Source organism: Sparus aurata, chromosome 18, assembly GCF_900880675.1.
Source record: "Sparus aurata chromosome 18, fSpaAur1.1, whole genome shotgun sequence".
Taxonomy (NCBI): Eukaryota; Metazoa; Chordata; class Actinopteri; order Spariformes; family Sparidae; genus Sparus; species Sparus aurata.
The window spans coordinates 26,355,725-26,644,082 of NC_044204.1; the positions used below are offsets into that span (position 1 = coordinate 26,355,725).

Below are 288,358 nucleotides of genomic sequence, written 5' to 3' on the forward strand. Positions count from 1 at the left end.
CATCCTGTTACAGCTGGCTTTAATATATGTTACATATATGTCTGAGCTTAACTAACAGATGGATTGAAAGAAGTTTGGATGAACAAAAAGAAGAGACTTTGAGGTTTTATTGCAGTGTGCTTTCAATGAGTGTGAATGTGTTTACTTCAGTGACATATAAAAGCCACTACGACTGCCCTCTTCTCTTTAAAGATGATACATTAGTCACTTTGGACTCGACAGTGCAGCTCCGCGTCGTGCTGCTTTCCATTATTTGAGTTGGACAGAGTCTGCAGCCTGCAAGACTCTATTATAGAGCAGCTAATGCTTTAAGCTTCCTGAGCATTGTTAGGCGTACAAAATCAATTAAGTGACTAAATAGGCCATTTATAGCGCAGCGGTGAAAAAATGTGAAAGTGCGTGTGTGTGTGTGTGTGTGTATTTTTATTAGATAGACGTGAGGATAATTCTTTGGGTTAAAGATATTCTAGTTACCTTGTCTTGAGAAATGCTACCAAATTAACATAAATCTACATTATTCACACTGGGTACTTTTTACAAGTACTGTAAAAAAAATAAAAGAGTGTGTGAGTCTTGAAGGAACATGAGATGAAATGTTAAAATAGACATTTCTGCAGAGGGACCTCTGGCAGTCCTACAGCCATATCTGAAAACCCATTTCATTATTCCAAACTTATTACCTGTGAGTCACTGTGAGTCAGGTCGCCAGGTTTGGCCCTTGGGTGAGAGGGTGAGGGGGTGAGTGTGGGTGGGTGTGGGACGCAGGGACTCAGGGACGGAAGGAGGGGAGGGAGGAAGGAAGGAAGGCGGGACGAACAGAAGTTGTTCATGTCGGCAGAGCGCACCGCGAGTCCAACCTCTCCACGCTCGGGAGCGCAGAGGAAAATGTTGCTCTGATCTCAAGGCTTTCACAGACGTCTGCAGCGGATTCCTGGCGAGACTTTTGCCATCACGGTAATCTTTCATCCGCAGAGAGCGTCTTCAAGCGCCGATGTATCGATGAATTTCTCCGGGAAACTGACTAACGTCCTCCTGCTGGTGCTCCTCGCAGCGCAAGGTAAGACACCGCGATCCCACAGCGCGCCGTGAACGCTCGTTACTTGAGGATCACCTCATTTGTAGTGGTTCGTTGAGCTTGATCGTTACGTTACTTTTAAGTTACAGTAGCCATCACCACTTGCAGTTTCCTCTCCTGTGCGCTTTTGTGTACAATAAATCAGTGAAAGCCATCCGGAGACTAAACGCAGTCAGACAAACTTAACTTCTGTTCTGTTCTAGCTGGAGGAGACGGGTGCACACGAAACTGAGCGAGGTGATCGACAAACGTTAAGACAGTTCTTGTATTATTCTGTCATTCAAAGTGCAGGAGCGCACGAGTCCCAGCAGCTCCAGAGCTGACCCTTGAATGTGAGGCGCCGTGCGTCCTGCTCGCTGCTCCACCACAGACGCACGCTCTGCCTTTTACGCCTCGCTTTTCCCTCTCCGACTGCTTGTGCGCATTGTGAATTACAGCCTCCCACGTCCTCTAGAAACTTGCAGAGTCGATGTTTTGTTGGACCATAACGATGCACGGATAGATGATTCTGAGCTGAGGATGTGTGATCCTGACATGGCGCATCGTAGCTGATACCTTGAGCCCCTGGAGCCAATGTGAAGCAGCCATCCGTGCACGAAACGAGCCAACACATGGGTGACATACGTTTCTCCAGCTGCAGCAGCTCAGTGATTGTCAATGTTGATTTCCCTCCTGATGTGGAGTGCTGTGGGTTTCCTCCACCCACAGAGGTCAGAGGTCAGGGCTAGCACAGGACAGATGTTCTCTGGTTCTTGCTGAGGGGCCGATAAAAGATTTAAATGCAAGTTATGAGGACAACTCTCATTTCCCTCAGGGCTTCATTTGACGTCCGCTGGAACACTCTGTCAGGTTGTCTGTGTTTTCTTCTCTCTTGTTCCCTGACACATATTTTTCTATTTTACGCCATCTGTAGTTCATGTGAAGCTGCACGTCTCCCTGTGCGCTTTAAATCAGCACATTTTGAAGTAGGGACCTTGAGTGGCTCCCAGGGGGGAACCGGAGCTGAACAAAGAAAGAAAGATAAATGCTTTAAAAGAAAAACTTTGCGCTGCGTTCACATGTAACTGAACGGTTATTTTAATCCTGATATTCTGCTACACAGACGCTGGTTTCCTGGGAGAGCATCTATTCCGCTGGGAGCAGCGAGCATAATGGGTATCTATCCGCGTGGAGGATAGAATAACTTGCTTTAAAGTGGTAATATGTTTTTTGGCAGCATCTTTGCTCTAAGTGCTCACTGCCTTATTTGCGCTTTAACACCTGTCAGTCAAGCAGGGTTGGATGTACTGTGAAATCTTCTTCTGGGGCTTTTTGTGTGTGTTGATGCTGGAATTTGAGCCCCTTAAAGACAGATTGGGGAGGCAGTGAAGTTTAAAAACAGGTTTAAAGTTTTGAGTTTGACTGACAGTTTGTCATGCCTTCATTTCTTTTACCTCTGTGAACTAGGGTTACAAAAAAAGGGGGGTAAAGCACCTATTCTATCAACAATTTCAGCTTTCTTGACCCTTTAATCCAGGTTGATTGAGAAAATAATCTTTGTTTTGGTGATTTACAATCCATAATTTGTAGGAATTTAAAAGAATCACAGATTTGCTGCTGGCCAGTACTTACACTTTTAGTATTCATGTCAAAATCAATGTAATAAATACATTTAATATTTAACACTTTAAAGGTGCACAGTGTAGTTTGGTGGAAGAGAAAGACCTTCATTGACTGGGTTTCTTTATGCCTAAACAAACTAAATAAACAAACTGACCTTAAAGAACAACACAATTTCACACAGTTTTACTTTGTTTATTTGTGGCGGACCCTGCCACATTTCAACCTTAAAACTTTGTTCTGTTGGACATTATTTTCCTCTGAGAACGTGTTTGTTAAATTGTATCAGTATGAGTTTGTAGTTTTACCTCATTATTATTAAAAATCTAAAAATTCTGAGTTTGAGCTTCTTCTCCAAAACAACATAGTGCTCCTTTAAAGGGGCTCTGTGTAACAATTTAAAGCAGTTCACATGTATCAATCCTGTTTGTTGTAAAATAAAACCTCTCCATCTCTCTCTGTTACTCATACAAGCCTGTGGATGATTTGTTTGTTTTTCAATAACAGATAATGTCGAAGGAAAAACAGCTAAAGCATGCTAAGTGTAGCTTTAGCTGGCTAGCTGCAGCAATCTCATCAGCGACCTTAATTATAGCGAGCTCTTGCTTTAGCTGTCCACTTGGCTGTTCATGTTTACACATAAAAGTCTGTTGCCGCTGAAATTCATTCATTTCAGTTGTGTTATAGGTCAGATGCAGGTCTTGAATCGATTTTGACCAAATATGCTGTTACTCCACCTTTTCATGCTACACTCACATGGATTCATGCAGTTTGTTGGCAGCAGTGACATTTCAGTGGACATGGTAAGCAGGATGGTAAAATGAGGTGAGATAGTGGAAGCGGTAGTGGTTGATAGTATTACCATCAAGGGTTAGAATATTTTACCTTTCCGTCCTCACTGGTGGAATTTACAGCTCGATGTTATGTAGCGTCATCACAGACAACGAGAAGTAAAACCAGAGTGATTACATGAGGGGGTTCTGTTGAACTCTTGTGTTGCTAGTTTATGTTTGGTGACTCCTGTTCCAAACTAACGTCAGTTGCTTTTGCTGTCGTGAACGTGCTTAAAGTCACATATTTGGATTCTCGTGGAAAATCCAACCCGAGTCCATCACCAAGAAATTCAAATTTCAGCAGCATTCAACAACTGCATGAAAGCATCCACAGGGTTGTATCTAGGCAACCAAGGGGGACGGACCAGCCCTGGTTTTTTTAAGTCACGTTACGATTCATTGTTTTGGTCACACAAGCGCCCAGAAGTCTGTGAGGTGTGACTAAGCATTTTCAGTGTTCGCACTGGTGCACCTAAAATTTAGCAGGTCTAACTAACAAAACAGAAAAGGGATCCTATAAAAACATTTTTGAAGTACATTTTTCTTGTTGCCTTTGCTGTGATTTAAGTTAAAAATACTTGTATCTGCCTCTTTATTCCTGTTTACAATAATTTATATAAATTAATTTAATATGCATTATTAGGTGCACCAGTGCAACCAGCGTAAACAGTTGGTTGAGAGACCTAAAAGTCTGCTGTGTTCTATTGCATGCAAACCAGCCACAGTGTGCCTTGAACAGACTGTTAGAGGAGTAATTATTCCGACTCTGCCATTTTATTTGAAAATTTTGTGATTCTTTTTCAATGTCAGCGCCTCGAGTGCAGCAGTGAATTTGTCCCAGATGTGGTACCCAGGGTCCCCCTGTGGGAGCAGCACTAAGTGCCTCGGTACTGTCACGCTCCAGTCGTCATGTAGAAGACACTGGCTTAACACGTCCTGTAACCTGATGCACACTCAGGGACGAGGGGAAGGGACGCGTCTGCGTACGACACGTGGGACGGGACTCGCTCGCTCTCTCTGTCATTCTCTTCAGCCGGAGAGATTTGCCACAGCTGACTGCTTTGTCGCTTTGCCCTTGAACTGGACGAATTTCAAAAGGGAGCGAGAAAAACGGCGCCGTGACGGGCTGACAGTGTCAATCCTCTCATGGGCAGAACTGATTTTGCTCGAGTAGGAGGGAATCTCCTCCGTATCCTTGGTAGTCTGTGCTGGTTAACTTTACTCGAATAGGATTCTGCCCTCACCTTCCTCTTTTCCCCGCTCTGTCCTCAACCCTGGCTCCCTTTTTTCCCCTCAATCCCTCATTGGCTGTGTGGGCTTTTATACGACGCTGTGCAGGGGCTGTTTATGCAGATAAGTGCCTGAAAAACACACAGTGACACACACACACACACACACACACACACACACACGCACACACACACACACACACACACACTCCCAGTGGGGGTCTGATTAGTGGGCTGCATAAGGTATTGTCTCCTGCCATCCAGGATCAGGTGATTTGTCCCCATAACAGAGGAAATGCTGATCCTGCAGTCCATGGGATTGGGGGCATTTTAGTCGAAAATAGAATCTGGTTGGAGAAGGTAGGAGGTCTGTACAGCGCGGGGCTGTTAGCTGGAGTTCCGGCACTAGAAATAAAAATTCCATTTCTCAGGTTGGCGATGGAGTGATTAAAACGAGCGTGTGCGTCCCCCCGTGCAGCACTTCGCCCAGCAGAAAATAGCTGAGAGAGATGTCCAGCCATGCCTGCATTATACTGATCCGCATTATGTTTCACGCTTCACCTTTCATCTCACTTTGCCGTGCTTTTTTAAAAATAGGCTGCTGCGGCGTGTTGACGGCGTTCAAAGGGTGATCTGCCTTTTCGAACAAGTTGTTTTGGATCGATGGAGGTCGTACTGTGGCCCCAAAAAAAAAAAGGGCAACAATGGACTGTTCTTTCTTCCAGCAGCGTTTGAAATGTTTCATATTAAGCGTCTGTAGCTTTTTATCTTAAGTCTTCTTGTCTGGGGTTTGTCTGCATCATCAAGCCTATTTGCTACTCGGCCAGGCTTTAACGCTCTCCTTGAGCTCGGAAACTGCACAACAGCTCTCTGGTTTCTCTCCCAGAAGCGGTATAGCTGCAGTGAGAATATGTGTGTGCTTCTGTGCGTGTGGCTTGAGGACTGTGTGGTGGCTTCAGGATCCTCTTAACGCGATTGTCGTGTGATTATTGCAACCGAACCTCCCGTCCCCCCACCCCATCCCACGCACACATACGGTATCACCACCACAGGCAGAGGCACACGCACACACACACACACACACACACACACACACACACACACACACACCCCTCCACCCCCCATGGATGGCTTAGACCATCATTCTCCCCTCCAACCATCACCACCACACACTTTCGCTCTCCCTTTCACACAGACATCCTCCTCCAGACAGCCCTGCTGCCTCACTCCTCTGGGACATCCTGGTGTTCAGAGTGCTGGCGATGAACTGAGTCACGCTTTAGGATGGAGGGGGAGAGGGTGTGAAGTAGAAAGCTACAGAAGAAGGCTCAGATGGAGGAGAGGAATATTTGAGCATTTTGCCTCTACTTTTCTTCACCCCTCCTTATACATCGACATTTTTTTTTTTTATTGGGTGACCTCAGTTTTACCTCTGGTTTTGGGGATTCTTTCCCAGCATCCTTTTGCTCAAGCGTCCCAAGCAATTTGTGTCTGTCAGGCTGATGCATGTAATATTCGTCATGCTGACTGGCTGTAAACTTTGATTATTAACCGTCATCTCAAACGTTTTTGTTTCAGGTATTGTTGTCTTTCCATTGTTCCCGCCGTGTTAGAATACACTGGACAGTTTGCAAGAAAAGATGTAACGATGCAACAAAATACTATGTGCTTGGTTCGTTTATATTGAAAAGGTAAACAAGTTAGCATGACGGTTAAAAGTTGTTGCTGGGCAAACGTCTAAAAGCTACACTCGTCATCCGGACTGTGTGGAGGGAATTGTATTAATTCCAGTTCCAAAAACAAAGACAAATTTAGTTTGATGCAAATAGTGCGGCAAACCTCACCATCACCAAATACCCATCGTATGTACAGTCACATCTTAGGTAGCTAATCGCCCAGCTAACGTGTAACTGTCAGCACCATCGTCTGTGGTCTGGAATAAACACATAGAGCACTTAAATAATCCCAAGAAGGGGTAAAGGCGACGTACCTGGCAGTGCAGGAGCAGTGTTGACTTATTGTCTTGTCATCATCAGCCTCTACGAAACGTATATATGATACAAAGTATGACTTGCTTCTCTCGTTTTCCTTCAGACGGACACGTTTTCTTGAAGCTTAACGTCGTGAATTTATCCTTCCATCGCACACTGTAGTCCTTATTGTCCACTTCTTGAAGCTGTAATGCACGGACTCCCAGGAAGTATCTATTAAACCCTGCTGCAGCCAGATTAACCGGACCGGCGTCACCATGTTTCTTACTGTCAAGCTTGTCCGACCTAGCAACAGTAACTAAGGGGTGGGACTTAGGATGCTCAGTTGCTCTTCAAGCAGCCTTTCAGTCTGATTCCAGGTTTGCTACAAGATGTATGAAAAGTTCCTCCTGTTTTAATGTCATGGCTTCCTGCTCATAATTCATCAACATTACAACAGCGAGGCGCGTATGAAGCCATCCATTGGTCCATTCAGCCATTTTTCCATTCACTCGCCCATGTCTGGGTTATGGGAAACAACATCCTTTCTTTAAGAATTTCCTTCCTCTGGATGGTTTCTGAAAATTTCCCAGGTCCTTGTGGGAAATGTGATCCATTCAGCATGCCCTGGGTCAGAGTATTGAGAGGCTGCTGGTGCCTCAGTTTTTCACTCTGCCTCGAACAATAACTACAGCCATCAAGTCATTCGATCTTCTACATCCACTGTTTCATTTTTATCCCGCGACTCAATGCTTGAAGCTGTAGGTGAGGGTCAGCCCGGAGAGTAACTGGTTAATTTTATTATAACTCCTCTTTGCAGCCCCTCATCTTCTCTGAATGGGTCAGAAATCTACTTTGTCATTATTTCTGGTTCCTTGAGAATAAAAAAAACAAGTTTTAACGTGAACATGTTGATGGCCGAATTCCATTTAGCAGCTCCGTTTGCAGGGTCTTGGCTTGAATATAACAGAGCCATTGTTAATATTAGTTATTTGTAACGCCAGTGTTTTTTCTGCTCTGACAAGTCAACCCGTTTGCTATAAACAGGGCCTGTTGTGTTGAGGAAAGACTTGAAATGAGGGGAAAAGATACACAAGATTTGCTCTGGACACAAAAAGCACAGAAACTTCCCTCCACTCAAGGCCCTCTGAAGCCTCACTGCAGGAGAGATAAGAACACATTAGTGCTGATTACTCAATTACCTGCAGCTGTGACTGCAGCGCTGAACACCACCACAACCTCCCACTCCACACGAACACGGTTCCCCTTCTCCTGAGTGTCAGTGCAGCAGTATTACTGTTTGAGCTCCTGCTGCAGTCGGCACCTGTCGCAATCTTAAGCTGCTTCTATGACTAAACACATATACAGTTCCTCAATTTATAATCAGCCACGTGAAAACACAGTGTCGAATCTGTCATCCCACTCTTGAGAGGAGCGATTGAGTTTTATCTCCTGGCGTTCTCATCTATCTCTTCTCCTCTCCATCTACCTGTTTGCTTGGTGCGCTGCCTGACTGTTCATCTGCTCGCCTCATTCACCACCGCTGTGGATAAATTCACCGAATGAGTTCAAATGACACAAACTGTCTTCTGTGGCATTACTTCTGTAGGGGGAGATTTCACAGGGACTTGTTGATGACCGTGTTCACTCTGATCTTGAATTAGAGAGTGGATGAATGTCTCTGCTGTCTGTGACACACAGCGACATCACAGTGAATGTCGGGGGGGGGGGGGGGGGGAGCATTACGCAATATATTTTTTCCTCTCTGGATAGTCACTGTGTCAGGCAGTTGTAAAGTTGTATGTTTTTTGCTGAGATGAGGGATATGTGAGACTGTGGTTGCAGGTGAATTGTCTTTTTTTGCGATGAGGTTCCTGACTGAAAGGCAGCAACGATACGATCTGGTTGAATGCTTTGAATGCTAAGGAGGCCTTTCTCTTCTTATCTCCTTTAGCGTACGATACACTGGGACTGCATTGGAATTAGAAAAAAACTGACATTGCTATAAAATTTGGTTTTCTACAGTATATCATGCAAAATGAACAACTACAGGAATAATTTACAGACAACTTTTGTAGAGGTGTCTGTTTTTTTTCACAGGGGCAGGACGGTAAACTTAAGATAAATGTGGAATCCAAGCAGAACAAAAAAGCAGAAGAAGAAAGCAAAAAGGGGAACAAATCAGGAGATACAGACTGGGAAAACAGATGAACCAACAAAGAGGGAGGGGAAAACACAGGCTTAAATACACAGGAAGTGATAAACTATTGAGACTCAGGTGTAAACGGAAAGAGGAAAGGGAAACAAAGAGAGGAAGTGTAAAGTGAAACATGACATGAGGATATTTTCAACTTAAACCAGGAAATCACAAAACTAAAAACCGTGAGCACGACAAGGGGAGCGTATTTTATCAAGCGACTGTGGGAGGCCCTTCTTTGTTTGATAAATTGATCATGAATGATTCTGATTGGTGGATCGCTGTGCATGTAACTCACAAGCAACAATCTCCCATGTGCAAGAACCCTTCGCTTTTTAAGAAAATCTGATGCATATTGAGGCTACTAAATGGCTAAAATGTTATAATATCACTGTGCATGTAAGTCTCTCTCTCTTTTTTTTTAAATGACCATTTACTTATAATATTTTAAATACATTAAATATTTTCTTTGTCTTTTCTTTTTCAGTTTAATTCTAGACAGCGATTAATCAAAGATGATTTAGCATTTTTATCCATAATCCCAGATGCTCAGTTGCAGCCCACTTTTATAATATGAAATGAACAATTGTTGCATCTTACACTCATTTTGTTTCCGACACCCTGCATCAGTCATGTAGGGCTGATGTTGTGTAGCCGCCATTCATCGTAAGTGTATATAATAAACAGATCAGTGAATTAGGCTACGTGAACGTCATGTCGCCCCAGTAAAAAACATCCTTACATCTGTCCTCAGAACTCTCAAGTCCTCTCAGATGAAAGCATGGAGGAAAGGCCCTATTGAATTTCATGCATCAGTGCTAAAAATCAAGAGCTGCTCAGAGTGAGTCAGATCAAAGGTGAGTGGACGGACTGTACATAAATAGGAACACGTGATTACACAAAGGAGCACACGCAGTTACACGTATGTACAGTATGCAGGCGAGGCCGCACACATGAAGTCACACAGGTTAAAACATGGCCCACATGTTAAATGAGACGGTCGCAGCACATGCAGTAATCACTGCTGCTCCTCTTGTGCGTCATTCAACGTGTCACAGTCAGGCCATTAAAAACCCTGGAGAGCAGCGACACGCTATCTAGCTTTTCTCTGCCTGCTCCTGCTGTCACTTCTCTCCTGCTATCTCCTCTCTCCACTGTTTCTCACTCTCTCTTTGTATCTCTTCTCCACACACGCACGCACGCACGCACGCACACACACACACACACACACACACACACACACACACACACACACACACACACACACACACACACACACACACACTCTGTCAGCAGTGTATTATTGGAGGGTAATTAGTTCCTTCAGTGTCCACCACTCACTCTCAGGCTCATCCTGTTAAGCACATGCCTGATCAAAGAGCCTCCCACAGGCCACGGCTCTATCTGCAGCTTTAGGCTCCTGTAGCCGCCGGGAGACGGAGGCAGACTCACTGTTTGGTTTGTTAATTCTAAATCAATGTAGCTATTTAAGGGTGAAATGCATGACTGCTTGACTTGGCCCCATCCCCGTCAGAACAAAGCACCGTCACTTTGTCACAGCGTCACAAAGACAGGGGAAGGAGAAAAAAAGCACGTGTCTGAAAGAATTAAACACGACTGTCAAGTCGATTTCACATGATTTTCATCATCAGAGGCAAAGACAGTTCTGTCGTCAATGATTAACAACTTTTCTCTGAAGCTTGAGGCAAGTGAACTGAAACTGAAACATTTGGTTGGTAATCCACTCTACCATGACATTCGTTGCAGGCGTTCATCTCACCCTCAATATGAATGTATGATAACCTCGGTGCTCCCTTAACTTCTCATCCTGCACCATCATCAGGTTGAATGTGTCCAGTATTTTGGTTTTATGACTACAAAACTAAAGACATCCACATCAGCCTCGTCTGCATTTTAGTGCTTGAGCATGCTTATCTGCCAAATTAAGACGTTGGCCAGAGTTGATGTAAGAGGAAGTTTTTAATGTAAGGGGGAAGGTACAAACGTTCTGAATGCATTCAGTGTAAAAGAGTCCCAAATATGTTCAAACCAAGCATCCATTAAATTCTGCAGTCCAGTGTGGGTGCAGCAGAGAAAAGGTGGTGGCTTGTCAATCTCTCTCTCTCTCTTTGCTGCCTGGTACACCACCATCCTTGCTCGACACATCTCTGTCCTCTCTGCACATCTGCCTTCTTTCGTTTTTCTTTCTTTCTGTGCCAGTCTCATCATCCTTAACATTTGGCCCAGGTGGCTGGTAACACCCGTCGACCCATGCCATCGGTCCCTTGCACCATTCTCAGAGATTCAATTGGTGGTCACCAGTGCCTGTTACAAATCTAAGAGATCTACCAGCTGCAGGTTATTAGGGAATCGAATATAGTCAAGGGGGGCGCAGACATCAAGCAGTGACAGGAAGTGCAGACACAAACCAATTTGGAACAATAAAAGCATGCAATACAACAAAACAAACTTGTGCAAATGAAAAAGCAAGCAACAATATAAAATACTTAAAAACAGTCAGCTATTGAAAATATAATTCCACAGTTGGATCAAATGGATTCAAATATTCTGGATGGATTTAAACTTTAACTCGATCTCTGTGAGAGGGACTACAGATACATTTGCTTAATCATCAAGTGTTTCATTATTAACCGCCCGTGACGTTCACCAGGGTATCTTTTCAGAAACACTGGTGCTCGTCCAAGTGTCCTGGAAGATTTTAATGTCCTGAACAAACGGGAGAAATTCCATCAAATATTATCTCAGTTTATTGAGCTTGAAACGGATTCACGGGACTTCAGACTGCAACTCTGACTCAGTGTCCTCCGAAAAAAAAAAAAAACTGTTACAGTTGCTTGTTTAATGTCTGAATTATTTTTTACCTGACCACCTTTTTATGACCAAACAGATTTAAATGTTGGACAGATTTTCCCAATGGACAAATAGTAATTACCGGATAACAGAAATACTCAACACCCGTTAATGTTCTCTTTCCAACACAAAGTAAGAGTCCTCAAATTCAACACCAGGGACTTTGGTGAGCAGTTCAAGCAGCATGCAGAGGACCATCTGAGGTGAAAGGTCAAAGGTTATAATTAACTTCCTTTAAATTAAGGCTACTTAAGATCTTCAGGCAGAACAAAGAAGGGAATTAGGGGAGCGACTGTGCCAACAGGAGAAAAAAAATATTGGCTTTAAATCACAGTGAACAAAAGGTCCAATTAATTGACTGATTATAATTGCCCTGGTTTCCCTCGGCCCAATTAGAGGCTTAAACAAGGTTCTGGCAGTGCAGTGAATCGGGGAGCAGCGGGCAGTTTTAGAGTCAGGTACCAAGAGCTGAAATTACACAAGCGTCTCAGGAGAGAGGCCTTTTCATTAAGCTTTAACACTTAACTTGTCTCCGCCAGCGACCTCAGAAAACTTCTTGAGAGTTTTGAAGCCACTGCGGTATAATAATATAGTATAATTCTTATCCCCAGAGCGTTGGAACTGGATCTGACAGGTTTTTATATGTGTTATTTTAGTTAGTTAACTTCTTAGAACGTGTCTGCCTCTTGAAATTAGATGAAAAATGCCACTAAAGTGAGATAAAAGCTGCGGAAAATGTTGAGGGAATAAACATGACCGGGACCTGATGTTCATTCACATCAGAGGACTTGAATACTTTGTGCCTCCACTCATCTGCACCCCTGATCTTGAAATTCCTCATCATGCTCCTTTTGCTGCCCTCATGTTTTTTATTTTGACCTTTATGTGGAGCTAAATAAGGTCTGAGCTCACACTATGTGTGTGTGGTCATTGTTTTATGTGCACCAGATGTTGTGATTATGTAAGTGTTGTGTGTTTTAGCTCGGTAATCTGAGTCTACCCCTAAAGCCTTTTTTTTCTCCCCTGTGAGAGGAAATTTAAATGTGTTGTTAAAACCTGTATCATGTAGCTATGAGTGTGGTCTGTAATATCATTACTAGACAAGACTTATTATTTTCTGAGCAAGACTGATTTTGTCAACATGAGCCAATGAACAGTATAAAGTCTCCCAATATGAAAACCAGACAGCGTGTAATCTGAGACGTCTACAAGATATTCATCTATGTCTACTCCCAATGGCAATAAAGAGACAACCTGCGTTATGACTTCACTGTATGGACAGTGAATATGAAATATTTCTTTAAACATACAGGCTAAAAAAAAGACATTATATGAAAGTACCATCCCCCTTGAAAGACATTTTCAAGGTACTCTATATGTGAATGTGTTGTAGTGTCTTATGGCAGTGGATGGCATGTACATTAGTAAATCTTACAAAGCGTTTGTATCAGAATTAAAAAGATAAAGACAACCACCAATTTAACCATTCCTCCACTCCAGCCCTGTTGGCTTACTTGAGTATCTCATAATAAATTATGAAAGTCTATACTTCTAAAGGTTTTTTTTTTTTATATCAGTTTCACACATGCTACAGTAAATGCCAGATTTTTTTCTGGTAAAACCTCTCTTCTTGCATACAAAGGTAACCTGTACCTGACCTACACAGTATTTCACGTATTGTTCCTCTTGTACAAGCTTCACTATTAAGACACGACATATGATGACATGATGTCTTTGTTGATAATAATGTGTAAATTGACAGAAGAATATTTGAAGTCAGCTTGTGAATTTTTGGGCTGACCCATATGCTTTGAAATCTTTAAAGGAGACGCGTCGTCGACTGAACTGACAAACTGATAAAGAGTAAAAAAATGGAGCTCCTCTGTGAGGTTCATGTTATGCTCATTATCAAGTTTGTAATTTATTTTATTTTGAATTAATTCTAGAATATAATAGATTTCCATTCTTTAATGTTATAAAACACTGTGCTGCAGCTCTGTAATACCCCTCTCTCTGAAAATGTTTCGTTCCCCTCTCTTTAAGCTCCACCCCCTAATACGCTGTCTCCTCTGATTGATCAGCCCACACACGCCTGACCCTGCACCGCGACTTACAACAAAACAGATGTTCTTAGTCACGGAATTATGCTTCTGCTACTGCAGAGTCGAAGCTTTAAAGCCTCAAAACTGGTATTGAGGACATCCTCAGTGAGCCAGCTTGTGCGTGCCTCTGGGTTGCAGAGAGTTAACTGACAGCAAAGAAAGTGTCCCATTAAAGGACCATGTTTTATTTAGTTGTTGTCAAGGAAACAAACCTTTTCAGTGAACATGGCTATTTGTGTGTATGTGGGTTGCGGCCTATTTGCCCTTTTGGTGAAACACATTCTCCTCCGTTTCTGAACTGGTTCACGCAGCTCGCTAAGTGCAAGTGCGATGGTGTGGGACCGCGTTGGATAATGTGTGCGTCACACTCGCCACGTTGAAAGCTGTGATAGGAGAGGCTGGCCTTGGCTTTTGAAACATATTTTTTTTTCTCATTTTTTTATTATGTGCCTCAATGTTTCAAGGACATACAGTTGGACTGACTGCCAATGTTGTTTAATGTTTTGTTACCCAGAAGAAAAGGAAAGAATAAAACAGAGAAAGGAGAAAAAAATAAGACAAAAGATTTAGAGACTGGACTAAAGATTCAGAGGACATCAAAAGAAGAGATATTGAGTCCCTTCCTTGTTATTCTGTGGTAACGTATCGAGCTCATTGATTCCTTTGGTTGTGCTGGTGTTGTGTGAGTGTGTGCCGTCCCAAGTGAGGCCACATTTTCTGCTTGGACAGGCAGCGATTTGTGAGCCATCTGAGGCACCAGTGTTACTAGTGGCAGTTGTCCACAGTATGACCTTCAGTTCGGCCTTACAAAGTCTGCACCCACACTTCTTCAGACACACTCTGGCCTACCGCACTGTCCTTGGACACTGGAGACCTCCTGAAAGCTTGCAGGCTTTCCCATATCTTGGTAAATCAAACTAAAACATGTGTTTCATCTTCCCTCTTACAACCAGTGGAATCTAGACGCACAGATAGGGTTGGCTTTGTTCTCCCAGTATATCCACTGCACATCTCAAGTACAAACGAGCTGAGTGAAATTTGGTGATCAACTTAACAATCAACAAACCGAATTCCTCAACTTACCAGAACTAATCCTTAAACAAAATGTTGTGTGTTGCTCATACTGCGCTGAGGTACTGTAGCTACTGTAGCTACTGTACTGTACAAAGTGAAGGTGAGGAAATGTTGGACCCGTTCAGTGGTCGATGTGAATCCAATGCCAACACTTTTAAGGGCTTGCTGGCGAACATTTTTTTTTAGCAGACACTGAAAACATTTGTTGCTGACCTTTCAGTAAATGTCAAATGAAAACTCCCGCCCTTCAACCATCAGTGAGAACCACAGGCAAACATAGGAAAACATGGGTGATGGCTGATGAGGGTCATTGTTTAGGGTCACTTGGAGGCATTAAGCGCTCCATTGTGTGGCAGGACCATCCTTGCTTCCAGTTTTTTCCAGTGGCTTCCTTTGATACTGTAATACAGATGCCGGACGGTGATAATAATCCTTGTTATATAAAGCTGGATTGCCCATTGGTATTTAGGAATGTCAGGAAATCACCTGTGCATTTCAGTGTTTAACTGTCTTTGTCCCGTCTCTTTTTCTTTTTTACGACAGGCTGTTTTTCATCTAAAGGGGAGGACAGATTATTTCGGAGGTTGTTCAGGAGGTACAACCAGTTCATCCGGCCAGTGGAGAATGTGTCCGATCCAGTCACGGTGGAATTTGAGGTCTCCATATCACAACTGGTCAAAGTGGTAAGTGAACAGCCAATTGTCTGTTTCTTGACAAAAGAAATCATATGTTTTAATAAAAGTCATCCATTCATCTGTGATCTTCTTCTCCTGCTGAGTAATTCACCCTTTTTCGTCCTTACAGGATGAGGTGAATCAGATCATGGAGACCAATCTGTGGCTGAGACATGTGAGTGATGTTTATCCTTTATGTGATGGTGGTACTGATTATAGACGGTGCGTTATGACACATTTTTTTTTATGTCTTTCAGGTCTGGAACGATTACAAGCTGAAATGGGCCCCTGTTGAGTATGATGGGATTGAGTTCATACGAGTTCCATCCAATAAGATTTGGAGGCCGGACATTGTTTTGTACAACAAGTAAGTTTTAGTGCACAAATACTAAAGAAGAGTCTCGCAAGTAGCGAGTACCATTTAGCAGTAGCAACGTGATGAGGTCTGAATGCACAGTTATCCCTCGAGCTTCTACACGCTACTGTTATTTATTCATGCTCTCCATCTTTTGACCTTTTGAGTTAAATGTTGTAATGGCTTTTAAGTGAAATGACATTTCTCCTTGAAAACGCTCTCTCGCAGCGCTGTAGGTGATTTCCTGGTGGAAGACAAGACCAAGGCTCTGCTGAAGTTTGATGGCACGATCACCTGGGTCCCTCCGGCTATTTTCAAATCCTCCTGCCCCATGGACATCACCTACTTCCCCTTTGACTACCAGAACTGTTCCATGAAGTTTGGCTCCTGGACCTACGACAAAGCCAAGATAGACCTGGTGCTAATTGGATCAAAGGTCAGAGGGAGTGTCTGGGTCAGAAAAGTATTTCTCCCTTAAAATAACATCTATTCACTTCACATCTTTTTTTTTTTTTTTTGCAGGTGAACCTGAAAGACTTCTGGGAGAGTGGAGAGTGGGAGATCATCGACGCTCCAGGATACAAGCACGACATCAAGTACAACTGCTGCGAGGAGATCTACCCGGACATCACCTACTCCTTCTACATCCGCCGCCTGCCTCTCTTCTACACTATCAACCTCATCATCCCCTGCCTCCTCATCTCCTTCCTCACCGTCCTCGTCTTCTACCTCCCGTCCGACTGCGGCGAGAAGGTCACCCTGTGCATCTCCGTCCTCCTTTCCCTCACCGTGTTCCTGCTGGTCATCACGGAGACCATCCCTTCGACGTCGCTTGTCATCCCTCTCATCGGCGAGTACCTCCTCTTCACCATGATTTTTGTCACGCTCAGCATTGTCATCACCGTCTTTGTGCTGAATGTCCACTACCGCACCCCCATGACTCACACTATGCCAGAGTGGGTGAGGGCCGTGTTCCTTGGGGTGCTGCCCAGGGTGATGCTGATGAGGAGGCCTATCGACCAGGGCTCCTCCTCACCTGCCATCACAGGAGGGACGGGTGGAGGTGGAGGAGGGAGCAGCGGAGGAAACAAGAAGAGAAAGAACAGCATAGCAGGAACAAGTAGCTCGGGGAGTGTGAGCGTTGGGGGTATCACTGGGGGTGTAGCGATTCCACCGCTGGATGGGGGTGCAGGAGGAGGAGGAGGGGCCACCTCAGCTGGCGGCTCCATGAACTGTGTGGAGTACGGTGAAATGAACCGTGACATGAAGCGGGATATGAACAGAAGGTGCCCCTACAGAGGCAAGGAGGTGCCCACTCCTGTCCCTCCCCCAATGGTGCCACCACCACCTCCCCCTCCTCCTCCTCCTCCCCAGGCACCCCAGACCCAAGGGCCCCAGGAGCCAGAGCCGCCCAAGCCGCCCAAGCTGCAGAGGAACCTGAACGCCCCTTCGCCTGTCAGCGCGGTTGTTGCGTTCTCCGTGGTGTCGCCAGAGATCAAGCAGGCCATCGAGAGCGTGAAGTACATCGCAGAGAACATGAGGACTCGCAACAAAGCCAAAGAGGTACAAAGACGAGCTGATTAATCAGTCGACGCAAATATACAGCTATACTGAGAGCATTTCTTGACCAAAATCCCAACATTCCTTATTTTGTCCCCATTAATTATAAAAATGCTCAAATTTGTATCTGATAGTAACCTCAGTAACCAACCTTTAACCATTTCTGGGTATTTTTTTATGCTATTTTGAGACTTTTCATATGACCAGCAAATAAATAAGCCAACGGGGGATGAATATATAAAAATCATCATTTGTCACAGGCCTACTGTTTCATTAGCTGTAAAAAGAATGGGAAGATCTGCTTTAGTACATTTTTGCGATTGCAAGTTGTCCCCAGAGTGCAAGTGTACTTCACATTTATTTAGGGAAGAAACAACATCCTATTTAAGTTTGGGTGTCTCTTAGCAGTGGGTTTAATCTCACTGTATAACCAGGATTCAGTTTCACAGTCACCATCCCCGAGTGTGCAGTGAGTCTGAAGTCTCCATGAAATGAAACATTATAATGAGTCTTGCTTTAAGTCAAAATATTTTTATACAGCAACTGCAGGTGGCATTGTGTGGATAAAGATCTGCCTCACTCTTCACTGTTGGAAGAAATAAACACTGTTTATAGACAAAGCATAATACTATTTCTGGGAAAGAAGGATCCTTTACATTCTTTTAATTTGTAAGAAAAATAACACTTAAAACCGAATATGACATGTTTGTGTTAAAGCCAAAACCGTTAGTGTTTCTTCCTGTGGTTCAGACTCAGTATTATTTTCATATTTATCTGCGCAGCACTCCCTATTGCCAATGCAATCACACTTTATCACATCAGTGAACATTTTTGCAATGAATGAGTCGACTTCACAAAGTGACTTAAGCGTTTGGACAAATTTCCTGTAAAATTCCAGTCACAAGTTTATGGTTTCACCATTAATATGAAGTTGAATAACGTTCTGCAGTGAAAGCAGTCCTACTAAAAACATGGACTTAAACATACAGATATACACGGACAACCTTCAACTACATTATTCATGAGGTCATTTGGCTGTTGTTGCCAGGCAGAAAAGGAAATAACTTCACATGATAGAAAAAAATATATTATGTGAAATGATTAATTAGTAGATTAGTTGATTTTAATAATCTGTCGATTATCTTCATTTGTTTCGAATGTTTAGTTTATGTAATGACAAAAAATGTTAAAAAGTAAAAAATGACATCTTCAAAATAACTTCTTTTGTCCAACAAACAGTCTAAAACCCAGGGAATCTTCATATACTAGCATAGATGAAAAAGAAAAACAGAAAGTCCTTACATTTAAGAGCTGGAACCAGCAAATATTTGATGAAGTTTGCTTGAAAAATGTCTGGAACGGACGATTGTTCTCAAAATAGTTGGCAATAAGATTTCTGATGACTGAAAAAACAAAAGGAAGATGTGATGCAGAACCAGAGAAGGAGTGTATGAACATAGTTGCCCTTATACCTACAGTACAGTATTCTACCTACCAGGACCAGAAGCACAAGATGAGGTAAAGACGAGACCTCCAGGCCATTTCAGAGCCAGAGGACGTTCCAGGAAGCTCAGATGAAAAGCTGCTACACTTCCGTTGTAGTGATTTTTCTAAGATGGATTTCTTGAAGTCGCGCTCCACTAAACACAAATGCCACAGAATAAAGAGATCAGCCAAAGGCTTAACTGCTCTCACCTTCACAAACTTCAAACATTCATCTCGAAACCAAATGCTTCACTCAAATCCATGTAATTTTGGGGCAAAACCAAACTTTGCCTTCAGACATCACACAAAAGCCAAGGACCCAGAACCAAGTCTTGACCCTAAAACAAACCAATTCTTTCCCCCTCAAATGAATAACCAAATAACAACAAAGCTCTGCTCTATATGTGTGTTAACTCGGCAAAGGTTTAAGTTTCTACCTTGCTTAGTAAATGGTGCGGAAGCCATTTACGCAGGGCTATAAACGGAGCGTAAAGCCGCTTGTTTGTTGCAGATGGAGGGCTTTGTGTATGCCTCCTGCACACTCTGGGCGGCTCTGATATGTTTGTAGCGCAGTCTCCATCTTTTCTTAGCAGCGCCGGGATCTTTCTTCTGATGCATACAGAGCAGCCATACTGCCTCTTCTATAGGCACACAATGGCATTACGGTCAGTGCAGCCATGAGCCTATTGTCCACACCTGACTGATCAAGGAATAATACGTATATGCGTGCACACACATACTTTCCAGGCTACTCCAACAATAGCCACATGCAGGGCTGTAAACACTGCATGTGGCTCTCTCAGCCCTTCTTAACAAAACTCACACACACACACACACACACATACACACACACACACACACACACACACACTCCTTTCAGCCACACAGCTCTAGTATCGACACAGAGACATCGAGTGAGTGTGGCGGTTTGAGCAGTTTCTAGAAATTTCACAAGTACCATTACAATGTGAGTATTTCAGTGAGGAAAAAGAGAGACAGAACACAGCGAATGTGAAATCCTATGAATAAATTTTGCATTTCCTCCTCTCGTCAGGTGGAGGACGACTGGAAGTACGTGGCCATGGTCATCGACAGGATCTTCCTGTGGGTCTTTGTGACCGTGTGTGTGCTGGGAACACTGGGACTCTTCCTCCAGCCCGTCATCAACTTCTTCCAATGAGGCACCCGTCTTTGTCTTTCGTCTCCTTTCTCTCTCATTTTGTCCCGCTTGAATTACTTTGGGAATTATCCCTCCTGCAGCTCTTTCCACATCAAACACTGGGCTGTCTGCTTTCTCCTTTTTTCTGGCTTTCTGTCTCCTCTCTCTGTTTCATGCTCTTCTCTGGGACTCCATCACTTCCAGCCCTCTGCTGCCTCTTTTACTCACATGACTTGCCCCGATTTCCCCCATTTCTCATTCGCCTTGCCCTGTCAATTTGCACGCGATCCAGTCTCCTCCTCCCTGTTAATGTGTTTTCTGACATGATCATCACATCTGCTTTCCATTCCTCAGTTTCCCTCCTCTCCTGTGCCATGTGTTGACCTGCCGCTGCCTCCTGTATCTCTTCACGGTTGTCCTCTATATGTTTTGACTGAAAATGTCCACTCAGTCATTGTTACTGTATGGTCTTATACGATGTTTAACATGAACCTCATAAAATACAAACCACTGAGAAAGAGGAACCTGAACACCTTTGTGTGCGTTGCAGTCGCATGCTGTCATGTGAACCGGTGCAACAAAGACCAAACACTTTTGAGAAATGTGGTACAGTACGCCATCTAAAATTAAGAAAAACAAGTTAAAGCACTTCATTATTTTCAGACAGCTGGTAATGATGTTAAAGATGTTGTAATGTAAAGGTCTTTTCCTGTTCGTCGACCTTTTTTTTTGTACAGACGTTTGTAAAATACAAATGACTTATGCATGGCTGCTGAGAAGGACACTGTCTCCACACACGGTGTGTTTCCCACGTTGTTCACACTAAACATAATTATGCATCGCACAGGAATTCACGACATCACTGCAGACCTACTGTACAATGTATAGAAACACCCTGAACTGCACAATGTAGATTAAACTTGTAAAAAGACTTGAAAAGGCCAAACTGTCTCAATTTATTTCTATTAAGTTTGCAAGACGTTTGCAGCTTCTCCCGCTGATGCTCCGGTTTTTTCTACTATAGGCAGCCTCTCCCGGATGAACCCTGCGCCTTGCTGAGATTGGGCGTAGCACCCGTAAAGGGGTTCAGATGGTGCAGAAGTGGATGTAGAAAATGGATTAAATTTCACACATGTGCTCGTCTCGCATTGCCAAATCCACAGCTGTGTCAGTGCTGGAGAAAGGTCTGGCTGCACCAATTATCATTCTGCTACGGGGAAAACAAACTCTCTGGCTTGTCTGTATTTCTTTTAACCACACGCGATCGTCTTGGGCGGGGCTGAACCCCGGCCGAGCGACGGTTGCTCCTACAAAACAGTGTTGGGTTGAACTGTTTTGTGCTTTGGGAGTCTAAAAGGCCAAATCCCTGCAAAAGAAAAGGACAGAGCTGCTATCTTGCACAACGTTGTATTGTTAGTGACCAGATGGGCATTAGGGTAACTTAGTTTTTAGCATGTGCTAGCTGTGAGGGCATTTTCCTGTAACAAAGGGGAGGGAGAATGGCACCCAATAGCAGGCTTATACGAACATCTTACCTCAGTTTCCCCGCTCCAACATACCTGATTCAAAGTGAAATATTTAAAACATGCAGGGCAGGCGGCCCCAAGGTCCAGGACTGAAAAAAACACTGGCCTACACTGACTGTGGTGAGTCAGACTACACTTGTGTAGGCAGAGAATACAAGGAATTTGTCCCATGTACAGATCCAGGAGCAGAACTGGGGCAGATTAATCATTTCAACGCAAAAAAATCAGAAAACAAGGAGGGTTACAGGACGTTGAGGCAAGAAATGAAGGTTCAGCGATTGAGTGAAATCCAGAAAAACAAATTCACTGCAAAGAAACTATCTATCTAAAAATCCTATAAAATGTAAAGCACTTATTCTGAAAGCCTATTGAATCAAGGACAAAGAGGCTAGGAGGGACTTTTTTTAAAGTTTTCATTTTCAAGCATCAAGGTAAATGTTTAATAGTGGACGACCTTGAAGCCTTTCAGTGCTTCAGTAACAGCTAACCGCCTGTGCCATGACAGTGAAACTCAAAGAACACTGCAACACATTTATCAATGTAAAGGCTCGGAGTCATACAAAGGAAAACAGTTTACTCTGCTGTTGTTTGTTTCCTAAATCAGAGCCAGTCTGATCAAATGCTATTGATCCACTATGATTCCCCCAATTAATTTATACAGAGCCGTGTTTTTTTTAAATGTGGCATTAAACAGCAGTCATTTTTTCATGGAGAGACACTAATTTCTACTTGAATCTGACAGTTTCATTGAGCTTCGAGAGCAAACTATACAGACTTCCATTGTCGACTTCTTTCGATTCTGTGTGTGTTACTTTTTGCAAATATAACAAGAGCCCAAAATCTTTCTGTGACAGATGGGTGACTGGTATCTTTTTTCTTATTTCATATATAACAGTCTCGATTGTTTGAACCTCTATGAAAGAGCTGTGATATTATGTGGAGGTTTTGTTAACAGTAGCACCAGTGCGGCTTACAGTGACTGGAAAAATCCTCTGAGAAAACGTGTGAGAGCAGCTGAATGAATATTGCTCAGTCACTCAAGACATTTCACCACCGACTTCTGCAGCTGGGCCTCACGACAAACACTGCACTTGCAGGTGGCGGGTGGTCATGATTTTGTATTAAGTATAACTCAATGAGCCTGTAGCCACTGGTCAGGGAAAACAGAGAAAGATAGTGAGAGCCAAGTGTTGGATTTTTAGGGAGGATGGTGGGAGAGATGAGCGCTGGGAAGAAGGAGTGATGAGGTGACAGGGGAGGAGCTCCCGGATGTGTTGGGAGAGTGCAAAGTCCAGAATCAACACAAGTTCAGAAACTTAATGAATTTAGTGGTTCCCAGGACGGACAGGAACAAGGAGTTTAAGGTGCTACCTGAGGCAACTGGTCAGGACACACAGTCGCACAACGCTGAAGCACGTTGGGTGAATCAGAACGCCATGTGGCCGAAACTGCATCTCCAAAGCAAAAAGCACAGCAAAGCATTTTTTCTTTGAAGCTCCTCTCTTTTTCATACTTATCCCTCTTCCCCTCCCTCTATCAAAGGTCACGGGTGAGTCTGAATGTGCCTGTCAGCACTGACACACACGCACACACACACACACACACACACACACACACACACACACACACACACACACACACACACACTAAAGGTCCAGGGTGGTGAAGGCACAGCGCTCTCCCCCTCCAGTCAGATTTGAGTGTGACTCTGGCTTTGAATTGGCCCACCCTGTGGCTCCCAACAACTCATATTTAATCCTTACTCGCATGTTTCTGTGTGTGCATGTGTGTGTGTGTGTGTGTGTGTGTTCAAGAAGGGGAAGATTACAAATGTCACCTGAGGAAATGCGAGAGAAAGAGAGGATGAGATAGCGACAGAGTGTGTGCATGTTTATGTGAGTTATCTGAGTCCATATGTGCACTCAGCAAGCCTGGATCTGGCTACATGCGGATTATGGGATGGGATGGAGTCTCGTTATAAATATGGAGATGCAGCAGCAGCAGTAGCAACCGTACAACGTTCACACATAGTATCCCATCAGTCTCAGTCTGCTGCCTGACAGGGTCACATCAGCGCCCGGCTGCCACAGAATGAAGAGATCAGCCAATGAACCAGCGACTCCGGCTATATTTGGCCAGTATTTGTGTGATGCGTGCATATTCTCCTAACTGGATCGCCCTCAAATTATTGAGGTGCCCTTCAAACTTTTTTAACGTGGCGCTGAACAGCAAACCGGCCTGATAATGTCTTATTTGTTATATTTGTTATTTTTAACACTGCATTTTTTAAAAGTCTGCACAATGAAACACAATTCTCTCTTTGACATGTTTTTTTTTTTATATTTTGATAAAGTCACAAACATCGGCTGCCTGTAGAAAAGCTGCAGACACTCTAATCTGAATTTGTAATGGTGTAAGTCTGGTATTTTTAAAAGCGGAGGATCTTTCTTGAATGATTGGAGTGGCAGTCGGAGCTACGCAGAGCACAGCAAAGCTCCGGGTGCTAAATTGAGGGATAATACATTATTAAGCCGGCCACACGGATGAATATTTTACATGATTCTTCACTGTTGACGCCGACTGTTAGCATCCGGCTCCTAGATAGCGGGACCCTCAGGATGACGGACTCTTCGCAGCGTGTGTGTGTGTCTAGTTTCTGAGACCAGACTTATTCGAAATGAAATGATAATTCTGTTACATGCATTAAGAAAAAAACATCTTGTCATCATGCCCCTTGTGTCCTTCTTGTTTCGGGTTAAACTGTCCGCCATGAAGCCAATGCTACGATGAGGGGGGACATCTGCTGTGGGACGCCAGAGCATGCTGGGAGAACTTGGGTTGGATGGTGAGACGGGGGCATGCTGCAGAAGGGTCGGTGGTGAATTAGGGTAGTCTCTTGTGTCGTCGGGAGCAGAACTTTACGTGCCCACGGCCAGCCGACCGTGGATAAGTAAAAGAGACTCTCCTCTGAATAATTCATTCCAATGGGAGCCTGCTGAACACATGCACACACACATGCGGGGTCCTCTCGTACACATAAATGGCTGCCTTCTCGAAGTAGCATCTGCACACACACACACACACACACGCTCACAAAGAAAGAGCATGCTTCTAATTTTACTATCTGATGAATATTTATAGATGGGTGAAGAAACATTGTCTTAGAATTAAGAAAAAGAAGATTTTGGTGGCGCAACAAAAATGCTTCTGGCATTTTTCTGGGGTTTGGGAGGAGACATCTCAGACATCCGGTGTTTACTCGTAGAGAAATACACACTGCACCTCGATAAATAAAGAAGTGATATACGTGTTGTTGTTTTTTTACTGGAAACACATCTTGTCATCTTTGCGTGACCTGCAGTGTTCGAACACGACTGGCAGCTGGAAGCACTGCACCCTAAAAAAAGCTGCGTGTTATTTATTCCGTGTCTTTGATGCATCGTCCACGTCGGGTTATTCAGGGCTGCTTCTTTGACATGCGGGAGATCAGGAAAATGTAAAATAGAACTGGAGGAGGAAATGAAATTTAGACACGTACCATGTAACCTGCCTTCTTATTACTACGCCATCGTTGGAAGCATGCAAACTCATGCAGAGCAGCCGCCTCGGTGTTGGTAACTAGATCGACTGCCTGCTGAGAACCGAGGCAATTAAAGAGAAAACCAAGCAAGACAGGCTCCGTCTAACACACACCTCCGAGTTAAAATATTTGACACAGAGGAGGAAAACAGAGGGGGAAGAGCAGGAAAAGGGAAAGACAGGATGGTACGCCGCCCTCATGCCTGTAAAGTAAATATGAAGGCACAGCGAGAAGCCGATTAGCTTAGTTTAGCATAAAGAGTGGGAACGGAAAAAACAGCCCGTCACTGCCCCCGTCCAAATGTAAAAACTCACCTGCCAGCTATTCAGCTCACTAACAGAGCTCTGAAGGAATTCTGTCTCGTGCCCTTGTGTGGCACGTTTTACTTTACACTTCTGTCTTTGACTACTTTCCCGCCTTTCTTCTTTGCATTTGTTAATTATCTCTGTAAGAGTTACAGTCTGTCCTAATTTCTTTGCGCTTCCTTGGTTTGTCTGTTTTTGTCATTTGTCCACTTTGTCTCCTCTGTTTCTGCACCTGCCTCCTGGTCCTCCACTGTGATGAACATGACAATCTATAGTACAGTGTATAATGTAATAGGAAACCAGGTGGTGCTGACACTGAAGCCATGCAACTCCGATGTATCTCCTGACATTAGCGTTTCACTCCTGATGATGCATTCATGCTTCAAAAATCACAAAAGGTGTGTCCATTCGTGAAGATTATCTTGCTGAATGAAAAACATTAACATTTCACAAACTGAGATTCTCTCCCACAAAAGTCCAGTTAATAAATGCCAACCAGGGTGATGCTATCTATAATGTCAGCCTTCAAAGATACTTCTTTCCTGCAGGAGTATATTAATATGTCTTTTCTGTATCCTGGCACTGTCAGTGTCACAGCAATGATAAGACTCTTTGTTTTATGCTATGCTAAGCTAATCTGCTGCATGCCAGTGCTTCCTATTCAGAGATACCCTCAGACAAAAGGGGGGACACATTAAAAGCGTGCTTGAATTCCTGGTTGAATTCGAGCCAACGAGAGAAGCTGGCAGTGGGATATGGTTTTCTGTAGCTGGCAGAGTGACAGAGTGTTCGTCAGCAGAGTTACAGCACTACTTTTTGTGTACCCCACAGGAATTGCTCTTCAGAGAGTAATTGTCCCCTCCAAAGTTGACATCAGATTTTTCACTCCTGCTGTAGAGCTTCATGAGCCCTCAGGCCATGGGATCCACAGAGCTCTGTCAGCAGAAGATCAGCACCTCGGACAGCGACAACACAGATCAGTCCTGCCGCTGGGCAGCAGCGGGAACACAGAAGGGAGCAGAACCCTGAAATCTCACATTACCTGAGAGCGCTGTGACACAACGTCTGCTGCCCATCAGCTACTGTCTCTTTGGATCACAACAGAAGCAGGGAGGCAGTGTGAGGACGGCAACTGCACATCAACAAAGTTTCCACTTCACACCTTCTGCTGATTTGCTAGAGAGACATTTGTGAATACAACAACCCTGAGGGGTTTTTTGGCACCGTCCTGTGTGTGTGTGTGTGCGTGTGTTTGTGTGTGTGATGCCCTTCTGGTGCCAAACCACACCATGAACAGTTTCTTTATAAAGTTGAAGTTGACAGATCTGGTTAAAAACACTCCCTAAAAGGATAGTTCATTGTTGCGAAATTATACAGCTCTCAACAAATCATTTCAAAATGTTTTAGTGTGTATTTCAAGTTATGTTCCGCTGACAACATATAATATACTTGAGAGAGGATAAAGGTTTGAATGTTTTTTCTTGGAGAAGCAAGCTACCGGCAGGATGTGACATTTATTCTCTAATAATAGGACACATCTCAAACCTCCGCTTTATATTGCAACAGTTTTTCCAACATTTTTAGGAGGCAAGGACACTTTAGGGTTGATGATGTTTTTCTTTCTTTCTTTCTTTCTTTCTTTTTTTTTTTTTTACATTTTAAATGCACCTAATAAAAATAAGACTAAAATCAAGATGGTTGAACTTCAGCGTCTTTGGATAACAAAACAATTGGTGGAAATCAAGTGATTTCATTGTCCAGAACAGGGGCCAGAACAACTGTGTCATGCTGAAATGAAAGAAAGCGGTCCCTTAAGGCATGAATTATTTTTTTCACAATCATTGGCAGGAACAGGCAAACACAACGGCAGGAAAAGGGAAACATAATGGCAGGAACAGAGAAACACAAGGGATAACTCCACAAAAACTGAACTACTAAACTTCTAACTAACTATCTAACAAGGGGATAAGGTGTAGGTGGAGAGAGGTGGAGAAACACAGGTGAGGGTAATGAGTGGAAAAAAACAGGAAGGAGATGCAGTGCAGGTGATGAGGGAAAGCAGACTGCGCAAGAACACAAGAAAAATAGGAGGGAAAAGACGCCACATAAACCCAGAAAACACATAAAAGTGACCTCTGCCGTTAATATGTATGGACAACAAATTATATTACATCATTCATCTATCAGTATGTGAACTAGCCCGAGGACGTAAACACAATGTGAAGTCGTTTTCAAGACTTTTCTGATGCCATCGCTGAGGCTTCATGTGACACACTGCATATGTATGTGCCTGACAGAAGGTCTCTCATTATCTGTCTGTCATGTCCAGAGGCAACCGAACGTTACACAACATCTCTGGGACTCTAGATGAGAAATGGAGACTGATTTCTCCGGAGACAGCAAGCACAGTGAACTCCTCACACAGGGACAGACAGAGGGAGAAGACACACACACACACACACACACACACACAGCCGTCCTCTCTGTCGACAGGGTGCAAAGCCCGGAAGAGTAACCACAGCACTGGAACACACATGCACACATTCATACAGTACAGTACATACATACATGCCTATGTACAGTGATGCATACCCACACACACATACACACACACACACACACACACACACACACACACAGACACTCGCAAATACACAGCGCACGCAGGCTGATAAAACAGACGGAGACGAAAATATTCAAATGAGGATTTACATACAGGTGGACAGTCACAATTTTGGGTATGTGCACATCATATATGTCCTCAAAAATAACACAAATAGGTACAAAGAGACACTCATGCATATATGCACAAATACAGAAAGACACACACACACACACACACACACACACACACACACACACAGAGCACAGCTGACTCACATCTGATGACAACGTCTTCATTGACTCGCACCCAAGTGTTCTGACACACACACACACACACACACACACACACACACACACACACACACACACACACACACACACACAAAATGTATGTCATGGGAGGCATTATCAATTCTGCCTCTCATGGGGCTCATTCACAGCACATATGTACATACAATAAAAGCTAGAGGGCACAATCATATCATATACATCAACATAGTCGCTGTCAGAGGTCTTGATTGCTGCCTGAAAGAATCACATGTTGATTAAAAAATAACTATTTGGAAGTTCTGATTAGACCGATCATGTAAGTCAAATTGATGTTTGCATTTGAACCTGACAGGGACGATCTAATCCAAGCGTTTATTAATTCTTTAGTTTTAGCTTCATGGTGGTGCTCTGAGCTAAATGTAAACAACATACTTACAATGATAGTGTTGCTGATGTTCAACAGATGATTCAGACGGGAAGTTTTTTAGTTTGTCAGGTACTTGGTCATGAACAACCTTTTATCCTGGTGATTGTCCTATGCTAGCAAACTCTTTCCCAGTGCTTCAAGCTCCCAGTCCGGACCGCTAGCTGCACAGCTAACTGAACTCACTGGGATAGGGCAGCTATATTTGGATGCAGCGGTACTCTGGTGAAATGCTGCCCCCACACAGTATTTGTTTTTGAGAATGAATTCGATGGGTATTTGGGTAACTTTACAATAAACAATTTCTTAATAAATGGCTCATAAAGCATTTTATGTTTGTTAACAGTGAAATAAACATAAACTTAAGTTTAATAAACAATACATTTACCATTTATCATTGATGGTTTTTAAAGCATATAATAAGTGTTTGACCACTGCGGGATAAGAAATAACAAGCATTTGTTAAGTAACTATACAAAGAATAAGAGTGAAGCAAGAGCTGTATTGTTACACACACGCACACCATTATTATCTTACGTTGCCGTTGCTCATGATTATGTCTCCTTAGTCATCCCCGCAGTGTGTTATCTGCAGGAGACAGTATCGTAACTCTGCCTGATGGGCTTGAGTTTCAAACAATCAGAGGCCTTTTTTCTTCGTATCACGTCAGTCACACGAGAACAACACGAGACCAAGAGTGGGACGTCTGGATTCAAGTATCATGTTAGTGGTCAATGAATATTTTGTGTGTGTGCGTCTGCTGAGTGAGAAAGCTCAGTCTGCTGCTAATGTTCCAGACTGGAGGCCGACACTGAAGGTCACACATCCAGGACGCACCGCAGAGCAACTTTCTCTTAATCCCTTACTTCCCTTCCTCACCTTTGTAACGTTTTTTTTTTCCATCTGTTTTGCTCTTGAGATCTTTGGTACTATATGATGTTTGAAATATCAAATAAGTGATTTCTGGCATTATCGACCACTTAATAGTTTGATAAAGTTTGCATCCTCTAAAAGCTCCTTTAGGCTTCCACATCAAAAGCTAATGAGGTTATCAGGTTTTCACTTAAAGTGCTGGTGGTAGCATTAGTGGGCTAATAGCATTAGCATGTGTGAGACAGGTGACTTTGTGTTTTCTCTCTTTGTAGCTCGCGTGAGATTTGATTCCCTTTGCTGCCTTTATCACCAGTTTTTTTTAAACTCCTTAAAATAACAAACAGATTAAGATTAAACCCTCGGGCCTCCTGAGACAGGACTGTTTCCTCTTATTTATTTAATATTTCCGCGCCAAGCCAAATTATGCAGACTTTAATTATGAGCTCGAGAAAACAAAAACAACACACACAAGTTGTAACGTTTGGTAAACACACACACACACACACACACAGATGCAGGAAACATACTCTCTCCTCACTTTCCGTCTTCTCACACACATATTAACTAACACATGAACATGCTAACACACTGTGCAGCTGCCCACAGTCGTCTGGGAAGGGACCGGCAGGTTTCCAGCCCGCGAGAATTTATGTTTCCGAATGATTAGAAGCGAGGCGGACGGGACGATCTCGGAGGCAGCAGCTGCCCGCCCCACGGCTCCAAGTGGAGCAGAAAATCAGGATAATTTCATTGTGATAATCAGCCTCCCGTTATCCCCGTCACTTCAGCTCATGGAGGAGGAAAGAGGGGAACACAAGAGGGGGAGGGAGGGAGGGTGTGACAGAGAGAGAAAGAGAGAGGGGGGGGGGGGGGCAGAAAGAGAGGAGGGTGAGGAAGGAACAAAAATAAAAAATTGTGCTTCACGGCTGGTTAGCTGCAGAATATATGCATGTGTGTGTGAGCGAGAGTGTCTGTGTGTCGGAGTCCTGTGTGCCTATGTTTAGTGTATTCCATATTTAACTTCCCTCCCTTTTGAGGATCGTTATTATCATCATCTTTCTCCCGTACATATCTCTTCACAGTCATTTCACCCAAATCACAAAATTGGATTTTATTAGTCCAGGTTTTAAGACGTCAACACAGAGATATCAGCCTGTTACTCTGGTTTTTTGAAACTGTAATTTGACAATCCTACAGCACACAATCTTTCCCTCTTGCGGTTTTTACTGGAACTAGGAAATTCCAACGAAAATCGCTGGCAAGACTTTCAGTGGTTAAACCAAAAGGGCACTGCAAATCCGTTCTGTAGTCGGCAGGAGGAGAGCTAGTTAGCTGTTAGCAGCAGGCGAGCAACCAGTCCTGCGCTTTGTTTGGCTAAGGGAGCTAACAGCTGCTGGAGCTGATAGCTTACAGCTGAGCTAAACACACAGCAGGACAGAGAGTTTCTGTTAAGAGGAATACGAAGCATTAAAAGATGAACTGCAGTTTAATCTGACAACACGACAGATGATTGGTAAATAACAAAGTAAATAATACATACAGTAAACATCATCATCACACTCACAACATTGTATTCTGCCCTGGTTCTTGTAAGCAATGGGTAGCGCCCCCTAGAGGCCCAGAATCCTTACATTGTGGCGACTGGATATGCAGCATTTTTCCGTGGCGATGTGTTTTCAGGGTTTGTTGTGTATGTATTTGCACGTTTTTAATAATGGGAGTGTTTTGGGCTGTTGCAGCATCTTTGTATATTTGGTTGTGTTGTGTGCATTTGCATGTGTTTTTTTAAATTGCAGCGCATTTGCCCCTTTTGGCCACTGTTGGAATAGCAACACATGCACAATGCAAACAAAACTGGTGAAAAATTATGTTACCTAGATAATCGGTGCAAGCGGGTTAAAACAGGACCTGAATCATTAGGTGCAAGAGAGTCGTTTTCGAGTACTGTCATCAGTGTAGTAACTGAGCCCATCTTCTTTCACACAAACCTAAAAATCCATACTATCAATGGTTTTCTTCATCTGTGAGTTAGAATCTGCTCCTGATGTTTCCGAGGTGTGTGTGAGCTTGTTACCTTGCTAAAAACAAGTATTTTGGAGAATTGTTTCCCTTTATACAAGAAATTGTAGATCCCATCTATTTCTATCAGCAGCTTATTTCTCACCTCAGCTAAACATTTTCCACATTCTGTTGGAAGTCAGCTGGTACAGATTTCTCAGCACGCAGCTCCTCGTCGCAAGTGTTGTTGTTCTCAGCTGTGATTTACTGTATAAACCATCACCACCAGTGTGCGTCTGTGTGGGGGGATGTTAATGACTTTATGTTGCTCTTAGCTCTTTTTTTCACACTTTGATTCTCTTTTATTTCCATCTTATCTTTCTTTGTTTGTGCATGTATCAGTCCTTCTGTCGTCCTTTATTCAGATTGCCGCAGTGCTACTCTTGTATAGTCTGTGTTTGTCTTTTTCTTGCTCTTTCTTGTGAGAGAGCTGATAAAACTCCCCAAAATGTGTTGTAATTTCTATTTTTCTTCAGTTTGCTGCAGCCTTTAAGTCACTCCACCTGCTGCGCTGACAGCAACACCTCACAAATAGACACACTCAGGTCTTTGATGATGTTCCCACGAGTCTGTGCAACCTGTGCTGGTCACCGCTCTTACATCTGCTCCATCTATAGGTGCGATGCATGAACGCAGATAAAGAAACACATTCAGTTGCCCTTACTGCCAACTGTCTGCCATGGGAATCATCTAGCTGTGAGACGTGTCAGGATTAGTTCTGTCTCAGCGTCCATGAGTCCATTCAGACTGAGAAACTGCCCATCATGGCAGCTGATTGGAAACAACATGGAAACACCTACGCAGAAGTGTGTTTCACGCTGTCCGGACATGTGCAAGGTGAATTGTGCACGCCTGATTTAGATTTTTCCAGGGCCAGCTCCGACAGTGACGCTTATTGCACTGAAATAATATGTTTAAATCTTACTTACATTCTCAAATTCTTACATCTAACATTCAGACATTTATCTCAGACTCAGCAAAGATTACTTATCTGTCGCAAAGTGATGGAAATGTAGCATGTAGCATGTAACAGAGTCGGAGGGTTTATATGTAGACGGTCTGATAGGAGGAGCTGGGATATGTGGGTGTAAAGACTCCTGTGTGTACAGACCTGATGGAGGACTAAGTGGTGGATGTTATTTTTCGTGCGTGTTTTTTTTTTTCAATAGAAGAGAAACCTCTACAACGATGTGATATTAAAACTGAGGATTGCTTCTGTGAGTCACATAAAATATGTTCCTGTGCAGATAGAGGTGCTGCCGGGGCTCCATGAACAACAGAGTCACTGTGCTCAGAAAAAAGCGTTCTGTCTGTTTCACTGCCCAGGTATCTGAAGGCCCCCGCCTGCTCCACCAGCTGCACTTTTAATCTAAAGCATTTAAACAGCGGGTGGGCAGCATCACCAGACATTAGTCTCATCCCTTCAGCAGAGATGTTCAGCTCTCGTCAGTGAGGCTGAGCAGATAGTCCACATGCTGGTGATATTGGCCACTAGTGCCTTCTCATCTGTGAACTAAACATGTGTCTGTCAGCGTTTTCAGTTTATGAGACGAACAGAGAGGGAGATACGACAACAGCCCGCGGAGAACAAGGGTTTAAAACAATATTTTGGGACTACATGTTGTGGTTTATCCTGCAGGAAATATTTTATCCAATGACATTGTGTTGGCCTGTAGGAAGTTAAGGTAAGTGTGCATGTTAACTATATTCAAAATGGAGAAAAAAATCTGAACTAAAATCCCAGTGTAAGAATGAAAGCAGTCAAAACTTTTGCTCAAAGCCTCCAGTAGCCTCAGTGGGCATCCTTAACCCTTTGCTTTGCTTTACAGGCTTAAAGGAGCCGTATGTAGTTTTAGGGAAGACATTTTAATGAGAATAGAAAGATTGTCATTGCTGATTTAGTTTCATGCATAAACAAAGTAAAGTAAAGAAACAAACTCTCTTTGTTTTCATGACTGAATAAACAAACCGACCTTAAAGGACAACACGGTTTCATACTGTTTTACTTTGTTTATATGTGGCGGACCCTGCCACCTTTCTAGCTTCAAACAGTGTTCAGGGGAATGCATTTGACTCTAAAAATAGTCAATTTATTTATTTATGGGAAAAATAAATATTTCTGGGTTTGCATTATTACCTCATTAATATTGTAAATATTAAAATTCTCGGTTCAAATTTCTTCTCCAAGGCTACATGGTGCTCCTTTAACAACATTTTTTGACATGAACTTTGACAAAAGTCCCTCGCAAAGCATTGTGACACTGTGAAATGGAAAATTATGACCGCACGATAGGAGAATCCACTTTCTATCGAGCACTGATTTTATTAACTGTTGTGCGCCGCTGTTGTCAAGATGGGGACACTATTGCACCGACATCCCTGTGTCAGTAACACCAAATGTGATTATAGCCAAAGTTGCCACTCCAGGCCTATTGAATGACTGTCATGATTGATGAGGAGGTAAAAAAAAACAAAAAAAAAAAACATGATAATGTCACTATAAATCTGATACAGTGAGACACTCGAGCATGACCGTGGCTCTAAATTGGATTATTATGCTACAGTCAGTTTCCATCACATGCCCGTTACGTAATCTCTAAATCATAGATTAAAGTACATCATTGCACCATTAGCAGTTCGACTTTCCACTTCCTGCTCCTCTCAAAAATATGTTTCCTTATTGTTGCTTGACTGAGATATTTGAGCTTCACTGTGCAGAATGATGTGTGTACGTCTCACTCCTCTACACACATACTGTTGAAATAAATATTGCTATTCAGAGTATTCTTATGCCTCCACACACATCAGAAAAAGGCCTGTACTTGGCATATAATCTCAAATAACATGATGTGCAGGGTTAGTGTTGCCATCAGCGCCCTCCAGTGGAGGAGCGGCGACACTGACGCGCACATCCATCCATCCATCCATTCATCGCTTTGATTGAGACACACAGCTGAACTCCCAACATCTGCCCTCTGTCCCTCTACTGGGAATAAGTTCCTGTCTGTTGTATTTCACCACATCCCAATTCTATTAAAAAGGAAACAAAACTAATTTCCAGTTGACTGTATTATAAGTTGAAAGCTCCTCTTGGAGTTTTGGAAAATGCGTAAATGTCACGATGTCCTTCCATTAATAACCTAAATGTGATAAAACGACATAAAAAAATGAGATAAAAAAATGAAACTTTCCAGCTTCTAAACTCAGCCCAACCCGGGCATCCCTCCCTCCCTCCTCCTTCCCCCTCCTCCTCCTTCCTCCTCCCACCTCCTCCTCCTCCTCCGCTGCTCCGCTGCCCGCCGTCACAGCACATAGACACCGGCTCCCTGCTCCGTGTGACACCGCAGCAGAGAGCTTTGGTGTGTGTGTTTTTCCCTCTGCCTGGTATTGAGAACTACTGATGGGAGCCTCGGTGCCATCTCGGTGTGCGCACAGTGATCCTCTCCAGCTGAACAGCCCATAGTGAGCGGAGGCTGCAGGAGCGCTCGGTCGGACCAGAAGGAACCATGAAGTTGACGGTCTCCCTCCTTCTCCTCCTCCTCTTGTCGGCGTCCTGCCCGGTGTTCCCCGCCGAAATCACCGGTAAGAAAACTCTCGTGTGTTTTTTTTTCTACATATCACATCCAATCGTTTCATTTTGCGCTCCACAATCAAAACCATGTGGTGCAACATTCATGTCCGACTGAGACTGAAATCGGCTCCAGGAAAACAACCTCTGATGACCTTGTTAACCAAAAAGTTCAACTGCTTTTCCAAAACTAGTGTTTTATTTTTACTCTGCAGCGAATTGTTGTTTATTATTTCCCTTATTATCCTCTCATGTCTGTTACTTTCTGGTAGAAACTAATGTAATTTAGACTGAGGATGAATATTTAAAGGGTTAACTTAAAGCTGCACTATGTAAGTTTTGGAGAAGAAACTAAAAATCAGATTTTTTATGTTTGCAGTGTTAATGTAATAACACAAATTCCATAATTGAATAAACAAGGTGTTCTCAGAGGGAAATAAGGTCCCCAGAACACTGAATCTAGGGAGGTGTCAGGGTCCGCTGCATAAAAACAAAGTTAAACAGAATGAAGTTGTGTCGTTGTTTAAGCTCAGCTTGTTTACTCATTCATGAAAACAAAGAGAGTTTGTTTAGGCATAGAAAAATCAGTAAATGACTGGAGTTTCCTCCCCAAAGCTACGTAGTGCACCTTTAAGTCCAACATTTAAAGGGTTTGCCATCACAAGAGCAATAAAACAATAGAAACACAAGTAACAAGGTTATTCCCGCATTGCTGCATCATCTAGATGAGATTTTAGGCAGCACGTCAGATCAGCAGTAACAGTGTGTTTGTCCTGAAGTCTGCGGGTCGTGGGGACAAACAGAACCGGAACGCAGGTGTTGGGTATCAGTGTTGCTCTCAGCACCTCTCAACGAGAGTCCTTGAAAAGCACAGACGGAGGTGATCCAGTGAGATTAAAAATACCTCTTGACTGATTACAGAAGGTGGTTTTATGTTCATACAGATGTGAAGCCAGAGGTGAAACCAGCGACACACTCACTCCTTACCACACACACGAGCTCCTGTACTCGACGTACCCTGTGTCTGACATTACAGCTGTCTCCTGTCAATATTACTGTCTCTGTTCCCCCGGAGACCTCATGTCGCCACAGGCAGAGTGATGATGATGATGATGATGATGCTGACTGCCCCTCTTCCGGACACAGTTACATTATCTCTGTCCCCTCCCCCTCCATTTGTTACTCAGTGCAGAGCCGCCTCCTTCACTCATCAGCGTCTGTTGTAGTGTCACAGCTGGAGGTCATGGTTCATCTCCAGGGGAAGAGCATGTGGCTTCTAACGAATGAAGATTAGCTGGATCTGGAGGGGAAACAGCTTGTTTTGTACACTTTTGTTTGCTCCTTTTCTTTTTTCTTTGGCAATGTGTTTCAGCTGAGTTAGTGTCCATATTGCTTTTAAGGTTTCCATCCATCCATCCATTGTCTTCCTCTTATCTGGGGTCTGGTTGCGGTGGCAGCAGGCTTAGTAGGGTTTTTCTAGATTCCCTGTTCCCCAGCAACTATACTGCTTTCAAGGTTTTAGCCATCGTTCCTTTTTGTTAAATCTCTTTCAAATGTCAGCATACAAGGAACAAGACAGGTCATGCTGCCAAAACATTCAGATTGTACTTTCCCAAATGTAGCCCAAAACTGTCCGAAGACAGACTTAAATGAAAGTAGCACCACACGTGTGTTTAAAGGTATTTAGAGTTTGGCAAAAAAAGACCCACAGACAGGCAGGCAGGTTGAAAAACAAAAGGAGAGCTTTATTAACAGAGCTGAAATCCCCAAAAAACCTTGAAAAAACAGAAAGCCACAGAGGACACACAAGGAGCGAGGCAGGACCGTAGATCAGACACAGGAACCGAGAAAATCCAGCACCGAATGAGGGGAAACACTGAGTTAAATACACAGTTACTGATTAACTAACCAAACACAGGTGTACACAGCAAAAAGGGCTATAAAAAGACAGGAAGTGAAAATCACAAATAGACTAATGAGGCTGAAAACTGCAAAATAAAACAGGAAATGACTGAACTAAAAAAACAAACCATGACAAGGATGTTTCAGAGACAATTCATGACAAAAGGGAACTTGGTAAGAACAATAAGAAGTATTGTAACGAGGAGTATCTGATCCACAATGTCTTCTTTGTGTTCCAGGTCAAAGTGAGTTTGTGTCCTTGGCGGAGATGGAGGACCTTCTGCTGAGGAACCTTTTCCAAGGCTACCAGCGCTGGGTCAGGCCCATCCAGCACTCCAACAGCACAATTAGAGTACGCTTCGGATTGAAGATCTCCCAGCTGGTTGATGTGGTAAGAAACACATATCCATGCACTTGTGTCTTCATGAGGAGATTTATTGTCTTATACTCCCGATCCTGACACCGATTGCTCCTACACATCTCAGCCTTTTTCTTTACCATAATTATTGTTGTATTAAAAATACGTTGCTGAATATAAGAATGTAACAGCTTCATGGACCAGATACAGAATATGCATGTGACATACACAGCATGAAAAACATTTCCTCTAGTTCCGAAGCTACTTAACGGGAAACGCAGTTTGATGTCAAAGGGGTTAAACCCAACACTTTAATCCTATAAGGAAAAGAGATGACTGATTGTTCTATACAACCCACTGGAGATCAAAAATGTGTTGGGTGCTCTTGAAAAAAAGGGGAATACTTACAATACCTACAAACAAGAAGGAGATTTCCATGAAACTTGGATGCAGGATGGGTCTCAACTCAGAACAGACCCCATTAGCTTTTCATATAATATAATGCATGAATCTTGATGAAAAAAATTAATTGTATTTATGAGGCTAGTATCTCTATTTGATGTAGATCCTAGACTGAGTGAGTTTCAGTTGTGATTATGCAGTTTTGGGTGGTTTAAAGTGGGGCCTGCTGGGCCTCTGCGGAGGTATGCACTCTAGCCGAGTACCTTTTTAGTCACAAACTACCAAAAATGAAACATAAAATGGCTCCATACTGTAATCCGTGTCTGTGGAAGCTGAACAGTGACGTTTTCGGCATGAAAAAGAGTTTAGATAATATATTTTCTATCAGTTTCGGTTGTTTGTTCTTTTTTTTTTTACATTTCAAAACAAGTCCCCATCTACTTCAGTTGTTTAGGAAAATGCTGCAACACTGTTTTGCTGTGACGCTCCAGAAATGTTTAGTGGACTACAAAACTTCACCTGACTTTCCATCAGCATGGTGGTAGATAGATAATGACTGAATTTTCATTTTTGTGTGAACTGTTATTTTAACTGCAAAAGCAACTTGCTAGCCTCAAGTAGCCCCCTATCGAAAGAAGAGACTGAGAAAGAGACATGAAAGTCTGACACGCACAATACATTGTCGTTTCTTCCTTTCTCCCTCCGTCTCAGCAGAGCAGTGTCTCTGTCCGTGGTGCTGAAACCAAAGAGGCCGGTGGCAGCTTCGCAGTGTGGAGCTTTTTTTTCTTTGGTCCTGAAATAGATCTGGGATGCTCTCTTCATATCTACAAACACACAGCCTCTCTCTGGAGTGTTCCTTTAATATTTCAGAGGCTGGGCTGTGATAGGTTGAGATGGTTTAGGTGTTTTCAACAGGAGAAAACGGAGGATGCTAATGGAGGAGCCACTCTTCTAGGCTTGAAATATTAATCGCAAACCAGTTTGGATTCGAGTCTTCCTCCTTTCCCCCTACTACTCCTGCTCGGCCGAAGACAATAAGTGATGAATTAAACAAGGCCCCTCTAATGGGTCTGCAGAGAGGAAAGACTTAGGTTGATGATCTGTTAGATTTCGATGAGGAAAGCTGAGCAGAGACACAGCAGCTTGGTTACACTGTGAGCGTCCCTCGAGTCTCCGTGGGCTGCTGCATGGCTCTGTATTAGATTATGGTTCACCTCTGCTCTATGTGATCTCCAAAACATACAACTCGTTTTGACAGCTCAGGCCTGGTCTAGATACGCTGAACAGCAACATATTCGTATATTGCTCAGCCAGGTTTATTTCTCTCCCAGTCTGCCCCTTATTATTCAAACTTGCCTCCACTGATGTGTAAATAAACCTGTGTTAACCACTCTACATCCCTCTATTCCTGTCTTCATCTATTTACTTCTTGCTGCATTTACATTGCTTCTCTTCGGTTCACTGCGCCCACCTCTGGTTTCATGTTTCTCCGTCTTGTTTGCCAAGGATGTGGCAGAGACAGGTAAATGAGACGCAGTCTGATTTCTTGGAAAAGGAAAAGATGATTTAATGGTTACCTTCGACCTAGTTTCTCATCTTGTCCTCTAATCAGATCTAACATCATGATGGAAGAACCCAGATCAGAAATAGTCAGGCTGTAAACAAGTTACATCACATACATACATATTTGGAGTGATAGATTTTGATAATGAAACATCCGATAACCTCAACTGTTCTGTTGCTTCTGGGTTCTTATCTCTCTGAAATGTCTTTGTCTGTTTTAGGATGAGAAGAACCAGCTAATGACGACTAACGTTTGGCTGTGGCAGGTGAGCAAAACACAAACATGAACTGAGGCTGTATGGCTACAATCTGTCTTACTGTTTGTATTCTCATGACTTTTACAGAAATACAAATCAATTTAAACACAAGTTGTTGTCGTTGTGTTAATTCAATGAGAAAATGGTTTAAATTAACCACATCATACTGTATTTCATGTGGAGCCCGTTACGACCCATATTTATGTTTGTTATAAGGTGGCTTTAGTTATTATTACAGCTTCAAAGGAGGAAGTGATGAGAAGTTCTAGCCTAAACTAGCCTGCCCACAGTACACTGCGGAGACATTAAGAGATAGCTCCTGTGATGGACACAAAAATGGACACATTTCTACATGATATATACCACCATATCACCTAACCCCTCGAGTTTTAGGACGTTCTCCAATAACATTACCTTGGCATATTTATTACAGCCTTTATTCCCTTATAAACAAGCCTTATGAAAAGTTTGCTTACTTTTCTTTGTTGTTTTTTGTATTATAAGTTCATTTAGAAAAGCCGAGACATATGGGAGACATAGGAAACACTGGTGGATGTGATCCAATTTCAGGGGCAAAGAACTTATTAAAAGACGCCTCACCATTTTTTTTTTTTGCTTATAAATGCAAACAAACACTATATAGTATTGCTTAGTGTTGTATAGGTCTAATAAGACTTCATCCTGTGTCCTGTGTTTATTATGAGCAGGAGTGGATCGATAACAAGCTGCGATGGAATCCAGAGAAATACGGAGGAATCACTTCGATCAGAGTTCCCTCTGAAAATATCTGGCTCCCGGACATCGTCCTCTATGAGAAGTAAGACAGATCTGACAGGAACAGGCTGATAGACCTTCATGTGCAACTTCAAATACTAAGACACTGCCTTTTTTAAAATTTTCTCAATGTTTCTTTAGTGCTGATGGGCGGTTTGAGGGCTCCCTGATGACCAAGGCCATTGTCAGGTACAATGGTGCCATCACCTGGACGCCCCCTGCTAGTTACAAATCAGCCTGCACTATGGATGTCACCTTCTTCCCCTTCGACCGCCAGAACTGCACAATGAAATTTGGCTCCTGGACATACGATGGGAACATGGTGGACCTCATTCTGATAGACACCCATGTTGATCGGAAGGACTTCTTCGATAACGGGGAGTGGGAGATCCTCAGTGCCACCGGTGCCAGAGGGACCAGGAGGGATGGCATGTATTCGTACCCCTTCCTCACGTATTCCTTCATTCTGAAGCGGTTGCCATTGTTCTACACCCTGTTCCTCATCATCCCTTGTTTGGGTTTGTCCTTCCTGACCGTCCTGGTGTTTTACCTTCCCTCAGACGAAGGAGAGAAGCTGTCACTGTCGACCTCTGTCCTCGTGTCGCTCACTGTGTTCCTCCTGGTCATAGAAGAAATCATCCCCTCATCCTCCAAGGTGATCCCGCTCATCGGAGAGTACCTGCTCTTCATCATGATCTTTGTCACACTCTCCATCATCGTCACCGTCTTCGTCATCAACGTGCACCACCGCTCGTCGGCCACCTACCACCCAATGTCGCCGTGGGTTCGCACTCTCTTCCTCCAGAAACTGCCGAGGTTGCTCTGCATGCGTGGACATACCGATCGCTACCACTACCCAGAGCTGGCTCCTGAAAGCCCTGAGCTGAAGACTCGCTCTGGAGGTCGGAGAGGAGGCGGGAAGGCGAACAGCTCATCCCACGGACAGACGACTTCTGACGGGAAGGAAGAAGAGGCCTGGGCGACCATGTTGGACAAGGCCATCTACTCAGTGCGCTATATCAGCAGACATATTCGCAAAGAACACTTCATCCGGGAGGTGGGTTTGGCTGGATCGTATTACTGAAGAAAGACTTTACATAATTATTAGAATAGTTTAATAGTTTAAAGATGTAATAAGTAGGAATTCTGCATTTAAATGTCAATATATATTGTTGAGTTGTGTACTTACATCATTGCAAATGTTTCCAACAATGTTCAAACCCAGAGAAATTGTCAAATGATACCAAATTTTAAAACATTACCTCGCCTGTGACATACGTACCTGAGTCATGTGTATGTCTCTGTGTTTAAATTCAAGTCAAATTTTAGCAAATTCAACCCTCACCAGAAACTCCAGTAGTCTATCTCTTTCCCCCCCCTCTCCCCTCTGTATTGTCTTCATTAAGTGAAGTACACTTCCTCTTGAGCTCCAGAGACAATGGAGGTCACCTCTGTGGATCGCTGGCGCAGTTGGGTTTGCTAACAAGGGTGAAGATAAATCCAATTTTTAATCCAAAAAGTTGAAAAGTAACCTCTGAGTTCTCCTCCCGTCAATAATCTGCTGTGACTCTGGGTTTATTCCTCCAGAAGGTCTGGCTCTGCCTGACTCTGATTAGCTGCAGTGACTATGCTTCCCTGCTCCACCCCGCCCTCCCAAAACAAGACTCTGCAAATGTCTTTGTTTTAGTTTGATAGAGAGCCCCCTAGTGGCAGAAGTTGCACATTGTATGTTTAATGTTTATGTACCATATGTTTCTGTCACACCATCTCACATATTTTCTATTCCCCAGGTGGTGCAAGACTGGAAGTTTGTGGCCCAGGTGCTAGACAGGATCTTCCTGTGGGCTTTCCTCACTGTTTCAATCCTGGGCACTATCCTCATCTTCACTCCAGCTCTGCAGAAGTTCATGAAAGTCCTTCCTCCACCTGTCAGTGAGGAGCCACCTTCAAACTAGTAGCAATAACACACCCTTTCCACATGCAGCTGACGATCCACCTCCAAGAATCTGCAGACCACTGAGCATGATGAAGCCACTACAGGTGCTTTGAAAATAAGAACTACAACTCTCAGATTTTTAGTTGGTTAGGTTTCTTCATTAGACTCCCTGTTCAAAGTCGTCTGTATGAAGTCAGTATGTGTATTGTTTTTCCTGCACATTACAGTTTAAAATTATTATGATGCTATCAAGATTGGTTTACAGACAAATTAGACAATCTTAGTGGAAACTGTTGCAACCTGTGTTGCTTTTCAGTCAGTTTATTGCCAAAGTCATAACACTTCAAACTCTACACATAGTGGCTTTAAATAGCATGCAACCATCAAAACACTTGAATAAACATACTGCTCATTTTAGAAAGGTATATAATGTAAAGTTAAATGAAACATTAACCATAAATTTAGCATAAAATGAAACCATGAAATGATTTATGTACTCAGCCCACTTAGGCACTTAACCGCAGTTGACTTGAAAGCTATCATCTAAAATTCCTGATGTCAAGGTATCACTCATACATAACTATTCTGCTTTTGTTAGCACTTACCTGAAGCACAAAGTACCTCTTACTGTAACTACTTTTTAGTTTTTTAGTGTATATTAATAAATGATTTAATCTCTCAAGGCACCAACAACTTTGAACTACCTTCTTCATTCATTTTCTCATGAATGAAGAAGGTAAACACAACATCCTTTTATATATTTGCAAAATATATAAAAGGTAAACACAACATCCTTTTATATATTTGCAAAATCTCTGAAGACTTAACTATACATCAGGGGAATAAAGCCATTAAATGATTGATCAGGGATGTAATCTGTGAAGCTGTATCCTAACAGCTTGTATCGTTTTTTTCTCCAAAATACTTGTCTTTTTCACCCTCTTCAAAGAAATCACTATATATTGATCACAGCAGTGAAACAATTTCAAGCAACATAATATAAAGTGTATTGAATAAATGAAGGGCATTACATTTAGACATTTTGTCTCCATCATGTTAATCTCTGCTGCTGTTCAAGTAAAACATGTATTCCCCCTCAAATGAAAAGAATACTAAGAAAACATTGTAAAACTGTATAGATAGATAGAATGGGTGAAGTGGCAGCTCCACCCAGTGGTAAACCAGAGAGATGCAGAAAATGTCAATTTAAAAGAAAAACAACACAGAGTAAAAAACATAGTGTTTCCCCTTTTTTGTCGAAAGAAATGTGTGAAATAAATTCTTATTTTTTTCTTCTCGTGCATTAAAATCGAATTGATTGATATGAGAGATTATATCTGTTTCTCGTTTGAATCTTTGTTCCAATGTTAAGCATATTTTTATGATTTGCATGCAGTATGTTCAATACAAGACACATTAAATAGAACCATTTCATTTGCTTTTATTCTAACTATTATGGAATAAAATGTGTTTTTGTTGCCATCATTGTTCTAAAATATTCCATACACTCATAAAAATAACTGTATTTCCACAAATGCCTCATATATATATATCATTCAATTACCATATCATATAAAGATGTATGCAACTGCAACATTTAACCAACTTAACCACACCAACATTGTTTTTTGTTTTATTTTATTTCAATGTACGCACTAGCAAGAATGGGCACATATATATGAATTATTTCTGTTGAACTCTAAACTGTCAAGATACCTGTCTGACATCATGGGATATTAGGTTCCTGTTTATTTTATCTATTAACATGGACAATGGAAATTAGGTATATATTGTTGTTTGTTTTTAAAAAAAATTACATATTCATATACACCCTTTGAGCCATGTCCAGGTACTACAAATACAGAATCTAAAGGCAACACTGATACCTTCCTTTGTAAAAGTAGCTCATGGTTGAGGCAGAATATATTACATGGTATTCCCAGATGAATCATTGAGCTTTAACTGCGTAGGAAACGTCACGTTGTTTGTCTTTTTATCTGTGTCCACCTGTCTGGCTGTCCAGGTGAGCTCGTACTTTGCGCAGCATCTCCGTATACAGCCTGTTGTTTTCCCTGCAACATAACCAGCCAGAAGTGAGCATAAAAAAAATGATCAGAAATGTTATTTATCTGCATAATTTGAATAGCATATTAAACACAAAGGTATATTGCTCGGAGCAAGTGTCACTGCTCAGTTTGAGGTACAGAGACAAATCTGTTGAAACAATTTAGAGTTATTAAGTGATGTACTTGAGAGATGCTAGATAAACTTGGAAAAACATGACTCTAAAACTGCCATCACCTGCATTATGTTAAGTTATTAGACTGTTGGCACACTTAATACAAATGCTCTACAACTGGCACACGACACTTTACTGCTGATTACGTCACTCACGTAGCCACAGAGTGGTCAAACATCAGGTTACCCATGTCCATGTAGTACTGAGCATCTGTTCGTAGAGCTGTCCAGTACTCGTTTGCCTGAGGGAGAAAGACACTCTGTTATAGAAATGCCTCTGAAATAAATAAATATGTCTTGGCTTGTTTAGTGTTTACTGGCTGTGAATCAGGTTCACACCACAGTGCAGTTTTACCTGTTCCTGAATGGTGTAGCCCCACTGGTTCTGGGAGTGGTGCGGGTCCCAGTACCCTGACTGTCTTTTCCGTCTGATGAATCTCTTTGCCTCCTCTTCCTCCACGAAGGGGGCGGCAAAAGCCCCTGAAAAGTAGTATATAATAAAGTATTGTAGTAGTATACAAAACAAATACAAAAAGTATACAAAATTTCAGTGTTGAAGAGTCAGTGATGACGCATGGCATAAAAGAAAAAGTAATATATAGACACTAATGCAAAACAGTTACAATGACATGATGATTTAACAAGAGACATGTAGTGGAAAGAATAACAAAATGTTGATACAGTGGATAACAGAGTTGTCATTTAAAATAATCAAGTCCTGTAAATTTCTTCAAATGAAAAAGTATGTTTAGAAAAGATTTTGCTCATCTTTAATGGTTCATAATGTTTGTAAAAAATTTAAAAACAGGCTAAATCTGCACAATTAATTGAGTTATCAGAGTTAAAGTTTGACAAAGCAGCATTATAATGAAGTACTGCATCGCTGCAGAGGTCCCATCATCGTGGTTTCAATAGTTTGAGTGATAATGAAAATTTCCATGCTTAAATTTAGTGAATCATATCCCAAAGATAATATCTGTGATGATAGAAATACACAATATTTTAATAAAGCACAAGTACATAAAAAAATAGTCATTAATGAAGTTGTCTGACTTACCACACAAAAGAGCAAACAAGATCAAAAACCTCATGTCTATAAAAAAGTCAAACAAATAATGAAAGTTTTAAGTTTTAATAAGAAAAGTCATTAATAATAAACATGCAACACAGAAACACAACACACACACATGCATGAGAATAATTAAACAAATTTGCATACAGCCCTTTGCCACTTTTGTAAATCTTAAACTCAGTAAATGAGTATTTTAGATAGACACAGAAAAGTAAGATGTACCTGCAGTGTGAGCAGTGAGCTGCTGATGAGCTGAAAGTCTGAGTGTCTTCTGACCTCAGAATCTCTCGACTCGAAGTGAAAGTGGTGAACAAGAGTTTCTTTCACAGACTTTTTTTTTTTCCAAAAGAGGAATATGAATGGAGGCAAGCATCGGGCTCAAGGTAACCACTTCTCTCTGTGCTGGAACTCTGACACACACACACACACACACACACACACACAGATCTCATTCTAGCATTTTTCTTTGTGAGGATCAGGCAAAATGTCCTCACAAGCAAAAATGTCCTCACAAGAAAGGTGGGATTTCAAGGTGGGTCCACAAAAGCATAGCAATACACACACACACACACACACACACACACACACAGGAACAAGTCAACCTCTCAAAGTCGACATAATGACGGGCCTGTCTGGATTTGAAGGCTGTCAGTAAGTAAATACATTGCAGAGCTCAAGGTTTGAGCATAATTCTCGTTCATTTTTGGAGTTTAGTCTTGAGAGCAATAGATAATACAGTATGATATATCAAGTTTTATTAATGCACAAAATATTAACACAAATGCATATTTTTGCTTTTGTTGATGCTACTATCATTTATTGCATTTTTTAAAAGTGTTTCTCAGATAAAAATGTGAAATTATGACAACTGTTCTACAAGATTATTCACAATAAACATACAGTTTTGATTATTTGATGTGTTTTTGTGGTCAGAGAAGGGTTAGGGTTAGTGTGTTTTATTATTGTCTGTGCAATCATTTTGTGTACAGCAACATTTCTGCCACTGGATGGGGTCCTTAGCACAGTTTTAGTTGGTAGACAGTTCATGTTTTTTACTTCAGACGTTAGAAGTGTGACATTAATGTGGTAAATCAGGTTTTGTCATTATGGAAGCTGTCAATTAATTAAAATAAAATTGGTCGGAGGAAGCAGGGCTGTTCAAAAATAGACTTTTACAAGTAAAGAAAATGATGTGACCAGATGACAGTGCAGTAAATTGTGGACATTAAATACATTCACATATTCACTAAAATTGTGTTGAATTATTGTATTTATGTGATGCATCTAACTGGAGGAGATCACATAACCTCAGGTAGGGGAGATTAAAGCCTGATTTTTGAATCAAAAAAGGCTCACGAAGACCTTAAAAATTTCAAAGCAGCTCCCGGGAGTATTAATTTAGGTTTCTACTTCTCAAGGTGCTGCATTAAAAACCTTCCATCCTTTATGAGCAGGAGGCTCCCTGCCTGTGAAGTTCTTGTGATGTAATATTTACACTCGCTCTCACAGGAAGATGACCACCTAAAAGCTGAAATGAGGATGAGAGTTGATGCACCGACCGAGACAATAACTAAAAGTCCAACAGAACGAAAATCATCAATAATTTAAACTCATTCTATTTGTGAACATAAGCACCTTTAAGTATGTGTATATAAATGTGAGTTTTCCTTCCTCTGCATGCATGAACTCATCTTTGAGGATGTTTTCTGTGATGACAGATTGTCGTCCACCCACACCACTCAGTTTATCTGTTTTGTTGTTTGTGTTTTTCAGACTGTTTGACTCCCTCTGCCTCTCCCTTACCCCCCTTGTGTGCAATGCTGACCTTTTTCCACAATAAGCTCCTAAGGGTGTGTGAGAGGTCTGACCTTTCTCTGACATCCCATAATAAAGGGAGTCACCACCTGTGCAGTGTAACAGAGACAAATGGCAGGAGGACAAAAAGCGGAGGAGCTGTTTCAAAGGGAAACAGGATGCACCTCAATTGTTGCCTTTATAATTTCTCCCCCAAAAATTGACTGAAAATCTTCTGAAAAGACCACAAATGAAAAACATGAATGTGCACTTGTAGACACAGGCAGAAATTCAGATTCATAAATGCGTCCACACACACACACATCGACACACACCTTGGGTAGCTGTGGGACCCTTGTGCTCTCTGTCACGGCGGAGGCTTTGCGTCTTTCTACACATCAAAGGTAGCGAGTGAGACAAAACTAAAACTCATCTGACCCCATTCTATCACACACACACACACGCACACGCACATACACACATGCAAGCACACACATGCACCCTGCTGGGACAGGCAAATATTTCAAATATTTAATTTAGAAACAGGGAAACAGGGAGCGAGGGGGATGTTTAACAAAATATATGCTTGAAGAAGACGTTGGTTATCATCACTGTTTTAGCTTTATCGTTTCTTGTTGTGTTTCTGTCTGTTGTCGGCAATAATGTGTTTGCTTGTTTTTCTTTTAAGTAGTAAAAGATGACAGGAGATGATGTGGAGGGGGGGAAAATACAGAGAGAAGGAAAGAAGCAATAGTGACTCCACAGCATTTAAGTCCATTAGCTGTCCATTAGCTGAACACTCATTTATAAAAGATAGAGAATTAACAGGTCCCTCTGGTCTTCCCAACCTTTTGTATGCTTAGTCCGTCCTCTCTGCCGTGGTTCACCTTCTAGCAGCGGATGGTTGTGTTTAAAGACTAAAATATAATGCAGATTCCCTCTGTGTCCTATTAGACCCTGCAGACATAAGCATGAAGCACAGATGGAATTTGTAATAGCTGCATTCCATTTAGGTGAGCTAGTGCAGACTCACTGACATGGCTTACAGGGTCACTTAATGGAATGGAGCCAGCTTTAGTATTACAGGTCCCACCTGTTCTTTTCCTGCTTTGACAAGTCAGGATGTTTTCCCTGAAAATCAATTTATTAGGAGATGGGTTTGCTCAACTGCTCAAAAATCTTCAAGTGCTGTACTTTCTCTCTGATCGTTGGTGTTTTAACAAGTCAAACATCTGTGGTGCCTCTGAGAAGCGTTTGTCCTTTGTTGTTTTATCTGATATCATATTAACTTCAGTGTATCTGTCTGAAGTTCGGCCTGTGTCTCGGCATTGATCAGTTTGCTGAAGGTGATGTTCTGCACTTTTATGTGTGAGCTTGTGTGTGTTGTTTACACTTGTGTTTAACTGCATGTGCATGTGTGTTTGCAACTGCAAACAAATGGTGGTATCACAACACATGGAGAGAAAATGTATATTTATGGTGAAACATATTCAGAGACACACGGCGTAAACAAACACCAAAGACGTTTACGTACTGCAAGCATATCCAGATGTAAATACTAATGGAGTTAGAATGCAACAAACCGATTAGTGTGATCTGTTCTCATACAATTGTTGCAGCTCTTCATGTTTCATCCTGTCAAGACTTTTGTAGTTCAAAGCCTTTTATTGACAAACTGATTTGACAGTATTGTCTTGTTACATGCATTATTTTGTCATACATGTCAAAACAAATCTGACACTTCTAGCCTGACTGCATAGTTAACTAACAATAAGCTGACTTTTGACATGTATTGATGTATGATTTCCCTGCCAGTTTAAAACTTCTTCAGGCAACATTTTTGATGTTACATTATACCAAATGTTTACTGGCTGTGTCTGAAATTCTATACCAACATGCTGTTTAGTTTGTATGAGAGTTTACAGTATGTGAGATGTTTCTTGCTGCCCGACACCTCAGTATGAAACCAATAGCAAGTGAATTACAAACAATTTACAAGCAAATAATAAAGCAAACAAACCCTGCAACAGTGACGAGAACAACAACATGACAACTGTACCCATCCCTAAGTGACGGTGTTTATCATTTGGTCAACCGTCGATTTAACTTATGGGAATACCTGAGATGATAAACCAGTGAGTGAGGGAGGAAGTCGGGGAACAAGAATAAATATGGGATGACCAGGTCTCTCAAAACTTACCTTGTCTGCCTGAGTCAAGTAAAATAGATTTAGATGGTTCTTTAATAATGAAGACAACAACTCCCATGAGCCCACACTTCTCCAAAACATCGTCAAATTACGTCGTCATTGTGTTTGTTATCTTTTCCTAACGTCAATCAAGGCAATTCAGTTGGCCTGAACTCTGGTGCCACAGTCATTGTTTCCGTATGTCTACCATCCACTACGACATCCTCCCTGTGATGCCAGCTTGTTCACAGCACTTCATGGTTTCATGAACTGATACTGTGCTGCATATTGTACATATAAATCCATGACGTTGCTGGCGGTGATGTCAGCACCACGGACAGCTCTTCTCTTCAGCTCAGCAAAAGTTCGTGCCTTCAACAAAACTTTTTTTTAGCTCTGAGATCACAGTTGGCTCAATATGGTTTCCTTGGTAAAAAAAAAAAAAGGGGGATTAGTTTAATGTCACCGCCTCCTCACTGACTAGATGTGTGCCCAGTGAGAGCAAGTACGAGGATGAACTGGTTGGGATCAGAGGTTCCACCGAGCCCACTGTGGCTGTCGGCCCACCTACAGAAAAGAAAGATATGGGATTCTGTACCAAATCACATCTAACAGCATAAATCTGCTCTGATGGAGCTCCAGACTTAGGAGACGCAGACATGTGGGGTATAAGAAGTAGCAGGAACTGGTCTAATACCACTGGCAGAGGACTGCTTCTTAGATGATACAGCCCTGTTCCATTGAGAGGAAGAGATGCAGAAAAAAAAGGAGCCAGGCGGTGAGAGCATTTGCAGTAATGTGCAGTGTTCCCTATCGGATCCTATTTGGGATTATTTTTGGACTGGAATAAATAGGTCATTTGATTATGAGCCAGGCTTTGCACAAAAAAACGTGACAAATACAACAAAATGCAGTTGATGAACCTCTCTGGGAACATTGGGAAGTGGGAAATTGCAGCGTGACATGCATCCCTCTCACAGATGATAGTGCACAGCTGCGGGAGAAGGAGGGTTGAGATCTGCGTCTGCTTCAGAGTCGGCGGACAATTCCCTGTGGTTTTAATCACAGGAAACCCTTTTTACATGACAGGGTGGCCGAGGAGGCAGAGCAGTCGTCCACCAATTGGAGTGTCAGTGGTTCAATCACCAGCCCCCTGAGTCTACATCTTGAAGTGTCCTATTGTATTGTAAACACTTTGAGTGGTAAGTGGTAAATAAAATGCAGTTTGAGCCCTTACAAATTGTAAACATGTATAAATAATGATTAAAGATATTGTTCAAAGCAGCTTTGAATCACATCAAGCAGAAAACCTCATGTTTGTGGTGTCACAGTAGTGGTTTAGTACAAGCGCAACCAGTGTCATCAGAATACTAGAATTTCAATATAATACTTATATATAATATAAAACATCAATATCAATACCATTTTTGAAAGGATATTTCAAAGGATATATTGCAACAGCGGGGCATGAATTTGAGCTTCTCTCTCGTCCGACTACTACAAGAAAACTTTTACCCTTATTATTATAATTTTTTTAAAGCATTGTTTTGTTCTCTTTAAATCAGGCCTTTAAAAATAACCAAATTATCTAATTAAGCTGCAGCAGTGTGTTTGTTAACTCGCTGTCTCTGGAGAATAGACAGCGAGGAAAGCGCAGCTTGCACCAGTGTATCATTAGTGCCAAAAATGAATATTGAAACTTGCAAATATTCAGAATGTATAGATGTAGGAGATTGGCGGATTTGAGCTAGGCTGCCTGCCAAAAGAGCCTAATGCTAATGCCATATCTTTATTTTCTATGATAGACTACAGGTCCCAACTGTTAATTTTGTTGGGCTGATACTGAAAGATTTCGATATCGATGTATTTTGGCCAATATTCGCACATTTTTTGCAGTGATCCCTCAAGTGTCGTAATCAAAGACTTGATAAAATGATAGAAATCTGTAATGAAGGGAGGATATTTAAGCGCTTAACAATACATTTTATTGTCTTACATCACACCTATGCACTGAAACATCAAACTTCAGAATTACCCTTAGCATCTTTTTCTGCATTTTAATCTCTAAAAAAAATGTATTGGACAACACATTCACCAAGACAGATACATCAGCCAGGTAATATCAGCCAATGCTCTAATAGACTGTCAATAAAAGATAGTGTAGTTCGAGAACAAGCTAAACAAAGTTACGAAATCTCTCACACACATACACAAACACACACACACACACACACACACTCTGTTAGGTCACACATATTGTAAATGTAGGTGAACACAGATTGGGGACAGGGGAGCGCAGGACACACATAGAACCAACGCAGTAGAAGTCAGTTAGGGGAAATATAGAAGCCGAGGCTTCAACTATACCGCTTATAACAATCGATTTAAACAGAAGTGTTGACAGGTTCAGGGTTTAAACAGGCGGCCACACCAAAATGAAGCAATGCTCCAAGCTTTAACAGAAGCGACAGTCTCTAGCGTTACATAAACTTTCCTGTACTTCATGTCATCATAGGTCAGCTGTGAAGCCATTTGCCAGCCCCTCTCCAGCACACAGGCGCGTCCCCGTGCTGCTCCGCGTGCTGGAATGCGTTCATGACGCAGCGTGAACGCGCCAGTCTCAACTCCACACTCATTCTGGTCCGTCACTAGTTTTTTTTTTTTTTTTTTATCTCACACACTCTTGTCCCCCCCCTCCTCCTCCTCCTCCTGCTCGTCTCTCTCCAGCCTCATGTTCACACCACCGCCGAGCCGGAGCAGATTCCCTGTCCAGCCCGACACACAGAACCCGCTGCCGGGGGCCGGCGGAGTCCACTAAGCGGTGCCAGGATGCGGTGCCACAAGTTTTGGGGACCGTGTTCGATTGGATTTTATATTTGTGCCGCAATGCTTTTCAAAGGTAGGAAAGTCGGTCTTGAGGTCCGCGCGTACTTAAGTTTTTTGGTACTTTGTTTAGTGACTGAATGAGTCTGTTGAGATCAATTAAGACAATGAGAAATGGATGATTTTGACTGAAAAACCCTTCATAGTTTTAACAAAGGTTAAACATGTGTTTTAGATAAATCCAGACATCTAGATCCTCAAGGGGACTCGTGAGCTTTGGTTTGGTCTTTGTAGAAAACATGTTTCTAGGATTATTTTTGCATTAGAAAAGAAATTAACCTGAATTTGAGCGGAGGTCATTTTTACTGCTTGTAAAAGTTGCTTTATAGAGTCACCAGATGTTTAATTGAATAACATTGGTTCCTGAATCTTTCAATGAAGTCATGTGAATTTAAAGAAAATTCTCCTTTTTTCTGCACCCTTGACTGTGCTCCTCAACAGTTTGGATACAGGGATTATAAAGGGTGATTTATGACACAGTGTGTATGATAAGAGTGTGTGTGTGTGTGTGTGTGTGTGTGTGTTAATGTTCGCTCTGTCGTGTGCAATAAGATGTACATACATGACTCTAATTCTCTTCTAAGCCCCATACCATCTCCATCACCATCAGCATCATCATCTGTAACATCTGGGTTGTTGATTTACCAGTTTGTGACACAGCGGCTTTGCTTAAGATACGATTTTTTAAAAGCGTTTGCATACAATGTGTGTATGTGTGTCCCATGTACGAACATCAGCCTTCCACCTTCAGCTGCTGCTCTCACCTCTCCAGGTCCAGTCAGTGATCATCTCGTCGGGGAGTCGGGCAAGGAATTACTTTAAAGACTGAATCAGAGATTGAAGGGAGGGATAAAGAGGTTGATTAAACGTTAACCTATGACAGGGGACAAGGACACTGTTGTTCCTGTGAAGACACTGAAGAAGACACATTATAGAGCTACACAAGTCATGTCATTTAGTGCCGCATCTCACTGGTTTCTTTTTGTTTTCTTTTAAAGGATAAATTCACCCAAAAATTAAAATTCAGCCATTATCTTCTCATCCTTATCCCGGTGAGAAGTCAGATGAAGATTCATAGTCAAATAGAAAACATTTCTGGAGCTTCACAGCAAAACTGTGTTTTAGCAAACCACTGAAGTTGATGGGAACTCGTTCTGTAATGTAAAAAAAAAGGATCCTTACAGTAATCCAAGTCCCTGGAAGCCCGGAGATCCCAAATTGATTTGAAAAAAAAAACATTTTGGCTGAACCAAAAGCACCCCGTCTGAAATAGGTGCACAAATTTGACCACGTTTTGAGGGTGTAAATAACATCTTTGCAAATCTGTTTGGGAACTCTAGGGTTCCTGGAGACTTTTACGTCAGACGAGCTGAATTGTACCATTTTATGTTTTCTTTTGGGGGGATGGTTTTTAAAAGGAGAATGCAGAATGCTGCAATGCTGTTTTGCTGTGAAGGGTGAGTAGATAATGACATAATTGTCATTTTAGGGTGAACTTATCCTTTAATTTGATTCTTCTTAAGTTTTTTCCTTTAGAAGAATTTGCTGCAAAAAACTATGGAAAGATCAATAGTTAGTTGTTGTCTATGGCTCTCTTCATAATTTAGTGTCATAGTGAGTCACATTTGACTCACTGGGTATGGGGATTAAAGACCCAGCTTGCCGTTTGTAGGCCTAGTATGTTCACACTCACTATAGCGTTGATAAGCGGCTTTGGTCTGTCGAGGGAAACACAAGACAATAGTCAAAACAGGCAAGCTAGGACAATTTAGTTTCCTTGAAACAGAAGCTTGATTTTGTGTCAATTTGGGCTCCACACAGCTGTGAAGACAGACGATGGAGTGAACTAGTCTTACATAAAATACATATATCCTTCAATGAATTTATTTTCCCCACCCTGACTCAGAGGACCACAGACTGGTGAGAGTGAAGTTTCCTGGCACAGATGCTGTAATAATATCTGCATGATTTCAGTGCAACGCCTCATCTCCTCCGATATCTCCCTCCGTCTCTTTCATTTAGTCTCTTTCTCTCTTGCGGACTCTTCCAGTCTGCTTGCATCTTATTTTTTTCCATGCTCAGCAATACTTCCCACTTTGCCAGACTCTACACTGTTAGATCATGAAGTTTATGTAAAATGGTCTTTTTATGCCCTTGGTCAGCGTTTCAGTCATGTGTTACGCTGGTGTACGTGCTGCTGCTCCTTCACTGACAATGCTAAAAGGGTTACCTCAAACCTGTGGCACTGTAAACCCACATGTCTGACACTTCCTGCCTTTCTGTAGTGTCGATTGTTGAAGGAGAATATGCGAGGCATGGTGGATTGTGTTCAGCATGCCATAGAACTATGGAGGCTCTAGCCAAGCACTCAGTATTGCACCATGGCGAAGGTCTTAGCTCCAGGATTAGGATTAAATGTCCAGTGGTTTTAGGGCTCTGAGCCCTCAACCATAGATTAAAAATCTCTCCTATATGAATCCATCCATGCAGAACTCCATTAACACAAAACACCATACGCTCTGATCCCTTCTCACCACTGTAGGTTGTCACATGATGCTGGAAATGATGTTTTAATGGATGGGTCCATGGCTCATCGGTTGCTTTAAGCATGACACACATGCACTGGTAACGAGCATGTGTACATGCACATTTAAACCCACATACTTACAGAGAAGTGCACAAAGTAACGCAGTGGTCGAAAGAAGTGAAAAATACTACTCGACAGCTAAAGGAAGTGAAGAGGGATGAAATCATTTATGTGGAAGTGATCTTATTACTTTTATCCCTGTGGTCTCCTTTACTGTTCCCCATCTGTCTCTGTTCACTCTCCCTCCTGTATCCTTGACGTCCCCTTTCCTCCTCATCATAACTGATTTTATACATCAAGGACATGCTGCCCTTTTCATGCCTTTTTGTCCATTTTAGTGATTGCTCTCTTCAGCCCTTTTTATACCTCTGATATTGCCAACTAGAGTTGGATTGAAGTCGATGCAGCACAGAATGAACACAGCAAACCAAATTCAGAATTAAACTCTCGTTATAATAAAGAGCACAGAATCATTAAATAATGTGTTTAATGTAATGCTCTTGTGTTCTTACTTAACTTGTCACAAAAATGTTACCATTGCATAAGAACAAAGCGTTGTTAGAAAGCTGTATAACATAATTAAAGCTGGGGTAGGCAGCATTTCCTCAGCATTCTTAGGCAGTAATTTCATAATAACCTTTCAGCATACAGTAATTCAAATTGTCTGGGAGAAAATGAGACTTCAGTACCTACCCAACTTTGAGACTTTGGTCACTAAAAGGTCATTTCAGAGAGAGAAAACACCCAGTGGCTGTTATTCAAAGGCACATGGGAAAGCCTGATTCAATGGCTGAATCCCAATAAACCCCCCATGCCTCCACCACTTAGCCCTGCCCCTCTGTCTTGCATGTTCACGCCTGGGGGTAGGGTGTCCCAGTTCTTGTTGGGATAGGGTGAAATGTTAAGATACATTCAGACAAAATCTGGCATTGCAGCGAAACGCTGCTGGTTGGTGCAGTGGTGTGCAAGTGTCACGCCGTGGTCCGTGTGTGTGACGTGTTGTGAACCCTTGCTGATCCGTTTGCCAAAAGACAAAGCATCTATAATTCTTATGCTGCTGGCATGCTGGTCCTACTAGTGACTGTTTGTCCTCATCAACGGATTTAAGTGAAACTCTCGCCAGAAAGCAACCAAGGCTTTATTTGTGATTGAATATGAGTCAAACCTTTGTGTAAAAGCATAATTGCGACGAAAGACGCACTTTTAAGATTTACCGTAGTTTCGTTTTCAGGCAAGCTAATTTTGAACGGGAGTGCTAAGGGCAGGGATACAATGGCATCAAAATCGCTTTTTTTAAAACACTAAGAAGGCTCAACACAACATGAAACTTTGCTCGTAAAATCACCAGGGTCTCTACACATGAACTCGAGCATTGAGAACATTGTTTTTGTATCACAGAGTTTACTAAAAGGAAGGTTTTTGGACAACTCACATTAGCTGCTGCATCTCCGGCTCGCCACCGTCATGGCAGACAAAAAGTGTCGATCTCCGAGTGCAAGCTAACAGGTAGTAATGAGTAATGGTGGACCGCTCCTCAAGCCTTCCTGTTAGGTTGCATATCTATATTATCTACAAAATGCTTACCACCATTCCTATCAGTGATGCTGGATTGGAACTTTGGAACCTAACTCGCACAAATGACTTGTCAAAGTCAGCTGAGTACAGTCTGAGTTCGGAAAGTTTGGCTTTTCTGTTTCCAAACTCTTGGAATGATCCTCAACACACACAAAAATGAATTGTCTACTTACCTGTGGACAATTTGAAACCATGATTACAAACCTCCCTTCAACATCCTCGTAAATGAGGGCAACCTAAATGCTTCTCCAAGTTTAAATAAAGGTTTGAAATGTAATGTCCTCTTACTTCTGTTCCCAAACTCCACATAACACCCTTGAATAGTGGATCCATGCCACAAGAACGAACCATAGTGTTGTAGCCATCCGGATGGCTATGCTGACTGGAAGAATTACTTCACATGGCTTTTCCTTGGGTGACGTATTGTAAATAATGCAACGTGAGTTATAGCGGCATGGCAGATAAGGAGCTTGTGCTGAAAAGGACTATCTTTAATGCATTATTGTGTTTTAATGGTGCTAATGGAGAAATTCAAGGCACTTTCAAGTCTGGCTATAGTCTGCGGGGGCATTTCACAAGTAAGTAAAAAGGATCGCAATTTAGATTTTGGCTCATGATTGTGATTTAACAGATTATAGTATTATTTTTTAGACAGATCGCCTCCCCTTGCATATACATTCATTTTTCTATCTTATTTTTGTGCCTGCTCTTATCATTGCCCCCCTTTTCTCTGATTCCCGCCTCTCTGGCTCTCTCATTCTGGGTTTTTTAAAACAGGTTAGGCAATAAGCCACCTGGGTTAACATGTGTGCTTAAAGCTGCTGAACATCTGGATACTTCACTGCTGACCTCCTCTGACTCAATCACCAACCAAATGATTAATAGTGTAATAATGAGGTGCTAGACCATGACTGAAGAAGTGACCTTAAATCAAATAAGTGCACACTTGGTTAGCTTTAGAGGCAGAGTGGTGTCTAAGCTACACGAATAACAGTGGAGCCAAAATAAGAATCCTCATTGGTTTCTTGTCTACTGAGGACGATGTATGATCACAAGACAATGAATGACACACACTGAACACACGCTTTGTTGCAGACACTATAATTATTTCTTCACCTTGAGGTGTTAAATGACAGTTTTCAAGGCCTTGGCCATAATCTAAAGGGGAGATGGATTTTCCTCTGTTTGTGTGAACACTGATTTACAGGCTTGAGAAAAGAGGTGTCACAGTATACATTTGACAGCGGCTCATTGGCACGCTAATGTGAGGTTGTATATTTCATTGTAGAGCGACTGCTGCCGGACGACCATCTGTGTCAAACTTGCTCAACTGACACTCTAGCAAAATTGAATTTTATCTGCTGCTGTTTTGGTAAAACATCCTGTGGAATGATAACATATTTTGACCTAGAAAGTGGGCAGGTTTTGTTACTCACTGATCTAGTAGAAAGAATGCCTGGTGAGGGGAAACTCGTATCAAAGGGGGAACAGATTATGACGCAACACTAGAGCGCTTGCAAAAGAGTAAATGAGTTCTTGGCCTCCTCAATTAGCAGACTTTTTTCCTTTGTCAGTGTAGAGTTTCCACATATTTTCCAGTTATTCCACCGTTATCTAGGGATAGAGACCGGGGAGGACACTACCTCTTCCTGCTGTGGTTGCACAATGGCAGAATTGCTTCCTTCGTGCCGTAATGTGACCTTCTTCTTTTTGGGAAAAAATTGTCCCAGTTGGTTCGCTGTTTGCATCATTACAGTGAAGCTTACAGGGAGCAAATCTTAGCACGGGCAGCAAGCTAGCTAAGATTGGTTTATTTGATGCATTATATAAAGCAGTATTGCAAGACATAGTTAAAAGGTGACAAGCTGCTCATTGTTAAGAAGCATAATATGTGGAGATTTTTATTCACAGGTCAACCCTTTGAGAATACCAGTCGTTGTGAGTCCTGAGCACTCACACAACAGCAACAATATCTGGTTTTGATGGTACAATCACATGACACATTTGAGTCACTTTCTTTTACGGCTCTGAGCCGCCCCACTTCTGTGCCTATCAGGATACCAAAAACGTTTTTGGTGAAATACTTATTTAGACGCACTACAAGGAACTTTTACCTGGTTATGAAGCAGTCTCAGTTTAATATTGTATCCTTATTATGACCAACATAAGCAAACAAGACAATCAGCGAGAGGTTCCGTGATTTCATCATATTTGTTGTAGTTATCCTTAATGCCAGCCAGCAGGTCAGATTCCGTAAAAATAAAACTCTTTCTTTGTGGCGGAGTGCCGAGGAAGAATTTGGGGTCTCACTGCCATAGGAAAGATTAGATTACAGCGCTTCAACAAGTTTGTTTCACGATCATCATCTTTTATCCAAAGAGGCCACCAAAATCAACAAAAGAACAAAGTTCCTTGTAGTAGCTTTAATTTGGCCTAGCTTTAGCAGTTATAGGCGGCTTGTATTTATGCAGCGACAACAGATAAAAACACAGTTATTATTTTTTTCCCTCAAGAGGAGAAGCTCAAGGACAGAAGGCAAATGAGCTGTTGCTTGGGCACCTTTGGCCTAGCTTTGTGCACATCCTCGTTTTGTATATATATCCTGTTACCCTTTCCATACAGACTTACACACAGACTAGCACAAGATATTTGAATCAGAAAGGCTGTGGATGTGTAGCATTTGTCTCAGTGTCGACTGTCCAGGCCCTCAGGGAGCGGTGGTCTGTCAGCAGTTTCTTTGTGAAGCCCTTTCCCCCCTCCAGGTTCAGGACTCTGCTCCTTCCGTCCCAGAGATTTCTGGGATCAGAGCCCTGTTATGTTCCAGACCGGATAATAGACTTGGCTCTTTACATCCATTTTTTTAGATTTAGCAAGCATGTTTACCACTGTATGAAAGAAGATTACTGCAAATAATGAGTTTTTTTTTTTTTTTTTTTTTTCCCACAACAGAGTGACTACCATGTTGGCATTTAGGGTATTTTCTTTTCTGGATAAGCTTCAAAAGAAAGAAATGACTGTCAGCATGTAAATTAATGCTGAGCTTATCTGAATTGAAATAAAATGAATGGCACGTCTTCTTTAAACTCTTTTTCCTTTCATTCTTATCTTCCCGACTCTTCCGTCACCACAGCTTTGTAGTCTTCTCGCTGATTATTCATCAGGAGTCATGTTACATTAAAGGGAACCTCAGGGGCCCCAGCTAACCTCGAGGCCCCATGTTCAGCTTTTGTGGAACTGAAAAAAAATACATTTTACATAGACTGAGGATTATGGATTTTGTCATCTATTTTTTAAAAAGTAGATGTCTTAATGGCTGGTAAAGACAGTCGTGATTAAAGTGACAAAGAACTCTTTCAACTTCCATATAGACGTGTGATAGTCCAAACCTTAGTGTATGTCTGGACCGTCTCTGGTCATCGTGGCCCAATCGATACTGGGGTTAGTCAGTGGTAGAGTTTATGATTTGAATTCCTGGATATGAATTACTCGTGCCAAAAACTGGTTGATTATTCCATTGTCATTGCACGACAAGTTTGGAGTGAGTCGGGTTACATTCACAGATTTCTTTTTTTTAAAATTGATTTTACTCATTATCATGACTGCTGTAGCCTAAAGAATATCTCCTGCTGAGATCTGTTGATTAATTCTCCTTGATTTAACTGATAATGAAATTCAGTTTAAGCTCAACTATTCCCCACCTTGAGTTTCACATTTCATTGCCATTTTCACTTTCATCTTTACAAAATGCTTTCAGTTTGAGCATTTCAATTTCAGCTTTTGCATTTTAAACTTTTTTAACTAACCTTCGCCTACAATTTCAGATTATCATTTAATATTTCAAGTTTGCTTTACAATTTACTTTTTCCTTTCTAAGTTTATAAATGACCTGTTACTCCCAATTTTATGGTAAAATAATAATCTAATTTAATTTACACCTAATTTTCTATTTAGACTTTCAGTTTTAATTATGGTCCAAAACATCTTCCGTACAGATTGATGATCCGAGCGCTCTGAAACTGGAACAGTGAACTTCTGAACTAGTGTTTTCAATCGTTAACCCATTTTGTATGGTTAATTCTGTAACACACTTGAGTTTGATGAGGAGGATAGATGCACTCCAAGCTTGACAGTCTTGATGCTAGATTTGCTAGATCTCTGGAAAGATTTCTCAAAGTTTGACAAGGCTGTAGAAGATCATAGCAGGTCTCTGCCTGTGTCTGTGTGCAGGCTGAGAGAGCTGCTCTGCCACTCACACAGTGCACAGATGACAGCCTCATCAGAAGGGACAAACAGACACGAACAAACATGTTTGTGGGGCTGGCCTCGCTGTTGTGGTTCAGCCAAAAATGTGAACTTATCCACCGGCCCGTTGGCGCAGTGGTTAGCACTGTTGCCTCACACAAGAAGGACCTGGGTTCACATCACAGCTGGGGCAGGGCCTTTCTGCGTTTGGATGTGCTCCCTGTTTATGAGTGGGTTTCCTGTGGGTACTCTGCGTTTTTTGACCACAAAAACATGCATATAAGGTCAGTTCTCAGTCAGTGCCCTTGACCAAGGCATTGTCTCAGAATCTGGAATTGTTGCTGGTGCGCTGTTGGCTGCTCCCTTAAACGCAGATAGCCGGGTTCACTACATTGTACAATGTATGTGATAATTAAAGATTCTTCTTCTGAAGCACATCAGCTGTCTGATGTGTCGTCCACATCAGACTCAACATTCAGCCGTTGTCTTGGCAGCTTTTCAGTACATATGTAACTTTTATATACATGTTTAACTTTTCTGTACATGTTTGACTTGACATGACTTTTTGCGTTATTCAGTGTGCTTTCAATATATCACTCAGACCACATGTTGAACATCAACATCACCATTGGTTAAATTTCCGTCCAGTTTCAGTCATTCAGAATTATCATCAGTCATGAGATGTTTGATGACATCATTTCTAGGTCTCCCAAAAGCTTAATAGTGATGCAGTCTTGTTTTACATGGTAATAGATCACCTGATCTGCATAAGTATGGCAGATTATCTTGGCAGAAGAGAGGAAGGACCAAAGCCATGATCATTCCCCTGCATGCTTTCATCCTACCACCTGAAAGCATGCTTTTCATGTGTGTGTGTGTGTGTGTGTGTGTGCGTGTGTGTGCGTGCGTGTGGCTCAGTCTGGATGGGCTTTAGCTGGGCTCATCAGGGGCACTAAAACACCCTGATGTAAGAGGTGGTCATTTAGTGCTTTCCCTTAAACAGCAATCCTGTTTGGTTTCCTGTGTGTGTGTGTGTGTGTGTGTGTGTGCGTGTGTGTGTGTGTGTGAAAGCAAGAGGGAGAATGGGTCCCTCAGGCCATCTGTGTTTGGATAGCCTGTGTCTGATGAGTGTGTTTGGGAGCCTCATCTGAACGCATTGACCCAGTAAAAAATATTCAGATGGGACAGAATCGCCTAGCCAAATTTCTCGGTATATGTTAATGCGTGTGTGTGTGTGTGTGTGTGTGTGTGTGTGTGAGTGAATGAGTGCGTGAATATGTGACAGAGAGAGAGACAGAATGATAATGTGCTTGAGTGTATTCGCACCCTGAACAGAAACCGACATTTCTGGCTTCATAGTTCACACACATCAGCAAACACCATAAAACAAAGTTCACCTTCTGCCTGTTTACCTGCCCTCACCTGTCCTCCACCTTAAGGGACTTCCTTTAAAAAAGCTGTTTGTAGCTGATGTTAACTAACCGATGGCAGTGCTGATCATGAGCGTGTTTCCTTCCTGCTTTCTGTTTATTTTCCTCACAACCTGATCGGCTCTAGAATGTGCTCATTCATTGCAAATAAGATGTAGAAAAAAAAGAAAACAAGTGAATTCAGGACACAGAAGAAGAGACTGAAAAAATGGGGGAATAGAGGTAACAAGAGACAAGCATATAAAGACAGACGGATCAAAAGAGGGGATCTCACCAGATTTGGAGAGGCTTGTAAAGGGATAAAGAATAAAAAATGTACTGTATAATGGCACAAGAAGGGGGTTCTTCCCAAAATCAGAATGGCTTTTACACGGGAAGGAAAAGAAGGTGTGAAGAATGGAGATTAGAGGGAAGCTTCAGGGGGAGCAAGGGAGGAAGGATGGGAAGAATGCCCCTCCGATTTTCTCATGTGTAGCTATTTGCATATTGGAAACTGTGTTGAATTCCACAGCACCATCTCACTGTATATTGTATGTACAAATACGTGCAAGACATACATCCTTCCATAACAACAAACTGGAAAATGTATAAAGTATAAGATTAGGCAGAATTATTTGTTTCCCACAGGAATATGAGCGGGAGGCAGCTTAATTTGCGGGATCTTGGAACGGAGTATGAATGTGTAAGAGAGAGCATGTGTGCAAACAGCAAGGGATGAGGTAACGTGACTGACTGGGAGTGAAAGATGACGGATGAAGTGAAACAACGTTAGAGAACTTTATTGCAATTATGAGAAGTAAAACATGATTTGGGCTGGTTATGAAACTGTGGCTGGACAAATTAGACCCTGACAGATCGCCACAGTCTAGGTAATTAATAGGAAACAGTGGAATTATAACTTAAAGGATTTTAGATACATATAAATACAATAAAAGATCTCAGCCTTTTAAGTTTATATCACAAAAGTTTGTACATTCATGTTATAGGTATTGTTTTGCAAGCGGTACATTGTAGATGGCCTTTCTTTGGGTCAGTGCTGCAGAGCCAGTTAAGGATGTCAGTAGTGTTTCATTGCTCATGAGTTATTTCCTGTGAGCATGTAAAAGTATATGTGCTAAAAATTTATATAATGTAGAAAATGAACAAAAGCTATTATTGCAAGTACAGACCACACAAATAGCGGGTCACCATAAGCTTTTTTAAGACTTTCAAATACCGGTCCCTGCTTAACAATAAGAGTTAATTCTGGATCCTGGACCTGAATGAAGAGTTTTTGTTAAACTCTTCATTCAAGGTCCTCTTGCTTCATGTAGATTTTACTGGAGCATTCTCAACTTGACCAAGAATGAGACACTTGATAAAGACTGAGAATTCAGTGGAGGAGCTCTGGAAAAAAGCTAGAGAATTGACCTGGAGTTGATTGAAAATAAATTGAATCAACTTACGTGCTGCCATGTGTCTGAAATTTGATTTCCGTCTTGCCATGCACACACTATGGAAATGTTTGCTGATACTAAGCAAAATTATCCGATCCATGCCTGCAGCCGTCCCATGATGACTTGGTATAGCAGTTGTTGACAATATGAATGTTTCAAACCATCCCTCTTTCCTGCTGTTGTCAATTCTTAATTTGTTCCTTCTCATCCTATCCAAAATACTGGCCCCCATTCCAAAAATAGAGAGCATAATTTATGTCCTCGCTATTTGAATGGCTCTGAGACGTTACATCAGGGGCTGGAGCCTCTCCCGGTTCTCGCTGATTGAAAGGCAGTGTGACACATTGTTGGACAGGTTGTCTCACCACACAAAGCCTGACGTATAGACCAAATACAGACCAGATTTACATCTCCTCGTCGCCCGCATTTTTCATTTCCTCTAGATTCTCTTTCACATGAATCCAGTTCTCTTTAGTTCTGCTCTCTAGTCCAATATTCTCCCAATAAACAGAGAGTGATGTCGAGGAAAGACACACAAAGAGAAAACTGACTTGGTCTCAAAGGAGTCTTTGTGAATGTGAAAAATGTATTAATATTTTGTGGGGTTCTGCTGAGCTGAAATAAAAGGTTCCCCTGGGTGTCGATGCCCTGGGGGTCCCTGATGTGCCCAGAAGCTGTCTGGCTCTGCTTATTAAGGTAGAACTATTTCTATATGCAGATATTCTTGAGCTCCGGGGCGACCTCAGTGTGCTAGATCAGTGAGTTTAGGTTAGCATGTACATATAGCGGCGTATAAGGTCGAACACACGCAGAACAATGTGTTTCTGTGGGACGATTATCGGGGGTTTACTTACCACAGAGGAGATGAAGAAAGGCAACAGTCGATTCTAAATGAGTGTGTGTGTGTGTGTGTGTGTATGTGTTTGAATCCTGTGACATGTTGTGACCTTGTGAAATTACGAGGCTTATCCTGCAATCTGAGTGGTTACCACAGATAACAAAACTGAATTCTCTTGTGTATTTTGGAAGCTAATTTTTATGCTTTAAATGAAATGAAATGAAACTCTTGAGACACATAACAAACACACATTCCACTAAGCTTAGTAAGCTTACACTTACTATTACCCTTTATAGTTTCTGATGTTTGCAATAGAAAAGCAGCTGTGTGTGGTTCAGGAATGACTTTGAACCCAGCCATTAAAGAAACATCTGCATAATATAGATAAAAAAATAAGTCACCTCTGACATGTTTTTCGTTGTGCAGATACTTTTCAGGCACACGGTTCTCATAAAGTTCAGGCCAAAAAGATGAGAAAAAGCTTGAAGGAAGCTAATCCTGCTTTTGGAAGTAAATTGGTAAGTGAAAACAGTGAAAACACATAAAGGTTACCCAGTTGTTAAAGGAACATTTCAATCCAAAATAAAGTTAATCCACTGGGTATGTCAATGTTTGTTCCTGCAACAACAGAGAAATCGTGGTCTTTTTTTTACCATCCACATGTTTGTTTTACTGAAGATGGCATTAACGAACAGGAGTTACTGGATGTAACATTAGTTTTATGAGTCTGTGTTCAACCCCTTTTATCTCCATGTTAATGCAGCCACATTATTTTTAATACATATGATACTGCACATGTTCCCTGATAAATACGTGTGAGATGACAAAATTTCTACCTGAACAAAATAGATAAATAGTTTGACATTTATTTTGTTTGGCAAGTGGAATTCACTTTATAACATTTGCGAAAAACTTTCATAGGGGTCCTTAATGTAAATTCTTTTTTCTTAATTAGGAAAGTCGACTTTTTACCCTTTCTCACTCCTCCTGTTCTGACACTGAACTAACTGGGACAGAATGACTGAACCTGAACCCAAGATGACGGCTTCCCAACTGGTCTGACTGACTTTAATATATATTGAATGCGACCTTCTCACAGACCTGAACAATGCTGACCCCTGGCATTTCCTGTAATGACCACCATGGTGTCAGACTGATGGAGTATTGATCTACTGTATTTGCTTATCATTAGCGTGCAGTTCAACACACAGACACACAGAACAACAACAAAGGTTAATAGCTGCAAAATTTGGTTGTGTTTGGATGTATAGCTGACTCCAAAAGGTCAAACCAACTGCAGCTAAGTAGCATCTAATGAAGACTAAAGAGAGTGCTATGGTTTTTGTGTCAAAAAGGTCACCAGGTCAAAGGTTTGATGCGTCATTAAATGCTCTTAAAAAAGACCCCTTGTTATGTATTTTTATTATTAGTTATAACTACGTTTAAGATATAACCATAGAATGTTTTTCCGGTTGAACAAATACTTTATTACAATTTAACAATGTATAAACTTGAAAGATGTTTTTAATAACACTAATACAGTAGAATTAAATACCCTAGATTTGCAAATATACATGGTTTTCATACCAAGGCATATCTTGCAACCGTCTAAACATTATTCGGGCAGCAACATTACTGTTTGAACCATAACAAAGACCAGTGCAGTGTTTTTGTGAGTCATGCAAATTCTGCAAATTTAAGCAGGCATAGTTGTTGTACATATACAGTGCAAAGCATGGTGAGTTTGTGTGTGCAACTTGTTTCTGCAATCACAAACGTAATAGATTGTAATTGGTTGCTGTTTCTCTTTGAGTTAAAGCTGCTAACTGCTTTTAAAAAACCCTCATCGCTCGGTGGGAGGTCACACACATAACATAACATCTTTTGAAAATGTCACACCCTGTGGCCACACGCCAATTCGGCTCTGTTACCTCCTTGGCCAGCTCAAAGGTGGAGAACATGGAGCGAGAGAAAATGATTGATGAACAAACAAATGATCCTCCAGCCTCACTTGCTCCCTCCAACCCCCGACCCTCATTCCCTCCCTCTGCTGGAGTTTGTTTGATGAGGCCTCTTGCTGTGTTTGGAAAATTATGTCTTCTTGCCAGCCTCTCATATCGGCTTCATTAGTGAGATAGTTAGAAGAAAAAAAAACTAATAGATGTAACCCATCATCCCTGGCGTACGCTGCACACGTTTGTTTGCAAAATTAAAGTTGGCACAGTGGTTCACTTTTATTTGATTATTTTAATTCCTTCCAAACATGGCTTTATGAGACGAGCAGCAACAGAGACTGAGCTTTCAATTCTTCTTCGCTGACTTTATTAGTTTGTTTTTTTCTTGTTTGGACCTCGGTTCAAGATGCGCAGTAATAAAACACAGGAGAGACACAGGAGGGATGTTGGCAGGATAGCAGCTGTAGACGAGGCCGTAGTTGAATTTGAACACGAGTGTTTATGCAAATGACACTGTTTGGAGATGGATAGATATATGACTTTGTCGTCCTGTGTATTGATTTATTGAGATTGTTTCCAGAGGCCTTGTGCCTGAGAGTTTTACCAGGTTGTCCATTTCGAGCGTGTTTACATACAGAAAGGCAGAAACACAACATTCAGAATGTGTCTGTGCCTGAGACCGTGTTCATCCATCCATCCAACTTCCACATATTGTACATGAAGGTGGATTAAAGGATAGAGAGGATACAGTCTGATGTGATACAGTCTGTGTGGCTCCCTAGCAGCATTTAAAGGGATTCTGCTGTGCTGAGCAGCTTCTCGTAGCTCTCTTCGTCTCTGACCTCAGGCTCAGTCCTGCCATAACTCTCCTCATTACAGCCTTAATGGGCCAATCAGCGCCGTGCGGGGCCAGAGGCACACTCCTCTAGTCTTCACAGCTTTGCAGGGCTGTAGAACTCGCTCCCCTCCTTCTCTGTAATCCTCTCACCTTATTTCTCAACCCTGCTACATATCTGTCTCTTTTTATTCTTTTCCTCTTTCTGTCACATATCCTCCAGTTCCCAGCAGATTCTCCACTATATGTTCCTATGAGGGAGTCATTGTAATGTCTGAGTATGGGGGCGACTTCTTTACACAGTGGCAGGTTGTGGATGTGCTCTGTGATGGAGAGTGTGTGCCTGTTCTCAACTTGTATATGTCTATGTATCGCAGTATGTGTGCATGGAAAGTGTAACAATGCATGATCTGTAAGCTGTTGTGTAAGTGCGTGTATTCCTGGTTCACATGCATGCAATCTTGGGCCGTGGGGCGGCTGTGGCTCAGGGTCAGAGCCAGTGTGTTGTTGTCAGAAGTTCTCTGGTTGATTTCCCTAGTCTGCATGTCAAAGTGTCCTTGGGCAAGATACTGAACCCCAAACTGCTTCTGATGAGCTGGTTGGCACCTTGCATGGCAGCCACCTCTATCAGTGAATGAATTACTGTAAGTCGCTTTGGACAAAAGCGTCTACTAAATGCTGTAAACGTAAATCTTATAATTTGACTTTAAAGATTTTCCAACCTGTTGGCGTCATGAAAACTTGGACAGTGTTGAAAATATGTTGCCAATGAGCTCAAAAGAAGGCTGTTTTTCTCAATTTATGACAGTTTCTTTACCCCACAGGTAGAGTGTGTATACACAATAAACCGTACAGTGTAGGCCTTAATTGCTCAGTTCTACATCAGTTAACTTCTAAAATGTTTTTTTTTTTGTTTTTTTATCGTGACCATTATCCAAAAGCAGTCTTAAAGCATCTGATGCAGCAGATGCACCTGGTCCCTTCCCATTCAGACAGATTTCCATCCAATCTGGTCCATTACAAGCCAATCAGAACCAGAATCAGAGTTTGTAATACAAGGCAGGTTGAGGAGAGCTTTACTGGCTTTAACCTCTTCAGTTCAGAAATTTTGATACTAACGATCCCAGACATTTCTTTTCAGGATCTTTTTTCAGATTAAAGGATCGATACCTAAACTCACTAATTTGGGGTAAATGTGTGGTTTATCACAGTAGAAAGTACTGTCTCTTGGATGAGAGGTGAAACTTCTTCAAGACACTGAAACAAGTCTAGCTGCCTACGATGTGATACTTAAAAGCAAAACAATGTTACTGCGTTGCCCATTTTGAATCTCAAATGTATTCAGAAACACATTTTAGTGTATTGTTAAGCTCCAATTTGACGAGATTGTGACCGGGCTGCTATTTGAATTTTTTCTCTTTGAAAGCGGCCCGATCTTGCAGGCATCACTCGGTGCTTCATCATGTTTCATCGCTCTGCTCTTTTTAATTGCATCCAGAGGCATTTTTGGTCTGTGCCCGGTGATAACGCAAATGAATTGAGAGAGAGCAGATTAATAAGCATTTACCATTTGGTGTGGCTACTCCATGTGCATACACATACAAAAAGAAATGGAGGTCATTGTGGATGATGTCATTACAGAGTCACTCTCCCAATCACAAAAAACTGATGTGTCACACATGGAGGAAATAAAACTATTAGCTTGATTTCACCTGCAGTGTGAAATCATTATGAGGAGCAACGAACCAGTGAGCCCACAAGTATGTAAGGTTGAGACTACCACTAATGACTTGTTGATATGAATATGATTGTTTTATTGAGTTTTATGGTGACGCCATAAAACGGTCGTTAACAATGTGAACTCACTGGTGATGTGTGTATGCGTTGTGTGTTTATGTGTGTGTGGGCGGGGGGGTGTTCCTGTCTCCCTTTATTCTGGGACAAAACGGATAGTGGTAAATATGTGTGGAAGGAAAGGTTGAGAGGATCAATAATGGTGATGAGAGTCGGGCCAACAAACACATCATTTTAATCACTCTGGACCTGAGGACTACACCGACTCACAGTCCTGCCACTCTGAGTGTGTGTGTGTGTTACAGTTTGAGGATGTATATGCCGATGTCAGCACGTGTTTATTTATACATTATTCATCAAAACTTTCAGATGAACAACGGACTCTCTCTCTCGTACATTGTTCATACCAAAGGCACGTTCACAGGACACACCGCCGGAGTAAAACAGGGACAGTTCGGAACAAACTGTGCCGACTCAATCGTTGCAGTATAAACACGGCAGCGTGTTTGAAACTCCACCAGGTAAATTATAATCTGGCTGCCGGCTGTTGCCAGCTAAGGAAGGGCAAAAGGTTTAGGGAGGCTATTAAAGCAACTTTCTGGATTAAAATTCAGCTTCAGTACACAAGAATATGTTCCAAAGTACAATTTGCAGTAAAGGGATCGCCCACGCCAAAACACTGAAAGCAATTTCTTTTAAATCCTGCTCGGGAACATCATTCAGCCAGCGCTAGATTTATGGTTAAAAATGCAGACAGAGGGACCATGTCTATAAATCAAGGAGTGACCTTCAGAGACAGTCTGTTGTGGTTGAAGGGTGGTACAATACCCATAACTGTGAAATATGTAGTAACTGCTGCTGGTTATGTGTAACAGATTAATCTAAAAGAACCACTTCTCAGCTTTTTTCTAAGTCAGGATCCTTTCTTAATTTGATTTGTATTAAAAAATAATCATTGCACATGTTTCCCCCGCAGGTTCCCTGCAGGGAGAACACCAGAGGAGGCTGTACAAGGAGCTGCTGGCTAACTACAACCGACTGGAGAGACCTGTTGTCAACGACTCAGCCGCCATCCTGGTGGAGCTGGGCCTCACGCTGCTGCAGATCATAGACGTGGTGAGGGAGACACTTCTGACACTTTCTTTATGTTTGTGTGTGTTTGTGTTTGGGAAGTGAAGGCTGTAGGAAATCTGTTATTTATGTGAACACCACATTCAAGGGCGACCCCAAATGACAGTGATCACCCTCCCTCCACCTTCACTTACATGACATGAATGTAAGTTTTAGTCACATGAGACTAATTTTGCACATTACAGATCAGTGCTGCGACCTTGCACAATCCAGGTCAAACTTTTTGCACTACTGGACAAATCTGTATAATTTCCGCCTACTTCACCTACACCACTATACACTCTATTTATATTTATATTATATCTTTTAGGTATTTTAATACTGTTTGTTGTTTTGCACCTACAGACATCAGCAAATTCCTCTACTTGGCATAAAGCAATTCTGATTCTGACTATATGTGATAGCAGCTGTATCTTAATATCCTTAAACACAATTGTCGCAATTCAGTGTAAGAGTCATAATCACAGTGGTGCATTGGCTACATGCTAAAAGTAGTCCTGTGACTTAAATAAAAATGTATGATGTAAGAAATTCCTAATGAAAAAATGGAAATTAGCTTTTCTTGTGTGGCCACTTTTAAATTAAATTGTACATTGGTGGTGTGTGAAGTGTGTTTTCTACGAGAGTATTTCCGTCTGACGTGTGCGTGTCTCAAGCTGTGGGTGTCCGTGGAATAAGCAGCGGTATCAGGCTGCAGGTTTGTGTTTATGGCACATTGTTAAATGTCAGTGGAATGTAATGCACTTCTGCTGTTTGACTTTTATCACATGAAGACCCTCTGGACTGGGACACATGGTTACACCTGAGCACACGCTAGACAGTGAACTGGCTGTGGCCTTACCTTAACTCACACACTCCTTTAACACTGACGTTCCTTTTCGTTTGAATCCGCATTCACCGAGGGGAAAACTGGCTGAGCGTGCTTGTTTACTTGCAGAGGTACTCCGTCATCTCGCTGCAGAGTGTTGGCTGCATTCAGACCCTCAGTGGATCCGCATGAAATAACCTGCCTGGCAAAAAAATTAAAAAGAAAAAAGTTGAACCAAGCTCAACTTCTGCTGCAAACACACATTTCTTGTAGCACGAAAGGCACATTTATACTGTTAAACTCGCAGTCGTGACGAAAAGTAATTGCTGCCGTGATTCTAAAGTTGTAAAACTCGATCTGTGTGTGTGTGAAGTGGGATCTGTGGTGTAGTGTTTTGGTGTCTAATAAACATTTAAACACATTAATATGTTATGCCAAAAAGGACGTCCTGGATCATATTTCATGTCTCTCGGTATCTTTTAAAACACTCTTCTTCTTTAAAGTAGTTGCAGTTTGTAGATGAGAAAAACTTTTTTGTTTTACAGTGTCTTCCTCTGTCCTTTTTTCTCAGCCAGTGACCCAGAAATCAATCCAGGTGTACTTCAATGACTCCTTCAAATTGTAAAGAATCTTCGTTGACTCATTAACCACCAGAGAGCCGAGACAAACCCGTGAGACGGTTATTAGGCTGTATGTGCATTCGTCAGTCAGCCTATCCACAGGGACGGTTTACAGAAACGTTAGTGTGTTAAATGCATCGAAAAAAATGAGTTTCATACCGGCCAGATGTCTGCCCTCATTTGTAAGAACACACAGATATACCACGGTTTTTTCTGTGTGTGTGTGTGTGTGTGTGTGTGTGTTCTTCCCACAGGGCTTCATGCTGTCCACAGTGGGGGCAGTTTTAGGGTTGTTTGTCCTTGTTTCTGGGAGTTCTCATCCTTCTGAGAGAAGTGAGAAGAGGGATGATTTTTTGAGTCAGATTCTCTCGAGCTACTAACAGAAACAGGTCAAATAGACAAGAAACAAGGCCAGTTTACTGCGCGAGGAGAATCCCGCGATTGGTTGGGAAAATGTTGTAGGAAGTAGAAAGATTTTAAATTAAACACTGAGATCTTTCGTCGTAAAGTGGGATTTATTCCAATTATGTAGCAGTGGCTGATGTCTAGAGGCCCAGAGGTGAGCAAGTTTACTGTGAGTTTACTGCCGTGAAGACACAGATGGTCATTCTCCTCATTTATTCATCAGCAAACAGTGTTTGCTGCTGACTGATGCTTGCATGTTTCTAGGTCAGGTTCCAGGTGTCCCTGGGTAAGCACACACAAACATGTTAATGTTGGAACAAAAGATAAAAGTTCAGAAAGATGTGTTTGCTTTAATCGTAAGGAACAAAAGATGAAGAGTGGTCCGGTGAGACTGAGTGTTTTGCCTGACAAGCGCCATCAGCAGCCCAGCAGGAGAGACAATCTGCGTTTTATAGCTTAGTTATGACCTGGGGGTGAACATTTACTGACTCAGAATACTCACAGTTTTTGGAGATGACAAACAAAGGCATCGAAACATGAGACTAAAGTAGGCGGATATAGAGGTGTAGAAATGGGAAATGGTGCTCTGCAAGGGTGAAATTGCAATTTACCTATTTCCTGAGGTAAATGTACCATACATTCAGCATAGATAACACTCTTTCAAGTAGAATTTAATTTAGTAGAATTACAAAAATGTACTTAAATGTACTGTAAGTATCAAAAGTACTTCTATCAAAGTAGAAGTAGGTAGAAATAATGCAGAAACGTGTTTCCTATCACTGTTTCACGGTGATGATTTTGATTCAATATTACTGCTGCAAATATGTGTATGATGCATTTAACTGCACTTAATGTAACTTAATCCTTCAGTTCATCAGAGCAATTCAAAGTCGGCAAGTTTGGAGGCACACGGTTTTCATCAGATGGGAGGGTTGCATACGTCAAGCTGTCAGAAAAATGCAGTGGAGTAAAAAGTACAGTGTGTGCCTCTGAGATGTTGTGGAGTACAGGTAGTAGCAGAAAAAGGATATTAAATTACAAGTATCTCAAAATTGCACTTAAGGACTTGATTAAATGTACTTAGTTACATTCCATCAGTGCTGCTCTGCAGGTGTGCTTAACTGACCAACTACCGAGGAAGGTGAAAGTCACATTTCTCATAATTTAAGTTATATTGAAGAAAAGATATCAGTATAAATCAACACAATCATATAACCATCACACATAGACATAAACAAACATGTGAAAACTGGTTGTTGTTTAGTGAATATGTATTGTCATGTAACTGCTGTACTGGACCCAGTAGCTGAACAAGGCAGGAGGAAGACAATAGGTAGCTTATTTAGCGACATGAAGCTGACAGTGAAGAAGGCAGAGGCTCCGCAGGTGAGACTGAAAGAGGGCTCAGGTGAATGTGACACATAGGATCCACAGTTAGGTGTTGGCTGGTGACAGAGGTGCTGGAGGCTGGGTGGTAGAGTGGCAGTGGAGCTGGTTGCCAGGTATAGTCCGATCACTGAAGAAGTCAAGGAGAGTCAACAGCTGACAAAAGTCAAATTCTAGAGACTGTTGAGAGACAATATATCACATCGTAGACGGCAAAATCATCTGGCAGCGAGCGCAGTGAAGACCGGAGTACTAAATTATCTTATATCTAACTCTGGTACAGCTGAGAAGCTGTGGACTGTCCCTGGAAGAAAACATGCAAACAGTTCAATAAATGAATAGAAATATAAAGATAAATAACTTTGCTTTTCTGAAGAAAATGTATGACCCACTGAACCACAAGCACAGTCTCAGTCAGTGTGTACAGTATATTTAATGTATGCTCAATATCCACTAAGTGCTGCAGGCACTGGTTTTCTGACCTTGAAAAGGTGACTGAAGTTAATATTTCCAGGTTATGAGATTTATGCGACCCACACTTCTATTTTCATCATTCAAATACACACACACACACACACACACACACACACACACACACGCACACACACACACATGCACGCACACACACACACACACACACACACACACACACACACACACACGCGCAAACACACACACACACACACACACACACACACACCACAGGGGGATCAGCAGTGTCTGACTTTTGCTCGTTTGCTTGATCATCCTGGTCATCTGCTTTTCACAGATGACATGACAGAAGGTTTTTTTGCGATATTTGCAACAACATTTTCAACACCAAGCTCGGAAAGAGGACAAAAAGAGAGCGAGAAAAACAGATAAATGGATTCAGTGCACTGAAAACAGGGAACCTCTTTGATCCTGTTGAGCCTTCCCCTCCTCTGTGCGAGCGTCCCTGTTCTGACTTTTTCACTTGGAGCAGAAAGTCTGATGCTCACAGAAATGCTAATTTCACCTCGCAGCTAGAATATGAGAGACATCATTTCCCAAATGCTATATGGGCACTTTGAAAACACTTCTGAAGTTCATTCTTGGCAAAGACATAGGCTTCAATCTGCAAAATCTTTAGATTTGTTATCTTTATTTGAACAATCACAAATTATGTATACAAGGAAATGTACAGTTGTTACTTTAAAAAAGCAAAAATGCTCTAATCCAGGTGGAATTTTACCAGTATATTTCTCACTCAGGGACCACCCGGCCAAACCATCAGCAGCATACAAATCATGTAAAAAACGTGAAAAATATAAATGAAATAGCTGTTTTACATTATTTCACTGCTGATGATTCTTTGCCATTGGCCCTTTCTGTTCATTGTGCACTGGTGAGTGGAGATAGAAACACTCTGTAGAGAATCCCTTTCCTCTGAGTATGGTTTGATTTGTCTCATTGTGTTTTGTAAAGGAGCCAACATGACATTTTACAGTTCATCGCCATTGTTTAAATAAGTAAGTATTTTAGCTGTTTTAAATGGGTCGTGTAATTTTGTTAGGTGGCTCCACTGTGAGAACGTTCAACAGACCAAAACCAGCTTTTATACCTTTAAACACTGCCTGGTGTGGAGAGTAAATGCAGAGTTGCACGTGACAGAGATCATTTTCTAAATATTTAAGATAAAGATTGACCCTGTTGTTTTCTCTTATGCAAAACAAAAACTAACTTTTCTTTTTTCTGTTCTTAGGATGAGAAAAACCAAGTGCTGATGACGAACGCCTGGCTGCAGCTGGTGAGTCAGAGTTTGAGAATCAATGTAATGTGCTTTAATTATATTTTGGGATTTTATTACTTTAATTATCCTTCATTATGACTGTGTTTCTCACATTACTAGCGCCACTACATTAAGTGCTCGACGATGACGCTGAATCTTAATCGTGCACATCCAGAGTTACAAGTTATCTGAATTATATGTTATATGATTCATTCTTTGTTTCTTGCTCTCAGTCTAATATTAATCGTACATCATTACATCAGTGCAGTTAGCTCATTAAAGCTATCTGCAGTTATTTTTAAAAACAGTTTCTCACAGTTAAGTTCCATATTAAACTTTCAAAACTGGAACTCGGCCACTTGTTGTTGCTGACCGAGTGAGAGCCGCCGCTGCTGTGTTTGATGCTGGCATCAGCACACTCAGGAAAACATCATTCCAGGCAGATTGTCAAGCAGGAAGTGCGACGAATGGGCGGAGGAGGAAGAGAGAGGAAGAGTGCAGCGTATTTAAGTGGCAGTCAATTTGATTGTTAATGGACTTAATGCCAACAGGAGAAAACAATCCACAGATGGATCCACAGCCTGGAGCCAAATTAGTCTTTGCAACAGTTATAGTTACAGGACATTATGCCTGTTGCTGGTTTTAAATTAAAGCATTTGATCCACAGCCACAGCAGCTTTATTATAAGCTGCTCGTTATAAACTGCTTAAAGCCATCAGGTATGCCTGCAAGGTTAGAAATATGTCGACAGTAATAATCACACCTTTCTTACTTGATGACCTTAGAAGAGTTAGGGAATCATTTTATCCCTACGTTTTTATTTCTTTCCCGGCAGGATACAGCCGGTATTACTTCTATCAAATGTGCCATTTTCTAATCAAAGTTTAATTAGATTAAGATCAACCAAGCGTAGCAGAGCAAGAGTTACTGAACCCTTTTTAAAAAGTGTTGAAGTCTAGTAAAAAAAACTTTCTTTCTCTGTCTCAGTACTGGACAGACATCTACCTGAGCTGGAATCCAGACAACTACCCCGGTGTCCAGAACCTGCGATTCCCTTCAGACCAGGTCTGGACCCCTGACATCCTCCTTTACAACAGGTAAAAGCTGCTTTTTCTACTCTTTCCTGAACGTGGCTGTAACTGATATTTTACACCAAGGATGAAGTGAAAATGTTGAGTTACAAGAACTCTACAATGTTTTTTTTTCCTGTCCTTCAGTGTTTTTATATCGGTTTTGTGCTTGTAAAAGATCTTGAAATAAAAAGTTCCCACCAACAGAAGCTCCTCTTTCCCACAGAAAACACTGCTCCTGAAACGCCTCGTCGGTAGTTCCGCCTTTAATTCCGTGACGTTGTGACATCACACTACGTCACAATGTCACTCGTTTGCATAATTTTTGCCTAGTGGCTAGTTTTGCTCATAAGAATTGATTTAGCACAGCTTGCCACGTTATTGTTAGCGGTGCTGGGTCAGGCATGTCCAAGCTGACCAGTCACAGGAGATTGGGAGGCCTTAAAGAGACAGGATCTAAAAAAGACAGTGTGTCTGTTTCAGAACAGAGGGGGAATACAAAGCTGCAGCACTGGACAGAATGAGAAAACTGATGTGTTTTTGAGCACTATAGCATGTAAACCTCAAGATGTTACAGCAACACAAAGACAGAAAAAGTGTCCAAAAATATATACGTTTGTGAAGTTGTACTATTTAAACCATGTCCTGTTTTTGCTGTTGTTGTTTAGTATAATTACTTTTTTTTCCTGCTGCCAAAATGGTGTCGTAATCCACCATCATCACATCTCTCCCGCAGATAAACACAACTGTCAGAGACTGGATGTTTTGTTACAATTTTTTTTTTTTTTTGGTAAGTGAGTCGGAGTGATTGACATATCAGTCTAATCCTTGTGATACGCCGCTATTTCATTAAATTCTGTCTTTAATCTACACAAACCAAAACAGTGTCGGAGTCACTGTAAGCCTATGTGACGAACAATCACATCCAATCAAACACAAAACCCCAGTGACACCGGTGCAGACAGTGAACAGCGAGTCATTAAAAAAAAAAAACGTATACAGTCATTCTGCTGCTGTTACTAACTATAATTCCTCCACTGATGGAAAGAAGAGTTGCGTGGAACTGACTTACACTACCCAACTGCTTCAATCTTAAATCAGTCTATCAGTGTTTTTATAATGCATTGTAGCGGCCAACAAAGGCTGTGGATGTCCTCGGTGAATTAACTTGGACTTTGCCTGTTAACCATAAAGAAGCTAATGTGATAAAATGCTAAATAGCTACGGCAAAAATGTGTTTTAAACATTATGAAGATAAAAGGGCTGAGGTCAAAGAAATGAATAATAGATACGGCTGAGCGAGCTCTTTGCATTTTTTTTTTTTTGATTCGGGTCAGGCTGGTGCTGTTTTCTTATCCACTGTTCTTCACACTTTCTCTGCGAGGCTTTTTTTTTCTAGTCAATTAGAAAATGTAGGCCAGTTTTCTTCTCCAAAAAAACAACTAATTGCATTGCGGCTGCATGCTTGAGTGAGAGACGGATGGTCGGGTCTGAGAACAAGGAGAGGGGAAGATGAAGAGATGGACAGATTCAGTCACAAAGAGGAAGAAGGTGACACAGATAGAAGGAAGATTTTGCTAGTCGGACAGCTGGTCTTCGCTGATGTTCGCAGATGGAGATGGGAGTCTCAGATGTTTCGCCTCGTGCCCATATTTCTCCCCAGATTCACACACTGAAACATGCACGACGCAGATACACAGGGACAAAACAAAGGTTTTGGGGTATTAACCCAAATTTTAAAAGCTCAGCTTTTAGACCTGCCTGGATTACCCACCCTAATCTCCCTGCTCTCACCCTGTCTCTGCCATTTACCCTCTGCCTCCACTCCTCCCTCGCTCCCTTCATCATCCATCCCCTCTCTCACCTCATCTCATTCTATTTGCGTCTCCCCCCGTCTCTTTTTCATAACTCACTGTCTCACTATAATTCACTCTATTCAATCAACTCTTTCTCTCCATATTTTACCGTTCCCAGCCGTCACCGACTCCTCTTGATAAATCATCCCATCTACCTGTCTCTGTCTGTCAAGGTGTCAGCGTGTTACTCTCCCTCCTTCTTGTCACAGGCTGTTTATGTCTCGCTAGCTGCCGTATCTGGTGCTGTATGTTACTCTGCTACCTGCTCAAATCTGCTCACACATGAAAACGACTCGGTTTTAACAAAAGAATGACTTTAGATATCACTGAATTGCTTTTCCAAGTATGTATCGGAGCTCAAATAAATCCTGCCTGGATTTTGTTTTCTTGTGGTGTTTTATCTATTCCAGGAAAAAATATGCTGCTCTGGAGTCAAAGGAGGACACGGGACCTGAGACATGGGCTTGTGTTCAATGTCTTACGTGTTGTCCTAGTTCTTAGAGAGCAGTTGTTGGTTGAAAGCTGAACAAGACTAAGAGTCTGCAGTCATGCTTGCAGCTCTGTGGGCCTGTATTCAGGCATGCTGAATTGATGTGTTTAGGTTCTATTGTTACCATATTGACCATCTTAGTTGAGCGTGTTAGCACGCTAGCATTTGCTATTTAGCACAAAACAACATGGAAGTTTTTATTAGTTTTTGATAAACAAAAGGAAGGAATGAAAAAGAATTAAAGCGCAAGGTAAAAAGCTTTTTGATCCTGAAGGTAACCATGAATATCTATATAACATTTTGCAGCAAGATATTTCACAGGATAAAGGGCCATCCACACAGATAACTATAATAATAATAATAATAATAATAATAATAATAATAATAATAATAATAACAATAATAATAATAATAATAATTTGAGCAACCACACTGATAAATAATAACGTTCGGTGAACAGTTGTGCACGCACTGAACAAACAAAGCCAACCACAAGGAAATAGTTTCATGAAATTCCTCAAAGTTGAGAGGGGTTAGGAGAATTTAGTACTCTGTTATGAGAGATAATTGATTTGACTGAAATTCAGATGTATTTTGATTGGCTGTCACTGTTTCTATCGTTAATCAAAATCGCTCCTAAAGTGATCTCAACGATGTCATTCCACACTGTCATAGTTGTTATAGTTGCGCTGTGGAAAGATTTTTAAAACAATCTATGTGTAGTTATTATCATAGTTATCTTTCTTGGAGTGAACACCTTGATCTGCTGATTATGCCAAAGTTAGGGGATCAACAGCGTCATCGGGATTCTTCCCGCTGTTGACCGCACTACACATCACAATACAGTGAAAGTGGTTGACATGTTTAAGTCTTGACCAAAGTGGTGGAAAGACCAACATTTCACTCCCTAGAGCCGTGCTGTTGGCGTGGTTTAGAAGTCAACACATCCCAATTTGTGCTTGAAGGAACCAAGAACACACCTTTCCATAAAACATGAGTCATACCTCAGTCACCACATCAGAGATTATTGGGAAAACAAATCAAATGAAAATAACGTAATTCAACACGTATTCATCATAACCTGTTGAGAGCAGCCATACATGTCTGATACAGAAGTTTGGGAAATTGAAAAACACCATTGCTGATGCTGCTGTTTTTCAGTCTGAGACTCTTGCTTACCTTGTTGAAGTTGGACAAGATGAACGGTGATGTGAAGCCGAGGGGGCAAGATTCAGTTTACAGCTGAGCCACAGGGTTTACATGCCCCCTGAGGAGAGATTGCAATTTACAGTTATCAGCAATAGTATGGATCACTGCTGGGAACACACACACACACACACACACACACACACACACACAAGCACACACACACACACACACACACACACACACACACACACACAGTAAATATCTGTGGACGTAGACGCACATATGTTACAAATAAACACACTCTACACTAGCCCAGCACACACACACACACACACACACACTGTCACACAATTACAGACAGTAATGGCACAACATGCACCATTACACAGTGGGCCATCAGTGTGCAGCCAATAACACGCCGGCGTTGAATAGCAACAAGGCTTATTACCATGCTGCTCAGGCGGGAGCTCGTTGTAAATCTGTTGACTCATTTCTGTTGTTTTAATATGAAGTTAATGACGTCAAGGAGAGCCGAGGTCAGATGTCGATTCAGCATTTAATGTGCTCAAAGAAGAGCCTGTGGTGAGTCACTCTCAGTGTGAAACCTCTTGTAGCGTTTGCATTTTGCTTTTCTTACATGTTGAGAAAACACTGACTAATAATAATGTTTCACGCATGGAGTCATGGATTTTACCATCAGGACCAAATCCATGCATCATTTTTTAATTTAACAGGCAACTCCACCAATATCACATATTAAAGTGTGTTAACAAGGTCTTGGGAAGTACTACTGCATGTGTGAAAAAGTATTATAAAGCCTTTTGAGGCTTCAGATGGAGCTGCATGTAATCTTGTAAACTGCCTCCACAAATTTCACTCAGTAGCTCAATTGCATTGTGGGTAATGTAGGCACCTGGTTCTGAAAAGCAGTCCACTGATCTACGTTGCCTCAAAACATTATTGGACTCCTTATGAACAGTTTAAAAACAAAGAGCAGAACCAGAGGTACCGCCTGTTTTATTCCACTCGTTCTTCTTCCTCTTTTATCAGATCACATGTAGCTTAATCTAGAGCTACAAAAGGTTTATACTACTTTTTTCACATACAGTATAGTGTTCCCCAAGAAAAAGACACTTGTCTGTGTAAAATTGTTAAAGTTGCCCTTTAATTTAGAGAAATTGAATACTCTCTCGCTTCATCGATGAGAAACAGCTGTAAACGTTGTGTTGGCTCCTTCCTGTCTGCCTGTGACGATCTGTGTGTGCGTATGTCTGTTCTGAATGTGTGTGCCAGGCGAGCACGAACTGCTGTGATTGTGTTTGTATAAAGAATATCCAGATCTGAAAACAGCTACGTGAGCCGTTGACCTCCTCTCTCATTAGAGGAGAAAAGTCAATGGTCTCCCTTGACTGGGGATCGATGAGGCACATGAAGGACGTCCAACTCAGGTAAACCACAGACAGAATCCTCATTCTGCCGGCGGGGGGAAAGAGAGACGTACAACACAGACGGAGCGTTGTGACAGGCCGTAAAGATGAAAGGGGAATTAATCGCATAAATGGATAGTTGGAGGGAAGTTTTTATATTTTTTCTGGACGGATGCACGGTTGAATGAATGAACAGATGGGGAGCTTTGACGACTTTTCTCTGATCACTTAAATGACATTTGAACATAAAGAAAATATACAACGTCTTTAGGACTGGTGTGGTTGTTTTGAAAGTGCATTTATTTTGTAATGAAGAAGATGTGACAGTTAAAAAAAGGTCATATTCTACCTTTACTCAACTTTTTGATTGCTATTTTTATTTTTTCCCCTTTTTTGTTCAACTCGTCCATATTTAATCTTTTTTTTTAGTTGATTTAGGTTTTAGGGGATTTATTTGTACACATACAATTATATATTATGTTTTGTTTGTCCATAAAATCAGCTGAAATGGCCTGAATTGGAAAGAAATATCAGTGAGCTGATAAAATTAGAAGGTGCCTGCACCATCTGTGTGTTTTTGGAGAGCGTACTATTGTGAAGTTTGAGGATATCAAGTACTGTCAGTACAGTCAGCACTGTCCTATTGGTATTGTTCTCACTTGCGAAGGTGAGCGCCCAGGAGCCAAAATACAATTGAGTGCCTGATGAAATCTCAAAGCCCATAGAATAAAATAGCACAAAAGCACATAGTGACACTCACAGTGTGCTTGTCTTCTTAACATAACCTCAATTTAAATGCTGAGGTGGTCCACAAATAAAAGGATAAAGGATTTACACTTCATACAAATACGTGTCACCCAATGCAATGATTCCATGCCCTTTGTTCCCTCTTGAAGATACATAGTCAGTGATGTATGTATATGTGCTCTGCCTCTATAGGAAAAAAAACATCCCACTGTAAACTGTGAATAAACTGTACTTCATGCCTGCCGCTTCCTTTAACAACCACAAATCCTTGAGGCTGTCAGACACACTGCCTGATGTCAGGAGTCCCTGAGGCTGTTTAGCTGAATGCAATATTCCTGGGATCTGACTCAAAATACATGGACGGTCTGGCATCTGCTTCATGCAGTCCTGTCTGGCACTGAGTGTCTGTATCTGTCATCTGTGCATGGCTGAAGGGAAGGTGTTAGCTCACCCATACTCGTTAGTTCTCTTTCTTTTCTGATGTTTCTGATTTGACAAATGATCAGGTAACAAATAATTGCTGTCTTTAAAGATGCATACTGTTGTTGTGCATTCTTCATATTGTTATAAGTACATGATAAGTTATTGCACCCTGTGTGACTCTCTTTCTGACTCCCTCTTTAGTTGTCTTTCTTCTTTTGCGGTCGTGTGTGTGTGTGTGTGTGTGTGAGTGAGGACAGCAGCAAGTGTTGAGTGAGTGAGAGGAAAGCTTGGTGACTCATGTCCCATGGTGCAGGAACCTGTGACTGCTGCCATTGTCATTGTTCGTCAGTTCTTGTTTCCACCTTGCCCCAACTCTCACCTGTCCAAAGTACTGTGTGTGTGTGTGTGTGTGTGTGTGTGTTTTTGTGTGTGAGTATGCATTGTATAAACACAGCCACTTCCTGTTCTCCCAGGGCTATCACTTGTCCAGTTGTTAGCATATTTATTAATTAAAATGTGTGCATTGCAAAACAGCCATTATTCTAACAGAATGTGTCTCAGCTTAATGAAAAATAAAACTGCTGAATAAATATCAGTACATTTCTTATTGGAAGCAAGCAACACTCAAGTAGACATATTAAAAAATATATTTGACTTTGGAAAACAGTTTTTCTCACTCATCTTTAATATTTCTAAACAGTTTGTCTTCATGTGCTTAATCTAATCTCTCTTTTATAGCTTGGTGTTATATTTTTTTCCTGCACATGCATAACTTACAGTACAGTCTGTACTCTCCAACACACACACACTCCGGGGCAAACCCTGCTGTGATGTATGTAAGCGCTGATTGCAGGAAGGCGCGCACCTTCAGATACCGCGAGGGCAAAACTTGAATAATTCATTGCACAGCTCCGCCTTGGCCAACCCACACATCCCTGCCCACAGCAACCCAAGCCACAGCTGATAACAAAACACACACACACACACACACACACACACACACAGAAGAAAAATATGTTACAACACTTAACCCCCGGAAAAAAAGGTAAATCACTCAATCTGTGCAAAGGCAGGGACAAATTAAACGGGTCCGTCCACAAATTCTGTTAAGATGCATGCCACGTTCCTTTGTCGGGGGCTGAATGAGGCTCCAGGATCTTTCAGACACGCTGACATTATCTCTCTCACTCGGAATTTCATTGTGTGTGTGTGTGTGTGTGTGAATGTGTGTGTTGATTTGTGTGTGTGTGTATAGGTGTATTGTGAATGCCTGTATGCTGAAGATGTATGTAGTGTTCAGTGTGTGGGTTGTGTGGATTGCAAAGTGAAAAGGGGCTGTCAGCTCTACAGTGGGCTTTTGTGTGGCCTAAAATGCAGGGTATGTGCGTGTGTGTGCGTGTGTGTGTGCGTGTGTGTGTGCGTGTGTGTATGTTGGTATTGCTATGCTTGTGTGGACCAACCCTTGAAAACTCACCTTTCTTGTGAGGTCATTTTTACTTGTGAGGTCACTTTTACTTGTGAGGTAATTTTGCCTGGTCCTCAAAAAGAAAGTTGCTAGGGTGTTTGCGCGTGTGTTTGGGACAATTCATGTGATGAATAAAAACTCAGCCCCACTTTACATAAATATTTAAATATTTATTATGCTCTGTGAATACCAAAACTTTTTCTTCTTTTTGTAGAGTTTCCAAGCATATCGTCGGTTTCTTTTTGTCTTTACTGTTTGTGTGTCCTTAACTCAGCTGTTTTCTCTTGACGTGACAACGTACTGATAGTCAAACATTAACCAGCTACAGTAGCCTGGGAAGGACGCTATCATCCATATCTGATGAAACTGAACGATAATTTAAATAGGTTAAATACAGTTGCCTCTTTATTTTAACCTTATTATGTTAACCTTTAATACAGTACTAGTAGAACAAATATTTTAATTAACAACCTGCACACTGTGCTTGTACAGAAAAAGTTTGAATGTTTACAACCAAAATGTTTATTGCACATTTAATACCTGTGTAGCGTTGGATTGAAAAGTCTGACAGTACATCTTTTCTTTAAAGCTTTGGTACCTTTGAAACTATCAATATGTAACTAAGAGAGATTGGACACCGACATGTGGTTTTGAAAAAGTATCAAGTATCAGTACTTTTGCCAACCTTACTATAGATGATGTTATGCAAACTTTAAGCTTTTTGCTTTTATTGCTTTTTGGTCAATCAAAAGGGTAGATTAAGATTTTATAAAAGCTTGTGTTCCTGAAATGTTACAGGATTGTTTTTCTGACTCTCCTCTGGATGTTAATATTCAGTTACGCTCATGAAGGCTGTCAACAAGTGAGGAAAAAAATACAATATGAGTAAACATGTCAAGTCTGAGTAAAACAACTCAGACTTGACAATAACATTGTTTTAAAAACTCCCCGTCTGGCTGATGACGACAACAGATCAAGAGAAACCTGTTATGTAACTGCAGATGGAGCTACGTGAATCCAGATGAATTTCAACTAAGACACTCAATTAAACAACATTAGTGTCTCGGTCAAAGAAAAAAACGATAATCCAAAATAAAAATAGCACAATGACAAATTGTGTTTACTTACAAAACATAATATCCACTGGCCTCAATACAGAACTTAAATTCATTTCAGCTGTCACATGTTATAATAAAAAAGTAACAATGAAGAGGAGGAGAGATTATGTTTTTGCCCAGTTGCTACAGAGGAGAATCAGTTTTACAAGAAAGAACAGAATTCTGGCCACTTACTGAATGTGGTGAAGAGCCTAAATTCACTAAAAGTTCACACAGTGCTCCGGGCACTTAATTTAACAGTTCACACTCTAAACGACACCAGAGGAGCTGCTCGTTAATACTTAATTAGAGTTCAACTGGAGGCTAGAGCTGGAGCGGATCTAGGGTTAGTGTCTGTTCCCAAAGGTAGTGTTTGCTCCTTGAAGAGAGAATACAAACTCTACTTTGTTCAGCGGTTTCATCGACTTTTGTGGGATTTTAAGATTCCAAGTGAAGCCAAATCCATCACAAAACTTTAAACATTCCAAACTAAACTCATGCTAAACCTTGCTGCGGCTGCGCTTGCATCATCTCGGCACCTCGTGAGTTGCAGAGCCTTGAAGCAGGCATCTGTGGTGTTTTTCTCAAGTCACTGATTTTGGTTCCTTGTACCTACTGCATATTTTGGCATAGCAATGAAGGTGAATATTTAATTTCGATGCACCCTGGATCTCACCTCATTTTTTTAACTGTGCATGTGTTGGGGGAAAAAGAACTGGAGCGGCAGGATGTTGCTCCACAGATGGCTCAGTGTATGAATATCACTTCACTGCTTACTTCTGCGGCGGGCTGTGAGAGAAGAGAAACCAGCACACTTAAAAACGATATGTATAAATATACACAAACACTTGAAACAGTGAAGATATGGCCTTATCTAACAGGCTGATTATTATGCTTCTTTTCCATTTTGGAGACTAAAATAAATTGGCATAAAGTGGGACAGCTATACAGAGCTTTAGCTTTAGTTCATTGTTGTCCACAACTTTGCTGTTTTTGTTCACTTTCACTGCTCTCATTATGAGTTTTGGCCCGCAGCAGGCAGCTGTTTTCAATTTAAATAAAATAAAAAGCTCTAAAAATGTGCACACAAAAGAATAGTATTGTGTCTTTATAACTGCTGGATGCGTAAACAACCAACTGATTACCAACAAGTTTTTCTGTACCACCTTAAAAGGTGATGATGATTGTTTTCTGCTGCTCCCAAGTGGCCAAGAAAATCACTTACCGCAGGTTTTTTACATGCAGATCGGTTGCTGTTCTTCAAATTAATGTCCTCTCCCTCTGACTAAATACTTTTTCTATTCCTTAATTTGTCCTGTTGATTGGAGCAAACAAGCAAAGATAACAAAATTACCCTCCCGCGACTTCTTTCATCACGGTTTACATTCATTCACAAGGTTATTATATAATGAGTCTTCATCTCTCTGCGATGGTACAAAATTGACAAAACCCATTTTGAACTAATTGCCAGCTTGTGGTTTCGGAGCATTGTGTCAAAAACAATTAAAAAGGCAATTAAGAGATGTTTTAGCTTGCCAGAACTTTGTCTCATAGCCAGAGGATTAAAATGTTGTGAACACACACAAACATCGCTCTCTGTTGTTCTCTCCTCAGTGCGGATGAGCGGTTCGATGCCACCTTCCACACCAATGTTCTGGTGAATGCTTCGGGTTACTGCCAGTACATCCCCCCGGGCATCTTGAAGAGCACCTGCTACATTGACGTGCGCTGGTTCCCTTTCGATGTGCAAAAGTGTGACCTTAAGTTTGGCTCCTGGACGCACAACGGCTGGCTGCTGGATCTCCAGATGCTGGATGTGGACACATCCACATACATACCCAATGGGGAGTGGGACCTCGTGGGTAAGCGAGACAGACGTAACTGAAGAAGACTCCACATTTGTGCTTCCCCCAAATGGATCAGGCCTTGCCAACCTCTTGTGTCAAACACATAACTTTTACACAAATGATTTCACAACACCATTTGGATGGTTGTAGCTAGATGAACTGGAAAAGGGGAAGAAACTTTGGAAGCCCTCCCAAGCGGGGTGCTTCCAGCTGGGACAGAGTAGCGGTGCCTGTGCCCCTGAGGTGACGGTTAGCTGGAAGTGGGTGTCAGACAGCAGCAGATGGCATGCAAGAGGAATGTTTGACACACTGGCAGGTGTGTAGCCAGGCCATATGTGAGAGAAACACACCACATCCCTAGAGTTGGAGTTCAAGGTGGGACAGTTCAGCCATCAGAAACACAAAATGATTCTGCTGAGTTTTCCTTCTTTTGAAATATTTTACTTGTAATGCGATTTCAACAATAATGTCAGAGCAAAGTTCCCACTTTTCTAAATATTTGTACCAATTTAACTTTTTTTCTATTCATTCAAACCTGAAGAATCTTCTTCTTCTTCTTCTACTCTTCTTCTTCTTGTCCTAGCCATCAGTTAAGCAATGCAGCTCGAGGCAGTGAATAAAGTGAGGTGGTTTAACTCCCAGCTGGTAATATAGATACTCTTTTAGCTGGTACGTAAAAATTAAAGCCAGCAATTCACTCTAGCTTCCGCTTTACAACAAACCTTCAAATATTCCACATCTTTTATAAATGATACAAGTTTCTTCTGGAATTACCTTCTCTAGTTAGTCAGGTGGTGTTCTTCATACATTGTTTATTCAATACAATTTGTTATCTACAATTCTACCTGGCCTGTATGTGTTTGCCTCTTTCTCAGGTGTGCCAGCCAAGCGAAATGAGCTGTATTACGAGTGCTGTAAGGAGCCGTATCCCGATGTGACATTCACCGTCACCATGCGACGCAGGACGTTATATTATGGCCTCAATTTGCTCATTCCCTGTGTGCTGATCTCTGGCTTGGCCCTGCTGGTCTTCTTGTTACCTGCGGACTCTGGGGAAAAGATTTCTCTTGGTGAGGAGGGCTTAAACACATAGTGCTCTACAAAACATAAAAAAAAACATGTAATTGAAGTTTAGTACAGTTTATAAGGACAAGAATCAAAGCTATCTGGAATTACATGTTAAAACACCACAAGCAATATGCAAGTATTAGTTTGAGGGTGTTCACAGCGCATACAAACACATTCATGACTGACTCTACACTAATACATAAACACATCAAAGCATATTCACATGTGTGTGCCGGCATATTTGTCTACAAACATGTCCTTATGAATCATACAGCGAGCCGTGAATACATGCATGTCAAATCACCCCGGAATAATTGAATTTCAAAATAAGAGTCTTGCCATGAATTCCATTTTTGGAGCTCTATCGGTGCCTGGTGAGCTTTGATGAATAGCAGTCCGTGGATGAGCAGTCACCAGTTACATAGTCAGAGATCTTGAGGGATCTCTGGAGCTGTAACCTACCTTGGACACGTCAGAAGAGCCGGCAGCTGATAAATGGTTGCAGTCACGAGAACATAACTGATTAGATACATAAGTAATTACTGGACTGATTTCATACACCAGTGACCCTGATCGCATCATTACGTATAAGCTCATGTTCTCTCTCTCTCTCTCCCTCTCTGTCTCAAGGCATCACTGTGCTCCTTTCGCTAACCGTCTTCATGCTCCTGGTAGCAGAGATCATGCCTGCCACGTCTGACTCTGTTCCTCTCATTGGTGGGTTACATTCACGTTTGTGATTACATGTTATTTTAAATGTTCATGAATGTAGAATCACCAGGATGGAAGCAACTAATCTCACTGCACGATCTGATATCGACCATTTGGTGTTGTTCCTGCGACACCAAAATAAATGTTGCCCCAGGACGGTCATTGTAACACGGTGTTATCAGATAATATCTCCAGGAGCTTTATCTGATGCTGTACTTTTCCTCTTGTGCAAAGGAGAAGAGGTTCCTTAGAAAACTAAAGTGGCGATCGATTCTGTCAGCGCACAGACATTACTGACCCTTGTAACTGTCCCTCTGAGTATTTGTTGCACTTCCTGTAAACACCAATAATATCAAACACACATTACTTATAGAGCGTTTATAGGATAGGAACTGCTTGACCTCTCGATTTACTTTACAGTCGCCTGAAAAGATAATAAATAAATAAAAAACCCACATCGATGTGTGGCTGGACTCTGGTTTGAGTAGCCTGAGGGTGCCTATACATCATTCACTGTGCTCCTGGAGTAAATTTGGTGGCCAGAACTAAAAGCTGTCAGCACCATTAATAGGCTGTGAAATGTCTGATTCTCCATTGGGGAGGCGAGAAAAAGGAAAGGAGGATAGAAGAAGAAATAATGGATGAGGGGAGGGAGAGGCCAAGGGCTAAAGTTGTCAGAGAGAAAGACTTCAGAGGTTCTCCGGAGCAAGTGAAAAGGCGGACTTGTTAACCGGGTTAACACTTCCAATTCATCACTGAGAGCTCACCAGGCTGAGAAGATATAAGTCCTGTATGTGTGTATGTGTGTGTTTACATGCTCTGAATTACAACTGCAGTCCTGTGTGCACTGTGTGATATCAGTTTCGCTCGCTCAAAGTGAAATATATTGTACCTATCAGCTCGACGTTACCTGTGTAAGTAATGTTTGGTCATCCTTGAACATGGCTGCCGCTTCGTCAATGCAATGATAACTGCCCTCGCAGAGAAAAGCCTGATAAATGCTTCATCAGTAGCATGATTAATCTGTTATGTTTTATTTCCCTTGACCTCAACACAAGGCCAACCGGGACGCATTTAGTAGCCTTGTTAAAATGACTCATGTCCCTTTACAACGCGGTGGCCGAATGCTGATATGAGTTATTGTAGCTGCTTGAACTGGACTGTAAATATATAAAACAAGGCCTGCCAGAATCAGGCCATACGTCTTTTATCATCAGCCCTTTATCACCAAATGAGAGCTGCTCATTTCATTTGAGTTTATTCAGTTGGACCTTTCTTATCTGGTTCGAGACCATTTGGCTCGGTTCATTTGTAATTTTAATTCATTTTAAAAATTAGTTCAGCCCTGATCATCACTGTGGTTCATGACTGAATGTCCCCAGCTTTATGTTTTGACATACTCAAATCTTTAGGCAGTTTTCCATAAAGAAAGCCAAAGTGAGCAGCGACCAAACACAAAGCAGGACTCTCTCCTCTCAACTCTACGTTTTATTATTTTCTGCTTCACCTCTCTCCTCTTGCATAAAGGATAAGTTCACCCAAAATGAAAATTAAATCATTAATATCTTCTCACCCCCATGCCAGTGGAAAGTTGGGTGAAGTTTCGTACAGCAGTCTACGAAATATGTCATTGCTTTTTTTCACAGCAAACCTGTTTTAAGTTGAAAAGCGTAACATCTTTTCAAATCAATTTGGGCCATTTCATGTTTCTTTTCAGTTGTTTATTAACGTTTGAAAACTCACCTCTTCTCTCTCCTCAACTCGACATTTGACCATTTTCTGCTTCACCTCTTCTCTGATCCATCTCCTCTTGCTTAAGCACCCCCACTCCTTTTATGATCCCAACAACTAAGGTTAGAACACCTGAATTCATGAGGTCACATGAAGTTTGACTTTGCTGGCACCGCAGTAGCTGTAGTTGAGTTTAGCTCTTCTTTGTTCAAAGTCACTAGAAAGAAAGAGAAAGGAGGGCAGGCCCTCAGTTATACTTTATGTGTGTGTGTGTGTGTGTGTGTGTGTGTGTGTGTGTGTGGTTGTTTGTATGTGTATGTGTGTTTGAACAGTGTTCAGTTAATGCTCCCCTCCTCTCTTTTCTGTTCCCCCTTGTGGGTGAAAACATCCCTCCAGAACCAGCACTAATCTCTCTCTCTCTCTCTATCCCCTACTGATTTTTAGTTTGTTTACCCCTATTCTCTCTTTTATCTCAATTTTTGCACAGATTTTATTTCTACTGTTAGAGTGCAAGTGTACATCTTCTCCCCTTGGCAATATAACCTATTGCACCAACTGATCAGACTTGCTTTCCTTTCATGTAAGGGTGTGAAATCAACCCATTTTGGGAATTAATTTAAGCTGAATGTTTTTCACCTGTAAGTACATGTTTATTAAATGCGACAATGGAGCAGTTTAAGAGGGAGTTCAAAAGGTAAAAAACATTCCAACAAGTCATAGAATGCATAAAACTAAAAGCATATTAACATAGTTTGTTGTGTACTCTGCAGCCCAGTACTTCGCAAGCACAATGATGATTGTGGGAATGTCTGTGGTGGTGACAGTTATAGTCCTGCAGTTTCACCATCATGACCCTCACGGAGGCAAGATGCCCAAGTGGGTAAGTGACTTATTTAAGTTGATATAGTCCGATTACATTTCCTTCCTGATAATAATTCTAGTACTTTAACGTGTACATCAAGTATCTTCACATCAAAGACAACAGATCTACAGACGATGCCATATCCACTGCCCTCCACTCAGTCTTAACACAACCTGAGACTTAGAACAGCGATACCAGAACACGCTTTGTTGACTACAGCTCAACAACACAACACAATCTCACCAATGAAACTGATTGGAAAACTTAACAGTCTGGGCTTGAGAACCACATACTGCAATTTGATATTGGACTTCTTCTCAAACAGACCACAGATACTTTTTACAGAAACTAAATTCCCGAGCCAAATTCTGGTAAACTTTTACAGAGGGGCAATAGAAAGCGGCCTGACTGGAAACATCTCAAACTGGCATGGTTTGAGCACGGCCCAGTACAGGAAGCCTCTCCAGCAGGTGGTTAAGATGCCCAGAACATCTTTGGTACCCATCTACAGAGCATCAGTGACATCGGTGAAGTGAGATGTCCGCAGAGCCCAAAGGAAACTGAAATACAACACCCATCCCAGCCACAATCTTTTCACCTTGCTGCCATCAGGCAAATGATACAGAATTATCTGCTGCTACATGTTGCCATACGTAACATTTAGCACAAATGCCTATGTTTGTATGAATGTGTTATTGTGTGTGCTCCACTGACACTACCTCTCTCCCTTCAGGTTCGGGTGGTTCTGTTAAACTGGTGTGCCTGGTTTCTCCGAATGAAACAACCTGGTGATGAGCGCAAGCGGCCAGGTTACAAGTACCGCCATGCCACCCAGCACCACTCAAGCACCAGCTCCATAGAGATGGGCAACCTGCCAAGCCTCGGTGTTCCCCTCTCTCAGACTTCCTGCCCACCTTGCCCCACAGGCACCTCCAACGGTTCCATGAGCCTCTACTTCGGCAACTACCACCCCATAGAGAGCTCACACTGTCCACCTTCTAGCGACTCTGGGGTAGCACTTGGGGGACGTGCCCACGGCACCCCTAGTGATGAGGCTGAGCCACCTGGAGGAGTTGGCAGTGTTGGAGGCCTGGGGATGGGAGGTGGAGGGGGTATGGGCATCAGCATCCCCCCACCAGAGATCCAGCGCATCTTGGAGGAGGTGTCATACATAGCCCAGCGGTTCCGGGACCAGGACCAGGCTGAGGCTGTCTGCAGCGAGTGGAAGTTTGCAGCAGCGGTGGTGGACCGGCTGTGCCTGGTGGCCTTCTCTCTCTTTTCCATCATTTGCACCTTCACCATCCTCATGTCAGCACCCAATTTCATAGAGGCTGTTTCAAAGGACTTCACATAGCTGGCCACAGCAGCAGGAGAGAGATTAGGGATAAAGAAGGGAAAGTGGATGGGGGGGGGGGAGGAAACAGTGAAGAGGGCAGTATGTGGTCCCCAACCTACAGTTTGGGCAACGTATTGGAAAGGAGATGAGCCACATTTTTTTTTTTTGAGACACATTGTAAATAAAGCCTTGCAGCTCTCCCAAGCGGCTGAATCATGTAGTCAACAGAACCAATCAGGAAACACAGTTCTCATTAAAAAAATAAGTAATTTGAAAGAGGCATTAGAGCATTCACAATAAAACATACATTCATGTCCTACTGTGTTTGTCAATTGTTCACATCTAGAAGAGGGAAAGACTGCAAACTGGAGAGAGAAAGGCTGGGACTCACTGGGGCAGTAAAGAGAGTGCTGTATAGGTTTTCTTTTTACATATCGAACAAGATATCAATAACAGGGAAATAATGTGGCTGCATATGTCTCTTTACCTTGAAACAGTGTAAATATCATTGTATTATCTGCACCTGTCATAAAAAAAAAAAACAGCACCACGGTCCACCTCACTGCTTCTGTAGTTCATTTCAATTTCAATCATCCTAACTACTGTTGTCCTGTAATGTATGTACAAACACGTCAGTCTGAGCTCATACAAAAAAACTGTTCACTTTCGAAACTGTCAATAAGAAAGTAAATTACTTTTTCTGATGATGTACCATCACTATAATGATGTTTGGTTAGTGACTAGGATGAGATGTTTCACTGTGAATTCTATCATTTTTGCTTTTGTTTTAGATCAACAGAGCAATTGACGCAAGTTTAGGATTACTTTTAACTTTGTCTCACCTGTTTTACTTTAGCTGAATCTGTAACATAATAATAACAACAGCTGGGACAGTGTATATATGAAACATCAAGGATGTTGTACCAAAAAGGTCTGTGTTGATTTGTTTGTACTGGCGTTGGCTGGTTACGGAAGATGCACAGATGTTCTTGTAAAGTACAGTTAAACGCTGTATTTTGAAGTGTACAGTGTGTTGATTTAACTGCTGGAAATGTAAAAAATCATGTACCTCCATAAAATAGCAGGGATTTGTACTTGTCGGACTTCACTGTACATATGTGGTCAATGAAGATGAGGCGGGATGTGACTTTTGAACCCTCTGACACCGCAGACTTTGGTGGCTTGAGGCTGGACAGCAAGAGGAAAACTTCACAACCCCACCCCAACCCCCATATCACTGGAGAATATACTGTAGATTTATAAAAGGCCCCAGTGTCAGTACGTTTCATCTGTGTTTTGTAGAAGTGACTGATTCACACAACAGAAGTTATTTAGTGAGTTCCACCTCCACCTCCCGGCCACCTCTCAATCATAGCTACAGTCATTGCTCTCTTTATCTCTTTCTCTGTTATTCCAAGTGTGAGTTTTTTGCTCTCTATGTCAATAAAAGTTTATTTATTCTCTGTTAAACCGACTCTGATACATCTGTGGGGAGAGAATATGGAGAGAGGGGGCTACTTGGTTCTAGACATAGAGTACAATAACGACTAAGCTTTGTCGGTGCGCTCATTAGCATTATGCCAAATAAAAGAAAAAGCTGCTACCTTGTCTTCGGTCTATGTGCAGCTGCAGGGTATAAACACATCAAGACTTTTACGTAACTTAACTGGGCAAAACACCAACAAGTCTGTTCAACTCTGCAAGTTGCAAGTTCAGTCAGAGTTTATTCTGCTTTATGACTAGACGCCAAATTGAAAAACAAAAAAGGAAATCAGCCAGTTGTCTCGAGTGAAAAATTATAAGGATCACATGAAAGAAAATAGGATTTAATCATTTGACTGGTTGCAAAACAGTTGCAATAATAGCAAGAAGTGTCTGGTGTTTGTGTCACAGAGGTCTCGAAATATCCAGCGTTGACACTGGTGATATATTTCACAATGCCATCATGTTAATGAGACAGGATGCATTAACCTTGATAGGAAGACAAAAAAGTCAAATTCAAGTAGAAGTCATCTGCCTGAGTTTCCTTTCGGACAGGTCAAACAATAGAAGAGTCTGGCCAGGTTGACATATATCCCCTAATTTCATTAAAGTTCTAGTTTTCTTCAGTAGTGGTGGGAAAACGTCTTTGGTGTCAAGGAAGGGAAATAAAATATTGAATGGGGAGAGGGTATCAAATAGAGATCTGAGCCACAATATGCCAAAAATGCTTGCACGCTGAAGAATGTGGGGCATGTTTTCCTTCTGTGGTCTAGGAAATATGCTCTGATTTCTTTCTTTTTTTTTCTGTGTGGCCAACAAAGGCTTTTTCTCTCAACTTTCTATTGTTTGATGTTTTGTGGATGAACTCCAACCAACAAGAGAGGGCCCACATTTTAGTAGTTGGTGCAATCGTTCTTTTAAGAGACTTCAAGTTTTATTTCGACAACACTGAAGAATCGAGGACAACCAAAAACCTCAGAGCATTGACTCTGTCATTTTGTATGCTTCTGAACTCAATTATCAAAAACTTCTATTTCCATTACTTTGGCGTCATTGTGTATCCCATAGTTACAGTAATTTACACAGTTAAAACGATGGTTAATGTCCGGTATCAAGGCTTGAGTGAGAAATGCGTAAGCCAATATCTCAGATACAATTAGATCCGAGCAAGGACAACAGCTTTACCTTACAATGGTGGAATTTATTTAAATTGATAAAATACTAAATTTACGTTTTGGTTAACATGCTAAGACTGAAAATAGCAGCCAGACATTATAATGCGATAAGTTTTCCTCTATGTTGTGTGTCTGTGTGAGTGTATGTGAGTGATTATAATGAACAGCTGCATTAGTCAGGATGCAGGATACATTTGTCATATGCCATATCCACTGCCCTCCACTCAGTCGTCACACACCTGGAGAAAATGAACAGCTATATCAGAACACTGTTTGTTCATTCTGAGATTTACTGTTGTGCGGCCTGTTAGTGATCGCTGTATCTGTTCTGAGCTTCCTCCATTAGCGTCCTCCTCAGTCTCTTCACCTCTGTCATGATGTCTGTCAGCTAGCAGAGCCAACTTGAAGCTACAGTAAGCAGCGCTTACATTTTGCTATCAGGAAACTCCGTAAATCACAGAAAGTTGAGACAGAGCAGCCCGGTACGTCAGTTGTCTGTAATCTATCTGAATAGGGGTCAGTATCCGAAGTCCAAGAAGAAAGGAATAAATGCTTTGAAACATTGCTTGTGTATGGTTATAAAGGTCTGTTTAGATCATAAGAGAGAGAGAGATGGACTGGATTAAATGATAGCAACTGGTCAGTAGGCTAAACATAAAGGATATTACATAACTGAGGATAAACAGATAATCCCAGCTACAGGGATAGATCTTATGTTAATGACAGAATTGGGAAGTTCATGATGAAGGCTGAGCCTCTGCCAGTCCGTATGTTCATGTATTTGTGTGTGTGGGTGCGTGTTTGTGTGCATGTGTGGGTGTACCTAGTGCCCAAAGGCTCTCAAGGAATTTTGGCTGAAAGACAAACAGCCTCTCTCTTTTCACTGTGTTAAAGGTTAATCCCTCTCTCTCTGTTTCAGCTCCTCCTCTGTTTTCCGCTGCTTAACTTAGCTATACCCTTGAGGTTTTGGAGTGTGTGTGAGCATGTGTGCGAGCATGTATGCGTGTGCAGAAGGACAATAAGCGCAAGTGGCTATGCACTGATGATAATAGACTGGACACTTAAAAGAAGTTGGTTTAAAAGATTTTAAAAGCAGAATGCCATCAAATTTTACAGGATCATGTGAAGTACAGATGTAAATTGTTTTGTTTGTACTGTGTGTTTAGGATTAAAGGAAATGCGTTTCAAATAATGCATGCGCACAAGTATTTGGCAATAGTACAGTGTGGTGCAGCTAAACATAAAGCATTCTCCAAATCACTGAGTGGCAATACAGGCACCCAAAACTAATAACTCTCATTAAACTTTATTAAAACGTCCTTACTGAAAAAACTAACCTGTCAATAACAATAAACATAGCTCAAAATATTCATTACGTCTAAGACAGTTGCCTTCATTACTGTTGTTGGAGCAAAACGAAGTGGAAGGACGTCAGCGTTTGTCTTAGTACACATAAAAAATAACCATCACTGCAGGCAGGAGGAGTCATGGATGCCCAAAATGCCCAGCAGCCACAACCTAAAAGGAGGAGCAGGAAGCACACCCAAACACAGTCAAACTCAACTCCCACCGGCAAAATCCTGACCTTGTGAACTGCTCCAACCTTTAACTGGCTCTAGACTGAATCTATGTATAACTACACAAAGTCTGACCAAACTGGATGGACGATCATGTCTTTTATCTGGATGTTTGACCCAAAGGTTAGTGACACTTTATAGGCCTCAGAATTATGAAATGTTAACTTTTGTTAACGCATAAAAAATGTGCTATATCTGTACAGACATTGACAGTTTGTCTCGACCAGGACCTTGGATAACAGGGGGAGTCCCAATGGGCCTAGTTAGCTCAACTGGATTTGACAGCCTGACATGAGAGTGAACAGGGCTGGACCCTGAACCTGGACTGAAAACAGCGTCCACAATCAACTGAGGTCAGTTTGACAACAGAGGATACAGTACAGAGGTGATTTACAGCAGCTCTGGCAATGTTTATGACTTTGGGGATGACAAGACATGGTAGGCAGGGATATTTTCACATTGTACTCATATTGATTTATTTCAACCAAACTGGTGATGTAGAAAGGCAAACCAATATTTTTGGTTAGTTTTTATTCAGTGTATGTCGAGTTTGAAGGAAGTGTGTTTGACATTTAAAACACAATTAAGCGAGTAACAAGTAACCGAGAGAAACTTCTTCACACCCTATTGATAATGTTAATTCATTTTTCTAACACATTTGGACCTTCATTCAAACTCCAAATGAATGTGTTCATTTCAGCTGTGATTAGGCAACAATATGCTGCGGCAACTGCTAGATTGTGTTTTTATTTTATGTAAAACCATGTATAACACTGATACAGCATGACTGTAACAAACCAGAACACAATGGTGTTTGTCATGGGGGAAAAGTCAAATATATTCAACCTTGTAATTATTCAGTTATGTGGGGAATACACAGCAGTCACTCACCACGTTATACACAGTTTAATTAGAAACATGTTCGTCCTGACTTTCCTCTGAGACATATGTGTGAATTTCGTCAGGGATCGGAGCACAACAGTGGTGAAAAGGTGGAGGCTCAGTGAACAAAGGACAAAGAACAAAGAACATACATACATAGTCAAATACACACCATAATCTCCATATCATAAGCAGTTTTATAAAATGGTGAAAGGTATTTTTATATTAATTATACAGTATGTAAGTATAAGTATTCTTTACAAAATGCAGAACAACGCAGAAAATGATCTATCTTTGCCGTAAACAAACACAAGTAGATTATTTGTCTCCAGAGAGGGTTCCCCCTGGTCTTCAGAATTCAGGGACTTTTTGCCCCCCACCCCCACTTGCCACATGTCTTATATTATGTCTCACATTATGAAAATCAGATAACAATCTTGGGGAAAACAAACCATCGGAGCAGATGCGTGTACCCAAATCTCATCAACACCGCCTGGTATACATCCCAACCCCCCTGTGAGGAAGCACAGCTCAGCTGCCAGACTTGTGCTTGAAATATTCAGCCAGACCTCCCCAGTCAAGACGCTCCTGAGATGACAACATGTAAACAAGTTTTGTTGTGGTTGCCGTTGTGTTTGTTATGTTGTTGTTGTTTTATGTCAGGCCAGCAACAGGAGGTTCTGATGTGTGGATCTGATGATACAGAGCCTCCAAGTGCAAGACTGAGAGTCTGAATATCTCCCATACACACATGCAACACTGCAGCCGCACATAGACACAAATATGCCCGTACATAGCCGACATAAACAGAATTCACACACACGGCGCACGGCGGGGGCCTGAGCGAGAGCAGATTGCATGTTCAGAGAGTGTCAAACGGTCAGACTGCTGAGCTCAGCATGCAGCTGATGTATACTTCACAGGGAATCAAAAAGTTATGAACCAAAACAAAGATGCTTTCCTTTTTCTTCTGGGAAAACAGGTAACAATCTAATCTGTGAGGGTAAATTATTTTGAAATCCCAATCACTAACAGGTCAAGGGAGCTATAGGGCGAAGTGAGGAAAGGGAAACGTAATGAAATCTATGAAAAAGTTATGGGTTGGGGCTCAATCTTATTACCATCCAATATGCCACTGACCTCTGCCTGCTGGACTGCTGGCCCTGCATTATTAGTTAAAAGAAAAATGAAGCAGCTCTCAAATAGCATATATATGGGCGGCAGGAGGATTGTGGGTGTTTACTGTTGGTTGGTGGGCTTCGGTAGTCACATGCTATTCTTTCTTTAACACAAACAGACACGCGTCAGTTCTGCAGCAGAGATACTCGATGTCACCCCAGAGCCTTTCCCTCTCTCTTGCTTTCACTTCACGTCTTCTCATTCCAGTCCCCCATTAATTCACCCCTCCCACAATCCCCTGGGGGTCGGAGTTTAGAAACAACCCTGCTGGATGCTGCTGCCACACCAGATGATCGTCTTCCTGCTCCTTGCCCTCCAAGTTGCCCGGCCACCTGTCTGGTCCTCAGATCCAAACAGTCTCTCACCTTCACACACTCCAAACAGTATCATGGTTGAATCACTTCCTGTTTTTTCTATTCTGTTACTCATTGTTAGCTTTACTTTTTAGCTAGTGGCGTGGCTCTATGGATGGTTCTATCATCCTGTCGGCTGGTGTACTTGTTGGTCCGCTTCTGTGATTCAAACTGAAATACTCAACTATTAGAGTAATTTGTGTAAAAATTGACAGTTTCAAGGACAACCGCAGAGAACCCTGAGCTTGGACTGAAAACAGCATCCACGATCGACTGAGGACAGTTTGACAACAGAGGATACAATACAGAGGTGATTTACAGCAGCTCTGACAATGTTTATGACTTTGGGGATGACAAGACATGGCAGGCAGGGATACTTTCACATTGTACTCACATTGATTTATTTCAACCAAACCGGAGAGGATACAGAAAGACAAACCAATACTTTTGGTTAGTTTTTATTCAGTTTATGCCGAGTTTGAAGGAAGTGTGTTTTACGTTTAAAACACAATTAAGCTGTTGTGATCAGTAACCGAAAGAAAGTTCTTCACACTCTATTGATAATGTTGATTCATTTTTTCTACTTTTCAATTATTAGAGTAATTGGTGTGAAAATTGCACAGATATTAATCATCCAACGAAAAACTCCAAGACACTCTTTGAAACTATTAAAATGCCTTTATCGCACTGCATGATCATGGTCATCATAAAAAAAAACAGGTCTTAAAAACACGACCTGTCTCTGCATCATACCTTTGTCAGGATCTATTGATGAAGGCTTGATGCCGGAACACATTTTAAAGAGTCTTTCTTTCTGTTTTGAGTCTATTTGCAATGCTATACGAAGAGCATGTCATACTTACATTATTTGATCCGCTGACTTTTAGTCTTTTAGTAAACATGAAGTTTGGTTTGTCCATGTTGCAAACTGTCCTTTCACAAAAACATTGACTTTGAGTTTGAGGTCCCCAAAACAACATATGCTTATTTTAGAGTAATGCAGCCCTCTAGTGGCCATTGTGACAAATTCACCAGGAGCAAAGGAGGTAGTCAGGTGACATCACTAATGATAGGATTGTACTATTTAACCATGATCACATATTCATTGTAACCCTGACAACAAAGATCTCCTAATCCTAAAAAGTAATAATTATTTTGACCCAAACCATAATATTTTCTAACCACAGTGGCGGACTCAGGATGTTTGAGGGGCAAAATAAAATAAAAAGGGCACCAGCTGTATGCAGTGGAGCACCAGCATGCAGAAAATCACGATACATTTACAGTGAGAAGAGGCCACTTAACCACGTTTTGTATGAGCGCCATAGAGGGCAATTTATTATGTTTTTCTACCATAAGGGCATCCAGTTTCTGTCAAACATCCACCAGTGCACAACCAACTCAGAAGTTTTGATCTTTACTTGACTCTCCAGTCAGAAAATGTTCCTATGTGTCTTTCTAAGTAGCAGTTACAAACAATTTTGTTGTTTCTATTTGGGCGACAAGTTGTCATGTCACTCTGGGGATAAAATGTCATTATTTTGGTGATCCAATAACTTTTCATCTACCGCTGAGTAAAAGTACTTTGGTTTACGACAAAATGAAATTAATGACATTACCGTCAGTTCTCTCCGCATTTTGTGCCAACTAGCAAATGTTATCATGCTAACGCGCTTAACTGAGCCAACAGGCCGTTACCATTGTCACTGTGAATATGGTAGCAAGCTGGCAAGCAGTCTTGCCGTATTATCTGTCTCTATTTTCTTGTACTGTTTTCCTGTCTTTGCTGTGCTATTCCGCTTCAGTAATTCATTAAGCTATTATTTAATCAATTTTATCGTGACACTTTCATTACTGTAATAAGCCATGATTCACTTCTGTGGGTGGGAAAAAGGGAGAGCCTGAATGTTAATGTGAAGCATCGCCAAATGAGAGAGCAGCGGTGGCAGGGATGGCTGGACCGGGAGTCCTGTCATCCATCATCTCGTCCTCACCACTCTCTGTATAGAAATCCCGACAGAGCAGAGCTCCTCTCTTTGGGCCAGAGGTCTGGATAACTGTTTACTTGGCTCCGTCTACAGGCTTGAACCAAAACATTAGTTTTAAATGTGAGATGTGTAAATCCCCCCCGAAGAAATATGGTGGCAATTAAGTGAGTCAAATGAAATTCATATTCATGGCACACACAAACAAATGAGCACATCATTTGCAAATATGCACAACGGAATGTGCCAAGTGTTGTTCTTGCCAAGTTTCAAGGACAACCGCAGAGAAAGCAGACTCCTGAAATATTTAAGAGTATTACAACATAGATTCAAGCATAATCTGAAACCTAAACACTGTGAAAAAAAACGAGAAAAAACAAAGCAAAATTTATCCTTTGAACTTTAGGCAGGGAACGATGCCAAAACCAATCAGATCACAGTGCTTAAACAACTGTCTGTATTGTAGTTATCAGTTCCAGTGTGCTCAGGAGCTCAGAGTACAGGCTCAATGTTGCGCCATTAATGGCCTGACAGGACATGAACTGGAGTTTTTATCGTGAAATAAAATATTCTTTAAAAAAGAAATGTAAAAAATGCACGGAATATAATTCCGATTACAGACAGCCATAAATGCTGAAGCAAAAACTACACACATATACTGCATAAATACTTACGAGGACACAAGCAAGGACACATAAACAGAACAAGCATGAATCTTTCTCTCAGCAGCAAATATGAGATGATGCATGACCCGTAATCCGAAGGCATAAAGTAATCTGAGTGAATGTGCATTTGGATTATCAGTCTGGAACAGTCTAATCTGAAACACTTCTCAAACTGGTTGACTGGGGGCTCGTGAGAGAGCTTCAGCCATGGAGCGTTTGCCTCAGTGTTGTCAGGAGGGTGAGCAGCAGAAGATGTCACTGAGCTCTGAGGGCCAGCTGGCAGGCGCCAGCCACTAGTTGCACAGATTCAGAACGATATTTTTTGCTGTGGCTTTTGAGCATTTAAGTTAATTTGTGGGGGTTGTCATCCTGAGTTAACCTTCTTTTGGTAGATGTCAGCCATGTGATCCCTGACCTTTTCTCTATGCCATTAGCCACGAGGCTAATATTTGTGTTTTTGAGTGAAATGCTTCAATAATGAGCATGATGAGAGAGATTGTTATGAAATTTGGAACATATAGTCACGTGACCCTCAGAGTGGATTGGGATAACTTTGGTGATCCGTTAAATGATATGAATATGAACTTTAGATTATAATGAAAGCTACTGCCGTTCTAACCTTGGCTGCACTTTGTGCTCAGTCCTAATTAGCTCATGTTAGCATACTAACAATCCAAACTGAAATGGGGAAAATCGTAGTAGGTATACCTGCTAAGTATCAGCTTGTTAGCATTGTCATTGTGAACATTGAGCATGCCGATGTCAGCAACTTAAAACACTCGTGTTCTTCAGTGCAGCTTGATGGTGATGCTTGCATCTCTGTAAACGCTTCGTTGCATCCTAGGGATTACCCAATCTTACACTTAAATGAGAGCGTGGCTGTTGAAAGTGGTACACCAATATTTTTTCATTTACATTTTAAATGATGATTGCTACTAATCTTTTACTCTGTAGCGATACTTGATGTCACGTTGCACTTGCATCGTTTCTTCTTCATGCATATTCATCAAAGATCGTCGACCTGTTTTCCAATGATGGCCTATTTGCAGAGGTGTGTTGTATTTTCGCCACTTGTGCTCTCTGTGTCACAGCTGTGCGACTGACTGCATGTTCTGTCTCCGATGCTGAGTCTGCTGGGATTAGAATCCCAGGACAAGTAGCCGCTGTGCTACATGTGAAATTCCATCAAACTAAACGAACACAAATGTTCTCAGCTGCAAATGCCCATAGAGCATATTCAGCACACGCACACAGACTGTGACCGACTACACACATTATCTCAACAGTATGTGCATATGAAGACTTGCTCACTCGCATTTTGAACAGGAGAAGATAATGGTCCCTTCCTTGTGTCTGTCCATTTGCTAATGTCCCATATGTGCTTGCCTGGTTTGAATTCAGCCCTTGTGTCCGTCTGCATTCTCTTCAATGAAGCCATAAAGTGCGAGAGAATCCCTTGTGTGTGAATAGAGCGTCTCAGCTGAAGGATAAAGCCATCCCAAAATAGAATTCCTCATGTAATCAGTTTGTAACGGCCACTACACTTGATTATTTCTTAAGTCGGTGATTTTATTTCCCAGAATATATTTTCAACTTCTACTCAAATGATGATTTAAATAATGAGGTGTCATATGTGCACACAACGACTGCAGATAGGTGGAGACAAAATCTGAGCTTGACTATGATCATGGTAGTATCTTTTTCCTAACTGCTTCATTGTACCTTATTGTGATATTAGAAAGAAGCCCTAAATCCTTCTTTTTTTAGGGGTTCATGTTAGTTCGTTGTTGTATTCGTTGTGCCTGTAGTCAAAAAACAAGTGTAAAACAAAGGGACCTAAAGACCAACAAAAATCATAAAGTAATATACTTAGCTGTATTAATATGTTGTATGTAAGGACAAAATACTGTGAAATTCAAGAATTGCATATCTAATTATATAGCAAAGGGTCTGAGTTCATCTTGCTCTCTGTGATATCAAAGTTTTCCAGATTCTGAAAGAATAGCAGCACTTTGTATGAAAAAAGATTTTATTGGCGTACAACAACGCTGCTTCTAATCTTGTAAAATGGTCCTATAATCTGTTCCCTCTGCTTGCCATTCAATTGAGTTCCTCGCCAACACACCTGGAGTTCAAAATGTCAGAGTTGTCGGATCTTATCTTGATTCCTCAATATCACATCTCTGCTTACAACACACCATCAGCTTCACACATTTTTTTCTCATTTGGCTCCCCCTCCTCTGGCAGAGTGAAAGAATGGGAAATTTGTCTGACAACTTTCAAAGTTGTGTTGAATCAAAGTGGACAAGTTTGCCTTAATGCCCAGCGGGGGGCATAAAAGATGCATCTCTTTGTGCGTCTTATCTGTCTTTGGGGCTTGCACTAGTCCTGCCTATGGGACCCCTGGTGACTGGGCACGGATGTAAAGATCGCTTAAACTGAGTGCATAGTGAATTCCAGGAATAATGTCAAATTTGTGTCAAACTGGTCAATTTACTTGAGGGCTTCTCAAGTCTAAAACCTGTTGCTGAGAGCCCATATTCACTCGGCGGCCATTTTCCTAGCTTGAATGCCAGGATAATGTAACACATGTGCCCTGTGTTCCAGGTTGTCTTATAAACTAAGGGAATCTGACAAATTGTTGTCATTTCACCTCTTCCCAATTAGCTGACAGTTGGAAAAACAATGGAAAGTGAATATCGGGAGGGAAATAAGGACACATTTCAGGATTCAATGTAGCCACTAGCTAACGTTAGCATTCAACCGCTTCCTAGCTAACATTACCATTTGATTAGCCTACAGTAACGTTAGATAGGATAGTGGCTGAATGCTAATGTTAGATGTTAACAGAAGCTAATGGGTCTTAACAAATATGTTATTTTACTTAAAAAATGACAGGAAGTCCCTCCCAATTTGCTTCATCCATTGTCTTTTCATTTATGATAAATCAGGCAGCAGTGAAATTAAAGCGGTTAGTCAGATTCCCTTTGTTTACAGGAACAAAGCAGTACCACCCTGAACGTGATGTTTGAGGGAAATGGCTGTTGTCTGTCCAACCTTTCTCCTGCTCGTTGGACATGTGTGCATCATGACTGGTTTTATCTGCCTCAGGAGAATGAAGACGTGAGCACCAAACCTCCCCAGAGTCCTCTTCCAGTTGTCAACAGGGATTAAACCTGATTGATTTGTTCATCAATTTACCGACAGACTACAATAAAAAACGGGTGAGAGCGTCCAGCTGAAATCTGTTAACCTTATTTCATCTACAATTACAAGCACCATCTACACCATCGACCATCTACGATCACAAGCAGAAGATGTCGAGAAATTTTCGAGTTCTACTTCTATTTTATTCTGCTCTGTTCTATCCTTGGCCTGAAGAGTTACAAGATGAGGGGGCAGCCACAGACCATAAATTAGCCCTGTCTAGAGCCTGGTGTTTCCTGTTAATACTAATATGATACATGGGGGTCAGAAGGGTTGGTGCTTAATGAGGAACTGTAATACTACATGTGCAGGCCCCGAGACATACGACGCTTCATCAGGGCGATGAGGACAGGACTGAACAAGAGGAGTCCTGGGAGGAAATGACCTTTACTGCTGTCAATAGATTCACATTCAAATGATTAAATATTGCATCTCAAGCTCTGTCAGAGGAATTTCATGGGAGTGTGTGTTTGTGTGTATGTGTGTGTATCTGAAGAGTCCACTGAAGTGAATATCCGGTTTGGATGACTTTCAGATTATCACACATTGTGTTCATTTGTGATTCTTTGGAATGAATTCAGTCATTCACATGGAAGTTTTCTCAAGTGTGAAACTCTGCTAAATATTCATGCGAGCTAGGTAGTTTTTTCGATGCACACAAGGACAATTTGCATACGGGCTCTCATCGCAACTCTGACATCAATCACACATGCAGACCAAAGTAAATATTCTGGTGACGCCTGCAGTCATATTTGACTTGTATCACTTTAGATAAAAGACAGCACAGGGACGTCAGCAGTAGGGGGAAAAAAAAGGAGGTTGCCAGAAAAATACACTTTATGAAAAAATGCTGTTCAGCACACAGAGAATTCAGGACAGGAACAGTGATTCGTCACATCTCCAGTCAAAGAAACTAGAAAATTATGACAGATTTCTTTTTCCATGTATGATTCAACACATGTTGTTGGAGTTGTGCTAATTTCTATCACAAAAGCAGCTCTTATGGGGGAAAAAAAAAGAAATCACATTCATCTTTTACCTGTCGTCTAAAAATGAAGTCATTCCAATATGTGTATGTATGTGGTGCCATCTGGTGGTGCTACACAGTATTTTACCAGAATTATGTGGTTTCTTAAAGGGTAACACCACCAATTTTTGACATTACAGTGCCAGGTTTTGACAAGCGGACCACTGGTCTAGCATTTCACTCATATAACACTGTTGGACAGCAGAACCAGAGCGATCGATTATTTTTTTAATCCATGCATTCTTCTTCCTTTTTAAAACCTGGAGCTTACATTACCCACAATGCAATTTAGCAACCGAGTGACATCACTGAAGGCAATTTATTAGATTATATGCAGCCTAGAACTCCCCAAAACTTGTAAACACTTTAATGTGTTAAACTGGTGGAGTTTCCCTTTAACTGTCGAAGTCCCGCCGACTGTCCTGCGGGCGGTTAACTGTGATAGAGGCGATTTACTACAAATCCATAATTCCCAAAGAAGATTACAGTCTTCAGCTTCTTGAGAAGCTTAGTGGCATAGTCAGAAAAACAAAGTGACAAAACTAACGTATTATTAAGAAAAATATTTATTATATATATTAGAAGGTGAATGAAAGGTTTAGAGAGACATGAGTTTAAGAAACACATCAAACCGTGATTCAATGGTGGGCAAAGAAATAACAAACCTTATTTACAGAAGTTTGAAGACAGCTGTGAAATTGTGATTAATGTATTCTAATGGGCAATTAGCTTCTGAACGAATGGCAGGTGTCCAATGAACAAACACTACCGCCTAAATATTTAAAATGTGAAGGTAAGACAGGCAGACAGAATGACTGCAGTGGTGAATGATTTAGATTTACTCACCTATTAAAACCATATCTGGGCCAACAATAAACACACAGTAAGGCCTCACAGGCTCAGATCTTCTATCGCACACTTATTCTGCATCTAAAAGAACGCATACACTGAACATTTACAGACAAGAAAGCATAAAAATCCTATTTTTTATGGTCAATGTTCAAACTGTAGGGTCTCAATTTCAAAAAACATCTCATGTTTAAATGCCTGTCATCTCCGGTTCACCACCTTAATCATAATCTGAGCACACTTGGACTAATTGCAAAGTTTATGTTTACATTTGATCGCTGTCAGTTTGCAAACATGTAGATCTGATATTGCACCTCATTTCGATATTAAATTAGAAAACATCTGATTGTTCACAACAGAGGGAGAAAAAGAAAAAAACAAAACCAACACACTCTCAGCTGCAGTGTTACGCATGGTCATTGACCTCTGGTTATCTTGTCTGTAATCCTACTCCTTTTTCCCTTTTCCCCCGTCTTTGCTCTTGTCCCGTGGTACACGCCCCATATTATAAAATTCTAAGTTTGGCCTCATGTCTGTAAGGTGGGCGAGGCGGTTGGACATTGCAAAGAAAGCAGCAATAGCAGCGATGTCCCAGGCATCCTCACGGTCAAAGCCCACTTCCTCTAAAGACTGGAAATGCTGTTCGGTGATGGTGTCACTGCGACACACAGCCATAGCAAAGTCCAGCATGGCACGCTCCCGAGGTGACAGCTCGGCATTCTCATAGTTAACAATGACCTGGGTGAAAGACGGGAGGGGACTTTATGTGATTTAATATATAATTTTATCAAACAAAAGGTGTTTTGCTCTGATTGTTTGTTATTAGTTCAGAAAGGAAGGACATTCAACATGAAAAGCATGTTAAAAGGAGACACATTCCCCTTTTCAGGTTCATGATTTCATTTTGGGTAACTACTAGAATAGGTTTAGATACCTAATTGCTTTTGACAAGAAGCAACTTCCTGTCTACTCTCATCGCATACTGTTATTTACATGTTTCTGATAAATTCATCTATGTTGTGACAACAGTAATTGTGTATTATAAATCAACAATGTAGTGAAAATCAATGAATGCTAATACCTGATCAGAAAGAGTGGGTTTCTTGGAGTAGATGCGGTGCAATGCGCTGTGGGACACCACACAGTAGAGACACTTGTTGTGCATACTGGTAGCCACTACGATCAGCTCGCGATCCGCCTTGGTTAATCCACCTGGAAGACATTAGATACGGATTTAAAACTTGGTAAAATAATAATAATAATAACAATAATAATAATAATAATAATAATAATAATACTTAATAATAATAATAATAATAATAAGTATTATTTTTATTATTATTATTATTATCATCATCATTATTAATAAACACTTTCACAACAATAAAACAAAAATGACGTTGCATCAGAGGCAGATGTGGCCAAAACACACGATGAAAGACATTATGTAAGTTTCAATGGTCAAACAGAATTATACATAAAAACGAGTAAAGCTGCTTCTTAAAAACAGGCCCCTGATATATAATCTCATGTCAAAACAAGCTGATAATGTTTAGTTTAAAGATGATGTATTAACTGGGTTTAATTTAATTCTATCAGAAGAAGTAGGAACTGAATGCTAAGAGGTGAAATGGCTAAACAGATGTAATTAAAGCCAGCTTGTGATTTTTCAGTAACAACACCCAGACGGAACAGTTGAGTTTAACACAGTTTGGTTTAGTGAAGTCAAATATTAGCTAAAAATGGAGTGGGCTCCCTCCAGGCTAGATTCTGTTCCACATTGTATGGTAATGTCTTCTCATTAAGGCTTTTTTTATCAGTCATTTCTGAAGAGCTTGATAATGGGCCGCGCTGTCTATATTCCAAACCACTGGATCTTAAGTGGTCCAGCCTCAGGGGCAACATTTCTCCTTACTCAATATGTCACGGTTCACATGGAGGCTAACTGAGCACCCACTCGATTTTATTCCACCAATGAAAACAAAGTGCAATTGAGGTAACCTAATAAAATAAAAGACTCAACAACACAAAATCCGAATACCTAATGTGTTACCGTGGTCCTCTCACTATGATGACAGGATCACAAAACAGCACATGCTGCTCATGCCTACCTGATATTTACCTGTTCCAACCAGACCCTATTTACCACAGCGTGGTAACCACACTACCAGCAACTGTTTGATCATCAGCTGAAACGGATTCAACATCACACCTGCCTCCTCATGTACCATCTGCACTCCAAAAGGGGGCCTGCTGCCACTGAAATGCAACACACAACCAGCCAGCCTATCACTGCCCTGAAAAAGAGTCTCTAAAAGGTAGGCACCTTGACAAATAACATTTCGGCTACTTCAAGTGGCGGATGATGTTTCGTCTGAGCTTGTAGCCAGCGACCACGGGTGCTGAATGACGGGTGAAGTGTGAATGATTCACTGTGATGTTACTTGCCAAAACTCTCAATTTTTCCAGGAGACTCACGTTTTTCATTGCCCTCTCCCAGGGTCACAATTCTCCTATTTTGCTCTCAATTTATGACAAATGTTCACACTTTTGCCCAGTTTAGTTATAATAACGTGTGCAGTGTGTAGTCTGCTGTACTCTTGTGCCTCATCCTCCTGAGAGGTGCATAGAGGAATGGAGAGGAGAAAGAATATTTGAACAAATTCCAGATGCCCAGGAGAGAAGAATTTCCATTTCTTACTCACAGATTTTAAAAGAACGGGGCTGTAAAATCTGTCCTGTCAATTTTTTTCTTCAATCAAAGGGGTCGCACATAAAAGTCCCCATCGAAGGGCGGACAAACAGGGCAGTGGTATGCACAGATTCTCTAAAGTGCAAGGGCAAAAAATTAATGAATAAATGAATGAATGAAGAGTGATAAATATAACTGTATGCCACAGAGTCACAGAAGTCTGTATTGTTTACTGAAGGAGTTGCATTTTATACATTTTAATGTTATTTTTGTCATTTTATGCTTGCTTTACATGTCACCAGACTTCAGGAAACACAGTCCTTAAATATCAAATTGGAATTGGATTGGACCACGAATTCTTGCATGCCGAGAATTAGATGTTTATCCTGTTTCACGGGCCCAGGCACAGTCCTCAGGATGCCTCAAATTTCTGGCACAGAAAAACCACTTGTACTTACTGCCAATAAAAAGGAATCAAACAATAACACACCTGTCTCTTTGTTCATGAGTTCATTGTAGTAAGCAAAGAAGGCTCTGAACTCTGCCGGTCTGTGAGAGAGGACTTTGAAGACGTTGGGCAAAAAGCCTCCCTGTAGGAAACAGGTGGTTAAATCAGACTCGTTACTATATTCAGGTGCAGAAGAGTTAAATACCTCACAGCAGGGCCGTAGCTACGAGGACACTGAGGTCATGTCCTCTGCATGTTTTCTGGGTCGTTTATATCTTAATACTTTTGGTAACACTTTATAATATCTATCACTTAAAATAAACAATTATATGCACATGTTACAAATGGCAATTTATAGCTGATTAAGTTAATAGTTGGCTAATAGACATTTTAGATTCAGATTCAGAATACTTTATTAATCCCCGGGATTAATAGAGTATTCTGAATCTGAATTTTAACAAGCGATGAAATGCTTTATAAACTATAAATTAGGACTGTTCATTGTAAAATTGCAGTTGATGTTGATAATACTGTGCATGTTTCATAAATACTGTGTACTTCATGGATAAACTTTATTTAGACGGCCATCAGAGAGTTGAACTGATGTTTTTAACCTCTACGGTTGCTTAAGAAATGTTTCATTAACCATTTAATAGTTTCTTAATAGTGAAAAAACAAAACTAAATCTAAGTAACTATAAATGTACTATTTATTATTGATTGTTGATGTTATAAAGTTCTTCTTTTTCGGTACGACTTTGAGTCCAGATTGTATCCATGTACTGACACTGGTATTATTTACTAAGTGATGGTGATTTGGGAGGGGGGCATGTCCTCAGTATTTCTAAAATCCTGGCCACTGCCCTGCCGCATTGGACTGTCTTTTACCTTTGATTCAACCTCCTCCATGAGCTCCACTATATCATAAGGAAGATCTTTCTTGTAAGGGACTGGATAGCGACTGATTTTCTCCGGCGGCTTGTCGCTGGAGTAAAGTCTGCTCCCCGCCACCACCGCCCCTGCTGCTGCTGCTGCCTTCCTCCGAGACAAGCAGCCCGGCCGGAGAGACGCCTGGACGAGACGACAGGAGAGTCACACGCTGTTTCTGTCACACACAAACAAAACACTGGACAACAAGTAGAGAGAGCACTCGACAACTTACGAGTTGAGTAAACACAGGCGGACGACATAACTTCGATACGAGGTTGCACGCCATGTCAGCGCAGGAGAAGAGCTGGGCAGGAGAGTTTCCAGTCACACAGAACGAATACGGAAGTCGGGAAAAATAATGACGCTTGCTTCTGCTGCTGTTAATGTAGTGAAATGAATAACGTTATCGGTCGTCCCAACTGTCATTAACCTATCATTGTTGTGTAGCTGAAGTAAATGAATAGGATGTTACTCAGACTGTTGTTAGTTATGTGTCGGTTGTCGTGTTGTTGATATATCAGAACAGACCAATCACAGTGCAGTATTGAGTCCCGCCCGCTGTCTGACCCCGCCCCCTGCACCGCTCCTCCTCGCCGCCAGGGGTCAGGCTGCGGGCAGAGTTTCCATGGTTGCGAACAGCGTTTATCATATGCCCTTATTTTATGCAGTTTACATCCAACATAGCCCAACAGGATGAACAATTAAAAAATGATTTAATTCAGTGTAATAAGGTTAGACCTGTTGTTTTTATGAGTATGTGCCGGTGCATGTCTCCCTGAGAGACAGCACCCAGGGCAACAAAAACACTCACCATCCTCTGACCCGGAAATGAAATCTTGGCGAACAAGCATCTGGCTGCCATTCATTAAGTGGATGCACATTTTTGGATAATTCATCAAAACAAGAAACATAATCAAGTACTGGTAGAACATTATAACAGCAATGTTTTACCATGTAAGTATGTGTAATATTCCTCGTGTGAGTGCTGGCTGGTAGTAGTGTATGAATGTTTTCTTAGTCAGCGAGTGCTTAGCATGATGGGGTTGTGTTAGCATAGCTAGCTAATGTAGCTGGACAAAACTTTTCAAAACCACTCCGCGTTGTTTATTAAGCGCACCCGCAGCATCACCTGGTTAATTAATAATGTAAAACTATAAATGACCTGTTTTACGCTGGTTTTACAATTCACGTATTTTTTCTGTTCACAGATTTCTTTGGAGCATGAGATCTTGCTCCATCCGAGGTACTTTGGTCCTAACCTCCTCAACACTGTGAAGCAAAAGCTTTTCACAGAAGTGGAGGGTACCTGCACTGGCAAGTGAGTGGCTGCAAGACTCAACTATGTGTACTTGCATCCAATGACTCGTTTTTTCTGTTTTAGCGTATTGGTTAAGAGGTACACGGGCTGTGGCAGTGAGACATTTTAAGTCGGATCAGATGTTGCTTAAGTCCAAAATAACAGACACTTATCTATCTATCTATCTATCTATCTATCTATCTATCTATCTATCTAGTTTGACAAATGTGACAGAAACATTCTGGTGTTATTTGTAAAAGGATTGTTGGTGCTTTTTGAGAAATTCATCATGCTATGTTTGGTGATTTTGAAAACTTTGACTTTGGAAAATGATGCTTAAAAGTGTGAGTTTTAGATTGGCAATATTAAAACAACAACAACAAAAAACCCACTGAAGAACCAAAGGAACTACTTCAAGCCATCATGGCAGTATCAACATATTGCTGCATGTTGTTCATTTATTTATGTTTCCCCTTCAGGTATGGTTTTGTCATCGCAGTCACCACCATTGACAACATCGGGGCAGGTGTAATCCAGCCGGGGAGAGGGTTTGTCCTTTACCCAGTCAAGTACAAGGCCATTGTGTTCCGCCCATTTAAAGGGGAAGTGGTGGACGCCGTGGTCACTCAGGTCAACAAGGTGAGGGTTGTATGATGAAGGATGTATGAAATCTGATATTTATTCCCTCTTTGGTTTGTCCCCAAAGATTGCCACCAGCAGCCATTTTTTATAACAAATAATCGAACTGGTTATTTAATGGCCAGAACTCAGCTTTATACTCTGTTCCATTTAATTATGTAGTGAAACTATATACTTAAAGATATAGATTTTATCAATTTTAAAGATAACGTGACCAAGATATTCGTACAAAAACATACTTGTATTATGTATTGGCTCATGCCTAAGAATAAGTAAAATTTCTACTGTTGAAGTTAACAATTTACAAGGTTTCTCATTAATTGTGCTTTCAGAGAAGAGTTTATGCCTCTGTTGATGTTTTGAATATGAAGTGATAACTGATAATGGAAAATGTTTCTTGCAGGTTGGACTGTTCACAGAAATTGGGCCCATGTCTTGCTTCATCTCTCGCCATGTGAGTCACTTTACCGTGTATAGTTGGTGCGTGAATTGGTCAGCTTTTATACGACTTTGAAATTATATCATCTCATGAGTGTAATCTTTTCTTTTTGCAGTCCATCCCCTCAGAAATGGAGTTTGACCCCAACTCTAATCCTCCCTGTTATAAGACAGTTGATGAGGTGAGAATATTTAATGTTCTTTCTTATTACCAGCCAAAGGTTTAGAAAAAAAGTATGATGTTATACATTCAGTATGCAAAGTAGTAAGGATGCTGCTTACTGCTCTTCTTCTCCTGTCATTTACTGTTGCCAAGCGTTGAATTTAAAGTTGTGTTTCTTCTCTTCTTTTCAAGGACATTGTAATCCAGCAAGATGATGAGATCCGGCTGAAGATTGTGGGGACAAGAGTGGACAAGAATGACATTGTAAGTGTTTTGTTTCTTCATTGTGTTTTTTTAATGATGAGCTCTATATTTTACCCAGATACAGGCAAAAATAACAAGAAGAAAGTGTGCCGCTATTTCTAAGATTGTACACAGTAGCTTATAGGAATGATGTTTTGTAACACATGTTTCCCTTGTTTTTTTTAGTTCGCCATTGGGTCTCTCATGGATGATTACCTGGGTGAGTACTACATAGAAAATTATTAATACATATGGTAATAGGGCTCCATATTATTTTTGACCAAAAAACACCTCTATCAATGTTGTTACAAAACTGTACAGTATTCGTGTGTTAACAAAATATTAGTAGTGAGATTTCTGATGAATAACAAAACAATGTGACTAAATGGGTAAAGACAAATTTTAGAATAGCTGTAGTTCAGAAAATTCCATCACTTTACTGTAATTCAGCTTCTACAACCAAGAAAAGACAACCCTTGCCATATCACAGTATTAAAATATACAACATGTTCGACAATACCTGGTCTCATATCACAACATCAATATAATATTTATATATTTAACAGCCCTAGGTGACAGATATGTTCGTTGGACAGGCATGAATTGATAAAATAGCGTACATAGATTTATTTAACCTCTTTGTGTCTATTCTGCACAATAAAGTAAAACATTCATTGCTTCGATTTGGTGTCTGTGGTTGCAATGGATCAATTCTAGCTGTGCAGTGTATGACCTGCTTTATAAACATGTTTTATTTTCTGTTTTGGGATTGATCATTAAACTTTCCCTCTGTATTTCATTCCCAGGACTTGTGAGCTGATTTGCCCCAGGGGGAACACATTTCATACAGGACATTCTATGTAGTAGTCTAGTTAAGCTTTTGTTAAAATGAATCTTTTTGTACACTGATTGATAAACTGTTGTGGAAAGTGGTGAAGCCCCCATAGCTTCATCATTTTAATGGTGTAAAGCCTACATTTCTAGGTTTTTATTGGAGCTGGTGTAAGGGTAAAACAAAATGTAGCGAACACAATGCTTGCTGAATTGACAGCAGCATATGATGACCCTAAAGTAGCTAATATTATTACTTTACAGTTTGTATAATTCATAATTTCCATCTCCTCTACATTTTGTTATTGTTTTCTGTTTGTTTTGTACTTGACTGTAATAAAGTATTTTCATTTGGTCTTATATGTTTGTATCTTTACCATATATTATCATATCTCAATCTGTTAATATTTTTTTTTTATCTGAAAAAGTAATCTTTAAATCCAATCAGATGTTTTGTAGTGTGGATCAGCCTCACCCCGTCAGCACAAAAGATGAGGCGCAACGTGAACGCGGAAATGTAATGGGCGCGCACGTCTTGTGGACGTAAATACGTCAGCGCGCCCCTCGTTCTTTCTTTCTCTCGTCCTGAAGATGGCGGCAGGGGTGAGTAAGATGGAGAGATGGCCCAGTATGCGTTTTCCTTGTACTTTCCCGGCACAATCCGACGAAAATCAGTCCCATCTGCACTCGTGCCCACCAGCTTTAATCGTGAACCCTTCCCTCGACCTGTTCTGTAGCCGCTGCAGGCTTTATTTACAAAGAATTTCATTCAGTGTCCACTGTAGCTGGTGTTAGCTCTTGCTATCCTGACGTAGCATTCGGTGAATGACGCCCCTCTGCTGGCCCAGGCTTGTGCCACGTTACCTCTTGCTTTTTCAAGCTGTGGAGAGTTATTGTCATAGTTATGAATGTTTTCGTTAAGCGGTGGTTCTTGTATCCTGTTTATGTGGAGCTTAGTGGAACCAGTGTTTGGCAGAACAGTTAAAAACTAGGTACATGAAGACCGTGGTAATGGTGCCGGTAGTGATGGCTAGCATTAGCATTTAAAGCAAGTAAAAAGCCACGTGAATATAACTGAATTTGCCTCTACTTGGGTTACAAGGCACAGTTGGACTTAGTTTTTGGCACATGTTGTATCGAACAACCCTCCAGCTTCACTGTGTTAAGCGTGACCAATCCGTTTAAATGGTAGAGCATCCTGATCTGGTAACCATCGTTTTATTTGTCCTGAACTCTGAAAACTGAGTTTAACTCGCGCTAGCAGGAAATGTATCTGCATCTGCTGAAACTCTTTCCCCAGATACGCTGCTGTATTTATAGTAAGAAAAACTGTTGTACAGAGCCAGTTGTATGATTGGTTTTCCATTGGTGAGAAATTGACATGTGCTCATCCCTCTTAGATTTTTAATGTATGCCAACCTGCTCACAAAAAATTGCTCACATGTTCAAATGAGATGTTTATAGTTAAATAACTGTTTCCTCTCCCCTCTTTCCAGACTCTGTACACGTATCCAGAGAACTGGCGGGCCTTCAAGGCCCAGATTGCAGCCCAGTACAGTGGTGCTCGCCTCAAAGTTGCCAGCAACCCCCCTGCCTTCACCTTCGGGCAGACAAACCGTACTCCTGCCTTCCTCAACAACTTCCCTCTGGGCAAGGTAAGCGCAAATGATCCAGTTGGGACTTTAGTGTTCAGTGTCTCTTGTTTCCTTGTGAATGTAGGTGATCGGTGACTGCTAGTTAAATCTAACTGGGTAGAAGAGCTGATTTTTATTTTTATTTTTTTTTTTTGGACTATGCCTACATATGTCTGTGTGTGTGTGTGTGATTGCAAACATGCTTCATGTTATATCTTGAAATCTGCCATCTTCTTCAGGTACCCGCCTACCAGGGAGATGACGGCCTCTGTCTGTTTGAGAGTAATGCCATTGCTTACTACTGTAAGTTTGATATTTACTAACTATTTAAGTTTATATGCATTGTCAATTTAGTAAGTCATTGAAAAGGTCAATTATAGTTCACCTTAAGTCATAAAGAGTAAATATTACTAGGTTCAACATTTTTCCATGAACACTTGTGGTGTCAATCAGGAATCCATCCCTCCCTCTGGGGAAAATGAGTGATCCCCTGTCATTGGGCAAGGCAGTGTCCAGTCATGGCACCAAGTCTTAATCTGACAGGGGAAGAGGAATATGATACCATATTCATCCCAGTCGTCTCTGTTTTAGTGAGTAAAAGGCTGGTTCATGCTATGGGCACAATATTACAAAAAATGCAGTCTCAGCTGGTCTGATAAGAGAACTGCAGTGTAGCTGTTTTTTTTTTGTTTTTTTTTGTAAGTGGCAATTCATTATCAAATTGGTGCACTTGCAAGTCACTTTATCTAATGGTCTTTGTCAGAGCAGAAATTTAGATTCTTCATAGTGGAGAAAGACTATAAGGCTGTGCTTCACATGGGTGTGCTGGGCATGTGCAACATGTGGGTCGCTACACACCTAAAACATTGTTCTACCTGACAAGTTAAATGTTTGAAGTGAGTGTTGCACTGAGGCAGTATTACATCAGACTGTGACAAGTCTGCACTTGTAACTGTCCGCAAGCTTTTTTCTTTTTTATGGGCGTACAGTAGTACTGAAATGGTTAATGCCACAAAAACAACTTTCTCAGGGCTATAAAATATTGGCGAGTCATATTGTGAGGCATATTGGTATGATTCACAATTGGTGGGAATTACTGGAGAACTTAATGATTTTAATCTATTTTTTATAAATTCTTTCCACTACAGTGAGCAATGATGCCCTGCGTGGTGCCACTCCCCAGGCTGCAGCCCAGGTACTGCAGTGGGTGAGCTTCGCTGACTCAGAGATCATCCCTCCTGCCAGCGCATGGGTCTTCCCCACTCTGGGAATCATGCAGTTCAACAAGCAGGTTTGCATTTTCCCATCAACCTAAACACTTAAAAGTATTATTTGGTAGCTGTGGTATGCAAGGTCGCTGGCAGTTTCAGTTGGCCATAGTGCAGCACCCTGTAATTGAGACCTGGCACTTGACCATGTATAGTATATATTATGTAATTCTGTGTAGTCATTCGTCTGTCTCTGTCCAGGCCACAGAGCAGGCCAAGGAGGACGTGAAGAGGGCACTTACAGTACTAAACCAACACCTGACCACCCGTACCTTCCTGGTGGGAGAGAGGATCAGCCTCGCTGACATCACAGTAGCCTGCTCCATGATCTGGCTCTACAAACAGGTTTGTCTCATACAGCTAAAATAAAACACTTATTCTGTCATGATATTGGAGTCAAGTTGCTCTCCACAAGGCTCTTAACACCTCTCTGTCCTTGTAGGTCCTTGAGCCTTCTTTCCGTCAGCCTTACCCCAACGTGACTCGCTGGTTTACCACCTGTGTTAACCAGCCCCAGTTCAAGGCTATCCTTGGGGAGGTTAAGCTGTGTGAAAAGATGGCCCAGTTTGATGGTGAGTCCCCAGCAAAGAGACCAAGAGACATGTGTACTGAGCACACAGCTGGTTGCTGGAGGATGTCTTTTAAAGGATGAAATGAAAGCATCTAAAACGACATGCGAATGTATAGCAGTGCACCTTGCCAAATAATTTTTACATGCAACCTGATTTTCTGCTTTCCCTTAATTGTTTACACTAATTTCACTCATCTTTTGGAAAGGCTGTATTATATTTAACAATGTCTAAAGGAAGTAACTGTTGAAAGGATTGCACTAAATGATTTAGATGCCGTTTGTCAAACCCTGGGTGTACACTTATTTACTGAATCATTAGTGTGATAATATAAATGTAAGACTGAATTACTTTCAGGCAAATTCCCCTTTCAATAAATGTCGTTGCTTGCAGTATTTCACAATCTCCAAAATCCTAGCCAGAGATTGGTTCCAGAGGGTAGAAAACCAAAGTTGGATCATAGAACATTTAACTGAAAACATGTTGTTTTTTGTTCCTTCAGCCAAGAAGTTTGCTGAGATGCAGCCCAAGAAAGAGACCCCTCCTAAGAAGGAGAAGGGAGGAAAGGAGGCAGCCAAGCCCCAGGAGAAGAAGGAAAAGAAGAAGGAAGAGAAGAAGCCTGCCCCAGAAGAGGAGATGGACGACTGTGATGCTGCTTTGGCTGCTGAGCCCAAAGCCAAGGACCCATTTGCAGCCCTGCCAAAGAGGTAGAAAGATGGTGTACTTGTCTACAGTGCTTGTTTTGGTATGCAAATTTTATATTGACAATTTTTAGGTATTTGAATCAGCATAGACCAATGGTTGCCATTAAAACCAGTAGTTGCTTTTTTTTTTTAATTTGCGCTAATTACTTCAGCAGATTATTTCCTCCTGAGTACATCCCCTCTACTTGAAAGGGCTGCTTATCAGTGGGTGGAGTAGATTGACTTTCCAGGGAGCTCTTGAAGAATTCAATGGTGTATTGACCATTTATTTGCTCACAGTAAAAGCTGTGTGGTCTGCAGACCATAGGCCCAATAAGCTTCTAACAAAATATCTTTTTAAATAGAAATTGTGTGTTACATGTTATTTGCGCCACTATTTTAATACGGTGGGGTTTATATTGGTAATCTGTGGTTGACACCTGACACACAACTTAATGAGAGAAAACTTAACTTGAGCCTGTTCCACATCCTTGTGAGGAAACATGTCATTCAACCAATAAACATAGAGAAACGACGCCTGTTGTCAGATTAAATGTGCGTTTGGTGTTCTGCTGGCCCAAATGCCAAACGCACAATCATGAATCTCCTGCTGGGGAAGACACAGGCAGTCCCCTGTCTTTGGGCAAGGCGGTGTCCAATCATGGCACCAAGTCTTAATCTGACAGGGGAAGAGAAACTTGAGACCATATTCATCCCAGTCGTCTCTGTTTAGTGAGTAAAAGGCTGGTTCATGCTATGGGCACACTGAAACTCAAAATATTAATTATGGCTATGAAAACCCATCTCTGCAAGATGGGCTAGGTTCTGAATGTTTTCTGTAGCATGTGAGTGTTTTTTTTAATTTATTTTTTTTTATTAAACTTCACTCCTATAATGTGGGCTTTAAGGTGGCAGACTGCAATTGTTTAGTCGTTTCTCCTGTCACCTCATTTTTGTCTGTACAGACAGAATTATATGACCTAATCCATCTCCCTCCTTCTCTTTAGTGCATTTGTCATGGACGAGTTCAAGAGAAAGTATTCCAACGAGGACACCCTGACAGTAGCCATCCCCCACTTCTGGGAGCACTTTGACCGTGAGGGGTACTCAATCTGGTATTGCCAGTACAAATACCCAGACGAGCTTGAACAGACCTTCAAGAGCTGCAACCTTATTACAGGTGAGACTTGACAGCTGCCCCTTTACCCAACACCTTGGATCTGCGGCCTTTAAATTAGTCTAGAGAAGCAAAGTGAGTACACTGAACAGCCCCCCCCCCCTTTTTTTTTTTATGGACTTGTACATCATGTGCCTCAATTTTAAATAATTATGTGTTAGACTTGGTAGACCTCTCCCATAGGCCTAAAGTGTGATTGTTTTGTGTCAGCTTTCTCTTTTAAATCAGTTGTGTGGCTCCGGTAGTCAAAAAAGATCATGAAAGGATTGTAGACCTGATTTTCCTCCTCACCAAAGTTTTTTTTTTTTGAATAGCAGAAAAAAGCCCCCAGATTCGAGGCAAAGCAGTGTCATCGGCACTGAAATCACTGTGTGAACTGTTCAAAGACATGATCTGAGAGCTCAGCGATGTGTCACAGACGTCTGAAAGATATCAAGCAGACTAAATATCTGGACGCACAAGGGATCCGTGCAACAAGGCACCTCTCTGCTGCCATCTGCAGTAGTTTGTCTAGCCCTTTTCTTTATGCAACTATTTGTGTGGAGGGGCAGTACAATTTCTACCAGAATATATTGCCATACACAAACCTTTCAGTATTTGTAGCCATGTCATCTGTGCTGAACCACAATACGAGTGGACATCTATGTTTCAGTGTGAGTACATTTACTTCAGACTCTTGCTGCAGAACAATGGTAACTGACATGATGATGCATATCCCCATCCCTTGAATCACTCACTATTCTGTGTGTGTGTCACTACTGCAGCGAAAGAAAGCAAAACCTTGATTACCAATTTCTCATCTCGTTACATGAGGTTTCTTGACTAAACGTATTTCGGAGGCTTGACGGGCTTGTCTGGTATCCCTCCTGTGAAAGACATTGTAATAGAATCCCCTGACACTGATCACTCATGTAGTGTGCAATCATGACTCAGACTCCCTGATTACAAGTCTCAGTTGTGTAAACTATACAGCAATCTGGTGTCTTTTGAAAGTCATGTTGTGTGACTAGCGCGTAAGAAAACACGATTTGGTTGCAACTCAAGCCAGTGCTCGTCTTGGGGAATAATATATTTAAAGAAACTCAGCAGCTCCTTGTCTAAAGTTAACCACAAACGAGACAGTACGTAAATTGGTAATTGCCCCTCTTCAGAGAAAACGGCAGTCCCCTGTCTTTGGGCAAGGCAGTGTCCGATCATGGCACCAAGTCTTAATCTGACAGGGGAAGAGAAACTTGAGACCATATTCATCCCAGTCATCTCTGTCAGTGAGGAAAAGGCTGGTTCATGCTATGGGCACAAAAAAAACTAATCTTAGACTACTGTGTTATTACTCAAAGACAAAACTGCTACTTCTGAAAAGGTCGGCATCAAATTAAGAAACTTCTTGAAACCACTTTTTTTTTTTTTTTTTTTTTTTTTTTAACAATGGTGATAAAACAATTTTCTATGTTTCCTTCTGTTGGGACTTGTTTTCTATTGATTAAATTGTCTGCTCTTCACAGGTATGTTCCAGCGCCTGGACAAACTCCGAAAGAATGCCTTCGCCAGTGTCCTCTTGTTTGGCGGCAACAACGACAGCAGCATCTCTGGCATCTGGGTCTTCAGAGGCCAGGAACTTGCCTTCACTGTAAGTATTTGAGAGGTCAACTCATTTTCCTTAAATGAATTGACAACATCCCCACACTCAGGCATTCACTGCCTGTTTTTGGACAAAATGGTCTGGGCAGTCATTCATGTCTTTATGAAACACTTGGAAGAACCAACGTGTTAGTTTAATCTTGGGGTTTAGTTGACAGTCCCCTGTCATTTGGCAAAGGCAGTGTCCAATCATGGCACAAAGTCTTAATCTCACAGGGGTAGAGAAACCTGAGACCATATTCATCCCAGTCATCTCGGTGTCAGTGAGTAAATGGCTGGTTCATGCTATGGGCACAAACTGTATCAAAGAATTGAATGTTGTAGGTTGATGGGTGTCTGTGCTGCTGTACTTTAATGGTGGTTGAGTAGATGTTGAATGTAAAATTCGTCATACACAGCACAACTTTCATATTCTGCATTTCAGTGCACACTGTGATGGTCCAAGTATTTTCTACTGGATAAACTTTCATCTGACAGTTGTGGTCATCAGTTCATCAAACCTTGAAATAAAAGCGCTCACATCCAAATAACGTATTGTTTCTCCGGTTCTAGCTGTCTCCAGACTGGCAGATCGACTACGAATCATATGACTGGCGCAAACTGGATCCAAACAGCGACGAGTGCAAGACCATGGTAAAGGAGTACTTCGCCTGGGAAGGAGAATTCAAGCATGTGGGTAAACCCGTGAACCAGGGCAAGGTCTTCAAGTGAGAGGACACGGGGGCAGTGAATGAAAGCACTCTGCGCTTCTGCTTTTCCAGCACTTAAAACCTATGGACTTTCAGCCACCACGTGCTTACTTTACTGCAAGAATGACTCAAAAATGACAGTGTTTGAAGACGAGTGAATTTTCTCAGTGGCCCCAAACTGGGTTTTGTTGTTTTGACCTGCGAAAATAAAGCATTTTCCACAATGCCATCTATGGGATATGATGTGTTTGGTCTGACTTTGATCTTTGTGTTTAAAAACATGTTTTGAGTGGTTACCAGTCTATAAATGGTATTTTATTTCTTACATCTTTTCCTGGAGTGTCACCCAGAGAGACAAAATGAAGACTTTACGTCAGTGCACTCCATGACCAATAAAACATATTTGCACAGAAATGCAATGGCAGTAGAAATTTTTGCCTTTATTTTTTTTACCTCCAGTCAAAAGTGGAAGTGATAAACCTTGCCACTCAGTTATGGACATGTTTACGTGACACTCAGTACAACAATGCACACTTGACCACACCCAATAGTGATGCAGGGTGTGGCTGGATGTCTCCAGTTGACATTTTCAACCAGAAGAGGTCAGAAAAACAATGCTGTTCAGCTTGGTATCAAGTTACTGTAAGGTATTCTAGACATGGTGTTCCATTTTTACTCTCTGTGACTGGGTTATACATTTAGCATGCATCCCCACTTGGAACACTTGAGTATACAACACTTAAATTAGTCCCCAAAGGAGCAGCTGTTTCTCACTTACAAACAGTTCTATTTTTTAACAGGGTGCAGTGTTCTTTTCTCCCAGCAGAGGGCAGGCAAAGACTTGACATTTAAAAGCTGTTGGGCTTTTTCAATGGCGAGCATCCAACAGAGGGAGAAAATGACTGGGTCTCACTGCGGTTTTCTCAAACTTAGATGAGAATTTTGTCTGTTTCAAATTCGGGTTCTTGTGAGGATACTGCTTTTGCTTCCACCAGCAGAAGAAGCCTGAAACAAAACCTATAAAATAAAATCTGAAAGTAACGCCAAGAGTCATAAAAAAACTAAACTTTATTCCACTAAGTGAAGTCAGACAATTGTAGTTTATCTTGTATTTAACCAAAAGCCTTCAAGTTTAAATCCACGTACAAACTCATTTTATATATGCACATAAAATGCCTGACAAACTTCCATCTGCAAAATATTTAGACTTTGTTGAAATGCTGGATCTTTTAGTTAGAATTGAATTTTATAAATGCACGTTGGTACATGAAGTGAATTGAGGTTGTGTTTCTTCTGAATGACTCATCGATGTGACACATCGATATAAATATCTGTGGGGTGGTGTGACCACACCCCACTCAAATGCAGAAATGGCATGTTTCGAGGGGCACTTCTGCAAGTCTGTATCATCAAGAAGAAACAACTTTGAATTAAGAGGAATAAACGTTTTACAGATTCAGTCTTTATTACATCAGACTGATTCTGTGAAGCTAAACACTTTAATTTCCTTTCTTTCCAAATGATTGAGGACAATGTTCGAAGGACTAACATGACTTCTTTCAGTGCCAGGTGGAATTAATGAACTGTAACGACAAAGCTTTTTTTTTTTTTAATCGGACACACCCAACAACACTTTTGATTGCTTACTGTTTCCACACCTGCATCCTGACTAATGCTTTCACTTCTGCTGTAACTGGTTCTTTGTTTGCTGCTTCATTGTGTGTTTTGTTCTATGTACAGCAGCTGCAGGTAAAACAGCACACCTGGACCTGCCCATACGTTGAATTCACGTCACCTGTGGATGTCACTTTTTGAGATTACTGTGATGTTTTTTGCTAAATCAACCCCAGTTTAATCACTGAACATGCCTTAATAAATGTCGAGCAGATCTCGGGTGGATCTCTTTTTTCTCTCTAACACACACACACTCTCACAGGACATGCGCAAGGAAGGATTCTCATCCGGAGTGAGTCAGATCTGTCATATTTTCCCCCTTACTAAGTGTGATTCAGCATCATTTTGCCGCAACCTTCTTCCACCATAGTGTTGAATTGAATCGGGGAGGCCATTTTAGTTTGTTCTGTGGTCTCATGGAAATCAGAAAATGGAAATGTTCCCACAACAGTGAAGCGCCCAAGTCCTTGAACGCATGACTCACCCATCCTGTGGATCGTGGTGGAAGAGGGCCGTAACTTCGGCAAATAACTCCAAGTCCACCGGCAGCATAGCAACACTAACCCTTCGACTGCTGAAGGAGTGGTGTTAAGAACACTTCTCATCATGCAATAGAAGATTAAATTAATATGATGAGGCAACAGGCTGTTTTAAGGCTTTTGAGGGAAGCTTCCTATGCAGCAGCTGAAATATCATATCCCTACAATACTCTGCTCCTTATTTGTGTTGAGTAATTTCAGAGTTAAAAAGCTGAACTAAAACGAGCCACAAGAACAATACGCAGATTTATGCCAACAGCAACATTTTCTCTTCCAGCCCTGCCAACCTTCCTCCCCCCCCCCCGGTCTTTATTTCTCTCTTGGCCACACACTCACGACTTTCTTTTTTCCTTCCTCTCTCCCTGTCCTTGCTTGCTTTCTGGACATTTTTCTATGTTCATGCACGAGGAAGTGAGGGGAGGTGGCGGCAGCGGCGATGATGGTGTGTGTGTGGGTGGGGTGGGGTGGGGGGTTATTCTTAAAAGTAGTCGTAGCAGTGAGGAGTGCTTGCTGTCGAGGGAGGAACACAGAGAGAGGCTGTATTGTTTCCCCGCACAAGGTCCCTGTGTGGCTGTCAGCCCCCCTGTAGGAGCTTAAGGCATGGTATGCATGTGCTGAGCATCTGGTGGTGCGAGACGCACATCTGGAAAAGAGCGAGGTGGTCGGTGGGGGGGCTTGGAAAGGCGAGTTGAAGAGCCGGGGGAGTCCGAGGCTGAAGTGCAACACAGTTTTTCTCTAAACAGCTCGGAGAAGTTCTTCTATGGTTTCAGCGTTTTGAGGCCTAGAATCAGACAGTTATAATTAGATGGTAGAATGTGCAGATTTTTTTTTTCGGATGCAGCAGCGGCCGCAAAGTCCTTAAATAGATATTTTCTTACCCCGTTAGACATGTTTACAGCCCTGCTTCACTGTCTGGGCTTAAAAGCTAATGCAAGCGTGTGCAGGCATTGTCAGTCGGTCGTAGGGGCGTCTCCAGGCGGATAGTAACAACACCAAGTCACCACACATATCCAGTCCCACCCTCAAAGTTTTATGGAGTTTTCCTTAGACTCTAGACTGGGGTTGGGCTTGGTTGAATTCCCACTTACACACACTTACACACACACACACACACACACACACACACACACTAAACTTGAGCAAAAGGAAGGGGGGCAGGAAAATGGATCCTTAGTCAGCACTTGAGGTCTACTTCACCTTGAGCGTCTCCTCTTTGCATTTTCGTTACAGTCAGGGACATGCGAATGAAGGGGTAAGGACTCGGATCGAGGATGGACTAACACATGTAACAGAGGAGGAACAATGAGAAGTGTGCACACTTTCGCAGAAATGCATACATCCCAGCATATCCTCATTCTAAAGTGACCTTCATATCTTAACCTCAGTTCCGGAGCGAGGGGCGTTCTTTCCTATTGGTGCACTTAAATGGGTGTGAGCTGCGCATTTTTCTGTGGCACTAAAACACAGTGTTGTAATTTAGTACTGGAATGGAATGAGGGAGGTCAAAGGTGAGTCTGCTGCTGGGGAAATGGCTAAAGAAGGCTGTGAGAGACGAGACGATCGTATCAGTCATATGTAAGCAACCAACAACGCCTGCAAGTACCATCCAAAAGCTGAAGTGTGACAGCCGTTGTTTAGAGAAGTGACTCTTAATCGGTTCTTTCTCTGTGAGCTGGTGTCGCCCAGCGACGGAGGTTGCCAGTGTGAGAGTGGAGAGGAAAGTGCGTGACACGAGGGAAGAGAGGAGAGGTACGGCGGAGGGAAAACAGACAGCCCCTGCTCTTTCGGACATGAAACCCCATAGTTGCTTCTGGCTCATATTACCAGAATCTGGAGGTGGGGCACGAGGAGTGATGTTGTCAAACTAAGGGAAAACTATAATACGCACTACCATGACTACCAAGTGAAGAAATGTTCATCTCTATCCTGGATAAACAAACCTAAAAAAATGTAATACATAATAATATCAACTGATTTACTTTGTTGTCCTTGTAGTTGATGCGCTATTTACCAATGATATTCAGCAGTAACAATAGGAAATATTAGTCATAACAGCTGCGCAACCACTGTCTGGTTTGGGTGTGTATTGAACATTCAATCTTCAAGTTGGCCCAGGGTAAACATTATCTTCTAATGAAACACAGTTGCAGCAGTCCCTTTGTTACAAATAGGCACTTTGTGTGTATGAGAACTTAAATCCGCACAATTGAGAGTCACTTTCATAAAAATAAAGGGTATCAATTCAGTTCTTTTAAAGGTATATTTAACAGACATTTTCTTGCAATTGAGAAAGAGGCATTTTAGATCTGCACGAGCTGTCTGAAGAACCAGGTACCCCCAACCCCTTGATTGTGAAAGGAGTGATTGCCGTTTCATGTATTGACTTGCTGTTGCAGGCGGTTAACGGCTTACATCCCATCCAAAGAAAGGGTTGGAGTGCTGGAACATTTACAGCTATGACTGGAATGTGCAGCTCAGGGAAGGTATCTGCATGCGTTGAAGCAACAACAGATGGGTGGTGAGACACAGGGAGGGGAACCTCTTGCAAAACCCCATATCACTCCCTTGGATCAATAATTCCTGGCAGTTAACAGTGAGGGATTGTGGGAGCGAGGAGAAACTGATGAAGCAGTAGGCTAATCAGATGCAAACACAGGTGTTACTGTTTCCCCATGAATGTGTCACATCTATGATGTTGCTTAACACTCTGGCGGCTGGCGTGTCGAAGAAGTGAGCGGGCGTTGGTAGCACACCTCCTGTGAGTTTTCTCCATGAATGCGTCAGATCTGTGGAGTAACCTCAGTCCTGGGGCCTGCTATGTTGAAACACATGGGCATTAGTAACACACCTAATGTTAGTTTTCAGTAACTCAACTTTTCTGACTGCAGGGTGACCGCAATGGCATGACTGAACCTGCGAAAAGGTGTTCCAGCCATCAGTCTGTTTAGATGCGTCTGGTCCACAGACAGAGAGAGGCCGCGGGCTGTAATGGAGAAACAGGAAGGGTGGAGTATCATCTTCCCTCAGAAAACAATTCTAAACCTTGTGCGACAAAGTAGAGCAGAGTTCCTCACTACGTCACAAACTGTTTTGCGGCATGTGATATTTATCCATACACACACAGGGCACTGCTATGGAAACATCCCTGCAAGTACCTGCCCCCTTTTGCTTATTATGTTGCCATGGCAGCCATCCCAGAATAGTCTCTCTTTTTTTCTCCCTCTCCGTCCCTCCCTCGTGTTCATGACTCACAACTCGCAGTGGAAACCACAATTCAGTCTGTCTCTGATTCCCCTTTTTCCCTTTACATTCTTCTCTGTACCAAAGGAACAGCTCGCCTTTCTGAATCATCGCTGTGTGTTTGTTGCGTGTGTGTGTCAGGGAGCACGCGCTGCGGGGAATTCCAAACAGATTACCAATGATGGGTTACTATGGCGATGGCAAATATCAGGCGGGGTGACCTGTGTGTTGTAAGATAGTGTATCTTGAGCACTGCACACCGTCATTAGCTGACCGGGATTTCTTTGGAGTTGTAATCTCTCCATGGACACACTCTGCTCTCAGTGGTTACTTTGGGTCCACTTTGTTTTGAGACGTCCCAGCTTGCGGTCTGCTTACTTGTGCGGCTCCAGGGTGCCGGAGAGCACAAAATCACATGTACGGTAACACGTTGCATACGACGTAACAAATGATGCACGTGGTAATTAAGTTTTGGATAAACCTTTGGATGGCTTGGTGAACAGGGACATGATCTCTTGTTTTGTTTCAGCTCTATGCTCGAACTCATTTGCCAAGAAAATGAGGAAAATCCAATTATAAGTGATGATTAAATCAAGTTAAATTGGATTCACATACTGGATATGAAGCCTTAAGTTTTGCAGCAATTTTACAAGTCAGGAATTTTCCAATTAGAGCCAAATGCTTCACCCGCCTTGGTTTGAGCAAAACGAATAATGGGAAGCAAAAAACGTTGATTTTCACTCGGTTCTAGAATCTTAAAGAATTTTTGAGGTTAACATTTTGAATTTACCTCAAATACGTCTGAAAACAGTTAATCAACTAAATCAAAGCAAGTAAAAGCCCCTTTCTGTATTGTATTCACAACAGTTTTTCTCCTAACACGGAAATTCCTTATTATTATTCAATCCCATTTTTAAACAAATATCCGAGTTCCCACTTTTTCCAACTCTTCATAATCCTTCAACTTCTTCTCCACACAAATTAAAGCCAGCACTTCAGTTTAGGGGTTAGCTTTTAAACATTCAACATGCTAACTCATTCACACCGCAGTTCCTTTAGAAACTGCTTCTCTTGCATTATAGATGGTTTTATTGGATCATGATGGTGATTGAAGAAGTATTAAGATCATTTAACTTAAACGTACCGCAATGAACTTTTAACTTGTTATGAAACCTTAATTTAATAATAATGCCTTTGTATGACTCCAATAACCAAACGAGACCATCAGCAAGGAAGATATGTCTAGATATTCTTACTGTTTTGCCAGCGGGTTGAATTCTTAAAATTTAAACAATTTTTCATGGAGGAATGCTGAGGTTGAACTGAGGATTCTCACAGCCTGGAGGGAGAGAAGCTGCTCTGCGATAAGAGAAAGTAACTAGTAACTACTTGCAAAATGAATGCAGTGGAGTAAAACATGCAAAATGTCCCTCCTAAATCTAGTGGAAGGGAAAGTATCCAACCAAAGTCAGTATCGCTCGTTCAGTATTCAACATTCATTCAACGCTCTTAAAAAAAACTGACTGGGGTGAGATTCCAACCGTGATTATACAAAAAAGAACAGCAGTAGAAGTTGAAGACTAAACTCAACATTTAAGTCAATAATTGTATGCCTATTGTGTGTAATCTGTTATTTTGTTATTCATATATTATTGCATTAGATTACATAAAAACTCTACAGACGTACATTTGAGGGGACTTAACATCAACCTGTGGGATCAATTATTTAATTTCATTAATATTTCATCCCCACAATGCAGACGAGAACCAGTTGTTCCATGTGTCTGTTTTTATTTAAAATGCACTGTAAGTGTCGTTGCCGTCAGTGATCTCCTCCCTTGTCTCTGTGTCACCACATGAATGAAGAGCGGTGACCGCCAGACATGGCGGCAAACCGGACGATCCTGCTCTCTGGATCTCTGTCCTGATTGGATAAAGCCTGCAGGGATACCAGCCAGTGTATTTTCTCTTTTACCACATGAGCAGGAGGAGAGACGTGTTACTGACCAACACGCTATAATAGTGATGACCGTTGAAAGACAGAGCTATTTAACACTAATTTTAATCAGAATATATCGCTCACAGAAGCTTTAATATCACACACACAAGAAGTAAAAGATGTCTGTTTGTCTCGCTGTAACTACTGAAGTCGTCGTCCTGATTAAGGAACGGGGGGCTGACGGATCAGATGCTGCAACGTGATCACACAAAACTTACAGTCATCACTTTCATTATAGAGGAGGACATGTGGTTTCTATTTTTATTTTGTCTTTACAACCTCCGAATTGCAGATCAACTGTTTGGTTGGCTTGTTTTTTTGGTTTATGTTTTCCTGCACAATGAAAAAGGAGATCTTGATCTCATTGTGACGACCTGTTTAAATAAAGGATTACGAAATCTAATTCATGGATCGTAACAAGACAACAAGACATATCAATGATATTGAAAACTTGGCATTCTGTATCAATAAACAGCTGGAACGTATCATAGGTCCTTGATTTCACTACCTAATTTTGCAGTGTTTTGGACTCAATAGTAAATTCATTCATCTCTGAAGGACACAAACTGAATCTGTAACACATTTCCTTTGATAAGCTCCGACGATGACAATACCTCTTTGACAGCGTTTATCTAACCGTGTCTTCAGCATCAGCTGGTGAGACACTTGTCGCAGCATTGACAGTGTTACATTGTGTTAAAAATACAATGAAGTCGGTATACAAAGATCTCTTCTATTTGCACACAACATGGTTTGTGTAGTGAGCGTCTGCTTTCCACAATGATCTCCCCAGACGCAAACTGGACTGCTCAAAGAATTTTAAGTGTATTGACATTTTCAAGCGACCACAAATGCAGCAAACAAGATCACTTCGAGTAAAAGATGACGCTTTGAATAAACTCGCTGTTTATGTAAATAACCGTTTGTTTCGGATTACTGGCAATTAAATTCTTTATACTGCTGTCATTTCAGAACAAGGTGATGAATAAATCCCACAGTCACCGGCATTTTGAATATGTGTCACAAGCAATTACAGAATTGTTTACAAGTTTACAACTTTCAATGCTTAAATGTAGTAGTAGTTACCTATTGTGAACTACAGAAGAGGATTAGGGCCACTGTTTTCCTAGGATTCTGAGACAATTAAACCTTGCGCAATACAAGGCTTTTCTCTCTTTTGACCAGATCCTAACCCTTTATCAGCTATTTAAAAAATAAAGTGAGTTCTAAATTAAATTCAGATTATTTCCCCCACAATTCTGACTTTAAAGAAGAAAAAAATATTTCAGAGCCTCACTCCCAACTCGTCAAAAACTGATGTTGTTGGATGGCGGCCGACCTGCCCTACAGTCCGAAAGTGTCAGTTATTGATGAGTTGGAAAATGGGTATCAAAAATCAACTTTTCTTACAAATAGGACGTTTAAACTTAGAATTCTAAAGATTATATATAAAACTAAACATAAGGGAGATGTTCTAAATAATTTAGAACATCCAGTGCAAACAGAAGGCTTTCATAGTAACCATGCAAAAAAAAAAGAAAAAAACAAAGAAAGGATAAGAAACCACTCAGTTATGTTCTCAAATATGTTTTGGAATAAAACGCCTCTATTGTATCTCATGTTCTCACAAATGATCGTGATGACTCATAGAAACAGGCCTCTTGCAAGGCACACTGCCTGCATTGTCTGAATTTAGGAAAGAATTTCAGTTAATAATCACGACATTTTGCACAATACGAGAATTTTCTCTTTTTTGACCATATCCTAACCTTTATCAGCTATTTTCAAAAACTAATGTGAATTCCTCTGGGTTAAAAAACTCCACAGAAATGTTTTGACACAGTCTTTTGTGTCTAATTAAAGCTTCGTTACACAATCAAATGTGCAACATCTAACCATCTGGCTCTTACGCCTGTAACTCCCAGAGCCAAACAGTTGCACAAGGAAATCAGATTTTCAGAAGTCATTAGATCCAGGTGTGGCGTCACTTTTATTAAGTTGTATCACAAGTTACAGTTTTGCTCAGAACGGTGCCGTGTGACTTCCCTTATGCAAGACACACTAGTCATGCATGCACTCACACGTACGCACACAAGCATAACATGCGGGCAAACACACACAAAACACACTCACACACACATTCAACTGTCCAACCCGCTCTAATCCTCTGATTTTCCTCTCCTTTACAGTCTGAGCTTCCCTGTTTTCATTGTAGTCATGGGCTGTGAGTCACTGTGCGCCTGAGCCAAGCTATTTGCGCTGGTTCACACTGGCTGACACACCTAGGACCAGGAAACACACCCATTCCCACATATCCTTGTATTCATCAAGAGTGACCTGCCTCGAAGTCATGACAGTCAGACGGGATTCATTTTTGTCAAAAACATGCGCTGGATGTTCAAAATGATTTGAGACATCTCCCCTCGTGTTTTAGTTTGTATCTCTGTTGCACAATCCACATTTTGGCTGTCTCTTCTTCTTATCTTTGCTTTCTTAGGCTATCTAGTTATATTGAGCCAAAACTCCCGCTGCCGATTATTCGGACTCAATACAGGCGATTCAATAAATGATAAAGGCTGTTTTTTTATTCTGGGTTGACCTCATCAGTGGAAGAATGAGCTGTTGAGTAACAGTGAAAGGGTGTAAACATGCGCAGGCAGAGTAGTGCCGAACGAGCAGTAGCGCTCGTCCTAATTGTGAGGTTTGTCACGTGGCCAGAAAACATTTAAAAACCCGCAGCAGAGATGTTGAGCAGCACAATGTCTGGACAGACGATCCCGCTATTTACATGCTCGTACATCATAGGAGTTGTTCCGTCTGGAAGCAGCAATTGCTCTAAGCTGAACGTGTTCTTCAGCTGAGCGTGGAGCTGAGCATACAGGCGGAGCAGCAGGACACTTTTGTGAAGAAAGATAATGATCCTTTTCTACTGATTAAGCAACACTATGGCTAAAACATATAACTCCGTAGACACGCATGCAAGGGTTACTTTAAAAATACAAATACAACATGTGGACGATATAAATGATCTCTGCCTTCAATAAAATGACGCAACACAATCAACTCACTCATTCACAGAATGTCTTCAGAGGTTTCTGAGCCCTACGGTATTGTTGTTTAGTACGACTGTCCTTCAGTGCTGTTTATTTAAAACACTGTTGCCGTCCAAAGAGTAAAGCAATACCACACTTCATGCAGAGTTTTTTTTTCTTTTTTTAGGGTTTTTTTGCTTATCTTGCACATGGTTGGGATTACTCCTTCACTTTTATCTCAGCATGCACACAATTACAGATAAATGCCCGCACACACAACACTCTGTGGGTCTTCTCCTTTTTGTTGGAGAGCTGCACCCTGTTTTTTAAGAGAAAACTAAATCAGAGCTCTCTTGACCCTGGGTGGTTGTAATGTGGCTATATTCAAGTAGTAATATGCACACGCACATGTAAGTCTGTGTGCCACGCCCTGTTCGATCCTGTCAAAGCCACGCAGTAACTTCCTCTGTGTTTGCACTGCTTCTCGTATGTTTGCTGTTTCAACTCGCCGGCCATGGGTGTGACAGGCTGGTAGTAGGGGTGTTATAAGGACGTTAGACATTGCTGTGAGAGTTGAAGTACACACATTAACACATTCCTGCGCATACATCTGTCCTGATGCACACACATAACCTTAGTAGGTGATTCCCAACCAGGGGGACTGGTTCGTGTTCAAAGGTCTCCTCTGCCATTAAGACCATAGAGAAAATCAAATAATTAAGGTAAAAAAAAAACAACCTATATATAAATATAGGTTTTGTTAAGGAATATATTCAAAAATTACCATATCGAGTCACCTATTAAGATTTAAACATATCAGATTGCGCTTGGGAGTTTGTGTCGTGTGTGTGAAAGCAACTAGCAAGGCAGCAGAGAAGTCTAAACTGTAGATATAATACATGAACTTAAACCACTCTGAATTCTATCAAGGTAATGGATAGTAAGATGAAATATACTGTAGCTAAAAGTAATGGATAAAAGGCTGAAACAGACTACATAGCGAAAATAACTGGATAAATTAAAAACCAAGTGAATAAATACAAAGCTAAAAGAAATGGATACATGTTAAATACATAGCTAAAGGGAGGTTAGCAGATAAAGACAGGGTACAAGCAATGGAAGATGGTTGAAATACATGCAAAAAGTACTGGATACATGTTTGAAATAGTTAGCTAAATGGATAAACGGTTGAAACAGCTTGGTAACAGCGGACAATGGTTGAAACGCCTTGTTAGCAGAAGCAGATAGGCTAATTGTTAAAACAAACAAACAACAACACCAACCAAAAAAACCCAAACAACAAGCTGAAATTAATTAATAAGTAGTTTATACAAGTAGCTAAGATAATGGATAAATGGCTAAAACACCTAGCTATAACTAAAAAATAAATGGTTGAATCAGATAGCATACATAACGGATCAATGGTTGAAATATAGCTACAAACAGACTAGTGGATAAATGACTGGATCGTCTAGCTAAAATAAAATTTGAACAAATGGGTGAAATAGATAGCTACCATAATGGTTAGGGTTAGGGTTAGGGATAAATGACTGGAACACCTGGCTAAAGTAAAAAAAATAAATGGTTGAAACAGTTAATGTAATGGATAAATGGCTGAAATGTTCAGCTTCTGCTATTCCATGTAGTAGTGCCATTTTAAAGAAACCATTCATATACACTTGTGTATTAACAGTGTTAAATACCATTTTGAAATCAGCTAGTGAGCACATCTGGAACATGGCAGGCAGTGTTGATGAGGGGAGTGTTTATCTTGTGTTAGGGTACAAATACCAAACAAGTCCGGGAATCACTTTTCTTAACTACTCCTTCCATTTACGCAAAGTTTTCATCTATAAGCCTGTAATAGCTCCCCAAATTAATCCATAATCCCAGGCTGAATTAGTCTGAGGCACCACCCTATGACTGTGTCTCAACGGCTCATATAATTTTCTTCTATTCTTTCTCCTCTTCACTGATACAGTTGCACAAATGCACCTTTACCATGTATGTATAACCCTTGTTGTTTTGAGTTTTTCCAAAACAAAACACAGAGTGGAACTTTTTTTTTTTTTTTAATATTGAGGTTGAGTCAGGCAGAGCCCTGTTTGATTCGGCTGACTCTGCCACAGAGCTTGTGGAGATAAAGCCTGCTTCTCAGCGCTGACTGAAACGTGTGCAGCGACTGTGCTGTGAAAGAGGAAACCCTGACACATCATGCAGAAGATCGGGGCTTTAATGTATACTTGAACTGCTTGAAAATAACAGTGAGCTGGAAGGGAAGGGAAACAGTCCCTGTGACAATAAGAGTTTCACTGAAAATGAGACGCTGGTAAATTACAGAATTATGCGGGGAGGAGAGTTGGTCTTCCTGCTGATAATTACTGACATTACTGTTCACAACTGCTATTTTCTGAAATGGTGGCTCAAACAAAAACAATAAATATGTGAAGTATGCTTTTGAATATCTAAAAATCTTAAAATACATTTATAAAAACTGTAAAGAGAAACAAAATTATGAAACATAAAACAAACAGCTGTTATAATTCAGTAGGACTCAGTTCAGGGTGGTCTTCGTCAGAAAAATGTCTTGTAAATACACTTTGCCTCTTGTGTGTAAGTAAAGGACTCACCCCTGAGTCATTCCGTTAATGATAACTCTGTGTCACTTTGTGTGCAGAAGTTTAAATGCTGTAATAACATGTTTATGTCATTGTCCATCATATAAGACTCATTTTCGCTGTGCGTTGCTCTGTGTACCTCAGTCCTGTTCTAAAATTTGAAAGGAGAGCTGATGAAAAGCAGTTTCAGTTTTTATTCGACTAAAATTAGAATCCAAAAACAAGTCTAAGGCATACTCTCATTCTTAGGTTATCAAATACCAACGCTTGGGGTTGGTGGCCTGCCAGCCCACTGCGTATGTAGTTATATAAATATATATCCTGGGAACGAAGCTCAACAATCAGCTATCACTCTCCAGATTTTATATGACCTGGGAATAAAACCAAACAACTTTCTCGAGAATCACTGACACTTGGAAACGTTTCAACCACAGAAAAAATATCAGAAAACAATACATTACAGGGCCGAGGACAGGATACAGACACTGCCACACTTCTGGTGGATCATATATGATGACTGTGAGGGGTTATTTAAGTCTATACATACTTTAAGAGGAAAATCCTGCATATTGTACCTTTAAGGCCAAGAATACAATGGAATTTGATTGCTGCTCTTATCATTGTGTAAACTTTTATGCAAGGCAGTTAAAGGCTGAGTGTAGTGAGGTGTGTCTGTACTTGCTTTGTATTAGCTTAAGATAAATACATAGTTAGAAAGATAGATAGATAGATAGATAGATAGATAATGTAGCTATTTCATATGTCAATTAACATGTATTTTGTATTTTCTGAAGCAGGAGTTGGTTCTCCTGTTTCACATCATTGGAGCCCTCTGTGTGAAGCAGTGGGTGGTCCCACGGCTGCTGAGAACCACTCCCTCACACCGGTCCCCTCCCCAGCATTCCCCTCCCTCTGCAAACCAGGAGCCCTACCCAGCTCTCTATCCAACCACTCTGCTCAGCCCAGAGGAGCAGCCACACAGAAAAAAAGAAGTTTAAATCAACTCAGAGAAGAGGAGGGAGGGAGAGAGAGAGAGAGAGAGGGGAGAAAACGCCCTGGAAACTTGGTTGAACGAGAAAAAGGAAAAAGAGTGACAGAGTCCTGCCAGACTTGCAAAGTTGTGAGTGGAAGAACTGCTTTTCTTGGGCTGGGGAGACGGGGCGAGGGCAAGTTTTCAAGGATGCTCAGGCTGGTGTGAGGCTTCGTGGGCGCACGGACTGCGCACAGGTAAAGATGCACTTTTTTTCTTCCTCAGACTGTAGTGGAATGCTCTTTTTGTAAACTGTGTTTTGAACTTTGTTGCCAGTTGTGCTTTGTTTCGAACTTGCTGAAAAGTCACTTGTAAAAACTTTGCCCAAGTTGAAAGAACTAAGTTGAAAAAGTTGTCCGTCCAGCATTCCTGTAAAAGTCCAACAGGCATGTGTAGAGAGAGTGTGTATCAGTGGGAAGATTACAGTGGCTCTTTGTTTTAATTTTACTGCATGTCTCCTGTGGTATCCTATGTTTTTTCATGGAAGTTTTGCTGTAGAGAAGCTTTTTGTGAAGAAAAAAACATGTATAATAACCTCAGGGGTTTGTTGTAAAGCTGTAAAGTGGCAACGATTCTGTGTGAGTATTGTCATAAGTTTTAAGACTGATTTAATATAGCGCAGAGCATGAGAAGTGGGTGTGTACCCGCAGCCGCCACATGAATGCAGAGGTCTCGACTGCGCACTTCACTTTTCCTTTAACTGCACACAAAGGTTGTTATCTGAGGTGTGTTTGAGGGCTAATATAGGGTATGTGTTGGTGATTTTAGTCCTTCTGGAAGTAAGAGGTAACACCCAGATTCACTTTATTTGTATAGTGAGCTGACTATTGTGCAACGTGGATCTTCTTTGCATACACATAATCCCTCGTCTTTTGGGATGGCAAACTTTTTTCTTTTTTTTTTTACAGCGTTAGACTATCCCCCAATGGAGGAAGCGCTTGAAAGATAAAAGCTACGTTTGCCTTGATGTTATCGTTCAGGTGTTTTTCTTTATCTGTCCAACGCCCTTTTGCTGAGCCTGGGACGTTTTAAAAAAGTAAAGGTACTTCCCTATGAGAGCTTGCAGCAACAGGCTTGGGTGTGGATTCCTCCCTCTTACGTCCCTCCACCCCGTCCTTTTTTTTCCCCTCTCCTCCCTCCCTTCTTGCTTTGCTGTCTCCTCACAGAGGCACACCCTTTTACTGCCAAAAAAAAAAAAAGAAAAAGTATTAAAAAAAACCCATACATGCTGCAGTTGGTCCCCACTAAGGCAACCAAAAGCCCTTCATTGGTTACATACGGGGTTGCAGCGACATAAAAAAAGTACTGATAAGAACTCTTTGTCTGTGTTCTAGCACACCGTGTAATTATCAGTCACATGGAACAATGAAAATATCTTATATGGGCCTTTTAAATGCAGTCTGCTTTTGTGGAATGCGGTGAATCTGAATGACGTTTTTGTGTTATGATATGAATCCGTTTCTGAACACCTCGAAAAGTTGGAAATTATCACTGCTGCTTTGTATTATGGGATATATGTTTTGTATATGACTGACTTTTTAATATTTTGTTTATTAAAGTCGTGAGCAGATGGAGGGAGATTTCTGTTTCGGTCTTTTTTACCTTGAGTTTCTTAACCTGGGCTCCCGGCCAGGGTGTGGAAGGGAGGCAGAGGAGGAGGAGAAGGAGGAGGAGGAGGGGGGGAAGACGGGGAGAGAGAGAGTCAGGGAGTGAGTTAGTGAGGGGGATGGGCGGGGGCGAGGAGGGGAGTAATGGAATGTAGCGGTTTGGAAAGACAAGCTAATTGAAACCAGGTTTGAGGCATAGAGGAGGGAGCTCAGACTTTTCGCACATTTTAAGAGAACGACACAAACGTATTTCATCTGCCCCAAAAAGTTCAGATGTTTATTTCCCTGCCCGACTTGTATCAAAGCGTACAGGGCATCTTTCCAGGTGTTTTTCACATGTAGTTTGGTCGGCGATTGACACGTGTTTGTTGAAGCTGAGACAAAAAAAAGAAGCGGATGAGAGATCGAGAACCAGGCGTGATCCTTTGTTGAATCTCGGTTTGAAAAGTCTCTGTGTGTAGTTGCCTGTCCTCCGCTGCTCCCTCCTGCCACACCCTAAAAATCACTCCAGTGCTAAGCAAGGGAGAGCTGCTTTTTTGCTCTACACTGCACAACCGTCTCCACGAAAGCGCATGTTTAACACCTTACAGCTGTAGATGCCCAGCATTTCTCAAATTGCTCTTGTCAAGGTGATTGATTGTGACACAGACTGCTTAAAGAAGGCGAAGGGGTTTTAGGGTAGTAGGTTGTCATTTAAGCTAGATCGTGTTTAGTGTTCTTAGCGTTTAAGTGAACTGTGTAACTACAGGAGCAGAGTTTAGCTGCAAGCAAAGGGACAAGTTTACACAAACAGTAACAAAATGGAACAAATACTTCCAAGCGCCAAATGAGAACTTGTTCTTGACTGCCTGCAGCCCTAATGCATGGCGGTTAACAGGGCCTCATCTTGGCCTGGGGCAGATTCAGTTGGTCTTAATACTTCTCAACAAGTGTGACGGCACAGGGGCTGCGTTATGTGACATCCTGAAGTAATGAAAGGCGGTTGAAACTCCAAAGAAGAAGCTGTTATGACAGAATTTTGCCTCGGCCATCACAGCTGCTGATGCTGACAGTGCACAGTTCCAGTCACACTGAATATGTTGCACTTGCCACCCATGTGACAAACAGCTTCTTTACTAGCCTGAAGAACAGGACATGCCTCATGACTGTTTCTTGTCTTAGCTTGACCGTGTTAAGTTATTTATCACAGCACTCCATCAGAGCTGTCATATATTCTCACCCTGTTGACTGGCAGTGCGGATGAGAGGAGTGGTGTTACTCAGTCGTGCCACTGTGAAACGGAAAGAAACCGGTCTCTAGCACACTTCCTCTGCCATTTCCTCATGGGCTCGTTGAGTGGGCGGTTGGAAGGAGGGACAGCATGGAGAGGCGAAATAGAGGGAGGTGGATGTATTGAATGAGCTGAATGAAAGAAGGGAGGGTGATTGCAATCATACTGTAGTTTATTTTCTTTCACACTTGGCATTCTCCAAAACCCTGACTCTTACATCCTGAAGTTCCAGCAGGATTCACTGAAATCCCACTGCAGAGATTGGTTCGATAAAACAATAGCAAATTTGTGGATACACAACCGTTCCCGTGGGGGGAGTTTAGTTATCCTTTTGCTTCAAATAAACCTCCAACTGTGAGTGTGTGATTTTAGAGTGTCTTTCGAGGCAATCCACCCAACAGCCACTCCCTTCTCACCCATGCAGCGCTGGTTTGGAATGTTTCAGTCTGTCCTCAGCGTGCACCGGGAAACACCTATCATTAGCATTGCTTGCCTTGTTGTCGCAAAATAGTGATTTGAGAAGTATGATGAGACAGTCATCACCCCCTGTCAGTCACACCCATGTACATGCGTGCAATTCAGAACTGTTTATTGTAACTTCAAGCCTGGTGGGACTTTTGCAAGCAATGGATTTAAAAAAAGGGTGTGAATCATACTTCTGATAAGCCAATAACTACTGCTGCCCTGCCAGACATCTGCAGCACAACACAGTCCAAAAACAGTAAATCTTACAGCGTTGCCATACCTGCCCCACTAACTGTCTGACCTGCACCCCCAACCCCCCACAAATTCTGTCACGTTGCCCCGCACAAAGGAATGACTGCAGGATCTGTTACAAAAACTCCAGGCAGCCAAAATGTCAGGACAGCAGAGCTTGGAATGTAAATTTAGAAATACATTAAGCTTTGTTTAGGTTTTCTTTATCTGGCACAAGATACTCAAGGATGGCACTCATCACAATCCGGCACTCTCTCTTGCTCTAAACAACTCTGCACTGCTCTGGTGTGGTCTAAATACTAAGTACTAAGTATGAAGTAAATACTAAGTATGAATACATATCCTAATGCTGGGGTTATGCTTCAAGTTCAAAAGCTACAGAAGTCTCACGTCTACATATAGAGCATTCAGTGGGCTATATGCATTGAACTAATATTTGCATTCTTGTTCAAACAAGAGTTGTAGAAGACTGAAACAAACACTAATGACGCCAAACAAAATTGGGTTGAAGGCGATTACATGACTTGGTCTTGCAGTATATAATGTTATGATGGTATGGATATCTGTAAAAATCTCTCATTTGTCTGACAGAGCTGTGTAAACTCCACACACTCACTCTGGTGTAACTAGTTATGCCAGTTTAAAACATTTACATCCTCAACTTGGATTTACTGCAGCTGCGCTTCTCTTTATGCTTTACCTTACTTTATTAGTTGCTCAATATTCTTGGCACTGAATCTGCCCATGGGCACCACCCCGGGATCACTTCTCATTTCAGAACCTCAGCTACAGCCAAAATGTTTTGTTTTATTTCTGCAAAAATGGCACTGCTGTCTTTTTATTTTGGCATAGCCCAATGTTACGTAAAATGTGTCAGAGGGATTTACTTGCACGCAACTGCAACAGTTTATGATGAAGCCTAAGTCCCTAAGACGACAATGAAAAACTCCCCTGAAAACCTTAGCACACAAGAAAAAAATGGAAGAAACCCCAGGAGAGGAAACTCAAAGTGAGATCCTCCCTTCTTGGATGTCATGGGGTGTAATAGAGAACAATGAGTAACGACAGGAGCCATGAGTGATCTGGTACCTAACACCTCATACACCATAGATCCTTTTACGTGTCCTTATATGTGACCATGAGGCTTTAACATTATTTCATGAAGACCAGGACAGAGTTGAAATGTGCTCTCAACACAACCCCTGCTCTTGTTTTTAAAACAGACTTTTCTTCAGTTTTTCCATTTTGTACATGACTCCTGCCAAAGTCACAATGGTTTAATCAACAGCAGGCCAAGTTGGCGTCAGTGGGCAGGCTTTGGTCTTATGCAGGAATTGTGGTTTGGTTTAGGGCTATGTGGACCCAAGTGCAGAAAAGAACTTGTTATTTTGACATGCATTCCTTTTATATGCGTCACACATGCACGTCCTATCTGCGTTTTCTGAGGGGAGAGTAAACCTAAGCTGGGGCCTGCTGTGTCTCTTGTTGTATTTGTTTTACTAGCTGCGTCAAACTACAATGGAGCGAGGAACAGGGAGTCTATTCTGTTGTGACAACATGACTGATTTGGTACTGCTCCCCTCTCCTTCTTTTCCATCTCTGCACTGAGACCTTTTTATTTGGTTGTAATCAAATCTTATCACTCACCAGCACTGCTGTGCCTGATTCACTTACTATTGAGCTTTAATCTTTGTCACACTGCTCTTGTTTACTGTTGACTAAATTGATTGGATTTGGCAATCAACCGGATGGATTGACCTAAGAAACTTTGATCAGTTTCCAGTATCTGTTGTGACCCAGTTAAGTACAATCTACGACAAACAGGTACGTGCCCTCAGGCATGGATGGGTGTGGAGTGCTAATTGTTGGATCTACCTGGTGTACAGGTGGTGATGACAACGTTAATATTGAGGATATAAACAGGACCTGTTCTGCTGATCCTGTGCTGCTTCTCAGTGTTCATCTGGGAGTGTGTGTCTCAGAGTGTGAATACCTGACTGAATGTGGTGTTCTTGTTTATTTGAGCAGAACCTGGAGGCTGGGGTGTGTGGTGGGCTGACTGCAGAGGGGTGGGCACTCAGGCAGGGTGCAGGGTGGGCGGCACAGAATGGAGCTGAACTCAGAGAGAAAGAGGACATTTCTTTGGAGTTAGTCACTGCGGGGAGAGGCCGGGCTGCCTTCCAGCTGGCCTGACGGCTCTATCAAGGAATGTGTGTGACTGGAGGCCTGGGTGGGGCTGTGCACTGAGCTACTCCCTCTGCAAGCACTGCACAGAGGCGAAGCGACGTGATCCGCCTCGTGGACTGTGGCGCGGTATTTCTTCCCTTCCACACTGGCATGTGTTTTTGTTTACTTTCTGCGCTGCTGGTAACCACATTTCACCAACCTGTGTTTGTGGGTGTGGTTTCACCAAGGTATCAGTGACAGAAGATTAGGCAACCCAATTATTATCTTTTGCGTTTGTGTACTCAGATAAGGCCATTGTGAAAAGTTCTACTTGCATGAGATAATTTTTATTTTACATTTTTTTTTTTACAAAATCACATCATCTCTTTCACAGCCAGAGGTCACATGTACACTTTATCTAAATTTATATTTTTTGCATTAGTGATCCAGACAAATTCTATCTCACATTCCCTAAAGATTGATACTAAAAATGTACCAATGTCACTCAACAAGCCCTTTACCTCAATGAATCCTGATGAGGCAGAGTCTGATTAATACGTCTCTGTAACAAGAGTAAGCGCTTGAGAGTGTACACAGCTGCTGCAGTGCAACTCTCCCTAGAACAAATACAATGACAACCACGTGCTGGCAGGTATTTATCTGAACTATGTCCCATCAATTTTAGTATAGGACTCAAAACGACACTCAACAATAATACATTCTCAGGCCAAACCCTGAAGAATTTTACAAGCTTTGCACCAAGGTCGCTGGTTTAAAGTTTACTCACCTTCTGTTGTATTTAGTGTTAAACATAGGTATTTAAAATCACACAATTGAGAAAAGCTCTCAGGGTCTCACAAACACAGTCATTTGGCAGACTTTTCCCCAAAGTAATGAGCAATTTAGTTTATTGAACATCAGGGACTGGGGAGGGGGAGGTTAATGATGGGGTAGGAGAGCCTGTCTCTGAAGAATTTTTCAGGGGACATGTTCCCACCGGTAGATGCCTGTCTGTACACACATCAAATCTGGTTCTGTATGTCCTTGGACTGACAAAGAAAGTGCTTTGTTTCACAATATGCCCGTGGGTTGAAGCAATGATCCTAGTAAGTCCTGTAGTGTTTTGGGCTAGTCACAGCGGGTAAAAGGAAGACTGACTTGGAATGTAGAATGACACTCTAATGATGAAGACAGTTGCAACAGTAATGTATCGCTACATTTAATGATGTGACTGCATATTTCTGTTGTTATACTACAGAGGTTTTATACTTTAAAGTTTGGCAGTGCAGCCTTGTAAATTCAGATCTTTCAAATCTTGGTGCAGAAGTGCGCACTTGCTAAACAAGTACCTGGATCTATTTACCCAAAGGGAGTCTTTGCATGAATACTCGCCAGGGTCAATACTACTACCGAATGTTGGTTAATTATTAAACACTTTGAAGGCTCTGATTGGTCATGGAAGGTCCATTGAGTATGTGCATTAAAATGCCATGAGTAAATCCTGACTGTCACCACAGAATGTGTGGCTTTGTGAGTCATGTTGGGACACACCCCTTAATGCAACTGTGATCCTGCATTTAAAGAATATGTTGTCTTTTCTGTCAATCACCAGCTAAAACATGGTGGTATGCTGCATAAGAGAGCAGCGCGATACATTTGGGATCGGTGTCTTTTGCACCACCCATGATGACAGTAGAATTTAAATTACTTCTTCTCCTCGTCATTTCAGTAATATTTTATCTTTTTCTGTCAACAGAAGTCAAGAACCACATCATCTGAAGCCCTTGGCCTTGCTTGAGCAATCCAAGGTAAGTGACCTGAGACATTATCCAAAATATCCACATCTGAACACATCTGTTATTGATTAAGTAAAGGACAGAAAACTACATTATATATGACCCATCACTCCAGTCCAAGGCCATCTAGTCAGTGTCACCTAAGAACAGCGTTCTATTATGTGGCCAGACGCCAAACCTCTGTTGGAATGTTTGTTGCAAAGCCTCCTTTGAACCTGGAAGGTCATGCCACTGCCATTCAGCTGTGAAAGGCCTGCCTTGTGGAAACCCGACACTCGGCTGCTTCTGCTCCCTGCACCTCCTCTTTGTACCCCTCCACCCCCCCCCAGGCACCACCTGTTCCGCTCGAACCCCTTTCCCCTTCTTATGAAGCAGCCCTGTCAAAAGCCTGCCAAGCTTGTGCTGTTTTAACTGTCTGCAGTCTGCAGCTGTGGATGGTTGTATTCCTGAGGAGTTGGAGGGAAAGCTTGCAAAAGAAGCAACACCATACCCAAAAGTGTATGCAGGCCAATGGCAAGCCACTGGAGGCGTATCCAGAAATGATCTGTGGTTGCAGCACTCTAGCTAACAGAAGCTTTTGTCTGGCTGGCTGTCCTCACATTCCCCCTTTCACATACCAGACCGTAATAAAACATGATAGATAAACAAGCTCATCTGTCTCCTTTTGCCTCCACCGTTCCCATTAACTCCTCCTCTAAAAAACACATTTGCATGTTCTTCTAATATACTTTTGATGATATCACAAAGCAATATTAATGTGACATCAGGAATGTCACCCTCGGGCATTTCAGGAAAAATGAAAGGGAAAGAATAGAGAAGTGGTTGATTGCCAGGTTGCCTCATCGCTTTGAGTCACAGAGTGCCTTCCTGTCTTATGATCCCAAGAACAGAGGCTCACTTATTTAGCATCTGTTTACAACAAAAATCCATATCAAATCATATGATGTGATAAAGTTAATTGTACTTCTGTGCTCTATTTCCAAAAGAAGGTTATACTGTCAGTGCACATTCTAAAGTAGGTGGAGTTAAATTTAAGATTGAGTTTCATGAAGAATGAAGACAGTAAGAGTGTAGTCTGTAAATGTTGCTGCTGAGTAGAGTATTCTGTGATAGCCCTGTATTTTCATTTCTACTTGTCTGTTTTCTTCCCCCTCCTTCTGTTACCTCATAGGCTAACATTCCACTGAGCAGTTTCACAACCATTCCTCTCCCTTTCTCACTGACTATCACGCTCACTTACATTTTTGTTTTGTTACCATTTCCTCTTCTCTCCATCTCCCTCCCTCTCTCTCCCAGTACCCTCCTTCCCTCCTATATTGCTGTGAGCCTCAGCTCCTCCCTGCAGCTTGCTGCCAGAAATATGTCAAGGTTGTGAGAACAAGGACATCTCAGATAGTTCACTCTCAATCATGGAGAGCCCCAGAGCAATTGTAAAATGTGAGAGGAGGAAAATAGGTTTGAATATGAAAGGTAATTTTGTGTGTAAATAGATAAATGCATAGGAGAGGAAAGAAAGAATGTGAGACAGTACAGTCCTAAAGTTATCTGTTTGGTTGAGAGATAGAGAAATTAATAGGAAAATTGTTTTTTCTTGCCTTTGTTTCTGAATCTTAATACAGCCAACAATATTATGTGCTTTATTTGAGATTTCAAATGCTTTTAATTCCCTGTCCCTCTCTCAAACATTACAAGTTACACGCAAGTTTGTCAGCTATTTTTGTCTGTATTCATAAACTGAATGAAAGGGGGAGATGGAATGGTAAAATTAGCTGCATTCTGGCCCGTGGGGGAAAAATAGAAATTCTTATGTTGTTCTCTCAGGCTGGGATCAGAGGGATCCGTTTGAGAAATTGTAACGGGTGGTGTCAGTTGACCTATGTGGTATTTGATCTACATGAGTTAATTGGGTAAACTGCCTTGTTTGACCCCTCCATACTCACACATTTCAACTGTGTTTGATGCATATAATGTTGCTAGTACTGTGAGGCTTGAGGTCTTGATAGATTCATGTTACTTGCTTCAGTAAAGTCACACTGACAGAGACAATAAGATAGAATGGCGGGGAGGAAAGAGAGTGAGCGGGGTATAAGGTTGTAGATTCCTGCAAGTGGTTGGCGTCATCTTTGGCATAAACACCATCTGTATCTCTGGTATTATCACTCTCAGTGGCCCTGGCCCTTGTTATTTAGTTCTAAGATTCTGCGAAAGGCTTTTTTAGAGAGAGAGCTTTATATTACCTCAAAGCATTGCAAGTATTTTCCCGTATTCCCAATTAAGCAGGACCAATCTATTTATTGACTTGCGCTGATTGGTATATGGTCTGCAGAGTGTCCTTGGATCGAGTCCAGCAAACTAGAAAGACCAGTTTGCAAAAACACTTTAGCATTCCAAACGTTCTGTTTATTGCGTCTTCTTCTAAACTTCTCATTTGTTCAAAATACTGTATATTGGCAGTGTGGCAAGAGTGGCAGATGGCCGTTGACCAAGTGATGCTTGTTAATAGACCCCGTTGAAACAGCTGTTTCTTTATCTTTGCACCAGCAGCTTGTTATCTTGCAGAACAGCGTGGCAGCTGAAGAGAATAGGGAAGGGATCCGTGGTATACTGGTGTAATTATGTTATTTACAGTGGTGCAATGGAAAATGTGTGTTTTTTAGTCATTATTTCTCAGATTGACCATATTCTTGCTGATAATTTAGAAAAATGTGAGAAATGTAAATCCTGGATAATTAATCATATGAAGTTTTTATTCTCATAGATTTTCTTCCACAAGAAACTCTTTATTCAGTCCTTAAGCTAATGTTTTCTGATCCAGCTTTACAATTACAATCCTAATAATGCATTCTTCTCCCAAAAAACTTGTTAGCGACTAGCTGGGTCTAATTCTCATGAGCTGTCATATCTTATTATATTTTCAAGTACGTGAATTAAATGGTCATCATCCCAGCATCATCCCAGCAATCTGACCACATGTCATTACCTTAATTAATGGTCCTGGTCTTGCTATCTCAGTACCAAGAGAGACCCCCAACCTCACCTACAACGTCTTCACTGACAAACATGAAGTTGTATCTTGTAATGCTCTGAATAGGTAGTGATGCAGCTAGTTTAAATCCTACAATCCATCCTGGTCTCTGGTCCACATAAAAACACAGGCAACCAGTCACCACTATGACTCATATCCTGTTTCTTTGTGCCATCCCGTGGATAAGCTTTTGCCATTTATACTGGCTATTTACAGACAAATACACAATTTGCTGAAACCTACCGAATGACTGCACAGTTTGATGTGGTAAGCTGAACCAGGCAACAGCAGAATGGCTTTCATTGAAATGACTGTGCTCATACAGCTTTGTCCCAGTGCAATATCTATAAAAAAGAAAGAAAAATAAATGCTGTACTATCAAGTAATGACTGGTTGCACTTTGATCAAATCAAATGCTAAAGCGGATGAAAACACAGCACACAGACTTACCTTGCCTTTGTAAAGGAAACGATTTACAAAAGCAATCTGTGCTGTTTTGGATAGCATACTGAATTTTCAAATAGTTCCACTAATGTCTAGATTCTCTTTAGTCGGCAGGAGCTTTAGAAACTGAATTGTTGATTAATGAATTGAACTATTAAATGGCTGGATGGCTGTAGTTTAGGTGGTAGAAATGGTAGTCTGTTAATCTCTGTGCTATATCGTTGTCTGTTAATGTCAAGGTTGATGTTATGGTCCATGTGTCTTAAAGTACATGCAAAGTACCTTTGAGCAAGACTTTGAACACCACATTGCTCCTTATGTGTGTGTATTCAAGGGAAACATGTCACTTTGACACATGGCTCAGACTGTGTTGTGTAATTGAGTGTGTGGGTTGTAGAGAGTTTGGTATTAATGAAACAATGGGTTGTCTGTTTCAAGGAGGAGAGTGGGGAGAAGTAGTCAGCATATTTGAAGAGGCAGGTCTGAGAATGATGTAAACAAATCTTATTATCTTTGTGATGGTTGCAAATGAATAAAAAAAATACTACACATGCCTGTAAATTGGCCCAATATGCACTGATAGAAAAATATAGTGAACTGTTTCATCATTGTTTTCTTACTGAAAGCAAATTTGCATTATGGCCAGTAATATCTAGTAGTTTAGAAGTCTAATGGCCACAGCCAATAAATTACATGATATGTGCTTTTGTATTGATGATTGCACCTTATAGGTCATCAGTTTTGTAAGGCAACGGTGGTCATGAATAGGATTACAACAAATACTGTGTATGGTAAACTTTGATTGAAACTGATATGTAGCTATCATAAATAAACCAAATAAGAAGTTTGATTTGCATTGTGTGTATGAGCATCTACGAACATACTTGTTTCAGTACTACTGTTTGTGGGTATGAATCTGTGTTATAAAGAGAGGGCCTGCGCTAACATTTTGATTTATGTGTTACTGTGCATTTTTTGCAGTTCTGTGTGTGTTTTCATAGGGTAAGGCCTTACAAAGCTTTAACCATCATTGTTCTCTCTATTGACTTTGGAGCTCGGGTGTACACACAGGATTCGGCTACTTGCCTCAAGGCAGGGTGTGGTCTGACTCCAACCAAATTTCCAAAACACAGATCACCCAGGAGGGAGTTGTTTCGGGGGGTTAGAGGCTGTGATGTCTGAAAGGGGTTTAACACCACCTAGTGTTCACCATTGAGTCTACAAGCCAGATCCCATTTCAGAGAGGGGGTGGTATGTTTACTAAATGAAACATAGGATTTGTATTTAGGGTGAAAAATTACATTTTGTGTAGACTAACGTGATGCATTGTTGATCATGATTATTTCTCAATAGCGATAATTAACTTTTCTTCATGCAGGAAAACCAAGATAGAGTTTCCATCGCACCAGGGCTTTAATAGAGGACAGCGAAAAACAAGGTATTTTAAAGTTAAACTAAATAAATCCCTTGCACTTCCTTGCATATTAGTGCCTTTTTTTCTTTCTCTTAAACCAATTATTTGTATGGATATGTTTACAGATGGCTGAAGAGGAGGAAACTAGGGAGGTGCTCTTTCAAGACTGGGAGGGTCCAGACAAAACTGGCCTGACCATTGAGCAGACAACTGCAGGAGAGATCTTTGTTAAGGAGGTGAAAGGAGAGTCACCTGCAGCACGGTCTGGAAAAGTATACGAAGGTATATAGGTTGGATTTTTTCCACAAATCTTCCAGTGCGATTTAATATTGGTTTCACCTGGATGTAGACTAATCCTGTGCATTCTTAACATACTTTTTTTGTGCTGCTGTCTCTACTTAATTCTTAGGTGACCAGATAGTGGGCGCCACTGTCTACTTCGACAACATGACCTCAGAAGAGACAGCTGAGCTACTGAAGACACTGAACCGCCACAAGGTTGGACTGAAACTACAAAACAAATCCCCTTGTTGCTCACCCCTGAGCACACCATGTCGTTCACCAATAGGGACCCTGACATGGGAAGGGAAGACCCGGTTTGGAGGTTCCAGTCCGGACATTATCCTTGTAAGTTTTTTTTAAATTATATGATCAATGATTTGTTTGTGGGGAAGCTCCTGAAAAAATAATAATAATAAAAAAACCATGGCATAATATAATTTCCATGTTAAATGCCCTCCTGTGTTTTTCTATCAACAGAGTGGAGATGATGAAGACTACAAGAGAATATACACAAAAAAGATTAAACCAAGGCTGAAGTCTGAAGACCTTGCAGAGGGAGTAGATGTTCGCACAGAGCGGCATAGCAGCACAAGCAGCGACGGCAGCACGATTACTACCATCACCCGCCGCATCACTACTTACACTGTGGATATGCCAGGTGGCATAAGTGAGCAACTTGAACTTTCAAGCCCAGAATTCAAGGGACTAAGGCACGAATCTGGAGATGGCTCTTCTCATATCAGAATCTCCCATGGCAGCCCATCAGGTAAAGTGGGAGCAGAAGAGGGAGTTTTTGAGGCAAGCAATGTCTCTTACACTGGGCCACAAGTTAGCTCAACAGAGACACGCTTGGCTGGCGGGGGAGTTCAGACTACAACAGTTACAAGAGAGGGGGGTAGAGAAAGAGTTACAGGTCTCAAATTCAAAGGGGCTAACTTTGGGGGTACAGACCATGGTGGCTTTCAGATCTCAGGAGGGAGTGGAGAGCAAGGAGACAGAAGCATTCAGATGTCAGGAAAAACCATGACACTAAGTGACAGCACAAACACTGGTAGTAGACATATTACAATAGGAGGGTTGCATGCTGCGGAAGTAACTTCATCTGATGAGAACGGAGGGTCAATTGGTCTATCTATGGAGGGAAGTGTTGACACCAGTTTAGGTGAGAGGACAAAGTTGAAGGAAAGTGACATCAGTCTCCTGCAGGGAAAGGGATCAGGAAGTACTGATATTCGTAATGTCAGATTTAGTGGAGGTTCCAGAGATATTGATACAGAATTGAGAGGCAGCAGGATAGAAGGATCTGCAATAACAATAGGCCATGTTACGTCAGGATATTCCTCAGCACCAGGGAAGATTTCAATGGCAGATGCGGATGTCGATCTTACAGGTTCGAAGTTGAGGGGTGAGGTTGATGTCAACCTGCGAAGCACAAAGGGAGGAATAAAGGCATTTGGAACAGACAGTGAAGTTCCAGGCTATGAAACTGGGGGCACTGTGAGTGGTATAAAAATGTCAACAATCCAGATGCCTTCAGGTGGAATGAAAGGAATCAAGAAAGAGGGAACTAGTGTTGAAGTTAAACTCATTGGTGATGCAAATAAGGAGGTGCAAAAACCAGAGCTAGACATCAAAGGGACAGCTATACAGATCAGAGGTCCTAATGTTAACACTGAAGGGCCTGTGCCCAATGTTATACTTCCAGAAGCTGCCAGTGACTACACAGCACCTGAAATCAACTCTAGCATTAAAATCAAAGCACCTAAGAGTGACAGCAAATACAAAATGGAGGTGTCTCATGTGAAAATGGGGCCAGATACAGATGTAAGCCTGAGTAGTTCTAAGGTAGAGGGAGATCTTAATGTAACAGTGCCAAAGACTGAGGGGAAAATAAAAGCACCCAAAATAGACATTAAGGGTCCAACTATAAACATTGAGGGGAAACAAGGGGATTTCAAAACGGCCTTGATAAAGACAACACCATTTGGGGCCAAAGGAGCAAACGTTGATGTAAAAGGTCCTGGGGTTGACATTGAAGCACCAGGAACTGGTGGTGGGGGCTCTGATCTAAAAATTGAAGGACTGAAAGGGAATATCAGTCTGAAAGGAAAAGCAGTAAAGGGAGATGTGGATGTGTCAGTCCCAAAGATTGGGGGCCACACAACAAAATCAGGAGTTCAAATCGAATGCCCAGAGGTTGACACTGAAGGTGGACTTAAAATGTCTAAAATCACAATGCCAACATTTGACATCAAAGGACAAAAACTGGAGGGTCCTGATGGTAATATTCAGCTTCAAAAAGGTAACATTGATGTGAAAGCGCCTGGTGTTAAACTAACTCCAGCGATTGACATTGAAGGCCCCGATACAAACAATCAGGGACCCAAAGTCAAGATATCATCCATGAAAGGACAAAAAATACCAAATGTAGACATTAAAATTAAAGGTCCTAAACTGGAGGGAGATGTAGATGTTTCACTTCCGAAGATAGAAGGGGATATTAAAGCTCCTGATGTGGAGATTGGAGGACCAGATGTTGACACTGAGGGCTACAAAGGAGGATTTAAAATGCCAAAAATCAAAATGCCAACATTTGGCTTCAAAGGCCCAAAAGTGGAAGGTCCAGATGTTGAAACTAACCTTCCAGAAGCTAACATTGATGTGAAAGCACCTGATGTTGACATTAAAGGACCAGAGATTGGCATTGAAGGACCAGATGCGAAGCTCAAAGGAACCAAAATGAGCATACCAATAATTTCTGGAACAAAGATCTCCATTCCACAAGTGGACTTAAATCTGAGAGGAACCAAACTCAAAGGTGATGTGGATGTATCGGCACCAACGATTGAAGGAGACATTATACCACCTGAACTCGACATTAAAGGGCATAAGGGTGGATTTGCAATGCCGTCATCGAACATTAAAAGTACAAAGTTGGAGGGTGCTGATGTTGACATAAACCTTCCCAAAGCAAATATTGATGTGAAAGCACCTAAAATTGGCATTAAATCTCCAGAGACTGGCATTGCAGGCCCAGATGCAAAACTCAAAGGACCAGAATTCAGGATACCAACCATAAAAGGACCAAAGATGCCAGATTTAGACATCAAGCTGAAAGGCCCACAAGTAAAAGGTGACGTGGATGCTTCACTACCAAAGATTGAAGGAGATGTTAAAGCTATTGATGTGGATATTGAAGGACCAGATGTTGACATTGAGGGCCACAAAGGAGGATTTAAAATGCCAAAAATGAAAATGCCAACAATAGGCTTCAAAGGCCCAAAAGTGGAAGGTGCAGATGTTGATGTAAACCTTCCTGAAGCAAACATTGATGTTAAAACACCTAATGTTGACATCAAAGGTCCCGAGGTTGACATTGAGGGTCCAAGTGGTAAAATCAAAGGACAAAAGTTCACAATGCCAACTATCACAGCACCAAACATTTCCATGCCAGAAATGGATTTCAAGCTGAAAGGCCCCAAAGGGAAAGGTGATGTGGACGCTTCACTTCCAAAGATTGAAGGAGATGTGAAAGCTATTGATGTGGATATTGAAGGACCAGATGTTGACATTGAGGGCCACAAAGGAGGATTTAAATTGCCAAAAATGAAAATGCCAACATTTGGCATCAAAGGCTCAAAAGTGGAAGGTAAAGATGTTGATGTAAACCTTCCTGAAGCAAACATTGATGTGAAAGCACCTGATGTTGACATCAAAGGTCCCGAGATAGATATTGAGGGTCCAAGTGGTAAAATCAAAGGACCAAAATTCACAATGCCAACCATCACAGCACCAAACATTTCAATGCCAGAAATGGATTTCAAGCTCAGAGGCCCCAAAGTCAAAGGTGATATGGACGCTTCACTTCCAAAGATTGAAGGAGATGTGAAAGCTATTGGTGTGGATATTGAAGGACCAGATGTTGACATTGATGGCCAAAAAGGAGGATTTAAAATGCCAAAAATGAAAATGCCAACATTTGGCTTCAAAGGCCCAAAATTGGAAGGTGCAGATGTTGATGTAAACCTTCCGGAAGCAAACATTGATGTGAAAGCACCTGATGTTGACATTGAAGGGCCAAAAGCTGGATTTGAAATGCCAAAAATGAAAATGCCATCACTTGGTTTCAAAGGTCCAAAAGTGGAAGGTCCGGATGTTGATGTAAAACTTCCCAAAGGAAACATTGATATTAAAGCTCCTGATGTTGACATCAAAGGTCCCGAGGTTGACATTGAGGGTCCAAGTGGTAAAATCAAAGGACCAAAATTCAAGATGCCAACTATTACTGCACCAAACATTTCCATGCCAGACATGGACTTCAAGCTGAAAGGCCCAAAAGTCAAAGGTGATGTGGATGCTGCACTTCCAAAGATTGAAGGTGATGTGAAAGCTATTGATGTGGATATTGAAGGACCAGATGTTGACATTGAGGGCCATAAAGGAGGATTTAAAATGCCAAAAATGAAAATGCCAACATTTGGCTTCAAGGGCTCAAAAGTGGAAGGTGCAGATGTTGATGTAAACCTTCCAGAAGCAAACATTGATGTGAAAGCACCTGATGTTGACATCAAAGGTCCCGAGGTTGACATTGAGGGTCCAAGTGGTAAAATCAAAGGACCAAAATTCACAATGCCAAATATCACAGCACCAAACATTTCCATGCCAGACATGGATTTCAAGCTGAAAGGCCCCAAAGTCAAAGGTGATGTGGATGCTTCACTTCCAAAGATTGAAGGAGATGTGAAAGCTATTGATGTGGATATTGAAGGACCAGATGTTAACATTGAGGGCCACAAAGGAGGATTCAAAATGCCAAAAATGAAAATGCCAACATTTGGTTTCAAAGGACCAAAAGTGGAAGGTCCAGATGTTGATGTAAACCTTCCGGAAGCAAACATTGATGTTAAAGCATCTGGTGTTGACATCAAAGGTCCCGAGGTTAACATTGAGGGTCCAAGTGGTAAGATCAAAGGACCAAAATTCACAATGCCAACTGTCACAGCACCAAACATTTCCATGCCAGAAATGGATTTCAAGCTGAAAGGCCCCAAAGTCAAAGGTGATGTGGATGCTTCACTTCCAAAGATTGAAGGAGATGTGAAAGCTATTGATGTGGATATTGAAGGACCAGATGTTAACATTGATGGCCACAAAGGAGGATTTAAAATGCCAAAAATGAAAATGCCAACATTTGGTTTCAAAGGCCCGAAAGTGGAAGGTGCAGATGTTGATGTAAACCTTCCGGAAGCAAACATTGACATTAAAGCACCTGATGTTGACATCAAAGGTCCCGAGGTTGACATTGAGGGTCCAAGTGGTAAAATCAAAGGACCAAAATTCACAATGCCAACTATCACAGCACCAAACATTTCTATGCCAGAAATGGATTTCAAGCTGAAAGGCCCCAAAGTCAAAGGTGATGTGGATGCTTCACTTCCAAAGATTGAAGGAGATGTGAAAGCTATTGATGTGGATATTGAAGGACCGGATGTAAACATTGATGGCCACAAAGGAGGATTCAAAATGCCAAAAATGAAAATGCCAACATTTGGCTTCAAAGGCCCAAAAGTGGAAGGTGCAGGTGTTGATGTAAACCTTACAGAAGCAAACATTGATGTTAAAGCACCTGATGTTGACATCAAAGGTCCCGAGGTTGACATTGAGGGTCCAAGTGGTAAAATCAAAGGACCAAAATTCAAGATGCCAACTGTCACAGCACCAAACCTTTCAATGCCAGAAATGGATTTCAAGCTGAAAGGACCCAAAGTAAAAGGTGATGTGGACGCTTCACTTCCAAAGATTGAAGGAGATGTGAAAGCTATTGATATGGATATTGAAGGACCAGATGTTGACATTGATGGCCACAAAGGAGGATTTAAAATGCCAAAAATGAAAATGCCAACATTTGGTTTCAAAGGCCCGAAAATGGAAGGTGCAGATGTTGATGTAAACCTTCCCGAAGCAAACATTGATACTAAAGCACCCGATGTTGACATCAAAGTTCCCGAGGTTGACATTGAGGGTCCAAGTGGTAAAATCAAAGGACCAAAATTCAAGATGCCAACTGTCACAGCACCAAACATTTCCATGCCAGAAATGGATTTCAAGCTGAAAGGCCCCAAAGTAAAAGGTGATGTGGATGCTTCATTTCCAAAGATTGAAGGAGATGTGAAAGCTATTGATGTGGATATTGAAGGACCAGATGTTGACATTGATGGCCACAAAGGAGGATTTAAAATGCCAAAAATGAAAATGCCAACATTTGGTTTCAAAGGCCCAAAAATGGAAGGTGCAGATGTTGATGTAAACCTTCCTGAAGCAAACATTGATATTAAAGCACCTGATGTTGACATCAAAGGTCCCGAGGTTGACATTGAGGGTCCAAGTGGTAAAATCAAAGGACCGAAGTTCAAGATGCCAACTATCACAGGACCAAACATTTCCATGCCAGACATGGATTTCAAACTGAAAGGCCCCAAAGTGAAATGTGATGTGGATGCTTCGCTTCCGAAGATTGAAGGGGATCTGAAAGGACCGGAAGTTGACATCGAAGGTTCAGAGTTCGATATCAAAGGACCTAAGGGTGGATTCGAAATGCCTAAAATCAAAATGCCGTCATTTGGCTTCAAAGGTCCAAAAGTGGAAGGTCCAGATGTTGATGTAAAACTTCCCAAAACTGACGTTGATGTGAAACTACCTGATGTTGACATCAAAGGACCCGAGATAGACATTGAGGGTCCAAGTGGTAAAATCAAAGGACCAAAATTCACAATGCCAACTATCACAGGACCAAACGTTTCCATGCCTGACATGGATTTCAAGCTGAAAGGCCCAAAAGTAAAAGGTGATGTGGATGCTTCACTTCCAAAGATTGAAGGAGATGTGAAAGCTATTGATGTGGACATTGAAGGACCAGATGTTGATATTGAGGGCCACAAAGGAGGATTTAAAATGCCAAAAATGAAAATGCCATCATTTGGCTTCAAAGGTCCAAAATTGGAAGGTCCAGATGTTGATGTTAACCTTCCCAAAGGTGACATTGATGTGAAAGTACCTGACGTTGACATTAAAGGACCTGAGATAGACATTGAGAGTCCAAGTGGTAAAATCAAAGGATCAAAATTCAAGATGCCAACGATCACAGGACCAAAAATTTCCATGCCAGACGTTGATTTCAATCTGAAGGGTGCCAAACTGGAAGGAGATATGGATGTGTCAGTTCCAAAGATTGAAGGAGGCATAAAAGCACCTGAAGTTGACATCGAAGGTCCAGAGTTCGATATCAAGGGACCCAAAGGTGGATTTGAAATGCCTAAAATGAAAATGCCGTCATTTGGCTTCAAAGGTCCAAAAGTGGAAGGTCCAGATGTTGATGTCAAACTCCCCAAAGCTGACATTGATGTGAACGTACCTGACGTTGACATCAAAGGAACAGGGATAGACATTGAGAGTCCAAGCGGTAAAATCAAAGGACCAAAATTCAAGATGCCAACTATCACAGGGCCAAAGATTTCCATGCCAGACATTGATTTCAATCTGAAAGGTCCCAAACTGGAAGGAGATGTAGATGTGACCGTTCCAAAGATTAAAGGAGACATAAAAGCACCTGAAGTTGACATCGAAGGCCCAGAGTTTGATATCAAAGGGCCTAAGGGTGGATTTGAAATGCCTAAAATGAAAATGCCATCATTTGGCTTCAAAGGTCCAAAAGTGGAAGGTCCAGATGTTAATGTAAGCCTTCCCAAAGCTGACATTGATGTGAAAGTACCTGACGTTGACATTAAAGGACCCGAGATAGACATTGAGAGTCCAAGTGGTAAAATCAAAGGACCAAAATTCAAGATGCCAACTATAACAGGGCCAAAGATTTCCATGCCAGATGTTGATTTCAATCTGAAGAGTCCCAAACTAGAAGGAGATGTGGATGTGTCAGTTCCAAAAATTGAAGGAGGCATAAAAGCACCTGAAGTCGACATCGAAGGTCCAGAGTTCGATATCAAAGGACCCAAGGGTGGATTTGAAATGCCTAAAATCAAAATGCCATCATTTGGCTTCAAAGGTCCCAAAGTGGAAGGTCCAGATGTCGATGTAAACCTTCCTAAAGCTGATATTGATGTGAAAGTACCTGATGTTGACATCAAAGGACCAGGAATAGACATTGAGAGTCCAAGTGGTAAAATCAAAGGACCAAAATTCAAGATGCCAACTATCTCAGGGCCAAAGATTTCCATGCCAGACGTTGATTTCAATCTGAAGGGTCCCAAACTTGAAGGCGATGTGGACGTGTCACTTCCAAAGATTGAACGAGACATCAAAGCACCTAATGTTGACATTGAAGGTCCGGAGTTTGATATCAAGGGGCCTAAGGGTGGATTTGAAATGCCTAAAATCAAAATGCCAACATTCGGCTTCAAAGGTCCAAAAGTGGAAGGCCCAGATGTTGACGTAAACCTTCCCAAAGCTGACATTGATGTGAAAGTACCTGACGTTGACATCAAAGGACCAGGGATCGACATTGAGAGTCCAAGTGGTAAAATCAAAGGACCAAAATTCAAGATGCCATCCATCACAGGGCCAAAAATTTCCATGCCAGATGTTGATTTCAATCTTAAAGGTCCCAAACTGGAAGGAGATGTGGATGTGTCAGTTCCAAAGATTGAAGGTGAGATCAAAGCACCTGAAGTGAACATCGAAGGTCCAGAATTTGATATCAAGGGGCCTAAGGGTGGATTTGACATGCCTAAAATCAAAATGCCAACATTTGGATTCAAAGGTCCAAAAGTGGAAGGCCCAGATGTTGATGTCAACTTTCCGAAAGCAAACCTTGATGTCAAAGCCCCTGATGTTGACATTAAAGTGCCTGATATTGATGTTGAAGGGCCAGATGCAAAAATCAAAGGACCAAAAATTAAGGTGCCATCAATATCAGGTCCAAAAATATCATTGCCAGACGTTGACGTCAATCTGAAGGGGCCAAGAGTGAAGGGTGATTTGAAGGGGGATGTTCAGTTACCAAAAGCTGATATAGAGGGGCCAGATGTTACAATTGATGTTCCAGAAATTGGCACGAAGAAAACTAAATTCAAAATGCCAAAGTTTGGATTCAAGGGTCCAAAGATAAAGGCTCCAGAAACTGATGTGAAAGTGGGGAAAGGGGATGTTAGCATCAAAGGGATAAGTGGTAGCACTGAAGGTCTTGATCTTGACCTTGGACTGACTGGTCCAAAAGTCAAGGGATCCAAATTCAAGATGCCAAAATTTGGTTTCAAAGGCCCAAAGGGTGAAATTCCAGATGTTGATATAAACCTTCCCAAAGCAAACGTGGATGTAAAAACACCTGATATTGACATCAAGGGACCAGAGATTGATATTGAGAGTCCAAGTGGTAAAATCAAAGGACCAAAACTCAAAATGCCGACAATCTCTGGACCAAAGATTTCCATGCCAGACGTTGACTTCAATGTGAAAGGCCCCAAACTGAAAGGAGATGTGGATGTGTCAGTTCCAAAGATAGAAGGAGACATAAAAGCACCTGAAATCAATATTGAAGGCCCAGAGCTTGATGTCAAAGGGCCTGAGGGTGGATTTGAAATGCCTAAAATCAAAATGCCAACATTTGGCTTCAAAGGTCCAAAAGTGGAAGGTCCAGATGTTGATGTCAAACTTCCCAAAGCTGACATTGATGTGAAAGTACCTGACGTTGACATCAAAGGAACAGGGATGGACATTGACAGTCCAAGTGGTAAAATCAAAGGACCAAAATTCAAGATGCCAACTATCACAGGGCCGAAGATTTCCATGCCAGACATTGATTTCAATCTGAAAGGTCCCAAACTGGAAGGAGATGTGGATGTGTCTGTTCCAAAGATTAAAGGAGACATAAAAGCACCTGAAGTTGACATTGAAGGTCCAGAGTTTGATATCAAAGGGCCTAAGGGTGGATTTGAAATGCCTAAAATGAAAATGCCATCATTTGGCTTCAAAGGTCCAAAAGTGGAAGGTCCAGATGTTGATGTAAGCCTTCCCAAAGGTGACATTGATATGAAAGTACCTGACGTTGACATTAAAGGACCCGAGATAGACATTGAGAGTCCAAGTGGTAAAATCAAAGGACCAAAATTCAAGATGCCAACTATAACAGGGCCAAAGATTTCCATGCCAGATGTTGATTTCAATCTGAAGGGTCCCAAACTGGAAGGAGATATGGATGTGTCAGTTCCAAAGATTGAAGGAGGCATAAAAGCACCTGAAGTTGACATCGAAGGTCCAGAGTTCGATATCAAAGGACCCAAGGGTGGATTTGAAATGCCTAAAATGAAAATGCCATCATTTGGCTTCAAAGGTCCAAAAGTGGAAGGTCCAGATGTTGACGTAAACCTTCCCAAAGCTGACATCGATATGAAAGTACCTGACGTTGACATTAAGGGTCCAGAGATTGATATCGAAGGGCCAAAGGGTGGATTTGAAATGCCTAAATTCAAAATGCCATCATTTGGCTTTAAAGGTCCAAAAGTTGAAGGTCCAGATGTTGATGTAAACCTTCCCAAAGCTGACATTGATGTGAAAGTACCTGACGTTGACATTAAAGGTCCAGAGATTGATATTGAAGGGCCAAAGGGTGGATTTGAAATGCCTAAATTCAAAATGCCATCATTTGGCTTCAAAGGTCCGAAAGTGGAAGGTCCAGATGTTGATGTAAACCTTCCTAAAGCTGACATTGATGTGAAAGTACCTCACGTTGACATCAAAGGACCAGGAATAGACATTGATAGTCCAAGTGGTAAAATCAAAGGACCAAAATTCAAGATGCCAACGATCACAGGGCCAAAGATTTCCATGCCAGATGTTGATTTCCATCTGAAGGGTCCTAAAGTGGAAGGAGATGTGGATGTGTCAGTTCCAAATATTGAAGGAGGCATAAAAGCACCTCAAGTTGACATCGAAGGTCCAGAGTTTGATATCAAAGGGCCTAAAGGTGGATTTGAAATGCCTAAAATGAAAATGCCATCATTTGGCTTCAAAGGACCAAAGGTGGAAGGTCCCGATGTTGATGTAAGCCTTCCCAAAGCTGACATTGATGTGAAAGTATCTGACGTTGACATTAAAGGACCTGAGATAGACATTGAGAGTCCAAGTGGTAAAATTAAAGGTCCAAAATTCAAGATGCCAACTATCACAGGGCCAAAGATTTCCATGCCAGACATTGATTTCAATCTGAAGGGTCCCAAACTGGAAGGAGACATGGGTGCTTCACTTCCAAAGATTGAAGGGGATTTGAAAGGACCTGAAGTTGACATCGAAGGCCCAGAGTTTAATATCAAAGGACCTAAAGGTGGATTTGAAATGCCTAAAATGAAAATGCCATCATTTGGCTTCAAAGGTCCAAAAGTGGAAGGTCCAGATGTTGATGTAAGCCTTCCCAAAGCTGACATTGATGTGAAAGTACCTGACGTTGACATCAAAGGTCCAGAGATGGATATTGAAGGGCCAAAGGGTGGATTTGAAATGCCTAAATTCAAAATGCCTTCATTTGGCTTCAAAGGTCCAAAAGTGGAAGGTCCAGATGTTGATGTAAGCCTTCCCAAAGCTGACATTGATGTGAAAGTACCTGACGTTGACATTAAAGGACCTGAGATAGACATTGAGAGTCCAGGAGGTAAAATCAAAGGACCAAAGTTCAAGATGCCAACAATCACAGGACCAAACATTTCCATGCCTGACATGGATTTCAAACTGAAAGGCCCCAAGGTAAAAGGTGATGTGGATGCTTCCCTTCCAAAGATTGAAGGGGATATGAAAGGACCTGAATTTGACATTGAAGGTCCAGAGTTTGATATCAAAGGGCCAAAGGGTGGATTTGAAATGCCTAAATTCAAAATGCCATCATTTGGCTTCAAAGGTCCAAAAGTTGAAGGTCCAGATGTTGATGTAAACCTTCCTGGAGCTGATATTGATGTGAAGGTACCTGACGTTGACATCAAAGGATCAGGGATCGACATTGAGAGTCCAAGTGGTAAAATCAAAGGACCAAAATTCAAGATGCCAACAATCACAGGGCCCAACATTTCCATGCCAGACATTGATTTCAACTTGAAAGGCCCCAAACTAAAAGGTGATGTGGATGCTTCACTTCCGAAGATTGAAGGGGCTATGAAAGGACCTGAAGTTGACATCGAAGGTCCAGAATTTGATATCAAAGGGCCTAAGGGAGGATTTGAAATGCCTAAATTCAAAATGCCATCATTTGGCTTCAAAGGTCCAAAAGTGGAAGGTCCAGATGTTGATGTAAATCTTCCCAAAGCTGACATTGATGTGAAAGTACCTGATGTTGACATTAAAGGACCTGAGATGGACTTTGAGAGTCCAAGTGGTAAAATCAAAGGACCAAAGTTCAAGATGCCAACAATCACAGGACCGAACATTTCCATGCCCGACATGGATTTCAAACTGAAAGGCCCCAAAGTAAAAGGTGATGTGGATGCTTCACTTCCAAACATTGAAGGAGATATGAAAGGACCTGAAGTTGACATTGAAGGCCCAGAGTTTGATATCAAAGGGCCAAAGGGAGGTTTTGAAATGCCTAAATTCAAAATGCCATCATTTGGCTTCAAAGGTCCAAAAGTAGAGGGTCCAGATGTTGATGTAAGCCTTCCCAAAGCTGATATTGATGTGAACGCACCTGATCTTGACATTAAAGGACCAGAGATAGACATTGAGAGTTCAAGTGGTAAAATCAAAGGACCGAAATTCAAGATGCCAACTATCACAGGACCAAACATTTCCATGCCAGACATTGATTTCAACTTGAAAGGCCCAAAACTAAAAGGTGATGTGGATGCTTCACTTCCAACGATTGAGGGAGACATGAAAGCACCTGAAGTTGACATTGAAGGCCCAGAGTTTGATATCAAAGGGCCTAAGGGTGGATTTGAAATGCCTAAATTCAAAATGCCATCATTTGGCTTCAAAGGTCCAAAAGTGGAAGGTCCAGATGTTGATGTCAGCCTCCCCAAAGCTGACATTGACGTGAAAGTACCTGATGTTGACATTAAAGGACCCGAGATAGACATTGAGAGTCCAAGTGGTAAAATCAAAGGACCGAAGTTCAAGATGCCAACTATCACAGGACCAAACATTTCCATGCCAGACATTGATTTCAACTTGAAAGGCCCCAAAGTAAAAGGTGATGTGGATGCTTCACTTCCAACGATCGAAGGGGACATGAAAGGACCTGAAGTTGACATTGAAGGCCCAGAGTTTGATATCAAAGGGCCTAAGGGAGGATTTGAAATGCCTAAATTCAAAATGCCATCATTTGGCTTTAAAGGTCCAAAAGTTGAAGGTCCAGATGTTGATGTCAGCCTTCCCAAAGCTGACATTGATGTGAAGGTACCTGATGTTGACATTAAAGGACCTGAGATAGACATTGAGAGTCCAAGTGGCAAAATCAAAGGACCAAAGTTCAAGATGCCAACTATCACAGGACCAAACATTTCCATGCCAGACATTGATTTCAACTTGAAAGGCCCCAAAGTAAAAGGTGATGTGGATGCTTCACTTCCAAAGATTGAAGGGGATATGAAAGGACCTGAAGTCGACATCGAAGGTCCAGAGTTTGATATCAAAGGGCCTAAGGGAGGATTTGAAATGCCTAAATTCAAAATGCCATCATTTGGTTTCAAAGGTCCAAAAGTTGAAGGTCCAGATGTTGATGTAAACCTTCCCAAAACTGACATAGATGTGAAAGTACCTGATGTTGACATTAAAGGACCCGAGATAGACATTGAGAGTCCAAGTGGTAAAATCAAAGGACCAAAGTTCAAGATGCCAACTATCACAGGACCGAACATTTCCATGCCAGATATTGATTTCAACTTGAAAGGCCCCAAAGTAAAAGGTGATGTGGATGCTTCACTTCCAAAGATTGAAGGGGATGTGAAAGGACCTGAAGTCGACATCGAAGGTCCAGAGTTTGATATCAAAGGGCCTAAGGGAGGATTTGAAATGCCTAAATTCAAAATGCCATCATTTGGTTTCAAAGGTCCAAAAGTTGAAGGTCCAGATGTTGATGTTAACCTTCCCAAAGCTGACATTGATGTGAAAGTACCTGATGTTGACATTAAAGGACCCGAGATAGACATTGAGAGTCCAAGTGGTAAAATTAAAGGACCAAAGTTCAAGATGCCAACTATCACAGGACCAAACATTTCCATGCCAGACATTGATTTCAACTTGAAAGGCCCCAGAGTAAAAGGTGAAGTGGATGCTTCACTTCCAAAGATTGAAGGGGATGTGAAAGGACCTGAAGTCGACATCGAAGGTCCAGAGTTTGATATCAAAGGGCCTAAGGGAGGATTTGAAATGCCTAAATTCAAAATGCCATCATTTGGTTTCAAAGGTCCAAAAGTTGAAGGTCCAGATGTTGATGTTAACCTTCCCAAAGCTGACATAGATGTGAAAGTACCTGATGTTGACATTAAAGGACCCGAGATAGACATTGAGAGTCCAAGTGGTAAAATCAAAGGACCAAAGTTCAAGATGCCAACTATCACAGGACCGAACATTTCCATGCCAGATATTGATTTCAACTTGAAAGGCCCCAAAGTAAAAGGTGATGTGGATGCTTCACTTCCAAAGATCGAAGGGGATGTGAAAGGACCTGAAGTCGACATCGAAGGTCCAGAGTTTGATATCAAAGGGCCTAAGGGAGGATTTGAAATGCCTAAATTCAAAATGCCATCATTTGGTTTCAAAGGTCCAAAAGTTGAAGGTCCAGATGTTGATGTAAACCTTCCCAAAGGTGACATTGATGTGAAAGTACCTGATGTTGACATTAAAGGACCCGAGATAGACTTTGAGAGTCCAAGTGGTAAAATCAAAGGACCAAAGTTCAAGATGCCAACTATCACAGGACCAAACATTTCCATGCCAGACATTGATTTCAACTTGAAAGGCCCCAAAGTAAAAGGTGATGTGGATGCTTCACTTCCAAAGATTGAAGGGGATGTGAAAGGACCTGAAGTCGATATCGAAGGTCCAGAGTTTGATATCAAAGGGCCTAAGGGAGGATTTGAAATGCCTAAATTCAAAATGCCATCATTTGGCTTCAAAGGTCCAAAAGTTGATGGTCCAGATGTTGATGTTAACCTTCCCAAAGCTGACATTGATGTGAAAGTACCTGATGTTGACATTGAAGGACCCGAGATAGACATTGAGAGTCAAAGTGGGAAAATCAAAGGACCAAAGTTCAACATGCCAACAATCACAGGACCAAACATTTCCATGCCCGACATGGATTTCAAACTGAAAGGCCCCAAAGTAAAAGGTGATGTGGATGCTTCACTTCCAAACATTGAAGGGGATATGAAAGGACCTGGAGTTGACATTGAAGGCCCAGAGTTTGATATCAAAGGGCCAAAGGGTGGATTTGAAATGCCCAAAATGAAAATGCCATCATTTGGCTTCAGAGGCCCAAAAATTGATGCGCCAGATGTTGATGTAAACCTTCCAAAAGCAAACATTGATATCAAATCACCTGATGTTGACATCAAAGGACCAGAGCTTGACATTGAGGGCCCAAGTGGTAAAATCAAAGGACCAAAATTCAAGATGCCAACTATCTCTGGACCAAAAATGTCAATGCCAGACGTTGATTTCAAGCTTAAAGGTCCCAAACTGGAAGGAGATGTGGATGTGTCAGTTCCAAAGATTGAAGGTGACATTAAAGCTCCAAAAGTTGATATTGAAGGACCAGATGTCGACATTGAGGGCCTCAAAGGAGGAATCAAAATGCCAAAATTCAAAATACCATCCTTTGGAGTCAAAGGTCCAAATGTTGAAGGGCCAGATGTTGATGTAAGCCTCCCGAAAGCTGAAATTGACATTAAAGCCCCTGAAGCTGAAATGACAGGAGCAGGAATTGACATTGAGAGTCCAAGTGGTAAAATCAGAGGACCTAAATTCAAGATGCCAACTATCTCAGGACCAAGCCTTTCCATGCCAGACGTGGATTTCAATCTCAGAGGTCCTCAACTTAAAGGTGATGTGGATGTGTCAACTCCAAGGGTTAAAGGAGATATAAAAACACCTGAGTTTGACATTAAGGGTCCAAAGGTTGAAATTGAAGGTCCAAAAGGTGGGTTTGAACTGCCCAAAATGCCCAAAATGAAAATGCCATCCTTTGGCTTCAAAGGTAAAAAAGTCGAAGGTCCAGATGTTGACATAAACCTTCCCAAAGCAAACATTGATGTGAAGGCACCTGACCTTGAACTTAAAAGACCTGAGATTGACATTGAAGGACCGGATGCAAAATTGAAGGGACCCAAATTAAAGATGCCAGAATGGGATGTGAGTCTGAAAGGACCCAAAGTAAAGGGAGATATTGATGTGTCAGCTCCAAAGATTGAGGGTGACATAAAAGCTCCAAAGGTTGATATTAAAGGACCAGATCTTGATATCGAGGGCCACAAAGGAGGATTTAAGATGCCTAAATTTAAAATGCCATCCTTTGGGATGAAAGGTCCAAAAATTGATGGGCCAGAAGTTGACGTCAGCCTTCCTAAAGGTGACATTGATATCAGAGAACCTAAAATGGATATCAAAGGACCACAAGTTGACTTTGAGAGTCCAAGTGGCAAAATCAAAGGACCCAAATTCAACATGCCAACAATCACAGGACCAAAAATATCCATGCCAGACGTTGATTTCAAGCTTAAAGGTCCCAAACTGGAAGGAGATGTGGATGTGTCAGTTCCAAAGATTGAAGGAGACATAAAAGCACCTGAAGTTAACATTGAAGGTCCAGAGTTTGATATCAAGGGGCCTAAGGGTGGATTTGAAATGCCTAAAATGAAAATGCCAACATTTGGCTTCAAAGGGCCAAAAGTGGAAGGCCCAGATTTTGATGCAAACCTTCCTAAAGCTGACATTGATGTAAAAGCACCTGGCGTGGACATCAAGGGACCAGGGATAGACATTGAGAGTCCAAGTGGTAAAATCAAAGGACCAAAATTCAAGATGCCAACTATCACAGGGCCAAAGATTTCCATGCCTGACGTTGATTTCAATCTGAAGGGTCCCAAACTGGAAGGAGATGTGGATGTGTCAGTTCCAAAGATTGAAGGAGACATAAAAGCACCTGAAGTTAACATTGAAGGTCCAGAGTTTGATATCAAGGGGCCTAAGGGTGGATTTGAAATGCCAAAAATGAAAATGCCATCATTTGGCTTCAAAGGTCCAAAAGTGGAAGGCCCAGATGTTGATGTAAAACTTCCAAAAGCTGACAGTGATGTGAAAACACCTGATTTGGACATCAAAGGTCCAGAGATTGATATAGAGAGTCCAAGTGGTAAAATCAAAGGACCAAAATTCAAGATGCCAACAATCACAGGACCAAAAATCTCCATGCCAGACATTGATTTCAATCTTAAAGGGCCCAAAGTTGATGGAGATGTGGATGTGTCAGTTCCAAAGATTGAGGGAGACATAAAAGCACCTGCAGTTGACATTGAAGGTCCAGAGTTTAATATCAAAGGGCCTAAGGGTGGATTTGAAATGCCAAAAATGAAAATGCCATCATTTGGCTTCAAAGGTCCAAAAGTGGAAGGCCCAGATTTTGATGCAAACCTTCCTAGAGCTGACATTGATGTGAAAACACCTGATTTGGACATCAAAGGTCCAGAGATTGATGTTGAAGGGCCAAAGGGTGGATTTGAAATGCCTAAAATGAAAATGCCATCATTTGGTTTCAAAGGTCCAAAAGTGGAAGGTCCTGATGTTGACGTAAACCTTCCCAAAGCTGACATTGATGTAAAAGCACCTGATGTTGACATCAAAGGACCCAAGATAGATATTGACAGTCCAAGTGGTAAAATCAAAGGACCCAAATTCAAGATGCCATCTATTACAGGACCAAATATTTCCATGCCAGACATTGATTTCAATCTGAAAGGTCCCAAACTGGAAGGAGATTTGGATTTGTCTGTTCCAAAGATTGAAGGTGACATAAAGGCACCTAACATTGACATTGAAGGTCCAGATGTAGGTATCAAAGGGCCTAAAGGTGGATTTGAAATGCCCAAAATCAAAATGCCATCATTTGGCTCCAGGAGCCAAAAACTGGAAGGTCCAGATGTTGATTTAACCCTTCCCAAAGCTGACATTGATATCAAAGACCCTGAATTGGATGTTGACATCAAAGGTACTAGTGGCGACATCAAGGGCCCAAAAATCAAGATGCCAACAATCTCAGGACCGAAAATATCCATGCCAAATGTGGATTTCAACCTTAAAAGTCCTGAACTCAAAGGTGACATGGATGTGTCAGCTCCAAAGATAAAGGGAGATATAACAACACCTGATGTTGCCATCAAAGGACCAGGAGTTGACATCAAGGGGGCTAAGGGTGGTTTTGAAATGCCTAAAATGGGCATAAACCTTCCCAAATCTAATATTGACTTCGAAGCACCTGATCTCGGCATCAACGTAAAAGGGCCTAAAGTCAAAGGAAAGATGGACACATCATTGCCCAAATTGGAAGGAGATATTAAAGGTACTGATGTTAACATTGCAGTACCCACCGTCACTATGGAAGGTGTGTCTATTGATCCTGTAAAGACAGGTGTCACATTTCCCAAGTTCAAAGGGCCTAAGTTTGGAATGAAAGCCTCTGAAGTGGAGGGTCCTGAATATAAAGTTAAGACACCCACGTTCAGTGTGGGATCAAAAGGTTTGAAAACAGACGTTAGTCTCCCAGAAGCTGAAGCAAGTCTCGATGCCCCTGACATTGATATACATGTCAAGGGGAAAAAGGGGAAATTTAAACTTCCTAAAGTAAAAGGAAAGGCAAAGAAACCTGAAATTGACATTGAAACACCAGCAGTGAACATGGATGTAGACACACCCAATATCCATGTCAAAGGAACAAAGGTAAAAAAGCCTCTTTTTGGCAAGCTTCATTTTCCTGATGTGGAATTAGATATCAAATCACCAAAAGTCAAAGGTGAGGGATTTGATGTAGATTTGCCATCTGCTGGCTTGAACGCCTCTATTGACAGTCCAAATGTTAATATGGAAGGGCCCGATGTCAAATTAAAGACTCCTAAAATGCCAAATGTGAACATATCTGCTCCTGAAATTGATGCAAATCTAAACAGGCAAGGAGAAGCAACCATGTCTGCAGGTTTTAAAGCCCCCAAAATAAATGTGAAAGGTGGTGCAGAGTTTGACACTGGTGTTTCAGGGGGCAGTGCAAGTGGTGGTCTTCATTACCCAGAGGGTACTGTAACATTTCCCAAAATGAAGATACCAAAATTTGGTATTGCTCTGCCTCAACTGGAAGGGCAGCAAGGTGGAGGAAATGTTGATTCAGAACTTGCAGCTAGTGGAGGTATGAACATACAGTCTCCATCTGTAAGTTGCCAAGTCAGTTCACAAAATGTTGAAGTTCCGAGTCCAGAACTTAGGCACGGTGAAGGCAAAGTAAGGGTCAAGATGCCAAAACTGTTTGGCAAATCAAAAGCAAAGGGCGGTAGTGCAGGTGACCTTCGTGGACCAGAGGTAGAAATGAGTGCTAGTGGAAAAGGTGGTAAGGTCTCTAAAGACCAAAGTGTACATAGTGGTAAATTAGAATTAGAGGGTGATGCTGGACTAAATGTGTCATCTAAGGGCAAGTCAGCCTCACTGGATCTATTTAAGAAATCAAGAAATCGGTCTTCTTCTCTGAGTGATGAGGGGGGGCTTGCAGTTAGTTCTCCTTCAACTCACTTAGAAGCAGAGGGTGGTGACATTTCATTAGACCTAGGAGGAAGCAAGGTCAAGGGAAAGAAAGGCAAGTTGAAGTTTGGAACCTTTGGAGGTTTTGGTTCAAAGTCAAAGGGCTCATATGAAGTGACACTTGGCGAGGACAGTGGAGCAGGAGCGGAGGGAAGTGCAGGTGTTTCCCTCTCTAAAAAATCAAGGTTGTCTTCATCGTCCAGCAGTGACAGTGGTTCAAGAGGTGGTTTTAGGTTCCCAAGACTTGAACTATCTGTTTCACCAAAGAAATGATTAACTATGGGGCAAATTAAACTCTCTCATGTATAACCAAATTCCCTAACTTAATAAGGCAAATTCCTCAAATGTTCTTTGAAATCTAAGACGACAGTCATCTCAATGTTTTTTACTCAGACTCAGTAATCAGACAGTAGTACATGAGATTGTTTAAAATCCCTTCACAGTGTAAATAAGATTCATTTGTATTGTAATAATAAATATTGTTTTATGTACATAGTCCAGATTTATTGAACATAGGCCATCTCAAAAATTTTCACCAATAGTTTATTACAGGGTTAGTCATTTTGTTCTTTTTCATCCTATTAAGTGAATGTCGTTAATGAACGGGTGTGGTATTTTTGTATCCAGGGGTTTATTGCACAGAACAGATAGTTACAATAGTTATTTTGAAGGAAAATGTTGTTTATCCACCCAGACAAAAAGACAGTTGCCATTTTTTATGTATGAAATTATTTTACTTTCAAGCTTTGAAATTATATATTAAGTGCAGAAGCGTATTTACATACCATAGAGCGGGCCCTTTATAACACATTCTAAAGAGTGATGGTGTTGTATACATAATTGCAAAGACAATCACAGTTTGGAAACATCAACTCTCTAAAGTGCTGTCAGTATTTTTTGTTCATTTTTCAGAATTCTTCACCCTTAAATTCTGTGTCATTTACAAAAAAATATGTATTTGCTTTATTCGTTGTAAAAATGTTTTGCTTCCTAATCCTGTATCATTTTCATCTGTTTTTATGATCCTCTGTATTTTATTTCACTACATAACAATGTCACAAATAAGCAGTCACTTTTTTGATTTAATTTGTTTGCAAAAAATATCTGTGTTGATAAAGAGTTAATGCAGACACAGCATGATCATTTGGGTCTATTCTTTTGTGTGAATTCTGCCAAATAAAAGTAAATAAAAAGATTTATAGAATTTATAAGGCTTCTTAAATCATTATTTATCAGTCCCTTAATCTTGTGATATGACATGCCATAATATGAGCATTAATTATAATTAATTGGGTTTTGTCTATAGTTTGTTCCACATTACAGTAATCATATTATGACTTATTGTTATAATAATACTCATGAGAAATAATTTTCCAATTAATCCAACTTGAATTATCATTAGATTTTTTTATACATATTATACTTTAACACTGTTCTGTACTGATGCAGAGATATAACTGCTAACATTCGATACAGGGACACATGCATTGAACAGTTCATTGCACTAAACACACAGCAAACACTTAACTGCATCTCTCCACAAAATAACATATAAAGACAGCTATCTTTGTCACTGTACACACAATGCATTCATAAAGCATGTCATTCGGTGGGGTTGCAACTATGTGAAGGAGAAATGGTAAATTAAATGTGTGGGATCTGGTCTACTTAAAGATGTTAGGAGGAGGAGGACCCGTTTGGAATATATTTCCACAAGTCTCGTGTATATTCTCAAAAGTTAGACTCATCTGAATATCATACTCTCCTGCATTAAATTTCTACCATCCCTAAACTGACTGAACTTAAACAAAATTACTATGTATTGTAATAATAAATACTGTTTAATGAACAAAGGTCCAGATCTAATGAACATCGGCCAGTTCACAAAGCTTTTACCAATAGTGTATCACAGGATTAGTAATTTTGTCATATTTCATCCTATTAAATGAATGTTGCTATTGAATGGGTGTGTTATATTGGTATTGCACAGAACAGAAAGTTAATTTGAAGGAAAATATTTATACAGCAAAACACAGACACAAACAATTACCATTTTTTAATGTACAAATACATCTAAAAAGCCTTCCTTCCCAAACAGGTCACAGTCACCACAAATAAGCTAAATGCTAGCTGGAAGTAGTTAGCAGTTATTATGGTGATAGGCTTCCCCCTGTTTGTTTAGCATATGAATTTGACAGTTGGGCAATTCTTACCTTGCAAAAAAGAAAGAAAGTAACTTCATCTCCTTCACTCTTCTTCTTGTCCAGTCTTCCTCCTATGTATGTAGTATGTAGTGATGCTGTTGACTCATGCTAGCTTCTGGCCCAAATGTCCACAGCAGTCTTCTCTAAAACCACCGCGAGTTACGTAGAAGCAGTGATATACGGCTGCTAAAGCGAGCACCCCCCTCTGCTGGCCAAGAAGAGCACAACACGATGGAAACGTGAACCAGTAGACGCTTCTCTGGTCACACTTCCGCCTGGTAGAAGAGTCATCTTCTACTTTGTTATTGGTCCGCTATGGTTAAGAATTCTGGCAACCACAGGAATATAAGTCATTAAAAAAATATAAAAATACTGCCAGTAACGGCCCACCAGTGAAAGAAACACTGTTTAGCTGATGCACAGTTATCTTAGCCGGCCAGTCTTCCCATAAGCTAAAGCTGCAGGGTGGATGTGTGGAGCTCACCTGTCCAGCGGCCCATGATGACCTGGTTCTTCTTAAAGATGGAGAATGCTTCATTTCAGCAACTAGCTAAGCATTTTGTTGTAGCATCCAGGTAAGTATTTGCAGCTCTGCTTTGAAACTAAGGTTCTCAGTGGCTGCTAGTGTCTCAGCTAGCTATGTGATGTACTGACACAGGGAGCTTAAGTGAAGTCCATATTTTTCTTCGTATGTTTATCAGTTAAGCATCAGAGAAGAATAATCAGGGGTTATTGTATAAGTTTGCTAATATTCTTATTGTTCATGCCCTCAGAGGTGAAAGAACTACTCAGATCTTGTATTAAATTCAGGCCTATCACATTGTGCCAATACTTACAAGTGAAAGTCATGCAAAATACCCAAAAGCAAAAGTAAAAAGTACTGATTATTCAGAATAGTCATGGGAACATTTCATCCTGTCCTACACAAAGGCCATTCAAGATATTATCCTGATACACATCGGGATATTCAGATATACCTTAAATGTTGATATAAAATTGCACCGAAGCATACTGAAATCACATTAACCTTACTTTTTATTTCAATTTTTTAGGGAATGAATACTTTTATAGCATTACAGATAGGACATATGTCTGTTTTTAGTGAAAAACAAACAATCAGAGAATCTTAAATAAGTTATCATAAATCATAAGGTCTTCCTGCGCCAATGAAAGATAAATAAATGTTCCTGTCGTTCTGTAGTTAGGAATCCGTAGTATTTAACACACAATTGTTTCAACTTGTTTTTCTGGGGGATACAAATTGCAAGCTGAGCCTTCAGCAGTGGTGCCAGGCTTAGGCAATTCATATTAGGTAAGGAAGGTAATAAAGGACTGTACGTCAGTGAGCTGGACGGATTAGCTTGATAATGAAACGTTTTTTTTGTATTTAATTTGTATTGCAATACATTAAAATAAATCTTTAATTGTCCTATAACTCATTTAGAATGCCCCAACTTCCTTTTTTATTAAGTAATATCTTGTTGTAGAATTTTTAGTCTACATTTTTTGGGTTGATTATTTTTTGTATCATCGTTATGAATATACAAAGAAACAAGAAGGCTAACTACATTTTTCTAATAACTGTAATGGAGTGAAGAGGACAGTTTGCCTCAAAATGAGAATCAAAATTAAAGTAAAAGTACCTCAAAATTCTACTTAAGTATACAGCACATGAGTAAATTTACTTTACTTTTACTGTGCAACCCCTTCATGTTCTTCAGTTTATGTAACTATGTCATGAGCCACTGCCGGATGAAGCGATATTGATAATAACAAAAAAAACCTTCACAGGCAAATACTAAATCTATCTAAACTTCGTGCCAAAGGTCAATGCCAAGATGACAAATATCAACTCGGTATGATTTTCTCATTCGTTAATTATCTACACTACTCTAAAGTACTTAGGGATATTTTAGTGTTTCACTTGATTGTTTATTCTGTGACACATCTGAATTTTTATTTTGTGTTTATGAACATTTTTGGTCCCCAAAAATAAGGCAACATGTTTGATTTGACTTTTTTTGCATGACCATGCACATGCATACATGCACCAATCCCTAACTAAATTTGATTGGTGTATTTCATATGAGTCGACTGACTGAGCTACCATTAAGCTATAGCTGATTTTAGTCAGCTGAACTTGCAAACTTGTAGTAACTGTTTTTTTATTCAAAGCCACTCAGGGCAATGAGAAAACAAGGTGTGAAAGCAACATGATTCTTCATCACCTTTTAAGTTCACATGGTGATCCTGTTTCCAAAAAGGTGTGTTCCATATTTACACAGCAGTTATGGAGCAACGAAAGCATTAATTTTCTAGCAACTCCTGAATCTAAATCCAACACTTACTCTCCTGTGAACTCTGTTTTTTGTACTTAACAGCCCAGAAATATCCTGCTTGTGAGCTGCTTAATGCTTCACTATGTTCAGCAGGCACGAGCTGTATCTGCTGTTCAGTACTGAGCAGGTAGTTGGCATATACAGCAGGACCTTTTTCACAGAAAACAGTTGCCTGCTGTGGCTAAAAACAACACGATGAAGGCAGTGAGCGCGAACCAAAACAGTGACGTTGCAGCCGGAGAGCTAACACATGAGGTGAAACTCATTCTAAAGCTGTAAAGCCGCAGATTCCAGTTGATAGTCTGTGCAGTTTTTTATTCTCGCATTGTTTTCACTTCGTAATATGACACACTGTTAGGACAAATGTATCGATTCAAGCCGTTTTACACAACAGTTAGGTAGGGCTGTATAGTTAGTCGCAAAATAATCAAAATGACAATGTGGTGCAATATCCAAACCACAAGAAGCTGTAATTATTTGATGAAGGTAAACTGTGTGACAGAACAGCATTATAATGAATTACTGTGGCGCTCCAGAGATGCCCTGGTCTACAAATTCTGTTCTCCACATGTAAGAAAACACGTTTGTTTGGTGCAGATCAAAACAAATGTCCCGTCATCATGATTTGAATGACTTCTCCTGCCAAGCATGAATCAAATTCCATTCACAATGTTTAGAAAAAGAAATACAGTATGCTTTATTGACCAGATCGTGCAGCCCTACAATTAGAGAAAGATCATCTACAATAACCAGCACTGAGTGTAGGTTGTAGGCTGGATATGAGCTGTGGTCATACACACACTTCATAAACCACACGATGCCATCCTCCCCCTCCCACATCCTCCCTAACTGTGGCGTAACGGCAAATTCCTTGTACCTTTCTAGCGAGGCGGGTCCTTATTTTTCACACAATTGCTAGTGCTCTCTTGTCAGGAAAAAACACAGACAGTAGTTATATGATGGGGTCAGGCGGTTACAGTTAATTGTACAAATAGGGAATAATGATACTGCACAGAAGAGACTGTTTATATACATGGATCACATGCTCCTCATTAGCATTGTAGAAAGTGGATGAATTCATATATCTCACAAAATATTATCAGACTGTTGACATTATCTGCATTGTAACCCAAATTTTGGGAATACAGATAGACAAAGGCAAGATGAAAATATTTTATGGCACGGTGAAATTCCTGACCGTAGCAACTGCACTTGCATTAAACCTCTGTGACTACTTCACAGTAGTTTGAAATAGGTCACCTTATAAGGAATGTTGAATACGCCACCCAGTGGTTAAATGATAATAAACCACCACTGTTTTAAGGACTTGATGAATAGTTCTCAGAGCAATGTTGTGATTATTTAACTCTGCACTACATATTTTATCAGACTTGAGATTCATAGTGTTGTATATTTACATGCAGTATCAAAACGTATGTTTATTATTGTCTTTTCTTTATTTGACATTATTAATACTTTTTTTTATGTTTGTAAAACACAGATATGAACTCCTGTCAGTAATAATGGTTTTAATCAGGCAGTAGTGAGAGATCTTGGTCACCTCAAAACGAATTAACAAAAGTGCTTTTGTAGGGTTGGGCTTTGTGAACGCGGTGTTTTGCTTCAGTGACAGGATGTGATCCCAGTGTTCCTGGTTGCTTGAATGCACTTGTTGTTGTAGAGCAGAGGAAGGAACTCATCTGGAGTTTCCTTTAAAAGAGGAAAGTGCCGCCTTCCTTTCTGGCGAGGCAAACATTTTTGTGCTGAAAGAGGGACGCGGGTTAAGAAAAAGTTGGAACAGTCCTGCACAATTGTAAATTATTGGATTACAGGCAGGTTGACTTCACCTGCCATCCGTTCTAGAAGATAATTCCAGTGCATGAATGGTGAGGAGTAACTCTAGAGGCAATTTCTCAGGTAAGAAGATCGATTACTAGTTTGTAAGAAATGTTGTTATTGATTACCACAGATGCCGGTATGGACAGAGTGATTTGAGTTTAACCAGTAGCACAAATCAGATCAGTAGACAAAATAAAACAAAACAAAAAAAAACCTAAATGCATTCTGGTTATGATATGTCTGTGGGTGTGTTCAGATGTGCCCAAAGCGGTGTGGGCATGCTGTCGATTCAGGAAGTACAGTAACCTCGCCTGCTTGTTCGGCCATACAATGGAACGTTAAACGTAATTTTCTCGTAAATTTCCAGATCGTCTCTTCTGACCTCCGCAGTGAGTGAAAGGCTGCATCTCATTACTGCATCCTGGTTTATGTTTACATGAGGTCAGGGATGTAATGGCAAAGATTCAAAACATCCTTACATTTAAAAGCAGTAATTTTTACATCACACGTAAAAATTCAAGTCACCATTTATGTGTATGTAGGTGAATATCATACATGAGCACGTGTTAGTGTGTGTGGTTGTGTTTGTCATTGCATTTTTATATGCTGAGCTGTATCCTGTTGTCCGGTCTCATGAATATGGACGGTGGTCAATAATGTCTGAAATATCACTACTCAACCGGGCATAAAATTTGACATGCAAGGCCATTCCTCCGTCTGTCCTTGGAGCATTTAGTTGATATTTGCTCTCACAGTTGTAGCTCGGGGTTGGGGGTGAGTTCCCATTCATCTGAGTGTCCCGCATTTTTCCGGAGGACTCCACAGTATAACCCTGTGAATAAAATGTAAAATATACACATATACGTGACGCTTCTAGATAGTTAGCGATGCCTGAATGTGATGTATGCACCTCAGTTCGCTTTTCATTGATTCCATAATATATAACACAGTCCCCTTCTTATGATCCATACCATTTACAGGACGACGACAGACACGAGGTATTTAGCTTACAGCTCGATAGCTAGTGCAAACAGAGAAAAAATATCCCCATCTTCCACACTCAAAAAATAGCCGTCTAGGCACGTAGGTATGTTCACTGGGGAGGCAGATGTTGGATGATAATGTGGTTTACCACACCAGTCTGACATCTGACATCTCATGTGTCATGCGGAGTGCAGCCAGATGGTGTCCTTGACTCCTGCAAGAATAAAAGAGGTTGCCTAGTGTGATGGTAACTATACATTAGATCGTATCTCACTCTAATGGGCCTGAAATATTATGATACACCTAGACTTTGGAGATAGTGGCCTCAAAATACCCCATTCATTCTATGTAGTAATTCATTAATTGAGAATCCATTATCATGTAATGGTGGATAATGCATTGAAGCTGAAAAAAAGGACTGAAAAACATCAGTATGTGCATGTTTTCACTGATACGATGAATTTGAGGGAAATCGCATTCTTTGCTCCCTTTGTATTTTCTTCACACTGAAAGTGTTTTTGGCTGCAGTGCAGAACATATAGAGCTTTATTTGAAGATCATATTGTGAAAAAGCGACTTTCATATCGTGTTGGATTTAAAAAGATGTCAAGTGCAGAGAAGCACTGAGCGCCTTTTGGACTGAAATAAATGCATGTGGAGAATTTTGTGCAATAAACAAACCAGGAGGGAATATTACAGTCTCATTGAGGGCTGTTTTCATTAGATTACGCATGCAGCTATTGACATTAAGTTATTGATAAGCCTACACAGTTAGATTGTTTAATCATAAATGGTCGGTAACACAGGCGATAACATTCCTTATCATCCCTTTGCTCAGTTCAGTAGGATTATTATTTACATTTTTATGACTGTAGTAAAGAGTTGTACAATGTAAACATAATGTATTGCATGTTATTACGGCACTAAATTAGACTGGTTACAGCATCGCTTAAAAAAAACGCCATAAAAAAATGTGTGGAACATATTCAAACTTATGATCAATAAATACAGCGTATGAAGGTCTTGCTGCCTTTAACGAATGAAAATCATTCATGTAGTTAAAGATCATCGATGTGCCGGTTGTGAAACAGTAAATGTCAAAAGGTGAAGGTCTAAGGTAGAGCAAACCAGGATGGCTTCCTTTTCAGACAAAGGAAACTGAACCAGTGCTGCACACAAACTCAAAGCATGTGTATAAACCCTTTCAATTACAATTTGATGTGTAATATGCATATTTTATTACTCTACGCTGGCTGTTTTGGGCTCCAAAATAACAAACAATGTAAAAAATACTTCTATACATGCATAAAGCTCAAATTAATAATTCAGTGTTTCTCTTCACTGTGTTTGCAGCTTATCCATCCTTATTGTATCATTAGCATAAACACTTGGATATAAACAAAGGAGGATCCACACACTTCATGCAGTCTTTCAGCCTCCTGCAGCATATACCATACAATTTGTTTTGAATAATGCATCTCACAACACATATTTCTTGATCATACAGTAGTTGTGGGAGAATCCCTGTCTCTACCGAGTCATCATAATCTCTGTCTCTTCTGTGTTGTTGTTTGGCACGTGTGAAGAACAAGAAGACTTAATGTAAAAGCGATACTCTCATCTAATTTTAGTAAGTGGGATTTAGCTGTAACTCACTCACAAATGGTTCTGTCAGCGAGGCACAAGCATTTGCGAGAGAAAAGTGTCATCCCCGGCTTTATTTATAATCAGAGAATAGAGGCGGTGTGCAGTCTGTGAGTGAAGAAACGTCTTTCATAGGTCAGATCAATAGCCTGTTCCCATTAAATAACACCGACGGTTATGGTTAATGTAGATACTCATGGACACAATAGCTGGTTGCCTCCACTCCTCCAAACCTGCAGTGGGAGGTGGTGGAGGCGGATGAGAGATTGTACAATACTGAATTCCAGCAGTTTGAGTGCAAGTTGCTCCTCTCACCCTTTTTTTTGTTCCATTGAAGTGGAAAGGAGGAATGAGCAGTGTTCATCTATTTCACAAGTATGAAATGTCATGATGTCAGTGTGTGAGCATGTAATGATAAAAACCATGAAACCACAGTGTTAACAGGGAGCTCGGGCGCAGAACATTAACACCGATCGATTCATTCCGATGTCGAAATCCACGAATACTGACCAGATGCTATGCAGTATCAATCAGGTAGGATAAGGCTTGTTGTGTTACGCAATCTTTCATGGTTCACAATCCATTTCTAAATCTAATTACCTCCCGCCCCATGGGCATATACGGTTTCCTTTCACAAATGATGATAATAAAGTACCTTAAACACACAGATCTAGGATGCACGACATTCGATTTATGCTGATATTTTCCAACTTATTTTGGCCGGTTCCCAGTGGCAATTGCTATATATGCACATATTCTTTACCTCAAAAGCCTTAATGACCGGGCCCTTATCTAAATGATTATGGATGGAGCCATAAGTGCATTTTCAGTGGTAACCAGGACATAAATACTGCATGTATGGAATCGGCGATCAAATTTAATAAAAGATCAAATCAAAAAGGAAATTAGATGACTTTACCTTAAAATAAGGTTATACTTCCACTTCCACATGCACAAGGTTTTACATCACCAGCGTCTTTTACAGCTCACCAGAGCACTTGAACAATTGCGAGAATGTCCTTTTTTCTTTTTTCAGTAGTCTTTTAATTACCGTGATATCCTCCCCTTCCATGCTTATTGGAAGCTGCTCTGCAACCACTTCTACTTACCACCAAATCAGTTGAAAATGTTGTGACTCTCAGCTGAAACACAATTGGCTTGATATGTTTCCAGGTTGGGCTGTTATGAAGCAGATAATTGACTTTTGGGGGAAGGGGATTGGATATGTGTCAAATAACCACCATCTCTGGCATGACAGGCTTTTCTATTCAAAATGCTTTAGTTGGTTTGTCTATTCTATTGTAACATCTCTGATCGAGTCACTCCTGTAGTGGAATTAACAATATTATGAGTATTGTGATGGCCTACTTGCAGAGCCAGACATATAATACAATACTTTTCTGAATAACCCTGTTGACATAGCAAAATAACAAAACTACGATACTTGGTCAGTGGTTCGTCTCATGCATTCACAATGAAAGCATCGTTTAACTGATCTCTGCAGAAATTTTAATTTGGGGCTGATGTCAAAATGTCAATATTTAAGTCTTTATTGGCAAAAAATGGTGGCCTGCTAATATCATTGTGCATCCCTACATGTCCAGTAGTGTAGACAGAACAACCCACAGCAGGGACTCTTTGCTGGCATAGACCGGCCAACCTTTTAGGCGTTCCTTGTCATTCAAAAAATCCAGAATCTATGAATACACAGATGTGTTGGACACAAAATGTCTGCTACATCACCAACAGTCAACAGTGCACTGGGAGCAAATAATGTAAATTGCAATTAATTAACCGGATAAGTTAACGGTGATGAAATCCATCATCGTAATAATCATGATTTGGGATAATCATTGATATCCTCACATGATTGACTTGAAAAGGCTTTCTAGCTTGCTAAGATACGGTGTAATATAGATTTCCAGTTTATTTTGAATTGCCACAAGGGTGGAGCCCTCGTCTTTCCAGTCTTTCCAATATCCTAAGCCTGTCACCGCAGCTGACTGCGCGGCTTGCTCATGGTATCCTCCACAAAAAGAGCTACACTTGATGTGTGGAAATGTGTTCAACACCTCCAGTTTGCACTCCCATCTCTGTAAGCACAATATTCTTTCACAACAAAATGTAAGGTTGAGTGGTTCAAAGCTGCTGGAAGTGATACATATTTCTTTTATTACAATAAGTGTGAGTTAGCTCTACATTCCAACAGTAATCATTGTTATAGTGTGTTTGGTCAGTAGCCTATGTCTCTCTTTCCCCCATCATGCTGTAAAAGAGAAAGTACATTTTCTTGTGTCCCTGCCCACTCTATCCAATCAGGAGAGAGAACTCCATTTTGCTGCCATGTCCAGCGATTAGCTGTGGTGACTTAGAGATTTAGCTAAAACAACAACAACAGTGCGTACAGCAGCTTTAACTAGGTATGATTTATTGCCCTTTCAAGAGTTTTAAACATATTTTGAAGATAATAAGGATAAAATTGCAAATATTTTGGCCAGGATAACTGAAATTTTGAATTTGTCCCATGCCTACCTAAAGTTTCCCCTTCGCACTTGTCTAAATTGCAGAGATTTAAGTTTTTGTTTCAAGATTTAAGACTCTAAGAGCAGATGAAGGTGAAAACTAACCGTGCACAACATCCTGCAAACTGAATGAGGGATGATCAGTGCTCAACAGTGTACCACCACCACCGTACAGCTCTTTTCCTATGCCGGCGATGCTGTCAGCATTGATCAAAATGTCCCCGAATTACCTTGTGCGATGTTCCACTGTCCCCTTGCCTTTGAAGTGCGAGTTGTGGTAGCTCAATTACCTGCGACGATGCAGCAGCACTAAGCTTATGCAGGAGCAGGATCGATTTTTTTGAAATGTAAAAGAGTGTTTTTTCTGAAGCCCGAACCGGGGAAGAGGCAGCTCGCTGACCTTGAAGGTTCATCAGTATGTAGTTTTCCACCTATAATCACAGGGGGCTTTCAAGACAGTGACTGAAGGGGAATATTTTTTCCGCATGGCTACATATGTTGAGCCGTTCCCCCGTGGGATCCTGCTTGATGTGAGAAAAGTAGGCTGTGTATTAGCTTGTGATAAATTTCACTCGCCTCTAAGAGTGATGCATGTTGGTTATTTATGAGAGTTATTAACGTCTCCCTGCATTTTCTGCGTATGGATTAGCATGCGTGTGTATCCGCGTTCGTTTATAATGTATTACACACTCCTGCTAATAATCCCGATAGTACAGTGTAGTTAGTAGTCTTCCTCTCTCCCTCCTTGAGCAAGCAGTGATTTACTTTGTGGAGGTGTGACCTCATCATCCTGCCTCCATGATACCCCACCTCCCCCCTCGCAGCAAGAGCAGGCAGCCCTGTTATCACACACACACACACACACACACACACACACACACACACACACACACACACACACACAAACATACAGATGCTCACACAGGGACACACAGAACAGCGGCAAAAGGGGACTGGGCAGGGCTTGGGAGATTTTCTCATTTTATTTCCAGAGTATACATGTCTATCTCCCAGAGAGAGAGAGTGTGTGTGTGTGTGTGTGTGTGTAGAGAGGGAGAGAGAGAGAAAGCGAAACAGGGGAGGCGAAGGGGAGGGAGTGTGGATCATGCATGTGCATTAACTCAGCTCCAGTGGCACAGCAGCAGCAGCAGCAGCAGCAGCAGCAGCAGCAAACAGACACAGCAGCAGCAGCACAGGAGGGAAAGAGAGAGAGAGAAAGACAGAGAGGGAGAGTTGGAGGGAGGGTAGTATTCTCAGGCACAGGAACAAAAGCTGCAGAGGACTGCTTTCCATCTCCACCAAAAGAACAACGGAGGAGTAATAGAAGGAGGAGGGGGTGGTCATGATAGTAGTGAGACAATAACGGAAGAGGAGAGGCACATCATAGTCAGTGAGGACTGAAACCAGGGCTCTTCTCTCCTCTGCTCTCCATGTTTTTGGGGACTCCACGTACCATCGCCTTCGTCTCCAAACCCAGAGGAGGATGTCTGTGTCGGGGAAGAAGGACTTTGACGTAAAGCAGATCCTCAGGCTCCGCTGGCGCTGGTTCAGCCATTCATCCCAAGGTTCGGCTGGCAGTGGAGGCGGCGGCGTCGGAGGGGTGGGAGGCTACATCCAACAGGATGGCCTGGACCACAGAGTGACGCCGGTGCAGGGTCGGCTGAAGAGTCACTCACGGGAGCGAGGCGTTGGAGGACTCCGGAAGACAAACAGCCCGGTCCACAGCATCTTGGCACCAACGCCAGGGCCCACACCTGTCTATGTCAGAGCAGGTCATCAATCATGGAATCATCAGCAGAACACCATCCAGGGTCTCCAGGTCAGCGAGGAATCTTCAAAGAGCAGCTCGTCGCCGAGCACCACGAGGAAAGAGGATGCCAACACTGGCCAGGAAGACGTGAAAAGCAGCACAGAGGAACCTGCAGAGGTGGAGGCCAGAGAGAGGTATGACTGTTATGAGGTGTTGGATACTTAGGAGACACAGATTTATTATGTGGCGCCACATCAGTCACTTTGCATATCGTACACTCACTCAGCGGGAGCCAGATTATGGGATGCTATTTTGGGAAATGCTCGCTTCCCTGACGTTTCATGGTGAAAGTATAGCTGCTAAATCAAATCTGCATCTAATTGAGAAAGTCTGACGCCTTAGGCAGCACCACAGGATTAGAAAGTAAGCATGGTTGTGATCTGGAAAGATGAGCACAAACCCCAACGTTGCTTACTTAGCACAGAACATTCGTGCCTGAAATTTGTTTTCAAGCATTTCTGAGACACAATGCATGCTGAACGTCTGCAGCGTTTTTAACTTAATTCAATATTTGCGCTGCCATCCAGAATCAAGATCCTTTGATTAAGCCCAGATTAAATTATCTGCCCAGCTATCATTTTCCAATTTACACAAACTCTACAGCTGCCACTGTGGCTCACCTGGGGACAGCTCACTCTCATTGTCCACAGCATGTTAGGCAGGATAAACCAATAAGGCACCCTTTTAATTATTCAGTGGGCCAAAAGCCGGGGCTTTTTTCTGCTCCCTCGCCCGCATTGTGGTCTGGATGACATGCACTGTATGACTTTGGCTGATTCCTCAGAGTATTCAGTTTTTTACACATTGCACTAATACGTTCTTCCAGAGTAAAAAAAAAAGAAAAAGAAAAAGTGGATAGCGGGAAAGAGCCATTACATCACATAACACATACTGGACCTATAAAAAGAGGAAGCGGCGCAATCACATGAATTATCTAGACTGCCACTACAACCACTTTATAAGCCAAAAGCTATTATAGCTTGTGGCTGGCACAGGTTATTTAATTTATGTTCCACCAAAATCTGTTTACATACCCTGATGCCAAACTCTCAACGTCACAGATGTAGCTATAAATCCCTCCCACTGCATTTCAAGCTCGCGTTTTTTACCCCTCTCTGTATTCCGTGTGATCCTACATCTTCTTCCAGGAAGTAAACAGGTTAGAGTGTGTGTGTGTGTGTGTGTGTGTGTGTGTGTGTGTGTGTGTGTGTCTGTGTGATGTCTGGCAGAACACTAAAAGCACCTCACATCAAGGATGAAAAGACCAACTCTCCTTTTATCTTGTCTGTGACATTCTAAGGTGATTGGTCCTCAAGCTTAGCTGATTCCTGCCTCGCTTTTGTTCCGTGCACCTGGTGATGCAATGAAAGTGAGCCCGTCCCCTTTGTTTTCCGAAGAGCTCGCCGCAATTGAGCAGATCATTCCCAATACATACTCGATCTGCAGCCCCCCAAAAAATGTGCTGTTGTGGATTAAATGAACGCCACGGGGCTGTGGACGCTCGAGTTCCCCCGAAGTGAGCATGAATTATTCCGAGTTAAGATACAGTTTGGACGATCGGCTCTTCGTGTCGGCATAATTGGCAGATGTTCATGTTTTGGGGCCCCTGTGTGTAAAAAGTGCATGCATAAAAGATGTGCCTCACAGTGAAAATGTGTTACTTTCCGGCTCTCAGGAGGACCTTGAGTTCACGCTGGCCATGTAAAATATAGCAGCGCCGTCATATTTTGACAATGATACTGAAATATTCACACGGTTCTGCTCTCTTGGACCATAAAATATATCCTCGGCTCAGCTGTACTTGATTGCGGTGACATCCATTCACAAATTTAACAATCAGCGATGGAATCTTGACTTTAAAAGTCTTGTTTTATGGTTTTTATTATTTTTTTCCAGCCAGAATTACACCGAAAATGAGTCAGAAAAACGAGGCAGCAAAAATATGTCTGACGTGAGCAGTTCATAGGAAAATACATGATATGAACACTTTTCACTCGAGGTTCAATCAAGGTTGCGTTTAATAGAACCGTACTCACTCGAAAACTGTAAGGGCTATATTCTGTAAATAATGTTTGGGCAAGCAGTGCACTGGTAGATGGATGCTCAGTGAATTAGGCCAACGACTGTGCGACGCACCGCGGCTTGCATGTTCATCGGCGGCTAAGCAGATGTGGATGTGGATGTCACTGAGATATGCACATTCATTTACTCCACCAGCTGGGTGGCCCTATTACGTCTCACATCATAAATCCTTGACACATAATTTGTCACAATCCCTCAGGCTGAATGTAGAAATGAGATCTGCCGGCTGTGAAAAATACAAAAGTTGTAGCCATTCCTCTGTAGTTGGAAAATACGTGTCAGTCATTTTGCAGAACATGCCCCTCTGTGATTAGTTTCATTCACTCCATGTCTTCAAGGGAAAACATGCCTTCAGTTTCTTCCACCCTCTCATTGATTTGGTTTCTCACTTTTGGTATTAATAATTAAGACAAAATCAATAAAAACAGCTCCTCCTGACTCATGGCCGTACCCTTTTTGAAATAAACACGGTGGTAAATGTAGACATTATACTTTTGGCTTGACTTGATGTGTTGATATTGATATGCTCAAAGGGGCCTTGGTGGTATTTCTGTGTAGTTGCTAGAAGCTGGTCATTTGTCCATGTTAGCGTTAGCAGAGGGAGGCCGTCGAGAACTCGCATAAAGTCACATCCGTTGCACTGTCAAACCCGAGTCCTCCGCAAAGTCCAGCAGCGTTAAACAACTAAAACAAATCGTGCACATGCTTGTAAAGGCAACCGACAGGGACGGAGCAGCTCTCATTTTTCCTCGTCACATTACATTCCCCTCATATTATGGACAATAAAAAAGTGATTAATACATTTCAACCTCCCTCATCCGACCGACTGACACGTAGCTGCAGAGCTGTTAAATCAAACGTAGCGGAATGAGTGGGACATAATGCATTGTTGTTTCCCACCCTTGCTCCTAACCCCTCTACATACTGTATCTATATACTGTATATTTGTTCTATCCTCATGACTCTCATCGAAATAACCGCTCCCTATCGTCGGCAGAGAATATATGACAGAAGTTAACCTGAATGGAATGGAAACCCTGACCTCTCCCACATAAACACTAACAGAGGCTCCAGTCAGCAGGCTTTTAGTTTGAATGATATCTCAATTCCCTCTCCGCCGCCTTGGAAAAAGAAATACCACCACCTCTTCCGCTGTCAACGGCAGTAATTCAGATATTTGTTGGATGCCTCATAACACCACAAGGCTTATAGGGTCTCGATCTGTGTGTGACACGTCCAGCGGAGGCGTCCTCAGGATGCCGTAAATTGCAAAACACAGTATATCTGTTTTAATCGCCGAGCGACATCCTCAGGGGTTGGGAGATTTTGTGATCGCACATAATTGATTCTGAATGTTCTCTAACTTCGCCAAATCAGCATTCTGTTCGCAGCAAGGCCATCTCAGATGGAAGCTAAAGATCAAGCCAGAGTTTTCAGTAGCACCTCTTTTTAGCTTTTGCAGAAGGCTTTGAACAGTGGTGAGAGGAGATACGGCAGCATTATACTGCATGCTGGACACATTCCCTCATTTCTGTTCAAGTGCGGATCCGTCATTTTCTCCTCCAAATGGAACTAATTCAAAGAAAATAACCCCTGACACAGCTTTCTATGAATTTTACATGGGCACTATTAGTCAGGGCCATGACTGAGTTCAACAGTGTCCCGAGGCACTCTCATGTGGTGATTTGCATCGAAAAAGAGTCATAGAGCATGGACGACTGTGATCAAGCTGAAAATTGAATAGTATAGACATTGTCATACATTCAGCTGCAGAGAGATCTTTAGCATATATCCATACAATTAAAACACGTTTAAAAATGCTTGTTTTGTTTAGTCAGTGAAGATCTTTCTCTTCTGATTAAAATGTCTTCCCCAAAACTACATACTGCAGCTTTGAGATTTTTAAGTCTCATGAAGTCTACTGAGATGGATTTGTTGCAAATGCACACAGGATCTAAATCTGCCTATATCTAAATATTCAGTATATACAGCAGACCACATGTGACGCAGGACCCACCTCTTAAAAAATGTGGATTCATTAGTTTACCAACCAACATCAGATGAATAACTTATAAACAATCCAACAATGATGACAGTCTCATACACGGCGAGGTTGGGGTCACAGAAGCATGGATAACTGTGATCAAGTTGAAATGTGATGGTATAAACACAGACATATATTCAGCTATGGAATGGAGTTTAGAATAAATCCATTGATATGTGAAGGATGTGGGAGGATTTTGAGAAAATGCTAAATTATTGAAATACAGGTGAAATAACTCAGCCAGCTGCAGGGTTCTCCAGATAAACATTAACATTTCAAGACAAGGTTTGAAGCCCACAGAGCTAGATTGGTAACAAATGCATATATGATCTAAATATTGACTACAGTAGACCACATGCTTTAATAATGTGGATTAATTTGTTTACCCGCCAACATCGGATGTAAATAAATTATAGACAGTCCCACAATGATGACAGTCTCATACGCTGTGTGAGTTAACCTGCCATCAGCAAAGCAGTGGGGAGCTTTTCTGCAAAGATCTGCACATTTTTCACTTACACGACGCCCCCAACCCCTCCAAACACACACACACACACATACACACACACACACACACACACACACACACACACACACACACACACACACACACAAAGACACACACACAATTTTACAATTTGCACCAAGCTCAGCATTGGGATCACAGTTAATCTACCGCCTGCGCCTCCTCAAGGTATTTCCGGTATTAATATGTTGCGCCTAACAACATAAAAAAACGTAACTTTAATTCTGAAATATATTCATCCCACGACATATTATCAACTCAGTGGCTTAGAACAGACATCTCATTTATGTGTGCAGAATGTCATCATTAAACAAACAGTTACTTTGAACGATGATTTTTCATTTTCTCTGAGATTAATCTGCTTGACGTCGTTCCTTAATATTCAAAACAGGAATCGGTATCCCACCTGAGATGTTAATGATGTGATCACAGACGTTGTGCTGACACGACTCCTCCGCCACACTTTCTTTTCTTTTTCTTTTTTTTTTTACAGCATGTGCCATTTTGGTTGACGCTAAGGGGAAAAGCTATAATACGGCAGTATTTTATTTCTGTTAACGGCTGTGGCAATTTCCCTCTGCACTCTGCAACATAAAGGGCCCGCTGGCCACATTCAGAGCAGATTTCAAAAGACATTCTGTCTGTCTGTCTGCGGCTACATTTCCTCCGCCATTATCAATATTAAGCAGGTATGTCCGGTGTAACAATGGTATCAGAGGGAGTCTGTTGCAAGCCTCGGTAAGATAGGAAAAATGCAGGGAGAGAAGAAAAATCTATTTCAGCACAGTTATCATCTCAGCCTCAGTGTCGGGATCAAGTGATTACAGTCAGTGTATATATTTTTCCCTACACAAAGCCGAGCAGCAATACACCGACTGTCGAGGTACAGAGGCATAAAGATCTCATGGAATATATAGACTTGGCACATGCTGCACGAGGCTTTGTTAGATTCTCAACACAGCTACCCAAGCTACTCAGCAGCCTTCAGGGGCAAATGGCTGTTCTAATCCATTTTGAAAGAGACATTTTCCCACTTGGCCCAGGCAGGCACGGCTTTCCCTCTTGTAGAGGGATGGAGTTGACACTAGTTGGAATAAGACTGAGAATCTCAGCAACCTGTCTGACTCACCACCTTTACAGCCAGGGGCCGATCTGGCCTGACAAAAAGCGCATCTTGAATCGTCCGACGACTCGTCTGGGAGGGCAGTCTGAGTGCAGAGAGGAGCCAGACGGAAGACAGGAAGGGAAATTAAACATGATATTTTAAGTGACTCCACCGGGCTTGTATTATTGCGTGTCTTTGTGTCTTCTTGTTTCCGTTGTACAGCCTTTAAATAGGCAACACGAGCAAGATCCACACGGCCTCTGCCTAACCTCTTTTGAATTTGTAATGCCTTTTTTTTTTTTTTTTAGATCCAATTATCAACATTTTGGTGTGATATCTTTGCGAAGGTGTGAGGAGCAAATGACAAGACTTCAGCTGCTGCATGCTCGCTGAAGATAATGTCATGTGTATACTGTAGGGTAAGGTGGGATGAGAAATTAAAAGCTTGGCGTACTATTCTCTTCTTTTAATACAGCCTTGATTTACCTTCTCATTATTCTAGGAATGCAAGTTGGCACATTAAAGTAGTTTGTAGAGCACGGAATAAATCTATAGGCTTTGTCCTCCTCAAAATGCTTAGTAATATGCAATACACAACAGCGTCCCTACAGCAGTTTCTCTGGAGTAAGGTGTTCTAGGGCTTTAGTGCCCCAATAAAATTGGGCTACACCTCTGATGCTCCAACCCTCTGCTGAAAGCGAAATATACACCTCAGAGAAATTTACTGCTCCCTAGAACGTGATACCAAAGCAATTAGTGTCGGAGAGATTGGTAGGCATGAAAAATCCTTATAGCATACCTTGGAGCCAATACAAAGGCAATGCATCTCAGTTTTACGGCCCCATTGCTTATTCAGTCTTGTTTGGTGTTCCTCTCCAGGACTCCGGAGTCAGTGGGGAATTATCGTGACAGGGCAATAAATTACGCTTGCATTTAGTAGAAAGTCTCCCAATAAAGATTAGACTATAGGATAGTGCAGCGACCGGAGGGGCAATATAAACAATCCCCTGAGGGAAGATGTTGTTGCTTTTGGTAATCAAAGAGGAGAAAGTCACACACTCGGCTTAAAACTTTGTAATAGTGCGTTAATCAGGACATCAATAACGGCCACAACCCCCTCCGTCCTTCCTGGGTTATCAATCTTCATGCATGCCAATACAGAGCGCTGCCAAGCATTACAGGGTTTTTTCAGTTCATTCGTATTGACAGATCGGTAATTTTACTAGTTTGTGCAGCTCTCATATCAGCGCGCGAGCGGTAATGAGCGGGGACATAAAGTGTCGCTTTAAATAGCATTGACATTTTTCTTGAGCTTAACGCAGCAGAAGAACCATGAGATGACGGTTAAATTCCCCTCAGAGTGGCAGCTTGGGTCTGTTTATGCAGCGTAACAAACAACCCTAAATGTCAATGAGTGGACCCGCTCTGTGAAGGACACCGAGCGGCCGATGCTGCTTTATTTGCCATGAGTCTGAGGGATTACTTGGATTCCTGTAAAACAGCATGTAATCTAGCAGCCCGTGGGGATGGTGGGACTCAGCCTGGTCACAGTGCTGCGAGGAACCGGCCTGCTCACTTGTTAAGTCCCCGTCTTTTGGAAAACACACGTGCGCACACAGATATGCAGAAGCACGCAGGAAATGGACACAAAGGCATGCGCGCACACAGACACAGGGACGTTCTGTCTGGGAAAGCTGTTGCATAGATTGCAGCGCTCGCTCGTCCCATCGGGCCTCGGTGATTAGTTATCCACTTATGTACGGAGTTTAGTCAGTAACAGTTTTAATTTCAGCTTAGAGGGCCAAGAAAAATGCAGATACGCCACAGGGAGCGGAGGATTCAGGAGTGCCATGTGTCCAAATAAGCCCTTTGTGTCTGCAGTCATTTGTTGCTTATCTCGCTGTGTTCAGCTTTTGAATTTTACATTTTTTTTTATTCCATACTTATGATAATGGCCTCAGACGATACAGCAAGTGATATTAATTAATGTGTTTATTAATTTGTTACCTTAAATTGAAATGTCCTTGTTTATTTCACCTGACGTGTTTAAGTGTTAAGTGATTATTGTTTACTTGCTTATGATTTCTTACATACAACATGTGTGCGTTAGTGATGCGCAATAAAAACTGGTTTGAATAATTATCGTTCCGATATTGGGAAATTTATAATAACGGCTTTTTATGGGTATTTGTGAAATTATAGGCGATAAACGCAGCCAACAGGATGAATTCAAATTGCTTTCAATTACTTAACTCAGCTAATACAGTGGCAGCATTCTCCTCTAAAGTTGTTTTTTCGATACAGGGAAGAAGAAGAAGTGTCTCCAGGCAGCGATTACGAGAACAGAAATATGTATAAATTAGATTTAAAGCGTAGTAAAAGTTATTACTTGACAACAGTTGAGCTCATGAAACGCCCCTCTGTTGCACAAGTATTATGAATTAGACGAGGTCACACTCACACACATAAATTCTTTCACGGAGTATGAACAAAAATCGTTAACAGTCTAAAAAAGCCGAAAAAATATAAGAGAAAAAATATATAGAGAAAAATATGAATCAAACAAAAAATTCATAAAAAGGAAAACAAGCAATATTCATAAATTGCCTTTAGACGTGAAGGAGAGAGAGACTGGACCCAGTTTATGTTGGCAAACCGTATGGAAGGTATTGGCTCGATAGTGATTTCAGGGCGTTTTTGAGCTGTTAAGGCAAATTTACAGAATGTGTCAGCAGAGAATTCCAAATTTTTGCACCCTTGGCAGATTATATTTAACTGGGATTTGGAAGTATGAAAAAGAGTTGTTCCAAGGGGACAAGAGCTTCGTGTGGATCAATACATATGCTGCAGGGCTTCAGAGGGGAGGGGAAAGTCTATGATAACAACAGCAATAACAAATCTTATTTGAGCTATGAAATAAGAAATAAGAAACTCTCTTTCTCACTAGATCTCAGTCTCTCTTACCTTTAGGCTCGCATAAACTACAGGTTACTAACTTCTCTTTAAAATGCAAAAATGTGAAATTATGAAAATCCATGTTTTTTTCGCCTGGTGATCCCCAGGTTATTTCAAAACAACCTTGATTATTATTCTGGTAAACAACTGTGAGGAAATTTTAAGTTTATTCTGCTGGCCACTTTGGAGAAAAGATGACGAGAGTGAAACAAAGTAAACTGTGTCTAAGTGCCATGCCGTACCATCAGACTACATAGCAGCCTCTTTCCAAAGGATGTGAGACTCCTAAATTCATCCTCATCGCACAAAAAGAAAAGTTTCACCTCGGAATCTGACCTGGTGATTATGCATTAAAAATAAATATAATGATTATACAGAAATAGCCAGTCGTCTTGGTTATGGTCTTGTTTGCTTATGTAGGTCATGCAGAGGTATCAGGATAATATTAATTTAAAGGTGCAACATGCAAGAATTGGCTACCTGTCAAATTTATACTCCAAACAAATATGGGGACAGTCTATCCTCAGAGTAAACACCTAGTGCCGCTAACTTTAGCTGCCCTTAGAAAGTTACCTGAGTTGGCTGTGCAGCTAATGGTTCTGACTGGGAGCTCGAGGACCAAGGGCGTACTGTTGTTTACACCACTTGCACAGTAGCTTTGTAACAAGCGTAAACACAGCTAGCAGGTTAGCATGCTAACTCTGCAGCATAATACATTGACATATTCTTGTTGTTTTTTGAATGTTTTCAATTTAAATTCCTACATATTAAACTTTTTAAAGTCTTTCTCAGTATGTTTAATTTAGTAGAGACGGCTTACAATTTTCCATGCTATGTTGCAATGCCCAAATTATCAGATAAAGGAAAAGTGAAATAAAAAAAATGTACATTAAAAAACACGAAGGCAAAGACGTTATAGTAACACAAACAGCATTCATTGCGTTGCTCGATCATTCAGTCATGCAACATCTCTCTTCTCCTCCTCCCACCTTGCTCGTCTTCACACAGGTTGGCTTTGAGCACCTTCACCAGGATGAACACCAACTCCTCCGACGAGTTCTTCCAGGCGACAAATCACGCCGAACAGACTTTCCGCAAGATGGAGACCTACCTCCAGCACAAGCAGCTGTGTGACGTCCTGTTGATAGCCGGGGATCATAAGATACCGGCTCACAGGTTGGTGTTTGTGCTGCCGCTGTCCACTTTGATTCCTTTAATCACACATGCATCGAATTCAGGAGCTCACGTGGATTCACTTCATTTATTTGTTGACGTGTGCGTTCAGGCTTCGGTCCGGACGTTAGTTTGCATGATGAAACATATTCTGTCAGTCCGAACCATCTGAGGAATAAGTGAACAACCTTTTGAAATAGATTCTTCTGATTTCCAGGTGATGCTTGACAAGAAAACATATGCAAACTCCGTGTTCACTGGTTTGCATCAAAACAACACCCACTGCTGTGATCTAATTACACCTCTGCCCTTCCTCATTTCCACATTACGTTTAAGACTTGGAGGAACACTGTGATCCGCTACATGGAGGTGTCGATATATTGGGGCATCCAGGCCTCGGTTGAGCGGTTTGAGTCAAACAGATCGCATGACATCCTCTGAACACCGAGCGGCATCACGTTCACTGGGTGCATATGCTTATGCCATATTTCGTTAGTTCATCCAGACAGACTCATGAAACAGAAACCAGAATGCTCCACCGAGAGGGAAGAGAAAAAAAAAGTCAGTGACTGACCTAGTTGGGTGAAATGATCAGCTGTCTGACTGTCTGGCTTCATATTTGCTCATAAGACACAGCCAAGTAAAGCAGGAAAGGTGCACAGCCATAATGAAGGACACATAATACGGTTAGTACGTACATAAATATTAGAAACCACAGCATTATGGAAATATGGGTGTAGACTGTCGGTCACTGTCATCTCACTTCCTTTTCGTTGCCATGTGATCTCCGCGCTCCTTCATGAATCAAGCAGTGTGTTACAGGAGCTAGACAAATGAGTCAACATAATTAGAATCTGACCAGGGTGGCTATTAGTAACGTGACGTATGTGGGGTAATTGCATTAATCATACAGTGCCAAAGTGGAATGATACACAATGTGGGGGAAAACAGGAAGTTATTCCGTTTGCCACAGTGACCCAGCGTAGGAGTATAAATCAGTACTACAGAAAATACAGTGTGACACAGTATACTGCGAAGATGTGCCCTTTCCATGAGGACACAAAACCTAAGGATTGATTCACTGACCACTTAAAGTAATCAGCGTACAGATCTCCCACACGGAATTGTAAACTAATGTACAGTACAGCAGCACTAATTCACTGCGTTTGTCTCTATGGCAGACTGGTCCTGAGCGCCGTGTCGGACTACTTCGCTGCAATGTTCACCAGCGACGTGAGAGAGGCGAAGCAGGAGGAGATCAAGATGGAGGGAGTTGATCCCGAGGCCCTCAGATCCCTGGTTAATTTCGCCTACACGGGTGAGTGCTCGTAAAGACGTTCACTAGCTCTTGTAAGTAGTTATTATGAGACTTCTGAAATCCAGCGTGATTAAAATGGATCAATAAGGCAATCCATCACTGGGCCGATGGACCGGGCAGCAGTTCAGTCTAATGTTGCCACATTTTTACAGGACAAATCTCCTCTGATAAGAGCTGTCCACTTCTACAGTGTTTTAATCGTAAAATAGTAATAATGTGATGATGTTGCTACAGAAAATATTTGAATGCAGCCTGAGTATGATCATTTGTCACAATGACTGTTGGGGAGTCTTGGGGAGTAATATTGCATATGTGAACAAAGTAGTTTAAAGCCTTTTGTGGCTCCAGAGGAAGCTGCATGTAATCTTATATATTGCCTTCAGTGATGTCAGTCAGTGGCTGAGTTGCATTGTGGGTGATGTAGGCTCCAAGTTTTAAAAAAGGAAGAGGAATGCGTGGAATAAAAAAATTGGCAGCTTTGGTTCTGCTGTATCAGTTTTGATCAGTCAAGTGCAATGCTAGACCAGTGGACTGCCTTTTCATAACCTGGCGCCTACACAGTGCAACTTAGCCACTGAGTGCCATCAATGGTGGCGATTTATAAGATTATATGCAGCGTCCTCTAGAGCCACAAAAGGCTTTATATTGCTTTTTTCACATATGCAGCAGTTATGTTTAGAATTGGTAGAGTAATCCTTCAATTACGGTTCTAGTGGTATAACTTTTCACTGGATAAAAATTATTACATTGTTAAAATTGACTACATTTGGTATATTTGCTCACCTATGGTACTGAATTCTATTGTATTGTTTAATATTTTGGGGAAATATAAAAATAATCCAATTTCATTCATTTAAGGGTGATTGTAACTGTTAATAATAATAATGATAATAATAATAATAATAATAATAATAATAATAATAATAATAATAATGATAATGATAATTATAATGAGTAATCTCATACTGTTGCAACCCCGTTCTCTAGCATGAATTAAATGTTGATGCTTCTCCCATCACTGTGATTGACATTGTGGCCGCCTCCAGTCATGACATAAGCGTACATATTTCTCGTCCTGACATTGCAGGCGTCCTCGAGCTTAAAGAGGAGACCATTGAGAGTTTATTGGCGGCAGCCTGCCTCCTCCAGCTTTCACAAGTCATCCAGGTCTGCTGTAACTTCCTGATGAAACAGCTTCATCCCTCCAACTGCCTGGGAATACGCTCCTTTGCCGACGCCCAGGGCTGCGTGGACCTGCTGAACGTGGCTCACAACTACACCATGGTAGGAGGGCTAATTGACACGGCTATGCGGGATGAATTATTTATATATTTAATAAGGGATTTCACTCTCAAAAGGGACTCTTGCTTGCGTGAATACACAAGGGCAGCTGTGGTAATGAGAGCTGTAAGAGTATCAAGAGTATTTAAACATTTAGTGATGTTGTATGTAGTTACATCAGCTCTTTACACACTTTATAATGACCAGTGTTTGGTGAATTCAGTCACAATTCTAGCAGCATCAAGCCGTGACGTTCAATGTGTCACGGCCTGATATACTGTATATAACACCCTGGAATATTTGAGACCATCCTCTGTTTTGAGGCCTGTTAATTTAAATCACCTGTCATGTGTAAAGGAATGAGCCTCTGGTGTCTTTATTATTTATTATCGTCTTCTATCAGTAGAGGAATGGGTTATGTGCACATTTGAATAGAAATGGAATAGTTTCACGCTTTCCCTTTATCTAATTTGGTTATATGGCTGTCAGTAAGAAACACCACGTTACCACACGTTGATTAGTGCACTGCCAGACTTATGAAAATGTTATTTCTATATACGTACTGTATCTGTGGAGAATATTTGCATTGGATTAAGATTCGTGCACATATTTTGTCAGATAACGTCTCGCTGGCTGTGCAGAAGTGACAGCGGGAGCGTGGTGCCTTATCTCCTGAAGGACATCTGCTCAGCCTGTTTACATAGACCCCATCCAGGACCAGGAGGTTAATCTAATCATCAAACTGCACAAGAGGGCCAACTTCCTGTTCAATCACTTCTGTAACGAGCGCCGGGAGCTGTGAGCTTCCTGGAAGCCCATCCTCTGGGTTCTGAGTGGAGCGAGTTGTGTTTTGATAAGCTTGTGTTTTCTAGTTGAGCATGGCAGCTGAGATCCGGCTCTCACATCCTTTTCCGTTATGAAAGATTTGCCCTTTTCGGTTATTGTTTCAAAGGACTGTGTCTCTTTTGAGCAATATAACTATACTTCAGTTTTCTCGATAAATACTACAGTATTTGGATTTTGTGAATTAATCCCAATAATAAGAAAAAATAATGCTAATAAAGCTTTGCCAGCCTCTGCCAATTACATGGTAATCAAAACGTTCTTAGACAGTAATTCGAGCACTGTCGCTCCAATTAAACATCAGCATTCCTCCTCCCCAGAAAAACACTGTTATTACACAATTACTCTTTTGCAGTAGTTAAATCAATTAGCGTCCTCTCCCGCTGATCTTGTTTTCCGAGCAGTTTACTCACCAATGAGATTGCCAGCATTTGAAAACGCATCCCTTTTAAATGGTTATGAAACAAACAAGGTTCAAGCTTTCAATTTAGTTGTCAGCCGTTTGGCACTGGTAATTACAAATAATTGGTCTAAAGCAACGTCAAAGACTTGGCTGGAATTCCTGCCCTCCACGTTACCACAGCAGATCAATAGATGTCCCTCATTTCATTAAGGCCGTCTGTGTTAAGCTCTTAAAACCTGCTCTCATAATAGATCGGACTAAGACACTGTAATTTGCTGGAAGTTGATGATCAATAGCGTGCTTGTTTTTCGTAATTGTTGAGCATCCGCCCTCCAGCAAGCACTTGATTTGTCAGAGTTATTCTGGCAGCTTAATAATTAATGCACAGCTGCCTCGTTTGAAAAAGAAAACGGGCGTGATTATGGCCGAGGATCGCTGTGCTTGTCTCTCGTGTTTTTTAATGTCGGGTATAACATACTGTAGGGGAGAAAGGGGTGTTTTATGTAGCATCATCCCTAATGGAACTGCCCAGAGACAGTGTCCTTGAAGAGGTAGCCATGCAGCGCTGTGATATTGCCCGGGCTTCTGGCCAGTAAATGGAAGATCAATCTTTAGGAAGGCAGTAGAGAGCGTCTTCCACAAAACTTAGAGCTTGGACACCGCACTGGTGTGATGGTAATGTTTGGCGTGCAGCGCCTTTCTGTTTCTCATTAAAAGGCTTGTAAAGGCTTAACGGTGTCATGTATCATCAGCGGCAAAAAACGCCTTAAAAGCTTATGTAGAGGCTTTTTTTTGGGAGTTGTTTTGGGCCAGATTGATTTGTAGCCGGCTGTCGTGTGGATCATTTTATTTAGAGAGCTAAGTGAAACAGATGACAGGTTCATCTGCTCATACGAGATCTAAGAGAGATGAAGAGCGTCGCACTGTGAGTTATGTAAGAAATCTGTTGATTGAAAACCTCTAAATTGGCATTCTCTGTCTACTTAGATCAATTTGTCTCAACCTCCCTGTCCTTGTGCCATCGGTCCTCATAGGTGTGGGAACACAAACACTCGGACACACAGAGCTGCGCCTAGTGTAACCCCCAGCTAATGACTGATGATTATCTCTCTCCTCCACGTCTCCTCTGTGTTGCAGGAACACTTCCTGGAGGTCATTCAGAACCAGGAGTTCCTGCTGCTCCCCACGGCTGAGATCGTTAAGCTGCTCTCCAGTGATGACATCAATGTCCCTGACGAGGAAACGATCTTCCAGGCTTTGATGATGTGGGTGCGGTACGACGTCCAGCATCGACAGCAGGACCTCGGGGTGCTGCTGGCCTTCATCCGCCTGCCTCTTCTTCCTCCACAGGTGAGACAGAGGGGTAGAGGTCCAGAGGTGTTACAAGGATCATGTACTGTTCTTTTGCTGAGTTTGTAGCTGAGAACAAAGCCGTCACAATGTCTTACGTATCCTCAGTATCAACCGAAAGTGTCATTTTTGTTTTACCTTTGCTGCAGTAAGATTATTATAATTTTTTCTTAACATTTACACAGGAGTTCATTTGTTTTGTCTGTTACATGTCAGGAAATGGCTAAAAATGCCTGTAATATTTTAATTTCAAAACATGACAGATTCCAAGGTCTGAAATTCAATCACTTTACTCTCATATAAGATGAAGGAAAGTGGCCTGTCCTCACAATTTGGATACTTGAACCAGGGTATTTTGGCATTTTTGCAGGAAAAATGAATGAAAGTGGCCAATTATTTTGCTTCCTCATTTTTTGGCAATCTATTAACTGATTACTACTGAACAACTACTTGGTGGTAACTCCACCAGTTTTACACATTACAGTGTGCTCCAGAGGAAGCTGTGTGTAATCTCATATATTCCCTCCAGTGATGTCACTCAGTGGTTTGTTGCATTGTGGGTCATGTAGGTGCCAGGTTTTGAAAAGCAGTCCACTGGTCTAGCATTTCACTCTATTATCGCTGTTGGACTCATTATGGACAGTTCAAAAACAAATGATCAAAAATCGATCAGGCAGAACCAGATATTGCCTTTTTGTTTGTTCTACACATTTTTCCTCCTTTTTTAAACCTGCCGCCGACATTACCCACATCACTGGAGGTAATCTATCATGCAGATGACATGCAGCTTCTTCACATATGCATATGCAGTATACCCAGTATTCACCTGTAAACACACTTTTATGTGTAAAATTGGTGGAGCTTCCCTTTAAGCTTAAAACCCTAAACATTTCCTGCAATAGATCCCCCCAATGCACCAACAGTCTTCCAACTGACCTCTGACGGGCGATGAACTACTGCACTGTCAGTAATATTTCTTTTGTTTGTGGCTGATGTGAAAACATTCCCCCGTCTCACTGATAAATCATGCTGACAGTATGACAGCTACACATGAGTTTTTCTTTTTGTCAGGCTATAAATAGCTTTGCTTGTGTTTGAATTATTATCGTTCTAACCACTGCAACTGTCATGTTTTATGAATGCTTCGTTTTCTGAGATGGAAGCATTGTTTTACAACTGTGTCATCCAGATTTACATAACATCAAACCCACATAAGCAATTTTTGGCAGATGTGAAGTGTGAAAATAGGCAGGTTTTAGTTTTACTCGCAGACCTTCCAAAATATGCACATGCGAATTTTGTTTTTCACTTCATATTGGATAATAGATGCAAGAAAATCAGTATTGCTGCCCGCGAACAACAATGAAGTAAATGTTCAATGAGTGAAAAATATGTGGAGAATATGAGATAATGCGCAAGTTATGTCATCGTTTGGCTGGTTAGGCATTGTTCATTGTGAGGCAAACAAACAAAAGAGATGAATCACTGCATTTGTCAAAACTGGTGCTGTTTTAGTAGAAACTGAAAACATGAGCAGAATATTACTTGCGGGCTTAACACGATCAATATAAAAATATATGCAAAACTTATTATTTATGAAAAGGTAATGTGTGGTGAAATATTCAAACTTCTCTCAGAAAAGCAACAGCTTTAATCTTCAGCGCGGGCTCAATGTTATTTAGAGGTAAAATATTTAAGACTCACATGGGGATATTTTCCAAAAAGACTGTGAAAATTGTCGAGATGTTTTCCAAACAGATGCGAAATATGACTGCAGTGGCTGCGAACGAAGACTTGCTTTTACTAAAGATGAGGCTAAAGATTAGACTTTGCTTGTGTGCAGGGGTCTTTGTGTTATGTGAGCTCATCTGTTATTCAAGCTGCTCTTCACTCCACAGCCTGTTACATTTAAACATTTTATACGTTGAGTACTCAAGGTAATTCTAAACCACATACACTTGGTTTCAGAAAAACAGGCATTTCATCGCAGCCCCTCAAAGGATTTGTTTGAACACTGTAAACAGTTTCTCAACACATCCTCACGTTAAACAACTCAGTATGACGACTGGCAGTCACTCTCTGAAACAAAACAACACAACTGCACCATGTCAACAGCAGGTGTGCTAGACATTTATTGTACCCTCGCTGTTTTGTTAGGCTTAGGCAAGATTCCTTCTTGGTTAGGTTGAGGAAAGCATTGTGGTTTGTGTTAAAATACCATTACTGATGTAAAGTCTTGTGCTCGTTTCACCAACCTACTCACAATGTGGACTACTACTTTTCCTGACATCCTCCTTTGCTGCTGTAATAATTACTACGGCCACTAGAGGTCGCCACCTAACAAGAAACGACCATATGGGTTGTAAAATAAACAGCTGTCACTGTCAACCTTTAATGTAATTCTTTAAAATGTAGCTCCTTGCAGATTTGGAAAACAACAAGATGTTCTCGGATGACCTGGAATGCCAAAAGCTGCTAATGGAGGCCATGAAGTACCATCTCCTGCCCGAGAGACGTCCCATGTTTCAGAGCCCGAGAACCAAACCCAGAAAATCCACTGTGGGTGCACTTTACGCTGTCGGAGGGATGGATGCCACCAAAGGTACGGCCGTCACACAGCAGTTATCACCAAAAAGCAGCTCGGTTGATTTAAAGTGTAACACTCATTGCCGTGTGGTTTAGGCTCCACTACTATAGAGAAATACGACCTGCGGACCAACACTTGGGTCCAGGTCGGAGTCATGAACGGGCGCCGGCTGCAGTTTGGCGTGGCGGTGATAGACAACAAGCTGTACGTGGTCGGAGGAAGGGACGGACTCAAGACGTCCAACATGGTGGAGTGCTACAATCCACTCAATAAAGTGTGGTCCACCATGCCCCCCATGTCAACACACAGACATGGACTAGGTGAGTACGTCTAACGAGACAAAATTTATAATTTAGTTTAAACATACTGTGAGGAAAAAACAGTCTCAGTTTGATACAGACGTTTTTTTTAACAAACAAAATCATCAGCGATAAGATTGTATATTACTATAAAGTTATTTTTAATGCCTGTCGCTGGGTCAGATTCCCTACAGATCATAGGGGAATGTTTATAACTTTAGCTTTCTCAAGAAAAATAACCATTTCTAAGTAACTGAATCAGTTACCTGGAGTCTGTAAAACAGTCTACTTTATTTCACCTTTGCTCAAACCTCTTTGTCCAAAGGGGTCACCAGAATCAACAAAAAATTAAAGTCTCTTTCTGCTGCTTTAAACAAAACATAGTTGTTTATTTAACTCATAAAATATGGGCACGTTGAACTTGAGCTAGCGGCAGGTGGGGCTGCAAATTACTCAGACTATTCATATAAAGTGATAATATATTTATTGTAATTAATAGTTTTGTCTAGTTTGTATAAGTGTAATGTGTTACAACGTGTTGAAAAATATCAGTGAAAATGTCCCACAGCTCAATGACATGGATTTAAATAGCTTGCTTTGTCTGTCTTATACTTTAAAAGATGAAGATATTTGACAGTGAAAATCGTCAGAACCAGTGGATGTTTGGTAGTTTTTGCTCGGAAAATGACTGAAACTACAATTGATTTCCAACTAATCAGGTGATCGATGATTCTTTGCAGCTGTGTGTGTCATAAAGACAAGTACGGAAATCTGATCTATATTATATGCATTTGCTAACATTTTAGTCAAATTCATTATGTTTGCAGACGATGTTCACCATAAAACACAATTGTGCTTCAAAGTACAAGGTTTGTGCTCAGCCGGGCTACCTGATGTTATGAAACACCGAAAATGGCAGGATGCACAGCTGGCACACTGTAAAAAAAGAAGAAGAAAAAAAAGAAAAATCACACATTTCTTTTTGAGATAGACCTTTGATATTTACCCATTTCCCCTATCAAAGCTTGGCAGGCTGTGCTGGCCCTGCTCTTCCTTACCCTTCCCTGCCCAATAAATCTCATATCAGAAGCGTTTTTGATTCACAGTTGAAACAGGTCTGGGTAACAGAACGGGGAGATCTTGTCAAAGCATTCAGCTCACTCACCCAGTGTGGTCGGAGGTATCAGCGAGCCCAGGAGATCACACTGTACAGATTACCTGTGTCGTCTTTGATCTTTCCCGTAGCAAATACCTCTCGCTGCTTTGCTTGTGGCGTGCATATTTTGAGTCTGAATATATTTGATAGTGTGTCTACCAACATCCCCGCTCGACCATAGCCCGCTGTGTGCATTATGGGTAAAGGCAAAGAAAAAGAAACGTATTTCTTTTTCATTCCAGAAACCACCAGTCGGTAATAAAAGGGAGATTCACTACGAGAATTGTTTCTGTCTAACATTGTTTTTGTCATTCGAGTTCCTCCGTATGCGGTCCGGCCCTCATGTTCCCCCGAAATAATTGAACTCTCACCAAAGGAAATAAGGGTGGTAATATAAAAATGCATTGTGTTAAAACATCCTCTGCAATGTTGCTGGTGAAAACCACTTTCCCCCGTGACATGGGGGAATGAGGAACAACAATGCAGTTTTATAGTCTTTCCTGTTTTGTGAAAAGATCGGGTCGGCTGCATGACTCACTCTGCTGAGAAGTGGACCTCGGCCTCAGCTCTCTCCAAGAACTGTCGAAGGAAAGTTTGAACCAGAGATTTGATTTAATTGGTTTACTCACCGAAGCGTGGTTCACGAACATGAACCATGTGTCGACACGAGGGCGTTGCTTTTTTAAAGTGGTGAGGACATGAGGTAAAAGAAGATATTGATGGTGCGAAAAAAAAATGTCACAATGATGCATCAAAATTAATATAATCTCATTTGTGAGTAGTTATTTCCTTGTGCAAGCCATTTTTGAACAAAATATGCTTTTAAAGTGATATTTTTATTTGTTTTATGAACCTCGGACGCTTTAGCTTTGATATTTTCGTGCATGCATTTAGCACAAGACCAGTTTACACAATGCACAATAATACACAAACATTAAAAAAATATATAAAAACAGAAAATGTTTCAACAATTATTTGTAATGCCAATATTTACCATATGAACATTTCATGTCAAGTATCCTGGCCAAAATCATCATTGCAATTCGTGAGATCATACAGATAATCGTTCAAATATACACTCACAGCTCTGATAAGGGTGCTAAAAACATACTCAAATCACATTATCTTACATTTGGTTATGCAACAAATGTGTTCTATTCCATCACGCCTACCTTTAAGAGAACATCCTTTGTTGTGAAAACAAACAGAGCTGGGCAGCGGTCACGGAGATGAGAGGGTGCAAATTAGAGGTGCTGGTTTGCAGGGCAGACACTTTCCTCCAGCAGCCTCCAAACATCCAATTTACCTTTGATTTTACAATGGGCAAGCCGAGCCTTTAGCCACGGTGGCAGGCTGGTTGTGGATTGAATGGAAAGATGCAGGCTCCCCCTTGTGAAAATTCAAAATAAATCAATACAGGACAGAAGCTAGATAACAAGCTACACAGCTCTTTCAAGTCACTCCTGTGTGGATATTGAAAATTATTCCAATTAAAGAACAATGATAGAAATTCTAAGGTGAAATATGTTATGGTCTCACGCCTAATCACAGGTGCACTTTGCTTTTGCTTTTCTATTAACGGTCCTAATTCCCAGAAAAGTTGGGACGCTGTGCAAAACAGAAATAAAACAGAATGTGATAATGTGCAAATCTTTTTTGACATATATTCAATTGGAAACAAAGACAATTTTATTTTTATGAATTTGATGCCAGCAACACGTTTTGAAACGAGCTGAGACCGGGACAACTAAAGACTGGGAAAGTTGTGGAATGCTCCAAAAACATCTGTTTGGAACATTCTGCCGCTAAGCTGGTTCACTGGTAACAGGCGATAGTATCATGGTAGTAGTAAAGTAGTAGGAGATAGTAGTATCAGGATTAATTACGCAAGGGGCATCCTCGAAAGGCTCTTTATGAACTTGTACAGAGGATATTACTACATGCGTTCTGTTTTTATTTACATTTTACACAAAGTACCAGTACTGATGCCAAACCAGCTGGCTTTTTTTGTGTAACATGCGTCTCTTGATTCCATTCGTCCAGGTATTGCTGTGCTGGAGGGCCCTATGTATGCCGTGGGAGGCCACGACGGCTGGAGCTATCTCAACACGGTGGAGCGCTGGGACCCGCAGGCCAGACAGTGGAACTATGTGGCCAGCATGTCGACACCACGGAGCACCATGGGAGTCACAGCACTCAACGGAAAGTAAGTTGCTTTGTGCAGCCCACTTAGTGTAATGCTAAAATGTGCGGCCCCTACGCTCTCAGGCAGAGTATATTGTTGACTCTCTGTTGCGTTTGAGCCTGAGTTCGAGGTCACTGGCATCTAAAAAGCCACAACAGACAGTGGAGAGGCACACAGGCAATTTAGAGTAAACAAGGGAATGCCAGATTTAGCGCATGATTTCGTAAGAGCCCTGCCTGGCTTTTTCAATGCAGAAAAGTTGAATATTACAATGTGAAATCACCAAACGGTACCATGTGTTCTTGCCTTTTTATGCAATGTTTCTATCACAAAATCATCTTATTTACTTACAGAGTCGGAATTTAGAGATGCATCATCTGTTTGTACTCATGCAAACTCAAATGTGCCTTTGTCCAGAGAGAAATGTTTATATCCACCGTGAAATCCTCTGAAAGTCAACTTGCAGACTTCACTGAGATGAACAAAACACTGCAGCAAGTTTTTGCTGTGGAAAACGGTCAACAGTAATGTAATACGTAACTTGGAAAGAGAGCATGCAACAACACAGGCATGGTTATGTAACACACAGCGGACCGGTCCAGGAAAAAGCTGATCGGCAGCATTAGTGCAGTAATAGTTTGACAACATTATACTCATTGAAAAACGCAGAATCGACCCTTCTGTGGTCCGTGTGTGAAACTACGGAGCGGCTGTGAAGTAGTCAGAAGTTCTGATTAGTGTGCTAATTTATCCGGCGCGATCTAGACTCTATTAACAGCAAAACACTTTGTGTATTTGTACGCATTAAATGCCTTACAACACCGTTTGAGAGTAAATTACGCCGAGAACAGACCAGCTCTCAGCCCTCATTTGAATATGTTTGTGTGCCGAAGGAGGAAAGAAAGAGGCTGCTGCTCGGCTCCATCCAGTATTCAGCATTAAAGTCGATGCTGAGTTATTTCTGCATCTAGGTCAAAAATAGACAACAAGGAAACTGTTTCCCTAGCCTCTACTTTTTCTTGCTCTTGGGCCTGCGAGATACAAGCGCTGAAAAACACTGATGTGATCTTCATGGGAGAGAACACTTTCAAGGAAAGAGCCTTTGAAAAAAATGCTATCCACTGCTCACTGCTGTATCTTATAAAAACTGTCATACTATCACTGTTCTGTCATTGTTGTTTTTTTTTTACGAGCGTCTGACAGCTGACGTGAGCTGCTCCCGCCAGATCCGGTGCTGTATGTTACAGATGTCTGAGCGCTGTTTTCTGAAATTTCTCAGGTTGTTCGCGGTCGGCGGTCGAGACGGCAGCTCCTGCTTGAGGTCGATGGAGTGCTTCGACCCGCACACCAACAAGTGGAGCATGTGCGCTCCTATGGCCAAGAGGCGAGGAGGAGTGGGTGTGGCGACGTACAACAACTTCCTGTACGCCGTGGGCGGACACGACGCCCCCGCCTCCAACCACTGTTCTCGGCTCTCCGATTGTGTCGAGAGGTCGGTAAAAACGCTTCTCCTCTGGAGAAAAACACACAAATGTTGCGTAAACGGTTTTGGATTGCAGCTGGTGTAACTCAGTCATGGGTGGGGATAAATGTTTCTAATGAGAACAAAAGGGAGTCAAAGTCTCTCCAACACACACACCCTGTTCCTGCGTTTTGAGACATGTCTGTGTCATAATACAAGATACCAAACTGAAGAGATCATAGTTTTCCACACATGGTTTTATTTTACAGTATCTGGCACCATCTGGTGGCCGTAATATCCTCCTCACTCTGAACCTGATGTGACTCGCAGTGGAGCACCTCGAGTGGTAATTCACTGATAACGATACCTTTACCTATTTTTGATAAATTGTAATTGCCTCAAATTTTTATCTACTTCTCATTAATTGTATGTTTAAAGTCCTCCTCCAGTCAAAAAAATGTGTTTTCCCTCTGGTTCCTGCAGTTGAATGTTTCAGCCTCAGCCTGCAGAATGATATATGTGCAGGGTTTGACACTCTGTGCTCAGTGGAAATCTATTTTTCAAGACCTACGAGGACATTTCGTGATATCACAAATAGGTCGGAAGCCATTTCCCAGTCCAGTACTCAGCATGCACAAGTGTGACGTGGAAGCTTGAAGCCACCACTGCAGACACACACACACACACACACACGCACACACACTGAGAATGGACTTCACAGTGAAGTAGAGGAGACATCTTGTGACCAGCAGTTACACAAAATGATTTCATATTCAAAGATTTACCGCAAATGGCAGATCGTCGATGTCATTTTAAGGATTTTAACAAGATAGACCACATCAGACACATATTACCATTAAAAGAAGAGTATTGGTTTAATGAAGACAATGCAGAATTGTTGCTATAACTGTCAAATAAACATCACACAACTGTATCTGGTGCTTATACAAGTAAAACAAGCTTCCTCCCACAGATGCATGGATTAATGTAACTTTTGATGTTTCATTTGAAACTCTTGTAAATTAACAGCTGATTAATGTAAACATGCCTGAGTTCTACATTTAGTTTAGGCTAACTGACAGCAGCTCAGTCACAGTGATTTATTGACAGGGAAGCATTTTAAATAATTTATAGAGCCTTTATATAATTATAAATTATATGGAGCCTCTTATATATCGCATCAGTATCAAGTCTTTTATTCACTTACATCAGATGATGTACAGTAAGTCAGCTTTCTTACTCACAGTGGGTGTTTCGCCTAAAACAGAAATGTCCAAAATGTTTTGGTTTGCATTATTTTTCTCAATCCGAGTTCATCTGAATCTTGGGATCCCAGTTATACAGAAGCCCTGAGAAGCAAGTGGAATTTAGAACAATTTGTTGTAGTTTGTACGTGGATCACAAGATTTCTTATTTTGTCTTTAGAATATTTGCCTCTCAGAGCTTCCATACAGAAGCATTTTGTAACTTAAGTACAAAACAAAACTTTCTGGTCCGTCAGTAAGTTTCAGTTTTTGCCCTCTAAGGGAAAAAAGTTTGGGCGCCCCTGACCTAAACAGCATCTGTTTACGTACGAACTGCTTCACAATTTACCGATTGTAGATCACATTCTGCTACGTCATTATTTTAAATTGATACAAAACTGCACGAAGCAGCTGCAAACTTTTGGTATTGCCAAGTGTCAGCAAGTTTAAGCTGCATCTTTAAACATTTTATTTGCCCAGAAGTCATTAAAAGTAAATATATATGGCCTCATTTTCCCCTAATTTCCGTGCTCATCATGGGGGAAAAAAAAAAAACAATCTTCCTTCAGCAACTTCTGTCCTCACTGATGAGTCCGGCTCTCCCTGGACTCCAGCTGCCGTTCAAGAGGACGTTTTTTCCCTTTTAAGTTTCAATTTGGCTCTCCTTCCATGCTGAAAGTATTCGCTGTTCAGACATCAGTGATTAAAAGGAGGAGAACATAAGGATGTCTCAATTAGTGGAGATGGGACGCTCTGCCCCCTCTTGAGATTTGGGCTGATTGGATGAACGATTTTTACTTTTTTTCCATCCCACCACGTACAAAACCAATCATCTGACCAAATATTTGAATCTACAGGTATGACCCAAAGACGGATACGTGGACCACTGTGTCGTCCCTCAGCGTTCCCCGGGATGCGGTGGGTGTTTGCCTGCTGGGTGACAGGCTGTACGCCGTGGGTGGATACGACGGCCAGTCATATCTGAACACCGTCGAGTCCTACGATGCACAGAACAACGAATGGACCGAGGTAATCAACCGAGACTCATATATCATTCATTTGAACTATTATTTTGTTATTGTTTTAGAAAAAAAGATTTAATATATTATGATGCAAATTTTGCACTCGAGAACTTTAAACTCGCTTGTTTTTGCCAGACTCTGTGACACATAACATCTGGGCTCCAGTTAACGCCCTTCAGGGGGAATAAATCTAACGGAATCACTGAAATACTATCAACATTTTATAGCTTGTTTTCTCAATCTCGCCCCTGTAACCCCCTTATCTGCATGAAGCAAAGTGGGATTTTCTTTTTTGAAGGCGGCCTCAGATGAGAGGCTGCGCGTTAACCTCTCTGTCTTCCTGTAGGAGGTCCCTCTCAACATTGGCAGGGCGGGCGCCTGCGTGGTGGTGGTGAAATTGCCTTGAGCGTTTTGTCTCGCAGCAGCACGGGAAGCAAATGAGGGAGCGGGCGAGGGAAAGTGGACAAACAAAACAAGAGATCAAGGACACATCCTTCGAGAGTTGTGTTTTTTTTTTTCCTTTTTTCTCTCTTTAACTCGGCTCTCCAGATTTTTTCAGAGGGGAGACACAGACGGAGCCGTGCCCATAAACCCATTGTTTCTGTCATTAGTGACCATGTCTGCCCACTGAGGGAGACTGCACATTCTCCGCATTCTCAACCGATCAAGAATTTTCATAGACTTGGCAAAGCGCCGCAGGAAGAGCCGAGCCTTTGTTGTACTGGTTTGTTACACTAGTTTTTTTTTTTTCTCTGAATAAAGTTCAGCGTGTGTCCGTAAATGTAAAAGCTACATTTTCTGGAGTCAAATAAGCCTGCAGGATAGTTTACATCTAAACAGAGACTTTTCTTATCGGTGCCATCGCATACAGTCTATTTTTTTGGGTTTATATTTAACTTTTTAGCAACTCAAATGAAATAAATGTAACCACGTACCAGCGTCTTCCCTCGGTGGGTGGTCTTGCACGGACGCTGTGGTGAAGAAGACCACTGTGAACACTAAAGAAGAAGATGAGTTTGTCCGCGCTGGTTTGAAGAACTTTTTGCTGAATAATATATTTGGACATTTCTTTTTTTTTTCTTTTTTTTTTTTTTATCGAGCCTGTAGCTACAGAACACCAAAGTCATTCGCTTGTCTTCGAAGTCTGGTTTCGCATCAAATAAAAGTTTACAAAGTTGTGAATTACAGAAAAATATATCATATTGATATTTCACACATTGCTGTACAGATTTTTGTGAACTGCATTTCTTGTCGGTAGAATCATGCCCAAGCCGAGTTACTGTCATTGTTTGTTTGTTTTTATCTTTACTTCCGGGGCATGCTAGCTGAGCGAAATGTTTGATTTGATTTATACAATATTGTATATCAAGATCACTGTCTGTTCTGTATTTTTAAAAAAAGGATATGATGCCTTTCGGTTCATGTAGATGATCTAATTTACAACACAACCGTTAGATCAACGCAGAAGAATCGGTCAGTGAACTGTGGCTGACCCCCAAACCAGCTATCTGAGAGAAACCTCACTGATGTGACTTTCGATTAGGATTTTTAGATTTGTAGTCGGTTCTGCTCATGAAAGTAAAAAATAACTTTATCACAACGAGGACGATTTGTAACTGTACTTATATCATGTTTCTGGGGCCAAAATGTTACTTTTTATGCTTTTATCATGATTTTGTACAGCATGCAAACCTATAAATAAAATGACTTCAGTCTTCTCTGCATGTTCCAATCCCTGTTTCGAGCTGAGTGTGGCCCCCCAGCGGGCGGGTTTTGATTTCCTCTCGTCGCTCTGCTTTAAGTAAACCAAACTGACTCTTTGACTAAACGCACTTGGAAAAGCTGCTTTGATGCCGACATTAACCTTTTTTTTTTCTTCTCAGTGCTGCACCCGCTTTTTTAAATGAGGCGAGCATGTTTGACGATCTGTTTTTTTCCCACTGTGTCATCAACAGACTGAGAACCAACTGCTCTTGCTCGCCTCTGTTATTTTAAGTTTTGTATTTATTGTTTACCTTACAAATAGTTTTAACCCTCCTCTTGCATGTTTGGTTGGATCTGGATGGTATCTGCGTGCAAGATATTGACCACAGTTTTTAAATCAGAACTTTTCAGGATACATAAAATATTACACACCATTTGTCTTTTTGTTTCATAGCTGTAGCTTTTTTTTTGCACAGCGGATATACAGATAAATCTCGTTCTCTAACTTTCTCTTCCTGTGTATCTATATCACCTCCTGTCAGATCTCGAAAAACAGAAATCCATTAATAATAGCGTTCACCTGAGTTAACCTCCTCGTCGGAGTGTAATATTACTGAAGGCCCTGACATGCAGAATACTTATCACGAAACATTTCCGTCCAGTTAATTCAAAAGTGGAAAAACACGAGCTGATGGTGGAAATGGCTTTATTCAATTTGTCCTTGCAAATGTGCAGCATTTTGTTTCTTTCCCATTAATTTCTGTTGTATTCTTCTCCTGAGGGTCAGCTCAAATTTCTCAGTCTTCAATCACACGTCTGTTAGACTAAACTGTTTGGCCAACTCAGACTAGTTTGCCACCCACAGGTTCGCAACCGCAGCTTGAAACAAACGTTTACTCAAACTCTGAGGGTCACGTGGTGAGAGTGATGATGACGCTATGCAGCACCGCAAAGTTGTCAGGTTTCCAAGATTGATCCTGGGTTAAAGAGAACAGGGAGCAATGTACTCTGTCATACAGTAAAACTTTATTATATGATCTGTGGTCGAATGTAACTGAGTAAATTTACTTAAGTACCGTACTTGTACTTCACTTTAGTATTACCATTTACTGTGACTTTATACTTCCACTCTGTTACAAGTGGGAGGTACTTTTGATTCACTGCATTTATTTCATAACTTAAGTTTCTTGCTACTTTTCAAATTGCACACTGCATTTAAATTAATCTTGTTTATTGGCAGTTAGATGAAAAACAAAAAAAAACATTCTGTTCATCAGAAAAATGCATATTGGCCGACCCATTATATACTGTACTGTATCTACGAGCATATAAATCTATGTATCATTAACTTTAACTTGTACTTTTGATTCTTCAGAATATTAAATATCAGATATATTAAGACTTTTACTTGAGTACGAGTGACTCTCACTTTTACCAAAATAATAATTTAATGTGGTGTCTTTACTTCACCATAAGTAGTATCCAAATTGATATTTTTAAGGCAAGTCGGCACATGCTTAACTCAGAGCTGCTTGATTTAGCTGAACTTGAACAGCTCCGATACAGAAATCCTATTATGATTATCCCCTATTATTAAACCCTCTCAGGTGTTTAACACGATCTCAATCACTGGGGTGTTGCATGACTTTAAAAGAGGATCCTCACTTCTCCTTTGACTTTAATCCCAGGAATTTAACGCACTTTCCTATGGTGTACGTTTGAGTCACCTTCAGTGACATGCGGAAATTACCACCACGCAAATTAACATAAAACATGCCCTCACAGTACATCACATCAAAACAGGCCCACTTCAATAGTAATAAATAAGATCATGATTAGTATGTGGCATTTCTGGTCATTTTGCCAAATACATAACATTTTAAATATGAAGTTGTTGCCATGCCGAATGTACTAGAATAAAATCCAGTGTCCCTCAGTGCTTTACCATTTTAAATCCCAGAACATCACAAAGGAGGAGGCAGATACAAAGAGTAACACATGATTGGAACAATCAGTTTTTAAGATTTGAGTCAAAGAGATTTTGTGCATTCAGTGTCGAACAAACTGATACAGGAAGAGGGAATGTGATGAAGCATTTTCAGCCCCCAAAAATGATATATTATAACACCAGCTCAGGTGCTGAAACTGTAATTAAAGCATGCAAGCAAAGCATTTCAAATCTGCAGCCCTCCTTTACGGTTCATCTCAGCACTTTGGGAGTCTGCGTCTGTTTTCATCAGCAACCACACGCTCACCCTCAGTACGCTGTGCTCATGGTGATGTAATCATATCATAAATTATCAAGAGAGGGTGCTGTTGCACTGCAGAGAACACACCGAACCACCGCAGACTGGCAAATCAAAGATCTCCAATAGCATTACTGTTCATAATAAATGTCAACCGGCATTAAGAATGCCAAGGACAAATACTTGAGCTAATAACCCCACATAATTATCGAGACACGATGATGAAATGTTGGGAAATTGGATGTTTAAGGCGTCTCCCTCTCTTACTTTCAAATGAGCATCTCGCAGAGTTTTTCAGGGGGAGGCATGAAGCCCACGAGGAAAAATGAGTTCTGACTTGAGAGATGATTTGTTGGCTTTTAAAGGGATTTTGGCGTCGCGAAAGTTTGAACAGTCTCAATAATTGTGTGACAAATGTAGACAGATTGTTCCATTTTCAAGCTCTGCTCCGACCTTCTTTTCCATATTGTTTTTTTTTTTTTTTCTCCAGGAGCGAGGGAGCAGCTCCCCCTTGTATCTTATTCTCTCTTTTTCGTGACAGTGCACAGATAGCGATGAGAGGAAGATGCAACAGCTCAGCACGAGTTGCAAACAATGTATATCGATCGCCTGTAGAGGGGACACGCACCGGGTTGCTGTCTCATTTAATATAAACTGTATTATTTTGGATCAGGAGGAATGAAAGTCTTCACAAGCTGTTGCATTATCACAAAGACAAAAATGTGACGAGCGCAGGATTTTTCTTCTGCCAGACGAAAGATAACACTGCATAATTGTTCGCTGTCAAAATACCGTCTCTTCAGAACTACAGATCAGTTGGCCTAATGCTCACTGAAGAAAGCCTGGAAAGAAAAGAAAGACGAAGGTTTTGATGTTTTATTTGTCAAAACACTGCTTTCAGAGAAAGACTGTGAATTTAAGAAAGAAAAAAAAACAGCATGCACGGGATCATCGTCGCCGCGGGGACAAAAGACAAGATGGATCCCTCCAAGAGTGCCACAACAAACTGTCAACTTAGAATAAGATCGTCTCGTCAGGCCTGCTTAAATAAGCCTGTTAACATGGCACTTTTGACACCTCGCAACGGAGCGCCTATCAGGCAAAATGTTGTCTTCTACTCTTTCCCAGGTGACGGCGAATTGATTTTACACCGCTAGACAATTTTTTGTCAAGCGCAGCGACTTCAGAGCGACGCAGAGATTTAACATACCACGCGGGCGGCAGGACAGTATCCAGCCGCCTTCCTGCTCGACTTCAACAATCCAGGTGAACCCCCCCCCCCGGCCCGTGTTTGCTCACTCGAGGAAGTACGCCACAAACTCTAGCCTTTAAGTGACACTGACGGTGATAAAGTAGTTAGATGCGCTTTCATGAGTCCAGCGCTGATACAAAGAATGACAGTTGCTTTTCCTGTCTGATCAAAGGCGCCAGGCGAGTACTGTAGAATGTTTCTCCCTCTGTCCCCCCTCTTCCCCCCCCCCACCAAAACCCTGTCTCTATCTAATGATAGTTGAATAAATTGTCATCTCATTATCTTTGAAGAGGGGAAAGATCCCTCCCGTATGAGTGGGCACTGTGTCTCTTGCCATCAGACGGGCCCTGAGATTGGTGAGGCGCATTCTCGTCTCATTATGTTGAGTGAGAGATATCAGACACATCCCATCTGCCTAACGCCTTCCACACACATGCCGCCATGCTTCAGTCATACAAGCTGCTGCAGAAAATACTGTGGGGTAGTTTTAGCCGTAATTCAATAAACTGGTATTCCAAACGCAGGTTTCGGACACTGCTAACGAACTGAATCCCTGCGTGGTTGTACATCACCGTCGAGAGAATACAGAACGGCGTTTGATTGGACGAGCGCACGAGAGGCTGTTTTGTTTTTAACCATCAAAGGGCCCCCCCGACTCTTAGACATGCGTCTGGTCTGCATCTCACATCATCATTAATATTGCAGCCAATCACGTAGTTTGTTTCCTAATGGTTTTAAACTAGTACACAAAACCCATTTACCCCCCGGCAACTGGCTGCGAGGCTTTTTTTTCCTCCTGGTTCTACTGACAAATGAAAAGAGAACGCAAACTGCAGTCCCTCCCAATTCTTTCCAATTTGCAAACCGTCTCCTGGGTATAGAAACAGCAGAGGGGGAGAAAAAAAATCTAAAATGAAAATCCAAACATGTTACGGGATCAGAGAATCTGATGCAACAGGAAGGCAAATTTCAAACTTAAAAAAAAAGAAAAAAAGATCATGAACGCGATAAGCTTCATATACAGTATGCCTTCTTTTTAAACATAAAGATAAATTACGTTCACGGGATGGTGAATGGATAGTGTTCAAAACGGGAAGTCAACAATAACAACTTGTGACAGAAATGCCAAATTGGTCCCAGTTTCTCTTGACTGGCTTTAAAAGATGTCATGGGCCGATTGCCAAAACATCTTATCGTGGACACAGTACAGTGAAACCACAACACTGATCTACATGATGGATGTCAGATCAAAATGAATCCAGCCATGGTCTTTTTTTTTCTTTTTCTTTTACCAGCTTTGAATTCATGCATGGGGAAGCCTGTCAGGGGCGAGAGATGATGTGGACACTGGCTCTCATTGTTTGTCAAGATTTAACATCCCTCCCCCCCTCGCTACTCGTTTGAAGCTAGTCATCTGCTGTCTAGCAGCTTGCTGCCAATACGCCCGAGATTCTAGATTCAACATTTGTGGACTTCTTACAGGACTGAATGCAATTAGACTGTTTGGTGGGTGTAAAGCATCCCTTTGCACACACCATGCAATCTATCATTTTAATGGGCCTCAACTTTCCCAGGAAACACGCTTTAATTTGGTAACTACACTTGTCTGTTCCTTATGTTATGTGTCTAATTCAGACAGTAAACTAGTGACCCATCAATAGCAGGAGTTTTTTTTTTTTCTTTTTCTTCTCTGCAGCAGTTTTGCCTCTTTTAGAAGGCTGGGGCGGAATAAAGAAATACAGAAGCAAGAGCAGACTTTTGAAAGTTGAGCATCAAATGATGTTTTGACATGAAATGGAATAATGAGGAAGCATCAAAAACCTCAAAAAACACAAAACAAATCACCTTCCACAAACAGCCCATTTCTTTAAATGCGATCCGCTGTTTGTTTTCTGACTGATACAGCCGCAATGAGAACAGTTGCCACTCTTGTCCAACTTACTTCCTTGAGCATTCGCCGGCATCCATAATTCAGAGAACATCACGTCCACTTCAATAACACAAGCTCTCGCTCCATGAAGGACGCGCACAATATACATTTTACTGCCTTTTTTTTCCAGATAAATCTTTGCAACGAGGGGGAAAAACACACAGCGTCGCCTGTGTCCCACTATTGTGTCTGCTACGCCTCTTACCCCATATGATCTCTCTCTCCGTACATTACTGCTGCCCCTGCAACGCCCCGCTTACCAATTGCCTCCAGAGCTAAATCACTTCCTTTGTCAGACACGACTGCCTTTCTCTCCCGGACCCATTGCTTACTGCTATTGTTAGTGAAGATGAACAGCCCACGACAATTAAAGGTGTGGACCATTACTTCTGTTGGAGGGAAGGTTAGGCCTGGTGCTTTACAGCCTGAGGGAGAGCACCACCGTATCTACATCTGTCATCCGGAGCCATAATGGAGAGCCTCGGAAATGGATGAGGACCCGACAAATGTCCACCGCCGTGCAAGCTCTGGGTCAGCGTACGCAGACATGTTGGCGGTCTGAAGGGTGCGGGGTGAGAATGTTATGGAAACACAGTGAAAATGAGGGAACTGTTGTCCAACACAACACAATGGAAATTTCCAGGGCAAACTAAAACTAATAAATGTGTCTACTACTCATAAATGGTGTTCGAAATGTGCAGTTGTGTATTTATTTAGCTTAGCTCATGGCCTGAACGGTTTTCATTCAGCATATAAGCAGGAATAATATGGGTAGAATTGTAGGTGTGTCAAAAATTCATTTAAAGACATGTTCTGTGAAATAACACATTAGATAGACAGATAGATAGATAGATAGATAAACAAACAGATAGATAGATAGATAGATAGATAGATAAACAAACAGATAGACAGATAGATAGATAGATAGATAGATAGATAGATAGATAGATAGATAGATAGATAGATAACTTTATTAATGTCTGAAGGTGAATTAGGTTATCATAGCAGCGGATACATTCATATACAAATACAATCAAAATACAATTGCAAATATAGAAAATGTACTATATACAATATAAAAAACACAGTAAAATACTATGTGCAATGAAATATTTAACTGGCTATAAAATAAAATACTGATGTATATATAATACTATGACTCCTGCACAGTAATTTCCACAAAATTCAATATTTTTAACTTTCTGGCGCGATACTTCAGCATTTCCCATCTGGCAATGCTGAAGCAAGGTGACAATGTGAACAGTGACTAATGTCATAAATAGGTTTTGCACAGGTAAGAAAGCTCCAAAGGCTTTGAGGACAGAATAAAGTCTTGCAAGCACACTAAACGTCTTACTTGGTCGGAGAATTTGAGTTTAAATGTAAAGCTGGAGGGAGGCAATAATTGGTTGGCATTATAGCGGTTCATAGTCTAAGTGTTAACGATTAGCGTCTAGCCAGTTAGCGCTATCGACCATAAGAGACAAGCATGAGCAATAAGCATAAGCAAATCACAGTGTTAAGGGTTAGCTTAAAAGGTCATTTACAAAATGTTTTGTTAATGTTGAACAACTCTGGTAGTTCCATCAGTGGGATTTCATAGTTCTTACAGTAACCTAAGACAGAAGTAACCTTACAGTTTTAGTGTTCAAAGTTAGTAAAAGGCTGTTTTCTAGTGAACAGGCACTAAGCTAGTAACCTGTGTGAAATTCTCAGCATGTCAAGAGTAATTATTTGATAGGTTTGATAAGTTATTTAGTCAATAATGTTAGAAAAACAAGACTTGAGGTAAGCAGGTAAACATGGCCAGCTAGGCTATCCAAGACACACCCAGCGAAAACAATCTACAGTTAGCATCTCCATGCATCTTTTTCTACATGTAAAACAATGAATAACTGACTTGTGTGAAGAATGAGGAATTGTACCGGGAAAAAAAGTCCTGTAATTAAATGTTGCACCGGTCCGGACCGAGCTGCAGCTGATCTTCATCGACCACATGAGGATAAATGTGACTCCTAGTGACCCAGAAATTGTCCTACCACTCCATGCCGTGTCCACTCAGCTGGCTTATTAACTTCAGCCACTGGTAGCCCACGTAAAGGACTCACCTGGGTTTTGTTCACAGTTGATAGGTGTTTAAAAGCCACAGCTCTGTCGTCAGGAGGGACCTCTGGAGTGCTGTTAATCTAGATGTTACCGGTCAGTAAATACTTCTTAACCGTTGGGCGGCTGCTTGTTAAATCGTTTTCATTTAGTATTTCTGCGAGTGTCGAGCACAGAAAAGGCTTCATGTGCGGTTTGCGGAGCCTTGAGGTGTTTGAAAGCAGCTTCGAGGGAGCTATGCTGAGCAGCTAAAGCAAAGTAACAAGTATTGATCACATATTTCAAGTAGCTCGAATGAAACTGTTTTTTATTTTTTTGTTTTTTTGGCTGTTGGTGCAACTTGCAGCATTTTCAAGCGTCTTTGCGCCAGCCTGTCTGTGTTTGCAGCGCGTGTCCGTGTTGTCAGATTCTCGGTTTGTGTTTTCCTTCAGCCGCAACGTGTTGAGCTCTCTTTGCCTTCATAAAATAAGGTTCAGGGAGGAATATGCAAATATGATCACATAAATCTCCAGTATTTATCGCACTAAATCCACTGTGTGTTATTGTCTAACATGAAATAATTGCAGAGGCTCCATTGTTATTGGTTAATTCTCTCTCTGCATTGCTCTCTGCTTGTCCATTCTGTCTGTGTTCAGGTGCAATGTGCAGGACTGCTTGAAGGCACACAGGCAGATCCTCAAACTAGACAGAACAAAAAGAAAGGAGGACACTATAGCTCTGCCGAGGTCTTGCTTCTTCTGAGATTTTTTTTTTCCTCTTGTAAATCAAGGGATATTGTATTTTATATTATTATTTAATGAATATTGTTAAACTGGAAAATATTTACGTAAAATGCCCAATATATCATGGCTGCAAACAAACATAGCATCAGAAGTTTGTGTGATGTGCTTGGGAGGGCCAGGGGGAGCGTTCTCAGCGGCTCTGATCTTCTCACAGCCGGCCGGCTCTGAGTCAGACCTCCTGGAGGAATAAACAGCCAAAGTCGCATCGGATTCTGCTCTGATTCTGAGCCATTTGCCGGATCATTGAGAAGAGAGCTCAGAGTATACTTTTCTTTTTTCTTTTTTTTAACTTTTGGGTTCACAAAGTGGCTTTACCTGAGTGACTGTGAGTGCTGGGGTCATTGAGAGGTCGACTCGAGAATGAACATAAACGATGCCGCAGCTAAGCGAGGCAAACATTCACATTCACGGATGAGGTAATGTTGAGGTAAAGACTTCGTTCTCTGGGTTCGGACGTTGTTGGAAACATTTAGGATAACCGAAGTACACAACACAACATAATATATGTCAAAAGTCTGGTGGTTTTAGACATTTTAAATGCAGAAATCTTACATAGTATATATTTAAATCTACTCTGAATGAGCTTGGTGACTGAAATATTTTGCTACTATAGTATCAGAGAGGCTCAATACAAAAAAAAACAGCAGTCTGTAAACCTACTTTTATATGCTTTGTTGCTTTATGTCTGACTGTAACTGACATATTTCCATATTTATTGATTATAACACCAGGTAAGTAAACTTGTCTGGCTTGGTATAAACATGTCTTGTGCCCACACATCTTTGAGACATTAAAAGTTTACTGTGAAACACTGCTGAAGTCATAAAATTCACCAGACTTCAGTGACTTTTTTTCTCTGGCATCATCGCAGGCACCAGCCCGTTGTGTTTTGTACATCACTTCCCTGAGACTGCTTTTGATTATGAGGGGTTGTAATGGGCGTAAAAAGCTGGTGTTGAATTCTTTGCTTTCAGCCGTAGTGGCCAAAACTGCTTTAATGCTAACCTCTTCTTCCTCCGTTTACAGTATATACAAATGAAATTAAAAAAGAACATTAAAATACTGTATATTACTTCCTGCGCAGCAAGGGAGTTTGCTTTCTCTAATCACATGTGTCCATCTGGGCTTTCCTTGGCAAAGGGAAATTCATCTATGCAATAACAAATTACTGTTATCTTTAAATCACTTAAAATACTTCATACAAATCCTACAGTGATGTCCTTGATTCAGAAAATCCCCCAGAGAAAGACAGGTTAGGTACAAACCTGCATCAAATCACTGAAGACAGTACAGGTGTAACACATTTGCAGGGATGAGATGACAGCATGCGGACGCGACGAGAAAACGAAAAGCCCTAAAGTAATAATGGCGCGCAAGTGCAATGGAGGGAATTGCATAACCCAACCCTCCACTTGCTCCAGTGTTTCAGCTGTAGGCGATAGTCCATAACTACCTACAGACGGGATCTGAACAAAGACACACCCAGGGTTGATTTAATCCATTTTTAGAACATTTTGTTTCTTGCCTAACCCCAGGCAATCAACATCGCACAGGCAAAACCCACATGGCAGCCCTATTGCCAGGAGGAGGATTGCCCACGGTGGACAAGAGCTGAACCCTTCTTATCCTCCTATAGCCCCGCGTTGGAATCTGAAAGCATATGCACGGCGATAACAACTTGAAAAAGATTAATTCCCACCTTACTACACATTCTCTCGCAAGGAAAAATCTGTTGTACTCAGAGTAGCCTAAGTCTTTTGTTACATAGCCTTTAGCTTGGTATAGAACTTCCCCTTCAAATTCATCCTGAGGCTCATGCCTGATACCTCTGTTTGACGTGCAGAGGTGTTAAATTATTTAGGCTGTATCTGTATTTTGTTAGAGAACAGACTTGGAAGGAATACTAAAAACATATCAAGTTAGCAGCTATGAAGGCTGCTTTGGCTGAAATAAATACAAGTTATTGACCCTGTAAATAGTGGGTTTCAACACATGATCATTTCTCCTGATTGCCCCAAAAAGCACATCACATTTTAGTATGTGAAACTCTCCCGTGTGCTCTCTGTGGTGCTACATTGATGCAATGTAGCACCACATCTTTGAGAAAATAGGATATAATAAAATGAAAACCAGCCTTAGAGCAGAAATTAACCAAACGAACGGAAAAGAAAATGTGAATGCGTATGTCCTCCTCCCTTCTCCTCTTCTGCGCTGTACTGTATGCCTCATGTCCTTCACTGCATAGGAAACCATGCATAAAGACCAGGCTTCCCAGCATGCCTCAGGCTTTCCAACATAGTTGCCAGCAGGATGCAACACTGGGAAAGGTGCTGCCTCTTTAAGTCTCCTGTGTGGCATGTTAAGCAATGGTAATCTGCCGCAGTGCAGACAATAAATTCCACTGCATAACTAAGCGTCGCCATGACATCGTACCTGGATGGAATATCATATGGGCAGATGGAAGGATAGCCGGATAGAGGCCCTGTCCCCTCGCAGAATAAATATGTGTCCCCAATGTTGACACAAAAGGGGGTGAAATCTGACGACTGGAGGCAGCGTCACCACCGTTCCATCCGCCGTATTAGAGGAAATAAAGAGGACGGTGCATTAATTATTCCTCCTAGCTTAGCGCCTGTTTGGTCAGCATGCGATTCATCTGTTCGGGCGCAACAATGGAGCTCAATGCGATGACAAATCTGAAGGCCTGGGCTGTCTTCCCAGTTCCCAGAAGCTTAATAGTGTGCCATGTGGAATGATGTAATGCTAAAACACTGCAAAACTTGAGTGCTCACCAGCTTTAGTGAGGGCAGGGGGAAAAGAGGGAGAGACAGGCTGCAGAGATGGCGAGCAAGAGAGAGAGAGAGAGAGACAGAAGGAGACTCAAAGGGCCTGATTACTGCATATCATCTAGAATACAACTTGTACCACACAAATCTCCAGTGAGATCCCCGTACTGTTGGAGGATGATAACAGAAATGAAAAGCTAGTTTGTGTTGGGGCTCTCTTAACGCCGCCGCTCCGCAGCGTTGAGGAAAGTGATCTTTGAACGCTCGCTGCATGTCTTAGACAGCGACGCCGCAGTTATTTGACAAACTGAAAGCCATTTCAGGCTGTCACAAGCAAAATTATTTGGAACACCCTGTAGCAAGGACCTATAATCCCCAACAAAGAAACGTTATTATTCACAACAGTGTGAAAAGAGTGTGGGTTTTGCTACGGGGTTTTGATAATTTTTTTTTTCTTCTTCCATGAAACACATTAGACTGACTTTTTCAAATTCTTTTTTTTTTTTTTTTTACTTCTTTTAAGTATTGAAGATTAAACGGTGGCCCTCTATAGCAAGCACAGCAACACTTGATAAAACAGCCCTTTGCATAGATATTGCTTCTTACATAAAGGGAAACCAGTCGATGAAATTCAAATGTGACAGCAGGCTGTCAAATGTAATGAGAAATGCCAAATCAGATGCTATGAAATACCGAGATTATTGCACAGTTGTTTCTGATCCATTTGGTATGATCTCGTCCATAATGGTGATTACCAAACCTCAGCATGCAGTGCTAATTATTCAGATCATGTAGAGGCAATGTACTAACATGAGTGCACCGTTGCCCCGACAGTCAGATTCTTGTAGAGAAGAGTAAACCTAATACTGAGAAAATGTATCACAAATCACGCTTTCATTGAAATTGAGGCCAAACATCCACATTAGGTTAATGAATTTCTAAAAACATGGCGAGGCAAGGAGTTCATGCAACCTACACCACTGTGGCATTTAAAATCACTTGAAATGAAAATCTGATATGAATATTCTTATCTACCGCTGCAGTCTGTGGGCATATTTCAGTCCCATCTCACACCGAGCTAAATATGCACGAGGAATACATATCAAGTCTCGATCGGAGAATTCCGGAGGAATCATCGTCGTAAGATGCAGTTTTTATTACATTACCCGGCCAAATTGCATTATATCATTAGGCAACAAAATTGCTGTTTGCTTTTTTTTAATCAATCATAAAGAGGAACATTAGATCTGAGGTATAATGAGGTCTGATTCCTAAAAGGTCTCATAAGTGTAGTTTCTTCATGGTAAGTCTTTATTATTGCTTGGTACAGAAATCAATTACAGTTTTATAGAGATTTTTGTTCCCTTATGGGGAATCCAACAAGGAGCACTTTGCATTTTTTACAGGTCTTCAGGATTTAGACAGCAAATAAAGACGTTCACTGGTGACACGATCAAGGTGTTTTGAAGCTAAATGCATGCTGGCAAACAGACAAAGTACCTGCTTAATACTACTACTAATAACAATAATAACAATGAAAACCAACTCCAGTATAATTCCTGCATCCAGCCGCTCACATGCCGTACAGTAATACATACTGGAATATTTCCTTGTGGCTTTTTGGTGGTTGCATGACAAACTTGGTATCCAACATTCATGGTCGATTTTCTATTTCAATTCAGATCCCAAACCAATTTGTTGCAGCCCCGTAGAAACACGCTCTTTACTATGCATGGCGTTCTAATACCCTTGGCCCTTTTTTGGACAAAAGGCAGAGCAGAGAGCCAGGGGCATTTCATTTCATGCTCTGCCTCCTCAACCCCAGATGTTCACCTCGAAAACATCTCCACTGATACAGGTAGGAGCTTAATGGCCTGCAAATTGCCCTGAGCTCAGGTAATGAAATGCAACCTCTGTATAATTTTAATTGAGAACTCTGGATGGAAATCAAATGATAATGTGCTCCATGCATGGAAAGTTTTCAAGTAACACTGAAATTTCTGTCTGCCGCTGTGTATCTGTGGCTTGGGCTAAGGCAAATGGCTTTTCTTTTTTTTTTTTTTTGCTTTTGAGCCACTCTTCATTTTAATTGTGGATTGCACGGTGTAATAAACAGGTTGGTCATGACTTAGCATCGGGTAAATGAAGCAGAGGATGTACACACCTCCGAATGCACAATGGTGCTCCATATTTACAATTCAATCCGACAGGGTGCCTATTAGGAGCCATAAAGCTGCTCAACTGTTAGATAAGATACCCTCAATAACCCCCACCCTTCCGTCTTCACACTCCTCCCCCTCGCCACACACACACACACACACACCTCTTCTTGTACTTAAAATTGTTCAGTCAACCCGTCTTCATGTATATTACATGTTTTTCCCGCGGTAGATATTACAAGTGGGCCTCTTTGTTGTACTGAATTAAGATCAGTAAAGAGCAGCCATATGCAATCACCCGGTCATGTTTCAACAGGGATGCAAGTTCACGGCAATCCAAAACAGCTGACAGTTGTGGAAAGGAACGAGAAAAGAAGAGTGCTCGGTGTCCCAAAAGTGTTTCTCAGAACCTGTGTGGGATGTTCAAAAATACATTTGAGCAAGCTGACATTAGCTGCTGTTATCAGCTCAGTCACAGTGGTTGTCTTTTTTGGGGGGTCTGTTGTCTGCTGCAGCTACTCTAATGAGTATAAATTGAGGAATCTCACAGTCTCAGGGTAGAAGCTCTGTTTTCTGGTGGTTGCTATGGCGCTAAAACAGAACTGCAGCCGGGCCTGTCCACCCTACCTAACGAGCCCAGAGACACTGCTGTCGGCGTGTTACCAGGGAACCTACAGCTCACAATCCAGACACAACCCTCTAACATCAGACAGCCACTGAACATACAGTTGGGAAATAGCATGCTACCTAGCTAATTATTGTCCCACTTGTGGCCTGATTAAACAGTAAATTCATCATGGCCCACTGAACTCCATCCCTCGTACGGGGCACCGAGATGTGTATAGATACCGGAGGACAGTCAAGAACAGGCTCTCAGCCACAGAGGCCCCACCGATCTCTGTCCCTCTTGTTGTCAATTGGACAACCAGTGCCACAAAAATCATTGTCAGAGTTATTCCATTTTTTTGAAGCCTTCTCTTGCCTTCTGCAATGAAAAAACGTAATGATTCACGTAAGCACTTAATTCCAGGACCATGAAGCTGTCAAGGTCATATAAAAGAGAAATGGTCTTTGCAAGAAAGCGGGTGGGATCCATAACAATGTGTTTCAGACAGAACATTCTCTTTTCAATGCGTCAAATACAGCAGCCTTGACCGCGGCCTTGCACTTCTTAGCAGGATGCTGGTAGCTCTATTGCGTCATGTCCTGAAGTGCCCCTCTAGTGCAGTACTAGAGAGCGAGAACATTCTGAGTCGGGGCAGTTGGATCGGATGTGAACGTGACTGCCAGGAGACTGACAAAGTGTAAAGACTGATTTGTTTTTAAGCGACATTTTAAGTTAATCTACGTAAATAATGTAAAATAAGTTGATTAACTAATGTGACTGAACGTAGTTATTTTAAACCGATGATATGGTCTTTTCCTAAACTTGTACTTTTGGTGCCTAAACCTGACCAAACCTGACTGTTTCACAACGTTACCTGTTACTAACTAAGCCACTGAGCTCATTACATAAAAAACTGGCATCTGAGGGCTAAGTAGGGTGTCACAGTTTTAAACTAAGGGCCACTGACCAAGCTTCTGCATTTGCCGAGCTGGGATTGAGATTGTGCTGGTTCCAGATGACTTGACGATATTTCCTATATTCACTTTCCCTTTGTCTCAGTTTTGGTCTCCGTCAACTCCCTGGGGAGACAGTCAGCTTTTTAGCTGCTAAATGCTTCATTGTGTAGTGTTTGTAACATCTGCTTTTACTGTAAGTGCTGAGCAAGTATTGTACTGTGGGCTCATTAAGAGCTTTTTTTTTTTTTTTCCTACTGAAAACCTGCTGCTGAAAAAACCTGCACTAGCAGGTGATAATTCTTTGTTGCTCTAACACCTTTTCACATTGCACTTGATAATCTTTTCCATTGTTGATATTAAAATATACAACAATGCGACTTCAGCAACATCATTATTACCGACATAGAAGCCTTATCCTCCTCTAAGCTGTGGTAAACTAGATTCACACCACAAGTTTGTCGACTGAAAGCCGGTCACAGTCGACAGGTGTCAGCGGTGCGGAGACGCTGTGGCGGAGGACTCTGGGCAAACCAGATGCCGTCGGTGTCAAATAAAAACCCCCGCCATTGCAGCAAATACAGCATTTGAACCAAAACTTGAGTGAAAATGACTTGATTAAAAAACAAGGTGTGGATGTTAAGATAGCGCTCAAGTGTTGGAAACACAACCTAGAGCCGGGCTGGTGAACCGCTTACTGAAAAAAAAAGCAATTTATATACGGCAAATGACATGTCTTCTTGGCTGTGTCACTTGACGTGAGCTGCAGAGGTGCAAACTAACTGAAGTACTATCATCTCCAGACACTACTGCTTATTTGTCATCTGTCTCACCTATCCCAGCTGTTCACGAGAGTCCTAATGATGTGCACTCTCTCTCGCTCCAGTGTACCTCAGGAAAGAGGATGAAATTCGTGTTCTGCCTGAAGTTGACTCTCAAGTATGCCGCGCACACATATACGCACACATAGATACATACACTTAGGGGCATGGATAAACCGTATTCGAAAGCCTTCTGACAGGCAGCAGGTGACGGCGCCGAGGCCAGCTGCTCCTGCCCCACCTCTGCTCAGCTGTCCGAGCCCAGAGCAGCCTTTGAACAGCCTATTACCCCGACACAGCACCGGGGGAAAGCAATCAGCTCCAGAGGTACACCGCTCTCGCACCAGATGGTGTGGGAGATGAATCGGGCCATTATATTAGTGCTGGATAATTCCTCAGATGAAGCTAATTAAAAAGAAAAATAAGTGCTATCCTCCCTCTTCTTACCTCCTTTGCAATCTGAACGGAAAACTCCGCCGACACTCTTTCACTTTGTTTAAAAGACCAAAAAAAAGAACGAGAGAGAAATTCCTCGGAGATCCCTCCGATTCTTACCTCCCAGCATCAAGAAGCGAAAAAGTTTTTTTTATCAAATGAGATTTCAAAAATAATTTTTTAACGGACGTGATTGACAGCACAATCTGATGTTTCAGAGAGGACGCTGGTGATGAAGCAGATACGCTTTACAGACTGAAACCTGTGTGTTTTCATTTCAGCCGTATAAAATCTCAATCTGATCAGATGACCAGTTCAGGATTGTTTTCTTTTTTGTCTCGATAGGATATATTGCTTTTGGATTAAATATTTCAAATGCACGAGCATTCAGATTATATACATATTCTTTTTTTTTCGGAGGGTACTAAGCAGATTAACAAACATGAGATTCTTCTTTTGAACTAGTAAAGCTCTCTGCAGCCTCTTAACAGTAAATATTTTAGCCAAACCCTTTTTTTTCTCCACACTGAATGTCAAAAGCAGTCAGCAGAGTACAAAAATAGAGGCATCTACTTACACGCATCTTCCTCATTCTAACAGCTCTGCGTAGTCTACATGGCCGGCCCGTGAAATTAGGCTTTGTCCCTGCAATTGTTTGTAGTCGCACCTTGAAAAATACAGCTGCAAAAGTATGTCAAAGAGCTCTGCAAATATGGTACCTGCATTGGCTTAAGCCCAAGCAGACAGAGACAGGCGACAGCAGAATGTGAATCTCAGTTAGCTTGAAAGGATTTAGGTAAACTCTGAAACACTGCTTATTGCTCTCTTATCCACTTTTGTGTTAATGAAAAGCATGTCCTGAATCTGTCAAGGGAGATTAGGTGAATATCATTACTATTGTCCTTTTGCCAATGTAGATTCACTGTATCCACAGGGATTACGGTCCAACCCGTCCCCAAAAAAAAAAAAAAGGTTGAGCTGATGATAAGGACTGGAAATCATCTGTCACGGGGAAATTCAGACTGCATCAATTTTCTGAGAGGTGGATCTCATTTTTGACGACGCCAATGAAGTCCATTGTCCCCAAAATCAAAGTACTTACATTTTCCGATGGAAGACTCTGACTACCTGACCGTGATGTGTCTTCACAGGCAGCCGTCTCCGAAACTGAACAGTCGGATTTTTGACAACTTGGAATTTCTCAGATGAAACCAGGTCTTTCACAAATAACATGATCAATTTACTGAAAACAGCAACACACATGGAAACATTTATCAGTGAATCAAAGACGATAGTATAAATCTATAGTCCATATGAAAGACATTTATTTAACTCTGGTATCAATATGTACATAATGGATTCCACATTCTTAACAAGGGGCTTCTAAGTACGCCAATCCAATCAGGTCTGTAATGTATGTATTCTATTGTACAGATGTGTGCGAGCAGGTGGTTTTCTATTGCTTCACAAGCTCCCTCCGCTTTTAAAGTCTATTAATATACAAAACTAACTCACAGACTGTCAAGAAAGGAAATACTCTCACCACTAATTTCCTCATCAAACAGAAAAAAGTTGATCTTTTTCATCGAGCTGAGACTGCTTCGCTAAAACTCACCCAAAAAATGTCTTGGACATCTAGAAGCTGCTTTTCCTCCGTCTTGCTCCTCTCACTTCATGTCACTTGTCTCCCATCTTTGTCATCCCTGGCGTCATGAGTCCAGGTCAGAGCAGCTAATTCCGGCCCGGTCAGCGCAATATAATGTTGACAGTAAACGTTTCTGCAAACCACAGATCGGTCTGACGTTGACATTTGTACCAAACGTGGCATATCACGTTCACATGAAAAGCTCATTAGCTGGCTTTCACATGAGGAGGGTGGAGGGGACAGAGGTGGCGTTAACAAAGCCAACGAGGCCGCCGATAACTGTTCAAGTCACTACGGCGGGTATTTGTGAGGACGCCTGCATCAAAAGCAGGTGGATTTATTCATGGCGACCAAAACCGACTGTCTGTCGCTGGAAGCCGAAGCATCTCAATCCGTGATGGTCGTCACCAAGACAGGTATTTCAAGCCAAACCAGGATGTTTTCCCAACCCTGACGATGTATTTTTTGTTACTAAACCAAAGCAAAGCATGAGTACAGCATTGTGGCAAGAGAAAATCTGAAAATCAACGCCTTTAAAAATTTATAGTAACATACAGAAAACGCTCAGTTTGAATTTATCTGGATTTGCAGAAACGTTCTTGCCGAAAATTGATTTTAAAAACACCAACACTTCCTGTTTCTCTGAGCTCTGAGGAGACATCAAATCAGCGTAGGGCAAGTAGCTGCAAGGCTAACTAAGCTAACATTAGCAGCTACAGCCATAGACACCTACAGCACAGTATTGTGAGCAGCAGTTAGCGGTTACTTTGGCGTCATTCTGCCTTCTATTTGTTTCCCTCTGAAAACTAATAGAAGTTACACAGTGTTACAATTTAAAGGGCAAGAACTTACCGATACTGTTGTCTATTAATTTCAGTATTCTGTGTGTCGGCTTCATTGTTTACTCTAAACAATCCGACATTCATTATTCAACCCAAGTGATGATCATTTTATATCACACCCTAAAAAGTTCAACATCAAAGTAGGCTTTACACAAAATCTCAGACTGCTTCCCCTTCCAGACGTCAGACACAAGTTCTTCGGTGCTCGTGCTGCATGCTGAGCCGCGCTTTTGTTCATCCTTGATGTAAAAAGTTTTCAACGGCAGCTCCCAGAAATGAGACTTTTTTTTTTTTTTTTCTAAATTCCGTCTTTCAGCTGCTCTGGAAGTTCTTCTCCTCGAACTCTCAGTGGCCCAACACCACAAAACAGACTCACTGCGTTGATGTTCCCTTTAAATGCCACCAAAATCCATATCAAGGCGAAATTATTCGCATTCAGAGGCGTGCTGTGCGCCGGCTTAACTCTCAATTTGGGCACGACATCAGAAATATTTAAATCACTCATTTCGAGCTCCTGTCCCACAGCTTTTGAAATCAGGGGCAAAAAGCTCTTGGCCTTAATTCCAAGAAAATGAACAGGTTCACCTGCCAACGCCTGGAGAAACCTGGAGGGCTTTTTTCCACAAAACACGGCAACAATCAAATTACATTTTCACATTAATTTAATTAATTATTGCCTGCTTCATTTCCACATAATTTCTTATCCTAAAGCCATATACAGACGTACACATTTAATATGTACTTTGTTTAAATTGCGATGTTTTTTTTTTTGTCATTATCCACTGACGAAAAACGCTGTAATAATTTCATATCCTTGGTTCAGATTAAAGTCCACCTAAAAAAAAATCAGTTTGTGCACTCACTGAAACATTTACAGTAGAATTAAATCAATCTGAAGTTGTTGTTCACAGCAGATACTTCACAGCAGCAGCAGCGAGTGATGCCTCATGTCAGTTCAGAGTAGTGAATCCCAGAAGGTCATACTGCTCAGCTGAACACCTCCACCGCAGCCAGAGCAAAGCAAAGCAAAGCAATGTGTGGAGTGGAGAGCAATGTTCCCCGCACACGTTCAGCATGTTAAAAAACTCAATAAGAAAAAAAAAATGAGGGGGGGGGGGAAGAAAAAGCCAGCTGAGGATGTCAGCTAGAAATAGAAAAAAAAAGTCGAACACATCCAGAAAATGCAAAGCAGCCAATTATGCAGTCTGTGTAAGTTGGTGTTAGTCGAAAAAATACATCACAGGCGTGCCAGTTGCTGTCTGAACTGTTACAGCACATAAACTTTATTTAAATCTCGCGGTGCCGTGGTCAGCATTGAGAAGGCTTTAACTGAAGAGTTCGCCTCGAGTCCGCTATTGAAATCCTGATACTCTGCAAAGCCCCGTACCTGCAATGTATCACCGTGCACCGTTCACTTTTCATTCAGCTAGAATGGAACAATGTAAAAGAAAAAAAAAAAAAACTGAATCAAGCCCCTCTGCTCCGCCGTTTTTCTATTACTGACAGAAGAGCGAGGAGTTTGTACAGATCCGTCCTCGGGCCTGGAATAATACTCAACACACAGCTCAGACGCTGAGGGAGTCTACGGAGTGGACACATCGGAGCCACGCGTGAGAAACCTCGACACGATCCCCGTCCAGAAAGCAATTTGTTTTTTGAACGAGAAACGAAGTCTGGGAGAAAGACGGTTCTATTTACACAAAACGCAAAGAATATAAACGTCTCCGATGACATTTCACATTATAATTCAGATTTTTTACTGGACACACCGGGGGGATTACCTGACCCCCCCCCCCCGCGTCCTGTCAAGATAAGTTCGGCGCCTCAAACTTAGTTCAGAGCAATGAAGAGGACTGAAGGCACAAATGAGATTGTCACGGGTTACAGGCAAAACCCTCCCCCTCCCCCCTGAAGCAAAGATGCGCTTAAAAATTCATAGAGTATCGATCGTCATGCCCGAGCAAAGTAAAATACCATGTATAAAGGCGATATTGACGTATACAGTACGTGAAGTATAATGTTTAAGATATAAGTTTGGGACACCGCAGCGTGTTGGGTCCAAGAGGAGGTCAGATCTGGTTTAAGCTATTACTCTGAGGCCTCTAATGTGAAAACTGGCTGGCTTTTTCAATTGACACGAGGATAAAAAAAAGGGGGGAAAGTGTTGGTGTAAGGTAACGGTGCTGTGTGAGCATGCAAATAGAGTAAACACTGAGGGAAACTGAAATGGCTCTAGATCGCGAAAAGGAGAGATTTTTTTATAAATAGGCACAGATTAGCCGTTTACAGATACACCGACATTTTTTTTCTCCCATCGTCTCTTAAAAAAAAACCCCATCAAGCCCAGTCATTGCCTTTCTTCGCTCCGCATGGCTGTAATTCCAGGCTGGTGCTCAGCTCTGTTTAGCGATAACAACTAATCATGCAAATGGCATCAAGAGTGCCAGTTTTGTCTCTTCTCACAGGTGACACTCTGGTGCCCACGCGACCGCTGGCTTCAACGCGAGCACACAACAAGTCCGCCCGCTCTAAAACACAAACATGACAACATTTCCATACAGTTGTCGTTAGCGGCGATTCCATCATGCGGAGGGGCCTGTCGGACTACATGAGTGGTATACAATCAGCGGGAAAAGTAATCCATAAAATAGCCATGCCACATGTCCAACGTGTAATTTCCATTTCAAGACTGTGATTGCATTGCAGTAGCCGAGTGAAGTGAATTGAAATACTGTTTATGTTTCTTTTTCTTGATTGATTTTCTTATCACCTGCTGTATGGCGCCTGATTTGGAATGTTTTTTCTTTTCTTCTTCTTCTTCTTCGCTTGCATCTCGCCCGCACAAGATGCCAAGTTACGGACTGTTTTCTATCCAGTATTTACAGCCGTTTCTCGCTTGTTTGTTTCACGGGCTCAAGAGGGCCGGCGTCGCAAGTTAATGACCCGGTAAACTCGGCACCTCGAAACCTCAAAACACTTAGGCTTTCGGTCCGAGAGAAAGAAAGCAAACCGCGCGAGTGTAAATTAAAAAACAAAAATAGTATATGCAAAAGAGACACGAACATAGTGTAAAACGCAAAAGAAAAAAACCTTGAAATGCTAATATTTTTGCAAGTCTCAAGAGTTTCCCTGACAGATACTCAGAAGAATAGTTTGATGTTTATGTAAATCATGTCTTGCTGACAGATGTAATGCCGTCTTTGGAAGTGCAAACAAAGAGGAAACGGGGAAGGGGAAAGTAAGCACTGAAGAGGCATGTCTATTGTTTCGACAGCTTGTGTCCCCGGCATCTGGCATCAAGCAGGAACAGCATGTCAAGATTAATGAAATGTTACTTTTATTGATCTGCAGCATGCTGTATATAAATATATACTCCCTTAGAAAAAAAAAACTGCAGGCACTCGCATAGTACCCAGCAGCGTGTGTGCGAGCTCCGTCTTCTAAAGTTTCTGAAGTTTAAGGGGCTTGCGAACTCTAAAGGAAAAAAAAAAAAAATATTATTTTTTTTTCTCCCCTTCCATACTGTACCACAATTTAAAAACAAATGTTCGCCATGCGGTTTAGGGGGGGAACAGATAATCTTAATGTCTTCCTTGCTATATTCCGGGGGCTTTAAATTCCAATCAATGAAGTGAAATTAAAGACCATGTGAATGACTTTCAGCGCGAGTCGACCGAGCGGACTTGTTAGTGGGAGCATGGGGCCCGGTGACAAGAGCGTGGCAGAGACTGCTCCCTCACTCTCCTCTCCCCATTTAATTTTCCAATCCACTTCCTCCACATAGTTAGGAGAAGTGAGTTTTGTTCTGGTTTGATACACCATCTAATGAGAGCTACTAAGAGCCTGTTGAAATCATTCCCTAATAACACATTCTGAAGGCTGCGAATGAGGAATATTTCTCCTCTATCTCTCCATTCAGCCTTTAATATATTCTCGCGCTCACCTCTGTTCCATTTCCCTTCCTCCACTTTCATTAACTGTATTTCAGGGAGGGAAAAGAAAAAGAGAGAGAGAGATTTTGAATAATCATTACGCTTTGATTTGATATGATTTTAACAAGCAATGCATTCTGCTCTTACAGTATGTGGTCACTGGCTTAGCTGGTGTTTCTCATAAAGGAAACCTAGAGAGAAGTCTTTGAAACGGTACAAGACTGCGGAATAAGATACGAGCGTTGATGTTGGCACAGCTTCTTATCTCGACGTGGCCACGGGCTGCACCGGGTAACCTCGATATGATCCGAGATCGGTCACACGTCGACCATGAAAATGTGCCGAGATCCTTGTTTATCAGGCATATACTCGACAAATAATTAATTATTCAGCACTCTGCATAAACAGATGCCCTATTGAACTTGAATGGAGCACGACAGCGTGGCTCGTCCGCCCTTAATCCATTCCACTTGCTTGACACACTTCAGCTGTAACAAGAACAAGTGACCTGACCTGTGCCGCTATATGCTGTCTGCTCAAAACCTCCCTGTGGTTTAAATGTTATCTGTTCCGAAGATAAAGCGCCCTTCCCCTTGCACTTCCATGGGCTGTGGGTATTAGTTACAGCCGAAACACCGGTTGGTATTCCGCTTTGAATCCTGGAATTGTGTCGGCACCTTGACGTTTGATTGGATCTGTGCAAATACATGTATATGCAAATTTGCCAGATATCAGTTCTTGCTCGGGGTGAAATGGGAAACAGTGGTTGCATTCTGACGAGACTGCTACACGGACTTTCCCTCCCCCTTTTTTCTCCCGAGAGCGCCGCGTTTGGTGATCTATAAATTCCCAGTAAATCTCGGCGCCTGGGTGCCTTCCCTGACATTTCCACGCTCCCACATAGCATATTTTTAAGAAGGTAAAATCCATAATCTGTGTCAATGGTATCACACGGTGTATTTGCAGGGGGCCCTGTACGCAATAAGCCGGCCAAGGATGCAGTGCAGAGGCTCAGAGGAGGTAAAAATGTTTGTTCTTACCTCTGTTGTCATACTCGTGCCTCAGGGCCTACACCAGAGTTACTCATGCCTTTGCAGAGACAATCCAATATTCTGCTCACCATTCTGCAAAGCTGGTCATGCAGCAAATGTAATCGTATTTTTGGAAATGACGCAATTACCAGCGAGCTGAATAGAGATACGTTACAAAATTGCAACATGTGGGTCAAAGTCTGATGTATATTTGGTATATCTTACATATATGGTTATAAATGTTCAAAACATCAGGTCCTCTCTGTGTTGGACTTTCCTTTACTGCAGTCGTGTTTTCCCTCGGAGGTCCAAAACTGAAATTTTAATGGTGGACCACAGGCTAAAAGCAAACAGCTTTTTGGGCTGAGTTGTTAAGATGCAAAGTGGGACCATATGGGAGTATGGGGAAAAAAAACCAAATCAGGTCATTCATTTTCTCCATCTGATCTAAATTGTTTTCTCTCCTGTGCTTTTGACTTAAGAACAGGTGAGAAAAAAAATTGTTTTGGATTATCGAAGTTTCATCATATTTTCCCCTCTTGCCCCTGAAGGGCTTCCGTCATACTAGGATACCGAGATCCTTTAATTGAACTGTCTTCCCGCACAACATGTCATGTAATAATTAGCGCGCCTACATATTGAGGTCGTATATATGCAGACACAAAAATAACACATATACAGAGCTTGTAGAGAGGTGCAGAATATAGTAATCCCCTTTCCTTAAAAAAAATGATTGTTCTGTTTATCGCTGTAAGAATTCTGACGCTTGGTTTCTGCTTCTGACCAGGTTTGTGGGTCAATACTATAACAATGTTGGTATTAGATGGCATCCGTATTTTGTCAGCATCAAGAGTCCAGTTTGTGGAAAAAAAAACCATTAATAAAATGCCCCACAGTGTGTGTCCACATACTAGGATGAGCTGGTGTAGCAGCTTTAACGTTAGATAGCATTAGCAAAGTTAACGTTAGCTAGCTAGCGTTAACATTTACATTTAAGGACATTTATCAGACGCTTTTCTCCAAAACGACTTACAGTAATTCATATATACATTAACACACTGATGGCGGTGGCTGCCAAGGTCCCAACCAGCACATAAGGAGCAGTTTTAGGGTTCAGTATCTTGCCCAAGGACACTTCGACATGCGGACCTTCGGACAACAAGATGCCGGCTCCACCCCTGAGAGCCGCGCACTAGCTCTGCTAACGTTAGCTAGCATTAGCAACATTGTCATTTTCAAGCTAGCAGTAGCAACATTTACACTGGCAAGCCATCGTTAGCGATGTTAGCTAGCTATAGTGCAACAAGCTGGCAACCACTTGACTGGGCAGAGGATTCGAACAACAGTAGCGCTGGAAGGGGAATTCAGTGGTCAAGCAGAGACGGACTGACTGAGTGACATCATTAAGACCTTTAAAGAGAATTGTTCCCTCACCAAAATTAAAAATGGCATAAATAGGGATTCAATAGGGATACATTTTTAAAACTTGTTTCCTTGCGGACCAAATCAAACCTTTACAATGGGCCAACTTTTGCCCGAGGGTCCAACTGTTGGCTGCCCTGCTCTACAGTTCCGTCTAGAAAATAGAGCATCACTAAGGGATAACGACTCTAATCATGATTTATAACATCATTGTACACATGTAGTTTTCACCTGCTAAAATTACACTAATGATTTCGTTACCAGCGTCTTTGCAGAAACCCAACACTTTATATACACAGCGGTGATGCATTAGATCACCCACTGCACAAGAAGGAAGGGTAGTTTAAATCATTTTATGGGCAACACAATCGGGTATAAAGAGAGCTCAGAAATACTTCCCCACCAGCGGTCCATTCTTCTCTAATGACGGCTCAGAGTCTTCACATTCTAATCATTTGTGGTATTTGGATTCAGATGCGTCGCTACTTTGACATTCATTCTGGCAGAGAAGAACAGATAATTGTATATGATACCCACTAAAAAGCGCTTATAATGCTGTGTCTGCGCGTCTTTGCATTTCTGACAGTGGTAATCATTAGTCTTTCAGCGATCTTTGCAATTAATCCATCTTGACATGATAATTTGCGTCAGTTCTATTTGAGGTGTTTTCGTGGACCTTTTGCTCAGCGGGGTGTCACGGCGGTGAGCGTCTGTAGAAGAAACAAGAGGCAGATGCATTCAGTGTTCCAGCCTGTCAACACGGCGCCGGCTGCTAGCAGCAGAGATCAGAACAGAACGGGGGCCTTTCCAGGTTTTTTTTTTGTTCATTGTGTCACCAAATTACACTTGACAAGCGGAGGGAAAAATTGCTTGATTGATGAACAAAGTAATTCTCTACATGTAATTAATACACTACTAATGGCTATCCATTTGTCTTCCATACCGCGCTGTAAAACCCAGAGGAAGATGAGGCGTGGGGGGGGGAGCAGGGATTGTGATGGAGGCTCCAAACTGACCGCCCCGCCATGTGAAAGATTGGGTTTCCTTCGCCAGATTTTGTTACCTAATGGCTTGTTTCGGGAAGCCGTGGGGACAACGTAATGGACCATGTAATGGATAAAGGATCGCATTGATGGGCATGTGTTGACTTAACAATATCGATTTGGAGAATTAATATTGATAGATGCAAAAAATAAAAAACATATTCACGTGAAACAGTAATGCAGTTTTTGTGATTTGCTCAGACAGGAAATGATAAGTTGTGACATTTTCATAAAGCAAAAGGGTGTTACCAGACTATTATATTGGATAATATACAATGAAAGCTTTGCTCTAAAACAAAAAAGGTCTTATAAGGTGATGCTGACGACGCAATTCCATCAACATTCGTTTGAAGGAACGACCGAACACAAGAAGTTGCTATAACGAGCAGCGATGGCCATTATGGTCGAACAGACAAAAACAAAGAACATCACATACCATCTCTTGAACTTTATAAATTGGGAAAATCAAAGTAAAAAGATGCAAGAGAACTAAAAAAAGAAAAGAAACACCGTTTGATTGAGAGGACGTCTCCTGGGAGCTTTGGTTCGGCAACCAGCACAAAACAAAGAGGAGCACAACAACAAAACACAGTTTGGAAAAAAAAGTCTTCAATTTAAACTTTAAAAAAAAGGAGTGGGATTACTCCAATTAAAAGGAGAGACGGTCAGTCCGACAGATAAACAGATAGATAACAGAGCACCTAATCAAACAAGGCTAGGGTGGTATGGAGGTGAAGAGAGGGGGGAGAGAAAGAGAAGAAAGAGAGGAGGGAGATTGTGATGGATGACACAACATCCAGCATAGTATCATATCTCTGTGGATTAAATGCTCTGGGAAGCTGGCCCCGGAGTGTGCCTGTGCATATCATTAAGCCCCATGAAGAGGAGGAGGGCACGTTGGAGCCGCTGCCAGGCCAAGTGCGAGGATAGGGCCACGTCTCACAGCTGGCGCTTGCTAGACTCCAAAGGCGAGCGTTTCCAAGAAGGATTGGGTTTTATAACTTGTATGTTTTTTTTTCTTCTCGCAGAGTATTTGAGATGATAAACATTTCATCTGGACAGAGGGAGAAAAAAAAAAAAAAAATCAAAGCGGCCCTGCAGGACCCGCCGGTTGTTTGTGCGTGTCTGAGTGTTTGAGAGATAGAGTGTGTGGGTTGTTTGTGAGTTTTTTTTCACGCATGTATGCACATCCGTGTATACCGTTCGGCTTGCGCGCGCTCCAAAGTGTATTTACCTGTGTGCGTCGGCGTGTGCGTGTGTGTGTTTGTGTGTGTGTGTGTCATTCTTCCGGAAGGCGGTTTTAAAAACACACTATGTCAGATATTGGATGGCGAGTGTATAATTTGACGGGTCTGTGCACAGAGGCCGGCTGTGGTATGAGTCATTGATTACACATCAGCTTAGTATGCTGCAGTGCAGACCCCTACATTGGAGGAGAGGCAACCTGAAGCCCCCAATCAATAGCTGAAGGCCTGTGAAGCTTCCGTCAGGTCCGGAGTGAAGGACTCCCTACCTCTCCTCTGGGCCCGGGCCTAACCTTTTCCAAAGAGAGGTGATGAAGAAGCTCATCATTTCTAATGAGGAATTAGTGATCGAGGCCAGAAGAAATGACTGTCAGCATCGCACCGAGGAGTCCAAAAGGTCTTAGAGAGCGAGCGGTGCCAAACAGTATTCATTAGGGACCGGGAGATTTTCTTGATTTGCTTTGAGCGTCAGACAGCAGGGTTTAACGGCCGGGCTGGGGAGCCCAATGATTAATCTGTGTACCTGCCATTAAAACATTTTTATGTTGTGAATCGAGAACGAGCATTGCTGGGAAGATAATACAGTTGTCTCCGCTCACACAAAAGCAATATCAAGAGTTATTAAAGACCTCGAGTATATTTTAATGACGGAACTTTAAAAAAAAAAAAAAAACCCAGAAGACATCCACTCCTTCGTAAAATCAGAGCTAATACACCCCTCTTTTCTGAGACGACGTGACGGCGTTTCATGTTTAAGAGATGAATCACTCCAATTGACAGAAACATATTCACAGCTAATTAAAAACGTAATTGCGTGCACTTTAGCCATTTAGAGGAAGATGAATGTGAAATCATTAGGCATCCTCAGAAAAACCAGATGTTCATTAAATTATGTCTATACAAATGCCATTGTTCAATAGATTGCCAGAATATATGCTTACAGTAAAGTCTCGGGTAATTCTTCCCTTAAAACGCTTTAATTGATTTAAGCCTGTAAAAATACCCCATCGCCGCGGCACGACATTAAGAAAGCTCCGACCCAGAACGAACGTTGACTGCTACTTTTACCCTTTTCTTTCTGTTGTTTCTATAGCTCATCTGCTACTGAGATCCATTTTAGAAATCTAAAATGAATCGCGAATGAATAAGAGGTCTGATTAATCTTAAGAGAGTAATCCAGTTGCGAAAGGAATGCTGCTTTTCGATAAATTATGTCTGTAACCTAGTAATGCTCATGAGCGTAATCTGCTTTTTGGACGCGTGGTTATCGCGGCAGAGATAAGGCGACGTTCCCCTTCTGTCCCGGCCTAAGACAAAAAAAAAAAAAACATCCCTCTGGAGAATGCAACAATCATGCCTCAGTCTTTCTTCTCCTTCAATTAGCCCCCGCTGTGCAATTCATTGGGTTTGCTGTAACAGTCCCTTAACAATACTTACCCAGGCTAGTCATTACTCAGTTCTACAAGATAGCGACCGCCTTCTGCATATTTGGGAGACGGATAAGTACAGTGTGATGAAAACCGATCCAAATCTGATGGCTCCTAATGGCTAATAAGAGACATAAACTGATCCAAATCCATCAAAAAACTCAGCGAGAACGATTCCATTTCTCGTTAAAGCCACCTACATATTATTTATTTCTCTTAGTTCTTTTCAAGTTAAGCTCAAATGTTGGCCACGGAACACAAAATCTTTGTTTGGACTGCCAAGAGGCAGTGACAGGCTGGAAACAAAAATCCTTCACTATGTCTCGCTCGTATTTCTCTTTGCTTTTTTGATTTCCTGGCTTTTTCGGGTGTTGAAAAAAAAGTTGGACTAACTGTCCGAGTTTGCACTAACTGTGTATGTCTCTTCTGTTTAAAGGCTCTGCTTCAGTGGAGGGATAACAGTTGTTTTACTGGCAGACTCCGGGTCTCCGACCTTTCTAATATTATCCCTCCATGTACATTTCTCTCTTTTATATACCCGATGAATCCCTCCTTTCTGTGTCTTAACTATTATTATGAGTCTCCGTCAGGCCCACCAGGAAGCCAACTCACTGTGGTTTATGTACCTAATAAAAGCTATGCTGAGTAATTTCAATTTATCTGAAGGCTTAACAACAGCCACTGCCTGTGCTTTTTACATTAGACAACTCTTCCACTGGCTGTGGATTGGACTAATGAAAAGTGTACTTTTGCCTTTTCCTTGGAGGGAAGGAGGCAGGGAGTAAGAGTGAAAAGAGGGTAGGAAGACAGAGCTAGATGATGAGCACGACAGATGGGACTGCAATTCTGATTGGTGTGGAAACGGCAATCCTGTTTATTGAATTATTATTCCTGCATCTTAAACTAATAGTATAACGACAGGTCTGAAATCTTCCTCCTCACATCAGACTCTCGTTCGTCTCTTTAAAGATAATATCTACGATACCTGACAAATCACCCGTCTGAGAACTGTTTGGATTCCTTAGTGATTTTTCTACAAACCCATGATTCATTTCTCACTGGTGCTGCTGGCAACCGCCTAAATGTGTTGCCATCTGAAGGATCTGTGGAAGACAAGCTTAGACACCTCGTTCAAAGCAGCTGCATCTATCCATCAGTGGCTCCTCATGTGGAAACCAGATGGGGACCTTTCAGCAGCGTTCACTAGGTGGCAGTCTAGTAACACAAAACCCCTGTTTGGCTGACATTAGCCCGCATGCATACATCAAGACACCAAGATGAGCCGATAATATGGATTAACAAGATTTGGCTGTTTTACAGCTGTATCAGAATATATTATTTGATGTTCGCTTTGAAAAAGAAAAAAAGCGACTTTGAAAAATGTAGTTTTGTACATTCAGCATGCTGCTGATAATGGTAATAAGTTTTGTTCCCCTTTCCAATAGATCACTGCGTCTGTCGATGGAGCGGGGAGGGATGGTGTCTGGGCCGCGGTGGGTGGCGGCGTTGGAGGGCGGCGAGTTTCTTTTTACTTTAAGGATCTGTAAATTGTCCGAGCTGTGTTCTTTCCTCTGATACCTACCCACCTGAAACTGCTGTTCCTACACTTCACTGAAGCAATTATAGAGAAGGACTTTGGCAGATCAATGAAATCCCCTTTAGATGAGAGAGCCGTACGAGCATTTTGATCAATTCCAGATCAATTCCACTGTTTTGCCCAAACCCTGGCCAAATAAAAAAGTGGGACTTCTGGTTGAGGAGTAGCACTCGCCAATAATGATAACAACGTCTCTGTCGATGGCTGCCTCGCTTGTATCTGGTTTTCCGGCTCGTGTCTGGCTACAGTATATTGTCTGCACTGCTAGGCTCAGCACACACCTGCTGGTCTCCCTCTCCCTCTCCCCCCCTCTCTCGCTGTACGTCTCCCCGCATCGCCCCTTCTCTCCGAATGTGGAGAAGTGACAGGTGCTTGAATGCAATCTGAGCTGGCAACTCACATCAAAAGCTCTCAGTAAATTCTAAAGAGGAGCTGGAAGTCGTCATTAAAGAGACTCTGCATGGCTAAATCTGACAAGACTAAGTACTGAGTGTAATTGAGATGGCAGAAGATTGAGTGATAGAATGGCTGTAATTTCTCCCGAAAACTCGCTGTCATTGTACAGTATGTTCATTGTCAGGAAATACTGTCAGTATAATTTTTATGGATTGCCGTGATGCATCCCATTGGTCTTGATTTATGGCTAGACGTTTCCATCTTAAGAGCAAAAAGCTACACTCTCTAACTGTGTTCCGGGGTGACTCCTGGATGTCGCTCCACTCTTAACTACATTCTCGAAATTTGTAAGAAGTGGCATCGGTGAGCCGCAAACCAACTTGTTTATCATTCCAATAAGCTTTGTAGAGAAAGGGGGATGAAAATCCTCCTGGTGGTTATCTTTCTTCTAGACAGAGGTCTGTTTGCTAAGAAATATTCATAACACTGCCAGAGTTTCATCCGGGGCGAATATAGGACGAATCAATGTTTTTTCAATTAGTGAGGATCGGTCTGTCTTCTCTAATGCAGCCTCACTTTGCCACGAGCCTGAAAAAAAAGGGGGGGTGTCTTTTTACATAAAAAAAATGCCTTATGCAGCTTAAAAAATATCGACAACTACTGCAGGAGATTTTATTGCCATGCGAACACAGAATTCGTACATGAATCCTCATTTTACTACTACGCCCATTAGATGCAGTCCCCCACCCCACATCCCCACTTCTATCTTATATTTTTAACCCCTCTGGTCATGTGAAGCTCTGTACTCTTAACAGAGCTAACATAACAAGTGCGAGTGATGATTTCATACACTTGAAATATAAACTCTGCTCCGATCACCACGCAGACACGCGAGCTTAGCCTCCTCTCCGGTATACACGGGGAGCAGAGGCAATATTTGTAGAGTCAAGCATACTCATCCTGTACTTTGCACCAGAGCAAGTCAGGGGCTGTTAATACATTTTCTGTGCTGCTGCTGCTGCTGCAGCCCTGCTGAAGCTCTGCTTCACGATAATATATTTCCATCAGCTGAAAACAAGAAAAACACATCTGAGGCCTTTAATAATGTAGACAAGAGAGCCACTTTGCCCCACCCGCACAATGCATCGAAAAAATTAGTGTCAAATGCATGCATCTTCTGAAATAGCTCGGCCGCCAAAGCAGACTGAAAAATAAATATGTCAAATGTATTGGCGTTCTGTATGAATAATGGATATTTTAATACATCGGCGTGTTGTATTGTATTGCAAAAGAGCCATATGAAATATACATCATCTCATTAGAGGATGTCCTCGGACGTGGCGCAGCCTGTTTTGTGATCAATATGTAATAAGATCTGGTATCAATTAGTGATGGTCGAGGGGTCGAGGTTAAGCTGCAGAGAAAACGGCAACTCTGAAAAAAGGTAAGTAAAAACAGCAGCAGCACGAGAGATAAACAAATCACACGATAAAGATTTAAAAGTAGCATTTGGAAAGCAGAATATTGAGATCTTTAGATTTACTGCATCATTATGCCGTGGCTCAGCTATAACCACTCTATCGATCAAAGGAATTATGTCTGCCTGCTTTCTCTATTCACATGAAGACTTTTCCATCAGTACGAAGATAACTGCTGAAAAAAGGTGAGCCAACAGTGACAGAATGATTGCCGGCACGGCAATAAATCCTGTAATTAAAATTATTGGGTTTGTTCACATGCATGCACAATGTTTTTTTTTTTAACCAAAAGTGCAGACTGTCTTTCAAAAACAAAAACAGCAATTAGACTTCTTTTTTTTTTCTTTGAAGGAGAGCACAATGTCGCTGGCTGACAAAGTGATCGACTCGTCATGTGGAAACGGAGTGACACTAAATGAACAGTGTTGCTTTATAGGTTATATATACAACCCATAGACTGAAGTCAATACTCTGCCTTGTTACTCAAACCGGGAGATTAATCCTGAGTTATATGCACATCTATCAGTCCACTCATAACTCCAAGTCAGCTCCGGCACAAGGATCTCAAACGCGGGAGGGATAGTAAAGGGAAGATTGTGATCTGACCTGTTCTGCCGTCGTTGGTGGCGGTGGCGGTGGCAGGCAGCCTATCTGTAACGCAGGGGCAGTGTGTGTGTGTGTGTGTGTGTGTCCGTGCCTACGTGTGTGTGTGTTGAGGGAAGTCACTGAAGCAAAGACAGAGCATGCACTTGAATGATTGAGGTTACCCGGGTGACCTCATAAACCAAAACCCGTGGCAGTCTCCCAAGGTGAACGCTGAATTATGCCGTCATTAAAGGACAGGCCCAGTTGCCAAGGTTAGTATGTAAAGTATAATCATCTTCCTCCCCCTTCTTCCAGTCACTCATTAGTCCCCCTCATGGGCCAACAGAGATTATACCTTGAACCTGCTTGACTATCGCTATCTGTCCGCCGGGAACGGTTCCGCTATGGGCCATTTATATCCCCTCCCGCTGTCGCCCCGGCGAGCTAGGTCCACAATTCTGCAGGTGCGGTGTCTCAATGTGCCTATGAGAGTCTGTGTGTCTTCCAGCGAGCGCTCGGCACACAGATCATCGAGTTTGTCCCATAAAAAATGAGGGATGCTTTGACTTACCGCCGCATTATGTCCCAATTTATAAAAGAACCACTGGGAAGGAGCCCACTAGCCTCGCAACAATTTGTTAGAATTAGGACCATTTGTTTTGTTTCCCTCGGCGCTAGGTGCTGATTCAAATCCTTCGCTTCCAAAAAAAAAAAAAAAAAAGGGTCTCATTTTAAGATTAAGAGCGGCGACGCCACCGAACATCACATAAATACGTGTGGCTTCACCCTTTAATTGCTCAAAGGGCTATCTATGGCAATCACAGTACATATTGCAATCAAGCACGGACACTTGGGCCGCTTCATCACATTAGTATGCGCACGGGGCAGCCAAGTTTAATCAAACCCTGGAGAGCAACCAAAGGTTTCGTTTTTTAAAGGAAATCATGTGCCGCTAAAATCAACCTGACCATCGTTTTTAATTTCCTCTTGTTTACCTGACCGAGACCTCTCAGAAGCAGGCACTGTTCAAAAAATCACAGCAACGGCGAAAATGCACCATTTGATTCACATTGCTAAGTGAAGTTTGGTCTGGTGGTTCCTCTTTTTTTTTTACTAATAATAAAGGTATTACAATGAGACGAGCTGTGATCTTGTTAAATACTGTCACTGTAATGTGAACAGGCTGTTTATTTTTGCCTAAAGTGACAGATAATGTTTATCCACTTTCCCATTTACTCTAGCCAATTGCCTGCTAATGTTTGGTATCGGACGCTAAGAGAGGGTATTCATTTCAGAATTGGCAGCGGCACTAAGCGCACTTCAAGCGACGAGTGCTTCTGGTCGGATGTACAGCTGCTAAAAAGTAACACATTCCGACTCAATTGATGTGTCTCCTTTGAGTTGGTCGCCCATTGCCGTACCATTTAGCGAGTATCATTTTCGCTGCTTTGTGTGACGTTTTTTTTTTTGTCCCCCGTCTCGCAACAATAAGAGAGCTCGTGCATCAGGTAACCATAACGTTTTTTTTTTATTTTTTTACGGTTTTTGTAGCGCCGCAGAGTCTCTGACAGCACATTTCAATCCCCTTAAGAGAAGAGAGAAGCGCTTTGTTCCCGCAAAGTTGGGGAAGAGAGAGCATGATCAAGATAACCAAGTTGTTTTTTTTTTTTCTTTTTTGCTGGACAATCACAGAGAACCAAAGGGAAGTGAGGGAAAGGTGGGCCACACACTCTAAGAATACTAAGCCTCATTATCATAAAGTAGACTTTGTATTGTCAACCAGAGCTTTTTTAGTGTCTTTTTTGAAAATACAGTCTTGTGATGTACAATTCTTTCAAATGGATTAAAGCTAGCTGACATGTGCTGTAAGGCAAAGACTAACCTTTTCATGGTTCTAACAGGCTTTGATGTGCTGGTGTTTGAATGTATTGCCCAGTAATAGACAGACAGTAATATTACACACAGCACTACACATCTGTTTCTTTACAATATATTCATCAACTCCCCTGCTTTTATATAACAACAGAAGCACAACATTTGTAGTTCCCCCACTAAAAGGACAGCAGCGACATCAACCCCCTCATTCAGCGAGTCTCTGGAATCTTAAAGAATTCTGAGCTTGCACAATGCAGTGTGAAGTACCATATCCACTTACAAACTGCAGATCCAGTATACATCTAGGCCTAGTCATCTCAGTGCTTTTTTATACCTAATATCACAACTGGGACACGGTTGTAAGTAGGGCCCAAATGCGAGAATGCACAGGGATGCAAACAGGATGAGGAACAAAAGCAGAATACTCAAAGAGACATACAATCCAAAAAAACAACCAGGAAGTGTTAAACCCCCAAACTTAAATAGAGCACAATAAAAAGCAAAGTACAAATCAGGAAATAAGAGGAATAAAAGTCAGAATCTAAAAGCAGAAAACATATCACGAGGAGACACTGGAGGACACTGGAACGGGCACAGGAGAGTAACCAGGTGACTCACCCGCACCGGTGAGTAACACAGGATCGAAACGACAGAGACGGAATGAAGCACACGCTTAAATACAAACACAACTAATGAGGGGGTGAGGTGCAGGTGGAGGGAGGCAGGGACAGGTGAGGGGAAGGAATGGAAAAACACTGGGAGGAAAAAGGCTAAAGAGCGAGTTGTAAGCAGGTGTGGACCACAGGGGAACCAGAGAGGGAAGACAAAACACTGCAGAAAGGGCAGAGGAAAACACAAGACCAGAAAACACCCATTAAACACACACACACACACACACACACACACACACCATCAGACCAAACATAGTCTAAATACTTCACTTTTCACAGTTCTCTTTGTATATATTGTTCAAAGTTTGTGGTTGCATTTTGATGGGCTAACCGTGTAGGTGTTTTTAACTAGTGGGCTGGCTTCCTAAAAGGCTCTGCATATACTGTACACATAATAGTCTAATCTATCTATCTGTCTGTCTGTCTGTCTATCTATCTATCTATCTGCCTATCTATCTGTCTGTCGGATCTAAAATACTAAAAGCACTATATACAACAACCAATGATAAACAATATTTAGAAAGCGAACTGTGAAAAGTGAAGCACTAATGAAAAAGCAGTAAGATAACTACAGATGGACGTATAACTGTTAGCGACATTAGCTAGCCACAGGCTATGCTCGTTTTTACACTTGGTGCTCTGAAGAGCTGCCAAAATGAAAGCGACAGTGAGCAGTTAATCTCCGACCTCACTGCTGGATAAGACACCAGAGGAGGGTGACTGGTTCCACGATGACGCGTGCATGCAGAGCTTTTAAGGGAGCTAGACCTACATGATCAAAAATTCTTAAGAGTCAATTAACAATAAATTATTAACAACATAACCAAAGTGAGCTGTGAGGTGTGAAGTATTTTAACTAAGTTGGGGATGAAGAAGCGCAGAGTTAACAGACGTGTATTGAAGAGCTGGCAACAGAAGCAAAGCGCAGTTTCTAAAGCGCACGTAAAGCGTTAGTGAGCACCCTGTCTGACGAGGGTGCACAAGCTTGACCGTCCGTCGAAGCTCTAAATAACATCTATTTAAATCAATTTGTGATTTTGGGGATTTCCTGGAGACTTGGATCATGCAGGACGAGCTGTACAGAGCTTTTTTGTGTTATTATGCAGTTGTCCCCAGCTACTTTAGCCATTTAGGTGAATGCTGCAGTGCTGTTTTGCCGTGAAGCTAGATAAATGTCTCGTGGGCAACCAAACTTCACCTGACTCTCATCGGCATGAGGGTAAGTAGATAATGATTGAATTTTCATTTTTGGGTGAGCTTTTCCATTATGCTTCATTCTGCCAAATTTATCTGTAATGATGTTTTCTGTTGCCAGCCAGCAACCTACGAAGTGACCGTGTGTGTGCCGAGTGTGTCTGTGTGACAGCTCAGCCTCAGACCTCACCAGATATTCCACTTCTTTCTGTTATTTTTCCTTTGAATATATTTCCATATCTTCCTGTCTCCATGCCTTCATAAATTGAAGTCATACATTTTTGGGGATAAGCGGGAATTTTTCATTCAGTGCTGATGTAAAGGTACAACTTATCTTATTCGGTTTGAAACACTGTAAACTTGCGTGGGTGTCTCTCCGACCTATTTGCTTGTGGCTTTGCATTAACTTTACATCAATGTACCCTTAAACTCGCTTTGCATTCTGCTTGAACATATCTTTAGAACTACACTAACAACCTTCGATTTTGCCAAGGCTTTAGCCCCTAATGGGACCGTGCTTATTTAAGGGGCTAAGACCACTGGCTGCATACCCTGCTGCACTGGTACTTTTACAAAGACTCAAATCTATCCATACTGCTATTCCTGTGAGAGGTGCTCGACGCCACACACTGCATCAAATCCTGATTGACACGGTGCAACAGGTCGGCTACTAATGATCTGCCACACCTACCCTATCCTTAGCAGAGGCTGGACAAGAACAAGGCGGCCCCTGTGCAGAGCATACAGGCTCCGCTGCACTAGACAACACTTTGAGCTCTTAACAGTGCATTAGCGCTGTAAGACTCTCACACAACAGGGCTCTCGCTCACATCCTTTAATGCTAAACACAGCCCAGAAGAAAAGACCTGGATACATCCGGCAGGTAAATCTGATGAAACGACAGGGGAATCAACCACAAATCTTCTCCACGCAGGCTCCACCGAACAAGGAATGCGCACAAACAGCTGTAGGAGGATCCCATTTTGATATGGCGTCTTCTCGGGACAGATTACGCAACCCCTCTGTCACCGTCCCTGTCATCCTTTACGTGTGGGAGGATTGAGTGCATTGTGCTGATGCGTTACAGCTAAATGTTCTTAGGCAAGAGGGATGGATTCCGTTCGAGGCACCACTCAGATCGGCTCTTTTAGATATGCAGCTCAGGTTTACCCGAAAGGTTCACAAATCACTCGCTCTCTTTGTTGAGGTCAAAGCAAGAAGCTACACCGTCTTAATTGCCAGCGATTTGAGAAATGTGCCAAATGTGCTCGGAGGTCCCTTTTTGAAAGGACCTCAATATGCAAAAAGCAATCCTTCCCGAGGGACCGAGGGAAACTGATCAGCGGACAATTTCTTCACATCCAGCAGGAAGTGACTACAAACTCCAAACCTATGCCAGTAGAGTATAACTGATGCACACAGTTTAACGTGAGCTGAGAAGCTACGCGAGCTGCACCGTTCATTATTTAGATGTTTTTAGTAAGTCAGCTCAGGCCTGCTCTGCACGGGCACTCTGAACAGGTAAAGATCGCTTGTGTGACCGGATCTGGACACAGGTTGGTGGGTGAATGCTGAGTCGATGTATTTCTCCAGCTTTCCATCTATCCCTCTTTCACTGCAGCGGTTGATTAACATGTGGCAGTCACCTAAAATTAGAGACTGCAGATAAAATGCGCATAACAGGGCTGCTTCCTCCAGATGATTTTTGGGAGTCAGTCAGCTGAATAAGAGGGCCTTCATACAGCTGACAGGCAGTTCTGGATGACAGATGTTGGTAGATCTAAGTGTCTATATGTGTCTTTTGTTTATTGCTGCTGCTTCAAGTACAACAGGCAAGCATGACATATACTTTAGTATGTTGAGGTCGGCTAAAGTTAAACAATAGCAGAAGAGCAGCATTTACAGTGAGATGCTGATGTTTTTTTAGCAGGCGAGGGTCATAAAATGTGATCCTTGATCCACATGGTAGTTCATCTTCAGTGAGGAATAACAGCTTGGTCCAAAGACAATTTTCTGTGCCAACACAAGGTTGTGAATTATACCAAAGACATGCAAGACAAAAAAAATGACCTTTTCATCATTTCAGTCAGTTTCTTTAGTGGTATATTTAAAGAAACAGGCGACTGCATTTCTGCTAATGCTATACTGAGGTCAGACAGACAAAAACATGTAATACTTTAATCACTGTCCAGTTACCGGCAAGTACATCACTAGCAATTCCAATGCACGGATTTGTACATTGGGGTGACAAAACAACCTCTCCATAAACCCAGGTCTACTCCTCAGGTCAAGACTCTGCGGTCCACTTCCATCTGAAGGAGAAAAATCATTCCTCTGACTGCAACATTGTAAAAATCTTAGCCAGAACAGATAGATGGTTTGAATGAGGAGTAAAAAAATCCCTCTATTTCAATCTGCAACAACAATCTGTGAACAGAACAGGTGGCCTACGACATTACTTATCACCCACCTACAAGTGGCCTGAACGACTCTGAAACTCAGAGCTCACACGTGTCCTCAGTGACTCTGTAAGGACACACCCACACAGAGTTTAAAAGCCTGAAACAAGAAACTGAAACAAGTCCAGTTGCCTACGATACAGCACTTACAATCACCTACAATGCAGTACTGAGTCCTCTCCGCACGCAGCTTAACAACCATTCACACCTGAGCTCACCTAGCCCTAGCAACCCACATGAAGGCTGGTTAAGTCAACGACCCACAACGACTCTGAAAGTCTGAAAGTCCTCGACGACTCTGTAAGGACACTCCCACGCAGAGTTTTAAAGCCTGCAAACTCCCCTCCAGTTAGTTAGAACCGCAGAAGCCTCTCGGGTGAGAGGTGAAACGCCTTCATGAAACTGAAACGCGTCCAGTTGCCTACGATACAGCACTGAGAGTTACCCTGAGCTGGATGAGTGAGATGAGCGCTGAAAACCAAAAACTTTTTATTTTGTTTAACATTTGTAAAAATGTGTTAGACTTTTTTTTTTTCTTTCGGCATCCCAAACACCAAAATGACATTTCCTAAGAATTGAGGAAGCGCTGCTCACATCCCAAGGGTGCAACAATACATGGTCAGCCATGATTCAGTACAGCTGGGTGTGGATTTTCTTGAGGAAAAGCCGTGCTAGCCAGGCCAAACCCAGCAGCCTGCTCTTTCCTGCTCAGCAGCTTAACCATAAGACCAACGGGAATAGGTTTACTGTGAAAGGTCACTGCACCATAGGCCAACAGAGAGGAATCTCAGAAGGGCAGTTAACCCACTGTTCATGTTTGTACACAATAAACAGAGGAAGATGTGCCACATTCTTATTGTGGGCTGCAGCCTTGAACGTTTCTCAGTGTTTCCATCAGTGCAGATATACAAGTGCCGCCGCTCAGCTTATGAAATGCTCGACTGACAAGGTCTGGCCATGAAGATACTAAATCCAAATTGTGCTAAGCTGAAAAGTGGATAAAGAGCAACATCACCACTGTCCATTTTTGAGAGCGGTATGATAATGTCTACCAAAGGCTTGTTAGAAAGGGGAAAGCATGCGTTGACTTTGCATTATGGACAACCGTTACTATTTACCATCGGGACGCCAATGAGCTTTCCACCAAAGGGAAGGTGGAGATCGAACTTTTGACAACGACGCTTAACACATTTATCGGAGATGAACAGAGGGAAGAAAAGCAAATGGTAATATTCTTCTATGCATCCATGAGCAGTTTTATTAGTCAGTCTGCATTATCTTATATTCTAAAGCATTTATTTGCAGTATGTCGAATTTGCACACATGAATCCCCTCCTGACAAGTGTGGATGTGGTTTTTACATTCATGTGTGGACTTCTGAGACGTTCCTCATGTGGCTGACGTGTGGTTTGCTATTCAGCCCGTTTAAACCAGAATTCCAGCACTGTGAAAGTCCTTTTTTCCCCCCATGCATTAGTTAATACACTGTACTGTGAGGCTGACAGATAAAGATAAGAACGCTGTCAGACGGTAATTCATCCAAACATCTAACGACAAGATTTATTGCACGCGTATGTTTTTAGACAATACGGAATTAATGATAGCTTTAATTGTTATTCATTCACTCAAGCTGGGAGGCGTTTGTTGTTTAAGTGCGGCGCAATATCGGCGAGAAATATTTTCGCTTTTATTTGTGCGTCATGATCCATTTGTCAACCGATCCGTCACTCCCTCTCTCTCTGTGCTGCCGCGTCCCGGAGTTTAAGTATTGACCACAAAAGGAATTAGGATTCAACATTTTTTTGCGTTGACTGTTGGCTGACTGATGGCATTATTTTATTAATGATTTAGCACTGAACTTTGCATTGTGCTGACACCAGAGATGGGGTAGCTAAGCTGTGAATTAAGCCCCAAATCCCTTCGATTCCCCCTGGCTGGCAGTCTGCTCATCACCATTACTTATTCACCAGAAATAATAAAAAAAAAAAAAAGAAAGAAAAGTGGGGACTTCCAGTTTGGTAGCATCCCTCTACATACACTATATCCTCCAAGTCCTACCTACCTGTTATAATCCTGCATAATGGAAAAAGTGGAATGTCACCTTGTGTGAGAGGCAGCTGATATCTCTCAGCGAGCGGAGGGGGAAAAAAGTCATTTAGCACAAGTGCAGATCACATTTAATTAGACGAGAGGATTTAAATTGCCATGCATCAAACACTGTGGATGACCAAAAACGGAGAGAACTTGGGCCACGGGCCAGATTCCATGAGCTCTTCCATAACCCATCAAAATCCCCTGAGCTACGGGGGTCAATAAGTCAGAACACAGCCGCCTTAATTAACGATGACCATAGCTGGGAGGTGCCTGGAATTTTCAATGCCGGCCACCTGCATTCCCTCTGAAATATGGAGGAAATTTACAAACGAGCAACTTTCGCAGAACCAAATCACCGGTATTGTTTTATTCAGCGCGAGGTTTTTAATTCTGCGCGTCTGTGCAGGAATGTGCCATTAAAATCCTCCTGCCTGGCAAGATCATCAAAGGGATTAGACAGCAGCGACTCATTACACGTGCGCAATATCTCCATATGGTATCTGAGATAAAAATGATTCTGATGTTTCTGGTTCACTAATGACTCCAGCCGAGGTGTGCCGAGGTAATTTTTTTCGACGCGTGTTAACCTGTCAGAGTGGCCGAATAGTTTCACCACTTATCTGCCACCTATTGTCGAGGAGTGATTTCGCTTTCATTATGCTTTCGCGGAGACATCAATAATAGCCACACAGCTGTCAGAGTCCATTAAGACACATCTACATAAGGACGGGAGCAAATATTCATAGGCGTATCAGTTTTCTGGGGAGCCGCACGGTGAGATGGATTGGAATGACACAAAGATGAACTCGCTTTTGAATCCATTGTGAGACAGGAACTGCCACATTGGCTCAAGGTAAAATATCACCCACACATGTGCACACATATTGAGCGGCTCACACGCGCACACATGCACACCACACGCATTGAAACTTATTTATATATTTCCCAGTCATGCGGCAGCTTTGCCTCCACTGAGGTGTTATTGTCTGAGAGTCCTTATCTTTCAAACGTGGCGCTGCAGATGAACTTTAGAGGATCGGCGCACAGAGTCAGTGATTCTCTGGATATTTGTCACCTCCGCCGAAGAGGTTATGTTTTTCACCCGTGTCTGTTTGTCAGCAGGATTACATGAAAACTACTGAATGGATTTCCACAAAACTTAGATTGGAGGATGGGTCTTGGCCCAGAACAGACCCCGTTAACGTTTGGTGCAGATCTGGATAAAGGGACCGAGCCAGGATTTTTTTCTCACATTCTTGAACATTGTGAGATAGGGCATATTGTGGACACTCTTGTTTATTTCTCAGGGAATAATGCATGGATCATGATGACATTTAGAGTCACACAGGGCCATGGATCTTGACACTGATTTAGGCTTGAATTGCTTGAATTACAGGGATACGTTGGGCCTTGCCGGTACGCGTTCTACTGATTTCCCTTTAGTTTGCTGTTTTAATGTACTTTATTCAGGCAATATTTGAATAAAAGAACATGTGAACATAAAAAGTTTACTACACAAACTGCTCCAAATTGACTAATATTGAATGAATACAAGATTCTGAAATGAATAACTGAACAGATGTTCATCAAACTCAATTCTAATTAGCTTAATATATCACAATAATATATAGCTCAATATGTGTTTTCATCAGTGTTTCACAATGCACTCTTTCCAAAAACTGCACCTCCTAATGTAATTTTCTCAGCCCAGCACTTTTAATTTCAAGCTGTTAATTTTGATTTCACGACAGCGTTGCCTCGTGCTGGCCAACTCTCAACGATTTTACCCCAGGAGACTGTGTTCATCACCCCCTGCCGGTTCCTCTCTAGGGTCACAATTTTTCCATATTCCTCCCGATTTATAGACATTTTCACACCTTTTTTTTTTTCCCCTTTTTGTCATCACGCCCTCTTTCTCGCACTGTAAAACCGTGTATAATCTCTACAACTATAAAAGCCTATTGTTTTCACCTGGATGGCAATACAGCTTCACCAAATGTTTCCTGGCAAAATCATGAGTTGGAGGAGTATTGTAGAGGAGTGACTTCCAGATGTCCTAAAAAAAACAAAAAAGTGTTCTTTAGTTTTCTTAGGGAAGAAAGCGAGCATGCATTTTGTAGAGTCCACCAATGTTGATTTTTTTTCCATAAAGCACTGGGATTGATCAAACAAAAAGGGCAAATTATTCTTTATTCTCTCCCAAAAATTAAAAGTAAAATGAACATTTCTAAAAAATGCTGTTGCCATGTATTTCTTAGGGAGGATCCCCCACTTTGAGTCACATCCAGTCACATGGCATCAGGCTCTTAGCAGGCTCATTAACTGCCACTTAGCTTACCCGTTCACTTACACAATCTTTTGCCCAGGTAAGTCCAAGAAATCTATGATTTTTTACCATTTGGAACATGGGAATCACGTGAAATCACAGAGGCCATTCTGAATTATCCAGCAAGTCACTGTCTCTAACGTTGATGAGATAAAAAAAAAGATCTTACTTATTATGTTTGTGCACCTTATATTTTTTAAAGCACCATCTAGTTCATCATAGGTTTAGCAAACATGTGGTAACTGGCTAAATTTTATTTGTGGAATACTGACATCATTATAAGAGTGACTGTCACTGGGGGAAAAAACAAAAACAATTTGTGGCCTATTTAATTGAAAAACTGAAATCTTAAGGCTACCATTCAAAGTAACTCTCATGCGATGGCACCTCCAGCGCAAGCTCGATGCTTTTTCATTAGCAACATAATGTTTTGTACAGTTGCCTCATTGTTCTTGATTCACGTCTGCAACATACGGTGCAAAACGGCCAAACTGAGCATGCACTGACATTATTGCCTTGATAGCTCCATAGCCCCCAGCAGTCTCCGCATAACGAGAACAACGTGCCTGATGGTCCCGTGATTACTGCGTTCGGCTGTGCACACACACACGCCCTCAATTGCACTTTAAGCCGTGCTTGTAGGTTAACATACGGTTTTATTCCATTAATATTCCAAAGGCCTTCATTGTCTGGGATCAGCAAAAAAAAAAAAAAAAAAAAAAAGAAAAGACAAGAGAGGGGGAACAAATGAATGTCTTGCTCCAGTATTACACTGGATCAAATCCCAGATGGAGCACCATCGTTACAAAGAGCAAATATCCCAGCACACATCCAGGTGTCCCTGGAAGCAACCGTTATTGACCATCACAACAGTGCCGGAGCGAGAACACGCTTCCCTGTGGGGCCCAGATGAGTAAGGAGCTGTCAAGTTTGGCTCCCCTAAGCGTTAATAGACCCCCTGCCTGCACCTATCTCCAGGTCCGCATCAAGCCTCCAGCTGAGTTCTCCAAAGCTCTAACTTCAGATCCACATTTCTGTATTCACCTCCTCCTCCTCTGTCTCAGATGAAAAGAGACACTTGGGTTATTAGAATGGCAAAAAAGAAAATGTGGCCATCAAATTACACATTTAAATAGATATGGAAAAATTAAAATAGGGGATTTAGACTATTAAATTTTGCAGCATATGGTTACCTAGATAATGCAAGTACCACCAATGATTTGGCTCATACTGAATATGTTTAGAAAGTACTTATTAATACAATAAGTCAGATTTTTCTGGCTCTCAGCTGATTAATTCACTGAGTAATATTCTACCTGGTTTGATAAAGTCGAACCCTAACCCTTGGTTTGATTTTGGCCTTCAGCATTGTATAATAAAGAACTAATGTTAAAGCAGATTCGTTTTGAAGCTATTGAGTGAGTTGTTTGAAGTCGAAACCGCTGAATACAAAGTGCCTGCTACTGGCCGCAAGCACAAAACTTGAAAACTTTAATGTTTTCTCTTCAAAACACACACATTGTCTGTCTTTAAATACAACAAGACAAGGTCAGACAGTTCTCAACATGTTTGTTAAATCACATTATGAATTGAGGTGCTGGATTTAATTTCAGGGGATACAGAATAAAAGCATTGAACAAGCAAGCAAGTAAATAAGGAAAAATGTTGTGATTTATTTAGCTATTTTAAGCTATATGGTGATTTTTGTTACTGTGTCTTCATATGTCATTTTTAATTGGCAGTGGGGGAATCTGCCATTCACATGCTGTGTTGAAATTGTCTTTCTATGCACGAGGGATCGACACGCAATGCGTATAATCCACCGTTACTGGTTCGAGTTTTATATCACAGCTGACTGTTCACTCTCATTCGGAGTCAGAGCTGTATTAAGTCAGTGCCTCTGCAGAAACCCAACATTTCCTACTTCCATTGCTTCACATTTAAAGCATGTCAGTGGTGAGATACATTGCGACTTTATCAATGGCACTCAGATTTTTTTTTTTTTGGCAGTAGACAGGTTTTAAATGTCGCAGGGAGAAATGGATAAAGATGAGCTGTTATGAAGAGCAACCAAACGCCACATTCAACTCCTCAGCAAGGTAACTGGCTCCCGTTGGCAGCTCAACCCTGCCGTTGTGAGGAATTGTGTGGATTGACAGACTTCTTTGTTAAAACAATGCAAGTTTGTTTGGATTGTAAACAGATATGTCAGTTGCTCCCTTTTGTATTTCTGGCAAACGTAGCCGCTCAGCGACTGTTTGCTGTAGTATAAACCCACTTGGAATCACCACCGGTAACCATGGTTACTGACTAACACTTTCAAGGTGCTATTAGTAAGAAAAGTTCCTTTTTGAGTCTCATTCCAAACTCGTCAAATCTCGCTTGCCAGCTTGTCAAATACTGACGCTTCGGGATTGCAGGACCAAATAGCACCATAAAGGATTGCAAATTTAAGTGGCTTGTGCAGTCAACTTCAACTTGCAGTCAAGGTCAACTTGTATGAATTGTATGTATGAATTACTGTTTCAAAAGCATCTGCTAAATGCCCTAAATATAGATGTAGATGTAAATGTATTTAACAGTGGTTACAATGGATTCCAATGGTACTCAAGTTGTCTATCCTATATCTGTCATATATCTTAATGGAGGCACTGTGTGTTTATGAGGGTTCAGCAACTACTTGGCTGAAGCGAGTATCCGCAGCAGATAATTTACTTTTCACATGTATGTGTATGATTCAAGTAAATGTGTCAGTGGTGAAGAAAAATCCCCATTGGGCAGGTGACTGAAGTTGCACAAGAACATGTTCTCTTACTCTTGCAATCGAAAAATGCTGATCTGACCCTCAAATAAAACAACACAACAACTTCTGATCAACTCATATCAATTTCAGGTGTAAATTAACAACTTTCAATTACTATTGGACATATCAACTTTAAGCACAACCCACATCCAGTTTATGCACGGCCCATGCCAAGTACACATTAGATACACATACAGATAATGGTGTACTTTCTATTCTTAGTGGAAAGCAATGCTAATGTAATTGTGTGCAAACAAATGGGAAATAATTGGCTGAGCATGGTAAGGTAGAGTGTACTTTAACGCGATATTTGTACAAATCTGACTGAAGCTTCATAACCAAATGGATGGACAGTGGATAAGTGGATTAACTGCAGGTTTGAAAGGGGTTTGTGTACATTTTGACTGTGTCTTTTCTTTGCAGGGAAACCAGGTCACAGGTCCATTGTGACCACCTGTTAGTAGCATGTGTCATAAATCATTGTTGAGACCCTCAGAAATGTCAATTCTGTCTTGCTCCGCTGTGCGCTGAGGGAGCTGCAGTGATGATGCCTTGTTTGTTGAGTAGTATGGCGTGTATAGGTTTTTTTGGGGTCACCCATGTATATGTTGTTGCCATGCATTGTATTGAATAATTGTATTATATAAATGCTACTTCTTCTTCTCCCCACAAACATTAGGGCATTTAACTTTCATTGGTTTTAGAAAGTTCTGCAAATCCTGTGTAAGAGTTATAAAAGTTAAGATATTTTGTTCATATTTTATGGAGCTACTGTGAGTCACTTTGCTGAATAAAGGAACACGTTGTACAATAGGGTTGATGTCCAGGTGAAGTGGTTTGGGTAATTAAGTTAGTCCTGAGATCCTGGGTTTCTTATCCAGGGACTTAAATTTCTTATCCTCAAATATCCTTCATTATTTAATTCTTGGCCTTAACTTTAGCCAAAGTCCTTTCATACCATACCTTCATTAAAGCTGTCTTAGTTTCCCTTTCCTTCACCTAAATCCAGATATTAATTTGAACAAGGGATTGTAGCTCTAATTGGATGAACAGTGATTGTGGAGGCTTCAAAACTGTAGAAAATCTTACAATTCCACTGCATATATTTCAGCGCACTCATTTGACACCCACATACACAAGAGCCCATCAAAATGACTGTTGAAGTTGATCAAGAAGTGACAAATTAAACCAAAAGTTTGAATTGAACGTGGGAAAAAACTCTGTTGATCACCGATGGGCACAAAGGAGCAATGAGGCTTCAGTTTTCCAGGTTCTAATCAGGTAGTTATCTCATTGGAAGCCCTCTTTCTGGATACCTCAGAGAAACATCAGTATTATACTCACTGATCAGCCAAAGAAAAAAGAGAACATTTTATTTGATGTTTTTCTATTCTTGAATTATATTTAACTCTACTGTGGCATGTAGCAGGTCTCTTGTTGGCTAAAGTAGCTGTCCATTGTTTCATATTAATCGACAAACGATGAACTGTAAGCTGTGATTTCCAGTCAGGTTGCTGATTCCCAGTGAAATAAGCAGTAATAAGCAGTAACAGCTCTTTTGCAGTACTGAGTCACTTTACCCCGGAATTCAGCAAAATGTTGGTGGTAGGTGGTACTTACCAATCTGAAAATGACCCCCAAATTACCACAATAATTACCACCTACAAATCTAAAATAAGTAACCTTATTCTTGATTATTATGTTGTATTTATCAGTAATTAAACAGAAAGCTGTGAAAATCTAAATAGTGCATAATTGTACATAAATTACATGCAGTTCATTTCACTGACCTGCAGAAGTCAGGTAGAAACTACAGTAGCTGGGAATTAAGCTGAAACAGCTCACTTCATATCAGTAGCGTGCTGAGGGGAAGTTTGACAGGTACTAGTTGGAAATTAAAATGACATCAGAAAAAGGGAAGCAGAAACCGGTTGAAAGTTTTCTGCTAATGTATTAAAGAGATTACCAGTTGGAAAATGGAAGAATATTATGATTAATTCATGTTTTGTACATGTTAAATACATTTTGAATTTATTGTTGCAATTGGAGGGTCATTTGTTACTTGGTAATTACCACCTACTTACCATTGAATTTGAAGATGTGTAAAATAAAGTGTCGTCAACGTAGACTTGAGTCTCATTCCCAGCTTGTCAAATACTGATGCTCTGGGACTGCAGGTCAGTTTGGCCGCCTTTCCAAAGAGCCAGCATATGACGAGTTGCAAAGCGGACCATTAGGGTTGCAATATATGATTACAATTCATATTTAGATAGCATGTTGTAAAGCACAAATATATATCAACCCAGGCCGTTCATTTTCTTGGAGCGTTTGATGAATGAATACACACATGCAGACAGATACTTCCAAAACTGATGGCCACTTTTCAGCAAAAACGATGAGTCACTTACTAATTAACAAGAAAATGCTCAATGGGGCCAAATGATAACTCTCCCTGTCAAAAGTCTGTGCAACTCAGAGGTATGTCACCACAATGTTATATTGACGATGATAGATATTGATATAGATAGATAGATAGATAGATAGATAGATAGATAGATAGATAGATAGATAGATAGTGCTCACTGCTCTGACTCCACCAATGCAATGGAGTTAGCGCACCCACGCACAGGGAAGAAATTCAAAATCCAGTCATTTATAAACTGCAGCAGCACTCACATTATCTATATACTGAAATGTCCCTGCGGTCTGGTGTGTGTCGAACAAAAACTAAACACGCCTTAAAACTTAGAATTGCAGAACAAAAGCTCACTATCTGCACTAAGAATCTTGAGGATGCAATGGGATGTTATTATGTTAATGCAAATCGTGGACGGGCCTCTACCCTGTATTTCTGCAGTTTTTTTTAAAAGATTACTTCAGCCCCTTGGGGAGGGCACAATGTAAACAGAATGTTATGCAGAGAAAGCTGCTGGATTAATGCACTGAACACAAGTGAACCGTATTGATCAAACGAGGTAAATTGATTTCTTTTCTTTTCTGTGAATGTGGAAATGAATCAATCCATCACGCTGTATGTGGTTGGTCAATGATGTCACGGTAAAGTTTGATAGTTTCTGTGAACTGTCAAAGATAAATATTCATATGTGCTGTGATAACATGGCATTGACTAACCATTTACACACATTAATACATGTTCTAGTGGCTGCATCTTATTAAAATCTTCTATCATAGCTGTGTACTCCAGATTGTTGTGTTTGCAGAGCCGTACTCGCTTTACAACTGAATTTACATATTTCTTTACCACTTTGCTATGGAATTTTCCTTTGAACCAAGGTTTAAGCCAAGGTCCCACGAAGGCTTGCTTGGTGTCTCTGAGTTCATTAGCTCTTTGAGGCCTGTTATAAGTGGTGAATACAGCCATAACCCTGCCTCACTGAGATGGACAAGCACAAAAAACACAAGTGACAATAGGAAATGTAAAGGGTAAAAAGTTTCCATGGCAACAAAGAGAAAGGCTTTGATACCTCTGGGCATAGAGTGATGAAGACAGAGAAATGCTGCATGGATCGGCTTCTGAGTCCGTCGCCTCGTGAATAGGGCTTCCATTAAAATGCCTGTCGAATATGGTGAACTCCTCAAACCTGTTGACTTAACTTTAGCCTTACTTTTATTCATCTGTTCATTTATGCCTCCGTTCGTGCTCAAGAATGGAAAGACTCAAGTATTTGCTGTAAACACAATGTCCTGCTGAGGCCTTCACCCTTGTCGCTTTATCTGTAGTGCCAGAAATCCCTTTCTGAGTCCACAGAGCCTTTTTAATCTCTAATAATCATGAATAATTCAAATACTTGTATAAGAGGAGATGTTGATGTGTGGCATCGGTTCTTCACCTTCAAATTCAGCATACCTTAACCTACATACCTACCCATACTGTATGCGCATTCTTTTTTAAACGCGAATAATAATTGTGTTACCAAACAGTAATTGATTTAAACACTGATGTCCTCTCTAAGACATGTTATCTGAGGTCATCTCAATTGGCACTCTTTGTCTTTCTTGGAAAAAAAAACCTGGTCTGCCATGCTGAAATGTAAGAGTGTCTGCTTCATTTTATAGCCAGCCTGTCAGAGTACATTATTACAAGCCTTATTGGTTCCCTGATTTTCATTTAATCTGCCTGGGAGATGCATTATTGCTCACCCTTTATGATCTCATATTGTTTTATTGAACATGCATTGTGCTTCTCTGGTAGTGCTTGCTTTTATGGCAATGCAGTAAATCCCACTCTTTTTAGATGAAATCTTGAACTACTTTAAAAAGTTGGTGCTGAGCAGCACAGAGGGCATGGGCTAAATTTGGAAGATGCGCTGTGGTTTAATGTCGGCTTCACAGAATGAAGGAGCTAGCTCTGGTGGAGTGGGATTTATTTAACTGATAAACCAGTTGAGCTTCACAACAGGATCCAGGTGCTTTCCAAAAGCTGTCACCATGGCTGCTCAATAATGACTCTGATAAAACTGCAGCTCTCATCGCCCCCCCTCCTCTGGCTTCACTCATCCTATAGCACGCACATATAAAATATAACGGTGGCCGTAACATGCCTTTGCCTCATTTAAAGGGCTGATGAGGGCTGATGACATTTAATCCGATGTCCTAAATGAACACTTTCAAAAATTCTGATGATGCCGGTTTTATAAAGGACAGCCGTTTATACGTGAGAGGGCATTCTTAACAATGATTATAGGTTTGTATCGGCGGCGCATCGTGGCTTCAGTATCCTTAAATAGCCATAATTATGGGTTTGATTCTGTTCACCAAACGGAGAAGACAGCAAGATCACAACAGAGAGATCCACACCTCCCTGGTATAGAATAGTCAACTTTATATGTCTAATCTGCAGAGAAATATATATATGACTCACATTAAGAGTGTTTCCAACAAACCCTGGCTGCTTTGGACCTTTATTAATCTGGACTTCTGGACGCCAGAGACAGAAATACCAGTGAATAAATTACCAACGATTGGAGAGCCAAGCAAAGCTAAATTACTGACATTTAATTTGCAGCTAGCCTGTAATTTGTATTTTGTTGTATTCTGGTGTCCTCTGACGCCGTGGTTGCATGTAATTGTCCCTGTAAGTGTCAGCCGTGAACTGTGCATTCACATTTTATGTTATTGTGTGCGAACCCTACAAACTAACAATTGTCTGTTAGCCGGAGATATCATATTTAACAAGATAGCGGTTTAATCGTAGGCTAATTAATTTCCCAACTTTCGCTCTGGCTCACACAACACCCATGACAATTTTCACTAGAGGCTGCTCTCTTATTGTCCATTTTCTCTTAAAAACAATTTTGTTATTGTATTGGGCTGCATATACATTCTTCCTTCCTTCCTTCTTTCCTTCCTTCCTTCCTTCCCTCTGTAACCTCTTATTCTTTACCTTTTCCCTGCCGTTAACTTTCCTGAAACCTTAAGTATCATTGCCTATGATGTAAAGGCGAAGCTGTGATGTATATAAAACTACTGGTGCAGAAAATCGTTATTATTGTTGAAAAGTTGAAGAGAAAGTGGCCTTTTCACCAATTTGCAAATGGATCAAAAGTGGAACCAGCTATTGTACGCAAGCCTACACATTCAGCAAAGAAAGCCCTTCTCCTGGAAACACGAGCACTATGGCTATAAATATATAACGACTGACTGTTCTTCAATAAGTAGTTGTGTGACTTCAATACAGTGGCTCCAAATATGTTCCGAGTGAAAGCTTTTCTTTGAAGGAGCACACATATATTATATGAAAAGGGAGTGGGGAGCACAAAAAAGTATTACTTACGAGCTCCCTGGTTTCCACGAGAAGTGGCATGGCAAACATTAAAGCATGGACAGTTGTGCTTTATGGGAATTACGGGCTCAGCTGGAGCGCGTCTTTGACCACTTTACTTGGCCGAGACTTCACGTTATATAACACAATATTAACCCCCAAATATTCGTCAGCAACTTTCGGAAGCATTAATTTCTTCTTTATCTGTGGCAGACTCGGGATGTTTAAGGGGCGAAAAGAATTATAAAAAGAGCACCATGTGTTTGCATCCGGGGGGGGGGCGGGGGGACTTCACCACATTTTGTCCACTGGAAGGGTACCCCAGAATGCTCTTCCTTGCACGGTGAGATTTACAATTAGCAGACGCTTTTGTCCCAAGCGACTTACAGTAATTCACAAATACACTGATGGTGGTGGCTGCGGTGCAAGGTGCCGACCAGCACATAAGGAGCAGTTCTGGGGTTCAGTATCTTGCCTGTGGACACTTCGACATGCAGACCAGGGGAATTGACCTGGCGACCTTCCAGAAAACAAGACGCCGGCTCTATCCCCTGAGCCACAACCGCCCACCGCGATGAATAAAGAGATGCTTTGACGCATTCAGGCAAAAAGGGAGATTGCTGGATTTTTGGGGAGTAAAACTAGGATTAATGTAATCTACGACATCCAGGAGCGCATCCCTTATTACACCCATGTGGTTCTGAAACATTACCAGCAGCACTGTATTATGATGCTATTCCGGCTCCCTCTGTTGACCTTGAGACACCTTGTCTAAATGCAAATCTAAGTAATAAGCATATGTTTCCATTTCAGAGCATCTAAAACACCGTATTTTCTCCTTTGCCTGAGATCATCTGTATCTTAATCACTTGTACTGAAGTCTGGAAGAACCACTGAGGTGATGCCATTTACATCTGTTTTGCAGAGACCTCCTGTTGATATTTACTCGGTGTCAGTGAGACATATTCATTGCAACTATTTCTCATGCTCAGGAGCTCTCGCCCCAGTGCCGCGTGTCGGGGAATTCTTCACAGTGAGAAGAATCATATGGACGTATAAATCAAAAAGTGCATTCTCAACTGATAAAGAGGAAGATAAATAGGCTCAATCCAATAGTGCCTCTGGAAGGAGGTCTGGGCTTGAGGCATTCAAAAGCAGCCCACACTCTTCAATAAGCCATGAGCAGATGAATGGACTGTTCTCCCATTCCGGGCTGATTGGTGCTGACAAACTATAGATCACCTGTGAGGGAGCAGCACCCTATTTCACCAGGACTTGTCTCACTCTATTCCTCAGCCGCTGAAACCACTCTGCCCAAGACAAAACGACAACTCGGCCCTTTTGTGTGACTTTGTGATTATTTTCTTTCACCCCCTCGTGGGGAGTTGGTTCGAACAGAAGCCTCTTTCTTTTTTCTTTTTTTTCTGTGTGTGTATTGTGATTTTCTATTCACGCAGTTATACTTTCCTTTCGACGAAACAATCGCAAAAGTTATTCCTCTGTGTTCGCTTGTAAACTTCTGCTCCGTCCTCACATCTCTGCACTCACTTGACAAGGTGAACTTGGACTGCTTTTCTGTTGATGCCTCCGTGTTGATATGTGTGTGTGCTAATTGGATGGAAAACTTGTTACGCGAGTGAGAAAATTTGCCGATGATGTTGGCCGGTTTGTGTCTCTGTGTGTCTGCGTGGACAATGAAAGACCTCAGATTTAAAAAAAAGAAGATCACCACATGCAGAGACTGTGGCTGGATCGCACTGATGTGCAGGACATGGTATATGAAGGCCACATGTATCATCCAGTTGAGAAGACATGACAAATGATGTAATGAGCCTACGCCCACAGTGCCTTTTACTTTGAAAAACAGCTCATTAGAGACAGAGAAAAGTGTATGTTTCTAGCCATAACGAAGAACAGTTGGTTTAGTAGTTACTGGAGCACTTCTATTTGTGAATGATGAAAATAGTCTGTGAACTACAGGCAATGCCGAACTTATCAATTGAATAAATTGCAGGATTTTTATCCTGTTAATATATCCTTCAAACTCATTTTTAATACATCTTTTATCGCCTTGGGCAAAACTCTGTTTCTTTGATCCTCTGCAAGTCTGTGCATAAAGGATCATAAGGAATTGTGCCATTAGGATTAGGGGAACAGCTCCTTTTATCAATTACATCAAAGTTTCAGCTGGTGCCCATTAAATACATGCTCACACAAGACACACAAACATACAAATACGCACGCACACCATTTAATTCTCTGGACATCCGAGAAGATTGTTGGTAAAAATAAGGAGCACATTTTTGTACTCGACTTGACTCAGTGTCTGCATAGTAATCAGCTTGTAAATTTGGGTTGAATCACAAGTCAATCCTCAAAGCATCATGCTTGTTAGACCCATAGGCTTGAGGCTAGGAGCTTGGAAGAAAGCCAGGGGCATTTAAAACAGTCTTCTATCCAAAGAAGGGATGAAAGATCACTTTTAACTCCTGCTATGCTGCCAGTGTTGAAAGTGCGCCGCTGACACTGTTACTGTGTTCTGTGCAAACATGCCGAAATGTACACCAACTGTAGATGACACTAATGATAATAAGCAGCGGGGAATATTTTTTCTTAATACCAGACAGTGCCGAGGCTCTCTCTTTTTAGGAGCTGAAAGTCCGGCCAGTGAATTTCGCAACAAGAAAAGCAGTTTATTCGGACAAATACAGAAAGTACACAATGTTATTTACATTAATTACTGGGCGGACACCAGTTGAATTAACATTAAGCTGCAGGACGTGAAAAAGAACAACCTCCACGATGCCCTTGCGAGATGGTAAATTTTACGGCCGAGCCCTCTGTGTTGGGCATTCATTGAATAAAATCCCCCATGACTTGTTATATGGCAGCTAAGAGGAGATGGATCACCCGCTCAAAGCAGATGTTGCCACCACACACGGGGCCCCTCTGAAAAAACAATGTGATCCTCGAGGACCAACTAAAGCGCACACAGAGGCAGACGCAAACAAAACACAGACTAACACACTGATCTTAATATATTGCATGGACGTGCCCCCCCTGCTTGTAGGCCAACGCGGACACACACACACAAACACACACACACACGATTACACTCCTTTCATATACTTCGGCGGTGCACAGACACACAAATATAGCCGCAGACACACAATGGGATTTCAGCCGGCGCGCAAAACGCACATCAGCGGAGGCTTTATTTGTTTGCATTTTTTTTCATTTTTTTATTCTCAGAGCCGCTACAGCTGGGAAGGACATCACGCGGCGAAGAGCTGTCGATAAAACCCGCTCAGTGTGCCCCGTGGTATTTATTTTAGTATGAAAGGTAAGGTCACACTGTGTTATAGACAGCAACTTTCTATGGAGCGAATACATCCAAAACACAGATGTAATCATAGGGTATATATTCTGAATTCTTGTTCCATGAAGGTAATGTTTTATAGACAAAAACAAAACCAGGCATTAAAAAAAAATAAATAAAAAAAGTATGCGTGCTCTGAAAACCTCCTAATGAAGAAGCAGTTCAAAGGGGACTATTTTTTAAAAATAAATCTTTTTTACTATCCCCCTTTTTCCTTCAGACAATTCAGATACTTGCATGTTTTGTAAGTCACCACTGTCATGGGAATAGAAAATGGGAGTACGTGCACACACAGAGCTTAAATGTCAACCTGCCTCCCATGGGTAAATGACTCATATGGTGCTTAGAGACTGAAGCAGAAAGGTGTGTAATAGAGCCAAACTGGACCCCAGTTAGAAGCTGATGGTAGCTGGCCTATTTAAGAGCCCGACACCTGCATGTGGTTTTAAGCGTTCTTTTTACATTTCTTTCATCATAAAACAATATCCTAACCTTGCCGCCTCGGCTGCGGTCGAGTTGAGGCGAGGTGAGGAGTGTTTTCTTTTTTTTCCAGCGTGGAGACGAATGCGGCATGATGTAAGCCCACAGACAACTTTAATCTTGCAATTTTTAGGTGAAAGTCCATCTCTCCCCTGCAGGAAGGACACCGGCTACGAGCTCTGTGTGCAAAACTTCCCCCCATTGTCTCTTTTGTGTGATCTGTAAATGAGAGACGATTTGCATTACGTGGCATTGGTAAAGGGATTAGGAGACATGATTTATGCTCGAAAGACATTTATCGTTCAAAGCAAATGAGTTTCTTTTCTCAGCGGAACAATGGGGGACTGCCTGACTCCTCCCTTAATCTTTGTGAACAAAAAGGGCTCACTAAACTGGAACTGAGGGTCCATGTAATTCAGACCCTGATTAAGCCACTTCTCCTAATTTTACATTAGCCTGGCTTTCTATTCCCCTCTGTTATGAGCATTAATCACGCTTCACACAAGCCAATCGGAGGTCAAAACAATCGGATGGAATGCCTTTTTTATTGGTTATTGTCGAGGCAGGGTCTTGATCAAGGGTTTTTCTTTGGTATTGAAATAGTTGGAGAATTCACAGGAGGCAAAGTGAAGAGAAAAAATGCTCTTGTTTCTTTTTGTTTTTTCTTTCCTTTTCTCTTTGTCCAGAGAGCCATTTGTAGAGCATGAGCTGAAGGTGCCTTTCATTCCTCTGAAATAGGCAGTTACAAAAAAAAAAAAACCTCGACTGTTTACTACTGTCCTTTTTGAAAATGATTTGTTCGAATTGGTCCCCGACACAGCTCCGGGATATTTTGTTGTTAACGTCCCAGATCCGAAAAATGTTTTTTGACCTCCTCCTCCCAAACCCGTCTCCAAGCGCAACGCACCTGCAACCACGGATCTGAAAACACACACTGTAACTCCTGCTTGAACCCCGGTCGAGAAACCCCACAGTGTCTGATGAAGAGCTTCCTGCACACTGTACGTCATGTATTTTCCACAATCATCAGAGGTTTGTACGTGAGCACGATGAGCCCAAGGGGACGTCGGAGTCAAAGGAGACGATATGATTGGCATGACTTTCAACCTTGGTGGTGGGGCTTCGCGGTGATGTGGGGGTGAGTGGGTGGACGGGGAGGGGGTTGGGTTGGCTGTTAACACATGGCATGGTACTCAGCCAGGGAGATTAATGGTTCTGACTGCATCAGCCCAGTGACTGGGGATCAGAGGATGTAATTGGGTTGAGCCCAAATATGGGCATTCTAGACAGCTGCTCATAGCGGGCGCCAATCACACACTCCCATCCCTGCCACGCTTCCAGTTGTTCGCCACCTCAGGTAAAGATACTTGAATACTCTTATGCGCTGGAGAGGCTGCCTTGAGATTTTGCTCTTGATTACTCGTCTGATGTTTAAAGAGAAAATCAAACATCAATTATTTCAAACCCCTCTGAAAAAGGAATCACTTATTATCAACACTCCGGAGAATGACTAGCACGAGTAATATTTTCAAAGAAAAGCCATTGTATTATTTAAAATGTTTTTCATATTGATTAACATTCTGTGAAGGTGCACATAACTTAATTTCAAATACAGCTAGACGTATATAAAACCCATTAAACAGCGCGTGTAGAGAAACAGTATAGCAATTTTTTTTAACAACAAAAGCTGCGGCGTTCTTGGGGTCAAAAATTAATGTGTCAGGTTCAGCAATCAATAGTTGCACAGCATCCTCTTTTTTTTTTATGTAACAAACAAATCACAGGTCAATCCTCAAAGCATCATGCTTGTTAGACCCATAGGCTTGAGGCTAAGAACTTGGATGAAAGCCAGGGGCATTTAAAACAGTCTTCTAGCCAAAGAAGGAGATGAAAGATCACTTTTAACTCCTGCTATGCTGCCAGTGTTGAAAGTGCGCCGCTGAGACGGTTACTGTGTTCCGTGCAAACACGCTGGAACGTACGCCAACTGTAGATGACACTAATGATAATAAGCAGCGGGGAATGTTTTGTTATTACCAGACAGTGCCGAGGCTCTCTCTTATTAGGGAGTAAAAAAATCCGGCTACTTTTAACTTTCAAAAGGTTCTTTTTAAGAAAAGCACAAAATGCTTCTGATCAAGAGAGAAGATACATTGTTTTAGATCCTCCCATCCTGGAAAAATGTATACAAAAATGACTTGCTATCATTGTAAACACACTTTCAATCGAATTTATCATTAAAACCTATTTATAATCATCACCAGGCCTACTTTTGCATATCACTGCATAACAGGTCACTCTTTATGTTAGCTAGCGGTTAGCCGACGTTCACTAGCTAGCCACAACAACACAAACCAGTGTTTGCAGCTGTCTGAATTAGAGTTAACGAGAGCAGCTGGTGTTCCTTAGCTGGCAGTGTGACCATATGTTCGTCACCAGAGTATCGGCAGCTGTGGCTCAGGGGTAGAGCCAGTGCCTTTTTATCGGAGGGTCGCTGGTTCGATACCCCTTGTCTGCATGTTGAAGTGACAAGATACTGAACCCCAAACTGCTCCTGATGTGCTGGTCTGCCCCTCAATGGCAGTCACTGGCATCAGTGTATGAATTACTGTGAGTCACTTTGGAAAAACGCGTCTGCTAAATGACTCAAAGTCAATGTTAAAGCACTTTCGGTGTCACCTTCATAAATTGCCCCAAATAGATATCAAATGTTTTGCCCTTGATGCAAGCACAGGGAGAACATGCAAACTCCACACAGGAAGGTCCCGGCCTGGAGTCAAACCCAGGACCCTTTCCTGCCTACTGTTAGAGGATTTAAACTGCCGTTAAAAAGCTGCTCGGTAAAGCTTGAGCAGTTTTGAGAAACTCCTCCGAGGCACAGCACAGACAAAATCAAAGCGTTACTCTTGTGTCTACACATTGGTGATTAAAAGGTTCTTTATGTGTACAAATTCTACCTAACTGTACCTAAATGAAGTAATAATCTTTACTTCAAAACTAGCCAACTTGAAACGAGCCGGTCCTGCTCTTTTGACATTGTCACGCTCCCCTAATTCCAGCAAAGTCCCCACTCTGATCCCAGCTGTAGCCGGGAAGAAATCATGTAAATTTATTGGTGACATTGAGATGGTTCTTTGCTATTCAAATGAGGCCTGCCTCGTCAGACGCTAAACGGTGCCGCGTATTGGCTGGTAGCGGTAACCTCACCGCAAACAGCTGTGACCCCATGCAGGAAGTCAGACATCCCACTTCCTGTGGCAAGCTGTGCCGCTGGCTCTCTTGGCCGAGGATGGCTTTCTAATTGGTGTCCTCTCACCCCTTTACTCTGAGACGCTCCTGCCTGACAGGTCTTGGCAGCGGGAGGAGATGTCCTTGGGGAGAAAAAAAAGTCAGATCTGAGAAAATGCCAGAGTACAACATTTTTCGAAAAACGTCCCTCAAAGTCTTTTCAGAAAGTAAACTGAGGGGGAGTTTCATTATAAAGACCAACAATGAAAGGAATCCATGTGAGCCTCTCACAAGCTGGTGACCCGATATTGATGCATGTGAGATGCTTTAGGGTAAATATAAATACAGTTCTCTTATTGTATCGGCTTAGAGTTCTGGCGAGTTTAATAGATGACACGCAGTCAATAGAATTCTGTCTTTCTATAAGAGGGTGAATAAGAGGTGATGTAAATTTGTCAATTGTTAAGATTCACCCAAGGTTTCAGCGCGTTGTGAATTGAGTATAAAAAAGAATTCACTGTGATGAAGGTTGAGACTTTTTTCTTTTCCTTTCTTGCAGGTTTGGTTTGAAAAATGCAGCATTCAGTTCAACGCTGCATTTAAAAATGTTCATACTGTGTGAAAAAACCCTCGCACTTTTTTATTTCTTATCCCTTATCACTTGTTTCTGCACAATGTAACTTCAGGGAGAGGGTAGGATCACAGCGGTACACACTCGGTTACCTCAAGATACAGATTTTCAACAAATTGTATTGTTACGACCTCCACTACAGACCTGGGATTTGTGTTTACGACAATGGTGTTGCACAAAAAAAACTGTGGGGGGCCCTAAATTGCACAAAAAGCCCGTTTCTACACAATGATGCTTTAAAAAAAACACCAGTATGGAACCGGGAGATTAAAAAGAAGCGAGAGTTGAATCAGGCCTGATAACATATATTTAGAGGCATTTTCATTTGTTAAGTGTGCAGTGCAAAATTATGGCCTACAGTGCAGAGAGAATATAATTAGCTCTGTAATTGCCTTTTAAAAGCAATTTAGTCATAAGCATCATCAAAGACACAAACACTGCCCACTGAAAATACACAAGGGTCACTTTCCGTCATGATTCACTCGCTGCACTTTTGACTTCGGGTTCAGTTCTGGATCATGCACCCTCCAGCAGTTCTTTGATGATTTCGTTATAGTGGGTGTCTGGAGGAGTAAGGGGAACCATCTGCAGCTAAATGTCAGTAAGATCAAGGGGCTGGTGGTGGATTTCCGACAGAGCGAGAAGCTACTGACACCTGTCATCATTCTGGGTGAAGAGGTGGAGACGGTGCGGACCTACACGTACCTGTGCGTGTGCATCAACAAAACCTGGCCGATCTGACAAAAGAGAGACACGGTGCGAGAGAGGGCAGCGCAGACTATGCAACAGACTCTCTCTTCATGTTCAAATCCAGCAGCCGAGCCCAGGGCATTCTGGATTGTGTCTATAAATTTAGGAGTGTGGGTCAAAGGTTTAAACACAAGCTGTATTAAACCACTGGTGAAAAGGATTTTTCATCTGAGACAACACCTTCCTACTTCTATTTGTTCTGGTGCAACTATTGCTGCTGTTTTGCTGTTATTGCTGTATTATATAGGTTACATTTCATGAAAAAGGTACACAACAACGTGAGTGGGTACTGAGGAGCAAGCGAGGAATGAGGCAGGACAGAACAACTTCATAGGAAATGAAGTGTTGATGAGTAAGTCCTGAATAACTGCAAAAACTATATAGCGGATATTAATGGCTTAGTAGACAACAGACTCAGAGATACGACATTTATTAATTATGAGGTAACGATTACTTCAAAAATATCTGTGAATCGACGCAGATTCACCACTTTCTTCATGCTTTATTCCTGTTTAGCAGAAAAAGAGGGAGGACTCATTAATTGCTAATTACTGAAGCATTAGTTACTCTTTTTGTGCAGCATAAAGGAACGTGATCACAATACTGAGCATTTAACCAATAAACTAATTAAATACTAATTACTCTTATCGCAAGGAGTTCACAATTAGTACAGTAAGTAATCATTAAAGGAGTCTGTTGGGTAACTACTCAGTATGAAGGTCCACTTTACTTGAAGCATCAGTAATCATAACAGTAACTAATGGTTCAGTAATTAGTAGTTAACGAGTCATCATTAGTTTTAGCAGGTGGTTGATGACACAACTCGTTAAAACAGTGGTCAGCATGTTGATTCGGAAATATCATTTAGTTAATCATCACCTTACGATTCACTAACGCAATATACCTCCCAGTCTGTTCTCTATCAATTCATCATTAACTACAACATAGTCCTCGAATCACAGTTAATTAGGACTTCCTCCGTAACGATTCATTAACTGTCCAGTGGTTAGTGATTCGTCCACCACTCACCCCTCATTCACCACTCGCATTTTTTTGTGGACCTTATGGTTATGCGTTACCACTTTATATAATGCGGTCCGTGGATTCATACTACATTGCTGCTCTAGAGCTGAAACAGCCTCTTTTGTGTCCTTGGTGCGTGTTTACATAACCTCTTTTGCTCTATTTGTGTTTGCATTCATATTCGTCTCTGATGTATCCGGTTGCTATTTTCTTCTGTAAGTGCGTCCCCACGGCGATTATTAAATTCCCATCTTATCTTATCTTCCTATTGACAGAACACAATATTTTCACCTCAAAATGTCTGCACCCTATATGAAATCCAATTGTAAAGGGGTAGAGATGCTGCTCTAGGTGTTAATAGAATAGAGGAATTCAGCGTGTGGAACATACAGCATCCATGGTTTTGATATCGAGTGCACTAGCTGTGCTTTCAGACTTTATCTGATGATGCACAGAGGAAAGGGGCACTATCTATATTGTTAAAGCCAAAGCCTGTGGGCATCAAACATCGAAATGTCAGGCTTGGGCTAAATTCAGAGAATAAATTATTCATATGGTCCTAGTAAAGGCTGTGCATGAGGTCACCAGCAGGCCTCACCAGCAAAGAAGAACTTGACAGGGAGCAGCACACAAGTAGTCCTCCAACCCCTGTTCAGAGGAGGGGGGGGGAGGTCATCACGAAGCAGCTGTTCAAGCAAGCAGGGGAAGTGACCTGCTCAGTAAACCATAAACAAGTGTGAAGAATATGCAAAAAAGGCTTCCACACTGTACACTGTGAGTTGGATTTGGCAGGATAGCGTGCTCACCTTGGGGAGGTGACGAATTGAGATGAGAGAGGCACGCCAAGTCAAACACGCCGGTGTCACTGCGGATTTAAGAAAGCGTTTGATCCCGCTGATGTACCCAACGTCGTGACAGGAATCTTTGCCACCACCTATTAGATGACAGGAAAAACAATCTCGGGTCAAATGAAACACAGTGTTGTTGATTGGGCTGCGCTGCCGGTATGTGTGTGTGTGTGTGTGTGTGAGTGTGCGAGTGTGCGAGATCGCGCGGAGGAAAACATCAAATGTAGTTATTGTGTCTCGACTTGATTTAGATAGCAGGAAAGCTTAGAGGGATTACAGAGACATCGGGACAAAAGACTAAGACAGGCAACAAACATTAGATCTTACAATATGTCTACTGGGGGAGCAGCTCCACATAGATACGATGGCTTCTGAGAGATTATTTAAAATGTAGAGGCTGAATCCTGAGGGGGGAAAGTCACCGAGTTTCAGCTGTTATCCTTATGTGGTGGGACAGTTCGGTCTAAATTAACCAACGTTTACATTCCTCACATAGCCGGGGAGAGGACAGAAGTGTTTATGTGCTGCCTCGAATCTGCTGTGTTGCGGATCGTGATTTGATGGCTTGAAAACTGATTCTGTATATGAGCCCTTATTAAAAACAGAGGGGAAAAAAGTCTCCCATTTATTGCTAGAGGAAGATGTTGAAGTTACTGTCTCTCCGAGTTGCATAGCAGTGCGGTGATGTTTCCATACGTGCCAGTGTCAGATTAAAGCTGCTTTAAGTGTTAAAGCACTCTATAATCCAACAGTGATCAATGTAAAGGCTGTGCAGTAGTGAACAGAGTGTACAGATTTCTGCCGACTTTATCCAATCAGGAGAGAAGACTTCCCAAAGAGATGGTCCTGTCTCGCCTAGGGAACACGCAGAGACCGAGATGCTCCCGTTCTGGCACCTGCGCCGATACAGGGAAAGCTACCAATTCGAGCGCTCACGGCGACGGCTTATACTAATGGAGCAGGCCAAGCGATGAAAAAACTCTTGAAGGAATGAAAATGTAAAGAGAGCTGCCTCAAAAAAAAGGAGTCGTGCAGGAGGATTGCCAACTGCAAAAACAGACAGGAAGTCAGCCAAAATGGTGCTTACAGCAGCTTTAATAACAGTAATATGACGATGGTGAAACAAAGTAAACTTTGTTTCAGTAACATTTAAATCCATAGACCCGTGTTCATCTCGCTGAAGCTGAGCCATGTTTTAATTCATCAACACGTCCTTGGTAGCAAGGTCACCATATGATATTACGTTGCTGTCTGACAATAAGCAAGTAAAAGAAAGACACAATGTATTTTTGATGTCATCAGAGAAGTTTCAGCTTCTATTCGATCGGACTACAGAGCAGCTTCTCAGCAGTAAGACTCCTGAATTTACTATCAGCACTTTACCATAAAAAAACTGATATTTAACTCAGTGACATTCATTACAATTACTACAATTACTATAAACTTCTTGCTTATGGTCTCATTTGCTTATATAGATCATAGAGGAATTAAATTGAGACAATGTAATAACCTATATATTTTTTTTTTAAATTGTGATTAGAGGTCATTAGGTTTCAAGGGATATCAGCCGTATTAGAACATGTTGATTTAAATGTCACTTATCAAAACCAAAAATATTCTTTTATTGATTTTTATGTTGTATTTTCCCGTATGCAGCAAATGCTTTATTCTCTGCGTTTGTGTGTGCGCACGCATCTAACACAAGCCGAGAACCGCGTTGCTCTAAAGAGAAAAGTTTTATTGAACCACTTAATCCCGAAAGACAAAAAGCAACCTCTTCCCGTCTTGCAAGACCTTTCTCTCTTTCAGAAACACGGGTTGCTATATTTCTATTGTGCATCTCTGTGGCAGTGACAAGGAAACCGATGCTGACCTTCATTTAGACTATGGCATGACAATACCGGAGGGGAATAAGAAAGTGAGAGGGAAAAAGAAAAACGGAAAATCAATAGCTCATTTTCGTCTTTTTTGTATAGGGATTCTGATGTTTGCTGAGATAAAGGTCGAGAAGCCTGAGAGATCTCTCACACCGTCTCAACTTGAACAACCCTGAAATTGCTATTGTTTCCACGGCAATTTAGAACTGAGGAATCAGATTTTGCCCGAGACCCTTTAATGTGTCTCATGGAAATACAGCTCAGATGTGTGTGGCGCCTATCTATACCCGATACCTTAATTCCAAAGCAAACGTAAAGCATATAATACCTCTACAGAAAACTGAGTATTATTCCAGAGTCCAGATATTCTGCTGCGTGAACTCTATATGACATTAACGATCACGTAAGACATGAACTAATGAGGAGATAAATTATGAAACACATGATTTATAATGGTAACCGGAATATTCTGCGTTAAGATAAGCACATTTTAATTATGCTAACACATATGGATCGCTACAAAAAAAAAAAAAAAAAGGTGTATGGATTCTGAGAAAAAGCATCCACACAGCTGGTTAGGTGTGTCTAAGCGTTATTTTAAACTTCAGGTACACGATACAAGATAATTGATGGGAAAACATCAGAAACAGCTTGGATGGGAGGACCAAGCAGATGTTTAATTCTGATTGTGTGAATTACGATTGATGAGGAGATGTCTTTGAGGCAAAGCTTCGGACTAAAGAGGAACAATTTGCTTTCCCGACTGACTCGGCAATAAGCGATCACAGACGCACACGGATCTGGGCTGTGATCAGGATGAGAACTGATTAAAGCTGCCTACGTGCATCAGGTGTCTGAATCAACCACATCTACTGGAAAACACAGAATGCCAAAAGTGCATAACGACAAATATAATGATAAATATAAAAAATGTGTAAAAAGTAAAAAGCTTGCATTGCCTTGAATACTGTTCCCAAGGTTTTTTAGTTTTTTTTTTCCTTCACGACAACCTGACGACATTTCATAGTCAGCTCATTTATTGGACATCTGCTTCAGGCACAGCACACCCAAGAAGTGCAGCGACTCACTCGTGCACCCGCTCAGCCTGTCTATTTGGACTGAAGTGATTTGCAGCGACTCCAATCAGAACTTGTCGTATTTTTATGTCGGAAAATATTTCTTGGTTTTCTCTCTGACATCCTCCGGCTCACTGCTGCCTGAACGCCTCTGCCTGATTTGTGGAGTTGCCTGATGGATAGACGGTTTTACTTGTTGCTAGGAGTGACCACTAACTGCTGCTAACTATATAGATGGGAACATTTTCTTCGCATCTGCAGCTCGCCTCATCAACGAGGCCCTCGACATTCATGAAAGCTTTAGTCACTGACGCTCTTATTCTGCACATTGCAGTATCAGTATCTGCTGCGACCTTGCACAATCTAGGTCGCACTTTTTGCACGACTGGTCACCCACTTCAAATGTTTATAATCACACTCTATTTCTATTTTTATAGTTTTTATTATGTCTTCTAAGAACTTTTAGTATAGTTTGTTGTTTTGCTCCTATAGACCACAGCAAATTCTTTGTATGTGTAAACTTACTTGGCAATTAAAGCAATTCTGATTCTTATTCTGATTCTAACTGCTGCTAACTATAACATTAACTGCCATTGGCTAGTTAGCCCAGTTAGCTGTGCAGCTAGAAGCCCTACTAGCTGTTTCTCTGTCAGCTGGATCCTCTTACATTGAGTGTAAAAACTTCCTCCTCCTGCTGCTAACTTTAAGATTTACGGCTAGCTAGCTAGCCCAATTAGCTGTGCAGCTAGTGGTCCTATTTGCTGACTTTCTGTCAGCTGGCTCTCCACGCACTGGACCTTTTTTCTCCTCCCAGCGGTCCGAAGCTCTATGTGCTAAAGATGTTGACAACTCTCCAGGTCTGTGCAGAGTCAGCTGGCTATAGGCTGGCTAGCTGCAGCTGCCCTGCTGGAAAAAAACAGCATATGTTTGTGTTTTGGTGCTGGTCTATGCTGTTTTTTCCAGCAGGGTGCTAACTGAGTTAACTATCAGCACAGCTAACTGGGCTAACTAGCTAAACACCACGTAAAGCTGTCTGTCCATGAGGAAACAGTCAGATATATGAGTTATTTTCTCCATAAAACATTATCCAGTTTCACCACAATCAGCGAATACAGTTAAGAAGTGCGCAAGAGCATGGGGCAGTGCTCATATCGCTGTCTGATCCGTGGGTGCTGCCTGTGGGGTCCAGAGTTGGTCTGCTTTGCAAAAAAAAAAGTTAACTGAACAGAATCCAAAATTACAAATGAGAAAAAGTCAACATTAAATCTAATTTTTCAAATGTTTCCTCAATCTTGTACATCATAGACGTAGCTGACGTAGCCCTCACCAGACGCTCCCTGTTGTGTGTTCCCGCAATACTTTGTGGCTTCCAAGGATGTTATGATTACGTCCACGGGGGGACTTCCACATCCATCCCCACTTCCATCACTTCCCTCACTCAAAAGGGGACAAGTGTCAAGTTCACAGCCTCTGATAATTATGATGTCTTCTCGCGGCAGGAGGGACATGTCGAAATGGGTCAGAAAACCTTCAGCTCAACCTGTATGTCAGGGCTACTTTAGACAAGGGGAAAAGTAAGACAGTATCTCTCCCAGGATGACACAGGAGCCAATAAACATTCAACACACAGTTGAAAAAAGAAAGTCTTTATTTTGACATCTTTATTTAAAGCTGTCTGTGGCGAAGCTGTCCTCTCCTCTGGAGAGTGCGATGGAATCATAAACTTTGTGATGGAGACTGAGCAGCAGTGTGTATTGACGGGGCGGGGGGGGAGCACTAAGCCCAAGCACTAAATAAATAACATCGCCAACTGCTTTGCTTGCTGGAGTGGCCATTTCAACTTAGATATGTGTTTGTTTTCCTCAAGGTTGCTCCATGCAGAATTAAATATCACACCATCAATCAACACAACCCGGAGCGTGTGTACTGAATTATGCTGTGTGCTAAATTTTACATTTCATTTTTTTCCCGTTTTGTTTTTTGGGAGTTTGTCGATCCAGTTTTTTGAGGCCGCGCTTTGTTCTGTTGTTTATCGAGACAAAAACAAACAAAGAAATTGCATTGTGATGTTGCCGAGTAAACAACACATAAGTTGAACATTACACACTTCATGAGGACGCTATTCTACAGAGTTATTATATTGAATTGAATTAAATTATAGAGGTGCTCATGATAGTCTCCAACCCTTGCATTATGGTGGTGTTACATTAAGTAGGCGTGCTTGGATACAACCTCATTGGCCCTGCTCACAGTGTGTAGTGCGCAGGGGCCAATTGGGGAGATAACACCCTTGTAGGATAGTATGTGGTCCTGACATGGGCAGCACCATAAATATATAATGTAGGAGACACTGCTCACACACTACTTTGATATATATATGATAATTAATCACTGGTAATTAATTTTTCACTCGTAAAGGGGCACCACCTCCGTGTTTAGTTATTGGAATAATCCGGAGGACATTATTCCAAACACCTAACTGTACCAGTTGGCTTGGACAGTTAGAGTCCATTCAAAATCAATTTATTCAGTCTCAATATTCTGAAATAGTGAATTCTTTGCACGTATCCATCGGTTCTCCATATTAAAATTAAGTTCCAGACAAAGACAAATGATTATATGTTTATTGACTAAATAATTTGGGTAAAATAAAAGACATGACAATTTTAGACGAACAACAGATAACAGAAAATGTAAAGACTGTAATCAGGAAAGTAATAAAGTCGTGTGACCGTCGGTAGATGGTAAAGTAAAAGGGTCGGGTTATATATATTAAATATTACGGGAGTAAATTTTTAATACTACGAGACCCTAATCTTAATTCTCTTAAGTTCATAAGATAGAAGTTAGAACTTACACAGAAGTCAGAACTTTGACAGAAGTCAGAACTTTAGACACAACTCATTGTCACGTGTGTGGATCAAGCTGCGTGAAGACGTTCTGCTGGTTTTGTCTGGGAGTCAGGAGGCACTGAAGTTTGGTGTTCTTGAGAGTTCTGGGTTGGACTACGGCACGGCACGTCGGTCCAGTAGCCAGAGAGAAGGCCGGTACTCTGTTGAGGAACTCTTGGTCTGAAGGCCCAGCGGGGTTTCTGCCTTGGGAGCGCTGGGGGCAGAGTCAGTCTCGGCTGGGAGCACACAAAGTCTATTTTTGTTGGAGACTCCGTACAAGGCTTGCAACGTTTTTCATCAGATGATCACAGTCCTGAAAAAGACTTTTCTTGGTGGTTTCAAATAGTGGTACTCAGGTTCTGATTCTGAAACTAATTCAACTTCTTCTGAATCAGGCGGTGATACTTTAACAGTATAAAATCAAAAAGAAAAGAATTTGTTCTATTAAAAACTTGAATAAGTTTTAAGTAAATACTTCAAGTAGGGATTCAATTCGCTTGTCTTAGAGCTTGTTGCAAAAATAAAAGTAAAGATTACTTTAAAAAAAAAAAAAAAAAAAAAATGAAAACAAAGAAGAGAAGAGAGAAGAAGGAGAAGAAGCAGGGGGAGAAGAGAACAGGGAGAGAAGAGAGCCCGGAGAAGAAGAGAGAGAAGGAGCAGGGGAGAGTGTCTGTTTTATGACCTGCAGCAGGGGCCGGCTGACAGTGTCACACCTCCTGTGATCTGAGTTGAGGCTCCCAAAAAGTTAATCTAACTATACTTTTGGATTTAATGTTTTCAAATCATGTGTTAACCTTCCCAAAACTTCACCATCTTAAAAGTCGAATTTTTGCCTTCGTGAAAAGATGCAACATGATGATGATCATTTGTCATTCAAGAGAATTATAACCTGATTAAGACATGAAGCACCAAGGTATACAACATATAACAATAAGGTATACAATACACAGTAGAACCAAGGACTTATACATATTCCTTGTAGTTCTATCTTTAACAAAACATATCAGACATTTAACTGGTAAATAATACTAGTATTACACAAGGAATGATGATCTTCAAATCTCTCCTCCATCGACAAAGGGGAGGGGGTTTCTGTTGACCTCAAACTTATTGAGTAATAAACTTAATTTGGGCTTCACAATAACATAAGAAAGATCTGTTGAAAGACCTTCTTACGCTATTTTTGGAATCTGTTAAAATTAAGAAGTTGGAATTGTAGTTTATCAGTTATTTAGGACCTATTTGAATTTGGGTGAGAACAGAAGACTGCAAGGGGGAATGGTATGTCAGACCCAGGAACAACAACGGTCGTAAATAACAGTTGGACATGTGAGGAGAAGGACACACAGATTAGGTTTCCCATTAAGCCTTCCCCCACTGGAGAAGGTTCCAGAGGGAGAGAAACGTAGATTAGTAAAACATCTTAAATCACCACATCTATGTTAGAAACCAGTCCTTCCTTTTGGTGTGACCAAAGAAAACTCTATCGGGCTTGACCATGTTTGACCTGAGGAACAGGGGTTCATCTTCTTTGGAATAAGAGGAACAGACCAGATGTGCTTAGTCGTTGTAAATTACAAAGAAGATCTCTGGTGATCTGTTTATAGCAAGATAAACAACATTCTCTCACTTTGTGGAGAGGAGAGGATTTGCCAGGCCAGGATATGGGGCTTTCAGTCCCATATGCTGGAAAAAGGAGTTGATTTGGGTTAAAGGTAATCATGGCTGAAATGAGACCACCTTAAGATGCAGAGACAAAGGCTTGTGTTCCTACACCCTTATGGGATAAGGCAGGGAATAATCTGTATTGTTCAACAACTTGAAGAAAAGACCAAAAAGAGCAATATGTTAGCTTGCTCTACCCTGTCGGGGGTTCTCACCTTCAAACCCACAAATTCCTGTGAAATATGTGAATCTTTAAAAAAGGAATCAATTTTTATTTTTTTTCTACAAAAAAGATATTAATTTCTTAAAACACCCGGGATACAAACAGCTAGTTTTGAGCTTATGTTAGTCAAACAGGAGGAAATAGTAGATTTTGGGGGGCTGTAAATAATTACACATCTATTGCTCTTCTTTTGCTTTGTATTTCCAGCACCAGGACTTTTTGAGGCCTCAAGCGACTCTTGAATGATGAATCGTCGTGTTCGTCTATAACGATACATAAGTCACTTGTTTGCAGACCCACTGACTTTGTCACTAACCAAATGTCACGATGAGCAGGTGATTGTGGCTGGACCACAAAGGCAGACAACCATAATGGGGGAAAAGGTTTAGTGGCGTGCGGAGGTGGCAGTCACCGGCTCGTGCTGTTGATCGCTCGGTGGAGTTCGCGGGGCTCGCGGCGACGTTAGCTGTGGATTGAGAGGAGATACCGTCGGAGTGAGACACCGAAGGTCTGAGGTGGAGTTGAGGCCGGAGGTGCGGGAGGCTGGGTGGCTCGCGGAGATGAGGCTCAGAGGAAAGCAACACTAGCGCGGTCAACATTTCCATCGCTGGTCGTGAGAGAACAAAGTCAGATCAGTAGAAGAGCAGAAAACATGTGCAGGCAAACAGTCTCAGAAAGAGACACGGGAGGTTACATCTGTTACAAAAACTACATTCAGCTACACACCATATGACCAAACGCTAATAGTATAACACACATATAGAAAACATATGTCATTCTTAATAATCTAACACTAACACTGCAGAATGATGCGAGCTAATGCAGCGGGCTGTTCGATCAAGTACCTGTAGCTGTAAAACCACCTGTTGTATGTGATTATTTGTGACATTGATGGCATAAGGACTGGAACCAGATAACAGATGCTTCCATCTCACCAGTCTGTTGGGCTACTAATGAATCACAAAGCCCTTGAATGCTAAGTGGCATTTGAGAAGTCCCAGGGTGTGCTTGTTTTTTTAATTTATTTTTTTAAAGTCAGAAGCGTTTTCCCAGTGCACCTGCACTATGACAGCTATATGCCTCTCTCCCAGGGTCTCGTACGGGCAGCTTGTCGAGCGTGTGTTTGAGACTGCGGACTGGTTCGGAATGAGTTTAAGTTCAAGAAATTAGCTGTATGTGCGCGTTTCCAAAGAGGGAGCCTCCTGCCAGGCTGATTTCCTATCGATCACGATGACCACTTAAAGTGACTGGTGGGGATGCTGGAGATCTTTTATCTGAATAAGCAGCCTCCCTCTGCCCCCTACAATTGACTTGCACACATCAGCTGTTGTCTGCCGTGATCAATTACCTCAGATGAAAGTGACAAGGCTGGTGCACCTTTACAGTGCAGCATTTCCTGCACGAGCTCCGCAGCCCAAGGAGTGATGGGACGTCTCTGTCAGCAAATCTATCTCTCGAAATTCAGGCCTCTCAGCTGTGACACATGCTCAAACAGCGACAGAGATGTGACTACGGTATGGAAGAGAGGTGTCAGTTATTGAATGACCCCCCTCATATATTGGTGGAAAAGAATGAGGTGTCAGAACAAAAGTGGTAATAGACTGGAATACATTAAATGATGTGGAGTGTCCAGCGGAGTGGAACCAATTCTCCCCCGTTTCTTCTAAAGCTCACTTGGCCGAGAATCAGCGGCGGAGAGCGTACCCGAGTGTGGCGTAGGGGGATTATGAGAGGGAAAGGAAAATGAAATGTAAACAGAGCTGTGTTTGCTCAAAAATCATCTTTGATTTTCATTTTTTTTTTTGTTTGGGTTTGAAAAGGGGGGGAGAAAAAAAGTTTTGAATGAAATGTTTTTGTTTGTTAAGTCGACAAAGATTAATTATTTTCAGAGTGCGTCTGCATAACGTCTGTTTGCTTTAAAATTCAGAATCCAGAAAATAATGAAAGAATTGTACCTGCGATGACGACATGATGAATGCACTTTAAAGGCAAACAACTGTTGTCGTCGGTGAACGAACTGCTTTAAAATATTTACATGATTATTAACCTTTTGAACTGAAGTGCGATGTGTTTGCCTTGAGTGTGAACGCGCTGGTAATTTGCAACAATTGATAAGCTTGACACTTCAAAGTGCACGTGGTAAAAAGGGGGAGAAAAAGCCTGTCATTTCCCCGAGCCCTTTAAAAAGAAGCAAAAGGAAAACATCGCTGCTTTATCATCTCGCGCGTTTGCGTGTTGACGCTACACTTAAGCTCCGGCGCATCATCATTATGGAAACATAATGCCTCTTGTGACTCCTATTTGTCTGACATTTCAAAAGATTTCAAAGTACATCTATGCCCCTCCCCATCGCCACGCACACAAACGCGCCAGATGCATACGCACACACACACACACACTTCCACACCCTGCTCTCTAGTCGAGTAAATCTCATAGCATCGGCTGTGAAAGCTGCTGGGATCTGCTATTTTGTTCTCTTTGGGATTGCTGCCTCTTCCCACTTGATCCAAACAGTCAGCTTAGGGAGCTTGTGGCACACAGGCGCACAAGTTGCCAAGGAGCTGTCACAGAGATGTCCGCACAAAGGATTTCTGCTGCAGACTAGCGGAGTTTGATATACAGAACATCGCTTCCCCTCGGTATTTGAATGTACATAGCGGTGGTGGTGGTGGTGGTGGTGGGGGGGGTGATCCAATTGCAGCCCCAGGAAATGCCGGATTTTTATGCCACAAACCCAGGTTTCGTAACAAAATAACAGCCTGAGGAATAAATGGGTGTCGATGAGGTACAAGATGCAGCTTGACAACGCTGTCAACAGGATTTATTTAGCAAAAAAAAAAAAGCAGTTTGATATCTGATGCCATGCATATAAAAATCAGGCAGGGGTAGGGGAAGGCAGTTGGAGATGACAGCACGGTTATCATGTATTTTTCAACGCAGCGCTCGAGACGGGGTTATGGAAAGTATATAAAAAGAGAGAAGAGGGGAATTTGAAACACAGAGATGCTTTCATGACTCCTCAAACAAATCTGCAGTCTTTAATCACGATAAAAAAAAATCATCCCTTTATCTGTCTGGTTATTAACACAGCGCTGATGACTGCCGCGTACGTTGCTCCCGCCAGTGTGCCGTCACGACAAACTGGCACGCCAGAGTTTGGACAGGTTTAGTCCAAGTGTTGAAAAACTCCAGAGTGAATCTTCAGCCGCTGTCCATCTAATGGCATCAGAGGCTGGAGCGAACCCCCCGACCACAGACAGCACTCAATCAGTCTGAGCCTTCAAACTGACCTTGCTCTGCAATCATCTAGCTACAGGGGATTAGGCAATCACTCAAACCACCTGGAAAGGACTGTTTGTTCACATCCCACAGCCTCCATCATATCACAGATATATACGACAAAGCTCTGTTTTTTCTTTTTTTTGTGTGTGTGAGTGTGCTTTCTTTTAAGCGGCGGGATTTGTCAATATCCCTCTGATGAGGGAGCAAACCCCCATGTTTCATACAAACAAATTTACAGTGTCAATTGTTCGTTTATCCCTCTTGCGGTTTTTGGGATAGATTCATGCCTATGCACTCCTAATTGGACATTGTCGCTTGATTATATCTATTATACAATCAGGATAATGAGGAACTTCACAAGAGACGTTGAGCCGCGCCTGCTTTTGGCAATGACACATACAGAATATCAAGTTTGCTCATTACTGTACATCCATTTCTTTTTTTTCTTTTTGGGTCTTCGGTTTTTCATGATTGTTTGTCTTTGTAATTGCCGCAGTCTTCGGCAGTCCTGCATTGTGACACCTATTCCCACCAGAGGGAGAGTGTCATGAAAGCACCCCCCCCTCCCCCAGCATCATCATCAGGTTGCTTTGCGACAATTATTCCCCTTTCTCCTCTCCTTCCCCTTTAATACTTTACACTTTCTCTCTTATTTGCAAATGAGACGATCACGACTGAATATCGTGCTGATATATATAAATATATATATATATTTTTTTTTTTCTTTCCTTTTTGTTGCATTTGGTTTACGTTGGGTGTCACTTTTGGTCCTATTCTGACTACCTCGCTCCGATTCAGCCCGTACGATGGATGCAAAATTGATCTCAAAAGCCTGACTCGTTGATTCCCCCTCAAAATTGTTCAAAACATTATCGCTGGCTTCTCACTGCAAATGTTACATGGAGAGTGAAAACGGCATGTGTCAGAACGGACATGCGTCATTCAGTGGGGAGCACTCAAAGCGATCGCCATTAAATGAAATGTGCGGCAGTGTTTTTAATACGCTCCTTTCATTAGAGCACTTGCTCACTTGGTATAGCGTTCAGCGAGGCGTTGCTGAATAGCTGAATGGAACCACACCGGGGGCTTGAGCGCAGGGCACACACAAAACAGAAGCTCGGCGAAGAGAAGGAGCCTCTTAGAGCAGCCGACATGTTCGTGCACTGTGGTATGGGAACGAAGATGTTGAAAATACATATCCTCTGTTTAGTTTCTTATGTGACAGACTTTATTCACCTTAAACTCTTCCTCGTTCATCTGGCGCAACCATCAGAACCCGGTGCCCTTGAGAAGGTAAAGTGAACTTGCAGTTCCAGTCAAAAACACTCAGCGACAAATGTCAGTGCGCGATGTCTGCTATGCATATTCATTAAAATCTGATGCCAGCTGTTTGAGCAGAGCACCTAGAGCACCTACTCAATGTCAAACCTGTGCAGATATGCTAATAGATGTGGTGTCTTTAGGTGGTGCGTGTAGAGATGGCTTTCAGAAGACGTGTCAACCTGCTGCACCGACGCGGTAGCATCGGACCAAACGGGGAAAAAAGGAAAACGATTATGGCACGCCAGCCCAGGAGTGACTTTTTCAACTCAAGATACCAAACATCAACTCTGCTCATACCTCGACTTGCTGCTAAATGTCAGTGTGTTCCTACAAATGAGGAGGATTCGCTGGCGGTCATTTTCAATCACGCCGCGGCATCTCTCTCATCATCTCTGTAGTGTTCTCTATAATAAAGCCTTGTTTCAGGAGCATGAAAAAAGAAAGGCCCCGTCGCTTTCTTGCTTTACGTGATACTTCCCGCATCCAATTACGGGGGGGCCACATTAGGGTAATTTTCTCCCGGCACTGCATTTGCATTCTGTACGAGACAAGCGACGGGGATGTCAGTCATTAATCATGGCCCAATGAGGGCTGTCAGAGCATTGTCATGCTTGTCAAATGTCTGCTCTCTAAACTCCCTCCAGTTATCAAATCCAGATCTCTGACCCAACCTGCAAAGCTTGACAGAGCTGGAGGTGACCTCTCTGGAGCAGGTAGAAGCGTGGAGAGGGTTATGTGTGTAACGTGTGTGTGGGTTTATCTGTCTCCCTGCCCTTCTTCCTCCCACACTTGCCCCATGTCACTCTCTTAGTGTGTGTGTGTGTGTTTGTATTCCGTTGTCTAAGATCCCAATTAGCTAATCGCTGTGTTTGTTGCCCGCGTTTTCAGGGTTTTCACGCAGGCGATAAAAAACACAAAAGCTAAGCGAGTTTTAACAGAGTTTGGTGATTGTATGCAAACATAGAGCACAACCCCGTGATTAGATGGCACTAAATAATTCTAATTCCGAAGTGGCGGTGCGGGAAAAACAACAAAACTCTGTTGTTTTTTGTTTTTTTGTTGTTTTTTTTAGAACCCGGTGACACTAAATCCATGTCAGATGCACCAGATGTGAGACAATGAAATGTTTGCGCGATTTGAATTGGCTTTATGTCACCTCTTCTTTTCGGTCACTCCAAATAACACCTTGATGTCCATTATCTGCACACATAATTGCTATATTGATTTTCCCTGTTGCTTCTTTCTTTTCATCCCAGCATGCTTTCGCTCGCCATTGTTCGATAGATGTTCTTGAAAGTAAAGGTTGATTGGAGAGAATAATACTGCTTTGGAAGAGGAATTAAGGGACAATGCCAGTGCCTCTGCATACTTTGGCCCAGAGTCGTGCATATTTTGATGTTATTGACGTCTTGTTCTTTCAAAGTGTCGTTTTTTTCTTTTTTTCTTTCTGAAATTCTGTCAAGGTAAACCAGAGGTGTTTGCACATTTCTTGAGATTCTGAAAATCAATTTGGTAAGTTTGGGTTGTGTTGTCGCCACAAGTTAGTTTTCAGAAGTTCTGGGGAAAAGGAGAGGCGAGCAGTGAAAATGTGGAAGGTTATGGCATAGATAGATAGACAGACAGACAGATAGACAGATAGATAGATAGATAGATAGATAGATAGATAGATAGATAGCACGCAGCAGCAAAATCAACATACAGAGCAGTCGGGTATATTATCACGTTCATTATCCATTTAGCAATCTAGCAACAATGCAACAACAAATAGAAACCTCTAACCATGGAAATTGATTATATATTCAAACCACAAACACAACACACCCTGCGTCAACACTGTTGTTCTGTTTGATCTTCCGGATTTCAAAGAGGAGGGAGAGGCGTCCTACCATCGGAGAGGCTCTGACAATAAACTCCATGGAGGAAGAGCTTCGGGGACTTGCTGCCTTAACTGCAGGAAAGCCGCGTGTGTGCTGAACGTGAACAGACTCGTCAGGCACAGTGGCTGCCCTGTGATACTGTCTTTAGATTTGCACAAAGAACTCGCAGTAAAAGCAGTTTCTCTGATGTACTTCCTTACTGCGAAAGGGGCATGATGTGAACTTAGTTTCTCTTTATTACCTATCAGGCAAGCCGACACTATACATGTATTGTCTTTTATTTATTTATTTTCTACCGAGGCAGGAAAACCCTGAGAGAATCACGGAGAGTGGTAATTGTTATTAATGAATGAATGAATTAGTATTTATGATGTATGGTGCTGATGTGTATTTATTTTTCTTTTCAATTAGGTCGTGGGTCTCTATGGATGAAATAATGATCTGCTTACTTGGTCCATTCTGAAATATCTCAAACTTTGTTTTTGAATAAACTGAATAAATGAAATGTCATACAGATGTTCATGGTCCCCCCAGGAAACTCTGCTTCGACATTCATGCAGCTCAATTATGAGGTTGAGATCTTTGGTTCTGACTATATCTTAACAAATATTGGGTTTAATTTCAATAACTTCAGTGATCCTCTGACCTTTTACTGTTTTTCAGTGGGTTAGAATTCAAATGTTCCTGATATTACTAAATACCTACAAGACAAAAAAAAAAAATCTTATCAACCGCGCTGTACTTTGTATTTAGTGCTTGTAAACAAATTTTAGCGGCTAGATGGCTTAACTCAAACTTTTAACCTAGTTAATATTATCAACATCAAAGCACATCCTCATACCTAAAAAACGTATAGTTAGGTTGTCTGTTGAGTCTTCCCAAAACAACACCCTCACCTGACTGTTGAAGCGTAGCAGCAACTTCATTGTATGGTTGTGGTTTGGTTAAGTTTAGGCGCTAAAACTACTTGGTTACTTGGTTAGGTTTAGGAAAGCATTGTGGTCTGAAACTCAGAGCTGAGTCCTTAACGATTCTCTAGGGACACTCCCACACAGAGTTTAAAAGCCTGCAACTCCCTCCCCAGTTAGTTAGAACTGAGGAAGCCTCTTGGATGAGTAAAATGAAACACGTCCAGTTGCCTACGATACAGCACTTAGAACCATGGTTTGGGGTTTAAATCAAGCACTTAAATGAGTCATTGTTACTCTTGTTACTTCCCTCACAAATCTACCTATGTTACTAAGAAACTTACTTAACGTTATGTACCTGAGTTAACTTCACTACGTTAGTAAATTAGAAGAACTCATTGTTGACTTTTGCTTTCACACTATACACGAAAAGAAGTCTCCTGGCTGAAAGTCCTGTGCTCGCTACTGCAAATTATCAATGCTAGCAATAATTACTCCAGCCACTAGGGGTCATATGATTGGTAATATCCTGCCTTTTATTTACGACATCTATGGTTGTTTTTTTTTTTGATGAGGCCAATGTCCAACAGTGGCCATCACCATAAGCATGTTAGCATAATAGCTCAAATCAATTTACGTCGAGGAAGTTATCCGCTCTGGTTCTGGTCTCTTTCCAATAGGAATAATTGTGGTACACAGGAAGTTTATTTTTCTCTGTATGATTTTGTACGAAGTAAACACAGGCCCAAGTTAGCATGAAGCCAACAAAGACAACTTGGAGTCCAGCTCACTTGAAAACAAGCCAAGAGTGGGACAAGGAAGAAGACGGCACTGTACTGCAGATACAGTGATCACTGGGAACAGCAGTGCAGAAAACATTACTGAAGAGGCCACTTAGCATAAACAATATTACTAAAGGAAAATCTTACAGTCTAATGCCTTTGAAGTACATAATACATAAGTGAGATCTGTGGCCTTTAGTACAAATGCAAATCTTCTCACATCAGGCATTCAGATGCGTGCAATAAGCATTGTGAAATAAAGACACACACAGCAGTATTGACTTTATTATGCTGTATACGGCCGACTGTCTCCTATCAGTAATTGCTCTCTAATGGCGGGGGGAGATTTCTGGCATGGGTTCCTTTCCCTCTAATGTCCAACAGGACAAGGTCAATGTTAATTACTACCAATTACCCCAAATTTTGACTAATCATTTGGGTCCTCTATGATGGCAGTGAAGAGCGCCGTCTCTGACCCTTTTTCAAAAGCTCCCATAAATACTCAACTGAGATCATACTGAATGTGGTTATTCAGAGGTCCCAGCCATATGGTTAATATCGTTGTCGTAGTGCTCAGTCCACCGGGTAACTGCCTGTGCCTCGGTAACAGAGACGCTGTCAGCCTAGATGAAGCAAGTCTTGTCAAAAAAAACACAACAACAAAGACAATTCCTTTTTTAAAAAACTCCTCAAGCGTAACAGTACGCAGCACTGATTCATTCACACATCGCCCGGATTTCTCATTTGCTCAGGTTAATCTTTTGTCACTCGACTTCTGCGCGTTGGCGCAGCTTGGAGGACCAGTTTCTCTCGCCGCTTTGTGTACTTATGTCGCGCCGAGATGCAGAGAACAGTTTTGTGTGAGGTCCCAGGAGTAATTTCTGGAAAGTGTCCCCAAAGGTTGAGCCGAGAAGGGAGAGAAACTCTTTAGGACATCTGG

At 41.6% G+C, this 288,358-nt stretch overlaps 9 protein-coding genes across 11 annotated transcripts; 7 read left to right on the forward strand and 2 right to left on the reverse strand.

Moving 5' to 3' along the window:
* Positions 1-776: 776 nt before the first annotated feature.
* LOC115568235 (neuronal acetylcholine receptor subunit alpha-3-like) lies at positions 777-21,122 on the forward strand. Its single transcript, XM_030395345.1, has 7 exons — positions 777-1,057; positions 15,494-15,633; positions 15,755-15,799; positions 15,882-15,991; positions 16,208-16,415; positions 16,502-17,542; positions 20,079-21,122. The coding sequence occupies exons 1-7, from the start codon at positions 1,000-1,002 to the stop codon at positions 20,202-20,204; spliced, it is 1,728 nt and encodes a 575-aa protein (XP_030251205.1). The 5' UTR covers positions 777-999; the 3' UTR covers positions 20,205-21,122.
* Positions 21,123-35,135: 14,013 nt separating this feature from the next.
* Positions 35,136-44,063, forward strand: LOC115569191 (neuronal acetylcholine receptor subunit non-alpha-2-like). The gene is made up of 6 exons (XM_030397152.1): positions 35,136-35,405; positions 37,533-37,684; positions 39,838-39,882; positions 40,581-40,690; positions 40,789-41,704; positions 42,438-44,063. Exons 1-6 carry the CDS (start codon positions 35,330-35,332, stop codon positions 42,600-42,602), a joined length of 1,464 nt encoding a protein of 487 aa, XP_030253012.1. The 5' UTR covers positions 35,136-35,329; the 3' UTR covers positions 42,603-44,063.
* Positions 44,064-44,204: 141 nt separating this feature from the next.
* Positions 44,205-46,230, reverse strand: LOC115569192 (uncharacterized protein C3orf85). Its single transcript, XM_030397153.1, has 5 exons — positions 46,116-46,230; positions 45,879-45,914; positions 45,177-45,301; positions 44,978-45,063; positions 44,205-44,655 (listed from the first exon to the last, which is right to left on the reverse strand). The coding sequence occupies exons 2-5, from the start codon at positions 45,910-45,912 to the stop codon at positions 44,577-44,579; spliced, it is 324 nt and encodes a 107-aa protein (XP_030253013.1). The 5' UTR covers positions 45,913-45,914; positions 46,116-46,230; the 3' UTR covers positions 44,205-44,576.
* A 6,321-nt stretch (positions 46,231-52,551) lies between these two features.
* LOC115569190 (neuronal acetylcholine receptor subunit alpha-7-like) lies at positions 52,552-94,299 on the forward strand. Its single transcript, XM_030397151.1, has 9 exons — positions 52,552-52,774; positions 70,427-70,566; positions 75,524-75,568; positions 76,538-76,647; positions 86,889-87,136; positions 87,997-88,191; positions 88,820-88,906; positions 91,402-91,511; positions 92,227-94,299. The coding sequence occupies exons 1-9, from the start codon at positions 52,705-52,707 to the stop codon at positions 92,845-92,847; spliced, it is 1,626 nt and encodes a 541-aa protein (XP_030253011.1). The 5' UTR covers positions 52,552-52,704; the 3' UTR covers positions 92,848-94,299.
* A 12,610-nt stretch (positions 94,300-106,909) lies between these two features.
* On the reverse strand, positions 106,910-111,807 carry LOC115568561 (uncharacterized). Its single transcript, XM_030395934.1, has 5 exons — positions 111,512-111,807; positions 111,238-111,420; positions 110,393-110,492; positions 108,292-108,422; positions 106,910-107,948 (listed from the first exon to the last, which is right to left on the reverse strand). The coding sequence occupies exons 1-5, from the start codon at positions 111,563-111,565 to the stop codon at positions 107,658-107,660; spliced, it is 759 nt and encodes a 252-aa protein (XP_030251794.1). The 5' UTR covers positions 111,566-111,807; the 3' UTR covers positions 106,910-107,657.
* Positions 111,808-111,993: 186 nt separating this feature from the next.
* On the forward strand, positions 111,994-115,250 carry polr2g (RNA polymerase II subunit G). Its single transcript, XM_030395935.1, has 8 exons — positions 111,994-112,233; positions 112,488-112,597; positions 113,056-113,215; positions 113,619-113,669; positions 113,770-113,835; positions 114,009-114,080; positions 114,246-114,279; positions 114,866-115,250. Exons 1-8 carry the CDS (start codon positions 112,222-112,224, stop codon positions 114,877-114,879), a joined length of 519 nt encoding a protein of 172 aa, XP_030251795.1. The 5' UTR covers positions 111,994-112,221; the 3' UTR covers positions 114,880-115,250.
* Positions 115,251-115,355: 105 nt separating this feature from the next.
* Positions 115,356-122,786, forward strand: eef1g (eukaryotic translation elongation factor 1 gamma). The gene is made up of 10 exons (XM_030395933.1): positions 115,356-115,493; positions 116,387-116,545; positions 116,764-116,827; positions 117,673-117,815; positions 117,994-118,137; positions 118,235-118,364; positions 118,864-119,068; positions 120,052-120,224; positions 121,724-121,848; positions 122,412-122,786. Exons 1-10 carry the CDS (start codon positions 115,482-115,484, stop codon positions 122,568-122,570), a joined length of 1,314 nt encoding a protein of 437 aa, XP_030251793.1. The 5' UTR covers positions 115,356-115,481; the 3' UTR covers positions 122,571-122,786.
* A 13,808-nt stretch (positions 122,787-136,594) lies between these two features.
* On the forward strand, positions 136,595-170,382 carry ahnak (AHNAK nucleoprotein). 2 transcript variants are annotated; one of them, XM_030396692.1, is made up of 7 exons: positions 136,595-136,877; positions 144,197-144,248; positions 149,084-149,143; positions 149,245-149,401; positions 149,529-149,746; positions 149,879-166,726; positions 167,084-170,382. In XM_030396692.1, the coding sequence occupies exons 4-7, from the start codon at positions 149,245-149,247 to the stop codon at positions 169,445-169,447; spliced, it is 19,587 nt and encodes a 6,528-aa protein (XP_030252552.1). In that variant the 5' UTR covers positions 136,595-136,877; positions 144,197-144,248; positions 149,084-149,143; the 3' UTR covers positions 169,448-170,382. The 2 variants fall into 2 exon arrangements, with proteins under 2 accessions (XP_030252552.1, XP_030252551.1); XM_030396691.1 differs by having other exon boundaries at positions 149,879-170,382.
* Positions 170,383-175,453: 5,071 nt separating this feature from the next.
* Positions 175,454-209,269, forward strand: klhl4 (kelch-like family member 4). 2 transcript variants are annotated; one of them, XM_030397321.1, is made up of 11 exons: positions 175,454-175,634; positions 192,237-192,404; positions 193,583-193,719; positions 194,807-195,003; positions 197,384-197,596; positions 200,012-200,198; positions 200,279-200,503; positions 203,682-203,844; positions 205,103-205,315; positions 207,387-207,558; positions 207,898-209,269. In XM_030397321.1, the coding sequence occupies exons 2-11, from the start codon at positions 192,262-192,264 to the stop codon at positions 207,955-207,957; spliced, it is 1,710 nt and encodes a 569-aa protein (XP_030253181.1). In that variant the 5' UTR covers positions 175,454-175,634; positions 192,237-192,261; the 3' UTR covers positions 207,958-209,269. The 2 variants fall into 2 exon arrangements, with proteins under 2 accessions (XP_030253181.1, XP_030253180.1); XM_030397320.1 differs by lacking the exon at positions 175,454-175,634 and adding an exon at positions 181,594-182,650.
* The last annotated feature ends 79,089 nt before the right edge of the window (positions 209,270-288,358 follow it).

Bases quoted from the DNA above. Each gene is read 5' to 3' on its own strand.
- LOC115568561 (XM_030395934.1), bottom strand. From the start codon at position 111,565: ATGGCGTGCAACCTCGTATCGAAGTTATGTCGTCCGCCTGTGTTTACT. The intron at 111,421-111,511 runs GTAAGTTGTCGA...CGTCTCGTCCAG, and splicing joins CGCCTGTGTTTACTCAACTC to GCGTCTCTCCGGCCGGGCTG. The intron at 107,949-108,291 runs GTATTAGCATTC...TCTTTCACCCAG, and splicing joins AACCCACTCTTTCTGATCAG to GTCATTGTTAACTATGAGAA.
- LOC115569190 (XM_030397151.1), top strand. From the start codon at position 52,705: ATGCGGTGCCACAAGTTTTGGGGACCGTGTTCGATTGGATTTTATATT. The intron at 76,648-86,888 runs GTAAAAGCTGCT...TTCTCTCCTCAG, and splicing joins GACATCCTCCTTTACAACAG to TGCGGATGAGCGGTTCGATG. The intron at 87,137-87,996 runs GTAAGCGAGACA...CCTCTTTCTCAG, and splicing joins TGGGGAGTGGGACCTCGTGG to GTGTGCCAGCCAAGCGAAAT.
- eef1g (XM_030395933.1), top strand. The intron at 116,828-117,672 runs GTAAGTTTGATA...TTTCCACTACAG, and splicing joins TAATGCCATTGCTTACTACT to TGAGCAATGATGCCCTGCGT. The intron at 118,365-118,863 runs GTGAGTCCCCAG...TTGTTCCTTCAG, and splicing joins AAAGATGGCCCAGTTTGATG to CCAAGAAGTTTGCTGAGATG.
- LOC115569191 (XM_030397152.1), top strand. From the start codon at position 35,330: ATGAAGTTGACGGTCTCCCTCCTTCTCCTCCTCCTCTTGTCGGCGTCC. The intron at 37,685-39,837 runs GTAAGAAACACA...TGTCTGTTTTAG, and splicing joins TCTCCCAGCTGGTTGATGTG to GATGAGAAGAACCAGCTAAT. The intron at 40,691-40,788 runs GTAAGACAGATC...ATGTTTCTTTAG, and splicing joins GACATCGTCCTCTATGAGAA to TGCTGATGGGCGGTTTGAGG.
- klhl4 (XM_030397320.1), top strand. From the start codon at position 182,190: ATGTCTGTGTCGGGGAAGAAGGACTTTGACGTAAAGCAGATCCTCAGG. The intron at 182,651-192,236 runs GTATGACTGTTA...GTCTTCACACAG, and splicing joins GAGGTGGAGGCCAGAGAGAG to GTTGGCTTTGAGCACCTTCA. The intron at 193,720-194,806 runs GTGAGTGCTCGT...CTGACATTGCAG, and splicing joins GGTTAATTTCGCCTACACGG to GCGTCCTCGAGCTTAAAGAG.
- polr2g (XM_030395935.1), top strand. The intron at 112,598-113,055 runs GTGAGTGGCTGC...TTTCCCCTTCAG, and splicing joins GAGGGTACCTGCACTGGCAA to GTATGGTTTTGTCATCGCAG. The intron at 113,836-114,008 runs GTGAGAATATTT...CTTCTTTTCAAG, and splicing joins GTTATAAGACAGTTGATGAG to GACATTGTAATCCAGCAAGA.
- LOC115569192 (XM_030397153.1), bottom strand. From the start codon at position 45,912: ATGAGGTTTTTGATCTTGTTTGCTCTTTTGTGTG. The intron at 45,302-45,878 runs GTAAGTCAGACA...ACTACTTTTCAG, and splicing joins CTTGTTTGCTCTTTTGTGTG to GGGCTTTTGCCGCCCCCTTC. The intron at 44,656-44,977 runs GTGAGTGACGTA...GTTATGTTGCAG, and splicing joins TTTGACCACTCTGTGGCTAC to GGAAAACAACAGGCTGTATA.
- LOC115568235 (XM_030395345.1), top strand. From the start codon at position 1,000: ATGAATTTCTCCGGGAAACTGACTAACGTCCTCCTGCTGGTGCTCCTC. The intron at 15,800-15,881 runs GTGAGTGATGTT...TATGTCTTTCAG, and splicing joins CCAATCTGTGGCTGAGACAT to GTCTGGAACGATTACAAGCT. The intron at 16,416-16,501 runs GTCAGAGGGAGT...TTTTTTTTGCAG, and splicing joins TGGTGCTAATTGGATCAAAG to GTGAACCTGAAAGACTTCTG.
- ahnak (XM_030396691.1), top strand. From the start codon at position 149,245: ATGGCTGAAGAGGAGGAAACTAGGGAGGTGCTCTTTCAAGACTGGGAG. The intron at 149,402-149,528 runs GTATATAGGTTG...CTTAATTCTTAG, and splicing joins GTCTGGAAAAGTATACGAAG to GTGACCAGATAGTGGGCGCC. The intron at 149,747-149,878 runs GTAAGTTTTTTT...TTCTATCAACAG, and splicing joins CCAGTCCGGACATTATCCTT to AGTGGAGATGATGAAGACTA.